The sequence below is a fragment of the Oreochromis niloticus genome, linkage group LG4 (assembly GCF_001858045.2).
Source record: "Oreochromis niloticus isolate F11D_XX linkage group LG4, O_niloticus_UMD_NMBU, whole genome shotgun sequence".
NCBI classification, from domain to species: Eukaryota; Metazoa; Chordata; class Actinopteri; order Cichliformes; family Cichlidae; genus Oreochromis; species Oreochromis niloticus.
In genome coordinates, this window is record NC_031969.2 from 12,112,800 (window position 1) to 12,369,572 (window position 256,773).

The window sequence follows — 256,773 nt, forward strand, 5'->3', positions numbered from 1 at the left end:
CCCAGTTGCTGTTGCCGTCACTGCTGCAGGGAGAGCCAGACGACCAGGGGGGAGGCTCATACTGCGAATCCAAGCCAGGATGATCCAGACCTGGTGAGAGATTGGAGAAACAGAAGATACTGTTTGAACACGGAAAAAATAAAGAAAGTTCCTAATTAGTCAATCCAAAACACAGCATCAGTAACATTTACTAAATTTAAAAAACTGAGGATAATTAAAATCCCTCAAAGTTGCCTACATATATATTTATTTATTTAAATTCCCCTCCAAGCTTCAGCTGCCCTACTGTTCTGGATGTGCTCACTGCCAGGGCTGAGCTTGGACACAGCTGCCACCATTTTGTAACCACAGCAGGACCCAAAAGCGTGCCAAAGCAATAAAACTTGGATTCAGTAAGGTGGAGGATGAGCATCAGCAGGAGAGAAGTGATGGAGGGAATAGGGGAGACGGCAACAGAGTGTGAAAAGAGGAAATATGGAGGGGAAAAAAGGGGAGCAGTTGGTAAAGGAAATGAAGTGGTGGCAACTTAAATTATTCAGACTTTTAAACCTTTTTCCCACCCAAAATATAATAAAAAGACTTTTAAATTAGACCTGGCATGTTTCTAAAATTAGACTGCCTAGAAAAATGCTATACAGATTTCTGTACAAACACCCATTGAGTCTCAGATGTGAGTGGAAAAGCTACAGAAAGTCACTTTACTGTGCAAAGAAATATTAAAAACAAAGATTTTATTTAGCCACAAACAGGCTACCAAAGATTTTGCGATGGCACAAGATGGCACATCGGCTCAAGAAGGCACCTCAGCACTGTTTTCCAATATGAATCAGAGCTTTCAACATTCTTCATTTAAAACAGCGGCTGCCCTTTTCTAGCCATGTTTCTTCACCAGATGCCTGAACCTCAGAAAAAAACAAAACTAACCTGCTAATGTGCGAGTCTCTTTAACCAAACGGCTGCCCACTTGGTCTAACTTAAAAGTCTCTCACACATAAAATGGTTGCCAGCTCTCACTGCTTATCGCGTTTGCTTGCCAAGTCTTCTTTTCCACCCTTTGACACCCACCTTCTCTCTCATTCATCTCCCTCTCTGTCTCTCGTATGTCAGAAATAAAATTATCAGCCAAGGTCAAGTCAGACTGAGTCTAACTCATCTGATGACTGCTCAGAGACTAAAGAAGATACTTGAAGGAGGACTGAATTGCAGAAGACTGAGTATCAAAGAAGACCATGTGTAGTCACCTGTTTGATTAGGGGAGTGGCTGACGGAATCCCGAATGGGAGCCATGCCTGGAAACAGAGAGGAAAGACTGTCAAAAAGGCTGAGGGGCAGAAAACAGAGCAGAGAAAATGTTAGAAACAGTCATGGCAAACAAAAAGTGAAGAGGCAAGCAAAGGGAAAAGAAAACAGAGTGTAAAAGTAAGAGCTTAAAGTAAGACGAGTGCAGAAGGATTAGTGGTCAGATGCTGTTTTCTGAATCTAAGTTAGCAGGTAAAGGTGGTTATCCAGCTCAAAGGAATTAAAACTCCCCATTCAGGGTCTTAGCAAAGATAAGAAAATAAGTTGGTTTTTAAAATAATACTCAGGATGTTTTTCTTTTAGTGCTGGTAACAGAATGACTGACGATCTCTAAATAGCACCAAATAATCTTATAACATACATTTTTGTTGGATTATAACCATTTTTTAGAAATGAATCATCATTGGATGCAGATGAGGACAGCCGCCACTGAATCAATTACAGCCTTTGTTTCACAAATCCTCATTTTGGCAGAACAAGAGCTAAGACATCAGGAGCCATTTAAATATAACAGCATAATCGTTTTCTTGCTTTATTTAAGAGAGACAAGGCACTTATGTCTGTTAAGCAAGTGACATCTGCTCCCTTTTCCTTCTCTTCACAGGTTACCTATAAGTGCCGCTGGTGGCTGTGACACCTGGCTGGGCAGGAGGGCGTCCCCGGGCTGACTGGAGAACAGGTGACCTCTGGATCCCAGGTCGAAACAGGGGAGGTCAAACGTCAGAGCTCAGAGAGCACAGCCTCAAGGGTCTGAGGTGAAGAGGCAGGGCTTGTCAGAGCGGGCAGCAGGCTGATCAGCCCCCCTTGGCATCGCTGAGGACTGTACGTGTGTGCGTGTATGCTATGTGTGGGGAGGGGAAAAGGGGGGAGGTGGAGTAGAATGAGGACTCTGTCTTGACTTGGTATGCTCTGGCACTGCAGGAACAGAAAGAGAGAAGAGGAGAGAGAAAAATGTGTGAATGCTACAGGATATATCCATTTTAAATCATTTCAAAGAGACTCAGTCAGCAACTGGTAGGGATGGGAATTGATTATCAATATATTAATATTGATAAATTAGTCATTCCAATTTCATTATATCTATTTTTGATTGCCACTGGATTGTCATTGGCTCCTTTTTGAGAGTAACCACCATTGCTAAGCAGCAATAAAGAAATTCATGCACGTTAATTGCATGTTGTGGGTCAAATGTTTGTTGAGCTATTTCTCTTCTTTGTTGTGATCAGTGAAGGAGTCATTACTCAAAAAAGTAATTTTTACACATATTACACAGAACACTTTTCTTTAAAGTAAAAAGTTTGTTATTTATTTACTCTCAGGCAAAAGCAATTAGTTATACTACTCGTTACATTACTTTAACGTTACTCTGTAAAATAAAAGAAACACACTGTCTCATATTCACCATTTTACAATATAAACCTGAGGCTCCACCCCCCCCCCACACACACACACCCCACCCCCCACCCACACCCCCCAACAAAAATCCCTAATGAAGACACATCTCTAAGATCTTTCTCTGGGTTTTTGGCTAGCTTAGTGTTAGCACGCTTGGCAGATGCTTACAAAGAACGAAACTTGTGTTAGCAGCATAATGCGGTCGTTTCTGTCCGGGATGCAGTTTTCCACTCCATCATTTATCTTGTCCTTTTGTGCAATAAAAATAAGTACCCATATCTCTAGACTACATCGCTATTTTCTGGGAACCGGTTTTCTACAAGAACCTGTTCTCAATTCCCATATTCCCATGCCTACCAACCACTAAACCACAACGTGCTTAAGGCACATGATAACTACCAGAAATCCACTATTCTCCCTCAGTCACCGCCTCGAGAGGTATCGTTTTGGTCAAGCACAGCTGTAGAGGAAACATGGTGGCTACCACTTTCCCTGAGCCACTGTATTTACTTAAGGGATTGAATGAAGACTACTTTGTTCTGGTTCTGTGTCACTAACATATGAAGATGGCATTATCCTTTTCCTTTCTCCTGTCGAGAGACTATGGAGCAGGTGGAGTCAGCCATGTTAGTCAGAAATCCACTACCAATAAGCAGACACACACACGCAGCTTCTCTTGGTGAAGGGCGGGGTAGGGTGAACATCTACAGGGAAGACTAGATTAGGGTTATACAACCAGCTTAAAGCAGCTCTGCACTAGGACACCAAGGCAAGGAAAACCTCTTACCTTGAGCAAAGCAAAAGGATGAGTAAAGGGACAAATACAACACTAGACATTGAGATATGGGGATAAAAATAAAGCCACAAATCAACAAAGGGGAGTGGGACATAGGCCCAGTGCATTTGACAGGAATAAGTAAAGTGTGTGTGTGTGTCTCCTGACCTTTTTCTTGGTGCAGGATAGAGTGCGTTAGCTTTCTGCCTGCTGCAAGCAGTATACGGGTCTATTTATAAATCTCCAGTTCAAATAGCAACCAGTCTGTTCACAAGCCAACATGATAAAAGAACAAACAAACCCATGTGTGCACATGAGCAAATGCGCTGGAAAAAATGAAGCAATGGAAATACATTTTTACAATTTAAATGTTCAATGGCAGCTGGGGTGCTTTTTGTGGCGAGAATAACCTCAAATAAGATGCATCCTACAGCAATTCACACCAGGAAAAAGACTCAACCAGACCAGCAACCAGTGGTCTGAGACAACATGCTGACCAGAAACACTTAGAGGCTTAATCCCACCTTTATTAACTCTCAGCTCACTAGTTTAAACTGGGCACACAGCCAGCATCTAGACACCCTGCCAGAAGCTGCTTAAGCACCCTCTGGAACCAATCAAAAACACATATAACAATGATATCATGATTACCAAAACTCTTTCCCTTCTCCTTTCCCAGGAAAGTGACACAAAAATATTTTAAAGAGAGAGCGCTATCCAAAAGAGAGAACAAAGTTAAACAAAACAAGACAGAGCAGAAATACAGAGCCTTTACTGTGGAATAGACCTGCTCCCTCCGGCAGCCACGGCACTCAAAGGGCAAGATCCTTCCAGCAAACTGAGCTGTTTACTTCCCTCAGTCTTGGCTCAACCTTCCTACATGGAAAGACCTCTGTCAACTCCGAAGCATCTGCTTCAAAGCAGGTATGCAGGGAAAAACATTTATATCCTTATAAGGCAGTGAAATCCAAATTAATGACAATAGACATTGAACATCACTGATTGAGCTACTAGAACAATATTTTATCTATATATCCATTTATAAATGTATTTATATATAAATTACACAACTTTTCATCAGGTTATCCACGGTGTTGTTCATGCGTGCCAACATGTGCCCGGCTTTTGGTGTCCACACACGCTTGCATATACTCTGACATAGCCTACCTACTCATCTGTGTAAGGTATGAAAGCACTTTGTGTTTTTCTGAAATGCACGTCACCATTTTCTTTGAGACAGCTGACACGGTTATGAAACCAGCTATGTTGCTGAGGCTAAAATATTTGCAATGACTAATGTTGGATAAATTCTCAAGATAACTTAATGTAACCAGAGAATGTATAAAAGATGCCCGAAGCTTCCACATGTAAAAAGTGGCTAAACCCTTTTCTTTTGAATGGTCACCAGGGGGCGATGACAGAGATTGCAAAATGACTCCCAGTGCTATAGAAGTTTATAGAAGAAACAAGGTTTCTAATGGCTGAACTATCCTTCAGCAGGAAATCTACTTTATAATCTGGAACTTAAGTGGAAGCCCATCTTAACCGTACGCTGTAACCTTCCACGTAAAATCACAAGCACCTCCCGAGAAATGCAACTGTACTTCAGGTCAGCGCCGTTCGCAACGACTGATTGGTGTGGAAATTTACAGCTTAAGGTTGAGAGGGGTTTCCAGATACATCATATGTCACAGCGTCCATTTCGTGCTAAAGCATAATTCAGGCATAACTATACCTATATAAAAACTGTTCTATAGCGCGTTTACAGGGAGGAGGATTAACCTAGTGTATGTTTGCTAAATTAGCAGGTCAGTGTGCGGTTTCACAGACCCCCCCCCACCCCACCCCTCCCTCCTCTTCGTCATATCCATTTTCAAAAGACAAGGATAGCAACAGTAGAAACTTATCTCCAGGCTTCAAAACACAACTTCAGAACTTAATGGGTGAGGTCATGGTGGCTACAGCCGACGTTTATACTGTCAAATTTAACAGATGTAACATTAGCAGGCATCTTGGCAACCATTCCAACATTTGAGTCTGTGTTGTCATGTTAATAAAAATAAAAAACCACCACCATGTCAGTGGGTTTAAACTTAGTTGGTTCCAGTTACAAATGAAGACTGGGGGAAACTGTGGTGGGGCCCCTTCACTGTTGTGTAATACTTTCTGACTTTACATCTAAAAGATTTGTAGATAAATATAATATATGCACGGATCTAAATCCAAACCCTTTAATGCTAAGTAATTCTCTAAACTTGCAGTTTTTACTTATTAAAATAGTCTTTTCCCAATGTACCCAAGTTTATTTTTACTGAAAAACAAAAAACAAAACGTCAGCATCACCAAGGTGTATAAGCTTCGTTACTGCTGCTGTTCAGAACATCAAGTACAGTTTGTTCCCATTTGCTTCCATCTGAGTAAGGCTTTTGTAGGGGCCCCTGGAGTTGGCATCAACTTAACTGCTATCACCTTACAGACAGAAAGTTAAGAGGGGAGGAGAGTTTAGGGACAAGATACAGGATTAGAAAGAACTGAATAACACAATGAAAACCAATTTTTTTCAACGGTAAGGAGGAGAAACAAAAGGTAAGAAGTGAAATTTGAGAGGCAGAGGCCTGTCACTGAGGCTAATGGGCCAGGAATGCAGCTGCAGCTTCTAACATGTATAAAAACTTCCTCAATTCAGCGGCACATGAATCGAGCACAGTGAACACGTTTGCTGCTTCACAGACAGAGTCTAATTAAACAATGTGAAAGAGACAATGAGGCCTTGAATGGAGAAGATCAGCAAAATTAACCAATTAATGCAATTACATTTAAAAGTTTAATTTAAAAGCCAAGGGACATCTGAATATCTAAAAGCCTGCTTTTGTTCTTAATTTTTTTTTTAAAAAGCAACACATTGTAATGAGTCTGATGCTATTTCGAAGTCTTCTGTTTAATCCCAAATCGTTAAACTGCAGATGGGATAGTATAAATCTAACATGTAAAACATTTAACTGGTTGTGAAATTCTGGAAGACCTAAATGTCAAGTCATCGGCAAAGTTCTACATTTTCTGACATGTTAGAGACAATCGATTATTAGCCTGAACACGTAGTTTTTTAGATGACTGCTCTGCGTTTAATTTGACTCTTGAGCGACTGTCAGCTCAACATTTCTTTTAACTAAAGGCCCTCTTCATGTGTCCTGCTGTTGCTATGCAACTGCAAATCTATTTGAAGCATGGTGCTTAGCTGCCAAAAGCGGACACATTTTTTAAACATCATCTGCATCCCAGTAAAGCACAACAGGCCCACAGAAATAAAAGTTAAGATATTAATAGTTGCACTAAGAGGATGGCGGGAGAGATACACACAGGTAGATATACAATGCAGGATGGATTCAACTATATAGCTTCGTACAGTGTTTGTAACTTGAGATGCTTGAAAGGCTTTAGCACACTTCAATTCAATACTTAAGCAATTCTGCCAGTGTCTATCATATATCATTAGCTCATTTGACATTTGCTTTTATCAAGCATGACAGACTAGAAGCTATGCGAGCTGTGACATCATCTGCCACCTCACTGATGGGCATGCATCTCTCTCCAACTGATACTTTGCTTTGGAAGCAACAACCCCTTGAGACGCTGCATCCCCATGTGGGGACATGACATTTTTGGATTTTCTGCGTCTTATACATTATTAAGCAATGCTGACCTTATTGTGTTCGTCTCTAAAATAAAGCCATTGTCCCCCATACGAGGACATACTTTTAAGTTTCCAACAACTACGTACCAAAGCAAAGACTACCTACTTAAAGATATATTAGTTTATATATTTGTGTTCCAACCAATCACAAATATGTAGTAGAGATGAAAATGCAAACCAAACAAGTGCTCGGGTCACGAGAGGTTAAGATATGAGCACAAGCCTCTTTCACTCTTAAGAATTCGTATTGCTGAAAAGAGTCGATAGAGATCATTACTCCTGAGCTTTGAGTGGTGTTCAGTGTCCCAGGCATGCTCTGCATTATCAGACATAACCAGCTGAGATTTGATTACAGAACGATAATTTCATTCATCTTCTTGTTTAACAGTAGATGTAACATAAACACTACACTGTGCATTATTACAGACTGGAAAATTATTTTCCATTTGAAATCTGTGTTCAGGGATCATTTTCAGGTGAAACCCTCCCAGATTTCCTGGAGCTCAAAACTCTTCTGTTAGGGAAGACCCTGTTGTCGTGGCAACATTCTTCAAAACACTCCCAATTCCTCTGGGCTTGTCCGAGCAAGATGACGCCAGTGCTGGGAGCACATGCCAGTGTCTCTCAACTCCCAACAGCCCTTGTTAGTAAATAGCCTAGAGACCCAGCGAATGCAAGCGAGTGATCTGCATCTTTCCTGCTTCAATTCCTCCATTCGGCGTAAGGTAAGCATGACAGACGTGAGGTGAGGTGAGCATGAGAAGGACTGAGCAAATAAGTCGTGTTCGTCCATCTCTCTTTCAAAACAACATGTAGTGTGTGAGATTGCCATGTGCAGCAGGAGTGTGTGCAGAAGCAGATAAGGACAGTCGTCACAATCCACCACTAGTACTTCAACTTTGGGAGGAGTTTGGAGGGGCACCCACTCTCACCAAGGTCAGACCAACAGCAAACTAAAAGCAGCAGCTTCAGGTTTTGCATATGACTCAGTCATTTTGTCCATAATTTAGTCATCCAAGTGATTTTACTAACATATCCACCCACACCCAGGGTTTATCTACACTACAAACAGCATAAAATTAGTCAACAGTGTTTGATTTTCCCTTTCAAGCTCATGTTTGAACCTCGGCAGTGAGGAGACTTTCTTCAGTCTTCTGGAAGCTCGGCATGACTTGCTTTGTCATCTTGTGCCAATTCGTGTCTCAAAACTAAACTCCTGCAGTGTTGTGAAACTGTAGGATCTTTGTCCATCTGGTGCAACAGCAGCCATTGTAATATACCAAAGAGCAATCATGGGCTTAATCATACCAATTACAATACTGCACTAGCATCTGGTTACATTTTCATGTCGATTATTACACAGGGTTTTTCCAGAGTTAAAATTGGCCTTTGGGAGCCACCAGACATGCAAACACGACTAGTTCATATGTAGTTAATTTAAAAACTCTGTTAGCCTATAGATATATATATATTTTCCTGTTATTTTTGGCTACATAATAAACCAAAATGTATTTAAGCCTCAGTAAATCTGGTTAAAAACATTTAATCACCGTACTGGTGATTTTTTTTTTGGAAACCAAAACCACTGTTGTGGGTGGCACACTTTTTTTTTTTTTTTTTTTTTTTTAAATATATGCAGTAAAAAGCCTGCCATAAGAACTGGAAAGCGCTTAAGGTACGCAGTCAAACCACTAAACAGGGTTACACACAATTAGCCCAAGCAACATGAGCACATGGCTAATTAGCATATTACATAAAGGCACTACCCAAGCTATTTTTCCCCCAATCATTACAATATAATACAACCTTATTTAGCTTCGCAACACACGTACACAAAACTATAACACAAGACCTTGTCATTTATATTGTCATTTCAGCAACGTTACACCCCTGATATTTGGTGATTAACCTGGTGAGTCAGGGCCATTCCTCCTACAGACTCCAGTTACAGCAAAGCATTGTGCTCAAAGTGAGTCCCCCCCTCTCTTTGTCATCAACGCATGGCCTTTATTTAGGAACAACAAGTGGCGGCACCTTTACAGAGCACGTCACTACAGAGCTTAAATTCTGAACTAAATTCTTTTTGTACTGCATCTACTATACAAAGAAACAGGGGGAACTACATATCCAGGATGGCAGAGAAGTGTGAAAACTAATAGAGAGAGAGAGAGAGACGCACTGATAAAGACATAGTCAAGGTCAGAGACTGACACTATCAAACTTCCTCCCTACAGTAGCCATGACAGTAGTTTTACTTGTAACAGTAGTAGACCCGTACTAACAGGAGTCAGTGGAAACTAAAAGCAATTCAAATGGAAAACACACCGACGTCACAAGTCAAAGTACACCAGCACTGTCACTGGAGTAAAGCACTGCACAGCAAGGACAGAAAAACCTTTAGAACCCCAGAGCAGGCAGGGAAATGTGAGGGAAATAAGGCTGAAACTTTATTAACTTTTAAACAATTTTAGAAATGAACAGCAAGTGGGTTAGATCTTATCTGAGCTGATATTTGCTTATTTCAATTATCTCCTGACAGTTTCATAACAACCACACAGAACTGCAGCACTCAGGGTTGTTAAACTATTAAGCTTACAGTAAACCTTTTCTACTACCTAAAGTAGAATTCTGTTGATATGCAATATCAATCATACTACGCATAATTGCATTGGGTGCTTAGGAAAAATTTGCCTATTGAGCACAGAGAGCTTGCTTCTTTTTAATGGTACATTGCTCACTAAAGATAAATGGCTCTATGTGAGCTCTCAGAAGCGGCACTGATAAATCACACAAGGAGTCCTCACAGAAACGTACTTCTGCAATATCAAATCAATACAAATTGGCCTGGCAGTGGGAAACTGCAATACTTTCAGTGGAAGTGTCTCGTAATTTTACAGATATCCTTTATACAAATGAATGATTCACCAGACTGTAAATAAATTATCAGTAGCTGGTTTTGGTTATTTTTATTTTGAAATCAATAAAAAAAAAAAATATGGAAAGAATCCCTGACACCATGCCTCACCTTTTGTCCAGTCCTGTACCTTATCCTCCTTCCTTTTCACACTCTCCGTCTCTCTCTCTCTTCCATCCACTGTTCTTCCCTCTGTGGGTGTGTTCCCTGTGGACAACAAGAGACATTGTTTCTCTGTCAATGATTTATTTAACACAAAAAAGGGTTATTTTATTACACAAAAATCTATAATCCCGGGTTCCCAAATGTACGAAAAACAAAACTGTCATCCTTAGTTTTATATCACTTCAAGAGGATCATCTAAAAATAGAAACCCTGATGTTGGGACATCTTGTAATTAGTATAGTTTGTGTTGTAGTTTTGTAGTCAGCCTGGTTTCCTGCTCAGCGAGTGTTAAGTTAAGCAGCACTGGTCCTGGTGGGTGTGCCATTTAGGCCGCAGGAGAAAGCTACAGGCTTCAGTCTAATCCAATAATGAGATTAGCACACAGCACTTTACCTTCGCTTTACACAGACGGGCACACACAAAGACCGATGCATTGATATACAATATAGTTTGGCACCTCGTTTCTGATTTAATTGTAAATTTTAAAAAAAGTGAAATATGTAAAATGTGCACATGCCTCTAATTTAAAAAGCATTAAATCACCATGTTTACTTAAAAAAACAAAACAAAAAAAAAAACCCCATTAACTGAGAATCTACCATTTTTAAAGTGTCACATTTACAGTAATGTCAAGGCCACTCAGGTATATTTTGTGATTTCATTTTTTTGTATAATTTTATATGTGTATATATATGATTATGTTTAATCATAATACCAATGGACAAGCCCTTCACTTTTATGATAGTTCAGTGACTGCTAACCAGCCACCACCAAAGCCTTCCAGTCTTGTGTACCATGGTTAGATGTATTCCAATGCCACAGTCTTACACTGCAGTTGCTGACTGTAGCGTCCTACTGCAAGCCTGGGCCGCTCTAACCAGAAGCTGCAGCAGAAACTGGTACTGCTCTGCTGGAGCTTTCTGAGACTGCAAAGCAAACTGTCTACCTTCACCAGATGCAGTCCAACACGTTGGCGCTGGAGCTTTTCCATATGATGACACACTCACTGGAGAGGGGACTGGTTCTTGCTCCTTTATTTACTCTTGCCATGTATAGGCTATATGGTGTTATTTAATGTATAGTGTGGGTGCACATGCACCTAGCCGCGCTACTACTACGACCAATTCTGTGGTAAACACTGCTACTGCTGGGAGCAGAATCTGATCTGTATAACATCTTCATGACATGCACAGTGTTGAGCATTTTAGAGGCTGGTGTGGAATTACACTTGTAGTCTGAACGGCATGTAGTGCTCTTGTACACCAAAGGTTACCCATGACAGAATTTCAAATCCTAAATGTGAGACTTCTCCTGAACTTTTCTTTTTAGCACATTTAAATGAAACCAATTGTCTACTCTAACCTTTTCTAATCAAGTTAACTGACCTAAGGGTTTTGAGGGGTTTTTTTGTGTTTGCTCCAAGCTTCACCCACAACCCCTTCCTCTCTGTTCCCACACTTCCCCCTCTCCTTCCTCCACTTATTTCTAACCATCAAGTGCTTCAGCAGATGGCTCTAGGTTCAACAACAAAAACAGCAGCAGCAGCAGCGGCAGCGCATGGTGGGGGCCCTCCTGGAGAGCACACATAGACCCTACAGACAGCATCTGTTTATGAATGGGCCAACAATTGCCCATCCCCCCCGGCGGCTACAGCTGACAGAGGGAGGAGGCGCGACAAGTCACCGAATCAGAATAAGAGATAAAGAAGAACAGGCAGTCAGAAGAAGAGGGGGGAAAGAAAAAGGCAAAAAAAAAGTTTCAACAAGATGTTTTATTAACATAGCGAAGACAACACAGACTGCATTCAAAGACTGACACATTACCATAGAAACATTTCCTATATGTTGTTCATTTTATTTGACCAATAGAACATGAGGCAAGTGAGGATTTAACAAAAAAAAAAAAAAGAAAAAAGAAAAAACAAATATCTTATTTCTGACTTTAACAAAACTGCACAAACTGTAGCATTTTGAGGTCTTCCACAACAACCACTGAGAAAATACCCTCATGTGTCATAAATTTCACCTCTTCCTTACTTCAGCATGCTGACCACGTGCTTTCAGTTTTCATCCTTTAATGAGTCTGTTAATGTAAAACTGTAATAAATCAGGACAGCTACACAAGAACCATCCTCCCGTGTTAGAAAGTCACAGGTGTTGTTTTTGTCCTCGGTCCATCTTTATAAAGTTAAGCATATGCAAACTACAGCTGGAATATTCAATGATTTTAGGTGTTGCAAGAGTTCTTTTAAACTCTGTTTAACAAAGAAATTACTGGAAGGCTGTGAATAAGCCAGTCTGACACGTTCTGACTTGGAGGACTTCATACGCTATAATAAAACCACAATGTCAGGATTCTTTTGAGTCTGAAAAGATCAACATTTACTTTGTTTTGTCCACAAAATACACTTTAGAGCTATTTTCATTCTGTGCCACAAACAATTTCAGACAGAAAAGGCTCTAATTTTTACTGTAACGTACACGTCAGCCGACTGCTGAAGCAGGACTGCTCTCCCAAAATATCTGACCTCTAAATATGGTCTTTTTTTTTGTTTTTTTTTCCTTCAAGTGGATAAGATAAGCTGGAGAGCTCATGCCATTAATAAGCACACACTTTTCGTTTTTTCCATATTGAGAAAAACAAAGGAAGGAAGCCAAGAGATTAAAAGAGTAGCAGTCAGATGAAAAGATGTGCAAAACTGCAATAGTTGTAATTCGGTAACTAAAACAGATACACGTTTTATTTAACTACGGAAATGTACACAAGACAGTGGAAGTGGGTTTTTACTACATGTCCTTATTCAACCTCCATTACTTTTCGTGAATTTCTCTGTTAACCATAAGAGGAAGTGCTACATTGAGTTGTTTTCAAAGGATGAAAGCCACTTTTACTCCTGTAAGCGTCACAGTAAAGCACAAATTTTGCTGCCACCCACTTGCCCTCACGGTGAACTCCTTCACGCCTGCTATCAAATAAAGCTGTAACACTAAAAATAATCAAACTATATCTGGGTTTCTGAGGAGGAAGAGATCAAAAATTGGATTTTAGCTTTAGACTACTGCATCCTGAGATATGGTAGTCGTCACACAGTGAAGCTGGAGCAGTGAATATTGACTGCATGTGCAGCCTTAAACAGCAGAGATGAATCCGAGCACACACCCACTTCTCTGTCCCTTAAGAACAAAAGCCAGAAGGTGGTCGCGTGGCTAATTTACATGGACATCATTTGCATCAATTTGCATTAGTATGTTCTCACAGAGGCTCGACACTGGAGGCTCCCTGCAGGAAAACCATCACTCAATTAGGGAATGAAAATTAGCAAGTCCCCATCACAAACAGGAGAACAGCAGAGGCTTTGTGAGCGGGACGGTGTGGCACTTCCAGCCGAGCTGATTTAAATCTGTAGTTTCATGCAGTCAAAATGAGGCCGGTTCATTTCAGGTCATGGTAACTTGAGAGGGAGGAATATGATATTAAATCAAGCTGCTGGTAACGGGAGGGCGAGTTTCAGATTTAAGGGTTGTTTTTCATTTTAATCAGGCAAATATATAAGTTTAAAATGAGAAAAAATGAATTCTTGCCTTTTTTGGCAATAGGTGAAGTCAGTAAAACTGATCATTTCTAACTAATATATTAAGTTAAGGCATTTGGTTAGGAGGTTTTAAAAGCTCAAAGTGAGTCTAAAAATACAATGAGACCTGCGGTTTTATAAAAACACTGTCCCGTTTCTAATAACCTACAATGCAAGTTATACTAGTGTGACTCAAACTTCACTGATGCAGCTCAACAGCTTGTTTATGTAAAACTGGCTTTGTGTGGCTGCCACCCTGTCTGAGCCTGCACGCGTCAAATTCATGAAATGCTCCGTTTCGGTCCTTTCGCTTCTCATGACCATCTACAGGTGTGGCTTTATAGCTCAGAGGTCCAATGGTCAACTACCTGAGCTTCCACCACTACAGCAACAATGTAGCAATGTTGCAACCTCATGAGACTTTATAGCTCTGCTGTATTAAATTCCAAACATGGCAGTCTAAACTTAGCCATTTCAGCAGTGAGTCATTTTGAGCGCTCCTGCTTTAACACTTCTTAAACCTCTTGTGAAACTCTTTTAGACAACAGTGAAACATATTTATAGAATAATTTGGATAAGGGACCCAGACAGCCAAAAATAAAGAGAAGCGAGACAGCAGATCCAAAGGAAATAACACTACTCACAACCAATTACACATTGTGTTAAGATTACAAATACAAAAAAAAAGGATAAATGCAGTGAGGTGGACTTATAAATATCCCAGACTTGTATGGGATGTCTGTGTATACAAACTCTCTCAGTCAAGTTATGCTCATACATAACTAAGGGGCTTTAAAGTGAAAGTGCGTCACAGTCTTTGTTCTTTCCTTGAGGGATGTAATCCCCACCGGTGCCTCAAAAGTACCAACTGTTCATACTCTTCCTTTTCTTTCTAGAAGGAAAAAAAAATATCAAACACCATCTGTAAACTTGAGGCTATCATTCAGGACATCGAAGCAAAACTGCCTTGACAAACACTCCACAGGTGTCAAGTTAAAAGTTGACACCGTTTTAAACACGCTTAACAGGATCTTAGGTCCATGTAGATTCATTCAAATGAGTTTATATTTAAGTGGATGAATTATTTCCACTTCCATGCCTTCAGTAGCAGCCACTCCCACATACACAGCTGGAAAATATGCTTCACTGCTGGGAAAATGTGAAACATCATCAATGAGCTTTAGCAACCATCTCCAAACAATCCACCTAACAAAGCTATGAGACCATTGTGGAGGGTGGAGAATTTACAGTGTAAATGTAAAACAAGATGCCCCCAAACAAGACTTAAACCTAAAAAACAGAAAACATGAAGCACGGCCACTGGGATGCATTGATAACTAGTTGTGGTCCACAGCTCTATTGTGTGTCTGCATGTAGACCAGCACAATGAGCTGCACAAACACCTCTCCACACACAAAACTCTGGACTCTGGCTTCTCGTTTAGCGATTTTAAAACAGCAAAGCTTACTCAGCACAATGTGGCCTAGACCAACCCAGACCCTCCAATTCAATTCAAACGGAACTGCATGTGCTTGCATAAGCAGGAGCTGCCCATCCAGTGTCCCCCTGACCCACCCACGCACAACCCGCTAATATCCCACCACACAGAGGTACGACCTGCTGTCATCCAAAGAGAAGTGCCTAGAAAGCCGACAAACCGGCACCCTTGCATTTGTACACTGAAACGCTGCTTTCTAAAAAAAAAAGAAAGAACGAAAGAAAGAAAGAACGAAAGAAAGAAAGAAAAAAGAAAAAGCTAAAACCACTTGTGTGATGGTCAGTGAACAGAGAAGCATTTACACTCACTTGCTGTGAATTCTGTCGGACATTACACAAGACTTCGGGCCAGCAGTCTGAACAGACAATTAATGTCCGTTTAGATATACAGGTCCTTTTTTAGTGTCAAGAAACATGCAGGGATGCACTGCAAGCGTGAAAACAGCCCAATTCGCGCAATAAGTACACTTAAGAGGCCACACCTCCTAATCTTGGAATCCAGATGTTTTCAGTCTCATTTCAACAGGCACATAAAAATCAAGCACCTAGCCATGCAGTCTGGCTTTACAAATATTTGGAAAATAACGGGTCGTTCTAAAGTGTGGTTCTGTAATACGATGTCACCACTGCAACCAGCTAGAAACCACAGCGGCTCAGCCGTTAAGTGGCAGACCACATAAAATTACAGAGCAAAATCGGCGAATGCATAAAAGTCACCAATGCTCTGCCGTCTGAGCAACTTCAGAGCTCCAAACCTCCTCTGGCAATGACATCAGCACAAAAACAGAGTGCTGGGAGCTTCACGGCATAGGTTTTTGTCACCAAGCAGTTCCTGAAGGTGGCCCACTACTTTCGATCATACAGGGTACAACCTTCATGAAAGTAGCATTTAAAGCTGCCACCAAAGTTTTTGAGGGATTTTTTTTTTTGCCATTTTGCATGTACATCTAATGCAAAGGTGGACTAATAGGATACATTAGCTATGGCTGCAGCATTTGTAATCTGGCGCTTGGGCCTAGCATAACTTCAGTTTTGCACCTTTGATCCAGGAAGACGATATTTCGTCCCACTGTTTACTTAAGTGTATATTGTTGGGTTGGCAATAAAACTCCATTTGACTTGCACCAATGTCATGTCTCATGTTCCCTAAAAAGAGGTTTTGGATAGTAAGGCACTGGTTATGCTTCCCATTTTGCAAGTTCACACTGACTGATGTCAATTTTGTCATCAGACAGCTAGTATGAGGGTCTGTGAGTATGCCTGAAGATTTTTTATTTATTTATTTATTTTTTTTTAAAACAGACCATAGAGTTGTCCTTAAAGTATACATGACAATACAGCAACTACACATGCACCCAGACAGTGGACTTTAACTAACATAACAGAGAAGACCACTCAAATGTTGTGTCACATTGTTGTCGGGGAGAAGGCATAAGTTTACACTGTGTCTGTTTTCACTGCTATTTTAATGCTGATTCACAGATTTTGGTAAGATGAGGGTTTCAGGGAAAAAAGAAAAAGAATTTTTTGCTTTCAAATTCCACGACTTCGCCTCCTATACCAGTGCTGGTGTGAAGATTTCGCCTGAGTGGTGACACCTACAGTTCAGCAAAATACTGCTGCAGGTAGTCACGCCATCTAAATTGGTGTAAAAGGTACGAAGCTGTGGCAATGTCGCAGTTTGTGTGCAAATGCGACCAACACAACAACCATAAATGGGCATTTCTACTTCAGCTTCTTTCATGAGTTAACCTTGAGCACTCTATATGTTTAATGGGCAAATAAATGGCAGACCTGAACAGGGGCAAAAATTCTCCTGTTAAGCTTTTGAACTTTCCTAATTTTCAGGCACTGTTTCGAGACACCCGTTAATGTGTTTATATAGGGTATAAACAGTCAGTATTACACACAACATAAAACCATTCAACAGCACCATAAACTGACAAAACACATTCAAAGAACACCCGTTTATTTTCCATGCTTTCAAAATCCAAAGGTCTTTATGATGTAGTATTTATTGCAGGGCTATTACAATATACTTTACTGCAATTGAATATGAATACAGTGTGTCTAAAGGTGCCACACTGACCTGTTAAGATGCTTCAGTTTCTTTGGTGGCAACAGCTTCCAATTCCGAATCTATGAAAGAGAGGAGAGATAAGAAAAGCCTAATCACTTGCACGCCATAGCCATAAAATAAAACCCCCAGCGACCAATAAAATCTAACCTGGATATGTGTTCTGTGTGTTACAATTTGTTTATTATGAGTAAAGCAACAGCTTGTAAATACAAGCTTAGGACACTGCCATTCCAGGTCTACCAGCCCTGAAATTGCAAACATTATTCAATTAAAGCCACAAACTTCAAACAACTATTTGGCACTAATCATATGAAAAGCATTTCAACTAGCTGATGTGGAAATGCAGGTCGAGCTGCATAACAAGGCGATGCATGGCCAGCCCCCCTCCCTTCGCCACTCCACGAAGCTGGGGCCCCACTGGGGAACGTGTGAAAAAAGACAAACACACAGTGTGTGTGTGCGCGCCTGTAGGTCAAAGTTGCACCTCGGGTCCTGATCGGCCATTATCTCAGCTGTTGCCCGACTTGCAGCTTAACCAACATGGCTTCTCTCGAGCCTGGTATTTTTCCAGTGCAACTCAAAACAACGTCCCCGGCAGGGCATCAGATCACAGTCGATTAAGTTAAATCATAAAATGCTACTGTGTCGTTTGCAGTCTCGTCGTCGCAGTTGTGAAGCAAGGGGAATACGACTGCAAAACCAGCAGAGCTCAGGTCTACAGTGGATTAACTAACCAGCTGCTTTTGTCTGTCCACCGACAGAGGGGGTTAAAGGTTCCGATTGTAGCACAACTTTGCAGGTTTACCATTTCCCCCCCCACAGTATCAAATCAAAATTATTTATAACCACCCAATTTCGTTTATTTTAGGTCACGGGGAAACCTGTCCTCAATATGCAAGTTGCAAAAACGTAAAACAACCCGTCCTGGTTACCGGCGAGTAACCTGCGTCGTCAGATTAGCTCAGCTGCTAAAGCTAACGCTACGAAGCGGCTAGTTAACTTACCCGGTCGTATTTCAAATGTAGCAATTATGGAAAAGCTTTTGTAACAAACAGGATTAGCTCAAGAAATTCAATTCACTAACAATTACATCCGGATAGATGTCCAGAAGCAATACCATAGAACTAAATGCTTACGCACAGCTGGCAAACTAGGGTTAATAAGTGCTACTAGTAGTAGCGTTAGCACAAGGTTAAGCCGCCTACAAAGGCAAATTATTTTCATAGGAGACGCCACGAAATGTTTAGCCATCTACAGGCAAACATCAGCATTTATTTTTTTCCGTCGACGTTTTTACAAATTCCGCAAAATCAAGTCCTAAACGCCAGGAGTTAGAAAAGCTACCCCCAGCTTAATCATTGCTAACTAAACAACAGCGTTTGCTCAACTTATCTCCACCAGCCGCCGTCGCTCTCCTCACTACCTACCTACCTACGCTAGCTCGACACAAACAAACGGTCGTCTGAGCACGAAAACAGCACAAAAACATTCGTACCTCATTGAAGTATAAAGTGCAACAGAGTGGAAAGGAAAGCCGACTGTAAGGCTAAAGAAATTCAACGCGTTTGCAGCATCTACGAGGGGAGGCATTCATCCTGCGTGATCGCCATTTTCTTCACTCGCCGCTGGCTGGCTAACCTTCTTTCGCTCGGCTCTCTGGTTTCCCCGTCGCTCTCTCACTCGCTCGCTCGCTCGCTCTCTCTGCACACACACACACATCTCACCGTGTGTGTGTGTGTGTATGTTTCTGGAGGAGGGGCAGGAAACCCATTCACCACTTCCTCTGACTGAGAAGCCCAAACACAGTCAGATTGAGCTGATACAAAAAGAAACTCCGGTTTAAAAAGTATGCAAATTGTATTCAGGCCACGATAAGTCATGAATTCCCTGCAAATAAAACATCCAGCGAGAAATCTAGGCACACGCACCACAGATGCAAAGTGTAAAGTGTAGGATTTGTTTTGATTGATTGATTGATTTTAAATTTAGGATTCATGGAGATATACATGTGATTATAAAGACACCAACTATTAAAGATTATCCAGACAGGGAACAAACAAACAAACAAACAAAAATTCAAGGTTTAGCAGTAAAATTTTTAAACTATATGGAAGGCATAGCAGATTCCTGGCTACTATTACTTGCATTTTGTGACATTTAAACAATTAAAATAGCTACTTTTGAAAGGTTCAAATTATGTTTTAAAGATTTTGAGGAAGATTTCTGACACCTTTGCTTGTTTTTGCCCCAAAGTTATCAAATTATTTCTTTGTTGATTTCTCACCCTGACCCTTAACTTCTTTTAGTAGATAATCAGCTGGAATCAGAGCATCTTTGGCACTCATATAATAAATGGCATAATTATTAATATGCGCATTAGCCTAACGTCATCCTTTTTAAGATATGAGACAAGCTGCGTTTTGTTTTAATGTAACGCCAGACCAAAATCTGTAATTCCACAAAAGCTCACACAAGATAGGCCAGCTTAGAAACCTAATGCTCTACGTGTTTCCTTGTAGCTGTAAGCAGAATAGAAAGTGAAAATATCTATCGACCAGACAAAATAAAGAATGTGGAGAATCTCAGTATCTCTTTCTCTCTCCGTGTATGGCTTTGGTATTCAAGAAAACAACAAAGAAACAGGAAGAAAAAATAAAAAGGGGGGAGAGAGAGAGAGAAAATGGAAGAAAGAATGGAGAGAGATGGCCAATCAGCAGAGAAACAAATACAGTGTGGAATCTGCCAACGCTTCACCATGAAACAAAAGCCGCCGCTGCACAGGAGAGACCAGCAGCGCGTGCGTGCAAAGCAATGACCATTGACCCACCGATGGCAAAAACAAGCCCCAGCCTTGTGCACAGATTACTGCCCTTATCTGTGTGTTTCACTCCGAGGCAGAGTGAGAGGCAGAGTTCGCCTACCGCCAAGTAATGATTTTATCAAAGACAACAAGATTAGATTATACTGCATATAAACACTGGGTAAGCTCTGAACACTGGGGGGTGGGCTGTTGCCAAAGAACTACCCAAGCCTGGGCTATTCGATGAATTCCTGCTACTGATTCTGTAGTACTACTGTAATTCTACTGCTACTGACTGTTTGTAGAACTATTAAATATCTTACAAAATACTACTCACTTTCACAGTTGATTAATCTCTAATTTCTAGCTGAAGATTTCAGAAAACATTTTTTAATCACGAGTTCTTGAATTCCTTTTAACTTCATATGTGTTTTGGGGGTTTTTTGTCCTGCCTTCTTCTCCTCATTCCCAACTGATCACAGAAAATCTGCTAGAGGGTTCTTCCTGTTAAAAGGGAGTTTTTCCTTCCTGCTGTTGCCAAATGCTTGCTCAGAGGGGGTCATTTGATTGCTGCTGCTGCTGTTATTTGACGCTATATAAACACAACTGAATTCAAGTGAATTAACAAGCCTTCACAGAGTGAATGCAAGCTTGATAGCATGTTTCTATTTTAGTAGCTGGAAATTTGGGAGACTACAGGATGTAGTGACATTAAAGCTGGGGCACTTTGACTCATACATGCAAACAATGCTCAGAAATCACAGGCCTATCAGGCCTTGTAATGTCATGCCTTTTTTTCTTTTTTTTAAAGCAAATACAGTCATATTGAAAGTTTTGGCAGTGAACAGCGACGGTGAAACTGCACCTAAAACAGTATGTCAGCGTTTGGTGAGGAAAACTTCTTTCTTGTTTTCCTTCATAAATGTCTCTGTTTCTAACCTTCAAATTAGGCTGCACATGGCAAGCCAGTTAAAGGAAACTAGGTCAAACTAATGTTTGGGACAAACTTTCATGACATTAAGCTGGTAAGCCAGGGAGAGTCATAAGCTGAACAAAGTGAGATTTAACAAAAAAAGCAAATAAAGACTGAATAAAATAACTTAACTTGATGTTGTTCAGATATGTGTCAGTCAAAAGGGTTTTATTTTACGTCCAAATCATAAGCAGTACTGCATTAAAATAGCAAAAAAATAGCTTTCGTGTTAGTAAAATGATGACTCTATAATTTTAACATGCAGCTAAGGGTGTGCTTGTGTGTTTGAACAGTTTCAAAGAGGCATTGAAGTCACCTTGACAGACAGAGCAGTGTATACAGAGAGGCAGAGGTTTAATCATTCACACACACAAGTTCAAATGCAGGAAACAGACCCTATTGGCTCGGGTAAACAACACCAGCTTTGATAAAGTTATGCAATTCTGTACAAGTATATGCAATCCTCAAATTCTGCTCACATACATGGACACATTATAGGTTTTTTGGGGGTCATGGGGGTTATAACAGATTCTAAGTTGCTCAGTTTGCCTGTTTAGTGGATTTAACTCGGCCACATACAGACTGAGCGCACACGCACACCAGTCAGAGTGACCAATTGCAGCTGCAGGAGTGAGGGAGCGTGCACAAACGGGGAGACCATTGTTCTGCAGAGAAAGGATGGGGCAAAGAAAATTGGACTGAAATCTGAATGTGTGGGAGGAAGAGGGAAAGTGAGCAGGGAGAAGCAGGGGGACGTAAAGTTCGTGAGGAGAGGAGGGAGAGATTATGTGGTGGGGGTGAGAGTGCGCGTGAGAGAGCCAGACTGACAGACAGAAGAAGGTCAGAAAAGAGATTTGCATGTCAAGTAGTAATAGGCTTGTCCCGAGTACAGCCGTGTATACTGCTAAGCTGGAGTGCTCATAGTGCTGTAGTGTGTGCATGTAGACATGCAGGAGATTATTACTACAGCCTAAACTAGCTGTCACTATCACAATCACATTTGTATTTCAGTCTGACGATCCTGTTTCTGAAACTTGTGTTTGTTTGATTGTTTTTGATAGATAGATAGATAGATAGATAGATAGATAGATAGATAGATAGATAGATAGATAGATAGATAGATAGATAGATAGATAGATAGATAAAAGAAAAGTGATATCTATCTATTATTATTATTATTTTTAATTAGAATTATCTAAGCTGAAATAAATCCAAAGTAAAATACTGGAGTGACCTGAAGCACTGAATACAATTTTTTTTTTAAAAACAGAAGTAGTCCAGTTTTAAACTTTTAAGTCTGGCTTTGGACCTTTGATACACGTCCTTACAGGTCCTTTCTCCCTTAATCTCTGAACTGTGAGCTGATTGCATAGAGCTGCCAGAATAAAGTGTTCAAAAAATCTGATTTTTGCTTCATCCAATGTAAGGCTTTCTGTCTATTACTCATCGCTCTCTGTCTCGGCTCTCCAGCAGGCTACCAGCTCTGAAATGGATTTGTTGAGGCTAAAATTACACCTGGTCTTCAACCAATTACCTGAACATTCATCCTCCCCTTCAAGCTCTCAGAGCGCTCACGCAGACATGCAAACACACACACACACACACACACACACACACACACACACACACACACACACACACACACACACACAACACAACGATCTGAATACCAACCTAATCCATCAACTGCTTTGCCGCTTCACGCACAGATGACTTTCATTTACCCTTGCAGACTTTTGCATGCACAACACACAAGACACAGGTTATTGTGCAATATATAAAAGCAGGTACTTCTACATTATTTCCAGGCGATCTTTCCATTTTTGTCCCAACAATCCATCACCAGGCCCTAAATATGCAGATAGTCCTGATAAGTGTGCTGGATGACAGTATAAAACATTCAAATGTACCCCATTTATTTAAATTCCCCCTCATTTATATTCATATCACTGATCCAAAGCTGGCCTCTGTCCTTTACTGCCGCAGGAACTCATGCAGATCAGTGGTCACAGGAAATAGTGATTGGCTCGTCTTATTGTCATTCATCTGGTGTACATGCTTTCTGTGCAGAGAGAGGGGACACAGGACCGAGATACAAACACTGTTGTAAACTTTGCCATATACAATTGCACATACATACGAAGTCCAGGGCTCTCGAACTTTGCAGACCTTTTATATGCACAGAAAAAGCTTAAAAAACAGACTGAAAGCAAGGGAAACACAAAAGCATTGTATGGCCTCTGGGTATATCACAGAGGAATATCACAGAACACACAAACACAGTGACTTAGTAGTTCATGTTGACATTAAGTTTACTGTTTACAACCTGCCCTATGTCTATAAATCACTCAATCTCACTGAAGTAGATAAAGACAAAGACACTACTACACTGCATTTACCTGTTAATGAGGTTAAGTGTCATTTTATAAGTCATGTCAGAGCTGAGCTGAATAAAAGGTTAATCACTAACATTACATCCCATATTTAATTTATAATTTCAGCACGCTTTAAAACAGTGTAATGTCTATCTATCAATATTAAGTCAGTAATGCTTTACATAATTTGCACTCTAGTAAAACTGATGCAGAAAGCTGGTGCGTGCTTTACATACCTGGATGTTTTGCAAAATTTGTGAGAGCCTCGTTTCTCCTAAAATGAATTCTATAATCTCCTTACTTTAGCAGTTACTTCTAAAATTAGAGACATTCCCATTGTCCTTAGGCTTCAGTCAACAGGCCCAGGCTCAGTCAACAGGAACTAGTAAAAAACTCCTGGTTAGCGACTGTAGGGCAACCACTGGTTGCTAGAGAAAAATAAGTGTTCCCCAAATGGTTGCCAAGTGGTTGCAGGCTGTGATTTTCTATGCAAACTATAGAGAACTCCGGCATCCCGATAGTGAGCAAAGCAATCATAACAGGGTTTCAGGTGCTCCAGTCACTCTTGTGAGAGAGTTCAAAGAGTGACAGCCTGCAACCTCTTGCAACCACTTGCCAGCTGGTCAGGCAATGCACATGGAAGCTGTCACGGGGTCGCCAACCAGTCCCTAAGCTTTTGCGACTGAGGTCTTAGATGTTTAATGCTAATTATGACATGGTATCATGGAATCAGACCAAACTAGGATAATTATGGTTTATTATCAGTTTTAAGATAGCTTAGTGGGAATGTGATAGCACCAATGTTGTCAACATGCAGTTTAAACCACTGATGTGCTTACGAAGTTCAAAGAGGCTCTATGCTTAGATCAATATCTAAAATTTGAGAGTTCTTGAAAGTACAGAACTTATAGATTTGAACTACAGATACAAACCTATGAGTTCCTACTAACCCCCATCATTCAAAGTATGATCGCAGAGATTCAGTCATTCACAAACACATTCACTTTAACCATCATCTATCACGCACTGGGCTCAGTATCTCGCCCAAGCACATTTTGACATTGATTGGTAGATGACCCGCTCCAACTCCCGAGCCACAGCTGCGTGAAAACAAAGGCGCAGTGAAATGAATGTCAACGGCGGAGATATATTATGTGATAATTGAACAGTCAATTCTCCTAGCGAACACCTTGTATAGTGGAGAAACTGGCTGGTGTCAAGAGCTGAGCAGCTTTGATGAAAGCTCGATGTGAATGATGAGTGTGGTGCTCCTGGTCAGCAATGGTGAACGCTTATCCCGCATTTTAGATGCCTCAGAAGTTGGATGTTGGAACTGGGGAGTAATGTCACAAATTTGATGTGTTGTAATAGTAAGTGAGAAAAGCTAGAAAAATCAAGATTTGTTTTGTTTCCTAGCAAAGAATAGCTTGCTGTATGACTAGAAATACAGCATAACAGGGGGGTGGGTTTGTTTGTGCTGCAGCACATTCATAGATACAGCCTGGTCAGTCTTCTGCATTTGGCTTATTTAGTGAGTTACAAATACCCAAAAGTGGCAGCACAGACTAAAAGGTTTACAGTTTTACTACTGTTTACGTTCAGTGCCACCATCTTAGATTTTTAACTTGATGGAGCTGCTCCCACATACCAAGAAGGAAATCCGAGTTGAGGGAACATTCCAGATTAAAATTCTGATTGAGAAATTCCAACTTCAGTCTTAATCTGGAAACTGCCAGTATTCCTTTTATGCCTAGTACAAAACTCCTCCTTTAACACCCCATTGCTTTTCTGCTGTAGTAGCTGTAGTTGTCGTCTTTAACACTGAAAATTGAACAATTTTTGTTTTTACAGAAAAGGAAACAAAGGCACTTTTAATCAATTGCTAAAAAGAGTTGGATGGGTTAAATGCAAGGAGTTGGCTAGTCATGTAAAGTCATTGTTTAGTTCCTCTACTAGAGGACGATTCAGTGTGTGGCATGCAGGTTAAGCTGAAAACCATTGTCACGGATAGAGTCACTGCTGGTCTTTTGTTAATGCTGACAGAGAGAAAACGAGTCTGTGAAACTGCACTTCAAAGTGTGAATGACAAAGAGGAGAATGATGTGGTGGGAGGGGGAAAAAGTGACAGACGTAGTAGATAAAGGCGAGGGGGGGGGGGCAAGAGAGCTGCAAAGAGCTCATTATTAGAGTAAATGATTTTAACTCTTTGAACACTGTTAGAGAAAGCTAATCCAACTCTGCTCTTTATTATGCACTGTTCTGTTAGAGAATGTAACCTCGTGGACCCCACAAAACCATAAAGCCCTCAACACCGATTTTTTAAGCTCTAAAATTCCCCAGAATAAAGAAATGTCTTCACTGTGATGATTGGCATCTACGCACAGTCCTCCAACCCCCATTCAGGGCCAGTCCAAGCAGTCCAAAGTGTGTGTGTGTGTGTGTGTGTTCAGAATATTCCAGCGCCTGGTGAGGGAGGGGGAGGGGTCTGTGTGCACACTGTCCTGGCACGCTGCCAGTCTCTCGGTCTCTCATTACCACTGTGTGTGTGTGTGTGTGTGTGTGTATAAGTGCGTATGTGTGTGTTTAAGTGTGCAACGGGAGCCTGTCAGCGTGACGGGCATTGCCATGGCAACACCAGAGCAGGTTCCAGATGCAGTGCATCATATTTCTGCAGGACGGTGCACAAGCATACGCACACTCCCATTAAATTGGCAGAAGACCTTTGGTTAGCCATGCAGATTAGTTTTATCGTGATGGACCAACTCATTTAAATATTCATTCCTCCTTTTATTCTTTTCGCTCTGAGACGGATGGTCGGCCGCCAGGATCCGGTGATCAGCACTGACACACACAGACGCACAGTGCAGGTGATCTTTTACTTAGAAACCATTGTCTTGGGGGAAAGTCAGTTTTCATATCCTCCACGACCCAAATTCCACCCAAAAAGTTGGGATGCTGCGTAAAATGTAAATTGAGCTGAGATATTGTGACATTTTAAGAAAAAAAAAATCTGCTCAGTTTGAATTTGATGGCTGGAACATGCATTTCTCAAAAAAGTTGTTTTCCACTGTGTAGCATCCTCTCCTCTTAACAATAGCCTGTAAACATCTGGGAACTGAGGAGACCAGCTGCTGGACTTTTCAGAGGATTGTTGTCCCATTTTTGTCTGCATGTTGCTCCAAATGTTTTCTGTTGGTAAGGTCTGGAGTGCTGGCAGGCCAGTTCAGCACCTGGACACTTCCACTGCAAAGCCATGCTGCTGTTATAGCTGCAGTCTACAGTTTAGCATCATCTTGCTGAAATATTCAAGATGCCATCTTGATGGGAGCATATGTTGCTCTAAAACCCGTTTAAACCTTTCAGTGTCCATCTGCCGGTCGCCTGGTCCAAAGGCACTAATGTACCCCCATACCATCGGAGATGAAAGCTTTTGGACTGAGTGCTGATAACAAGTCAGATTGATGTTTTTTTCTCCAAAAATAATTTCTAATTTCTATTCCTCTGACCACAGAACAGTTTTCCACTTTGGCTCAGTGCATTTTAAATGAGCTTTGGCCCAGAGATGATGGATCATGTTCACATATGGCTTCTTCTTCTTTGCATGATAGAGCTGTAAACTGCATTTGTGGCTGGCACAGTGAACTGTGTTCACAGACAATGATTTCTGGAAGTGATTTCCATGACAGACTCATTGCTGTTTTTTAATGCAGTGCTGTCTGAGGACTCAAAGATCGAGGTTTTTGGCTTTGTCCCTTGCACACAGAGATTTCTCCAGATTCTCTGAATCTTTTATCTTGTAATGTAGATAATGAGATATTCATAGTCTTCACTTTTTTTTTCTTGATGAACATTATTCAGAAATTATTCCACAATTTGTATACACCTTTTTTTCCAGATTGGTGAACCTCCGCCTCTCTAAGATGCTCTTTGGTACACCCAGTCACGTTACTGATCTGTTGCCAATTAACTCCTCCAGCTTTTCCTTTAAGTATCAGCCTTTTGTTACCCCCGATCCAATTTTTTTAGACCATTTAAAAAAGAGATCATAGCTACTTCTCATGAAATAGTAAAATATCTGATCTGTTTACTGTGTTCCATCACAATTGAGTTTGTACTTACATGTCAGCTTAGCAGTTTGGCAGGTGTTTAATATTTGCTTCCTGGCAGAGCGTTAGAGGAGAGGAAAGACAAAGCTCATAGCTGCCTGTTAAACATGAAATTGCCAGCAGTCTAAGCAAAAAGAACTAAACTGGACTCTTTAAAGATTAAACAAAGTATTAGCAGCTGAACTTCAGAGCTTCTGTTAGATATACTTTTTACTCCAGAGAGAGCAGGCTAGTTATTTCCCCTCACCAACTCCTGGCTACAGCTTCTTATTTATTGTACCGACACGGTATTGACCTTTTCCCTCAAACTCTCCAGAAAAAAAATAATGTCCTTCATGAATCACTCTATGGGGGATTGTTATTTCGAAGAGGCTTGTGGGTTTACTGGTTTGAAAGTGAAATGACTCATCCATGAGAAACTGCTTTGATTAAGTGAAAAAAAAAAAATACAGTGTGGTTGTAATGAACAATATCGCCCATTTCATTCCAACCTGTTCTTCTCATTCTTCGTCAGTTCACCCCGTCCTATTTTACCCCATTTCCTCCATCTTGAGTAGCCTTGCAACAAAACCTCATTATTCATATTATTAATCCTCCACACTGTGAAGGCCCGTGTGCGGGGGGGGGGGGACAATAAAAGTGTGTGTGAAGAAGAGGAGTTTGAATCATTGAGAGTGTGTGTGTGTGTGTGTGTGTGTGTGACCTGACAGTAATTCTATGCCACTATGAATAAGTCATGCAGACAGAAACTCTACACAGACACACATACACTCAAAGTGAGAAAGATCTCTGATGAAGATTTACAGGTATTTTTTCTGGGTGTTGTTTATCTACTCAAAATGACTAATTAAGTGACTTATTAGTATCCATATTTAGATCATTGTTGGTCTGACAGTTGAAATGATTAACCCTGTGAGTGTACAGGTAAAACATGATTCTAAGCAAGACATATTAAAAGGAGCAGACTAACGCAGATACAGCAAATATACTTGTGGATATACAGGGTTTTCTGTAATCTAATGTCAGATCTCACATAATTTGTTACAAATCATTTTGAAATAATTTGGCTTAAAAAAGAAAAAGGACAAAAAAGGTTACATTGTAATAATGTAACCATGATTAATGTTCTCAGGTTTTGAAAAGAAGAATGGATTCATTCTGAGCACAAACAAGTGTATCCACGTTCTGAAACAACGCTCCAGAAGCACAACGCTGAACTAGTGCAGTATCTTCTAAACATGTAAGATCACCTAAAAAAGCAAGCAGTTCACTGAAATAGTTTCATCCTCCATAAATTTACTCTTTAGTCTTGCTATAAGAACGAAACATCGCAACAGTTGCAGCACTTGGTGAGCAGTATCTAAAATGCACCCACTTTATTAGGTACATCTTGTTAGTACTGGGTTGAACCTATTTTTTCCTTCAGAACTGTATTAATTCTTTGTCTCATAGCGTTCCCTGAGATTTTGATGATAGCATCGCACAACTGCTAGATTTGTTGGCTGCACATCCATGATTTAAATCTCCTGCTCTTCCACATCCCAAAGGTGCTCTATTGGATTGAGTTTTGGTGACTGTCGAGGCCACTTGAGTACAGATCACGTACCGTCTCTCTGTATGTTTAATGTGTTTGAGTTTTGTGACGTGCTGTGCTATCCTGTTAGAAGCAGCTATTAGAAGATGGGTACACTGTAGTCATAAAGTCATAATCATACATTTGAACTATGCTCACTTGGTACTAAGGGACCCAAAGTGTGCCAAGAAAATATTCCCCACACCACTACACCGATAGAGCCATGCTGACCATATCGTCTCAATGTCACAGCAGAAATTGAGACTCATCAGACCAGGTGAAATTTTTCTAATCTTCTATAGTCCAATTTTGGTGACCCCATGCAAACAGTTTTCGGTTTCTGTGTGGTCTTCTGCTGCTGTAGCCGGTCGGTTGTGCGCTCAGAGATGCTCTTCTGCATACCTTGATTGTAATAAGTTGTTATTTGAGTTGCTTTTGTTTTCCTCTGACCTCTACAAACACTACAAGCACTAATTTTACCATCATGTCGTCTGTTAGCAGGGTCATGCACAGGCTTCTAGCTTGGGCTCAGTTTGAGCACGAAGAATCTAAAGTCACGATCCCCCACTTTATGATTAGCTGTAATGCTGATAAAGAACAGAAACAAGCAGAGAGTGTGCTTTAATGACTTCCATGAATTTTCTGCAAAGGGTCTGACACATTTGTGTGCTTGTTTATTAATATTTTTAAATATAAAAAGCACATGAAGATGAGAATTTCCGCAGTAAGTTAAAATTAGTCACCAGGTTGACGACAGAGAGGTTTCTCTCAGTCAGGCTCAAGATGGAGCGTTCACGAGGAGCTGACTGAGGCCTCCACCTGACTGGTTGGTAAAGAAACTGTGTAGGAGGTGTTGTGACACTGAACCTGAGACCTGTCAGAGATTTGTGTTTATTTATGATTCAGTAAACATTTCTGTGAACATGAACCCTGAGCTGCGAGAATCAGAATTTATAATAGGACGTTATATTAAAGGTATTCATGCTTTACACGAATAATGTTGATATAAAATGAGACCTGACTGGCAGACATATACATAGAGTAGAAAGCTTTCTTATGTGTGTGTGTCTGTGTGTGTGTGTTTCTTTTTCCAGCTCGGCAGCTTTCTGGCTTGATGCCAAACGGCAGTTGGTAATTTCACCAGAAACAAAAGACCAGAAATGACAGTCGAGAGGGAGACAGAGGCAAAAAAGAAAGAAAAACAAAGAAAAACAGTGCATGAGGAAGGGAGAATAACAGGGGGAAGGGACTGTGCGGGTTTCACGTCTCAGTGAGCACAGAGGACAAAACGAGTGCAGATTAGAAATGGAGACTGAAAGCGACAGAAAATAAGACACGGAGGAGAGAGGGTGAGATGAAGGTGAGGGTTTGTTAAGTTTACAATTTAAGCTGCTGAACTGAAAGAGGAGAAGAAGAGGGAGTTATTCATTTTCACTTGCGTTTGGAAATGCTACAAAAAGCACACTGATTCATGTAAGATTAATGAGCTGTTAAATTTCAGCATCGCTTTGAAGATAGCTGTGTTTGCTATAAAGAAAAAAAGAAATGGCCCTGTCCATGCTGCCCACTCAAGTGCTACATGATTCTGAGCAAAATATCCTGAACTGGCATAAAAGAGGTGTGGGTGTGACCGCTGTAGTCGTCTGTCTCTTTGTGAAGGAGTGTCGACCTGTTCAGGGTGACTCTCGCTCATCATCTGCGAGGAAAGGCTGGAACGGTAAACAACATAAAGGCCTCCAATACAGTGACAGCCCAGAGCAGCCCATAATCTGTATATACTAAAAGATCAGACACAGATCAATGCACTAATCGACCAATCACGGCATGTGGCCTGAACACTGGATCCTTGTGAAAACCTCATTCGCAAAGTGGACGCGTCCCTTTGGATGTGTCACTTCTCATGTCTGTATATTTTGTTTCCAAGAAGCAAGACATTCTTGTGATTGTTTTTAAGCTTTTCTGAAGGTCTTTTAAAGGTTTTCTTTGGAAATTGGCTGCTTTTCACTCACTTACAGTCCTGTCCTTGTCCTTGACCATTTTCAGCGGTTTTTGTTTGTTAGGTTGCTCAACACTGACCTATGACTCATTCGGGCATGAAAAAGGCACCTAACTCAGAGGCTGAACCAGTGCTGTGTTTACACATAACAGATAACTTAGCAAAGAAACAATTTTGAATTGTATTGTAAATTGTAAAATTGTAATTTATGCACTTTGCTACTGGCAGCCTGTTGTGAAATCATATAATTGGTTCCAATATTTGTAGATGAATTTATTTTAAAAAACCCCCAAAGATGATAGTTTGACAGGCATAAAAATTGCATTTTTGCACCAACAAAGTGAATCCCACACAGCCGTTAGCCGAAAATTTGGCGTATCTCAGCACGGTGTGGAGTGTGTTAAAAAATGTGAGGGAACTGGACAAGAGGAGGTGTGCACTGTGTAATTGAAATTTATCATAAAATTACATAAGAACTGGACTTGAAAATCAGCAACAACAGGTCGTACGGAATGATGAATCCAAATTTGAGATGATTTCATGTGCAGATGTTTTATATTCAGCCAACTGTAAAACACGGTGGAGGCTCTGTCATGGTTTGGGGCTGAATTGCAATGATAGTAATAGTAATCTCTGCACCTATTTCCCACTTTCTATTAAAATATAAAGAAAGGTGGTTCAAGGCTTTAAAGTTTTGTAAATTAGCAGACTGAAATGCATTTCATAACAACAGAGGCTAAATGTTATTGTCACTCTGGAGGTCAACATCCAGAAAGCAGAAGATCTATGGAGGAGAGGCACACTTGTGCCTTTATTCCACTATTACCTACTCAGCTCGACTCGACTCGGTTTCAGTCATTTTCTATTACAATGAAGTATAACTTACTGTGCAAGGGAGTAGCTACTAGTGAAAAAGGCCAATAGTGTCAGCAAAGACTAACCTCAACCATGAACTGCTCCTTCCATGGTATGATCTTCACTTCAAGGTCATAGCCAACAGAGGCATGATGCTGGGCTTATGGTCTGTGCATTGGTTATGTTGTACACCAACTCTGACTGAGGTGCCCTGACAGCTTAGTTTAAGATAGATTAATGCACATTAGATATGCGCTGCCTCCCAGTGTTATTCTAGCCAAGGACAAAAAAGGTCAGGAAAACAGTATAAACTGCTATATTATATTATAAAAGAAAATATTCCTGTTGAATACAAACACACCAAAAATGTTTAATAAAAACACACTGTCCTCTGTGTGTGTGTGAGTGAGAGAGAGAGAGAGAGAGAGAGAGAGAGAGAGAGAGAGAGAGAGAGAGAGAGAGAAAGCACATGATTCTGTGTGTGTGTGTGTGTGTGTGTGTGTGTGTGTGTGTGTGTGTGTCATAATGTTTTTGGACCATCTTTATTCTGATGACAAGACGGCACGCCAATTTACATAATTCCCACAACCTCCCCTACTTTATCCCCTCCGTAAGATAATGAGGTGTTGCCATGGACATACAAATTAAACAGAGTGCTGCACACTCACCCAATCAGGAGTACAGAGGAATGTACACATCAAACACACACACACACACACACACATACACACACACACATTACACTCAGGGGCAGAGCCTTTCATACTGGGTGATTTCTTTGAAGTGCATGCACACCTACACACACACACACACACACACACACACACACACACTAGCACCTAAAAATGGATGACAAGGGAGAACTCAAAACACAAACTTCGGAGACTAGCCTGGACCTCTTCTATCTCTATAAAAACAGGAAGGAGGACACGTTGTACCTCAAAACTTGTGTATGTGGGAAAGAGCAGCCTGAGCAAAGAGTTGTGCTCTGTAAGAGCGCACACTGCCCCTCTCTCACTCTCTCACACTCACACAAACACACACAACCATAAATAAGGTGTCTAGACAGCACAGTTGTCAGTCTGCCCTCTGGTGTGTTGAACATACAAATCAACAATGTGTGTGTGGGGGGGTAATACATATGCATGATGTGTGCACTCCTTCAGGAAAGACTGATTCATCCGATTACCTCGCTTTGCTGGGCCTTATACACACACACACACACACACACACACACACACACACACACACACACACACACACACACACACACACACACACACACTCACGTAAAAGGGTATTTAAACAGTCACCTACTATTTTCAACTCTCTTCCTCTTCCTTTCACGTGCACTTTTCAAACCATATTCTGCCCTTAAAAGAGTGCAAGCAGCGATCAACATCGGTGGCTATTCAAAACTTTTAGGTCAATATGCTCAAGAACTTGTTCTTGTGTGCTCGGAAAAAGAAATGTACATTTAAGCATTCAATAAAAGCTCCAAAGCAACTGATATCTTAACCATGAGCAGATATCATTTTGAATTAACTTTTGGATTCATCCACTGAGCATCTACTGGTTCTGGTTTGTTATAATAAAACAAATTCAGCAATTCCACTCCTCATCACTGAGCTGATAAATATTCGAAAGCAGCCTGAGAGCAAAACAGAAGCATTTTCATTAATTAAACCACGATATTCACATCATTTTCAAAGCAGCTTCAGTAACTCTGCATATCTAGGCTTAGTTTTCTGCATTTCTGATTTTATCAAAGCCCATGAACACATGACGTTAAGTAGCATTAACACAACAGGGGTGGGGAAACAGCTCCAGTTTGCAAGTGTACGATAAATAAAAAAGCTCTTCCCCGAAGCAAAACCCTTGAAAAACTTCAACAGGTTTATTGCTGATGGGATGAAGCATGCAAAACAACATGTATTCTACATGCACTGCTCACATAGTCACACACTCTTGAATCAAAAGCGAGACCTTTGCACTGAAGGTCTGTGTGCATGCGTGTGAGGAGAAGAAAGGAGAGGTGGGATTTAAATCTCTTATTTAACTCAACAGGGCAACACCAGCTCTCGGCCAAGGCACCCACACACACCCACACACACACACACACACACACACACACACACACACACACACAGAGTCTGGGTAGCCTGAGACTCTCATTGTTATTCTGCACACAGCTCTGGTCACAGACGGGGCCAGGCAGGAACACAGACACACAAACACACACAAACACTTGCGCAAGCACAGCGAGGCACAGGACACATTATAAATGACAAATAGCATACAGGCTTTACTCACAGAAATGTGCATGTACGCATAATTGCACACGGTGCTACGCACAGATGCATTCCCCTACTGATGGCAAAATATCTGCCTTCATTAAACAGAGACAGAGGAAGGAACGGCTAACCGATAAAAATACAAAGTACAGACACATCAATTGAGAACTTTTAATGAACCGCCCTGACAGCCACATGTATGTATTTTTGATTTATACTTAACCTTTAACCATCTACACAACATAAATCCACGTGAAGGACAAGAGGGTCATCCGACTGATAGTTTCTTTCTGTTTTGTTTGGTTTTTTTTAAGCTGCAACTCTCCACTAGAGGCCATCAAACATGATGCCAGCGACTGGAAAAAGCACAATTTCACCGACAGAAAAGTCCTGTAATAGTTGAATGAAACCCTCTGTGCTCCTATCTTCTAGAGGCCAGTTGATCAGCGGCAAACTGTAAGGAGTCAAAGGGCCCACTCACTGTCTGTGTGTATGTGTTTGTGTGATAATGTGCCTGAGTCCTTGTGCAAAGGCACAGAATTGTTGACAGTTTTTTGGAGCAGCTCACCGACCTCTCACCCCCAGATATCATCGGTGTTTCCCCCACAATGCTCCACTTATTCTTTTCTTTCTCGTACAAAGTTCACTTAACAGCAAACCGCTTATGAATGATGTGCTTTTTTCTTGATTACGTGATCACGCACAGTAGCTTAGAGCAGCTTGAGACTTTCTGCTACTTTAAACACAGTACCATAATGCTTGGGTTTTGTTGTTTTCCTTTACTCTGGAAGGGACTAACAGACTATGTGATTGATGAAATAAACAACATACATATTTATCTCTGCCAGACTTTTCAGATTAGATCCTGCACTATATTGTCAAAAATATCCACTCGTCAGCCTTTACAAACATATGACCTTGAGTGACATCACATTCTTAATCTATAGAGTTTATTATGTCGCCCAGCGGATGCAGATATAAGTTCCACAAGGTTTATGAGTGTTTATGGGAATTTTTGACCTTCTTCCAGAAGCACATTTGTGAGGTCAGACACTGATGTTGGATGAGAAACCCCGGGTCACAGTCTCCAGTCTAATTCATCCCAAAGGTGTTCTGTTGGGTTGAGGTCAGGACTCTGTGCAGGCCAGTCAAGTTCTTCCACACCAAACTTGCTCATTCATGTCTTTGTGGACTGGACTTTGTGCACTGGTGTGCAGTCATGTTGGAACAGGAAGGGACCATCCCCAAACTGTTTACACAAAGTTGGGACCATGAAATTGTCTAAAATGTCTTGGTATGCTGAAGCATTGGGAGTTCATTTCACTGAAACTAAGCAGCAAAACCCAACTCCTGAATAATAACCCCACACCGTAATCGTCCCTCCACCAAACCTTACACTTGGTGGAGTACCGTTCTCTGGGCAAACCCTGACTCGTCCATCATATTGCCAGATGGAGAAGTGCGATTCTTCAATTCAGAGAACACGTCTCCACTGCTCTACAGTCCAGTGGCAGCATGCTTTACATCATCCAATGCAAAGTATCCAATGCTTTGCATTGCCCTTGATGATGTAAGGCTTGGGTGCAGCTGCTCAACCATGGAAACCCATTCCATGAAGCTCTCTACACACTTTTCTTGAGCTAATCTGAAAGTCACATGAAGTGTGAGGGCACTATGCCTCAGCCGAGGCACATAGTGCCAAGCATCCGATGACCTCGCTACATGGCCTACCTGTCACAGTCTGCGCTGGCAGACCGTGTGGAAAGAGGAGGAGACACTTGGAGCAAAAATATAATTTAACAAAAGGCGAACCGTTTATTTTTGGCTGGGGAAAATGCACAAAACAAAAGGCACACTAAGGCAAAACTAACTAGAACTAAACTGGGAGAAACTAAATGCTAAACACATGAGACAAATAACATAAAACCTTGAACATGATAAAACCTGAACATGAAAAACCTGGAAACATGGAGGCATGGAAACATAACATGAACTCAACAGACAACCTGACAAAGAATAAATGAAAACTCACAGACTATATACAGACAGGAGGTGATCAGGGGAAGTGTAAACACACAGGGAAATAGCTGATACAAATCAAGATGACGCCACAGGGAAGCAAAACAAAACACAATGAACATGGAGCACAAGATTGTCAAAATAAAACAGGAAGCTCGAGGACTAAGACACACAGACTTGACATGGTGATAGTTAAGGAGAAGATGAGACGGGGAGCGAGGAAACACGAAAGAGAGGGAGCGAGAACAAAAGGGACACGATGGGAGACAAAGGGAGACAAAGACATCACTGAGACACAGAAAGGGCGAGGGAGACTTGACAGACTCGTGCACTGAAGACACGACACCCTAACCCACATAATGGGGAAGACACAGACATGGGAGGAACCTAGACAGACAAGAACTAAATAAGGAAACAGAACTCAATATCAGCAGAACTCACTGAAGCCTAAACTATACAAACAACACAAGAACATCATAATACAAAAAGGCATGAAACTCAAAATGCTGGGTCAAAAGACTCAGTCCAGGACACTACCACTTAAAATCCCTTCCACTTTGTTATAGAGCTCCTGAGAGCGACCCATTCATTCACTGATGTTTGCAGAAGCAGTCTGCATGCCTAGGTGCATGGGTTTATACACCTGTGGCCATGGAAGTGATTTGAACACCTGAATTCAATGATTTGGATGGATGAACAAATACTTTCGGCATTTAAGTTTATAAAACCTATACGTTTATGCATTGGGTGTTTGGGGAGGGGCCACAGGGCGAAAGGCAGGGTACACCCTTGGCAGGCTCCCAGTCTATTGCAGGGCTAATACAGAGAGAAGGCTCGCATTCACACCTACAGACAATTTAGTCATCAATTAACCAATTAACCTAACAAAGTTGAATGACTGTAAATATAAGAAATTACTTGTAGCCACCAGTGGTACGCCTCAGCCTTCTAGTAGACACACCTAAGGTTTCAATTCGAAGCTGCTACAGGGTGACAACAATAGCCCATCACCCATTTACAGCTGAGAGGTAAAAAAACACTTCTTTGTATGAGCAGCTTGCCTGTATCAGGAATATCCCACACTCTTACTCCGTGTTTGCCCCATCCAACCTTGAAAGATAGGAAACTTGCTTCCTCACGCCTTAAAAAACCCCATCTGTAGGTCAACATGATGTCCTTGTTGTTTTACTACTGTGCACAAAATATTTATAATCTGTGTACCATTTCAGATACATGCCATGTATTTATTAAATGAAAGTCACTTTTTTTAAAGTTAAAACTGACCATTTACCTCATTTTCAGTCACATATAGACGAGTTCAGTGACTATGTTCAAATTAAACATGGCACGTGTTTCAAATAATGAGGAATCCCTGTTTCCACAGGTCTTTTCTACTTGGAGGTTATATCTATAATATGATCCACAAAGGCACACAGCATGAAGCAAAGGAGTCAGTTTTGTCTGTATGTTTGACTAATTGTCTGAGTGCTGCAGTAATGATGTTTAATTCAAATATTATGTTAAATAAATGTTATGTTATCGGGCCACAAGTTGTACTGAAAGGAGGTGTTTTATGTTTCTTATGATGTTGTAAGCTGCTTCTGCTCGTGTTTGTGCTGTTGTTGACCCCTTGGTTCAGCCTCTGCTGCAGAGAACACAGAAGTTATACATTCAAAGTTGCAGTGATGCGTAAACAAACAATTTTTTTACATCTTTGATTATTTTTTGGTGCGTCTTCCTCTTTCTGCTGAACTCCGCTGACGTTCCCTTTCCTGCTTAAGCTGACACTTCAACCAATAAGCATTCTTCCTGCACAGTGTCATCGCTGTGGGTCTACACACTGTTAGTTTTTTGGATTCTGCGAAATCACTCTGCAAAGATGAAGACTTATCCAAAGTCTGTTTTAAAGGTAGGGTGGCTATAACAGCTTGGTTTCCCACATGTAAAGGATCTAAGATGGAAGTTATGGAGTTGCAAATGAGCACAATATAGCAGGGATACATTCAGAGCCTTAAAACAATATTAAAACTAAAATAAAACTCAACAAAGACCCTGAACATTTTGCTTGGCAATTCATTTAAAACAGCAAATACCAGGAAAATCCTCACACTGCAGACGTAATGAAGTATTACGAGAATTATAACATCACTGCTTTCCTTTCACGCTGACTGCAAAGAGTGAATGTTTCACTTTTTTGCTTCATCTTTGCTTCGCTTTGTTTCTAAAAACTATTTATTTGCATTTCTCTGCTCTGTTGATTAGTAAAGACTCGGGCTTAATTACGTGAAAGTGTAGGCTGGCAGCGGGTCCTCTGCTCAATAGGCACATGCGTGTAACGCCACAAACAAGTGTTTACAGCTGCCGCTGAACCAAAACAAGCCAATCTGCATACACCAACACACACACACACGGGTAGGCACAGCCTGGTCTTCATCCGGCAGTGCTGGCACGGCGCCCTGAGACGTCGGCACTCCTCACGGGCACAAAGGAGGGCAGGAAGCGCAGACGAAAGACAGAAAGAAACAAAGAAAAACAGCCAAAACAAAAAGAAAAGAAGCGCAGCAGACGGCGGGACGACGGAGAACTCAAGACTGCTGAGAAATAAATTTGAAAAAAAAAAAAGGCGCGTACCTCGGCTCTGATCCACGCCACGCTGGGAGAGGAGGAGCAGGATGTTGCTCTTGATTGCTACAGGGTCCACCTGTCTGTCTGTCTGGCTGTCCTTCTGCCTGCCTGGAGCGTTGTCTGTGTGTCTGCCTGGCATCAGCACCTCTCTGTCTGTCTCATGTCTCATTTTTTATGAGCCTTTATGCGCCGGTCACTTTCCTTTTTTCCTTACATCTTAGTCTGCCACCCACTTTTTTGCTGCATCTGTGTGAATACTTGTGCGTCTGTCTTTTTGTCTCTCTCACCATGCTGCTCTGTTTTTGTCTTTCTCACTGTCTGATGTGTCTCTCTGTGCATATGTCAGTGCGTCTGCTTTCTTCATGCACAGATGCAGTCTTACACCCCCATCTTTGCATCTTTATATTTAGCGGTTAAAAAGATCCACTGAAGTTTGAGGGTTAATAAATGCAAACACAGATGTTGCACACATGACAGCAGCCATCTTGGAGGTCATGCAGCAGCACACAACAAGCCAACAGAAGAGGACGTCTTCTGTTATGAAAGTATTTCAGATTATCGACTGTCCTCGGGTGTCCTTGCATCCCTCCATCAGAGGCTTGGACTCAAGCCAAGTCGGGCACCCCCTACCCACACCCACACCATCTCCACTGTTCAATCCCAGCATGCCTTGGCACAACACTGGGTGATTACTCTCACAGCGGTAAAACAGAAGAGATGGAAAGAAAGACAGAGAGCCTGGATCTCTGCCATGTCTTTCCTTGTAGTGAGCTAATGAAGCAAGAAATGCTTGGATAGACTTCAACCATCAACACACACACACACACACGCACATACGGTGAGCACAACAGCCCACGCCAGCATAGACATCAGGCATATTGAGCATGTCTTTCATATTTGTTCTAACAAGAAAACCCAACATGGCGGACAACCACCAACCTGTCCAAACAGCGACTTCGTTAGCACGTCTTTGTTCTCCGTGAAACTGTGTTTGGCTCCTGCTTTGATTCAAGTGCTTTTTTAAGGGTTGCAGGAAGTAAAGTTGGGGGAAAAAATGTATTTATTGTGTTCAGTGTGAGCATCTCTACCTGGTAATGTAGGCAAAGTAGACAGATGAGTGGAGGAGAAGCGAGTCTCTGGTCAGCTGGCTGAGATGTTGGCTGCTTTGAACTGGAGCGGAGAGACGGCAACATGCAACGGTGCAAAGACAAAGAGCTCAGAGGTGGTGTTACAGTGTCCTATTCCAGAGATAATGTCCACATTTCAGGTTTAATAGCAAATGATCATTCATCGTGACAGCCTTGATAAATGTTTTCAGAACTGAAGTCCTGAGTCACCCTTCAAATGAACAGTAGGTTTAGTGATTTATTGAAACATGCAAAAATCACATTTAAATATAGTATATAAGAAAAAAAAAAGCAGAGTTTGGTACGACCACCTTTATTCTTCAACACAGCCTGAGCTCTCTTAGTCAACCTTCTTCTAATTTTTTTAAGTAATCTTCAGGAATTTATGTTAAATAAATGAGTGAAAAATGAGCCATTGTCCAAAGCAAAACTTTCAGAAAGCTGGAGAACTATTGCTCAAGACTGCACTTAAAAAATAAGAAAGTCTAGCTCCTTAGAAACTAAATATAAGGAAATAAGAGGTGGCTCAAGAATTTTGCACAGTACTGCTCAAGTGCAGAGCAACTATTTGATTTTCAGATAACGTTACAAGCACTAGAACATTCGGACGGAGGTGCCAGGTTGCACACCAAAGAGAAAGACATCTGGAAAACATGTTACTCAAAAGCTTTACTTAACCAGGAGGAGTCGCTCTTGAGAAGACCGTCCTGGACGGAGACCAGCAGGGCAATTATTTTTTCCCTGCGTTTTAATAACTTGCTCATAACTTTTCATTTTCTGCATAAGTGCTGCAGATAATGCTCCACACAACCGTCAGCAATTAGCACAAATCTTTCTGACCTAAATGCACATTGGCCAACCTGCAGCTCAGGGGTGTCAAATATGCAGCCTGGGAGCCATAACATGCCCACCAATTTGTCTAACCCGACCCATGTGACCCATTGTAATGTGTGAAACATTTCTACAGGAGGGGAAATGTCCGAGCATTTCTAACTGAGACTAGTTGTTTGAATCATAAAGACATGAAATACCAGATGTTTAGTTACAAAAGATCTACATGTGAAATGTTTGTACCTTTCAAATGTGGTTTGATGGTCAATTAATTTAGATTTAAAAAAAAAAGTTGATTCAAAATGTACTTGAAAGTGCTCTTGAAATATATCCATCACCTGTTTTCTTACTCGATCACTGAACAAGAAATAATGATTTTATTTGTCTGGCAAATTTTTAAGGTAATAGGAGACAGGATTGGGTTTTTTTATTTTGCAGAAGTTGTTACGAGCCCCTTTAAACATTATTACTTGTACAAAATAGGTTGTATGTGGCCCAAGAACTAAAACAATGTTTTCCACCCCTGAGCTAGAGAAAACAAACAAGTCACCTTAGTACTCCTACAACTTAAGGAGTTGCAGAAATATGAGCCTTTAAATTTAATTTGCATTGAAAAGAGCCACCATGCTCCACTAGTTTCTAGTTTTGCAACAGTCTAAGCCCTGGATCTGACAGTGGTAGTGCTACACTGACTGATATGACAAAACAAGGACAGACCAACTTCCCCTCAAACTCTTAACTAAAAAAGGAAGAAAACAGAGTCTCCTGTACTGGCAGATAATTAAAGAGAAATATGGCTGCCTACATACAGCTGTTCTTAAGACTCCAATGTGACTCACTTTTAAACAGCTAAACAAACTCCAAGCAAAAATAACAGACCACCAAAGCTTTGTACAGATTCTTTACTTTGACAGATTCACTCAGTTAATTCACAGGGACTGTTTAAGCGGAGGATTTAAACCATAAATCAGCCTACCTGCCCCGTGCTCCAGCCTTTAGTCACCTGACCGCCTTTAGCGGCTGAAATAATGGATACTCAACATACTCAGCCCGCCAGAAGTAATAAAAGGAATAATAATAATAATATATTAAATAGACACGTTTGACTGTGATAGAAGAGAAAACTTTATTCAGAATATTTTAAAGTAAGGACGAGTAATATCAGTTTGGCTATTTTAGCATGCTAGCGTGCTCACAGTGATAGTAACAGCTTAGCCTGTTGTGTTAGCAGCCAAGGCCGCAGGGTGGAAACGTTAACTAGTTAGGACAGAGCATATTAGAGAACTGGGGATACAATGCAGATAGTTAAACAAATAAACAAATTAAAATAAGATACGCTATACAAATATTTAAATTAGCCTAAGTCTTGTCTGATAAACACCACTTAAATATAAAGGTTGGTAGATCAATTCAAATATAGATACAGAAGCGCAGTATGTACTGAATTGTGTTGATTGGCATGTCTGTTTTATTTTTTTTTATAGCCTATGCACATTTAAACAACAGAAATTGACCCAAAGTGCACAATTACACTCCAGGTCTCCGACAAATCTATTTTCAAAATACACGAAAAGCTGAAAAGTGTGTTTTGTTGTATTATTAATAGTATTGTCTTATTTATTCTTGTGGAAAGTATAAATCATAATCATTTCATGGTCATTAAAATGTGTTCAGAAGTGATGATTATTCATCATCTCATAAATCATGACACACTGCTCTTCCCTTCATAAGCTGCCTTTATGGGTTAAAAGAAACAATAACAATATTGGCATCAGCAATATCGGCCTTATATTTAATTGGTATACGATCAATGCCAAAACGTTAAATATTGCACAGCACCATCACCGTATAGGTCTGTAAAAACATTAAGCATTATTTTTCAGGATCATGATCTTCTATTTTGTCCTTCTGCTCCACTATGTTTTAGACGCAAATATTGTACTTTGTACTCTGTATTTTTTTCATAGCTTCATTTATTTATTTTGCTCTAGCTTGATAGTGTAGTGTTTTACACCAAGACTATTGTAGTTTAGTGAATATAAACTAAAGTCTGAAACGAAAAAAAAACTCTTTAGATAACTAAAATAAAAATAGAAACTAGACTTTTCAAAAATATTAAAACTAACTGAAATTGTTTTATTAACTTGGAAAACAATCTGAAATAAAAAAAAAATACAGAGGAAATGTTAGTTTTAGTATTTGTTTGGTAAACGTTATTACAACCTGCATGATGAGGCTTTGATGGATGTGCTGAGATTTTGGATTGTTACAAGACTAAACTATTTTCAAAAAGTTTTTATTCTAACGATTGTGCTCATTTTCCCAAATCTTGTCTCTCACATATGCTCTTCATGTAATATTATTCTAAAAAACAAAACAAAAACTAAAGCAAACACTGAAACTAATAAAACTAAAAAAAAATTCAAATGATCAAGAGTAAACTGAATTATGAAAATTCATTCTGAATAAAATTAGACTGAATAAAACACAAAAACTCAAATTGAAATCTCAATCCCTGAAAGAGACAAAATTCCTTTGGGTTGTTTCAGGAAGTGCATTCAGGGTTCAGCCAAATCAGGATGTCAATGCATAACTCTGAAAAGTGACATCCCACATAATGTTTACTGTATCTACTTTAAATATATTTTACATCGAGTATACAACCCTTGTGCTATTCAGCTATTTAAGCAGGATTATAAAATTGAGGAATTGGCCTGCAGGATTTTCAGAACAGTACATAAATAGCTGCTGTTTATTATATATTGGTGGTAGCTGGATCTATTGTAATAGAATTTATCTGCAAAAATAATCAGACTTTAAGGTAAAGATGCAACAGAAAGTCAAATCCAAAGTGCAGTGAAGTAGATGTACTGTATATTAAACCTGCAGTTACCACTTGTCCTCACTTGTAGAATCAGCAGACATCCAGACAGAAACACAAGATTTTAGATTTTTTTAAATTATTATTTATTTCCCTCAAAACAGGAAAAACTAAACTTGCCTCTACTAAATCATTCATCTATCCAGTAGTTTTTAGATTAAACATAAAAAAAATTAATAAATAAACAAAATACAACACAGAGGTTAAATCCTAAATATTCACAGAAGGCTGTGCATTTTAAATGATTACAATCTTTTTCTCAGTAATCCAAACGCACCCCTGTGCGAGGCAAGGCAAATTATCGACTGACTATTCAAAATGTAAGATTTCCATCCATAGCAGATTCATGTGAATCGTAACTGCTGGCAGTCCTGAGCAAGTTGTAAACAAGTGCAAAAATCCTTCAAGTCAAAATAATTCAAGAGCGTTAAGCTTCGCCCTGTGATTTCAGTCACATTCATTTCTTTTTTTTGAATTTTGTATAAAGTGCCGTTTCTTCACAATTTTATACGAGGATTGCGAATGCTATAAATGAATTATGAAGATCTTAACGTGATACAAAACGTATCCTGGAGCAAAAATTAAACAAAAGTAACAACAAAAAACAAAATCCAGGCACCTGTTGGTCAGAGAAAAAACATCATTCAAGTAAATTTAACTTTATTTTTAGAGTCGAGGTGACACATCCGAGTGGGGATCAGTGGTTTTCCTTTCGTTTCCACCTGTCGGCCCCCTCTCCTCCGCTCTCCTCTTCTGCGCCCTCTCTGCTGTTCTTGGACTTCTTGTGTGTGTGTTTCTTCAGCTCTCTGTCCTGCGGCTGCTCCAGGGTCGCCTGCCTTTTCTCTTTTTTCTGCCTTTTTTGTTTCCTCTCCTTCTCTGTCCTCTTGTCGTCTTTGCTGTTCCCCTGGCTCGCTGACGAGCCGACGCTGCTGCTTCGGCTGCTGAGCATCTCCCCTTCCTCCAGATCCCTCCCTCCCCCGAACCAGCCTTCTTCTCCATCCACTTTATAATCAGCCTCATGCTCCCACCAGGCACCTCCACCCTGCACAGCCATCATGCCTCGATTTTCTCTCCCCTCTATGCCTTCTTTGACTAATTTCTCAGCCTTGTTTGGTTTCCACTCTTCTTTTCCAGCTTTGCTCTGCATTAACCCCAAATGAGGGGATTCTCTTTGAGAGTATCCAGGAGATTCAAAGGGGAGCAGGTCTCTGCCTTTACCCCGGCTGTGGGAGTGGTGTGTCCCTGGAGCTCTGTCTTTATTTCGATCACTCCCTGATGAATCTTGGTGGTTACTGTGGTAGTGGCTGTAGTCTTTATCTTTGTATCTGAGATTCAGTGATGGCTCTCTGTGTGTTTTCTGTGCATCTTCATCAGGCAGGACGGGTTCTCTGCTTATCGTGCTGCTTTCCCTGTTTCTGGCACTGGTGAATTTCCCGCTGGGACAGGATGAACTCTTGTTGCTACCCTGGCTGCCCCCGTATTGCAGATCTGTCCTATCTGCATCGTGTGATGTTGAGAAGGAGTAAAACTGAGAGGAGGTGGGGAGATAGGCAGTGCGTTTTCGCTCTTTGTCCCCGTCTCTCCCGCTTCCTTCCTCTCTTGTTTGTTCTTTTGACCTTTTCCTCTCTTGTTGCCTCTCCCTCTCTCTGTTCCTCTGCCTGTCCATCTCTCTCCTCGTCTCCTTGCCTGCATTTGCAGATGTGGTGCTTACAGCTCTGTCTTTGCCACTAGAGGGAGCCACACTTCTGTGTGACCAGGAGCAAGGAGAATCTCTCGCTTTCTCCCTGCGCCTCTCTCCCCGCTGTTCCTCGTCACCCTCTACTTTGTTGGTCACTGGCGGTTGAGGCAGAGTCAAAGAAACACGGTCAGTGTGAACTCTGGCTTTTCCTTCATCCTGCTCATCGTCTCTCTCCCATGTTGATCGGGGTGCCTGGGAAATAAAAGTAAAAATACAATGTGACTCAGACGTCATGACTTTTTTTTTTTTTTTTTAAGGGAGTAAGTCATAGTCATAGTAGCTTAAGCATCATTAGTTATTATTAATCTCTGGCACTCTTCCTCATGTAATCAGTTGTCCTGTCTCCTTTCCTTAACCCACAACTGGTTGTAACAGGTGACTGTTAAAAGGGAGTTTTTCCTTTTTGAGTTTCTTTTTTTTCACTGTCACCGAGTGCTTGTACACAGGGGGTTATCTAATTAGGGCTTTCTTTCTACTATTGTAGGGTCTTTACCTTACAGTATGAAGTGCCTTGAGGCAACTCTTGTTGTCATTCAGCACTTTATAAATAAAACTGAATTGAATTGAGTGACAGAATGGTGGCACAGTGGTTGCCTGATAATAAGATCCTATGTGAATCCACCATCTGGCCGGGGCCTCACTATGATGAGTTTGTATTCCGGTTCTCCGGCTTCCCGACACAGTCCAAAGGCATGCAGTTAGTAGGGTTCTACATTGCCCATACACTTGTCTGTTTCTCTCCGCTAGCCCTGCCCACACTGGGGACCTTTCCGGGTATACCCTGCCTCACAGACCCCCCACAACCCTGAGTAGAATAAGAGGAAGAAAATGGATGGAGGGATGAACTTAGGTGGTGGATGCTTATATAACCTGGGCTGACATACACACCTGAATGTGTACCAGCTCCTTCCATCTTTCTTGGGTGTATTTCTCCAACGTTTTCACCACTGTCCTCCTCTGATGACTCTCTTCTTCACGGCTGCCCAACACACATACACAAGATTAAACATCACAGGTAATCTAATAAAAGAAGATACACAGCTGCAACACTAGATCTCTTTAGTCTTTAATTGCATCCTAGGATGTTCTTTAGTCTTTGCAGATCCCTGCGGAGAAAATTACTTTCTGTGTTTTATGTGTTAGGAGCAGTGGGCGGCCACCCTGCAGAGACTAACTCGAGTAACAAGCCAGTGACTCAATTGAAGACATGAGGAAAATTAAACTAGCATGTTTTAACAGTGAGGAAAATCTGAGATCCAAGAATGCATGTGAATGTTAGACAAGGCGCTTGCTGTGAAGATGTGATAAACAAATAGCAGCCGAGCTGGTGGGACAAATAAAGATAAAATGATAAGACTGCAAATTCTGTGCAGCTCTGATAGGAAAATATTTCCCTGACTGTTAAAGACCAATCCAGGGTATTATGTTCTTATATTAGAGGTAAAACAATGTTGAACTTAATTTACTTGTTAATTATCTAATGTAAAAAAAAAAAACTATAGTAATCTAAATGGCTGTTCAGATAAATTTTGGGTTTTCTACCTGCTTCCACTTTTTCCAGTGAAAGGAATTACTGTTGTTCTTCGTTTAGGAACAGTTTAAATTGAATACACATGTTTAGGATCAGCAGTGGTGTTCAGACAGAAAAAAAGACATATGACGATGTCACCACAACTTGTAACAACTAGTTGTCTTGGTAATGTACTTTGATCTAGACTTTGAGAAACGCAATCATATTTTATTATCAGATAAGATAAGATTAGATAAGATTATTATTTAATCTAAACATCTAAAAAAATGAAAGCAGTAACATTCTGACCTGCCATCACCCAGCTTGGTGTTAGGTCCATCTTGGTGGCCTTCATTTTTGCTCCTTGATGAGCTGAACCTCAGTGTACCTTCCTCCCTCGTCATCATCTCGATGCCTTCCATCAGCTCCTCCTTCCACGCTTCTGTATTTTCTTGCTCCTTCTGCGAGTCTCCCATCTCTTGATCTTTGTCGTCATCTCTCAAACTCTCTTCTTCCCCCTTTTCTGTCTCACTCTCCTCCACTCCCGTGAGCGCACAGTGCCATAAGTCTAATTCCCCCTCGTCTTCATCATCTTTTCTTTCTCTGGGGTTTTCCTCCTCTCCTGCAATTGCTCCCTTATCATCTCTGAAGGTAAATTTGTCCCATGTCAGTCTTGTTTCTCCCTCACCTTGTATCAGTTTGTCTTCAGAACGGTCTTCCTGGTTTCTACTGGATTCCTTTTCATTTAGTTCACCTCTGTTGACCCTCTGAACCTCCTCTCTATTTTCAGGGTAATTGATGTTTTCCTGCGCCTTCCCTGTAACCTCGTGTTTTCCATTGTTCTCCTCTTTCCTTTTGCCATCCAGGTTGATGTTGATGCTTATCTTCATCTGCGGTTTCACCTTCATCCCTTCCTCCCAGATGTCTTTCGCTGTCAGAGGCCATGTTTTCTTCTCTGACTTCTTCTCTGTTTTTTGCTTCTCTTTGTCAAGTGGTTTCAGGAATTCACTAAGACGGTTTTCAGGCTCCTCTGCTGTTTTTGTTTTCAGGTGTTTGCCACTTTGCATCTCACCAGAAAGACTACCATCCCTTTCATTCTTCACCAGATCCTCATTCTTTCTTTTCCTATTCTCCTCTAATCTAGAGTCAGGAGTTTTGCTGCCTCCAGGGTTTTCTTCTCGCTCTTTGCTCGTCCCGTCTAGCTCTTTGTTGGGTTTTGCTTCGTGCTGTCTCTTCCCATCACTAAAGTCTAAATCTCTGCCTCTTTTCCAGCATTCCTCTCCTTCTGAATTGCTTTCCATGAATTTTCTTTCAGGTTGGTCTTGTTTCAGGACAGTTTGGTCTGAATCTTTCTGTACTGGAGTACTATGCTTGCAGGCCTTTGGTTCACTGCTGTGCTTCCTCTTGTCCTTTCTGCTGTCATCTCTAGAGCTTTCAGCATGAGCGGGCGAAGTCTCCTGTCCATTGTCTTCAGGTTGTTTCTTCTTCTTCTTTTGTTCATGTTTCAGTGGGCTTGACTCCTCCAGTTTTTTCAGTGGCTTATTGTCTGTACTCGGTCCTTGCAGTTTCATTCCCATGCTACTCTTTGAAAGCGTGACTTGTTTATGTCTTGACTTCTCATTGCACCTCTCAGTAGATGCTCTCGGCTGAGCTCTGTCTTCAGATGGCGTGAAGCGACTGTCACTGGACGACTGAGATGGAGGTGATCGGCTGTCATTAGCCTTAAAAGACACAGAGGAACTGCTGTCACTACATGACTGAGACGGCGTGGAGCGACTCTCGCTTGAAGAATGAGATGGGGGAGAGCGACTGTCACTGGATGACTCCGACGAGGGGGAGCAGCCATCCATCTCAGCAGGGCATCTATCTTGTGGTTGGTAGCGAGAGTTCAAGCTGGCTTGCGATTGATTTCTGCTTCTGTCTGTGCTCACCCACTGAGGGGGAGGAGGAGGAGGAGGAAGACTGAGTAAGGGAACAGGCAGCTGGTGGAGCTGATGATAGCTGCTGAAATATTTCTCATACCACTCTTTGTACTCATTCTTCCACTGCAGGTAGCACTCCCTGTCCAGCTCCAGGCTGTTTGTTTGACTTGTGCACATGTTTCTGGAAATACTGTCCTCTGAGCGTGCCGCTTCCTTCCCTGAGCGCTCTCCCCGCTTCCTGGAGTGGTTGCTGCTTGAAGATGACTTCTTGCTACGATGGCGACTGTGATGGCGGTCCTTTCTGCCTGATGGAGACTTGGACCTGGAATGACGAGCCCTTCGAGGTGAAGACGACGAGGATGGTGTAGGTGAGCGCGAGCGTTTATAACAGTAGGTATAAGAGCTAGGCTGGCGAGAGCGTGTGTGCAGGTCTCTCTGATGAGAGTAGGGAGAGCGGTGTCTAAAGAAGAAGACGAAAACACAAGACAGTTTTCACTGTATGTAAAATACATGATTATTGGTTGGTGGGTCTTATTAGGTGGTTGTGGAGGCCCTGTGGTGCCCTTTTATTCTTTGGAGATTCTCCTATTAAATTTCAGTAAAACAAAGAAAGATCGTGGTTAACTTCCAGAGGGGGGAAAAAAACAAACTATGACTAAGCCCATTATCATGGATGAGAAGGTGGAAACAATGGACAGCTACAGGTACTCAGGCATTTACGTGAATGACAGACTTGACTGGAGGACCAAGAATAATGCTGTGAACAGGAAGGGAATGAGCAGACTGTACTTTGTGAGAAAGCTCTGATGTTGGAGATCTTCTACCAGCCTGTGGTACTGTTAGAAGAGCTCCATCATCATCATGAGTGGTACTGCTATCGTCTTCTGCTCTCCACCACAAACAACCCATCTCACCTGCTCCAGTCTACACTACTGAGGCAGCATTCCATAAAGAATGCTTCAGGAAGTCATTCCTACTGTTCTCTTAGGTTTATAGTGTACATATAATTTTTTAATGACATTTGCACTACTCTACATTTGTACTAAATGTTTTTATATTATTTATTTACTCCACAAATGTAATGTGAATTTTCAGGTTTTTAAACATAACAGTGCTACTGGGGTTTTTTTTGCTCTGTATTTGTCCTGCATGTTTTTAGTATATAAATCGGTTTCTGTCAGTCCTGAAGTCCTTTCATTTCAGGATGGTGCAAAACAGCACATGCAAAAAACTGTAAATAACATTCCTGTATAAGGGCCACAAAATACCTTGATCTGCTTCTGGAGCGAGAGCGAGACTCAGAGCGACTTGAAGACTGAGAGTAGGAGCAAGAGGCCTTGGTTGTGGAAGACTTTGAATGTGAAGAGGACCGTCTGTAGCCAGATGCTCTTTGAGGTGACCTGAGTGACAAAAAGTGACATGTAAAGATATAAAATATATATTTTATGTTCAGTTTATCATGTACATCTATAGAATAGTATAAACATAATTCTGTAAGAAGGTACAGACCTCTCTTTTTTCTTTCTCTGATACTTGTACCACTCCTGGGGAATGAGATGAGGGATGGAGGAGGTGGTGGTAGTAGAGGAGCAAAGGGAAGGGATAGGGGTACCCTGGGGGGCTGGAAGGGTCCAGATGGGTGTGGCAGGTGGGTATCCAGGAGGGTAAGTGCTGTGCGACTGCTGAGCTGATAAGTACGTGTGAAAAAGTGGGGAGGGAAAAAGAGGTGGTGGAGTATTTGAATATGAAGAGGAGGATGATGTGGAGGGGATGGTAGAAAGCTGCTGGGTATTAGATTCAGTCTTTCCTCCAGCGAGACAAACCAAAGATGAAGAAGAGCTATAAGGAAGGTACAGGAAAGGTAAAAGATGTCAGTGTTTAATGAGTGGAAAAAGGCAAATACAAACCCCTAACTCAGAAACACACACTACCGACCTCTCCAAGCTGACTGAGGATTCAGGGTATACTGGGGTTGGACCTGTTGATTCAAAGAAAAAGTGTTTTTTTTCCTCATTATTTCCTGATTTTAGTGACATTACTGGCATGTGTCTAAACACAAGGTTAACAGTAGGGAATAGATTATCACACACTGATAATGTTTATTAGTCACTCACCTGAGCAGGAGTGTTGATTCTCTTGACTGACGCTACCTGTCAGAGGCTGCTCTGCTACTGGAGCGTCATTATCCTAAACAGACACAAATGCCACAAGATTTCATTAAAAAACACAAACAAAAAAACGTTATTATTGAGTGAGAATGACTGTTCCTGTGTGAATGTCCTCACCGGTGTTATGGGCCGTGACGGTGGATCAGTCGGATCTTTGTTTGAAACCTTTCCAGACAGGGCAGCACCTGCTGAGTCACTGCACATCTTTCCTTCAATCTCACTGAGTAAATACATCACAGTCAGCACAACATGATCGCGATCATTTAAATTCTCCTCATTCTTACCTCTTTAGCAACACTGCAAAGCTGCAGCTACAGTGAAATTACTCCAAAGTGTTCTTTTTTATAAATAGCAGCGCCAGCTATTTTAAAACCCTTTGATTTTAAATTGGAAATACAGTAGTTAAATTCACAGTTTATCGTCAGACAACGAGCGTTACTTCATTGTCAGGCAACACTAGGAGCTCCCAAACAGCTTTAAGTGTGTTTTCACTGCTGTCTGGCTGGAGTGGGACATCTTTAACATCCTCAAATATTATGAAGATCGTCCACAATGTGGATGGAGAAATACCCATGTAAAAATCAGTGTAATATTATACATACTTCTCAGATATTTCTAGCTGGTTTTCTAGAGGCTGGAGGGATGTGCCTGCTGTGTCATTCTCAGAGGCTGGGTCTGTTGTTGCGGGTTGAACCTCAGAGACTTGAGACTGTGGTGGTGTATTTGCAGTCTTTAGATGATCCAGAAGAGAGTCCTGAACAGGGGGTATACCAAGAAAACATTGCAGAGATCAAAATCCAGTGGAACAAACAAGGAAGCATGAATGCTAAGGAAGATCTTTCTAAAACAGAATCCCAAAGCTTAAATGATTATTAGTGATGATGGCTAATTTACTGGGCTGATATACAGAATTAAATTAAATTAGATGGGTTTTTTTACGATTGCTGTGCCACACATAACACGAGCTAACTTATAGAGCAAGTTAACAGCAAATGGTGAACAACAGAGGTATTTTACTCTTGCAACAGCAGTAGAAAACAAAGTTTTCTTAGTTTTTAGTAACTTTGTAAGTTTACCACAAATAGATCTTAATTGAATCGAGTCCTCATCAGCTCTGTCACTCTCTTTATATTTTGTCTCTCAGGTTAAATACCTTTTGGACAGCTTTTTATTGCTTGTTAACATAAGTGCAATAAAACTTAATATGCTGTTGTGAACTTTATTACCATTGTTTTCTCAACAATGTCTTCTTGTGTGCTACACTCCTTATACGATACTGTGCACACACAATAAAACTAGAAACTGGGTAAGAAGAAACTATCACGACTGCAAATTAAAGGAAACTGCAAGAGTTTTAAAAATGATTTTAGTCGTAAATATGAATTTAGCATTTCATATTCTTTTCATTTGTCCCTTTAAAAAAAAAAAAAGTTAAGGCATGATATTAAATCAAGTCTACAGTGAGAAAGGTTATTAATTTAATAATAGTACTGGAACTTCTTTTCAGTAGATACCCAAAGCCAAGGTGTCTGTATCAATATCAGGCCTGAAAAAGTTGGATCACTGCACCTCATTTGGGAAACATTTCATCAGAGCCAATAAGCCAAACCAATAACTTACAATAGAGGAATATAGTACATTAGGACTGTGCGATATGGCAAAATATATCAAGTGATGATATTAAAATGTCTATTGTTCCTTTAGATGATGCTTTGCAATAGTCACCACGGCACCACAGGAAGGACCAGCCAAAAAACATCCGGGTTCTCATTCCTAAACGAGGGGCTAGAGCCATCAGGTGCACAAAATAAACCTCAGAAGAAGAAAATAGTGGCCATTACAACTTATATCTGTAAATATATAGAAAATATATAGAAGCTCTTATGTGACTGCGTGGGGTCATTTAGTGTGTGTTGCTACAGGTTAACGTAAGGCTGATATTGATATGTTAAAAAGTACTTTTGATTTGGTTATTATATAAAATATTCACTGAATTTACAGAAAATGCACTATACTGTGATTTATATCATTATCAGGATAACAAATGACTTATATCAGGATATGAGAGAGTACATGCATATTTCTTCTTTGGGTAAATACAGAATGTTGCCGAGACCTACCAAAGGTCTTATCCTGAAAAGAAAACAGTAATTATATTATTTGCAGGTTCTTTATTTTTCCTGCCTGCCAGGTGAAACATATTATTAAAAGGCTCACCTGCTGGCTGTGGGATGACTGCTGAGGTTTCTGTGGCTGGCTCTGCATGGGCAGAGGGGCGGGGTAGGGACAGGGGGCGGGGTAGGGACAGGCGTTGGTGCTGGAGTTAGGTTTTGAGACTGGGAGGTGGCTGGTTTTCTTTTCAGGCTTTTGTCTTGTCCTTGTTCTTTCTTAAAATTGTTGACAGCCTGTGGTGGGAGAAAAATGGATGGAGAGCAAAGTGAATGCTGCCACTGAATCTTCTGGTGAGACGTTACCGATCAACAGTACAACATCAACTGTACCTTGAAAAAGAAAGCATTATTACAAACATTTTAATCTATAATGTATAATTATTATCACTCTGTCAATTCACCTGTCTGAGAAATTTATTGGCTATCAAGGTGTCAGGAGAGACTTCTGACTGGTCACAGGTGGGACAGATATGGTACTCTGATTCCAACAAGGCAGTGCGAATACCTGAGTGAGAGAAAAGGAGATTAAAGAGCTACCAGAGCACTGTTTATTTGTACAATAATGTGACACAGTCCTACAGTTTGAACCAGTGCCGTGCTTTCACTGTCGAGAGTATGACATCCTGGTTGTGCCCATTTGTGACCGACATGCACTCATCGTTCTGCTGCTTTTGGTAGGCAATATTTGCACATTTTTGCTGATATCTGTAACACACTTTAACATTTCTACAATTTTGTACTTTGTGTAATTAGGTTATTGAGTTAGTAAGAACTGGATATCAGGTTCAGGTGATTAGATGTTTAAACTATTAATTTATCTTATGTGTGTGTAGCAGACACTCACATTCATCACAGTAGCTGTTTCCACAGCAGGGTATGACCACGGCATCAGCCAGCAGTTCATTACAGATCAGACAGAGGAGCTCACTAGGTATGGGATCATCCTGGTCTTCAGACTCGGGCTCCTGTGCAAGGAAGGGAGGTTTCTCCTTCTTGCCAATAGCATATGCCTCTCTATGGACAGAAAAAAAGTACATGCACATTTACTTTTGTGTCCAACCCACCGTCATTATTGCACTTTTCTGTTGCGCTGTCTTGTGTTTGTATCGTTCTGTTCTGTCTGGTGTTGCACTGTCTTTGTTTTGTTTTTTTGCAATTCCTGCAATTTTTTTCACACTTGCACTTTATGTAGTCCTGTGTTGATTGTCTTTTATATGTAGCACCATTATCTTAGAGGAACGTTGTCTCGCTTGAGTGTGTACTGTACCGCTGCACATGGTTGAAATGACAATAAAGCCTCTTTACTTTTATTTATTAACAGGATGCTTTTAACTAGATTTACTTCAATTGGGTACCTTTAAGAGAAGGCTGTTAATTTGACATGTGACTTCAAAAATGGCTACTAATAAGCCAAAAGTACAGAGCATGGACTGAAAAGGAGGATGTCTATCTACCTATCTACCTATCTATATAAAATACAGCTCTCTTTCAAATAACAGCTCGTTACAACAGTGGTATGCAGAAGAGCATCTCTGAATGCACAACATATCCAACCTGCCTGCCACTCCTGTCAGCTGAGAACATGAAACTGAGACCAAAGTTCACACAAGCTAACCCAAATTATAAAATGGAAGGCTGGAAAAATGTTGCCAGTTCTGATGAGTCTTGATTTCTGCAGCAATATTTGAATGACGGGGTCAGACCTTAAAGTTAACAGCTTGAAAGCTGCCTTGTATAAACAGTTCAGGGTGGTGGTGTAATGCTGTGGGGGATTATTTCCTTGGCACACTTTGAGCCCCTTAGTACTAAGTGAGCTTGGTTTAAGTATAGTTGCTCTATTGCATATTATTGCTGACCATGTCTGTCATGACCACAGTGTACCCATTTTTTGATGGCTTCTTCCATTAGGATAATCCGCCTTGTCACAAAGCTCAAATGAACTTAAACAGCTTTCGTAGCCATGACAATGAGCTCACACAATCCAGTAAAACACCTCAGGCATGTGGTCAAACAGCAGATTCACATCATGGATGTGCAGTCGACTAATCTGCAGCACCTGTGTAATGCTGTCATGTCAACGTGGACAAAAATCTGAGGAATGTTTCCAGTACCTGGTTCAATCTATGCCATGAATAATAAATGCATTTCTGAAGGCAAACTCTAAGAAAAAGTGTAAATAAATGTATTTCCCCAACTGTCAAACAAAAGAAACATTAATAAACACACAGTAACACTTTTATTTACACTCACGCATCTATGGCAGGAACTGCATAGCGACCACAGTTGGTCAGCTTGGCGCCTTTTATGTTGGGATCATCCACTTCGACCATGAAGGAACGTGGGATGCCCGTGCTCTTCTTTATCCTCAGGGGTGCCTCAGAGTTTTTATCCTGCTGTCAAAGACAGAAACATCTACATTTAAAGTCACAGATTCCAGCTTTATATTTAAAAAAAATATTTTTTCTTGTCTAGTAGACTAGCTTTGCATGATTGATATGTTAAATAAATCCTCAGCCATGAATCCTCTAGCTGAAACAAGCTACTCTGATTGCCTCATCCTTGCAAACTGAAGGTTTGAAAAGCAGATGGGTGAAGCTTTTGTGCTCACAGCCAGAGGTATCTCTCTGAGATGACCATATTAGGATAACTTGCTGACGTAATATGGAGCCAATAGTAAAAAGAAACTGCACATGTGCTTATCTCATTATCTGGAACCTTGGCCATTTTTAATATGTTGGCTAAAGAATAAATATAACAGAAATTCAGGAAAAGCATTACAGATATCTGAAGTACACATGTGCATACGCAAACACTATCAGCACTCAAAGAAATTATACATTTCTACATTCTACTACTCACCCAGGTTTATTTTTCAATTCACAATTTGTACAAGTAGCTAAGTCACTTAACAGATACATTATGGCCTTACCCCGCTGGAAGGACAGTTCCTGATGTGGTGTCCTGGATTTCCACAGCGATAACAGGTGTAATTCGCAGAAAGGACATTGCTGGGTTTTGTGTTTACACTGGAGAATAATATGAAGAGCCGAGTGAGAATGTGTAATGTAAAAAGGACATCAACCAATAAAGAAGGAAGTAGTAAAGAGAGATATGAGAACATGAGAAGAGTTTGAGAGATGGAAACTCGACAGTGTGAGGATACATGACTCACTTCATGGGGTCATAGATGGACTGATTTATCATAACTTTGATCTTATCCTCCTCTGATGCATCCACATCAACCAGGTTAGCCATCTGCATCTAAATGTATGATGTGCAGCATACACAAAGACGTCAGGTGAGGATCAGTGTTCGGCTTGGACCGAAGCATGTAAACCAAGATAAACGTGCATAAGAGAAATAGAAAATAGCATTACCTTGGAGAAAAAGGACAAGGCTCTTGTAGAACTGTGATCATCCTTCTGTCAGAATTAAACACAAAAAAAGTTTCATAAAAGTAATCATGATGGCCACCCCCGGTTACCCAGCTCGTGGGAAAAGATTAAAATTGTTTATCCAAAAATGTCTGAAAATAAAGTTTGAGGTTTGACATACAAGCATACACACACAAACACACACAAAACAAGACATTTGAGCTACAAACTTTTACCCCCAAACTGGGCTAAACCACAATTCACAAAGTTTTAGTTGTGATTTCGTAAAACAAACTGAAAGTAACAAGTGTCATTTAAATGAACATAAAATTTGCATCAGCATCCATCTGTGATTTTCACAGTGTGACTGATCACTGTCCACACAGCTCACACTGCATTTCTCCAAAATCTTTAATTTAAAATGTAAAGAAAACTTTACAAAGCATCCTGGGAATGTACACTTGTCCAGCCAGCGTTTTTCTGGGGGGGAAAAGCATTTATTATTATTGTCTGAGGATCTATTTATGTTATCCTTCTCTACTGTGCTGGAACAGAGGAGCAAAGAAAGAAATCCAAACTGCATGTGTGACAGAGGCCATGAATTGTTGGACAGGAAAAACCTGTTTAATAGGTTCTGGTGTAGTAGCCTTTAAATGGAAACACTGTAGAAACACACATGCAGAAACGCGCATGGCCCCAAGAGGATTAATCTTGTGAGCTTTACCAGCTTGAAACTGAGACTTTGGCTAAGACCAGAATGTCTCTGTTGGACTGTTGTGAAAGTTTTGTGGAGCTTTCAGAGTGAGCTGTAACTGCTTTAATGAGTCTTTTGCCTCATGTAGATCAGTATATTGAATTGTACAAATATTTGGCTGATAGGCCAGAAAGCATGTCAAATAGGGTAAATTAAACTAAGATAAAGATAAAACATCCCTGAAGTGAGCCTTTAGCTGAAGCTGCTACTATACAGCGAAATTAAATACACCAGCATGGGAGTATCCTCATTACTTCAAAAAGATATGCAACATTCACAAAAAAAAAGGCACATACAGTACACATATGACTCAATGTTCAACGTTATGAAGGTCAAAAGATGGTACTCTGAAACATCTGTTTGTTTCGCTCTGAAATCATCGTTTAAGCACGTCAGCTGTAATAATTTATACTCGTTATGTTATACAGGAGCTGCTGATGTGAAGTGTTGTGGCTACAATTCTTTGTTAATGTAACACATTTTTGTAAACATCTAAAAAGTCCAAATTCACACACTTACTATGTAATTTATAGCTTTATACATTTATACTTAAACCTTAAAGTTAATGTTGCATTTAAAATGCAGCATGCAAATCAAAAAGAAACACCTCTTGACTGAACTATATGATATTGTTAATGTGAATTTCAGGTGATGTCTTTTTGGTCTGCATCTCTCTGTCTCTACAGCTTTGATTCCCAATACCAGTATTTTGCAAGCCCCCCTGCACGAGGAATCCAGTATAAAATGGGTGGAGTGGCCCTATAAGCTTGATAAATGGCCAGTGATTCCATTGTCTTTTCTCTGTGTAGAAGTGTGTATTAGCGTCACTCTCCACAGTGAAGAAACACATACTCAGTACATAACACAGCTTGATATAAATAACTTTATTGGTAGAAAAAAAACAACAACACAAAATTAAAAAGTCTGTCCACGTCGGTCCAACAGACTCAAAACACTAAGAAGAGTGGCAGACACTTCTCCTACTGAGAAACCAAAGAGAGAAATCAGGTCAGTGCACACCAGTTAAGACTGCAGCAAGTGAAAGCTTGACTTTACCATCTTTAACTGAATTACACACAAGACCGCACTATAGTGTTTTAGAATGAAATACTTACAATGCACAGCTGGGTCCCTGAGGAATGAGCTTCTTTTGTTCTTGTTATAGATCAGAGAATAAGCCTTTTTAGCTCTGTTACTTTAGCAGTCGATGGCATTTATTACTTAAAGTCATGTAACATGACATGGCTATACAACTCTAATTTCAGCACAAATCTGCATATTTCTCCACTTGAAGGGTGTCTTCTAATAACGCTGTCCATCACACCAAGGCAGTGATTTCAATTATGGTGGTTCTAAGTTAATCACATTATAAATCATCAGTAAGAATTTGAAACTTTACAGCAGCCTGATAAATTAAAGTTATGCAGTATTTGCCCAGAGTTGATAGAATTTAGACCATAAAAAGTGCTAAAGTAGCTTCTGGATGAGGCGAGACTGGGCAGTGCCAGCATCATTAAACAGTTGGGTTTATCAGCTGTGAATAGCTGGCCTGCATGATAATGTTTGACCCACCCGAGCAGCTCCACCTCCCACAGACAGATACTGAACAATCTTCAACAATAGACGCTGACTGGTGACACAGCAGCTTGATAACATAACAGCTGAGAATATTTATTTAATAAAAGTGAGCACATACGACCGGTTTAATTGTAAACTTTCTTTTTAAATGTTTTTTTTCTTTTCTTTTTTTTTTTTTTTTACTTTTTTTAGTCAGTTATCTTCAAACACTATTAAATTGTTATACTGTGATTGTAAAATACATATACCGAGATTCACATCAGCTTTGATCCATTTTTTCCGCTTAATTAAAGAAAACGATGCATGTCACATGTATTCTATGTATTATTATTCTTTGTTATAAAACGCAGCATGCCATTTTTAAAAGACACAATCTTTTAAAAAAAAAAAAGTGTGTGTTTTGTGGAGCTGAAGGCAAAGTGCTGTGGGATGTGGTTTGGCTACATACTGCTCTGCTGGCTCCAAAGGCGTGGTGAAGCTGGACTTCTGATCGTTCACTGAAAAACAACAAAAAAACATTTTTAAACCAGAGTCCTCTACGACGGTGTGAGGCACAGATTTTTTTTTTTTTCCTGTCAATAGTCAGTTGTCCATATCCGAACAGTCTTATGTAAAATTTAAGAGCACTTTTAAAAGCTGGTTCAGTGAAAGTGATGGATAATGAAATCTACTTTCTTTTGTTCAGAAAAGTGCAGACAAAGCAGGCAAAGCAGGTTTCAGCAGCCTGCATTAAACAAATCAAGAAGATATCTTCCTGCAGTGACCTTAAAATAAGATTTGTGTTTTTCCATACAGAGCATTCCCTGCCGAGGTGCACAGCAGGGACAGTACCACACAGACAGAATTTCATATATCAAGAACAACAACCCTGAAAGCTGCCTACTTGATTTGCCTACTCACACTGCTGAAGCTCCACATTGGCCTTAAAAACAAACAGAGCAGGAATGCAGAGTTTGTCCCCTGTGATTACATTGGAAATACCCCAGGAAGGCAGTTCTTGATGTCCACTCAACGAAAAGAGCAATTTCTGAAACGCCAGCAAACCCAGTTGTTCACATGGGCACCTGTGAACAACTGGCAAAACTGAAAAGGCTGAATATTTTCTGTCTCTGAGAGACACATTGGGAGGACTCTTTAACACACTCAGAAGAGCTAACACAAAGGTACAGACAGGCTAAATTTCAGTTCTTGTGTTGTTTAGATCTGATGGAACAGAAAACAGTGAATCACCTCAGAGTTCAGGGTTCTTCCTGATATGTGGACTAAATGATTGGTCTGGATCTCATGGGCGGAAAGCCAAACTGATATTGTTAAACTTCTATAAACCCTCATTCCTCCAAAATTTGGATGCTGTGTAAAATGTAACAACATGTAGAAAAAGTGTCTAAAGATACAACTTATTTCTCTTTGGTTCAAATGATTATTTTCCCAAGTCGTCTTATGCGTAGACAACACCGAATCATCCCTTTATTTCTGTGCCTTTTTAAGCTTGAATGATTCGTAGGTCAGCGTTAAGGGGCTTACCAAAGCAAAAACACGCCTCTAAGAATGATCAAGGATGAGGACTGGACTGAAAATGAGTAAAAAAACAAAACAAAAAACAGTCAATCTCCAAAGAAAAACACTGAAAGACTTTCAGAAAGCCTTGAGAACTATTGCTGACCACCACTTTAAATTAAATAAATAAATAAAAGTCTGGCTCCTCGGAAGTAAAATATACAGAAAGATAAGATAAGATTTGGGAAAGTGATATATAAAATGAATAAGCGCCTTGAGGCAACTGTTGTGGTGATATGGCGCTATGTAAATAAAATCAAATTGAAATTGAATTGAAAGATGTCAACATTGACAATTATTTTGTTTGAAAATATCCTCATATCGAATTAACAACAAAATGTTCACACAAAGTTAGAACAAGGGCATTTTTTAAGTCTCTGGGAACTATTAACCTGCATTTGTACATGCAGCAATGAACCACATGCCCAACAGTAGTTTTCTTGAGCACATGCAGTCAGTTCCACTCCCTCGTCTAGAGATTTTGCTAGATTACATAAATCTTTAAATTACATTACTTACAGAAGGTGACGAAATCTTAAAATTTGTTTGTACATCTTATGTTGAGAAATACTATTGAGAAAACTATTGGTCCAAGCATAGCATGTCCTTCATTACAGAATATTTTCCAAATTAGATACACTTGATATTTGTTTGGACAATGTTTAATAAAAACAAGGTATGAATGATCACTGCATTGTTTTTATTTACATTTTAAAAAGTGTCCAAGCTCTTTTTAGAAACAGACTTAGAAATGATTGTGATTTATTGTTGTTTTTTTGTTTATTTGTTATTGCTTTTTTGAGGATAAACAAGCCTCCTCATGCAGGTGGAGAGCTCATTTTCTGCTTTTAATCTTGTTGGCAGTGTTACGCCACTCATTAGCCCTCATTCCTCTCACCAGTCTGTAGGGTGCTGACACGGCTAGTCACATGACCGCCAGTCTGTTCCAGCGAGGTCCTGCTTTCCAAGCATAAAACCCACAACACTGCTGGTTCTACTGCGTAAGCCTGACCAGTGATTTGGGTAACCACCGAGTTTGTCACCATGTAGTTTCCTCAGAGTATTTTCTCATGGTCATGTCATGCAAAATCCTCAAAACTGAAATGGCCTCTACCTGCAAACCAGCGCTTTTCATGAACCACAGCAAAAGCTTTACAGTCACTGACAAAATAAAGCAAATTAAGACTCCTTTTCTTATTAAAATTGTTGTTTTTTGGGGTTGATTTCTTTGGGGTCAAGGTAGACTCTTATTAGCTTAACTGAATCTTTAGCTAGTATCCACTGCTACCCCTGGCTCTTGATAAGTCCTCTTGCAGTGAAACCTCAAAACTGAAGGTAAAGCTTTGGATTCCAGGTTGTAGCTTGCTCAGGCAGGGTGGAGCCTTTGCTATGGCAGGGACTAATAACAGTGCAGGAAATCAGATGGCAACTCCAAAAATGTAGACTCACTTGTTGTGGGTCTTGCTGCTCGAGCTGGGGATCCTTCTGACGATGACAGATGAACCTTTGGGGATCAGACTGCCACAGTCAGTGTACTCTGAGAGGGAGAGATGAAGATAGTGAGGCTTTAAGGGTAATTATTAGCTCACCAGAAAGAATTTTAACTGGAATCTTAAAAACAAAAAGAAGATAAATAGCATAAGATTAGGTCTCAGCTTGACTGACAAGCCAAATAGGTAATAATGTAAAGTCTTAAAATATGCTGGGATTGCAACAAAGATAGATTTATCCATTTGTGAAAAATGTCTGTCTCAGGAGTCGGCTTCCCCAGGTGACATTTTGTCTGACCAAAACACCACAATCCAAAGATTTTCGTTTATCATACTACCGCCACACTACCACAAAAGATACCCTTTAAAAAAAACAAAAAAACAAAGACAAACAAAACTAAACAAACTACCCATAATTCCAAACACCTCCACCCACCAGGAGCAGGTGAACTGGAGAATATGGCCCTGGGTCAGTATCCCATACAAACTGGCTTGAGGTGTCGTGACAAAGGCAAAGTCTAGCCAAGAAGTTGATAGAAATTAAAAATAATTTATTAAACACATATTTTTATTTTCTGTCCTTTTCCAGCATTGAGCCCTCATAACTTCATAAAACCATGAAAAGATTCTGATTGCTTGATGACATGCTCTGCTACCTGAGCCACAGCCACCCCACAATAGCCAAGCATCCCAATGAACTTGTACCACCCTCATGTGCAATATTCACAACAAACCTGCTCCATTACACTTATTTGATCCCCCCCCATCCTCTTACAAAGTTCATTACATATTTAATCTATTTCTTGGCCATGTTTACTTTTGTTCATGCCACAGTATATGACAGCAAATACTCTAATAACTCATTCATATGCGTGTGCATCTGGGAGCTCTTAACCGTATGATAATGAATAAAGAGGTGCTCCTGTTCCACCTTTGCTATTTTTAACTCAGGCTTCCCCTGAGACTTGTACATGCACTGACAGGGCTCACCCACCACCATCAGGCCGCACGATTAAAAGCATGAGGCCTAAAAGCGGCAGGAATGTGGTCCATTCATTAGGCCCTTTTGTCCTAGCTTTACTTTTCTGGACCCCCACTCCCTGCCCTGTTTAACCTGAAAGAGGTGACGCAACGCTTACCTCTGTCTCCAAACAGCTGTGATAGCAGGACCACGTGCTTTCCGACAAAGTTGAAGACGTTGACTTCAGTTTAAACAAGCTCGTTATCAGTGCACACTCATGTTTTATTACCTTCTTTGGTCTGCGCGTTTGTGATCTGCAGGTCGCAGTCCCCGGCTCGGAGCTTCTCCCTGCCCATGATCTGCCTCTTCAGCTCATTCAGCGTGATGTGCACGCCATCAAAAACCACCGTGTCGTAGTTGAGTCTGGAGGAGAATTTATAATGAATGTGAGGCATGATGAGAGAAAAAAAAAAACTCCCTCAGTCCAAAGTTGACTAAAAACCGACAGCTGACAGCTTTTCTGCGATGCCAGGAAACCTGCACTGTGCCAGTTGCTATGAGACTACAAAGTTAGCTAGCTGACGTTAGCAGCCGGTGCACCGAGCGACAGCGGTTCAGTGCTAACAGGCTGGAGCGTCAATTAACAAGTGCCTCACAAAAAGTGGCTTTTACGGGATGACATGACCCGACGTCTGCTCCGAGAGCCGCAGAAATTCAAATAAGAGCGCCTTCAGTCGGTTTCGAGTCTATTTTGAACTTTTATTCGCAATAACGTTGCTCTCGATCCCGAAGAGTTCGCTGACAGAAACCACCAGCTGTTTCCACCAGCAACGGCTCGTCAGCACAGGGCACGCGCCAGCTGATGCCGCGTTCACGTGACACCCCGCAACTTCCGAGCCTCCAACTTTACGCCAGCTCACTCAGCCGTGCGTGGTGATTACAGATCTAACAAATCGCACATTTTCCCAACGCTTTCAACGCATTCAAATCAAACGCTTCTAATTGCAGCACATTTAGCAACGAGGGGAGAAATAGTGCAGCGAACTCTTCGTTTCGTCCATTAAATCGTTAAGAAAGGCATTTTTTTTTTTAAAGAAACACATCAAATCACTCTTTGCAGAATGTAATTATTCTAACCAGTGCATATGTAATTTCACCAATGTCATGTTTTGTTGTTAAATGATTAAACATTTCTTTAATTATAATATTATCTGTAAAATCTTTGCCGTGAGATATCCTGGCACAATTCTTAGTGGACAGCGAGAATTTAAGCCCGCTACATCATGTCTAATCATAATTATGTTTTGTACCTGATGAAGATTGGTTATATCATAACGTTGTAATTTAATAAAATAATAGTAGGCTAAGTGAGACAGTGTCTTGAGGTTAGAATTTAAGATTTGTCTTTTTTTAAAACGCTCCTGTGAGCACCTGTCATTTATTTGGCTCTGCCGTGTCTTTCTCAACTAGTTTTGCAATCCAAAATATTTGATTTGATAACTTAAAATCTCGAGTTATTTTCTTAATTTCTAGTTATTTTGTCAGAAATTTGAGGTAATAAACCAAAATTTGAACTTTTTAAAAATGTATTTGTTTGTTGGCTTGTGGCAGGAACAGGCGCACATACATTAAAGGGTGAGTCCGTGTTCTTGTTGTTTCTTAGCGTTGAAGGGCTGTTTTTGCCTTGTCACTTGAAGGCAGCACGTTGCCTCCTTACAGTAGTTCACATGTTTTTGGCCTAAGGGAGTGTCAAAGGCAGACTCAAATTCCTTTGAAAATTGCACCATCACTTGTCCAATTCTTTTTTCCTCCCTTCTTTTTAGTTCTTTTTCCTTTCTTTCTTTCTTCTTCTTCTTTTCTGTAAATTAGGTCCCCTTTCAATGTAACCAATATCTCCATTAAAGAAAAACAAAGAAATAAACAAACAACAAAAAACAACAACAAGGAAGTAACACAGAAGATGGAATAAAATCACATTATTTATATCACGTAAGACTACACATCAGGTACCATTGGGTTAGTGTACAGTTTAAATAATCCACTAGAGGGACACAAAGCACCATTTATGATGCTTTCCTGTTGGCTGAATTTTAGTATGGTGCAGTATGAAGTCAGTCTAAAAGGTTCAGATTTTGACTCATTTGGAGCAACAGTCAAAGTAAAAACATGGTTCTTTTTTGCCCCGTGTTATTTGTATAAGTCTCCTATTTCAGTTAGTCTAATTTCTGTAATTAGTGACTTTTTGGTTTCCGGCTGTTCTTAGTAGATGGTTAGTAGATGTAAATTTTAAGGTGTTTTTGGCCTGACAGCTCCATATTCAATATCCCTTCTTCAGTGCATCCACTATCCTCTTTGCACTCTTTAACTTTGTCTCCAAACCACTCACCCTGCGATGTCCCTCTGTCTCCCATAGTGGAGCTCCTTCTTCTCCATCAACACTGTTACAGAAAGCATCACATCTGTAGTGCTCTTTTTCAGCCTGAAGCCACATTTCTGTTCACTGATCGTGACCCATCGTCTAAATCTAGTTTCAAAAACGCTTTCCCATGAACCTCATTAGCTTTAGCCCTCTGTACAGCTCTGCACATAACCCTTCTTTTTGAAAATGAGTACCAGTACACCTTCATTCCTCAGACATCCTCTAAATGCCCAGGATTGTCTTAAAAATTCCGGTCTGGTGAAAAAGTCCATTGCCCTGTCCTTCCCCTCCTTTCCCTGTGTTTGCATGGTCCTGGGTCCACCAGGCTTCCCTGTGTTAGCTCTGTGATATACCGGTGAACAGGGTGTTTCCTGCCTCTGGGCTTGTGACAGCTGGGGGAGGCTCCAGCACCCTCCCTGAATTGGAAAAGCTGTTAAGAAAATGTGTGGATGTACAGGCTCACTGGCTGGTGACTGCAGTTTCATGTTTAGGGTTCAGCTAATCTTTAAAAAAAATCGAAACTAGTTCTGCAACACTAACAGCAATGATGTAAATAGGAAGGAGGTGAGGAACCAAGAACTGAGGAAACAAGTATGGCTTAGGAAGCAGGGCCTGTGACATCATCGCCACAGGTTGGTGGCAGGGGACAGCCGTGCACCGACACACAGTGCTGGACTGCAAGCTGATTGGTTGGACTCCGATAAATGAAGGCAGAGAAAGGAGCGATGAGAGAGGAGTGCTTCTGCACTCGGTCCTCTTTCTTCCTTCAGCCTCTCGCTCTGTTCCTTTCTCTCCAGCCTGCTCTGCTCAGAGGAGGGATTTGCCCTATCTTCCCTGGCTTAGCATACCATTGTGAAAGCAGTGGGAGGATGGAGAGATGGAGAAGGAAAAAAGAGAGGGAGAGGATGAAAGGGAAACAGCTGCTGCCTTTAAACTGATGTTCTTCTTATCGTGATATAATACAGGATATGTTCAGTGACTCAGCCATCAAAGAGCTGCTTGGAAACAATTATATCCTCTGCTTTATGTGCGTGTGTGATTATGCATATTTAAATTGTAGGCATATGTTTTATTTAAATATGAATTTGTTTATAGTGTCTGTGTACAGAAATCTATTTCAACTACAAGAAAAGGAAGCATTAGATGAAATCATGACAAAAAATTATAGTTAGATACAGTGAATCATCAAAGTATCACAATCAGTACTTTTATTGTTGCTGGAACGCCAGCAGGTTCTAATTTTTCTGTCTGACATACATTATATAGGTTCTTGTCACATGTATAATTATGCATCTGGTCTATAGTAACCATATGGCCTGTCTGTTTATAGGCTGAGATGAAAAGCTGATTGGTGGATAAGTGAGCACTAATGAGACTGAGTGTGCCACCAGCCCTTGTTGACAGTTTAAACACCACTTTGGCGAATTTGAAAAGTACCGTGGGGTTTTCATCTCATTGTATAATTTCAGATTATTCCTTTCTGACCTGGTTGTTTAAGTTAAAGCCTTAGAGCAGTGGTGTCAAACATAAGGCCCCGAGGTCAGAATCGGCCCTGCAAAGACCCACCAGACGGCTTTGGAAAATGTGATGAGGGCATATAAATTTTAACCTTTCATATGTTTTACAGCTTTTCCTATCAATAATGATTTCCCCCAATGTTACACTAAAGTACAGGCAACCAGACAGACAGAGTCCTGGTTTGAGCCAGGAAAGCTGTTTGTTGTTGCTTCCAGCCTTTATGGAAAACTGTGGTAGATTTCCAAAAGAGATATCTGGCTGAAACCCCTAAAACAATACAGGACATACCTCAGGTAGGGGTATCCAATGCCTTGATGAAACTAACCAAAGCCAAGCAAAGACTAGATTTTCTTTGGTTCAAATGTATTAAAATGAATAATACTGTGTTTTTAGTATGTGATGCCCAACTTGCCTCTTTTGTCTACAGTCAAAACAAATGTGATTACATGTAAACTGGCCGTGTCATTTTGCTGCAAAAGTACAATGTAAAATGTTACATTTAATAAAATGTGGTCAAATGAAATTCATATATTTATAGTACACATTCAGTTTATACCAAGCATATTTTCCTCATTGGTTTATTATTAGTATAAATAAACCTTTTATCTTATATATTGCAGTTGCATTGTATTCAAACTAATGCTCCATGTAGAGGGTTTAATGACTTTAATAAAATAAAAGGGTCTGAGTGTGAAAAACCCTTTTTTGATTGTATAAGTTGTCTTGAAACTGGAAACGCCTTAACCTGAATCAACCCAGCGACGACTGCTGCATGGAGTTGGCCACTCACCTGGGCTAATGGACTCAACGCACAAGTCTAAACTAAGCTCAGGTTTCATGACAAAAACATTGCATTGTTAAAAATAATGGATGTTATAAAAAACTGCAAATTACCTGTTTACATAGGAAGGTATGAGTCTTTCTAAGCTATCTGTAATTTTTTATTTTGGGGGATAAGCCCAATGAGAAGTCCCTAAATTGTCGAGCTTTAGCTGGTGAACAGTCCAGAACCTAAAAAATTCTAATTCTCTTTACTAAATCAGGTAAAAAGCAGCAATTATTTGCATTGGTGAATTTCTGATTGTTTCCATGGAGTTAATCCCTTGTTACTCATCTGTTTTCTATATCCTCACTATAACAGAAGGCCTGTGCTTTGTGCCTTATTGCAGATGGAAAGAAAGCAGACTCTTTGGACCAAAGTGCAAAAAAAGCACCAGTTTCTTCTTTTTTTGCCATCCTCTTTCGTTCCTTGGTATCATTGATTCTCCTAATCGTCCCTCCACCGATATCTTCAACCGTTGATGCTTTCCTCCCCTCCTCCTCTCCTCCTCTCGCTGTCTTGTCTTTCTGCTTGAGCAGAACTCACAGCTCTGAGCCTTTTCTCACGCTTCAGATGGCCATAGTGTTACTACACTCAAGCAGCACACACACACACACATGTGAACATATGAGGCTGCACTCTTTGTCAGTGACAATGACTCTGAGTGCTCCTCACTCACAGCTTGACCTTCTCTGAAAGCAGAATTGTCTCTCGTGCACAAGAACTCAGCATTTACCCACTCAGTCTGCAGCTGAGCGCGAGTTAAAGCTGGATGCCAGTCTACGAACACTGGACTGACATTACATGACTGAGAAAAGCATTTTGGTGGATTGATAGCCATTATAGCCACTTGGCTCTTGGGATGCTCGTGTCAGGACTCTGATGCTTTACACCAAACTGAACTATCTCAGCATTTACTGGAGGAGTTACAACAACCTTTGTTGCAGACATGCATCTTTGTGATGATCCCCTGACATTTCCTCGAGCCACTAGGCTGAAACTTGTTTCATTTGGGAAATACTGTAAAACAACCTTTCAAGATAATCTTTTGACTTAATCACTGTCAAAATGTCAATTTAAACAATATTTTGATTTAAAATCAAGTGTTTGCAAAGCTAATCTTTAAATGCAAAGATAATGTCATAGGTAAATGCTCTACAAAGCTGCTTGCAGACTCTTATTATGGGCAAATAATTGATATTTTTGAGTTTCAGAGTAACATTTGGAACATGGAACACATTACTATACCTACACCTGTCCAACTGCTTGTTAACACAAATATCTAATCAGCCAATTACATGGCAGGAACTCAGTGTATCTAGGCATATAGCCACAGCCAGGGCGACCTGCTGACATTCAAAGCAACCATCAGAATGTGGAAGAAAGGTGATTTAAGTGACTTTGAATGTGACATGGTTGTTTCTTTGTTTCTTCTTCACAGTTTGGGCCCTTAGTACCAACTGAGCATTGTTTAAATGCCACTGTCTATGTAAGTATTGTTGCTGATCATGTTCATCCCTTTATGACCACAGTGTACCCAATTTATGATGTTGGTTGTCAACAGGATAACACACCATATCACAAAACTCAAATCATCTCAAATTGGCTTCTTGAACATGACGATGAGTTCACTGTACTCAAGTGGCCCGGTGTGGCTCCCGGTGTGCCGTATAAAACACAGGATGGAAAATATGAGCTCAAATAACAAGTGCAACAGTGCGGGTGAGGTCAGTTCAGTACTCGTCCACGAGTGAATTAACACTCACTCGGTCACTGGATGCATGTATCGAGACAGACAAACAGGCAACCAGACAGACAGAGAGATAAATAATTAGGACATCAAAGCTGGCAGCTATTCTCCCTCAGAGCCTCATTCAGTCACAAACAGCTGTTATAGGGGTGCCCAAGTGGGACACAAACACACAAACATTCACTCACAAACACTCGTACTTGTGTGTGATGTTCGGCACTTGTCTGGAACATTACTAAACAAAAACTTGGTACAGAAACCTTCAGTATTCAGACAAAAAATATATTTGTCACAAATTTCTGTTTTATTTTTAGGTTGTGTGGAGGAAAGACACTACTGACTGCCACTGCGCTATGAAATAATCTGATGTGGGGCTCCTGCTGGCAAATGCTCAGTGTCTTTATGGGCTATTAGCATAACGGGGGCATTTTCTGTTATTGGGCTACTGGAGCTGAAGAAAGCAATTACGATAGTAGCATTGTGCTCAGTGGGAGGGTGGGGTTTTAAAACGGAACAATGTGGCAGTGGGGTAAAATAGCTGAGAGGATCACGAAGGAGGAAAAAAACACTGTGCCAAGATGAAAATAGGAAAAAAGAAAATGCAATAATGAAACATAGGTGACGGTCATAACATCTCTTTGAAACAGAGGAGATGAGCAGCGTGACAGGCTGACAAAAAGGCTCATATGGAGGCAGTTTGGAGGAACAAAAGCAGAGTGGCATTCAATCCTAGTGTGGCACGGAGACTCTCGTAATCCCGTCATCCATTTGAATCGATAAAACCAAGACGTGGAGTGCCATCTCTTGACGTCAGAGTCATGAATATTTATGTGGTGAATCCAAACTCTGTGCTAAAGCCTTCCTCCGCGTATTACATACATACTTACTGCCTTCCTTTCAAGTTATATTTAGATGCTATATAATATGACATCTATAAGAAACTAGGGTAAATACACAGCATGCGCTGTAAGTAAAGCACTATATCATTTCACAGCTGTCAGTCACATTGAAGACACAAGGAAGAAACAAGGATAAGCCACGTAAACTTAAAAGGGAGCTTTTATGTTAATTTTCAGCTCCATAATTTAATTCTGTTACAGTAGAATCCATTTTCCAGAATTCATATATGATCTTTATGTATCCTGTTTTTTAGTGTTGACACAGCTGTTTAAGCTCTTCTTTGTTTAAGCTAGCTGTCTTCTGATTGGCTGCTCTTCACAAACAGAAGGTTTAAACAGAAGATGGGTGGGACTTCTGTGTTCTCAGCAAATGTGCCTGAGGCAACTATTTTGGGTATATTTAGGGTTAAAGTGGGATGGAAATATCTGGAACTGTTAACTCAGTTAATGAATTATTAATCTGATAGGGAGGGTAATGAATGTCATTACTGAATGAGGTTTTTTTTTGTGTGCTGCAAAAAGGAAACACTTGCTCAGTAAAAATAAGAAGATAATGAGAGCCCATCTTCAGCATCCCCTCTTTCCTTCTCTTCCGTGTAATACGTTCATGGTGTAGAGGTAAGTTGTGGTTGTGGTAGTTCGCAATCTAGCTAGTGCCTCAGAGGAGGAGAGGGTATAAACAGAGTACCATTTTTTTTAAGTTGCAGATAATTTCAAATGGAACAAATATCACCAAACACAAGGTGTTCCTGTGCAGTTTCACAAAATGTGTAACAAAATGTAGAGTTGCTGTATTTCCCAGGGAGAGAAACGTTAATGTGCCACACGGAGACAAATGGAGAAAGATCTAAAGGAGACAGGTAATTTTAAAAGGTAAGCACTGCAAATGAAATTTTATATACAGGAATTTTAATATGTAATAAAATAAAATAAGTCATTTTAGTATTTTTACATCAGATATTAGATCTATAGATGATGTTTTTATGAAACATCTTATACTTTTTATACAAATTTTGTTTTATTTGAGAGTTGCATAAACATAAAGTAAGTTTAGTGCAGCTGCACTGGTTAGTTTGCATTGTGATAAATGTTACAGTTATGCTGGACTGGTTGTTTGTAGGGTATTGCTACTAGGTTACATCAAAGATAGCAGATGTCAATTTGATGCTGATTAGATTCACTCACTGAATTCTTTCACACTACCTTTAATAGTGTCTACAGGTTTTTATAGGTTAAAGTATCAGTATTGGTATCAGCAATATTGGCCCAATATTTCAATCAATCAATCAATTTATTTATAAGCACATTTAAAAACAACACAGGTTGACCAAAGTGCTGTACAAAGTGAAAAATAAAACACACACACACAAAGAGAACAAAACAAAAACTCCGTCACGATTAAAAGCTACGGAGTAAAAATGTGTTTTCAGACGATATTTAAAAATGTCGAGTGTTGGAGAGATCCTAATTTGAAGAGGCAGACTGTATTAAAGTTTAGTTTAGTTTAAGATCTGGTCTCCACTGTGTTTTAGTCTGCCTCTAGGAACAATCAGAAGCAACTTATCAGCTGACTGAAGAGTTCTACTTGGAGTATTTTTTGTTAAAAGATCAGAGAAGTACGAAGGAGGTAATCCATTAAGGGACTTAAAAACAAGCTGAAAACTTTTCCAGATTTCAGGTCAACCTTAAGAGAAAAACGAGGGTCAGAAGATCCAAACAGTACAATGTCGTTTTTTTGATCATTTAATTTCAAAAAATGTAATGCCAACCATGCCAACATGTCATCAAAGCGGTCTAGCAAAACGTTTAAAGAGTCTGCAGAATTCTTTTTTAAGAGGAAAGTAGATTTGAGAGTCATTGGGAAAACAGTGAAATAAGATACCATATTTTTTTGAAAATAGAATCTAATGGGAGCATGTAAAGGGAAAAAAGTACTGGGCCAAGGATAGATCCTTGAGGTACCCCACATGTAAGCGGAGTAGATGTGGATGAAGCGCGACCAAACCTGACAGAAAAACTACTGTCAGTTAAATAAGATTGAAACCATTGAAGTGCAGTGCATATTTACTAGGATCGATACCAAAATTTGCAGTATCACACAGGACTAATGGACAAATTTTTCTCTTGAAACTTTAGTCATTTAAAAAATAAGTGAAATTAGAAGACTACAATGAGTTAACTAAAGACATTGATTGTAATTCCAGTGCTCGGTGTGAGGAGATGATCTGGGTTGACCTCAACTTGGAGGTAGAAAATGATTTGCCAAGATGTTCAGGTTCCAGAATCTCGGCCAGTTTCCTCACTGGACTGTCAGCAAGGACCTTCAGGTCTTGTTTGGGTATTATCCTCCCATAGATATACACACACATGTATTCATACAGTCCTAGAGGAATTTCTCTCTTTTTCACCTTCAAACACCCCAAAAAACATCCTCCAGTCACCTAATTAACTTTTTCTCTCTCCCTCCCATTTCCCCTCTCAACTCTCATCTTCCTCCCACCCTTCCTCTTTCTCGCCATCATTCAGGCATCTGTGCAGTGGCTGTGGAGATAAGCAGAGACTTTATCTGTCAGAAAGCCAATTCAGAAAGGTTGACACAGCACATCTGATACACATCTCATGTGTCCTGTGTGTGTATGTGTGCACGTTTAGAGGGGAGTGTGTTACAGAAGTGATCAAACTGGCTTGCATTAACAAGTAAGGCAGTTTGATATATAAAAATAGACAACAATTAAAAAAGATCAGCCCAGTAAACGTTCTCTTATTGAGGCGTTGTAGACATGTGACCACTAACCATGTGGCATTAACTAGTCAATCACTTTGGACATGTGACAAACACGGGGACAGTTTGGAATAAGTGAATAAGGCCCCCAGTCAAATACCTGTTGTTAGGGAAAAAATTGTATTCCCCAACTAGGCAAAAACCTTCTTATGATTACTAGCATATTGCTGCGGTCATAGTTTGAATGGAAGTGACAGACTTGTCTACAACAGCGTCCAGTTACTCTCTGAGCTTTAGTGAAACAGTGTAAAGTGTGAGACTGTTTTCCTTCAAAACCTTTGTAGGTGAATCTCCTCCAGTTTCAGTTTGTGTCACACTTTATCAAGTTGTACTATGGCTAGTAGGGTAGAGGATATTTGCAGACTAACATGAAAAATTACTGGCAACCGTGGCTGTATGCTAGCAACCAAAGCAATTACAGCTCTTTCTGCATCCAGTGAGAGCTAGCAACCTACACAAACCACTGCCAGCCACCTGGGCAGTACTTGTTTCTAAAGCAACCAGTGACTGTAGCACATGGGAAAACTGAATTGCCAGTTTACATCCATTCAGTAAATTACTGCCATCTTGTGACTGAAATTAGCTACTGTCAGTAGAAGCTAGCTTAAATTGGAGCCACTGGACTACATAGCTTCTGCCATTTTAGTGGGTGTGACCCATGGACACAGGTTGGATCTTGCCAAGCTAAGTGGCTCAGTTCAAGCATTGTGGATAAACCTGTGGCCTTGGACAAGAGACTAGTTTGATATCACGTGCCTTGGGCAACACGTGTTAGCCAAGACGAGTCAGAGCTTATTATTCATAAAAACTTTAATAAGTCCTTAGACAAGTGAGTCTAATGAAATTCTGCAGAGAGATTCAGGTGATGGAGTGAGGACATAACTTCTACGATTCTGTGTTTGATAAAATGGGCAGTTTGCAGACTCTACCAGTATCTTCACATTAGTGTGTATCAGAAACTAGCTAACCAAATGGTGTAGCCGTTCTGAGCTCATAAAAGCTATGTTTTTTTGGGGGGGGGGGGGGGGTTAGAAAGTTTATGGCACACGACAGCCAGCCTATAAACACGTGACTTTTAAAATCACTGTGGATTAAACAGAGTATAGCATTAAACATCTGCAAGTTTCTAAAAGATCCCTCCACCACTCATGGTTGCGAGCTAACGGTAGATATTTTGATGATAATTATAGAAGTAATAACGTTTCACAATTCCTTATCCAGGGTGTAGTGGAGAGACGTAAAGACGTCTATGCAGAGTGCAAGATGCAGGAGACTGTCAGCAAATATAACACAATAAAAGACAAGCAGCATGAAACAGTGTTTTTGAATCTGATCCAATTTGCTTTGTTGGTATTTTAAACATTATCAGCTTCCTTTCTGTAAAAACCACATTATTGTCCATGTGGGGGAGAAAGAACAGGATGTAACAGCAAATCACAGTCACATGGTACACACAGTCGAAAACAAAATGAACTCACCACAGGCACTTTGAAAAGGTGACTCTTTATTTTCTAATATTATGATGTATATAATATCCTTCATATAGGTAATCATATTTATACCACGTAAGTAAAAGTGTGCTTTTAATCACAGCATGTGTCCGTGTCAGACTGCTGTTAGTTGGAGGTTTACATTATAAAGTATACAGTGAAAATGGCTGGCATCTGTGTGTATGTGTGTGTGTGTTTGTTGGTATGTGTGTGTGTGTGAGAATGATGCAGTCAGTGTTCCTGTGTATAGAAAGACAAATGTGAGTGCCAGCATGTTTCTGCATGCATGTGTGTGTGTATATTTGTTTGTAGAGGACTAATTATCTCATGATAGGGCTCAGAGGTATGGAGCAAGATAAAAAGCTGCCCGCTGACACTGATTTACACAATCTTTAACACTTAAACCTATTACCATCATGCTTTTAGTGTATTTTTTATACTTTATACTTCTACTTGAAGTTTCAGCTGTACATTTGACTTTATACTTTAATGACTGCTGCAAGAAAACACCCAGAATCTCCAGTGTTAACCCTAAAGACACACAGAGTAACAGCTGATTGTTACTAGTCCTCCTTACAGTCATCAACTGCTTCATCTTGAAGCAAAATGCTACAATGCCTCTAAGATACACTCCCTGAAAACAACTTTATGCTGGCCACCGCCGTACTCACAATATACATATGAACATACAATATTTCTGGATTGTTTGCTCTGTCTTTGTGGCAAATTTTGTCGCTCTGTTCAGAAATTAATAAACTAACTGACAAATTCATAAAAAATTAAATAAAATATCAGACTCTTCTCCTGAGTTTGTGCTCTGGCATTTTTTTCTAACAGTCCTCGGGTCAGTTTGAAATGGATAAAGTCAGGTTACATTTATTTACCACCAAAAACTGTCGGTGTATCTCAGTTCAGATACTTCCATCTGCTTACCAGCGTAATGTGAGGATGCTAGTGTTGCTAGTGGTTTAATCCCTGGTTTGATCCTGGGAGGAGACACATGTCCCTTATGGAGTTGATTAGGAAAGGGAGCTGGCATAAAAATAAAAAACAACCCACTGTGGGAGACCCCTGTGAATAAAAGAGCAACTGAAAGTAACTTCTTCTTCTTTTTAGAGTTATATTAAAAATACTGGATCACTAGCTGCTGCTTTTTTTAGTCTCCGTTTTTCTGCAATAATAAATTCTTCAGATTCTTCTACAGAATTCAAGAAGGTAACAAAACACTAAATCATGCTATAACACATGGAATATCTGTCAATTAATACTGGTGTGTGTGCTAAGTACACATTAGCTTAAAAGAACAGAAATGTGTAATTTGAGGCACAGCACAACAGTTTACGGCCATGCTAGCCACTTTCTGTGGGGTTGAACTAAATAACAGCAGAACTGCATGTTACCTTGCTGATCTGTAGCAACAATGCTAAACATTGCAGTAAATTAAAGAGCACTAAATCACTAAGTGAAGCTATCACAGCAAACATTTTGATGTTAAACAACTACTGCTTAGCGTTTTTTGTTGACATCTTGGAGATGCTAACTATGTCTGCTTGAGTATTTCTTGACATTCTTGTGAGACTTTCACGTCACATTGAAGTGGTCTGATCTCTGGGTAAATATGGCTGTAACAGCCAGATGCATTAAGTCCAGGGTGCAACAAAGGAGGCAGATTTTAGATGTACAAATGGCTTTTTAAAAGGTTACGGTTATACTAGTCTGTGGACAAGGAGAAGATGTGTCCATTGGACCACTACTTTTACTACACCTCTATTTTACGTCCTGTATATGGTTTGCTGGGTATGCTACTTATGTAACAAATAACTTACTTAATCCTGAAGGATGAAGCAAATCTAATTGCAACTGTTGATTTAATGTTTTTTACAGTCTGAAATGAAGTAGTGCACTAACCGGCTTTGCCAATCACAGAGTTATGCAGCTAATGTGGCAAAAAGCCCACAGCCAGGGCACTGTCACACTGGTTTCATACACTGAGTAGCCTGACTCTACCCATTACAACATGGCTCAGTAAAAACTCAAGGGCAATTTAGACTCTTTGGGGCGTGGCTTTCTCATAGAGAAACCTGTGTAGTAATCCAATACAAGTATGTCACATTAAATGTTGTCGATATTTCCCTGCGAGTCTTTTGTAAATCTCAGTAAAAACAGTCACAATCTTTTCGTTTAAGGACACCGTCTGATTTCACTTGTTCAGGAAGAAAAAAAACATGTTTTGTTGCTACTTTCAAAAGAAATTTAAGCAAGGAGCCTGAATATTCCTGCGAAACTCTCCAAGCTTGGTAAAACACGGTACTGTTTTGGGCCTTTCATCCTTGGTCAGTCAACCGTGCCAGCCACAGATATATTCTGTGAACTACGTAAACAGCACTGTCTGAATGCAGGGCTTGAGGCAAAACCGTTAAAAGCACATTTTAATCGCTCTGTATTCCCTGTCAAAATAATTCATGTGAAATATAGGACAGGTACAAAATCTCTCTTGCTAAAAGGCTAAAGGTTGGCACAAACCCCCCAAAATAAAACAGGCCTAATAGTCACCAAGGCTGAAATTATTCTTGTAATAATGGTTGCTATTCTTTATCTATCAATAGATTATGTTTAGAAAACTTAAAACAACAACTTGTCCGCAATCCATAAACTGCCACCGCCGTCAACAATGCTTGAAGTTAAAGTGAAATCATTTCGAGGAGGAAATCTGGTGAGTGAAACTTCCTAAAGGACACATTTTAAAAAGCCTAACAATTTTACAAGTCAGTCTTTCAGAGCGAACACACAGCTTGTTTTCCCAAATTTATGGGACATTTGGGAACACGAGGAACAGCAGGCAAAATCAGCTCGTGCTGATTCAAGACCAGGTGTCACTAGGGACTCAATAGATCATAGTCTATTCCCAAGCCCCCTCTGCTGATCCTAAACCAGCTGCACAGACAGAGACGGCAATGTAAGAAAAACAAGATCCAAATTAAAAAATACAATAAAAATGTTTCCGCCAGAGCCGACTGAATCCAGAACAGTCCTACTAGCTTGTATGGCTGCGTCTGCTGAGGAATGATCGGGGCAGTTAGCTCTAAAACTGATCCCGGTCCAACCATTAAAGGTCGCGAGGATGCAGAGGAGGTTATACTGGACGCCCCATGGCTGATCTTGGAGCTGTCTGAAGGCAGGACAGGCAGGCACTGGGTGCATGGGTGAGGAGAGGCTAACTGCACACACGCACACAAACACGCACAATGTAAATATTTACACACACAAACATGCAGGCACATAACTCCACCTGTAAGCCCTCCTCACACAGTGACCTTAAATGCGTTAGTGTGTGTTGGTGTGTGTGTTGCGAGTGCAAAGTGTAGAGTGCTTATAGCAAGTGTTTGTCTCTGAACTACTCCTTCAAAACAGTTTTTTTTCTGGTCCTCCGTGGTTGATTAGCTGGCTCAGTGTACTGAAGTCCCATCGAGGAGCGACACGACAGCAACGCAGTGGTAACAGTTTGTCGTTTTTCTTCCAAAGAAACACCAAATATGACACAGTGATAGTTGTTTTGTTTTTTTTTACCCCAGAACAGAACATTTCTCTCTGCGCCACACCGGGCAAAGCTGAAGCTGTGAGCATGATGTGTGTGTGTGTGATCATTAACGAGGCTACGTCGTGTTGTGCTGTGTTCTTGTGCTCCTATACTCATGAGGACCAATAATCCCAAAGCTTCGATTTCTATTTCAAGTTAAAGTTTAAGTGTGCAAAAGTTTCATTATACTGTTCGGTCATAACTGATATCAGCTGATTACCTTTAATGATGATGGCATTATTTTGATGAGCTTACATGATGCGAATGTTTATTTCTGTCCAGTTTTGTTTTGATTCTGCAGCACATCCTAAAGATTATCAATCATCTTGGATCATCATGCCTGTGCCGTGAGGAAAGAAAGGAATCATTGTTGGTCATTCATTTTAATCACGTTGTCAGATGACCCCCCATTTTTGGGGGGGCCACATAAGGTTGCTGAACCTAGATCAGACCAACTGAAACAACCCCAGATGTAAAGTAAACGCTGGATCTATCTTATAAATCACTCTGTAACGGGGTAAATCTGGACTCATCAGACCACATGACCTTTTTCCATTCCTCCAGAGTCCGATCTATATGCTTCTGAGCAAACTGAAACCTTTTATTCACCAACTAGCCTCACTAATACATGCTTTTCACAGCTGTTTAGTTCTCTTGTGCGTGTTTAAATACCCTTACTTTTGCTATTAACATAGCCGTGAGTTCTACGATTGGATCACGATCATTCTGGGGGGGTTTTTCCGACCATATTTTTCCTGGAAGTCGATGCTTCATTGTTTCAGGTTTTAAATAATGCATCGGACAGTTCTTAACCCTGTTTTTATTCTTTAATTAACAGTCGTTACGTCTTCCAAACTCGGGAAACTGGAGGGTTTAGTGATGCTTGTAGCCTGCTATCTGAGGCAGTCTTCTCCTGTGCAAGTGCAAACAACAGAAACTAGTGTTGAAGCTTTGGGTAAAAGTCCTCAAAAGTACAGGAATTTGTATGTATAGCTACTTGGAATGCATGTATCCGTGTGTGGTGTGTGTGTGTGTGTGTGTGTGCACTGCAGTGCTGAGTGTCCTGCTGGCAAATTGTAAAGTGACCTCTGGCACCGGCGAGGTGAGGTTTATGTCCATGAGCGATCGTCCGAGTGCTCCACTCCTCCTAATGTCCCTCCTGTCAGAAACTTCAGATGTGATTAAAACAACACAACCTCACAATCACATCAAAGTAGAAAATGAAACTAGAATAATAGAATATTAGAAAGACTACAACCCCTGCTTCCCAACTCCGCCCCTCTGCGATCAACCCTCCCCAGCCCCCGCCCCAATGAATAGATTACTACAATATGTGACAGAGTTTATCATCCTCTGCACAGTGGCACCTTTAGAATAGAATAGAATAATTTCTTTTTTACTAATAATATATCAGAGTATCAAAGCTTTATGAAGAAGAGATAGACAGCGGCCTAGTCTCAAAAAGCACCCTTGCTCTACTGAAGTAAACATCATTACAGCGCGGGCTAACGGGCCCGCGCGCCCTTGTAAGGCGTCTTTTGTGTAGCAGTCGAGTATCCCTACAGAGTATAGAGATTAGGGTGCCATTTGAGACTACAGCAAATGTAAGCACTGGAAGCAAATGGTGATGGCATGCATGGTTTGAATGGTCAACGCTGACATGGCTCATGGATGGCAGTTCTGAACTTCGACCCTAAGCAGACCCCTCGAGGTCTGAGCCGATGAGAGCTACGAAGCTACCGCTACTGCTGAGTCAGTAAATCCTACGTGGAGAAGAGTACTTACAGCTGCAAACCTAAAGCTAACCTGGAGGTCGTGATACATAGAAAACATCTGGAGTAATATTTGGCACCAGGCATATTTCGCTAATTTATGTTTGAACCTTAAGCAACTGAAATAAGTCTTAATTATGCTACCTTTGCTTAAGGCAATAGTCTTTATCTCTAATTACGTCACAAAATTACTCATCTAACCTAAAGTTAAGTCAAAAAAACTAGCAGAGTAGAAGAGTGTAGTCTGATTTTCCTCTACTTCAGCTTCTCTTTTACACAAAGCGCGCTGTATTAGCGGTTAGCTTGTTCAACAACGATTGTTTCTGTGCAAATGTACTTTGCTTTTTCTCCCCCTCCCTCCCAAGTTACACCCTTAAAATGAAATTGCTGCAGTGCTGAGCATAAAAAGCCCTTGTGTGCTCCTGTCCTTTAAAAATTAAAAGCCCTTGCTTGGAGAAAAGTAGGGTTTTTTTTCCCTTTCACAGCCCATGACAAAAGCTGATGCCCCTAGTTGCAGTTGCAAAATTAATATTTACATGTAGAGGACAGTAGCAATGCACGTTTGTCCCTTTAAGCTCCCTTTATGGCGTCGGAGACAGGAGATAAAACAGCAGCATCATAAATTAAACAGTGTGTGCGAGGTTTAAAACATTTTATTATCAGAGTAATGACTGTCAGAGTAGTAGCTTGACAGTGTCGGGTTGGTGTTGTTTCATGTCGACTTTATACAAAACAGTGCAATGGCTGTTTATGGGAAGGTAAAAGAACAACAACTGAAAAAATAAAAAAAGCATTTTTTTTTTCCTCTTTTGAGTTTCACACTTACTTGTTACTCACAGTCCCAGAAACAGGTTGAGAAAAATGGTGTGACTAGATACTCATGCTCAGGTTTCACAACCCTTCCTGTCTCCTCTCTGTAGATTTTATGGCTGTGTTGCCTTTTTTCTCACAGTGTCAAATCCTGTCGCCTCGTGTCGTGAGATAGAAAGTTACTGAGTAAAGTGAATAATTCAGCTTGTTTTCTTAATGTTTTAGAATATGCCTCCTTTTACTAAAAAGCTGGAATACTTCAGAATGACAGTAGTTGCCACTGCTTACAAATGCACAGATGCAGCATTAGATTGTTGGGAAACCAGGTGGACTGACTGTGTAAATATTAGGCATTTAGTAGTAGATCAGGGGCTTTATCACAGTAGTTTTTTGTGCTGCTTTTCCTGCAGAAAAGTAAGGCCATTACACACCGACCATGCTGCAAAAAACCCAAAATGAAATTCTAGATTTTTCAGATGCGAATTTGTTGTGTTACGTATATGCACACCGATTTTGCAAAAAATGTCCTCAAAAAAGACGCATCAAGCCACAATGAACTGGTCCTGATGTTTCTAAACAACGAAAGGAAAGAAGCAGAGATTCTGGGTTCATTCAATTCTCACGAGAAGGCAGCAGCAGGAGTTGAATCTTTATCACGACTGCTGTCGTACATATTTCAGGATGTCAGCAGGGCAGTCTGAGCTCTTCCCACATCTGAGGGAAATTATTTCAGAGTCGACTGACCTGGAGCACCATCTAGCTCTATGTCTGAAAAGAAACACTATTGTTTTGTTATTACTATTTATTTTTATGTGTGTGTTCAGTACTTGTGTTTCAGTATGTTCATGAAGTAAGTGCGTTTGAGCTACAAGCGCACTTGTTGCTACATGCAGTGGTCTGATTGGTCAGATCTGTTAATTCGTATGCAAAACATCTGAAAAAATTGTGCTTGATTCTATAAATTAAATGCAAATTCATCTTGCAAAATTATGTGGTAGCTGTGAACGCCTGCATTGAGAATAGGCGAGTATTTTTAACAAACAAAATATTGGTGCAAATTTTACGTGTCCGGTGTGTAAAGGCCATTAGTCTGAAAGGCGTCCAAACACTGCTGCTCAGTCAGATGCACACAAAGTGTCCTCCGGTGCCTCGATGCGTGGATCGCAGCAGTATTTGACACTGGTCCTGTTTTAAGGCTGGAGAGGTGGCAGTGGAGTAAGTAACTAGTTTGTCAGCCAGAATGTGTGTGAGCAGTGGAGATGAAGAGCAGTGAGGAGGCTGTGAGTGACTTAGTAACATCTTAAATAATACAATTGGATATCCTCCAATTCCATCTCCCGCTCCTTAATTTGTGTGCTACATACGGACAGTTTCCTCCTATTGGAGACGTCTACTTTAGCCTGTGTTTACTCCTGCGGCTGTAAATCTGACAGGTTTTAATATTAAATCAGAAATGTGTTCACCAAGAGGTAGTGGGCAAACAAACGGTGCTGCCTTAAAGCCTATTCACAGCTCAGCGGTCTCCCCTCCACAGTACCCTGAAACAACAACCTCCAGAAAACCTAACTAGTCTCCAAAAACACCACCAATGGAAGACAGGAGCTAAATCTAGTGGAGAGGGTGGGCAAGGTGAGAGGATGTGTGGAGGTGTGGCTACACAGAAAAAGGTGAGAGGTGACACATGGACGCAGACAGACAGCTTGGCAGACAGACCACCTCTTTTTAGGTTTTAGGTGAAAAAATAAATAAATCAAGAAGTGGCAGAAAAAACAGAAGGAAGCACCAATGGATCTTACGTTACCATCTATAAGAGATTCTTTAGGTTGTTGAGTCAGACCTTTTCTACCCAGCCTGCAACAGCTAATCCGCGGTTTCTTCTTTACTCATTGAAACCGCCTGGCAGGTTTAACCACTGACCTGGAATCAGAGCGATGAGGGGAAAATGTGACCAGGGAAGAGCTCAATTCATTTTCAGTTCAGTCGTGAAGCGAGCTTTCTGATCGATCAGTATGAAAGTTTATATACAAAATGTATAGAAAATGATAACTGCTTCCACAAATGCACTGGTTTAAATGGGCAAACCGATCTTCAGTTTATAATTTGAATCTAGCTGAACTGAAAAGGAATCAGAACCCACGACGAGGTGCTGACGTCTTCACGTTTACTGTAATCAGAGGGTCAGCTGGGAGCTCTAAGGCCGTTCCCCTTCCCTGACCCGACTCTGCTGCTATCCAAAAGGTCAGGAGGACAGAGGTTCACACAAAGTCTGTCACCTCTTCTCCTCAAATTCACATTGGAGTTTTTTTGTGGCGCTTTTGTTTTTTTTGTGTTGTTTTTTTTAAAGAGAAGTTGCCCCAAATAGAAAAAACACTTAATATATTTTACATTTCCACTACTTCCCATTTCTCCTGTGAGGAAAAAGCCTGAAAATCAATTTATGAACATAAAACTCATGAACATAAACCGAATGTACCTTGATATATAAGGAGTTACAAGTATTACTACAGTGATATGTGCTGGGGCTGGGAACAACTTCTCTATTAAAACCAACCCTGCTACACGCACTCTCACAGGGCTCAGGATTCACAGTTCGAAGGCTAAAAGTTCACAGTTCACAGTCGAAGTTTAGCAACCCCCCCCTTCCCACCCCATAACCCTGTGTGTCCCCTGCTTTTGCTTGCACTCCCCCCTGTATTTCTCATCCTCCTCCTCTTTGATACTGTGATTGGGGCGATATCTGTAGCCAGCACCTCTCAGACAGGTGTGGTTCTGCGGTTGGGGTCCTTGCTGTAGTCTTTAGTGAGCGTGCTGCTCTGGAGGAAATCCCTCTCCGAGTTAAGCAGCCCGCCTAAACCGCCAACAGGTTTGCTGCCGGCATTGCCGGCCTCTCGTGGGTTTAGCGTGTACATCGGCATCTCGGAGGCGGCTGGCCCTGTGTAGCCACCTTTCCCCAGTGGCGAGGCATCGCGGCTGGGAGCCTCTGAAGAGCGAACGCTGGAGCGGCGCCGGAAACGGTAGCGATAGGAGGGGATGCGGCTAAAGGCGGACTTCTTGATGAGCTCAGTGCGGGACTTGGCCCGGAGCTTGCGGTGCTTCTCAATGAACATGTGCACAGCCAGCACACCCACCATTTCCGCCATAATGAAGGAGAGGGCGCCGAAGTAAAAAGACCAGCCATAGGAGTAGGACTTCTTGCTGTCACTCTGGCCTGGGTCGCCAGAGTTGGCTGAGATATAGACAATAATTCCAATGATGTTACTGAGGCCTGGGACAGACATAAAGAAAGAGAAACTGTGAGAGCCACAAACTAACAAAAATAACACAACTACAGTATACTAAGAGACGGTCATGGTACCTGTGTATTGGACCCAAGGTTTAGAGCGTTCATGATTTATTTCTGGGTTTGTGAACTGATTTATGTTAACTTATTTAGTCTTTTGAATATAGTATTAGTTTTTGTCTTTGTTTCTAGTTCTTGCTTTCTTGGTTGATGAGGTTAGTTCCCTTTTCTGTCCAGCCTGTCCTCGTCTCGGTGTTTCCTGTGTGAAGTCTGTCCTTTCTCCGCGTTTGTTCACTTTTCTCTCGTTGTGTAAACTCTGCATTTCTGTTCCTATGGTCTTTTACTTCCTGTTTTATTTTGACAGACTCTTGTCCTGTGTGTGTTAAATTCATTTTTCCTTCCACTTGTCTAATTGGTTAGATTCAGTTCAGCTGTGTCTTTTCCCCAATCCGCCCTCGTCTCCTCTTAAACCCTCAGTTTGCTTGCTTCTTTATTGTGTCCTCCCTTGTGTTGTGTGTCCTGTGTTTCTTCTATAGTTCTTGGTTGGAAGTTCCTGGCTTTTGCCTTTCCTGAGTTTTGTGTTTTGGTATTTTGATCCTATGAGTTCTAGAAATATTGGGTTCAAAACCTGCCTGCCGCCAGATATATCATCTAATGTATTTTTTTTCTTTCAGGCACACAACATAATCAGATTTCACTATTTGATATGTATAGTTATTTATTTACTTGTTTACCCTCTGCTCAGATAAGCTTTTTTGTGTTGGTGGCGTTCCAACACATGTGGTCAACAGGGAAGTTGCCCTCTGGTGGACAAACTGTGCCACATCAGCCATTGTAAATAACAGATACCGCTAGAAAAAGAAATAGCTGATCAGCCGATAGTTTCAGCCCATCGATAAATTGGTCAGGCTCTAGTGAGCAGTGTGCAGTAATTGAATAGTTTAATTTCGAAACCTCAGTAACTGAGGCTCTTCTAAAACACGGTTTGTTGGCTTAAAAAACCCGAACTCTAAATGTCCCTTCCCTTTATCAACCAAAACAACTATGTTTACAGCACCGCCAATCAGAGGAAACGAATCAGATCATGTGGACACTCAAACAGGTCCAGTTCCATTTATCTGTTAGTGCATGAACTTTGTAAACAACATTTTGTATCTTAACTTACAACACCACACCCTTTTTTATAGTGATTTTTGTCTGTTAATCTTCATTTATTAAAGCACGGTGTGTGGTGAAGCTACTGTGGGATATCTATTATTTATAATGTTTTTGTTGGCTATTGTGTTGTCATTTTGTGCCACTGCATGAGGCTGTACTGTGTTACTGCTGACCAGTTTGTTCAGCGATTTCATTTGTAATGTTTCCAGCTGCATCTTTAGTCCTGTCTGGTGGACATGGTGCGTTTTTCTGCAAAAGACAGTCGCATTTGTTAAAAACTAATGAAAATACAATTTTTCTGTGACTAATAACCTTTTCAATGCAATTAAAGTGAACTTACTAAACCTTAACATGTGAGTCAGATAAAAAAAAATCCTTAGTTAAAACTAATAATGTTGCACAGATTTAACGGTTTTGTTTTTTTTCCGCGCATCTCAGGTCTTTAATTACAATTCTGGCTACCGACGAGACAATCGAGATAAGACGATTATCTGCGTTCTGTTTTGCAACAACGCCCCCGTTTTATATTGTGCTACATAATAAATTCAACCCTTGTTGTTTACAGCAGTGCCTTTACTTTAATTTGGTTTAAATTGATTTTTTTTAAACTCCTATTCAACGTTTAAGGAAATCCATTGTTAAAAAGACAAGGGTTCAATAAGTGCATCAGTAAAAGTTAATGAGCGTTTTTAATAATTCCGATTACAAAACCGACCAATAATAATCACCTTGCAAGACCCCAGGAGAAGCACCAGGATCATTACAGTACGGATATGTGAGCACAAGGGTGTCTGCAAAGATGCTTTGCTGCGTCTCAATGAAAGACTCTATAGGTGTGTGTGTTTGCACTCTCACACCCTCGCAGTGCATCACAGTGGCATCATGGCATTCTTGTTGATTGATTAATCAGCTACTGTGTCCCATATCCACACTTTGGTGCCTCTCACGGGCTCTTCTGTGTGCTTTAGACGCTCAATGGGCTCCTCAACAAATATCTGAATGCTGTGCCTCCTCCGTTTAGAGTCGGCCCACAGTGACACAGCTGCACACACTCAGACACATGTGGCTCACACAGACAGCCGCCTTGTTGTTATCTCAAGCTCCTTTCACCAGGTCAGAGAATGTAAGGCATGTGGCTGGTACTGTATTTAAAAGAAAAAAAATGTGATATGAAGTGCTGAATTTGTGAATTAGTAAGTGTGGTTTCATGTACGCTGTTCTGATGACCGACGATCATTGTAAGTAAATTCCTAAGAGGAAAGACGACACACATGGACACGCAGAGACACTCGCAGTGATGACTAACCTGCTGAGACGAAGAAGATTCCTGCGCTGAGGATGACGTTGTGTCGGCTTCGGTAAAACTCACTGGCAGCCACGCAGAGCCCACCCAGGAACAGCAGACCCACACTCATGATGGGGAAAAGACTGGAGGCACGCACAGCACCTGCACATACACACAAAGAGTGGAAACGCGTTCATAACTGACAGGTGCAAACTTTTTATGTTGCCGTGTAAAGACGTCGCCTTTCAGATCCATCAGAAACTGATGAAGGATCATTTGTGCTGGAAGAACAGTAGCTCCACCGCTACGTCGTCAAAATCATTGGTGTGCATCACTTCTGTGCTGGAGGATGGAGGATGGAGATGCAAGGGGAAGAAAAAAAAGAAAGAAAAAAAAGGTTCCACTTTACACACGCGAGGCAGCGGGCTGCTAAATGCTCGACTGAACCTGAATTCTGAACATGTTAAAGCATTCAGAGGCTTTGCTGGAGAGAGCAAGGGAGAGAGACCGATAGACGGACGGAGAAGGGGAAAAAAAAATGGACAAAACCCAAGACAGATGGAGAGTCACGCTGACATATGCGAGGCAAAATAATGAATGTGAAAGTGAGGCTTCAGTGGGAGTGAAATATTTGTCATATGTGTGCAGGATGCGATAACATATTGAGGAATATTTGCAAACAGCTTGTTGCGCAGAACTGAGATTCGGGCTATTTTGAGATACCGAATAGATGAGGAGAGCCCATGCATCAGAGTTTTATCATATACGGTTGTGTCTTCACAAAAAAACAAAGTAAACGAAGCAGATCATTGTAGTTTTTTTTCTCCATCTGTTTTCTTTATGTTTGTTGTTTCTTGCGTGGCAAAACATTCCCGCCGTGACCGAAAGCTGCAGATATTGCGCGTACAGACTCCGCCCCTGTGGCCCACAACCCTGGGCTGCATGAAATGCTGGTCACTAGGTCTCTGCTCCTTATTGGCTTATCAGCTCTAAGGACTGTGATCTAATTGGCTCCCTCTGGGGATGTTGCTCTGTGTTCAGTGGAGCAATGAAAAAGAGGCAGAGGCTGAATCCATTCCCCTTCTTTCCTGTTGTTGTTTTCCATCTTTACTCTTAGAATAAACCGAGAGCTCACTTCTCTGTGTTTTCTACTAAATACTCACTATTTATTTTCTTATAATCTTTTTTAACCTTATGAATGCCTTTTTTAGGTTCAATTTCTTAACTACTTGCCATTTGTTTGTGTTTCTTCATTATGTAATGTTATGGAAAGCCATTAAGGTCATAATTTGTTTCGTTGTTCCTGCTATTAGACATTTTAATATTGCCAGCTGCTGTTTATAAACACTGTTCTGGGTACATAATTATACCAGCTGGCATAGAAATGCCAGTCACCATAATTATTGTTTTTTTTTTTTAAAGAAACTTTACCCATTTCCCATTATCCTTCAGATGAGAAGAGCAATAAAGAGTACTGAGCGAAAGTCTTTTTCTTTATATTTCTTTATGTTTTGCTTCAGAGGTGCCAGACTTTCTTATAATGAAAGAAGTCTTGGACAACAGTTCTCTGGCCTTTTTCAGATGAATGTTCTTTTTATTTGTTTAGCTACTTAACAGTGACCCATGAAACATGAAACATGAAAAAAGCCAAATTAAATTTTTTTTAAAGGCATACAATACTATTTTTGCACCAACAAGGTGATGCCCAAAGCGTTATTAGCTGACACTTTTCAGCATGGTGTGGAGCTCGTCCCGAAATCTGAGGGAAATGGACAAGTGGATGACAAATGAAGAAGTGGGAGGCCCAAAAAATATCTACACCAGATAAACAGTATCTGAAAGTCATATTCTTAAGAAATGGAAAAATACCCACACTTGACACAGGACCTGAGACAGACTTGTGGCCTTTCAGTGGATCCTGCTATTGTTTGTCAAAGTGAAAGGATTGTCAACTTTTGAACCACCATGCAATACCATCTGTAAATTGCCAGACCGGCAACAGATTCAGTTTTCAGCACGACAGTGATTCCAATCACACTGCCGAGGCAGTACAAGCATACCAGGATAGATAAAAACACAATAAAACACTATCAATCATGGACTGGCCTCCCCAGAACCCAGACCTCAACAATACTGAAACAGTGTGGGATTACCTTGATGCTAGCATGGTGGCTCAGCTGTTAGCTAACTTTTGCCTCACAGCAAGAGAGTACTGGTTTCAAACCTGTAAAGGGACATGCTCCATGGAGTTTGATTGTTTTCTCCATGCTCACACTCAGGTTTCTCCTGCAGTCAAAAAAGCATGCAAGGTGAATGCTGCTCTTGGCCTTGTCTTGCCAAGCAGATTTGTAATCTCAAGAGATCTATTTAATGGTTAAGGGAGGATTAGAGGTTTACTGCCTGGCAATAATGTGATAGCTGGAATATTTCAGTGCAAGTTTGTGTGGCGATGCAAAGTAGCAGGCCATCATCAAAGGAAAAACTTCAGGGGTTCAATCACATGCCTTTTAACTGTAATCAAAACAGTATGCATAAGAACTGTGCACATAAGGTGAGCTGTTAAACACCTAAACAGTGCTTCATACAAGAAATGACAAAATAACTAACTGGTGTTATTCTAACTGTATTTGTAACACCTCCAGTGTTCAGCTGCTTACTGACTACTGCTTTCTCTTCCCAGAGAAAAAAGGTTAGTGGGAATATCCCACTCCTAAAGAAGAAAGATTAACTGTCAGTGTTTTGTGATTTTCAATTGGTCACATTTAATTAAAAAAATCCATTGTTCTGTACTCTTGCCTCTACATTAGTCTTAAGTCGCTACTACAAAATAGTGGATGGAACTAACTTTGTGATCCTTAACCATACTACCCCTGTAGTTTGTCCTGCAGATGGTGCTAGAGAGGGGGACACAGTAATGTTCATGGTTGCCTCACACCCACATCATGCTTGTGTGCTGTTTCTAATGCAGACTTTACAAAATAATTCTCTTTTCAAGCCAATATGACCTTGATAACATTGTTGTTGTTACATATCTAACAATGGAATTGGCTTTACATTGCTTGGGAACATACGATGTGTTGAGATAACAAAAAACAAGTTTAGTGATTTGTCAGACAGTTCTACTCTAAATATGGTATCACTGGCCAGGAAAGCCTAGTTGTGAATGCACAGTGCAGTGTGTGCTCATATCAGACTCACGTAGGAGGTATTCAGCTGCGTCTGCTTCGTAGTCAGCATCTTCTGGGAAGTGATCAATTTTCTTACACACACCTCTGAATGTTCCTGGAGAAGAGACACACAGATCAGTGGAGATAGTACAGTAGTAGTTTATTTTGAACAATACAGACATGAAAAGTTGTTTTGTTTGATAAATACTAATTTTCTGATGTATCTCACTGTATACACGGGCAACTCTGAGGGACTGTCCGATCAGTTCTGCAGCATTTTTCTGAATATAAGCAGAGAGTATAGCCCTGCACACTATACAGTTCATCCTGCTGCGTGTATCATTCACCACAGATGCCCATGCCATAACACTACCTCCACCATGTTTGACAGATGATGCAATATTGTTCAGATCATGCTGTTTCTCCATTTTTCTTCTTCTCCACACTTTTCTAATCTTACTAGTACAAGTTAAAGACGTTTTCTGTGAAAGTCCAAGTGTAACTAGTGGTTTGCACCTTGTTGTAAACCCTCTGTATTTTTGATTCATTAAGACGTTATAGAGTTTTGATTGATTGTACACACCTCCTCAAGTGTTCTTGACTTGGTCAGATGTTGTTTTTTTTTAACCATGAAAATAATTCTGTTAACATGGTTTTTCGTTGTATTTTTTTTAGTCTTTTGGTGTTGCTGAGCTGCTCAGTGCTCCTTTTTAAGAATGTACCAGATTGTTGATTTGACCACTTCTAAAGTTTTTGCTGTTTCCCTGAAATGTTGGTAGGATCTTTTCTTTTAAGATCAGATCTTTTATAAGCCTTGTTTGTCATGGCATAATGAGAGAACGGGCCTCACCTGGACATGGTTCTAGTCACTCAGTTGTTCAATTACTTTTGAGCCTCTTAAAAATGTGGGACTGTGTTTAAAAATGGCTCAGTTAATGTGATGCTCATGTTAAAAACTCCTTGAACTACATCTAAATCGGGTTACCTCTAAAAACCACTGTGGTGGTGCAAAGAGGCAAAACTAAATTGTATGTACGCACACACATGTTGTCAGAGGTATATTTACAAGAGAAAAGAGTGATGTCACTGTTTAGTAGTGTTCCAGCAAATGTATTTCACAAACTACTTAGCAGCTTACCCTGAAGATGCCGCTTAGCTCTGCACCACCATCTGCTCAGCTCAAACACATCCTACTACTGAGAGTCTTACAGGCTTACAAGGAGTCAGACCTAAATTATCCCAAGCATCTTTTGCTGTATATTCTCACACACATTAATAGGACCCTTTATTCTGTCCACACACACACGATTTGATGCACATTCCCATCAGTCACAGCTGTACCTGTGCTGACCAGGTATCCACAGCATAGCAGGAGCATACAGTGAGGTTCAGCACAAGGTTAGGACAACATTTTCAACAGCTGCTTTCTATCATTTTTTAACCACTTCTTCTTGAAAGCGTAAATGTCATTGCCAATGGTCACATTATTTTACTAACTTGACATCCATTATAAATTTTGGGAGATGGAGCATGCGCACTTCCTGTAAGCAGATGTGAAAGTATATCGACAGGCAGAGAGAGAGATGACAGATGATGCAGGGCAGAGCTGTAGCCTTCAGGCTGTGTATGGGAAACACTAATGAAAAGCCTTATCACACCCAGCACACACAAACGCACACAGTTTCAATGTAAAAGACAAAAATGCACAACGGCTAAAGTAAAGACATCAAATGAACACACACGCTCACCAAGCTCATTAAAATGATACATGAGCACTATCAATCATGCATGCAAATAAAAGCCCCGTGTATTTAGATTGCTTATATGAGTGCATGCTGGTTCGTCCATGTGTGACTGAGAGTGTGTGTGCGTTTCATGCAGAGAGTGACTCATCCTCCTCAACACACCGACTCACAGAGACACACAAACACACCCACCAGTAAACTCTGTGTGTGCGTGCTCATGTAGGACTGTGTTTCTATGTGCCGTGCATGTGCACGCCCGCGTGCAACTACACTGCATGCAGCCTCCTTCCCACCCATCATTCAGCCCCATTCACACATGGTCAACACCACGGGGGCTATGAAAGAGAGCGGCACTGAGGAGGGATGAAGGGGAGCAGCAGAGAAAGAGAGATGAAGAAGGATGAAGAGAGAGGAAGTGCGGGCTGAAAGAGGTTTGGTGGTAAAACGGCACGGGAGAATTAGAGAGAAATAGGAGGATAGAGGCTGGCAATGAACAAAATAAACGACTCGAGCTAATTGCTTCTTTGCACATGAAGAGGCTTTTTCCAGCACCCACACTCAGAAAGTCATTCATAAATTGATTCATCCAACTCATGCAGTAGGGGATGGAAACTAACATCTGACTGTGAAACTGATTGACTTTTATAGTCTTTTATATCTCCATTTATTAAGATAATCATCTGCAAAAAACATATGTGAATCAAACTTTGTAATGCATCATTCTTAAGGCAATATACCACCACAAATGTATGCATAATATTACCTCAGCGCACCCTCTTAATCCAAAGTGCAACACGTCCACAAATACATACTTCAACAGAAACTATTTGGAGGTTTGAATTTTCTCTTATACACCGAGCCCTTTTTCTGCTCCCCTCACCAGCCTCCATCCTGTTTGACGGTGTTGAGTATGAGCAAAATAAGCTTTTGTATTTCCAGATCACACAACCCATTGCTGGGAAAATACTACAGCTGGCAATTTGAAGATTATAATTTAGGCTCCACTCACAGAATTCCGGAGACTCTTCAGTGAATCTCTAGCAACCATTGCTCGCTGGACAAAAATGTGTAGTCCATGACTAGTTGGAGAGTTTAGGCAGTTGCTAGTTTTAACTGGTTGCAAACAGGTACCATGCTACACCAAATTGCTTCAGTTGATAGCAGGAAGCATATTTTTCCAGGTGTCACCGCTGCCCAGCATCTAGTTAATGAATCTTTGAAGGCAACAACAGTAATCTGCTAGCAAACAAAGCAGTAACAAGAAGGTTAATGATGGAGCACTTTCTTTGCAACCAGCAATTTCGAGCACCCACTTTCCAACCTGTTGGAGAACACACATTTTTCCCTAGCAACTAGAGGTTGCCAGGGTCACCAGCTGGCCTCTAGGCCTGTGTTACTGAGGCCTTGTTTATCAACCACTATTTTTATAGCCACCTACGCATTAAACAGCTAAGATAGAATGCTAATATTTTGAATCAACAAGCCGCAGTACACCGAGTTGCAGTATACAGTATAGTCTTTGATAACAAAACAAGCATCTCTTACATTTTATAATTCAAATCATGTATTAATTAATCAAGCAAGAAGATATTCAGAATTATGTGCATAACCAACAGGCTTACTGCCACCCAGGTAATCACTGAGATATTCAAATGCTCGAATTGAAACCGAAGGGAGAATTCCAAAACTCCACACATGGCGACTGTCCCAACCATAAAGAGTCAATCAGCTGCTCTGAGCCATCTTCTTTTGGAACCAGGAAACACATGAACCGGCACTGTTTTTTACTGTAGTAAATAATTCACAGAGCTGTCCATGATTTATTGTGACATTTGCAAGGTGCCCTCAATCAACCAAGAAAGTACACACAGTATTCTGTTTAACTTTTTGATTTGTAAGATTATTAAATTGCATTTTTCTGCCTAACCAATGGTCCATTATTAATGTAGTAATGATGCAGGGGAGTATATATGAGTTTTCTTGGTTTACTGTATCCATGAAGTGATGGATGCAATATGTCAATTACTGAGTGGTCTGGTGGGAGTCGCTGATCATGTCAGCATCGTTTTTTTTATCAGGTTGGACCGGTGATTCTTCATGTCCTACTGACCATTGGGATTAAAGCTTTCTCCCCATTCACTTAGATGATGGCTGAACTATCTGCCTGTGTATTGAAAAGATAGCTGCCAAATGGTGAGACTTGCTTCAGGAAGGACTTTGATAATATCACCAAATGCCACTTAAAAAACAAATTTCCTAACAATACAGTTACTCATGTAGAAGTAAATGGCCACCTATCTTTAGTACTTCAGATCAGTGGTGTAAATGGAAAAGACCATGTCAGTTCCTCCAATGGTGTGACTCAGCAATTTGTTCTGCCATATGTTTTTATGGCAGTAATAAAATATTTTCCTTTTTGGGATTTAGGCACACTGGATGAGTTTGTTGACAGTGAGAAATAAAAATGATTAATGCGGATGGTTTACATGGATGTTACAGGTGGAGTGGAAGGTAACCGGAAAATTGGCTGCTGATGCTGTAAAGCGTCATCAGTCAGAGCTGCTTTGTGTCAGGCGGCTGGGAAATTCATTATAGCTCCAGCCTTTTTAAGTGAACAGATTTGCATCAAACCATTATGATGAATAGGGCACTGAACGGCACAATAAAATGGGGATGGACCAATATATTGGCTGATATCGGCTTTATTCACTGCTACCTGATGACACAGGCTGATGACATGTTGTCTGCAATCAATTTTGTGCTGGGTACATTTTCAAATATACCCCTATGAAGAGCTGGAAGACATTTAGGTTAATTCTCTTATAATAAAGATTTCTTTCTTTCTCTGAAGTAAAAGCAGAAATAAATAACAACAAAAACAAAAATAGCTCGGCTCACAGACATGTGGGAGGAGGGAACATAGATAGATGACCGCTTTTATCTCTCTCTGGGACAAAGAATCGAAATCACAACTGAGAAAACACAGTTAAAAGCGGATGTGCGCACACACACACACACACAAACATTTTGTTTTTGTACATGATGTCACACTATCCATTTTAAAAAACAAAGACATCTGCTAAAAATAACTTCAAGACTCGTGTGCTGGACCTTCAGGTTAGTTGAAGTTGCCATCACATCACTAAATATCTAATACATCTTCAAAACGTGACACCATGCACAAAATGTCAACATCCTGCGATTAATAAAGAATGTTTGCTAAGCTGTGATCGATATGAAAATGCATTTCACCATAGAGGACAGGAAGAGGTGTAGTGCTATTTGTATAATGGGACCATTTATAATGTTATGGTGCTGCTGTGGTAGCTACCTTAAATGGATTAGTCAATTATAACTTCAGTTGAAAAAAATCCCTATTCTTGATGTAATGCAAGCCAAATATGTACTAGTGATCTGATCTGTGCTCGGATTTATGGAGAAGTTTGTCAGGAATCCAGCAGCAGCAAAAAAGCACAGCACCTGCCTCATTTATTAAGCATTTTTTTTAATATATAACTGTGACCTGTCATCAATAGTACAAAGCCAGGTGGAGTGGAGAACCCATATGCCATAAGGCGATTCCAGAGGCCTGGCTTTAAATCTTCTTTACACTGTCCAATATAAATAAGGGTTAAAAAACCCAACAAAACTAGATTAAAAAAAAATTATAGAGGAGATCATCCATATATTTTAAAAATCACAGGTTACTGCCTAAATTCATATTACAAATATGACCTTGTGCACAATTTGGATGAAGACCCATTGGATGATCACTGTGAATAAGTTTAAGTGCTGTGCAATACTGTGGAGGGAGGAGCAATTCTTGTGAATTGTAGACTCTATGGAACAAGCTGATCGATCAGTCAGCCGAAGCGGCTAAAATAAATAAATAAATAAACTACAGATCATATTTCTCAAAGCATGCTGTTAAAATTCAGTATTGAAGTGTGAGATCTATTTTTAGAGGTATCATCCAGCAGCTATTACACAAACTGCTTCTTAAGGGATATCGCTTGGTGGTTTCCGCTTGGGTCAAAATGTGCTAACGGTCTGCTGTCTGGTTGCACTGCTGTTTTTAAAGATTTATGCCTTCAGGAGAAACAAATGGACTGTGAGCTTCTGACTGAAAATATGCAAGCAAACGGGATTAACACACACTCAGAATGTTGTGAATTTCCCTGTGAGATTTGTAGCATATATCAAAAATATATAACACTGTCATCCTTGTAGTCAGAGGTGTGCTTCATCTTCACCAAAGATCTGTCTCGTTGAGAATTCTTTAAAAATGTCTTTCAGGGATTTTATTCGACTGAACGAATTCACAGCTGAGGATACAGATTTATTGCTTTTGGAGCTGATCCAGGACTTCTCAGGTTGTAATTTCCAAACATGCTCAAAATAAGGGATGAACACTTTATTCAAAAACTTTATAATAACTGGAAGAATTAAGTACTGCGTGTACTGTGGATGAGTAGTGCTAATGTGTCTCTAAATGTGTACTTCACTACCTGCTTTTTTAATGATGTAGTAATAACGAAGGGGGAGGACGTCGAGCTAGTCTCTAACAGGAAAGTAAATAATCAAAACACATGGTGATTCCAGTGTTTGTTAGCTAACTGTTGCAGATTTTTACACTTCTTAGAAGAATTTTGGCACATGAGGACTTGGACGCTCAAATACTGAAGCTGTCATGTCTAATATTTCACGCTTTCCACGTCACCCTGTCAAGCACTAAGCAAACAAGTATGTGTTGTACACATTTTATTGCAGTGGAGAGTACTAAAACAAGGATCCAAAGTGGGGAGCAGGTAGCTGTCAGACAATCTCGATGTGGATCTCTGTCAGTCAAACGTGCTGTCTGGGCCTGTTACTGTAACTAAAACGTGTGTGTGTGTGTGTGTGTGTGTGTGTGTGTGTGTGTGTGTGTGTGTGTGTGTGTGCGCGCGCATGGGGCTATATGAGTCACATACTTTTAGCCAACAGTGATGTTTCAGTGACGTACCTCCAAATGCTGTATCAGTAAGTGAGTCAGTTGTCACAAACACTTATGTCAAGTGTCAAAACCAGCCTATGATCCCACACTCGCTTCCTCTCTCTCTCACTCACACACACACACACACACACACACACAAATATCCAATCAGCCAAATCACATGGCAGCACTCAGTGCGTTTAGGCATGCAGAAATGGTGAAGACCACCTTTGAACTTTGACATTCAAAGCAAGACTATGAATGGGGAGGAAAGTTGATTTAAGTAACTGTGAATGTGGCAGACACCATCAACAATCCAAATTCAGAGATTTTACTGCACAGCCATCACTACGGTTACGGTCCAAAAAGAGACCATATCCAGTGAGGAGCAGTTCTCTGGGGAAAAAAAAAAAATCACTTCTTCCACAGAGGTAAGGGGAGAATGGCCAGATTGCTTTAACTGATAGAAAGCCAACAATAACTCAAATAACCACTCGTTGCAACCAAGGATGGAAGGAGAGCATCTCTCAATGCACAACACATCAAACTGCAAAGCAGATGAGTGCAGCAGCAGAAGACTCCACTGCTTGCTACTTCTGTCTAAGCTAAGAACAGAAAACTGAGGCTACAGTCCACATGCTCAACAAAATTAGGGCTACATGAGCCATTTATAATTTTACTGTCTGCCTGTGTAGACACTAGGACTGGAAAAATGTTGCTCAGTCTGAAGAGTCCATTTATGCTGAAATATTTAGACGGTGGGGATTAACATCATGCATGTGCAGCAGCAAATCCGCAGCAACTGTGTGACGCCATCATGATATGGACCAAAATCCCCGAGGAATGTTTCCAGCACCTTGTTCATTTGAGTCAGCTAGTATGCATGTCTCTTTCCTTGTCTGCACCGTATTTGAATAAATACAAACGGTAATTTAGACTGATTATTGCCGTAGTCCTAAAGTTTAACCTGCACGGTTGAGGTGGCCTGTTTGAATATCACCAAGCAGAAACAAAACCAGAAAAAAGTTAAGAAGCTAATCTTCGTTGTGGCCATTCCCCACAGAAGCAACTCCTACAAAGGAAAAAACGAAACACTCAAATCTGCACCATGACACATTTGTAAAACATTAAAAAAAATCACAAACAAACACTGGAAATAAACAAAGGTGTGTGGCACTTAAAGAAAAATCCAATGTGAGGCTCTCAGGCGGCTGCTTAAATTAAAGCCCCTCAGTTCAGGCTTAACAAATTGGCTTAGAAGAAAGAAAATCTTTCCGTCTCAGTTACAGAAGATTAATAAGATCATTAAAATAGAGCCACACATTTGTCTCAGTCCGGTAAGGAGACTGTGCTACTATTTTTTGTTTTTTTTAATGTGACATACATCTCATTTCTTTAAGTGTTTTCCTATTCATGAGATTTTACTCAATCCGGCACACATCCAAATCTTTCCACGAAGGCGTTCAGATGACAGCCTTTTAATAAATATCTCTTTTCAGGACGAAACCACAGCTGAGGCCACCTTTCTGGGACTCCAGCAGGCAACCATTTCCCTCATTCCTAAAGAGCACTTTCATTTATCCTTTCCCTGCATACCACAAGTGAAATTATATCCTTTGCCAGCTGGATATTACTTCTCTTTATTAGATGGGGCTCCTAAAATAATGGGACTACTTAGTATGCTTGAAAAGTTCGTACCTGCACTGACGATCGTACACTGGATCAATTATTGCTCGTGCGAGTGTTATATTGTATCTCCAGCAGTTATATTAATGTGGGGGAGCAGAAAAGAGTGCCAGGTCTTCTCAGTGTTATTTGCTACAAGGTGTTATGTTCCTACATTAATTGCCTTCCAAAAGCTCAATTTCATTATAGTAAAGAAGGAGAGTTGGGTTTTGTTTTGAGGTCTGAGGACAGTGGGATAAAATTCAGTAAACTGGCTCGAGTCCAGTTTGCTCTTTTATCAATTTCACACACAGATAATCATTTTATGCATGCATTTTTTTTTAAATCATAAGCAGCTACACACATCAATCTGAACATGGGGACACTGGCACGCGAGCTAATCTGTGAAGTCGTGTACGTATGTGCTTGGGCAGTCAAGTGTAAGTGCATGGAGGAGACTGCATGTTTTCAAAGACTCAACCTCAAATTTGTTGGTTATTGTTTTTTCAGTCTAATAAACAGCACAGTAATGATCACACACACACATACGTAGTGGGAGCATCTATCAGGAGGCATTTCCCTCACAAAGGTCACAGTTGCTCGAGGGCAGCTGCAGGCACAGCCACAGCAAGGCATTATGGGACACAGCAAACGGGAATGAGAGTTCAGAGTATGCATGATTGTCTGCCTGTGTGTGCGTGTTTTATCCGAGTCATGTTTCTCCTACTGGGCCCAGCATGCAACTGTTGTCACTTATGCATAAAACATATGAACATAAGCACAAACCTGCACACCCCCCTCTTGTATACCACACATTCCTTAATACACACTGTAATAATAATTACTACCTTAAAAAATTTCTGGAGAATATCAGCATGTTACAGATGGAGCTGTTACACACACGCACACACACACACACCTGAGAATTATTTATAATAGTTACTGAGTTAAATTGTCAAATTATGTCATTTGCAAATCAAAGCAGCAAACATTTTAATGCTTTAATTAAACTACAACTATTCAATGCCGTATCAGTCTAGTTCTTGTGAACTAAAATATACTGAACATTGAACATAATCCACTTCTAAATAAATAAAAATTTTTTTTGCCTCAAAACAAGGTTGAAAAAGGGGACGAATACAAACAACAACGAGTCTGCGTAACCCCATGACTGTGACAAATTAGCCACAAGGTGGATGTTTGTCCTTGATCCAACTCTCACCCACGCACAAACCCTGTATGCACAGCAGAGTCCAACACTGAAGTCGGCCACCCACTAAAAGACTAAAACTCAATGTACGAGATCCCCACAATAAAGCACAGATGACTTAAATAACACAATCCAATTAACAGGCAGAAAAAAGCCGAAGCTGGTGAAAAACTGTCCTAAAAACTCAGTGAAAAGCCTTTAGTTGATCAAAAATACTGCAGCAATAGTGCTGACATCTTATCTTAAAGACCTAATAGTACCGTAACACCCCAACAAGCTTATTTGTGCTTCCTACAGTATTTTGGTTCCTGCGGCAGATGGCTGTCCTACCCCGAGCCTTGTTTTCCTGGAGGTTTCTTCCTGTTAAAAGCGAGTTCTTCCTTCCCACTGTTGCTGGATTTCTGTTCAAAGGGGGTCATCTGATTGTTGTTTCTTTCCAGTATGATTGTAGGGTCTTTATCTTACAATACAAGGTGCCTTGAGGTGACTGTAGTTGTGATTTGCACTACACAAATAAAACTAATTGAATTTAATGTGAATGATAAATTAAGGGGTACTGCAATGTGTCAGCAGCAAGCTAGGCCTGCCTTAAAATACAATCTAAAATATGTCATTTTTGACTCTAATGGGGACCATTAACATCCTGTTGCATTCACTAAGATGTGATTGACATAATCAGGAAAGTGCTTACAGAGGGCTAAAAGAGTCATTTTCCCAACCTGCATACATTGCAATTCACAGAAAGGTCACTTAAGGCACACCTGCACTGCCTTTACCCTTTTCGAACTGCAAATACATTACTGTTTCATACACGGTCTATTGTAAGAACTGTTAAGAAAAGCAAGACAAGGAAAAATATATCCTGTAGATAAAACTGAAGTCAATGTTTCCTAAACATTGGCACTGCCTGTTCTAGTTTCCTTTTTGTAGTCAGTGTCAGGGGATGTGTCTGCATTTCAGTTCAAACTAAAGCAGAACTTGTGAAATGGGTGATTAAAAGCAAGAAGTGAGCTTTACTTGGAAGCATCCGGTGAATCTAAACCACAGGCAAGGTTATTATTATTTTTTTAAACACAATACAATATATAAAAAAAAAAAAACCCAAACGGGAAGCCAGGATGCTACAAGGCACAGATTAACATACAGGCAAGTGAGACATGGTGAGCTGAGGTAGCATGAATACTGCAGGGCCTCGTTAATGAGGCGAATGCAGGTGAGTGGAAAGGAAGGGCATTTGTGGTGACTCTTCAGACAGCAAATGGCAGGTGGAGAAAGTCATAATGTCTGGAATAATACTGGACTACAGGCTTATTTCAAAAGCAGAAGAAAATTAGAAAAGAATTTGTAAAGGATGTACGCTGGCATTAAAAGTAGCTATTGCATCCATAACGAGCAAATTACATACACTTACAGTCTAGCACATTTTATTTCCTAGAGGTGTCATCCTTGTGTTAATGTATATAGTGAGGTTACACCATATATTACTACCAAAAAAACTATTGCGTAGCACAAACAATTGCGTAGCTCAACGTTTGGAAAGGTGTCTAGATTTAAAAACTGCTGATACTGCACCACGTGTGACACAAGTTGCTGATTTAGATTAGATGTTCACTATTTGAACAAACGTCAGAACCTTTGAAATTCAGCCTCAAGATGATGAATTCTAGATTTTGCCATTTTGACGCTATGACTTAAAACTTTAAGCAATATCAATGGCTTGATTAATGGCTACAGTTATATATATCGTTAGCAACGGTTGCTGTGGGAATGGGGCATCAGTCAAGACCCCTGTCAAGCAGGCTTTGAAACTTGAAAACCACCACTCACTAGGGAAAAATATATATCCCTGGTGTGTCTGACTGGTTGGAAAGTGGTTCTGGTGGCAGTCTCTAGGTGAAACCGGTCACAAAGAGGTATATGGTGCAACCGGGAAAGTGTGAAGGAAACCAGACTGTTTGCCCTCAAATAAAAAGCAGTGCCTGGTTCCAGCAGAAACGCAAGACAGGACACAGCCAGGAACCTTCAGCAACCACCAACCAACCAAGAAAGGAATATATTGTTTTCCCCTAGCGACCAGTGGTTGCCAGGAGGTTGATGACTGGTTTCTAGGCCTGTGTGATTGAAGCATAAGTGATTAATTAAAACAAAAACAGGGAGCCATTCGTTTTTCCAGTATCTAAATGTGAACAAGACAGAAAAAAAGCTTAAGACCCAACACAGTAACATGACTTTGATTATGGTGCAAATGTGGCTAACTGGAACTCCTGAAATCCAACCTAAACTGGACAAATAACTGAAGTAATTTAGCTTTTTTAGATTTCCAGTTTAGTTTAAACTATTTGGGATAAAAAAAAACTGTAATTCATATGATCCTTTTTGGATAGCATCTACAGATTTGTTACTGCTCATCATGCTTAATGTCTGAGTTTAGTGAGCTAGCATGCTACTTTTGGATAAAATCTGTGACCTGATTTTGGCACTACATGGAAAGTCAGGGGATCATCAAAGTGATTACGGTCCATCCCAAGAGTAGCATGGCAATCCGACCGACAAAGTGAGTAAATTCACTCCCAAACACGTCAGCTCCACAGCTCAGCATGAAGGAAAGTCAAAGTCATTTGAACAGAATACATGAATGACTACTGGCTATCTTCTTACCTAGATTTGTATTTCGCAATAAGAAAGCTCTTATACCTTTGCTTCTCTAGAATCATTAAGCATTTTAAAATGCAAACTTAGGTCTTTTTTTTTGTTAGACATCTGACAGATAGCCATTTTTGTAGTTTCTATGGGGAGGACAGCCTTTGTCCCAAGCAAGCTGACCCCAATGAGTTGGCATGTGATCCAAAATCTGCATGTAAGTTGTCTGTGTAAACCTGGCCACACGTGTCCACGAACACACGCACTCACAATTTAAATGGTTTTGTCAACTAGATAACAGAGGAGGAGGGAGTGAGCAACGGACAGGAAAGAAAGTTGAAAAGCAGAGCAAATTGGACTGCTTGTTTCCTCAGAGCGCCTCTGACAGCTCAGTCTGGGTGACTGTGCCGCTTTCTTTCTCTCTCTCTTCCTCCTTCTCTCTGTGCCTCTGCCTCTCTCTCTCTCTCTGATTACCTTTTTGCAGGCGAAGGAAAGAGAAGCTGGGAGGGAAAGAGGAGGAGGAGGAGGCTAGTTTCCACGGTGATGGCTGATGAAAGAGAACGAGGCAGGTTCTGCTCGGTTGCACACCTCTTCTCTATCTCTCTCTTCTTCCCCCCTTTTCTCAGTCTGTCCTTACTCAAACAGCAAAGCCCCCCCCCCCCCGAAAACATCTCTCTGTTCATGTTTCAAATCTTCTCATCGCTCCTCCTTCACTCTGCCTATTTTTCACATTCACAAAACATTAATTCATCCCATTCCAGTTTTCCCTCTTATCTGTTATCGCTTTCATACATGCTTGTTTCAGGATTCCCTCCACGCGGCCAGCAAACATTACACTCACATGTTATTGTTATGTCTCATTTCAAATCCAGGACCATTAATGTGCTGCCACAACAGCCGCTGCTCTTTTGGGAAGACTTTCCTTGAGATTTCGGAGTCTGGCTCGAGTCCTTTCAGATGTTGTTGTTCAGCTGCCCTGAAACAAACTGCTGCCATGAAGCTGGAGACACAGTGTGGTCTAAAACAGTGTCATGCAATTACACACATCAGTTCTGATATGAAAATAAGAAGGCTTGATTAACTATAAACATTAAGAAGAAGATTTTTCTATACGTATGACATGTAATGAAAGAAAAATATACGCATGCTAGACTTAGAGTCATGGTTTAAGAACAAAAAAACCCCCATCCTCTGTCAATTCTAAGGATTTACATATCGTAACTCAATGAAAAACACTGGTGGCAGTCAGGGCTCGCCCTTAGCTTCAAAGTCAATACACCTATAGTATCAATTTCCAAATCCCATGTCGCCTTGTTCTCAAGTTACTGCATTCGCAAGATTTTCAGAAAACTTGAACTTTGACCTTAAGGTTTAGGTCACTGAGATTCGAACTAGTCGATACACCAAATGTATCAATTTGAAGCTCCTACTCCTAAAATTGGAGCAAAATACAAAAGCAGTGTGTAAAAACTAAGACTCTATAATTCAATAGCTTGTAGAACCACTTTTAGCACAAATAAGTTATTTAGAGTAATGATTTTCTTTATGACTTCATCATTCTCTCACATCTCTGTGGAAGACTTTTGCCCCACTCTTACAGCGTAGCTCCAGTTCACTGAGATTTGCAGGCATTTCGTTTATGCACAGTTCTCTTAAAGTCTCACTATTGCATTTCAAATAGTTTGAGGTCCGTACTTTGACTGGCCTCCTGCAACACTTTGATTCTTTTCTTTTTCAGCCATTCTGTTGCAGATTTGCTGCCGTGCTTTGGCTCACTGTCTTGTTGCATGACCCAGTTTTGCCCAAGCTTTAGCTGTCAGACAGGTCGCCTCACATTTGACTCTAAAATACTTTGGTATACAGAAGAGTTCATGGTCAAATCGATGCCTGCGAAGTGCCCTGGTCCTGTGGCTGCAAAAAAAGCTTGAATCACCATGCCTTCACCTAGGGCTGTTCGATATAATGATATATATCGGATGATGATATGAAAACGTCTATCGTTTCATAGTTTGTTTAGGGTGTCGTAAAATAAAATGTTTACGACAATATTTTTTCATCGTTTTGATGGTCACTGTAGTATTTATTTCTTAAAGTTCTCGCTTTCTCTTACATTTAAAATAACCACACTACGGACGGACAAGCGACTGTTTTTATGCGTTGTCGTTAGCAACAACGACGGTAAAATCATCGCGTGGCTCCACCGTCCGCTTGTTTATTTTCCACGTAAACCTTTCACAATAAAGCTGAAGATCCTGTTGAGATTTTTCAAAATAATGAATCACGGGAAAGTGTACGCAGAGGAGCCCTCAGGTGTTAAAAAATAAACCTTAGAATCAAACGTTAGAACAGGCTTTCCCCCGCAGCAAGCCGTGTAATAAATACTCACAAAGAAAAGGTCTAAAAATATATAGTTTCATGCATGGATCAAAACACTTGACTCCAGCTACACGACCAGCTAAAAAACCCCCCAAAAACTTCACGCAAATCGAGTTGCCCGAGATTCACAGAATTTACAGAAAATGTAAAAATTTTGTGATATATATCGTTGTCGGGACGATAAATATCTTATATCGGGATATGAGATTTTGGTCATATCGCACAGCCCTACCTTCACCACCATGCTTACATTTAGTAGTGTGTTCATGCTGATATGCTGTGCTTGCTTTGAAATTTAACATTTAACATACTAACTGAGGTCTGTAGAATCTCAGATTTTGCTCATCGGTGTATTGCAGTTTCTCTAAGCATTGCAAGGTCTGACCTTGGGAATTTGGCAAAAATCTGTTTTGTTTTTTTCCCTTCTAACTGCATCTCTATTACACCTCCTTCCCTGTAGCTACTGTCACAATTGCTATCTTCCTTCAGTCCATCTCTCCATCTCTCTTGACATTCTCTGATTTGACTTTCCAGATGCAGTAAAACTTTTCATCTTCTACTAGATCTCCTCCCTTTGTCCTTTAGCCTACCTTCCCTTATTATCCCCCTCTCTTGATACCTTCTTTAGAAACAGCAAAATGTCCTGCAGGTCTGTCTGAAACCCTCCTTCCTTTTAAGCCCTGGAGCCTTTACTTTACATTCTCTTCCAAGCTTTTCAGCTGTGTAGAAACTCTCCTTTTGTGCTATTAATTTCATCACAGCTGTGATTAAATATCTGTTTCCCGATGATGTCTGTTTCTCCAAGATGTTGCTTTTATCCTGCACATAGCCACATCTGGCTTTCTTCTCTTTCCAGCTCCATCTTCTACCTTCTTTTAAAATTCCCACATGCAGGAGGAAATTTACAGTTTCCTCCTGCATGTGGGTCTCTTTATAGATCAAGGACTGCGATATTAACAGCAACACTGTGAATAAAATGAGACATTTTGACCACACGCTACAGTTTTCCTGTACACAGGGGTGTGTCTAAAAGGGGGAACATGGTGACATCAGCCCGTGAGATATTGAGCAACTTCTCTTCTACATTTAGTTACTAACGGTCAGCATAAGGCAATTATTATTTTGTAGATTTAGATGTATTGGTCAGAATTTTTTCAGATTGCATGGGAGCACATTTGCAGTGGGTGAAAACCCCTCTCCAAACTGAAATGTGCAGGCAGACAGACACATTTGCGAAACCATGAATTAAACTTTAAGAGGAGAGCCAGAGAGTTGGATTTCTAAGACCAATACCATACAGATATTTGGTTATTTAAAAATCTGATATATCGACCGATATTTTTTTCTTTCGAGCAGATAAAAAAAAGAAGAAAAAAGATTTCCCTAATATTTGTCATGCATTTATGAGTCCTTGCTAAGATAACATAACAGTGCAGGTTAAAAATAATCTTCTATTGTGGCAAGTCATGGATTATGTGTATACACCCGACTTTGCTTGATCAGTTAGTTGTTGTGTTTGTGACCTTCCAAACATGCATGTTGCAAACAGGGAAGTTGCACAGTGCCCTCTAGTGGACAAAGTATGCAATGTCAACATTCATAACATTGCTTAAGTGTCGTTCTCCCTTTTCTTCTATACCTTTTAAATTTTCATTTATTGGAGGATAAATGAAAGTTATTTTCTTGAGCGCATTTTTTTGGGCAAAGAGCTATATTTCTCGCAATAATATCGTCCTGTTGATCTATCAGTTGGACTATTCTTTGTATTTTGATGCTAATACAGCTGGGCTTTTACTTCAGTGCAAGTTTAGTATTAATATATATTATTGTTCGTAACGGACAAAAATGTTTTCTCCACAACTATGCAAACCAGTTATTCAATCAAAAATACATTTCAAGTTCTTGTGCAGCACCATTTTGCATGTAAAACCATCTGCATTAAGCTGCAGAGCACTGCACAAGAGCCTGATGATCTTGCATACCCACTGGCCTCCCCCTGTAAATGGAGCTTCCAGGACTTAAGCAAATAATGGGAACATGCAAAAGTGGTTGACTTTTCTTTGAAAGGACACATATGAAGGCTTTTTTGGTTTAAAAATACAAACTGTACAAATGACTGGATAGATATTAAAATATAAATCATAAAATATACACCTCCCCTTTTCTTTTGTCTTTTTTGGTCATGTTACCTCTCCCCACCTTTGTTTTTTTCCTTGAAAATCTCGCTTCTTTCTCTTTTATGTACCTGTCCCCTTCTCTCAGTATTGCCCTCCTTAATGATTCTTCTTACCTCCTCTGTCTTTACTGCTGTCCCTCTCAGTCAGGTGATTGCTTTTATCCTAGACATGGTCAAACACCCCACATATTTAATTAATGCTTATCTCCCTTTGCTGTGACCTCCTTTTCACTCTGTCCTTCAATCCTCAACCCGCACCTGCCTCTTTAAACCTTCTCGCCTCCTTCCTGCAGCCACCTGAGCGATCACTGCTACCTCTGTCTCTGTTTAAAACCCTATTCCTTCACTCTGTTACCGAGTGATCATCTAGATCCACGTTGTGGTCACACACTCCCGAGAGATTCACCTGAAACTGAGGGCACGCGCAGCTCATCCATCACTTTTCACTTGCTGCTCTTCTCCACCCCTCTCCCCCGCTTCATTCATGTGCACTGTGGTTTCTCTTCATTCATGTTTTGTCTGTTCTCTAAAGGAGTTTTCCTTGTGCTCATTTATTCTATCGCAGCACCTCTTTAGAGAAATCCCAACGTCACCACACACTGCTGGTCCCTGTTAACATCTGGTATTAGCAAGTGCATGTAAATATTCATCTGATTACAGTCCTTTGTGTTTATGCCAGAATCTGGAAAACATCCCTGTTATTTAAATTCTATAAGAACTCTACATTCCCGTGTGCTAAATTACAAGCAGCCCATTATAAATTCCTCTAGAACTCACTTTATGAACACTGTTGTTGTTAAATGTTAATGCTTATTATGCTCTTTCCCTGCTCTTTTCTTTTGGGCTTTCCTTTTAGCTGTTTGCTTATCTAAAATTGCAGTTTGCTGATGCCTTGCATTGAGGCCGCATTACCGAAACACTGTCCTGAATCTTAATTTATAATTTAGCAATGAAGAGCTGGCATATTATTTCCTTTTAACAAATACAGTGCATCTGAAATCAAGGCAAACAAAACTATACCGTTTGAGAATTCTTGCTATATGCAGAAAAAAGGCCAAGTCTTTTAACTTTTTTTCAGGCAGCTTAAGATGGGGATTAATTATACACATGCTGACCTCATTATTTGAACCACTGGACAGATTTAAAATGAGCATCCATCACTGTAATAATGTATATGACACAAAATAAAAGCACAACAGGTTCCATTTAGGAGCAGAGAATATGTGCATGTGCAGGTGCATTTACGCCTGGTTAGTTGTATTTAAAAATCAGTGAAAACTTTAGAATAAGACCACCTGCTCGCTACTAGTTATATACTTATTATTGACTTAAAGTAAATATTTATTTCAATTAAGGTCTTCTTTTTGCCTTGGTGCCCTTTTCACTGCTAAATAAAACTGTAAATGCTGCACATCATGCATGTGTAACTGCTCCGTGTGTTCGCCTCCACTGTAAGACCACTGCATATATGAGGCTTCACTACTTTACTGTCTAAGTCACTCACACGCTCCCTGATGTCGGACACAGTACAGGTTGCATGTACACACATCCGCTTCCTGTCAGCTTATGGGGCAGCTATGAATTATAAAAGCATGGCTACCAGTGTGTTACCACTGTGCTAAGTGGATATATGATGGACAGAATGACAAAAGAGATAAGAGAGCTTCTTCACTTAAGTAAAGCAGTTGTTAAAGGCGTGCATGAAGGAGTATATGTGCAAACGATGTTTCATTGTCTGAGCCTGTGTGTGTGTGTGTGTGTGTGTGAATGCACTGACATTGTGCTGACATTGTGTTAACTTGGCATCCTGATCCCACAGCTGTGCCTATGTGGAGGTTTGGGAATATCCTGGAATTTGTCTGTTTATTCATTCAATAACATGTGCGTGTCGCTGTGTGCATAAACGTACAGCAGCATACCTGCACCATCTGGCGCTGTAACCCCCCCCCACACACACACTTTGACATGTTGACAGTGTCAAAGTCCTCTATCTTGTTCAAGTTTCAGATTGTTCCTTTTTAAGTTCACTTCAGTTGTCTATTAATTGGAACACTGGTGGGTCAATCCCAGGCTGCTCCAACCTGCATGTCAGAAGTATCGTTGGGCAAGATACTGAACCCCGAGTTGCCTCTGATGCATCCATCAGAGTGTTGGCATATGTGAACGTTAGGTTAAAACTGCTTAGGCATAGAAAAAGCACTTGCATGAATGGGTGAATGAGGCTTTATTAAAAAAAGGCTTTGAGTGCTCAAATTCAGTAGAAAATAACTACATAAGAACCAATCCATATAGCCAAAAGGCTTTAGAGAGCCAATCAAACCCTATGATCAAGGCACACTCTTCTGTGTGGTGCTAAATACGATGGATGTTCAGCCAAATGCCTTGAGAGTTTCTAGAAAAAGTCCAAATTAACAAGAAAATCACTCAGAGTTTTTAAAGGGAGAAATGCTGCAAATAAGGACTTGAAAAAGTAAGAAGCAGCGGGGGTGATGTATATGAATTTTAATTTGTATCATATTTACTACATCTGGCTTTTTACATTTTTTTGGCAATTAATTTCCTTAAATGTATTGTACAATGTATTATGTTTTTTCAGTGAGAAAAAAAAAGTCACACTGATGTAAAAGTCTCAAAAACCCATACATCAAATATGATAGACTAGATGTTAAAGGCCCAGCTGACTTCATCTGATTTCGGGCAATAACAAGGTCCAAGTCACATTCTTGGAACCAAAACTTTTTCAAGACATTGTCAATTCTTCTAGCTGATAACGAAGTTAGATTAGATGTTAGATTAGATTAGATTAGCCTTTTTTGTCTCTGTGGAAATGTACCTTGGACAAGTGAGGGAAACGTAAGATAACATACACAAACAAACACTCATTTACAGTTTCACCCATTACCATGTTGGCACTCATGTAAACCAGCTACAGTGAACACAACAGCTGTTAGCCTAGCTTACCGTTCCTGTATTCTGTGTACTTTACTCGCACAAGGAAAAAAAACAGCCTATTTAAACCACTGATATCTAAATGTTCAATATGAATTTGTGTGATACTGTTACATCAGTCAAATGTTGGTCAGTGTCACACAAAGAAGAGTCATCTGACTTCTTTTTCAGTGATGTAGTAGCTCAGGGGTGGGCAATTCCAGGCCCCGAGGGCCGGTGTCCTGCAGGTTTTAGATCTCACCTTGGGTCAACACACCTGAATCACATGATTAGTTCATTACCAGGTCTCTGGAAAACTTCAGGACATGTTGAGGAGCTAATTTAGCCATTTAAATCAGCTGTGTTGGTTCAAGGATACATCTAAAACCTGCAGGGTCACCGGCCCTTGGGGCCTGGAATTGCCCACCCCTGTAGTAGCTGATTGTCACTGACATTATTCCTCCTGTGTTTTGTCGAATGGGAAATATATTTATCCGGCTTTTGGAGTATTGTGAGTTCCCCATTATCTAAATGTAGATTGCTTGTGAATTGTAAAGTTACTGCACCGCCATGAAGTTGAAGTCTAACATGTCACTAATGCAAAGGGAAATCCAACAGCTGCCCCATGTCATCAAGGTCAATGCTACAGCCTAATACACTCTAGATCAGACGTGTCCAACTCCAGTCCTCGAGAGCTACTGTCCTGCAGCTTTTTGATGCATCCCTACTCCAACACAGCTGAATCATATGGTTGGATTACCTCTTCAGCATGCCATCAAATTTGGCAAAGGCCTGATAACAAGCCATTCATTTGATTCAGGTGTGTCGGAACAAGGATGTGTCTAAAAGCTGCAGGACGGTAGCTCTCGAGGACTGGAGTTGGACCCCCCTGCTCTAGATATAAGAGTCAAGAAGTCTGGATTCAGTGGAAAGACCAACTTCTCTTCAATGCCTGGTGTGTCCCTCTGTTCAAGGATGGTCGTTCACAGTGGACATAGATGGCCTCTCTCACTCCTCTTTCAAACAGTCTGTCTTCTCTGTCCATAATGTGAACATTGGCATCCTCAAAAGAGTTACCTTTGTCCTCTACATGCAGATGTACAGCTGAGTCTTGTCCTGTCAGGGTGGCTCTTCTATGTTTTGTGGTGAGTTTATGGAGTGGCTCTTTGGTTTCTCCAGTGTAGAGATTTGAGCACTCCTCGCTGCACTGCACAGCATATTCTATGTTACTTAGCTTGTGTTTAAGAGTTTTGTCCTTGGAATGAGCCAGAGCCATTGAATGGAAGAGTGGCGTCATCTCCATTCACAACGTTTTTTTTTCTTTTCTGCAATGACAGATCATGGGGCCTCGCAGTATTTCTGAAAGTTAGCAACATACGCTAGCTTCGTCACAGAGTTACAGAAGCACAGTTTGAGGAGTTAAAAAACAACGCTGTATGTTATTAGCACACAGTCCAACTGCCAGCCAAGCACTTGCAGGAACTATTTGAACGCTACAACACCCGGCTGATAGGACTCTGACTTACTCAAGGGCTCTGGGCTGAACCAGAACTGAAAGGTGAAACATTTTCATGAAATTTAGAAGTCCAATCACTTTCTTCCAAAACTCCCGAATGACCTGGATGACTGAGAGCCTATGCAAAAACTCTATGGCAAGAATTCAGTGAACCACCATTGCCTTTGGTTCCATAATCAACAGGTGCTTGCCAAATTCACACCCAATTCCAGTGCCATTCAGGCCAAAACAAGCTTCTTCTTTTTTTTTTTCCTCTAACCTGCAACAACAGTGCAATCCACCTTCAAAGGAAAAACCTTCCCCTATCATTACTGTGATGGTGCCAGTGTGCACATGCCTGGTTCATGGTAGTGGTGCAGATGCCTGCAGGCTAATAACGCTCTGTTTGCCCCTGTTAGTGCTTTATTTCTACCTAGAGCTATGCAGCGTGATGACAGCCACATCTACTCAGTTGCGATCTATTCTGCGGTGGAGGGTGAAGTCGAGAAGAGCAGCTTAAGAAGTGAGTTACAGGGATTATAGGCTGCTGTCACACTCTCATAGGCAAACACACAAACCTCCTCTGGTATTAAAAGGCAGACAGTAGGGGAGACAGGGCGTGTGCGTGTGGAAACAGCTACACGCACGAGCACTCACACACACAAACACACACGCGCCGGGCAGAAGCAGAGAGAGGAGAGACAGACAGGCAGCCAGTCAGACTGATCACGTACCTTCCAGACAGCAGGTTCGCCAGAGGCCGGAGTGCGTCATCACCTCCTCGTTCTTGCGGCTCGTGTCGTTGTCGCCGCTGCTCTTCACGCGGCAGACCCCGCGCGAGTACAGCCAGTAGTCGGTACCGACGGCGATGGTCATGAGGCTGAAGGCGGCGAACGCGCCCACCGTCGTCACGAGCATCTGGACGCCGCGGTCACACATCAGCATCTTCATATAGGCGGCTCCTGTTCGTCTTAATCTGTTTTCGCTTGTGTGTGTGTTTCCTTTCCTTTTCCCCTCCGCTCTTTTAGATTCACCCCTTTTATTTCCTTTATATCCCGCGAGACTTGGAGAGTCAGGGTGAGGGACACGCGCTCAAATAAATGATAAGAGCAATAACAACAACAACACGGGGAAGGTGGGTAAAGGTGGCGAGTTTGTGAGGAGGTTATGGAGAGAGAAATGAAGCTGGACCCGGCTGCCTGGTTCGCTGAGTTGACTTGAGGCTCGTGGCAAAGGGCGGGAAGGTAGGAGAGCGGCACGTCACTTTCTCGCGCATCAAAAACCGGTTCTCACCATCACCATCCACAAACAGAGGCGCGTGCACGCACCCACACAACGTAGGATTAACGGCCAGCGGTCGTCCCCAACTGCTGGCACTGCCCACACTCACTCAGAGTGGAAGTTAACGGCGGTAACGCATCCTGCCGTGTTATTCGTCCCGGGGTTAGGGGAGAGCTTCTTGTCTTCGCCTCTCCTTCTGCTTTCCTTCTTAACTTATTAATCTGTGAAGCATTAACAGCCAGGGTCTGTGTAGGGGGACTCCATCTTTAAAACAGCAAAACAGGGGATCATTTTGTCTGTACCGATGTCACCCCCGCAGCGTGAATCTGTACTAAAGCATCACTCACCGCTTCTGTGACCGGTTCTCCTCTTCCCACAGTGTCTCTGACAGCAGGCCAGCGTCTGTTCACCTTCCCGTCCAGTGAATGAATGAATGAATACACGAACGGTGAATAAAGACCATGTGTTATCTACGAAGCGGAGACTGACCGACATCCATCGCGTGTTTTCCGCTCCAGCTGTTGACACAGTGACATGTTTTATCCCCCTGGATGACCAATGTCCGGGCTTTAGACACTAGTCCAAACCGTATCCGGTGAAATGCTCTATACAAGTTAAATTGGTCCAAAAAGCACAACAAGAAAGGATTAATCAGATTTATCCTCCACAGAAGTCAGTGTAGAACCGCAACCGGGACAAACCGGCCGATGACAGTTACACCCGCTTGCGTTTGCTCCCAAGAAACGTGCCTGCTGGTAGGCGACAAATAATAAAAAATAAAAAATAAAAACAACAAGAAGAAGAAGACAGCCGTCGCCTCCTCCACTTCGTCCTCCTCTTCTTCTCCTTCCTCCTCCTCCTCCTCTCCGTCCAACCAACACAAACTAAAATTAACCGCGGGTCTCCTCAAACTCCGCCCGAGGCAGAGGCGGTCGGCTGGGATTGGGTTCCCCGGTGAAAGAGCCCTTCAGGAGCTAATAGTGTGCCTTCACTGCTGCAAGTCCCGCCCACCACCTTCTCTATAAAGCCAAGCCAGTTTCACTTGAAACACAAACACACACTGGTTCAAAAGTATTCCCAGGTCTGCGCGACCCGACTGGGTAGCAGGAGAAGACCCCGCAGTAGAGAGTTAACAGGGTGTATGGCAGGTCATTAGTGCCACACATACAGCGGTGATCAGGACAGATCAAAGCATGCTGGGCTTTGATTTGACCACGTTTCACTGTGAGTAGATATTGAGCTGTCTCCACACACACACACACACACACACACACGGCGCGCGCGCGCGAAGAATAAAAGGGAAATAAGTTGTGATAGCACAATAAAACAAACTGCATGTGTTCAAAGGCGGGGTTGCGTGTAGTTTTGTGGCTTGCTGTCCCTGGTGCTGAGTGCGGCGCTGTCCTTGGTGCTCATTTGAAACGCAGCGTCATCCCCCCTCCTCCTCCTTCTCTCTCTGTTTTTCTGTTTTCTCCTCTCTCCTCCGCTTGCCGCGGCGCCAGCAGCTCCTGCGCCGCACTGATTAGTTAGAAAAGAGAGAGAGGGAGAGAGATTGGCAAGCGATGCATGGAGAATCGCGCTCGGGAGAGAAGCACAGACGCCACTTAAAGAGCCACGGACCGTTTTTAATGACTCCACTTCAGCAAGGATTCCACACGAGGCGGTCTGCTCTTCATACTTCACTTAACACACCGGAGTGCGTGTGCGCGCGACCGTGGGTGCAAGTTTCGTAGGTGTATACCTGAGTAACATGTGTACATATGGAAATCAGAGGGGGTTTTAAAGCTCGCTGTAGCCTGCTTAAACCGCAAGGAATGGAAACGTGGCTTCTTTTCTGGAGCCCATCCATCCATCCACTTAAGTGTTTAGGTGCCACAGCTCACTGACTGATTTTCTGACTCTATTAAAGGCTGAGGAATTAAAACAATCAAAAACAGAGAGACAGAAAAGTGAACACAGAGCACAGAGAGCAGGGGGAGAAGGATTACAAATAAATAAATCCATGAACTGATCACCAGAGAGTGCAGTGACAGGTCCTATCATTCTTTTCACTTGCTCTTCCTCTGTGTATCTGTGTGTGTGTGTGTGTGTGTGTGTGTGTGTGTGTGTGTGTGTGTGTGTATGTGTGTGTCCGAGGCCCTTGCTCGGCTGCGTTATCTCACAAGAAGACTCATTAACATAGAAATGACTTTAGGAAGAGAAGTACAGCGTTTCACCTCTGGTGAGAGACGGAAAGCAGGGAAGCCGAAGAGAGGAAGGAGGGCGGGAAAGGAGATGTCGAAGTGAGTTTGGATGGTGGCTGAGAAGAAAAGTGGAGAGATAAGGAAGAAAAAGAATGAAGGGTGGGCAAAAGGCAACGGAGGAGGCAACAAGTGAGGAAAGGACAGGTGGAAGAAGATGAAGAAAGGATATAGAAAAAGAAATGGTTGAATGGTGAAATGTTGATGCAATCAGTTTACAGAATACAAGCGGCATTTTTTCAGTAGATGAAATGTTCTTGTTTTTTTAGTAGAGCATAAAAGTTATAGAGCCAAAGTCTGACCAGTGGCACAGCGAGGGAACGTTTTGTGCAGCCTGCAAGCGTGTCAAGAAAAGATGAAACACCAACAGTTCGTGTCATTCTATAAAGCAGCACAGAGAAAGACTGAGGGAGCATTTCTCTTCGGTTTCAAATCTTCTTTCTATCCATCATACATGGCTAACCCTTCCTAACATTAACACATGGAGCTGGTATCAACAAACACTGCCTCACTAATGGTTAAAAACTATAAACTCAAGGCAGCACAAGGTTCTCTGAGCAGATTACGAACGCTACCTACAATTTTTTGGATGTTTGCATTTTTCTTGTTCACATGAGCCCAAACTTTGAGACCCTCCGTTGGCGAGAGTTGACTTTTAGATACCCATTCATTCATTTTCTTCTGCTTATGGAGTTCAAAAGGGGTTAGCTGTCATAGGGCGAGGGGCAGGGTGCACCCAGGAGAGGTCGCCCACACACAGAGACAGACAATCATGAACATGCCAAGGATCTTCTTGTGACAAGGTTAACCACTGCACCCCTGAGCCACTCTCTTAGATATATATTTTATTTAAAAAGGTTACTGAAAGAATGCAGCATTGGCAACATGTATATAAAATATACTTTCAGGTTTCCTACTCTGTGGCCATGAGGTTTGGGTAGTGACAAGAGTGATGTCATGCTGCAGAAGTGAAGTTCCTCTGAAGGGTGGCAGGACTCTCTGTCAGTGATGGCGTGAGCAGCTTGGTCATTCAGGAGGGACTCAGGGTAGAGATTATGTCTTTTGGCTGGCTTGAGAATATCTCAGTGCCTCACCAGAAGAGCTAGAGAGAGAGAGGGAGGTCTGGGCGTCTCCGCTTAGACTGCTGCCCCCTCAACCCAACCTGGATGGTCCATATAGATCACTATATGGAACTCTGTCGGTCCAACTTTCTGATCACATGACACACACAGGTCATATGACACAGTCACAGGAAAAAGGAGAACTGGACGTGTTGCAAACACATTAGAATTTGATCAGTGAGATCTATTAGGGTAATGGGTATAATTTGATTTTATTCTATGTATGTATGTATGGGGTGTCAGCAAAGACAATCGCGGGCATGCTCTGTGGGATAGAACTGTAAAGGTAAGCAGAACATGATACGCACAGACTGTATATAAGAGGCTGGATGTGGCTTTCAGGTATGAAAAGTGAAACAAAGCTCATTATTCTGTACGGTCAGCAGGGACGTCTGCTCTATCGTCAGGCTGTTTAAAAGTCTATGAGAAAATAACCACATTAAAACATAACTTTTGTGATTTCACGGCCTTAAGCCCTAGTTTTTTTTAAGCACATGGGTGACACCAGGTAGGTTAGGGTCAGGATGAGGTGGAGATTTAAAGTTATCTGTTAACAAAAGCATGCTATTAGTTAGTGGACACTACAAGTGATGTAGGTGACACAGAGTGCTAAAGGTACTACTGCTAAGAATTAAACACTGCAGTTGTGATATATTTATCACAGCAGGCACGTGTTTTAAAACTATCGACAGGAGGAAATCTTAGGTTTCTTTCAGGATGTTGGCACAAACACTAAAAAACTGCAGTCAGATTTCTTACCATGAGTAACGCAGATTGTTGTAAGATCAGCATCAACTTGTGGATTAATTTCCTCTCTTAAAACCCTTTTGCTCTCTTAGATACAAAATAAAGTGTAGACTACTGACAGGAACTTTTCATAAGGACAAACTATTAACTTCTAACCAAAGTGTGATCACAGCGATGGTGTTGGTAGGCAGCAGAGAGAGACAGGACTCGAGGGGCCCTTGTGGAGAAAGGCATTTGGGACATGAAGTTAGCAATCACCAAAATGTCCTATGTTTGCCTTTTCTCTGTCACTGGGAGAGCTGTTTCTGCTCTCCTTTTCTCTCCTCTCCTCAGTTATTGGCAATAGAACAGAAGGATGGGGATAGAGAGATGGGGAGGTTCTTGAAGCGAGGAGGAGGAGGAGGAAGACTGCAGGGCTTCTGCTCGGTGAGCTGGAACCTTCTCACACCTCTGGCCAGTGTTCAGAGATTAGGAGGAGGAGGAGGAAGAAGTTAGAGGAAACTGAAAACCACAGAGAAATTAGAGAGCAAAAGATAAGCTGTTTGGAGGAAGAGAAACGTGCCGTAAGGAGGGTGAGCTGGATAGATTTACAGATGGGGTCTGTGGGGCAGCTAGTGGTGATGTGGCATGTTTGTGTGACTATGCTCGTATATTTAATGATGTATAAAAGTGAGTGCGTCGGAGAGAATCAGAGTTTTTCAGATGTGTGTGTTGCCTCATTTAGCAGTGCAACGGTTCACAGCCAGAGTTCAGTCTTCTGTAGGTGGTAGGTCTTTAAATGTGAAGTAATCATTCATTTCAGGGTGATTGTAATGTGCATGACAAACACTTTTTTTCATTGTCACATGAAAAGTGTTTCAAATGCGTTCTAATGTTTCCTTTATGTAATTTATGGTGCAGGGACATGGATGTTAGCTTGAAGAGTTTAGTTTATGCTACTGTCACACAGGGGAAAATGGCATCACCAAAATTACGGAAATTGTTTGCAGTCTCCACTCGCTGTCACCTGGTGTCTTCAAGATGTGTCAAGATTGTGATACAGCAGCAATAAGATGAAACCAGTCTGCTACCAGTTTGGGTCAAGTTGGCAATTACATGCAATCTGTTCGTGTTAATAATTGTAACTGTGACAGAGCAGCGAAATTTGCAAACCTGTTGCCGTCTACTTGCTTAAATATTTATTGCGGTGGATTCAGGATCTTGATGCTAGTTGCCTTGGAGCACTGGAGGAGTCCCCATCACGTCATTCCTCTCTACATTACCCCATGCAGGGTGCAAATTACTTAAAAAAAATCAGTGGAAGTGATATAAATAATTAAGCAGATGTGTTATCCATTAATTTGGGACCACTCGCAGGCTGATTCCAGTTGATTGCAATGAGTTGGTCTGTCTGCATTTGTAAAGTATTTGCAATTATTTTAAGTTCTTCTGTCTGACTGAAATCAGTCCAAGTCGGATGGCAACTTTTTTCCAAACATGTTGCTTCTCAATTGCCTGTGTAATTGTCTTGTGATTGAAAGTAGTTGCCCAGAGGTTGACGGTCTTGCATGATGAACCTCTGGGCAACCAGGAACTACTTAATGTCAGTAACCCAACACCAAAACAATTAAAGGCAACCACTGGTTTTTCCTAGCTGTCTTATTTTTCCTATGAGTGTGACTGAGGCTTTAAAGGCTTGGTTTAAAGTTATGATCAAACAGGAAATGAATGCAGGTCAGTGAACGTCTCATAAAGATATGGGAACATGACTGTGTGTGTGTGTGTGTTAGGTTAGGTAAAAACACACATAAAAGACTGTGACATTGATTGATTAAGAATGAGGTGTGGTGTGAATGAAATAGAGAAACAGAGAAAGAGAGGGACACACTTTAGCTGTGAAGGCACATGTCTGATGGTGTGAAGGTGTGCCTAATATGGTTGCCTAATGAAAACGTCTGTGTGGCTGTATGAGAGAGAGAGAGAGAGTGAGAGATGGTAGAAGAGAGGGCAAGAAAGGAGATAGGGTGAAATAAATCCAATAAGCTCCTCTGTCATGCTACCCTCTTGAGCGTTTTAAAGAGCCGCTGAATGAAAAAAATAAGAGAATCTTTTGCTTTTGTCAGTTTTCCTTTTTCATCTCTCGTCAGTCTGCTGCAGAGAGCGTCGTTTTTCACTCGAACCTCCACCATCATCTTTTTTTCTTTTTCATTCAGCAATCGCATGTAGCTTCTTTGCTTCAGCATGCTCTGAAAGGCACAGAGCTAAAACGCATATACCAAAATCAGTGTTTCCTCTGTCAGTGCCTTGGGGCAGGCTCCAATCAACACCCCGCTCTCTCACCATTGCAAGCCTAAGGGAAACAAACAAACAAACAAATAAACAGTTATTTAGTCTAATTTTATGTTCCCTTGTTTGAAAGTGTGAAAGCCTCTGCTGTACTTTACACTTATTTATGGTCGCTCTAGTTTCCGTCATAGTTCATGCTGTCACCGTGTTTGCATATGTATGCCTACATGCAATCAGCATATAGTGATTTTAATGGTTTTTCAAAACATGTCTTCAGGGAAGGTTCATGTTTGGCATGACATAATTTACTTTTGCAGTTCTCTCTGTGTGCTCTCATATAGAACAAATGCTTATTTCACTTTCAGTTTATTCACAAAATGCAGTCACAATCATGATTATGCATAAAGTATTCACTTGTTAAATGGGAGCCTCTTATGAATAGAGGCCCAGAGATCAAAGAACAAATGACTGGCAATTAAATACAAATAACATTTCTAACCTGAATCCTTCACCCTATTAACTATCCATCCATCCATCCATTCACCTTCTTCTACTTATCCAGTTCAGCATCATCCGGAGGGTGGAGCCTATCCCAGCTGTCACTAGCCAGCATGGAGCGTACACAGGTGGCCAGTTTGTTGCAGGGTTAATGCATAGAGACAGACAACTATTCACAACCAGGAGTTAACCCAACCCCACGCACATCTTTTGACTGAAGGAGGAAGCTGGAGTACCCCGAGTGGACCCATACAGACATGTGGCCAACATGCAAACTCCCCAGTCCGGATTCAGACATGCAAACTCAGCGCCATTGTGCAAAAGTAGCCTAAAATTACTCTAAAGACCCTCAAAGTATATCATAGTACATCTAGACAGTGGCACATAGAGAATAACTGTCACGGGCTGCAGAGGCAGACCATGTGTGGGTTTGTGTTGAGGACCCAGGAGCAGACAGAGGCGAGGAGACGGAACTTGAGAACCAAAGAAGTTGAATATGAAAACTAAGGAAACCATGAAAAACTGACTACTAAGACCTGAACTGTGACAATAAACTATGACCAAACATGGGGTGGGTAACACAGACAACGCGACACTAAACACAGGGAGGCTGAGGACTTAAATACACACATGAGGTGATCAGGAGAAGTGGAGAAGCTGACTCGAATGAAACATAATGACAACACAGGGGGGGTAACACTGGACACACTAACATGAGACACAGACCTTCAAAGTAAAACAGGAAACATGACAGGCACAGACTAGACACTGAACTTAACCAGAATAACACTGAAACTTAAGATTATAATATTCAAAACAGGACAACTAAAGAATCAGAAAGTAAACCATAATAAAGAAAAAACACCAAAATACATAAACTGAAAATGCTGGGTCAAAATGACCCAGAACCGTAACAATACCAGTATATATTAATAATGGATTGGATTTATATAGCGCTTTTCAAGGCACCCAAAGCACTTTACAATGCCATTATTCATTCACGCTCACATTCATACACTGGTGGAGGCAAGCTACGGTTGTAGCCACAGCTGCCCTGGGGCAGACTGACAGAGGCGAGGTTGCCATATCGCGCCATCGGCCCCTCTGGCCAACACCAGTAGGCAGTAGGGTAAAGTGTCTTGCCCAAGGACACAACGACCAGGACAGAAAGGCCGGGGATCGAACCGGCGACCTTCCGGTTACAGGTGCGCTTCCCAACAGCCACAGTCGCCCCAGAGCATGGATGGAAGAGCATGGATTTCAAATAGAAATCTACATTATTTTTAAACATTTGTTTGGACTGTTTGGAAATGTGCTATATAAATAAACTTGACCTTGACCTAGTATTTAACATACTGTAGTTGCAACTTGTGTCCTGTGGCTAATCCTAAATCTGTGGAGCTGCACAGGTCAAACTAAAACTTGGATATTTAAGTTCCTGTTTTTTGCCTTTTGTTGTGTACTTGAGAGAGAAACTACACTGAGATAAGGTCACAAAGTCTATCACTGATTCTATATATACAACAGTATATGTTGCACAGACATTTAGAAAGGTCCAGTATTCAGTTTATCCTCATTTGTAATTTTAAATCAACGTCTTATTTGTTCTTCTTCTGGGCTTTTTTTTTTACCTTTATCTTCAGAATTTTTCATCAGTTTTCCTTCAAATAAAACATTAATCACTGTTATATTAATATTGACATTATGAGAAAGGGCCATATGTGGTGCCTACAGAGGTGTTTGTGTATACATGTTTGCTGAAAGCCATTAAAAAGTATGCGTAGACACAAAAACAAGGAAACAAGCCAACATGTGATTTTGCAACATAATTTATTACTTTACAACCGCAAACATCACAACACATTATTATCATTATTATTATTAAATCAGTGAACTATCTTATCTCATAAAACACATCCTTACTCTTTTCTTGCAGTTTTCTGCATTTAAACACTGAAAATTATCTTCAGGTTATTGTTAAATTACTTGTTGTTTAGAAGGTAAGCCCAGCCTAAATCAAAGCAGAAGTGAGGTCAAAATGCAGCCATCAAATGTTAATTAAACCTTAGCAGCAGCTCCTCGGTTGTTACGTTTAGTGTCACGTAGCCTTTGAAAGGCTACAAACCATAAGAGAGAAGGGTAAAGGGGAAGAGAACGGGACCAATCAGGGATAATGAGAGGCAAATGAAACTGAAATGCCTCGAGAAGACGAGGGGAGAAGCAAGGGAAAAAGCTGCAGGAAGGGATAAAGGTCAAGAGGAAAGGAACGAAGAAAGAGAAAGAAAACGAGGAAGCTGAGTGGGAGAGGAAGAGAGGAAGAAGGGGAGAGAAAGGTCAGAGCAGAAAATAAAATGACAGATGGAAAGGCGTGATCAAAGGAAAGGTCGGGAGGAGAGAAAGGAGGGAAGGACACTTTCAGGCCAATACAGTCCACGTACGAGTGGCAGAGCACTAAACATCTAGATCTCGCTGGATTTCAGTCAGCACAGATGTATATTTATATATAGTTTTCGCTCCATGTTTTCTATTGCAACTTACATACATCATTTTTACCCCTAAACACATTGATTTCTGAGTATAAATACAACTATGGAAATGGAAGACTCTTACCCCTATGTACTTCAAAAATATTTATATCTGTACAAATAGAAGCAAAACACAGTCCTTCAATAATATTCAGTAAGTGTGCAGCAATGACATGAGACATATCATAAATTAAGCGACGTAAAAACCCTTTTACTGTCTAATAAAGAAACTATCACACACATACCCACACACACCAGTCCAACACTTAATATAGAATAAGTCCATATCATATGGAACAAGATATGAAAAAGAGAGATCGTCACATGCATGCATAGTATATTTCCTCATAGTCCTGTAATTTTTTTTTTTAATGTGAAACATATCTGCTAGCTTCTTAAACCAGCTTGTGCGTGTGTTACGGTCATTTTTTCATGTTGGCGCTGTTTAGTCAAACGATGCTGAAGCTGAAGAGAACATTTCTTATCAGATTTAAAGAGAGACCTATATTAAAACTGAGCAGTGCTTAACATATCTGAGTCACACGCATGTAGTGTGCCGCGCTCACTCATTAACTCGGCCATAGAAATTCATAAGACAGCTGGCTGAGTGCTATCGAGCGCTTCGGGGTGTGGGGTTGTCAACAGCAGATGCTGAGACTGGCGTGATTAATATTAGGAGATATTTACACCCTTGACCAGAGAAATATATGGCTGACACACAAAAGGCAGTTGTTGTTGTTTTTTTAAGATTTATATTATACAGCAAAGAAGCAAAACATAAGGACAGCAGAGTAAAGTTTCACCAAAGCTCAAAGATGCTGTGTGCACGTTAATGAAGATGTACACTACAGGCATGTGTCCTTTCATGAAGATGCTGTTTGTGCTGATTAAAGCAGCAGCAGGAGGAGGAGGGGAATCTAGGCCTGTGCAACGGACCTACAGTATATGTCTTGTGTGCCTCCAGGAGCAAACATTTCTTAGTCATTGTCCGCCTTGTTACGCTTCACCTAGTAATTCCAACCCTCAGTCGAGGATCTGACTGTATGGCTGAGTGGGTGTATACAGGTATGGGTGCTTGTGTGTGTGTGTGACGCAACATACATACATGTAATTCTGTCTGTCACACACACACACACTCACGTACATATATTTTAATATATGGATGACTGTCAACAAATGTACACATACACAAATGAATTAAAGGCAGGTGGTTTAAATTAAAATAAAAAAAACATGAAAAATCAGCATTGCTTTTTTATTATTGCTGTTTGTGAAATGACTCCCTTGGAGGCTGTCAAAGCAGCTCATCGTTCACCGTCTGCGCACGTGTGGATGCCCCACTGGTGACTGCTGCATTGCCAACTCCTGCGACGACTCATCGCACCAGGCTCCCACTGAAGCCCTGTCAGACGTACGGGCTAGAGCCAAACAAATTCTGAAAATAATAAGAGAGGCATCAGAGGGGCGGATGGAGGGTGAAAGGGAGGAAAAAGAGGAAAAAGAAAAAGAGGGGGTAAAAAAAAAAGAAGAAAAAATGTAAAAAGGCTGTGAAGCTCGCTCAGTGTGAGACGCTAAGCCTCATGAGAGTGGGATGGGAACAATGGCCCAGTGGAAGAGGTTGGCGGTACTGCTCGCGGTGTGTGTCAGGATGAATGCAGAGGATACGGCTGATATTATTAAATGCAGATGTGCATACAGTTCAAGAAGTTAGAAAGTTTTACTCCTATACAATTTTTACAAAGACACAAGAGTAACAACATTAGAATATATATAAAACTTTACATTGCTAACACCGTGACACGCCAGTTATGTTGTAAAAACATTAACATAAACAACAAATCTACATTCCAGTGTGCTTCGTAGGTCTTGGTCCCATTTTACTGTGCATGACAGGGATCCAGAGTGAAACCTGGAACTATCAACGCTCATCTATGGCGGCCAATTTAGCGATGCCAGGAAAATATGAGCCTGGATTTGCACGATGGTGCTTTGTAGATGTCATAATGATGTTGTGAAACTTGTGGGATAACACAAGGGAACATAACACAATACTTCACTTTAAGAATACTAAGAGCGGTGAAAGGCTTGTTGCAGATACAATGCCATAAACACATCAGGAATCCTATCGTTGAATAAAGAAAGAGTGAGCTGACACGAGTGAAGCGGTAAGCTTGTGCTTCTCTACTGAATAAAGTGGTCGGATTAGAGCGGTTGATATTTTCTCTTGTTCCTGCCCTGCACAAAAAGCAGATGTTGACACCTCGGACATTTTTGATTCAATACTTCAACGTCTTTGGTATCCAGTGTTTGGTGCTGTGATTCCTGTTTGGGCTGCAATCTTGGAGATACCCCAGTATGGCCTAAAAGAACTACAGACATTTACTGAACACACACATTTACTGCTTTGAAACCTCCTCTATCGGTCCATCAGTGTTAATTAGCGGGGGCCACGTATTCCGGGTTGATGTAGGAAAAGCCGAGGAACTCGTCCTGGTCCAGGTTCATGATGACGAGCTTGTCTGTTGGCGTCAAGTCCACAGCCATCTTGGTGAACTCCTTGTCAAAGTTGCAGGTGTCCCGACGGTTCCTCTGCAGGTGGGGTTCAGAGATTATGAAGGGGAGAGGATGTGATGAGAGGGAGGAACGACAGAAAAAATATTGTTTGAGGAGAGTGGGATGGATTGGGATGGAAAAGAGAATCCACTGCTGTTAAACAACCTATAGTGGACAATCAACTTAAAGCACAAGGTCTTTTGAACTAAAGAAACTGCAGTATTGTTCAGTTTCTGTACCGTGATGGTGCAATGAACAAATGATTAGGAAGCGTTTCCCTTTCGTACCTCAGGTCACATTAATCCTGTTCAGTCTCACATCTGTCTGTCTTCCTCTGTTTCAAGTCTTTGTGCTTATTGCTCAGCCACAATACAGTAAAAATAGGATATCAGCCTCCCTGCAACTAGGAAAAAATCAGTGTTTCCCTGGTGAAAGCTTTGGTGTTGGAGACTGATTATAAGATGTTACGTAGTGTACAACACTGCCAACCTCTGCATAGCTACTTTCAATTGCAAGGTGATTGGACAGCTCGCACTCGTGGGCTAACTCAAACTGATTGCAGTCACTCTCATACAGCTATGCAAATTGTTATGAGCACCAATCAATGGCCAAGAGTAAGCATATGTATGCAAATGTGCTGTTTATAGGGTTGGGAAACCTGCAGTCAGCTGAGAATGAAGACTTTATCACAGCTGATTGCGATATCATGACAAACGTTTGCAGGTAATTGTCAGCTTGACCCAATTCAATCCCCAACAGAAAGCCGAGGATCCATCTTATTGCACTTTTATTATCAAGGTGCTTTGAAGATGGCAACTAACTTTGAATGGACACAAACCTGGTCCTCAAAGTCTTCGAAGCAATTATTTCAAAGGCAAGTTCAGCGCACACAGAAGCAGTAATTTTGGTTATGCCACTAGCTTGGACACTTTTTCTAAGTAAGACTGTAGCATGAGTTAGATTACTTGGCTGTTTGCAGAAAGTTTATCTTTAGTGCACACAGGTGAATTGTATCAATTCTCATTTAACGCTTAAAAAAGGATATTTCCAAAAACTGTACTTGCTTTTTTTTCTTTTTGGCTTACAAATGAGAAACAAAACCGAACACAACAAACAGCATCAAATGTGCTTGAACATATCCAGAGACTGTTCATTCAAAACCCACAAAAATCTGGTATTTTCTTTACATTTGTAAAAAGCAGATGAAAGTGGATACCCTAAAAAATTTGCTGTCTGCCTCTCAAAACAGTGGTATTGTTGATGGTAGTGTTCCCTGAAATGAAACCACCTGCTGGGGCACAAAATCCTGTGTGCAGTCACATGGTATGTTAGGAAAACTTCACTTCATGCCTCACCTGAACATCCAATCTTTCCGATTAAGTTTCACTATCTAAAGTATTTAAACTTTATTATTAAACATTAAGAAGAACGTGAATGTTGCCCCACAAGGATACAGAAGACCTTTTTGACCTTCATCTAAGAAAAGGCGTTGTAGCTTCTTGGACTTGCTAAGCCTTGAATTAAGAAACATCTCTCTTTTTTGGAGTTTCAGCACTGAACAAAGCAGAACAGTGGTGTATTCAGTCCATCAGCATTGTACAGAAAGTTCTTGGACGAAACACAGCACCCCCACGTCCCTTCCTTTGGCGCTTTTCCAGTCTTCATGTAATAATATTTTGCTAGTAAAAACACGATGCAAGTAGAAAGAAAAGTTGAGTCTGGACGTAAATATGTGGAAAATAAACAGTTAGAACAACGTGAGTCAGGCTGTTCATAAGGAAATAGGATATTAGGAGATAAAGCCATTTTCAGTGTATTTATGGATATGCTGGGAAACCGCATACAGTAAAGGAGAGCTGCAGACAGGAGTGAGTGCTGAGAGGTGCTAAGAAAAGAGAGGAAAGAGACAAACTTGAGGGAGTCGAGTGCACCAACTGTGACTTTGTGCAGGAGGTGAGGGATTCCTGGGTGGATGCACTCATAGTAGAAGCAGGAGAGGCTTTCTCTGGGGCAGAGGCTCATTAACACACAACCTGGCTCATTTTTTATGTATAGATTTATGAAAGGCAACACCAAGCTTCACTGCTGGCAAATATGTTCCCCAAAGAAATAGAAGTAAAGACGGAACCAGAACAGCACAAACTTTAAAATTATCTCCAGTGTGGCCATTTCCATCTTTAATCAAAAGCAAAGACACCTTAGGCTGGTTTCTATAACGCAGATATCACATTGTGTTTCACCTGCTCTTTATCAGCTTTTAATTTTTTCTAATTATGAGTCCTGCTTACTGTCACTCCCCGGGTCTCACATCACCAGATCATTTATATAAGCGTGAAAACTTTGCATGCCTTCTTCAGCATGTTTCACCATTCTTCGAAGTTATCACTTACTTAAAACGCAAACTTTGATTACCTAATTCACAAATAATAAGCTATATAATAATATGGAAAATATATATTCACTGGCCATTTCATTAAGTATGTTTGTTCATCTGCTCTTTAACACAAATATGTAATCAAACCCGACCTCTTTGAGCTGAAAGGAGGATAACGCTACTTCAAATAGCCACTTGTTACAACCAAAGTATGCAGAACAGCATCTCTGAACACACAGCACATCCAGCCTTGAAGTAGATGTGGCACAGCAGCAGAGACCACACCCAGTGCCACTTTCATCAGCTAAGAACAGGGCATTGAGGCTATAATTGGCACAAGCTCACCAAAATTGGACAATACAAGACTGAAAATCATTGCCGGGTCCGATAACTCTTGATTTCTGACGCCTACATTAGGGTCAGAATTTAGTGTGAGCAACATGACAGCATGGATCCATCCTTCCAGTCTACCTGAGTATTGTTGCTGACATGTCCATCCCTTTATGACCATAAACTGAGGCTCGTTTGTCTATTTCATTTAAGTTCACTGAACTCAAATGCCCTCTACAGTCATCAGATCTCAATCCAGTAGACTGAAATCTGATGACTCCTTTGTGATGTGGTCGCTGAATGTACTTTTAAATGCATATGGAGTTGGCAAAAAATGACCAGAATATAGTCAGTGTTTAAGACGTAATATTAAAAAGCCATAGAGTCACAGTGGGATGAAGTGAATAGCAAAGAAGGAGAGAAGAAAAAATAGAATCAAGCAGTTACATAAATATTCACATCACCAGGAAAGCAGCAGTAGCGGGGAAGAGCTTATAAGAGGCAATCCACAGAAAAATCCACAATCATAAATATTTTGATTAAAAAGACAGCAAGAGATTTATCAAATACATCCATAAAGTCAACAGTGTGAGGATCTATCAGCATGTAAGTCTGAAAAACACAAATAAATGAAGACACAGTGGCAACGTGAAAAGGAAGAGAAAAAGAGACAGGGTTAGGCGGAGAGGACTGCTGACTTTCTGGGGTATTTAAAAATCAGTCTTCAGTTTTCAGACCCTTCTTCTGTGGAACCAGCTCCCAGTTTGGATTTGGGAGACAGACATCCTCTCTACTTTTAAGACTAGACTTAAAACTTTTCTTTTTGATAAAGCTTATAGTTAGGGCTGGATCAAGTGACCCTGAATCCTCCCTTAGGCCTAGGCTGCTGGACGCTTCCCATGATGCACTGAGTGTTTCTTCTGCACTCATCTGTCTTCACTCTATATGTGTTTATACAAGACTCTGCATTTAATCATTAATTATTATTAATCTCTGACTCTTCTATAGCATGTCTTTAGCCTTGTGTCCTCCCCTGTCAACCAAATAGTCACAGCAGATGGCTGGCCCTTCCTGAGCTTGTTCTGCCAGAGGTTCCTTCCTGTTAAAGAGGAGTTTTTCTTTCCCGCTGTCACCAAGTTCTTGCTCATAAGGCGGTCATCTGATTATTGTAGGGTCTGGAGAGACTGTTGTTGTGATTTGGTGATATATAAATAGAATAAAATAAAATAAGAGTGGAACCAATATTTATAAAGGGTGAAAGTTGCAGAGGTGTGGACTCGAGTCACATGACTTGGACTCGAGTCATTAATTTTATGACTTTAGACTTGACTTGAAAAAAGGTTGTAAGCCTTGTGACTTGACTTGGACTTTTACACCAGTGACTTGGGACTTGAATTGGACTTGAACCTGTTTACTTGAAAAGACTTGATATTTTACCCAAATCTAAAATTTAACATACATATTATATAAAAAGTGCGGACCATTAATTCACTTTATTCATTCATTCATTCTTACCACACTCCGTATGTATGTGAGCGTGGGCTGTAGCACAGCCAATCAAATTAACCAGATTTGAAAAAAACAAGAACAAAAACGCTCGAGCCAAAAATGCTTCCAAGAGTAATTTCTTTCGGGTACATAAACTACGAAGTAGTCAACAAAAAACGAAATGCAATATGCAAAACATGCAAGAAGAGAATCACAGACGGAGATGGAACAACTTCCAACTTTGTCCGACATTTGAAGTTGCATAAAGAACGGTAGGTGGTGCTTTTTTTTTTTTTGCTACGATGAGACAGCTGACTTAGCTAACCTCATCTTATTAGCAAATGTTCTTCGGGCTACGTTGATGATACTGTTTGGCTTTAACGGGTATGATATGTTTGTCATGCTATTTTAAATCCGGTCCTGCAAGCGCATCCAAGAATAACATGCAACTTGTTAGCTCAGAATTGTCGGTGAATGGTGAGCAGGGTCCGTTTCAGAAAGTGGGTTCTGTAGCTGTACTCAGTCTCTCTCCGTCTCCTCCCCATCATTAACCCCGTAGATTTAACCCAGTTTAGACTGACAAATACTTATTTTACCATCACATCACAATTCAAAATCACTGTGTTTAATTTGCAATTAGTGTATGGTCGTGTTTAACTTTTGCATGTCTGAGCCAGGGAAAAAAAAATTTTTTGGTTAGAAAATCTGGCCCACCTTAGTGTGTAATTGAGTAGTCCTGCTATACATGGCCTTTTTCTTCTGTCATTTATGTCAATACATCAAATAAAATACTTTGATCTTATATTATTAGCTGTTGTTTATTTGCAAAGGTTATTCTCAACAGGGATGCTAGACAAAAACGGCGTTTTCTACAGACAGCCTAGCATACGCTCTCCACTTGCGAGTGAAAAAAGAAAAAGAAAAACACCCCTTCCCTATTGGTGTTAGAGTTTACCATGTCAGCCAATCAAAAAAATGATAAGGCAACATGTGACATTTGGTTGTTTAGGGAGAAGGGGAAGTTTTTAGGAGTGACACCCGTGACGGAAAGCGGGCGAGCGAAAGAAAGAGAGAGAGCGAGTTTTCATATGTGAGACATTAGTGACGTTTAGCGTGTTTGGAGGCTACAGTTAGTTTGTTGTGTAGTTATTGTTTTGTATTGTGTGTCGGTTAGACTGCTGAATTTCATATTTGATCTAAAAAAGCTGTCAAAGGCAGATTCCAATGTAAACGCTGTCTCCACATAGAAAACTGGACTGTTGCACCTCCAGTTGTCAGACCTGCAGGGTTTAGGCCTGTGCTGTTCTCCTCTGTCTTATACTGAACACAAACTACATTTTTTGGACTGGCACAAATAATTTGTGTGTCTTCTTATTTGATGCAGCACACCTGATTGTTCTGTAAATAGATTTAAATGGTTATATAAAAAACGCCTGAGGCCTTGGCTGCATTTTTAGGTAAATAGTACCATATAACTTTGTTGTTTGCAAAACTTGTGCATAATTTTTAGAAATGTACAATTTCTATTTGCATTTCAAGTTATGAAAATGATTCGTTAAACATGTAAAAAAATATAACTTTTTTCTACTCGGATTCTGAATTTTTTGTCTGAATTTAGATCAACTGTGCTAATATAGTATACCAAAATGAAAAAAACAACTCAAATTTCAGATATTTGAGGTTGTGCTGTAAATAATGATACCAAACAAGGCAAGAAAAACATATTTTAAAAGTGAAATATAGAAGTAAAATCAAAAGTAGTCAAGAACGGCCAATTATACCCGGGACCCCAGAGGGTTAAAAAAAAGACTTGAAAGGACTTGAAATTCAAAGTTTCGGACTTGGGACTTGACTTGAAAGTTGTCTGTCTTGACTTGCGACTTGACTCTGACTTGCTTGACTTTACTTGAGACTTGACTTGTGACTTGAGGATAAAGACTTGGGACTTACTTGAGACTTGCAAAACAATGACTTGGTCCCACCTCTGGAAAGTTGATACAAGATGGTGGAGGAAGAATGAAGAAGGAGTACAGAGAGGGACAGGAGGGCCTTTAACACAGGGGAAACTACAAATGAGTGTTACATACCTTTATCGTCCAGCTTTCTCATGGCCTAAGATAAGCTCCCTCTAGCTACAGGGACACACCCGCCACAGCTGGCTGAGGTCCACCTCACGTTCCTGGCTTTTATACCCACTGGAGTGTCTCCTCTCAGGAGAGGCCTGCACTCCTGGTGGGTACAAAACCCATACAGATGATGTGTGTTTTGCTCTCCATGTAGAATATCCGATGGTGAGATTAAGTTTGATCTAACCCTCATTCCACACTCAATACATACTGCTGTGAGGTCAAGCACTGTTACAGTCCTAAAAGGTGTATTAAGAGTTATAGCAAACAGCTTAAAACAATGAATTTAAAGTTTTACAAAGGACATCTAGAACAGTGTACCTAGAACACTTTATGTGCACTCATGTTGATGGGAAAGCTGCTAATCTTGAATTAAATGAGGTCATATCTCTAAAACATACGAGCTAATTTCAACAAATATTTAATCTATAGTAGTACCAAAACTTCCAATGTATGTGATCATCCTGATCATATTTGATCTATAGGTACCACTTGTTTTGAAGTTTTATTATATTAAAGTACAAATAAAAATGTATTTTAGTCCACTGGATAAAATGGTCCAGAGACCTACATATCCAGCTATCTCTTTGTTATTAAACCCCTCCTCCTGTTGCATTTTACATCAGTGATCATAGACTGGAGCACATCACTGTGATGAAGCTAACATGATATGCTAGTTTGAGACATATATCTGCAAGAGATTTCAGTTTGCTCATGTGAAAGACGAGTCTTTCACAGAAAAGTTAGACATGGAGTTCCACAGGGCTCTGCACTCGGCCCAATATATATTAACTTGTTAATGTATGTCTTTTATTATTTTCAGGAAACACTGCATAAATTTCAATTTCTATGTACACGACACAAAGCTATTTTTACATTTATAGAAAACTGAAGTTACTACATTTAGAGTATAAGTTTATATATGTATATATATATACATATATATATAATCCTTTGTTGTTGTTGTTTTAAAAATCTACAACACACAGAATCATATGATCAAAACTGGGAATGGGAGGCAGAGCCTTCAGCTATCAGGTAACTGTTCTTTTTAAAAAAGCTTTTTGTTAGGACTAGCTCAGGTGAATTTACTGGGGTAAATAGTATATAAACAATACAGCATGTTATTAACTTTGTGTATTATTTCCTCTGTAGTTTACTCTTTTCCCTTGCTGTCCTCTTATCCTTTGCCTTTCTTGCAGGCATCTTTTGTTTTAGTGATATCTGTTTCTTATGTTTGATTGCTAAACCAACAAGTTTTATAGTTTATCGATTCTCCCTAAGTGGTCTAGGAAAATAGCCACCCTGTGTCTGGGTTTGCTATGTAAGGCCCTCTGATTCAAATTCATTCTTAGATTTAATTTACAAACACGTTTAACTTTCTTTAATAAAAGGCCAAACGTCCTGTCTCTGAACCTCCATAAGTGAGATGCTTCAACTCCTATTGTAAGTTACCTATCTGGAGTCATGTGTATGTAGGTAGTTGACACCACTGACCATCCTTCAATAGAATTATGCAGACGGGAAGCACAAACACATATGAAAAGATGCATGTGTGTGTGTGTGTATACACACACGTATGTTCCCAAAACCTTGAAAATGGTCTGCTGTGTGCATTCCAGCTATTTACCAAACATGAACACACACACATACACACACAGAGCTGCCAGCCATGTAGGCCAGCTCATAATGTGTTCCATCTCAACACGCTTCATTTGCAGTTAATGCTGCAAGGCAGAGAGACAGAGATATGAAGAGAAAAAAAGAGAGAGAGGGAGAGAAAGAGATGCAGCAAAGGACAGAGAGGGAGATAAATATCAGTGGCTCTTGGTATAGATGCATAGCTAGAAAGCTCAGAATCTGCAGTGACATTAAGCAAAACACACAATTATATTACACACGACTGTGTTCTGGTAGCATTGATTTTAATGGAGGAACATGGCTGAATCTCGAATTTTGTATTTGCCTCCTTACACCTTTCCTCCCCTTCCTCTCCTCCTCCTCTTCTCTTTTGCCCGACTCCCCTGCACCTCTCTCTCATCCCATCTCTTTTCAGTAACAAGAGGATTAGTGGGAGACGAGCCGATGTCAGCTGAGGCTGTGGGGCGAGTGGGAAGCACGGGAAAGGGGAGGTGAAGAGGAGAGGAGGGTGAATGAAAGGCGGTATCGAACGCTGACCTGTTTTGGGCTGATAAGCGCCGACTGCTTTGTGCTAAAGCCACTGGCTTTAATTTGGGGGCCGCAACATTTGGAATTAATTATCATACATACTCCAGCACTGCTGTGGCTTACTGTGTACACTGGCTATTACATCCACTCCAATACAAACTTTATACAGCTTATGTGCTGGAACTTGCTGTTACACAGGAATCTGACTTGCTTTATAAAAAACATTTGCATAAAATACAGCTGCACTACAGCGTTAGTGTAAAGTTAACAGAGGGACGTGAGGTAAAGTATGTTTTCTGTTCTGGCTGTGGGCTAAGGCAACAGGAAAACATTATTCTTGACCATTAAAATGTATGTAGCCTATTATACTGCCTAATCAGGGAAATGTTCTTTACACAGTATAATTTGTTTTCAATGTCAGAGCTTGAAGTTTTTCGCCTAGCTCCATATCAAAACTTGAAATTAGCGGACATAATTCTTGTCCTCCAATAAGTGATTACAACACTGACAGCCACTTTATTAGGTACAGGTTGCTAGTCCTGAATTGGAGCCCCTTTTTGTTTCAGAACAGCCTTAATTTTCTGTGGCACAGATTCAACAAGGTGCTGGAAACATTCCTCAGAGATGTTGCTCCATATTGGCACGACAGCATCACACAGTTGCTGCAGATTTGTCTGCTGTACATCCGTGATGTGAATCTCAAATGTGCTCTACTGGATTGGGATCTGGTGACTGTGGAGGTTGTTTGAGTACAGCAAACTCATCGTCATGTTCAAGAAACCAGTTTGAGATTATTTGGGCTTTGTGAGTTTGGTGCATTATCCTGCTGGAAGCAGCCATCAGATGTTGGTTATAAAGGTTTGGACATGATCATCAATACTTAGATAGATTGTGGTGTTTCAACAATTTTCAGAAAATATTCCCCACATCGTTACACCAGCAGCAGACTGAACCGTTGATACAAAAGATGCATGACATTTTGTAAAGTAAACCTTTGATTCAAGAATATGGATAGAAAGTGTTTAAACTTAGTTTATCATGCAGCATTTTTCAGTTTTAGTTTATTCGGTTTTGAGTCTAATTCTGCTGCTTGAATCAGCTCATAACACATCAAGCAAAATGATGGTGCAACAAGTTCCTAGCAAAGGTATGTCTTTCTGGAACTTTAACATTTGTTGTAACAATACAATCAAACTTATAATCAGTCTTTGCATATATGTTAATTATAGTCTTTTTTTTAAAATGTGCACTTGTCTAATGTCCTTGTTAAATATTTTACAAGTCTTATATAAAAAAAAACAACAACTCACAATTAATAAAATATCTTTTGCTTTCATTCTTTAAAAAAAAAAAAAAAAAATGTTCACTGAGTCACGATTCAGTGAGAGGTTACTGTTGTCCTGTATAGTAAGTTCAAAATTAATTTTATTAGATTCATTCATGCACATAGCCCTGCATGGCCTCTATCTTTATACCAAAAATGTATTGCACCTCACAGAGAACATGGCCTCAAAAGACCTCGTGTACGTGTAACCTGTTAATTAAGAAGCATCAGTGGTGCTAGTAGAAGAATTAGACTCAGAGAAAACGTTCTTTTGATTATTTCAGCTACGCTCCAGCTTCATAAGGATAGACGCTAGAGTGGAATCGCTCTTCTTATCTAACTCAGCAGGAAAACAAGTCTGAGTATTTCCATAAATGTCAAACTATTTACCATTTTGGGGAAAACAACATTACAAATGTGTTTATGTAGAGGAAACACTGATTTAAAAAAATTAAGGACATTCTGTGATAAAATGTCAACAAGAGTCACAGAGCCGATGGCTGCTGACTGAGCCAAAGTACTTTAACATCAGCGCATAAATGTGGTACTGTATGTGTGCAAAATAAATCAGGTTAACTGCTGAAGCTGTAGACGTTTATACCTGTATGTTGTAAATTGCTAGATACAGACGTGACGCTGTGTTCCCGAGTAATTTGGAAGGCATTTGGCTTTTTTGGAGAGTGCTTCAGAAGTGGATGTATTACTGACAATGAAAAATACCTTTCTTTTGCTACTCTCATATACAGTATTTTATGCATATCTGAGGTCTGGTGAAAGCCTCATCAGGTTTGTTTAACACTAAAAAGCAGCTGTTGTTACCATGGAGCACCGGCCGCATGTTCTGTGCTCCATCCAGCAAAAACTAGAACTGATGTAGATGACTCATTGATGTTTCTCACAGGACATCGGGCATCTTTTTTACCATTTTTATTAACCATTAAGCCTAACTAGCCTGATTTTACTCTTCATTCATGGATTTTGAAGCTTCACTGGGTTTATGAGCACCCAGAAGCATTCCTGCTGCTGTATTTGTTTTCCCATCACACTCTAGCATGGGTCAGACATGGTTCACAAACTCTGCATCTAGCCGGTGTCCACACTTGTTAACACTGAAATGGACTAAGAGAAATAAATGGTGCACGATACAGTTATTAAAAGTAAATGTGCAGGAGCAGCAGCTGCTTGACTACAGTGGATTGCGAGCAGCTTTAGAGGCGGTGAGAAGCGGCTGAGTGGCTCAGCAGGGCTGTGTATATGTAGGCTGTGTTCTGCATGTTATTTCCTTGAAGTCATCAGACCTACGCTCCCCCATCAGGAAAAGGCTCTTATGATAAGTGGCAGGCATGAAATATGCACAGCCTGTCGTAGCCGCCTGCATCGCTTTGCTTCCTTGTCCCCTCCCTCCGTCTTATTCTCCCAGCCACTGTCCCTTCTTAATGCTTTTTTCTCCTTGCCTCCCTTCATTGTTGTTCAATGCCGCCCTCTCCTTTTCATCTTATATTGTTTCTCTTTTCCAGTTGCTCAGCAAAACCCCCGTCTGTCAGCCCTCATCACTCTAATCTCTCTGTCTTCTTACCTCCTTTGCTCTCTCTCACTGTCCTCCATCCCGTCATTCTCTTTTAAAATCAAATCAGTTCGGTCTCCACGGACAGAAACGGAGCGTGCGTTTGTGTGAGAATGACACGAATAAAGAGCAAGTAAATGAGGGGCTGAAATAAAAAATATGAAAGCATGGAGCCACGGAGCCACAGACAGTTCCTGCAGCAGATTAAAACGTACACAGTGCACTTGAAAACACACTAAACATCTTGTAATGCGTCATTGAAATTCTTTATTTTGGGTATGTCGGCTTTTCTTGAAAAACAAGCAAAAAAAAGAAAGAAAAAGAATGGCACATGGAAAGCATTTTTAAAGCATTTTTTTTCCTTTTTTCAGTATATACGTATGCTCATACATAACGTTAATAACGGTAGCTAGAATCACACAGTCTTTGAAGCACTGCTGACACAGAAAACATGGATCATCCTAATATGTTAAATATATATCATATCTAACTAATAAAAAAGGTCAAAGAAAAAGTTGTTTTTTTCATGCACAGTCCTTTTTTGCTTCTCCTTCAGCAGGAAGGAATCATCGAAACAGACACAAATCTTGGAGCAAGACTTCTCTTTTCCTCCACATGTATAATTATATATATATATCAGTTTTTAACAGTAGTATATATGTTTCAGTATATATAATTATATATTTGCTGTTGCTGTTAGATTTCAGTGGCTGAAATAAATACTGACAATGGAGGTTCGACACAGGAAGTAGACACAGGCGACATTGAGTCGTAAAAACACATTTTCATTCACACTCGAGAAAAACGACAGAAAACTGTGAAATGTTCTTCCCTGCTGAACTCAGCATTTAAAATCAAAAAACATCCAAACAAGGCCGCTTTAATCAAAAGCCAAATTACGGTATATTATAGGCTTCTGTCTCTGCTCGCATCTGATTGGATTAAAGGGACCGTGTGTGAAAGTATTCTGTGACAAAATGATGATGATAAAAAATCTTCGTGATGTCAGTTTCCTGCTAACCCTTCCTCACCTTAGACACACACTCTATCTGTAGTCGACAGGGCTCTTTTGTTTTTACCATTTTTTTTAAAGTAATCAATTAAGAAAATTACAATCATTGTAGAAGCCCAGAGTATGTGCAACTATAGGTAAATCAGACATTACTGTGAGTATCGTTGTCACATATGATTAATTTACTGTTATCTTTTAAAGCTTCTTAGCATCAAAGATAGCTGCCACTCATTCAAGTGAATTTACTGTATGATAGCATTTCTAAGCAGAGCACAAACCTCTACAATTTGCTAGCATCGCTTGTTTGGACTGAAGCCGACAGGATAATTGCAATCTATCAGTAATCCCAGTATAAATGATGAACCCCTAAACCTAAGCAAACATCCAGGTGTGCCAAATAATTTTCACAAAAGGGAATGATATTTGAATAGGATAATTACACTGGATCTAAACATTCCTGCAGTTGCTTTTTTTGTGTGGCTATCAAATAATAAGTGGATCTGCAAGTAAATGATACCTCCTGCACCAAGGCTTTCAATATTTTGCTGGGGACATAGAGGATATTTTCTACCCAATCTCAAGTAAGGTCAATTAAAAAAAAAAGCTTGATATTTTCTCCTCAACTCATTTTAAAGAGTTACGTTTGATGGCAACAACAATAATTAACATTTAAACTAAGTGAACGCCTGAAGACCTCCAGCTGCCACCAGAACAAAAATCATCAGCTGCAGATATACAAGAAGAAAGTTACTGAACCAGAGTGTTAACGCACCAACTTTGCAGACAAACAAAACCCTCCAACGACTTCCTCCACTGTCCCTCTTTAATAAGTGGCTAGAGTCAAAGAGACACAAAGCCTGAGCTGAACAGACATAACCTCACCGCCTCGATATGTAGATCACTAACAGGATTATTGCTCGCTAGGGAGAACAAAAGAGAAAACACCGAGTTTTCTACTTCAGGAGGCCTACTGTAACTTTACCTTCTGTCCCAATGATTCTTAAAGCAAACACAGACGGCTGCTTGAAAAACACAAATCACAGTGGGTTAAACCTCAACTCCTACTTCTAGAAAAGTAGACCAAAAACCCAGGAAAGCCTGATTGTTCTGATTTTCTGTTTCTCTGTTCTTAAAGAAACTTTTCATAGGCTAAGTAACTTTTAAAGATGCTCGAGGACTTAAACATGCATTTTGACAGCAGAGACCTGGGCCCACTTTTGACTTTCAGACAAGAAATCCTAACCTGCAAATGAGCCGTGTGTTTGAGGTGGTGCTTTCCAAGGTCTACAGAGGTGGAATTTGGCATCACTGTTCAACCAAACTAAAGATTTTGGACTTTCTAAAGCCCCAGCCGCACAGACCTAGAGACCGACCTGTGACCCCTAGCATCAACCAGTTGATGAGCGGATACTAGTAGATACTAGTAGATATTAGTGGATATGCGTGGATTCTCGTCAACTGGTTGATGCTAGAGATTGATTGATGCACTGCTAGGTGAAATTGATCTGAAAGAGGTATACGACAATGCTGCACCAAAAACCTCCTTGGGATTGCGTTGGTCACCCTTAAAACTTTTCTTCAAAATCTCACCAGCTGAAGCAGTGAAACCATGAGAAGTGCAATGCAAAACTAGAGAGGCCAAACTATCTCCAGTTTGTGTCAAATTCACTGCCAGTCAGCAAGTGGTTGGAGACTGATTGCAGAGAAGCCAGTGTCTTACTTGCAAACTGTGGGTGACTGTGGCAATCAAGGACCAAGTTTTTGGTGTAGCACCCTCTTTGTGACCAGTTTCACCTACCAACTGTTAGCAACCACTTGCCAACCAGTCCTAGTGACCAGAGGTTGTGAGAGGTCGCCAACTGGTCTCTAGAGGCTTTGGATCACTCTTGTGACTAGAAAGAGATGTACATTTCTGACTGCTAGTAAAACATTTTATTCTAATTTCTTTTATTTCTTTCCTGAAATGCAAATAGATTTTTCTTCTCTTCTTTTATCTCTTGCTTTCTACCTCTACCACACTAATACTGTTCGATTTAAAGAGGGCTGCTGACATTCACCACGCTAACAAATGTAAACACAGTGCCAGGCAAGGAGCTGGGAAGGCAGTATGGACTCACAAAAATGCAAACACATAAGTGTGTTTCCATAGACAGTACTTGTTCCCTAACACAAAACATGCTTGTACCGACACACACACACACACACACACTCTGTAAACAAATGGTCAGGTATTGGAATCATGCTTTTATAAAACACAAAGAAATAACTGCTAGTCTTTTTCATCGCTTAAATACTACTTAACAGACATCAGATCAGAGTACAAGAAATGGCATTATCTATTTGTCTGACTCAAACCCTCGGTAAAGACTACATTTCCCAACAGCATTTTTTATGGACAGAAATTACATAAAATTTGATATTTGTGGTACAAACCTGAAAACTCGCAGTATTAATTATTAAAATAATACTCCATGAACAAAGATGCTAAAATGCAGTTGGGAGACAAGGTCCAGGGCTACTCTTGATATAGAAACTCATGCATGCATGTCAAGCATTCCAGTTATAGGTATAAACACACAGACACTATTATTAATATAAGCCCACTAAGAAGCACACTAAAATTATAGTCTTATCAAAATGCACTGGAAAAGCTGAGGAATGGGTAAAAGAAAAGCTAAATCACATTTCCCACCTGAATAAAAGTTAGAAAATGGAGTGCCAAAGCTATGTTACACAGGAAGTCTTGCGGTTGTTTAGTTGTGAAATCCTATAGTTAGATTGTAAAAGTTTTAGTAAATGCATTTATTAAAATATAATCACCCTTTTAGTCACACCCTAACTGTGCTATATGAAATCCAATTATTTTGGTCCCTCGGTTTCGAAATCCATGATTTATGAACTTTAAAAGATCCTAATTAATTTCTAATCCTTTATCTGATTGCGCATGCTAAATTAAACACAAACTCTTTGTTCACACTGCAAGCAACACAATTTGAAAATCACCCAAGATGCAAAAACAGACAGATTTAGAAAGCACGTCAGATGCTTCTTGGTATGTACTGTGTCATGCACGCTGTTGTTCTAAACTGGTTTAGAACGATCATCCGCAACACTTAAACCACCGACAGCAGAAATGAATAACACACCATGTTCATGGCAGTGGCTGACGACAGCAGCTTTTGACTTTGCAGGACAATGTTGCAAAACTTCTTCAGGAATGCTTTTAAAGAGCTCAAGGTCTTAACTTCCAAATTCCCCAGATCTAACTTGCACGATCTGCTGCTGACATCTTGGTGCTCGATATCACAGGACATCTCAGGGACTCTTGTGTGTCTGCAATGAGTCAGAGCTGTTCTGGTGATATGAGAGGGATCTAGGCAATATAAGCCAGGTGGTTTTAATGTTGCGGGTGATCGATGTATAGTAATAACCCTCTCAGTGCTAAGAAAAGGCTAACTGCATACTGTATGCTGCACTGTACTAAGTTAAAGCTGTGATTTGATTGCATTTAATCATGATACATTTGTATAAATGCATTTATCCAAAGCTCTCAATGAAATCTCGAATTAAATCGTGCTACAGCACACGAAATCAAGCCTTTAAATCTCAAGAAGGGGCCAACGAATTATCCAAGCTGCAACAGTGTGAACAACAAATGTGTGTTCTTCTTATAAAACCTCACTTTGTCTGTCAGTTTAACGACACTAGCATCAGAAATCATCATAAATTTAAGATGGCACATTTGCGTATGCGTGTGTGTATCTCAGGGTTAGGTAGGGACTGATCCTGGAGAAACAGTTGTGTATGTTTGCGTGTGTGTCCATGTGTCCATGCATGAGCTGTAATCAAGCCTGCTCGGTGGCAGTGGTGGCAGCAGCATTTCCTGTGAACTCTGAGTTGATAAAGGAGAATCCCTGGAACTCGTCTTGGTCCAGATTCTGAATCACTTCATCATCGGGAGGGGTCAGCACCGGCGGGTGGCGTGTGAAAAAACGGTCAAAGTTTTCGGCATCTCGTCCACACTGTTAAGGGAGGGAGGGCGGGGAGGGATGGAGTACAAGGTAGGGGGTGGATTGGGAAGGGGAAGAGTGGGAATGGATAGGAGTGGATGGATCAAAGTTGGGTGGGGGGTAGAAGGAGAGGAAAACAAAAGAAGGGGGGGGATGGCAGGTTGAACCAGGGTGTGAGATGACATCACTTTGAACAAGGTTTCAAATATCAGAACAAGTGGCAGTACTTGGGGTGCGCTTGATTTAACTCTCCATTAGTCATGCATAAAATGCCATTTTTCATTAGAAGTGAAAAAAAGAAAAGAGTAAATCACTTCCTGGAGAAGATAAATGAAGCACGCCTCAAGTATGCTTTCCCTTTTTCAAATATTTGAAGCATTTTCAACTCAAACTTCCAAACAAGGTTACTGAAGTCTCAAACAGCCTGTGGAAGTGCACTACACCGAACTGGTGACCATGCAAGCATTAATGCATGGTGTGTGGACTTTTTCCCTTTTTTTGGCAAAAACAAACAAACAAACAGATTTTTCTGCTTTCTTTTCTGTGTTTAATTTAAGGACAGTGGTTGAAAAACTTGGATTTAAAAGGATTTCTAAACAGGCGCACTAGAAAAGGCTTAAAGCCACAAGATAATTATTGGTGTAATTGTGGGTTAATTATATGCTGCAGCTGTGGAGACCTGCTGAGATTTGATAGACCAAATCAGACAATCAGGACTGGGGAAAAAAGGCTCTGGATTTCTGCTTAGGAAATGTGCAGTTTGCCAAAATAATTTACTAACCTTCACAATATCCTACATGTGACACTTAACTGAAACCCTTGACGTGTGGCTATCACGATCCAATCTGAGTCTCGGCAACAGTGAGCACTTACAAAGACGTGACTGGTGCCGGAATGAAATAATCTCCATTACGTAGTGTCCAATTTACATCAGGTGGAATCTGTTTTCTCGTCCTTTTCCTTTCTCTGACCATTGGGAAGCCAAATCGAGCTTATATACCCTTGAGATGCGTTCCCATCTAAGTACATAAAACAAGTTATTAACTTGAAAACTATATTTTTCCCGGCAGTATCCCTCACAGGGACGGTGGGCTGAGCTACTTCCTGCCCCCTCCCCCATCTCCATCACTGCACTGAGCTTTAATTAACACAACAAGGATTCAGTGTCCTCTGACAACATCACCCAGAGGAAAACTACAAACTCATTAAATCTCTGCAACTCCGAAAAAACCAAATGAAATTAAGCCAGAGTGTTTATAGTTTGGGGAAATAATGTGAAATGAGAAATACGCCAGGGTCAATAGTATTTGCAGCTAATTACTCACATTTGTTTAACCTGTTTGGGGAGCCAGATGGGAAAAATCAGCCGAGAAGGGAAATAAAATGCGTGCCAAAAAGCTTAGAAGTTTCTGGAAAATCAAAGGACCACAACTTGAGGGACACTATGGATGTAACAGGGTTAATTTTGGGTGAATTGTCACTTTAGAAGAAAAAAAAACTGGAGAAAAGTATTTGTTACTATATTATTTACATATAATTTTAAGTTGTAATAGTTTAAACTGTGTTATACTGTGAGATTTTTGTAGTGCACTCCAGGTTTCATTTGAGACTTCCCACAGAGCATGCAAATAAATATATACAAAAAAACCGTGAACACAGAGGACAAATAAAATGTGTAGATGAAAGGACAGATGGCTTGATGGATGGAGTAGTGGAAAGATGGATGGATGGATAATATCTTTATGAGGATGATGGAGAAAAAGACAGACACTGGATTGCTGAAAAGACAGATGAGTGGAAACACGGCACAGTGATACAGCAACGACCAAAAAATGGTATTTGGAACATTTTTTTAGATGTCGGGTGGATGAAGGAGGCAGCCAGTCAGTCCGTCTGTTGGATGATCAGTCAGTCATTCATTAATTCAACAGCTCCTGTTTGTCAGCTAATCCATCAAAGCATCAGTAGCACATAAAGCCACAAACTGACAAAAATCAACAAAATATTAACAATTTAACTCCTGATCAAACCAATAAGGCCTACTGGAATCAAATATCCTCCAGAAACAACAACCCACACCAAAACAGCATCATGCCTCACATGGGAAAGAAAGAAACAAACTTACTATGTCGCAAACTAACATATATGAGGGGTAGCTCAAGACTTTTGCACAGTACTGTACAAAAGATTCAACTCTTATGAGTTAAAGATAAAACAATTCAAGTTTGAGGGAATTTGTTTTGTTTTTCTTTTTGCTGCACGTCTTCGTGGTGATAAGGCTTTTAGTGAGAAATAAAAGGAGAGCCTCCTTAAAATAACACAGAGACAAAAACCAACACAGGTTACTGAAAGAAATCTGGCAACATAGCACCATAAAAGATCAAAGAACTGCCTTCAGAAGCTAAAGCGAACTAAACTTTGATGTGGCGTAAACGCAGTAGTTCCAAACCTATTTATTATCGCCACTCAAGCGCAGTAAGAGAGAAAATAGCAAGTGACGGGGCAGTGGTGAGAAAGATACAAGATGTTGGAGAGACGAGATCAAACAGAACAAAGAGAGAGATGAAGAGAAGGGGAGAAAAAGTAGCGAGGAGAAGAGATCAGACAACAGACGGTATGACTCTGCAGAAACACATCTAAGTCTTAAAAAGAAAAAGCCAGATCCTAATGGAGACCTCTACCACACGTACACATGTCCTGAATAAAGAGACACACTGCAGCATTACTGGTCCAACACACACGCATGCACACACACCGCAGGCTGCAGGAAAAGCTCAACTCTGAAAAACTCTTTAGCAGCACCGTGGCCTCAGGCTGCGTGGCCGGGTTTGTGTGCGTGTGAGTATTAGATGACATCATTCTGACTCGGCTCATGATCAAACTTGTTTTGTCGTAAATTTAAAAAAAAAGAAGTCTAACAACGAACAAAACAAACACATTTCGTCTGTACGGACTTATTATCCCCTGGAGGTTTAGTCTAAACTCAGGCTAACCTCAGAGAAACCCAAAGCTCTTTTATTTCAATGGCACCAAACTTCAGCTGCCAATTTTGTGCATGTGCATCCAAAAGTGCAGTCAATGTCCAGTATCTTTTCATCACTGAGTCTCTTTTAGCGTTTTCTCCATCAACATCCCTGGCATTGTTATCATCACCGACGCTGCCCTCATCGCCACACATCCTTCAGCATCACTGTCAACATCATGAGCATCATTTCGAGACTTACCTGTGTGCATTGTCCCAAATTAAAGGAAAGGAAAGAGACAGAAACATCACATTGATAGTGAAAAGATGAGTAAGCCAAGAGAAAGGTAGTTGTTGAAAGAAAACAGGAAGGAAATTAGAATAAAAGAAGAGAAGAGAGAGTTTTTATTATGAGTTTAACCTCTAATGAATTAAACTCCACGTCTCTACTCCGGTCGAAGAGTATTTTGTGCACTTATTATTGTGTGACTTGTGACTTGCACATGCTTATCTGTGGTCATGTCGGGTTCGGCGGGGACGGACTTACAGCTCTCGGTTTGAAGGGTGGTTGCACCTCCTTGTTCTCCAGTTTCTCCCAGTCCATGTAGCGGAAGAAGCTGTGCTCTCTGATGTCTCTCTCCCCCTCTGGACCACAGCCCAGGCGTTTTGCTGGATGCTTTGTCATCAGCTGTGCAGACAAGGAGAAGAGAAAGGATTACTGTGTGTCCACCTTGTGAATTTTTTTTTAAATTTCTTTTAAAGTGAATGTTTATTCATCTTTCTACCTTTCTGGTAGTCTTGACAATACAATAAAGCTAGTAGCCACATTAGCAGCTCTGTGAGGCTGCATTTTCATACATCTGTGCTGTGAAGTAAACCTTACATTTACAATACTAACATATTGATGTTTAGCAAATATGATGCTTACCACGCTCACCGTCATAGTTTCAGAGAACAGTGCGTTGTAAGTGCTAACTGGCAGTAGATTCAAGCTATAACTGAGAAAATAAAGGCATCAGTCAAGGCCAAGAGACAAGTTGCCGTCCCCCTGGCAACTTTTGATAACTAATGAAAAATGTATGGTCCCTGATTGGTTGGTTTAAGTTGCCGGCTGCAGCGTAGGTGAAATCAGTCTAAAAGAGGGTTCTTCACCAAAAACCTCTTTCCCACATAGCAAAATTGGTATGCCCCACACAATGTGCTTACACATGGTCCACATACCGCAAAGAATGACGGCCCTTTGGTGGCCCAGATCTGGTTTGCCAGAGGTGGCCCACACATGGGCCAGCACAAGGCCAGTTGCAGACACACCAGTGGTCCTGTGCTGGCCCAGAACAGTTTCATGTCTGGCTCCAGATGTCAGCCTAATGTGTACCTTCCCATATGGAAAAGAAATAGTAAAAACTTATAAAAGACTTACATAAGATGTGGCCTACTTCATATAGTGAATCATATAAAGCTTATATGATTTACTCATGAAAGTGGCCACTTTCTCATTACTTTCATATATTGTTTTAGGAAGTATCCAAAACATACAAGTTTCATTTATATGATTTTTCAAGGGATCTTATATCTGTTTTCACTCTTGTATGCTTTTCATATAAGTTTCACACAAGACAGATACAAACTTTATAAGATTTATATATATCTTTTCCATATGGGTTAATGAAGCCATGTAATAACAATGTGCCGGAACATAATAGTGCAAAAGTAACATGACAAAACTCTTCAGACTGTGAAGGCCTGACTGATTCTTATCACTAGGTTTTGGATAAAGTGTACACTCACAAACCTGTCAAACCTGCATTTGAAACGTTGGCTACCATAGCTGTATAGTATTGCAACATGGCATTTGGGTCTTCTAACTAAAATAGGAAAATAAGAACATAAATAGTGGCATCATTGCCAGACCTGGCCCACATCTGGTTGACATACACCCTGCCATGACACCAGTCAGTCAGAAGTACCAACTTGATGCTGGATTCGGGGAAGACCTGTTTTCTATGAGCCTGGGCCACATAAACCAAACTACAGTCGGGCCAGATGTGGCATGCCATCACATAAACAGTGCCATCATTGCCAGGCCTGGCCCATATCTGGATGACATACCACTTACCATGCCAGAAGTCAGCCAGCAGAGCCGGCTTGACACCAGATCCGGGCCAGACCTGTCTGCTATGTGGGTTGTGATTGCTTTGGTCCATGGCAGATCACTGACGTCAAACTACTCGCCATCTGCTAATGAAACTGTGCCTTACTGCTGGAACCACCGTGTTTTGAAAGGGTTTACTTTGTTCACGGTGTGTGTCACACTTTTCACTTTTTCACTACTGCTTGGTGAGTAGGTGGTAAGTGTTTGCAGAAAAGTTACCGTCTTTCATACAAAGTACTGGTGACCAAAGTAATCACAAAGATGATGACCAGTCCAGTCATGGGCCTGCTAATATGGCATCAGTGCATGTAGGAAGGATTCTGACTTAGAGGTGTTCAGTCATAATCCTGCAGCTAGGACTCCAGGCTTCAAAAACCAATGGGTGATGCTTTTAGACTATGCTAATCTTTTATATTGGTGTTGTGGATCATTAGTCTAAATGCAATTTAGAATACAAGAACTCATAATGTCTGCAAAAAACTTCACTGCAATCCACTGAAGAGCTGTTGAGATATTTTAGTGTGGATCAAAATTATATAGTGATCCGACAGCTAACATTACAAGCCCTGGAGCAATGCTTCTGGTGTTGCCAAAAAGTTAAACGAGCTGTTTAGTCATTTCGTCTTTGCCAAAGGAAAAATGTTGTTTTAAGTGTTAACCGTTTCCAAGTTACAAATGATCTGCACCACTACAGTAAACTACACTTCAGGAAACTCATGATTTTACAACTTTTTATTTTCATGTGTACACAGAGTTACATAAAGTAAGCAGGAGCCATATTACTAACCTGCAAGAGGAGTCTAAATCTGATCTGTGCTCAACAGTGTGCTGCTCCAGTGCCCCAAATTTCCCCTTTGGAATCATTAAAGTTTCATCTCATTTATTCCTGATTCCTGCCCTGGGTTTAAACCACAATTCTTCCACTTTCATTGCTGTTTATGAACAAGCTCATTATAGTTATTAGAGTTTCTTAATCCTTAATTTTAACCATCCTTCTATTTTACTGTCATCTTGCATGCCTCTCCCTGGGGAGCAAATACAAGCCACCAAGTAACAGCCTGCAGACAAATGAATAACTGTTGTCTTTCTTTCCTCTTTTGCCACAGTAGCCATCCGCAGGCGTAATTAAAGACCGTTTATAATGTCTGTCCACACAAAACCTCCATGGGGGAGTGATGCTACAGTGAGTGTGTGTGTAGGTGGGGTGTGCCTCCCTCAGGAGCAGCAGTCATAACTCATTACATTACAGCTAGAATAACATTTTCCAGGGGTCAGTCAATCTTGCACTGCTTGCACATGCGCATGAATCTGCATGAAACACATTGGCAGCTCATAATGCATGGGCGCACACAAGTCCACTTTCTCTACCACATACACACACGTCTAAAGTAACAGGCACAGCGATATATATATATACAGGTGTGCTTGACCACTAATGCTGGGAGCAGTCTGATTTGTATGAAAGTGAGTTGATTCAGATGCTATGGCCATTGGTTTGGGGTCACCGGGCGCTGGAGCCTAACCCTGCTGTCATAGGCTGAATGAACAGACACAGACTGGACAGCTGGACAGTGTCAAAGACCTGAAGAATCCCATTTGTCAGCTATTTGTACATCAGTGTGTTATAATCTGACTCTTGTCATGTAGCAACAGTTTTAAGGCACATTTAAAAACACAGCTGCCCTACAGTAGATTAAAATCCCTTTAATGACTTTATTTTATAAGTAAAACCCCAAACTTGTCACCTTTGAACAGAAGGTGCAGGCACAGCAGCTAGTTTTCTGTAAAGAAATACTGCAGTGAATATGAATGAACCCTTTTTCACTGATCAGGAGAAAGACAGAGCATCGTATTCAGTCGACCACATAGCAGCCAAACTAAAATTGGGCCACTGACTGCGAATAATAATGGCATATGTGAAAATGACAGGATTTCCCTCATCTCTATACTAATGGGCTGCAATTACCATCTGGCAAACACTAGTCTGACATACTGTCAATGTATAATGTAATTTCCCTTGGATTTGATTAAATACCTGAAACTCTCATAGATCAACAGGAATATAGTTATCTGCAGTTTTTATTTTAAAGGGTATGCTTCCAGTTTTAACCCAATAAGTCACCAATGTTTTAAGTTTCCACAAATATCTCAGAGTACAGCTGGCTTCATTTGTATGAATACATTTGTATGCATCCAATTAGTAAAACTTACACAGAGCGGGCTCTATGTATGTGTGTTGGCAGGCTAACTTCTTTAGCCCGCCAACAGTTAATGAATACACACAAGCCACTTTGCAACCCACCTCCACCCCAGCTCCTTTTCATGCTGTATTTGACTTGGTATCATTTCTGTTCTCACTGATGCCTCCATTTTTTCTGCATGGAGGGCCTTGCTGATGCTCTCCCTGCCTCTGGCTTTCCATGTAAGCACAGAAGGGACCCATCCCATGCAGATGGAAATCATTTACATGATTGCAATGTTGGAGATGGGCCATCTGAGACTGAGATCAACTGAAGATCCACAGCGCTGCAATATCAATGCATCTAGGCAGGATTCTGACTTAGAGGCGTTCGGTAATAACCCTTCAGAGGGTAGCTTCACACCAAACACATACACCAACCCGCGGTTCCTCTCATACGGAGCAGGATTGCTATTGCAGCAACACATCATCAGTAGTGTCACAGTCTGGCTCGAGGGCCATGACAAACAATTTATTAACTGAATGGGGTTAAAAACCATAATATTTCATGAGGTGTGCTAATGAGTATTATCAATGTGTCAGTATTTAGATGGGGGATTGAATGTTAAGGATGCATAATGTTGTATGGTGTAAAACCTAAAATAACCAGGCCAAACAAACAAATAACACCGTGCTGGATGGATGGAGAGAAGAGAGAGCTGAGACAGCTCCAGGGAGACTGGCCAGGTGCTCCCAGGTTGGAGGTTCTTGGTGCCACCAAGGCTGACATAACTATGAACTCTTGGCTGCCACAGGCCAGTTATCACTGTGGTACCATTTCTGACGCCTCCTACTTAAAACCCCAAAACTCAGACGGATCATGAGGCCCTGCTTTTCATTTGCCCGTCTGCTCCACGGGAAGTTTCTGTCCTCTCTGATCTCAGGACCGCTGTTTGACAGGTGTACCGCCCCAGTCAAACTCCCCCTGCCACTGTCCCAACACTGTGTGGGTTTTCTCCGGATACTCCTGCTTCCTCCCACAATCCAAAGACATGCAGCTAGTGGGGTTACATTAAACGGTGATTCTAAATTGCCCACAGGTGTGAATCTGAGTGTGAATGGTTGTCTGTCTCTTTGTGTTATGGCAGCTAGGATAGGCTCCAGTGCCCCCCTGCAGCCCTGAATTGGATAAGTGGAAGAAAATGGATAAATGAATAAACTTAAACTTCATACTTGCGACTGTCCTCATGAGGCCCAGAGATTTCATTCACAAAGCTTCCTGTGGTTAGTGCAGAAAGAGAACAGTGGCAGAAAACACTTTTGTGCTTTTGTGTGCACCTGCGTTCGCTTTTGTGAGGACACATCTGAGCAATTACTCTTTGCTGTAGAATCAAATGAAGTTGAACAAATCATGTACCTAACACTGCAGCGCTACAAAACACACTGTAACAGCAGCCTGTGTGAGTATGTGTGTGTGTTTGTGTGCAGGTTGCCCATTGCTGGCTATAAAATATGGATGCTTGATAGGGTGGAAGCAGGGGAGTGGAAATGATCACTCCCTCTCCACACATGTCCTAACCCTCTCCACCTCCCCTCACACACACAATTTTTAAGCATTCGATCTGAATACACAAGCCTATTAAAACACTGCATGCTGGCAAGAATTAAACTATTTACTTCTTGTTTGAAGTAAATAGAGATTACTGAGATGCTGTGAAATCGTGCAGCAACTTCAGCAGAGTTGGACTTTTAATACCTGAAAGTGCGCTAATCATCTGATAATGGATTGGAGGCGTGCCGTGTGGCTTTTGTTTGGCTGGCTTGGACTTAGTTATTTTCAATTATTTGAAGTCTAAGACATTCAGCCCTCTGTTTTGAAGGCGGTGAGGCAGAGAGACCTGCATCTCTGTTCACACAAACTAAAAAACAGATGAGAGTCAGATACACTGCAATGCTTGCTTTTAATCCGACTACTTCTCAATCTGCAGAGCAGATTGCTCATTTTTTGTCAAGAAATGATCACCTTCTGTTAAAAATGATTACTTGAACTGTGGTAATTTTCCCATTACAACAACAGGCTATTTAAGGTAGCGTCCAGCATTAGACAGAATGCATCAACATCATAGCGAAGCACTGAAAAAATCCACTTTATGAACAGAATAATGGAATTATCTTGTAGCATTTAAAATGAAGCCTTCATGTTGTCTTCACATACACACCGAGTCTCTCTCTCTCACACACACACACACACACACACACACACACACACACACACACTGAGTTAACTCAGGCAGTCCTAGCAGGGTGCAGAGGGAGCTCTGGGGGTGGACGGAGGCGAGCTTTCATGCTCCACTGAAGATGCACTGTTGCAGCACTACAACCCGGTAATCATCACTAATACATAACACAGCCCGTGTGGGCGTTTGAATTGCACTGAACGTACTTGTCAGTAATTTACCTATGAATGCCTTTGCCTTTAAATTTAGTAGGAGGATGTATGACTCAGGTCATACTGAAACAAATGTGTGTGTGTCCTCATCCACGCTCGCGCTACACGCTGATGTTAATGTGTAGGTGCTTTCTGTGGGTACTGCAGAACTTGAAAAGCCAAAGACTTTTAAAATGAAATGATAAAATATATTTTATGCATATTTTTTTCTCTCTCCAGTTTTTTGGTATGTGACAAAGGGCGTGTGAGACAAACTGTATGTCCCCAAAACACAAATAATCCGAGTGCAGCAATCAGTCCTGGCCAGTGTATTCTGAAAAGGAGTGTCTACAGCCAACTGCACAGGCTTAAGCTATTACAGCCATCTAATGTGTGTGTATGTGTGTGTGATAAAGAGATAGAGGGGATGCACAATGAAAAAAAAAAAAGGCACAACAATAGCTTGACAATGGACACTGCAGAACGCGAGGGGAAGGATGGACGAGGACAGCGCTACGACAGAGACGGTGGGCGAGATGGAAGCGGGGAAGATAGCGAGAGGGGAACAATGTTGTTTCGCTCCAAATAAATGTTCCACCACAATGGCTTTAATTATGCAGATAATTTTGATGTCTCCTTCTTTTCCTCCTTTCACCCTCCTCCCTCTTCCCGCATCCTTTCCTCGAGCGGATTTAATCCCTTCCTCGTTCTCTCTTCGGCATGTTTGTGTTCAAGAGGGAAGAGTGTCAGGAGGAGAGGGGAAGCGAGACAGAAAGCGGGAGAGTGAGTTTGCGAGGAGGGAGCGAGGTTGAGCTTGAGAGACGGGCAAGGACTCGCGGTTTAAAGCGTGCTGTGTGCGTGTGTGTTTTTGTACACTCACCCCTTTACAGATAGCGACAGCCTCCTTGGACATTGACTTGGGATAGGAGACGTGGTGCTCCATGATTGACTGAAATAACTCATCTTCATCCTCTCCGTCAAATGGAGGCTTGAGAGGACAGGAGAGAGATGAGCGAGGAGAAGCAGAAGGCAGCACAGGACAAATAGAGGATACTTGAATTCATTCATTAAAAGCTTTTTTTTCTCCCAAGAATCTAAAAGCTGCAGGCCTCTAAATGAAATATTCAGAATTTCAAAATGTCACATCTTAACAACTATTAATGCCACGAGAGAAAATCTCATTATAGCATATAATTTAATAGCTAACCTTTCATTACACAGTGTCACATTTTAAAGGCTGAGATCAGGAGTGTTTGTTTTTATTCACACTCAGCCGTGAATACAAAACGCTGCTCTGAAAGGAGCGTGAATCACACATTCATGCGGATCCAAAGATGGTGTTATTTCTTTTTTTCCTTAACCAAGATTAATAAATCCTTTGTGCAATTACCCACTCACACGCACACACAGACACAGGAACACACACAAATACACACACACACAGACCAACCTGTCCAGCCAGCATCTCGTAGAGCAAGACGCCAAAGGCCCACCAGTCCACAGATTTCCCGTAAGGCTGGTAGGCTATAATCTGAGCATAGGAGACACATTGTTCAGAAATGCTGCAGTCATCGCTTCAGTCTATGATACAAAGTTAGTCAGCATTAAGAAAATGATCCTATCTGTTAAACAATAGCTCCAGTCAAAAAAAAAAAAAAAAACATCCCAAAAGTCAGTTTCAGCTGGAAACGTCAAGAAACAAAAATCTTCCATTATTCTTTTTTATAATTACTGGAACTACTGCAGGAGCCAAATATAGTTTTTGAAGATATATCTTTATTATTATTATCAGTAGAAATAGCACCTTTACTGGTCACTTTTCTACTCAAAGTGTTTTTCTACTACAAGTCTCATTCACATTATAACACTGGTGCTGCATTAGAGGCGGCTCGGACTCAGTATCTTGCCCAAGGATACTTCAGCGTACAGGTTTGAGGTGCCAGCGGTTGAACCACCGACCTTCCAATTAGCACACAACCCCCTCGACCTCCAGAGCCACAGTGATAAGTCGTTATTTCCATCGAGCGTTATTGGCTATTAACTGGGAGACCACATATCACCCATACTGGCTCCCCCTAAACCGGCTGCCAGTGAGTCAGGTTTAGAAATCACTGTAAGATTTTATTGTTTGTTTTGAAAGCATCGCACTGGGTTGGGTTGACCTCTCTGATTGTTTGACTTTGCACACTCCCACTAGGTTACTGAGGTCTGCTGGGGAAATACTCAAAATTAAACGACTAAAACCCAGAGCAGATCAGGTTTGGCCCTTCACATCAGCTTTTAGATGCTTTGAAATCTACTTTTAAGTTCTGATCCCTTTGTGTTTGTGCTGCTTTATTTATTTATGCTCTTTCTTCATTCTTTTTATGTATTTTACCCATTTTGTACAACAGCTGCTGTATTTTTAAAAGTGCTTAAAATTAAACTTTTTCTTATTATTTGTAATACAAGTACAGTACGCGTCCCTACAGGGCTACTGCCGATACTTAACAAAGCTTAACGAGCACTTAAGGGGCAGAGCGGCATATTTTTTTCAAACCAGTACAGGCATTTTGTGGACTGTAGAGAACACTGCAGATAATATTTTGTGAAAGACTTTTGTGCACCACATTTATTTTGTATAAGAAAAAAATCAATTAGAAAAACACCTGCTTCACGTGCAAGATGAGCTTTATGAGTTTTATGGATCAAAAGTAAGACGTGTGCACCACACCTGCAACTGACTTACCAAGTTCACAGAGGTAGAACTATTTGCTTCATGGTTTGGTGCTTGTTTGAGCTTTTGGCCTTTAGCAGAGTGCTGTTAGAGGATTTTGAAACGATAAAATACAAAACTGAAAAATAAAAAAGCTTAGTGTGCATTTTTGGTGTAAATTTACTGAAAGGCCTTTTTATTGTGTGAATCCAGGAGGTAATAATGTTCCCAAATATAATCTTGAGGGAAGTTTAGTTTAAATGGGCTGACTGACTGACATGAGAGCAAACTGATAGTGAGGCTGAAATGCAATTAAAGTCTCTTTATGTATTCCAGCTAATAGAACCACCAAACTACCACCGACACTTTAAGGGAGAGTTTATTTTCATGGAGAGATGCTCGTTGGCGTTCCTGCTGAGTGTTACATAAAAAGACGGCAAGACTTGAGGAAATCCCTGCCTCTGGCCAAGAAATAGTCTGGCACAAAAACCAGTGCAAAGCTGAAATTTGTCATTTTCAGCTTTGGGTATTTTAACAAATTAGACAAATTTAATGTAGTATTTTAGTGAGCTTTAGAGAGTGCTCCTGTTACCTTTGGACAGAAACAAAGTACTATTAATAAGTAAAGCATGGCTCCAGCTACATACATACAAACACAAGAGTATTCTCTTCTAGTTGTCTGCAAGAAAGCAAAGTTTTTTCCAAAATAAAAGTTTTATTTAGCCTCTTTTGGAGCTGTGTAGCTACTGCAGGAGAACAGTGAGAGATCAATGAAACCGAGGCAACCACCATCACGCTCACACACACTTTACCTCAGGAGCAATGTAATCCGGTGTGCCACAGAAGGTCTTGGTTGTGACTCCATCATTCATATTCTCTTTACACATGCCAAAGTCTGCGATTTTAATGTGGCCCTCACAGTCCAGCATTACATTGTCCAGCTTCAGATCTCTGTGAGAGGGTGAAGCAAAGTCAAAAAGGAACAACAGACTAATCAACTTGGCATCGATACTCGAAACAGCAAAACATCTGTATTAAAATTCAATTTAGAGGCTCAAAAGCTTTGGGAAATGTGATCCTCAGCTATTGAGACTGCATCAGTTTGACTGTACAACCCTTTCTGAGCATTACAGATGGATCTGCATTATGTTCAACTTACAGCTCATGTTAAAGTGAATGCCTGCATTAGTCCAAACAATGTGTTAGATGTGAAGAAAGGTTAAATTTACATTGTATCTCATTTCTTTTTGATTTGTGAAGTACCTTATACAAAAACATATATAGTACTGAATAGCTCACATTCACCTTTGGCTTGTAGCAACACACCAGTAGTGATCAAATTGACATCATTGTAACAAATTAAGATTATTTTGAACCGCCAGTCATACAAAACTGCTCTAGTAGTCCAAGAAGAACACAACAGTGCTGGAAATGAGCGCAACAGGTTCATTTAAATTATTCTAGCTGCTAATACTGTGCTGAAAGAAGCTTTACTTTACTGACAAGTCACAAATTCACTCTGAAACTTTCATATTGTATAAGAGTATATTTGGCAAATGGCAGTAATTCATTCAGTTCAATTCAGTTTTATTTATGTACCGCCAAATCACATTTCATTTGCACTATTTCATGTACGTACTACTGTTTGAGCTCAGCTATATTTGGTTAATGTTCTGCATTTAGTAGGTTGTGTTACGGATGTTACCTGTAGATGATGCCCTTTTGATGTAGGAAAAACAGACCAATCGCTATCTCTGCAGCGTAGAATCTGCACACACACACACACACACAAAACACAAACGGCAACAACAACGGCAATTAGACAGAGGCAGAGAAAAAGGACAGCAGGAAAACAGATCATTTGTGTGCGTGTATGCGCGTGTCAGAGTAAAGGTCACTCCTGTCTCTTCAAGGCCAGCGAGCAGCTGATAAGATCAGCGGCAGAGGTCTGTACGGACTGACCGCACAGTCGGCCACGCTTGCGCGGGCGTGCGTGCGCTCTCTGCGTTTAAAAAGCGCATTTTAAAGACATCAAGAGTCATTTGGTTGTGAAAACTGTGCAGAGCCCGTTTGGAGCTAATTAGATGTTCTTTCTGTGCTCAGAATGATGAGCAGCAGCATTAAAGAGTAAATACAGAGGCTCACAATATACAAAAAGACACTGCAACACTGAAGTTCAAAGCAACTTAATCATCCATGGAGAAGGATTTCCTGTTTAATAAAAAAAGAGAGCGAACAAGCTGATGGCCTTAGTTAAAAGAGTTCCTCGTGTACTTCGACTTGCCCCCTCTGCAGTCTAAACCTTCAGCCACAGGGAAGAAACTTTAATTCTCTATCAATTACATGAAGGGCTAACTCCTCCACGGCTCTCGCTCTACACCGACAGCCCCGCTTGTCAAATGTGTCAGCCTGCTGGTTGGGCTTGACACCAGCGATCTCGCCAGCCACCATAATTATATTCTGCAGTTCTGGAGGTACTGCGCCATGCACTGAAAACTCTCAGGAGCTGCTGGATTACTTTCATTTCTTTGAAGCTCTTCAGAGCAGCAAGCTGCATTGGGGGCAAACAACATATTTCACCTCCAGGCTCTGCTGGGATTGCTCATCCATCACCAGTCAAACTGATGATGGCTTATTCACCACGATTTAAACAGGTATTACTAAAGTGTGAAACACCTGCTTTCACGGGGCTCTGATTTTCTCTGCGTGTGTTTGTGTGTGTGTCTGTGTACTCACACAGCGTGAGGTTCTTTGAACTTGCCGACCTGCTGTATCTGATACATGAGATCTCCGCCGTTTATGTACTCCATGACAAAATACAAACGGTCCTGTGGAGGGGGCGTAGAAGGGCAAGCAGAGAAAGACGGGTCACAAAGTGCACGTTAATAAAAGTGGATGAGAGGTCAAAGGAGCGTAAAATACTGTGGAGGTGGAAGGGACTGCTGTGAGTTTGGTGCGTGAATTGAGAGAAGATCAGAGGAGAGATGCAGAAAATATGACAGAGGAAGTGAGGAGGACGGGGAGAAAAGTGGTGATTGGGTTGTCGGTGGATCCAATAAGTCTTCAACTGAGGGAACACAGTGACATCAATTTAGGGACCTGTAGTCCTCCATTATCTACAGAAATTGCCAATAAGTTTCAGTAAGTGAGAAAATGTGGAGGGATTTAGTGTGTGTGTTCTGGAGTTTTTAGTGTTAGAGCCTGTACTCCCTGATAAGTCTTATGAGCAGTTGTTTGCTCTGTGTGCGAGCCTGTAGTATCTGCGTGTGTGTGTGAGTGTGTGTGGTTAAACTGTATTTGCGTATGCACTGCATAGGCGCCATATTACTGTACGGATGTGTGCATGCATGACTGTAATAACTACCTGCATGTAATAACTGAATTTGAGGTACAAAAGCCCTCCTCCAGTCAGAGAATTAGTGCTGAGCAGGATTAACATGCACATGTTAAGTTTGTATAAATGTGTGTGTGTAGGTGTGTGTGTGAGTATCAGGTCTGTTTTATTTACTTTTGTCATTCAAATTCATTTACAACACATCACTAATCAGTGAGAATGCAGAGATGAGTGTTAATGAAGCAGGAGAGCTCTATTTACTCCCCTGCTGACTCATCATTAAGACTAATGCACATTATATGTATGTCAGAAGAATACGTAACATACAGTATATGGACACAAGTCTGTGCATTCCAGCTGTAAGTTTGGGACGACGGGTAAACAGTCACTCCAGATGTTTTTTAGGTTGTAGTTCTTGTGTTTGATAGCATGTGTAACCAGGAATATTAAAAAAAAAAAAAACCTCCACATTTTTCCACTAAAAGGTTAATATAATCCATGTAGACTGAATAACAAAACTAATAAATAAAAAATACACAATATAAAGTTAAAGTATAAATTATATTTTGACAAACTGGGTCTAAAATTCCTTCCAAATACACAGACCACCACCTTAGAAGGTACACCTGTTCAACTACTTGTTAATGCAAATATCCAGTTAGCCAATCACATGGCAGCAGCTCTATGCACTCAGACATGTAGACACAGTGAAGGTGACCTGCTGAAGTCCAAACTGAGCATCATAATGGGGGCGAAATGGGATTTAGGTGACTTTGTGGCGTGTTTGTTGTTTCCTGTTAAGAACAGGAAACTGAGAATACAAATCACACAATCTCACCAAAACTGGATAAAAATATTTGAAAAGCATTGGTCTGATTAGTGTTGAAGGACAGAATTTAGCATAAACAACATGAAACCATAGATTCCTCCTGCCTTGTATGGGGGTGTAATAGTATTTCTTGGCACACTGTGGGCCCCTTAGTACCAACTTAGCACCCTTTTTGCCTACAGTGCACCATCCTCAGGATAACACACTGTGTCACAAAGCTCAAATCAGGGTTTCTTGAATGCAACAGTGAGTTGTGGTGAGATGGGAGATTAACATGTGTGATGCAGCCATGTCAACATGGACCAGAATAAATGAGGAATGTTTCCATGACCCGGTTGAATCTATGCCATGAAGAATGAAGGCAGTTCTCAAGGTGAAAGCAAGGTGTACCTAAAAAAAGTGTCAGCTTCAGCAATGGTATTAATGTCCATTACTCGTGTGAGATCCATAATGGTGAACATGACAGTTACTCTTCTTATTGATGACTGAAAGTGCCAATTAAATTTAAGGAGTGACAAGTTAAAACAGGGTAGCTTTTCAGTTTCTATAAAATAAAATGAATATATCTCAGTGAGATATATTCTGTGGGAACATGTCGGCCCACCCACCATAGTCTGGAAGGTAGAGTGCAGCTGCGTTAAGAAAGGGGGCTTTCCAGATAAAGCTAGCACTCTCTTCTCCACCATGGTGCACTCTACGTCGTCATCTTGGATCACGACGTCCTTCTTCAGGATCTTTATAGCGTACAGGTCCTCGGTTCCTTTACGCTCTGCCAGCATCACCTTAGAGAGAGGGAGAACAAAGAACATGTGGGAAATGCAAGAAGATGAATTCATCAATATTCAAAATCTTTAAGGCTCACAGCTGCTGTCATGGCTCTGTACCAACAAAGAAGGGAAAGAAACAGAGAGAGAAAAGGAGAAACAGGAGAAACAGGGGAGGTATTGTGAAGGACGAGGATAAAGGATCAGAGCGATAAAGGAAAGCTTCTCTGACTGTTTTGGGTTAGACAGTCAAAGTAAGAAATAAAGAGAAAAAAGACAAAAAGAAACCGATTCATCACTTTTCAAGACGCCAATGGAGGCAAAATAACCAGGGGAAATAAAAACCAATAGGAAAGGAGAGAAAGAGGAAAATGGGATGGTGTGAAGCCGCTTACAGAGTCACTCAACGCCATTTTTATACATCACATACATTACATTACAATTTGTGCCAGATAGAAATTAATCGTAAAGTCACCTTTGTACCATCCTGTACTCACGGGCTACCTGAATTTTGCGTTTAAGCAGTTTTAGTTGCTTTGCAAAGCAAAACCAGAGTCAAAGTGCGAGGAACCGATTAAAAAACGCAATTATCTGCTCTAACAAAAGCATGTCCGGCTAAACAGATTCCTACCTACAGAAGAGACGAGCAGCGCCGCATTTATTAGCTCACACATGTGTCTTTACTGCATTTGCTCCACAGTTTGTTACATTACCCAGAAACACACAACGTCTCACTCAAGGATTGTAGGACGATCTTTAGGACTTCAGAATGAATGTGTTCAATAACCCCTGCTGGATGGCTGGCAAGGCTTTAACAAACATTCATTACATAAAGAATTTTAAACTCGCCACTCTTACAAGTATTAAACATAAAGGTGCCGTTAGAGGACGCAAACCCTAAAAGCTGCTGCAGCAATCTCCCTGCAAGGGGAGAAAGCGCTTAGCCAGTGGTTCTTCTTGTGATAACTTTAATATTATTCAGAGTTTCTCAAAGATTTTTATACTGTTCGACTTCCTTTTGCCCTTCATGAACAGTAAGGATGAAGCAAAGGAGAAAAAAAAGACAAAGAAGACAAAAATCAAAGTAAAAAGGGCTTATTTCACATTTTCTGGATCATATGGTTCACAGTGTGGGGAAACTGTAGATAAAGGAAGGTTGATAGGTGAAGAGACTGGGATTAAAAAAGCAGAAAAAAAAGGTTAAATGAATTCTAAGAAGGGCAGGGCGTTGTGAGGGACACATGGGCGAACTCAGAAACTGCAAGTGTGACTTTTTATTGGGAATTCAGGGGTGACAGCTTCTTGTAATCCACTTATGAGATGCACATAAATGAAAATAAACACACCCTGAATTGTGATTACTTTTATTTGGTTGCCAAATGTGGACCAGGTGTCATGAAAGGTTCACACAGACTCGTGACCAGAGCAAATGTTCAATTAAATTCAACCTTCATAGAAAGAAAGGATTTACAGGAGCCTGTTGAGGGTGTGTGTGCTGTGTGTGCAGCATTCATGTTTAAGATAACATTGAGATAGTTTGAGAAATGATGTTTTCATGCAGCGAGTTGGATCAGACCGTACCAATAAAGCACGATGTGTTTCAGCCTATCTAACCACACAGCTACAAAATCAACTGTTCCTTATATGTTGAATTTTAACCTAGAGGCATATTAATGTACTACTATAAGGAGGTTACACACGGCCTCACATGTGACTCTGGTCGACTCAATGACTGTAAGATGCCCAGGTCCTGTGGCTGCAAAAACAACCCCAAATCATCACCCCTCCACCACCGTGCTTGACAGCTGGTATGAGGCATCTGTGCTGATATACTGTGTTTGTTTGTTGTCAAACATCTTCATTCTCCTCTTTTCAAAGAACATTGTGGAAGAACTCTTGAGGTTCCTTCAGTTTTCTTTCTGTACTGTCATGAGCTTTTACATTTAACATGCTAACTGAGGTCTGTACAATCTGTCGGTAGTTTCTCTGACCCTGACCGTGACCTGAATTTGCTGGGACGTCCACTCCTGGGAAGATTGTGGCATTGTGTTAACAGACACCTGAATGCTATAGAGCAGCAAACTGCTAAAGTCTCTGCTTCTATCCAAGTTTCCACATGCTAATAATCAGCTAATAATCTGGCTGATAGTTACCCCCTCATTCCTATGGAAGCACATTTGTCTTTTTTTTTCAGAAAGTCACTGTGACTTAGTAGCAGTGCTGGTCAAGTTACTTGAAAACAGTAATTCATTACTAATTACTGATTACTTCTCCAAGAAAGTAATCCCAATACTTTACTGATTAGTTATTTTCCAAAAGTAATTAGTTACTTGCTCTTAAATCTGTTTTCACCTGTTTAGCAAGAGTGGAGCAGGCGGAGGTTTGCCTGGTGCCGCGGCGGTCATGTCAGTTGGGGGATCCGGTGGTTGCTCTGTGAATTTCACATTCCCGTGGCAGCGTGCTCGGTGCTTGCTCAGATGTGAAGTTTAATTTTTCGCTGTAAAAAGAAGTTTTCTTCCCACGCAGAGTGTACAGCGGACGCTAATGTTTTTGTCGCTTTTTAGGGACTCAAACTCAAAGCAATGTCAGTACTTCCACGCTTTAAACGCTGCACGGTCATACTCTCTCCTGCACTCCATATTATCCATTGTTGATCTGCGCACGTCTGTTGCTGCCACGGGCGTCACACGCTCGTACGTCATTGTCATGAGACACTCTCGCAAACAAAATCACGATTAAGTAACGCAGTAACACAACGTGGTTGCGGGAAAGTAACAGTAATCTAATTACTTTTTTTGCAATAATTACTTTATTCATTACCTTATAAATTAATCAGATTACAGTAATGTGTTACTTGTAACGCATTGCTGCCCATCTCTGCTTAGTAGTCAAGATATTTCAGTGATTTCTTGCTTGGAATAAGGGCACAGACACCAACTTAAATTTCACAATGCTGTGGAAAGACTGGTGTTTGCCACAGTATGATGTGTAGTTCCCATGTGGCTAAATGACTTCTGTGACCTCAAGAAGTTGTTTTTCATTGAGTTGTATTGTGCATTTTATATCTATTATTAAACATTAGATTTTAATTTGCATAAAAAACAGGGCGAACCTAGTCACCAAAATTCCACTTGACCATTCCTCTGTGGCTAAAAGATACAGCCGCGAGAAAGAACACAAGCTTGATCTCTACAGGCTGTATGTCTGCAAATAGAAACATATACCACAAAGATGTAAGAAATAAACAAAACTACTTCTTCTTACTCATTATTTAGAGGCAGGAAATGAGCATCAGCGTCGCGGTGCAAACACATTGATGTCACACTCGTTATTCTCTCTAAATTCTTTAAGAATGGAGCAATAAGAGTGACCTCTTATCCCCGCTTTTCCCCTCTGAGATGAGAAACTTAGCAACTTTGCTGTTTATGTCTTATAAATATTCAGGTATGATAATGCAGAGAGGTTACTGGGTTCGGTATTCTATGGGGAGTGCAGCACAGATGGACAAAGAGACGCAGTTATATATGTAGACGGGTGTGTGCGTGAGCACGTATCAGGGTATTAATATGCGTTTTTGGTTATACAGCTGCCAGTTTTAAAAACTTCAGCTGGTAGTATACTTTGTTGAACACAACTGAGTGTGTGTGTGTGTGTGTGCATATGGTGGCAGTGTGACTTTATGTAAATACAAACTTTATAGAGTTGAAACGGAGAGGAAGGACACCATCTGGCCCAAAGTTCATTTTATACAACCACAAGGACAAGACCAGCACAGGAGAAAGACATAAAATGCACAGGTCAGACAGTAACAACGGGATCTTTTTGGCATCATTACACCACCATCGATTACTTCTGCATTTATTATTCTTGTTTTTTTCACCTTCCCAGTTACTGTGCTTGACCACAAGGATGTTCGGTGTCTGACCCACTCATAGACCGGTTGCAGCATGTGTGTCAGTGTTTGCACCCCAGGAAGTTTTTCAGGGTCGTTTGCCAGAAAGCCATCCCGAGGATATTAGCTGTCATGTGTCGTAAATGATGCCGCTGTGTTTTCTCTGCTGACCTTGCACAGTGAATTTATCCAGGCAAAATGAATGCTGCCCTGCAAGAATCTGCACTGTGCTGTATCACAGTGGGCTGTGTGTACCATAAAAACTGTCATTTATTATATATAGTATACGCAGCTGTTGTTTCCACTGAGGCATTGAGTGTTCCAAGAAAACCTACATGAAAACAGACTTTTAAGACTTCCTTTTGCATTTGGATCATGTCGGCAGCAGCTTTAGTTACAGTGTTTGTGTGGTGGGCTTGAACAACATTTCTTTTTAAATACCATCAGTTTGTTCATTACTCAAATAATTATTCTACTGTGTACAGCAAATCTCAAAGGCTGCAGTGTCTTCTGTGAGGGGAAAGGGGGGAAACTGTAACAAAGAACTAATTTGTTTTGTAAATGTCTTAGCTGGTCTAGAGGATTGTCCAGAATGAGGTTTGGGGCCTATTAGAGGTTCCAAACCAGGCCCACTGGATGGCTGCGCAAAGTATGGAAAGTGCAGAGGAAAATTCAACACTGTAGCCATTGTCACAAATCCAGGCAAGGATGTTGGCAACACAAAAATGATTTTACAGCGATTAAAAATTCATGCATCTCTCAGCTGAAGTGTTATTGCTGGTATTATGTTGCTGTGTCCCACCAAAAAACTAAAGGGAACATTCATGTATCCTAACACAATTCCTCACCCGTATGCTCAAAGGCTACTGCAGGGAGCCCACCCGGGGAACTGTGTCAGTCCCCCCTGTGGTCTCTTCATGCCTTACTGTCTATTCTAATGAAACTATATGATAAATGTGCAAAAAACGTTTTGGTAATTCATTGCTCAGACTGTCCTGTAGTCTTAAAATATAAACTTTCTTAGTGTAAACTCACTATAAAAATAAAGGACATTTCTATAGCAGAACATGATTTTTTCTATAATTTAATTGTTGATCTATTAGTTAATTACTTTGGTGTTATTTTTGTGTGTCTGTGCAACTGCAGCTCTTACTGCGCCGCGATGCAAAGAAATGATGAGGCAGGCCAAAATGAAGCGTGCCCTCTTGACTGCACGTGTCTTGTAATCACAGAGAAGTGTTTGCAGCAGTATTGTGTTACTCCGGTTGTGTGGCAGCAGGTCCTACCAGCCTCCCACGCACACTCAGGAACCTTTAAAGTGACACACACGTCATGTGAGCGACTGGTTTCACAAAATGTCCTGGTGCGTGTGTGCGTCTGCATAGCACAGACTAAAATGACTGTTGGATTTACATTTGCAGGAATGTGCTTTCCAACATGTGTGTGTGTGTGTGTGTGTGTGTGTGTGTGTCTGTACACTGTCTTCTGCTGAAGCTGTGTATCTCTGCATGCTTCAGCAGTCTGTGTTTGTGTGTGCGCGTGTGTGAGTTGGGTATTCCAGTAATGATCGCGCCTCAACTCAGGCTCCATTACAATGACGCATCAGTGTAGCTTTAAATGCTTGTTACCATGGAAACAGGCAGCCGGCATACAAGTCTGATACTCAGACAATGGTCTCTCTCTCTCTCTCGTGCTCTTTATGTCACTTTCGGTCTCCCTCCACCCTGGTGCTCTACCCATCTTTTTCCCCCCTCTGTCTGGCTCTCACAGCATCTTCCCATTCTTTTTGTTTCTTGCCTTGATTTTCATTCATTCACATCACTCTAACCCCCCCCCCCCCTCCCACTCTCCCGCTTTTCATTCAGTCCGACGTTTTTACCTCTCGCTCATTTTATTCACGTCAACCTTGTCGCGATGCCTCACATCTCTCGCCTCTCTTCTTCCATCGCCTGCCTGTTTGTCACATCATCTTCCTCACCTCTTTCTCTTCATCCACCTCGGCCTACTGGTGCTTCATCACCTTTGATTCCCTCTGTCTGCATCTCCTCTTTTTGGCCATGTTTTCTTTCCTTTGCTCTAAGCTCTGTTTGCAGTCACACAGCAAAGCTCTGATGCTCAAACAAACACAAACACACAGACAAACAAGAGCCTCCCAGATATATTCGCTATAGCGCATAAGTTATAAAAAAACAAGGTTTTCTGTATCCATGATAACTGGCTCATATATCAACTTAAATTACATGTAAATGAAGAGGCCAAAGTCACAGGGAGCATAATATAGCAAGAGTTTGGCTCCCTGGCCAGTTGTTAAGCTATGATTGTGTTGATTTTTGGATTTTAAGGGTGAGGCCACTGCTCTTTTTGACTGTACCTTGTATCCCATAGAAAATGTTTTTTTGTTTACTTTATTTAAAAAGTGAAAATATTAATTGGCAGAAGCGCATAATACAAATGGGCCAGATTTAGCCATGCAGGCTAATTTCCATCTGGCATCCCCAGCAAGTCGATGGTGTTAAATATCAAAAACAGTAACACACACACACACTTAAACGTCACGTCTTACCTTGCCAAAGCTGCCCTTGCCCAGCACCATGAGGAAGTTAAAGTCAGACAACTTCATGCGGTCTTGGTTGCCATTGGAGTCAAACCGGGATGCGGCGTTGGCTGACTTCCCATCTGTGTTCTTCCCAGGACCAATTTTAGCCCTCTAGATGGGGGTGAGAGAAAATAAAGAAGAAATTAGGCAAAACAAATTTGGCACCCGACTCCAGGATTTCATAGTGAGCTAATATTTTTAAAAATGTCAGGATGAGGATGTTGGTGTTATTGAGCCATCTGGACTTAATTAAGAAGTGCTTTTTGTAGCATTTTAATGTTAATGAATACTATTAGTAATTTTGAAAACACTTGCGTAATTGCCATAAACAAAGATCAAATCAGAGACAGATTGGTAAGCATGACTATAAGACCTAACAACTGAGAATTAAAGATGTGCTCTTAATGGTTTATATGGTTTATAACCATAATTACATGATATGGGCCAGTCACAGCAGCTCTAGTTTTCTGGAAACTTCCAGGAGATGGCTGCTGTGGCTTCCCGGTGACTGCATAGAATGTTTTTTGCATTCACTTTACTGATAACAAGTTACCGGTCGCTCAGAATGTGCAACACCCTCAACCCGTCTCCAAACAATTACGGTCCGACTCTGAAGGTGTTTTTACACCTGCAGTGTTTACTCTGTTTGAATTGATATCTGGTTTGTTTTCCCCCTTGGTGTGTTTCACTTGTGCAGGTGTGAACACGGTAACGACCACACTGAGACCCTTTAGATGGTTTGGTTCCAAATGAACATTAAGGTAGTTTATCTATGGTGTGAATGTGATCTGACCTCAATCTGAACCAACTAACAGGTGTGCATTTCAAGTCTGAGCTAAAAAACTTCCAGGAGCCATGCATGCTTTGTACTCTGGGATGTAGGCGGTAGTATAGATGTCCAAACGTCTGTATGAGGTAGCAACTAGCCGTGGAACATACAGAAACTTCTTCCTGTATTTACTTTTGTTGCTCCCGGCCCAGACACAGCTGGCCAATAAGCAGACTGAATATTCTCATCTAGTAAGTGGTGATGCATTTTGGTTTGCTTGGAGTTCACTTGGATTTTTTGCAAAAAGAAAACAAACCACAGGGAAAAGCTACAAGTTCACAAACTCATCAACTGATTCAATCCAGAGTAAACGAACTATAGGTGTGAAAACGCCCTGAGACTGACCATTGTGAGAGACTGGACAGGTTGGGGATGGTTTGCCTCACATAGTTGTGTCTGATCTCCCTTATCAGGGCGGCAACGGAGCGGCAGTTCTTTGCCAGATCATTATAGCAGCCTTTGTGGTAACCTTTAGGATCTCTAGTGTTTCTCCTATTCCTTTGCTTCAAGTTATAAACCTGTTTTTCCTGTGCTACTTTAGTTTAGTCTTACTGTCTCCAGACCCATGCAACCATATTCCCCACTCACCTGCCTGCCCGCCATCTCGTCGCCCCATCTTGGCCTCTCTTGGTAACCTCTCTGTTCCCTCTTGCACAACAGTGTGACGAGTAAGCACCATTTGCTTTGTTTAATTTAGTTACAGCAGCTCCTTTATTTCTAACTCTGTTTTTTCCCTCTTTTAGATCATCCCACTAAATCTGCACCAGTCGCGCCTCACTAACTTTAATTTGTTGTTTCACTGTAAATAAAATCCCTTTCAATGTCCTCCATTTCTGTGAGTCTGCTCCTTGGGGCCACCTTTTTACTCTTTCTGATAACTATGATGAAATTTCCTCTGAATGAAGGAGTTAATGTGAATATATTTGAGATTTTCCCTGATTTATCACATTTAATCTCTGTATTATCATGAACAGACATGAACACAACTTATTGTCATTTTATTGCTGTCTTGGTGCAACAAAGATTGCGAGTTCACTGCACGCACTCACAGTGACATGTACCACGTTTTCCTTTGTCTGACTGCAAAATTAATTAAAAAACTAGTGCACGCAGTAAAACACAGTGTGGCAAAAAGACTTCTACATAGTGCTCATGTGTAAAGTATGATATTTGCTTGTGTTTGCATTTGTAACCTTTACTGGCAAAAACCAGAAAGATCTTTTTATCATTTTTTTTCAGTTTATATAAAAACCACTAAGCGCACACAAATAATCACTGACTTTAAGATACTGAAGCCACAGACGTAAACATAACTCCATGTCTTTAAATTTTACCGTGAAACAATCAAAATGTGTTGAAAGACAGAAATCTTTCTCGTTGTGTTTCATTTATCATTTATTCTGTTTCATTTTCACCTTCATCTTTATAGATTTGGCCTTTGTCTCTAACTTTCCATTCATTCGTGTCTATCAGCAGCTGTCAGTCCTCTGCTCGCTCTTCATTTCTAACGATCTCTCTGTCTCGACCTTGTCATTCCCTCTCGTCTTATCTCCCTTGTAAGAATTTTAATCGTATTCTTTACTTTGTTAAGCCGTGCTTCAGTTTTAAAATGCTCTTAGTATATTAATCTTAATTAATACATGCCTCCTCGCTCAGAAACAGAGGTACAGGCAGAGCACATCTAATCTTTTTCCAATCTTATCTTAAACTGATGATCCACACTGACGGTCTCTGCACTTTTTGTCCTGTGCCGCTGCAGTAATTTCCTCACTGCCACTGCTCTGCGGCTCCCTGCACTGCGTGTGGTGCACGCCGTACAGTTCTCGGCTCATCAATGGATAAAAGCCTCTATCTGTCTCCATCTGTTGTCACGCAAACACACACAGACACACAAACAAGCGGGAACAGTCAAGGTGTTTGCGAGCAGCAGAGCATGCTGAAGGCAAAGCCTGCAGAGTAACGCCGCTCTCTCGCACTAACTCTGTCTAAAGCAGGAATGTCAAACTCATTTTATGCAGCGGGCTACATACAGCCCACTTTGATCTGATGTGGGCCGGACTGGTGAAACTCCAATTTCTGTCAGTGTAAAAGATTTAACTACGCATTCAATCAATGTAAGACAAAGAAGAGGAATTTTAACATCATGTCTCAGGTTTTCTACATAGTAAAGAAATGCTGCCATAGTAAATGAAAGAAATCTGTCAGCATGACTCTTTGAGCTTAGATTGGAAGAATGTGTATAAATCTATAACTGAATTACTTTGCTGTACTGTGAATGTCCATGAGGTTTAAAACTACAGTTAAAAGACCAAAATCTATGCCCTCCTTTACATTTTCCAAAGCCTGTCAACGGGCTGGATTGGGGTCTTTGTCGGGCTGATTCTGGGACACGGGCCTTATGTGTGACACAAAAGCCATGCATATGATAAAACACCACCAGAGAAATGATGAATGCAAACAGAAGGATGTCATTAAATGTCCTCAGAACTGAACCCCCCCCCCAAAAAAAACTCTGTGGACTCTTAAGTACAAGTAGATTTGGGTACTGGCAGTGTACAATAAGGCTGGGACAAAATACTGATGTACCAATATAGTTTACTGGCTTCTCTGGTGACACAATTGTGAATATAGTGGTGCCAAATTTGAAGTATCGGACACGGTAAAATAAAGTGTTATTACTTCTTGATTTCCATCCCTCGAATACATTTAAAGCACTTGTTAGTAATGCGGTGTTTCTACCCTAAAAATTACAGTTACCACATGGTACCAATGTGTGTTGCGGAAAATCAATAGATATCAATCTGTGACACCAGGAAAACACTGCTCCCCCAAATATCAGTGGTGACGCTGACGGTCCAGCTGTCTTCCAACAAGCTGTTCTAGATGCTTTTCCCACACAGTCACAGTGAACTGTAAACCAATCATCATACAGGAAAATCTCTCGTTTGCAAATTTATCGTAAAAGTCAAATCGCCTTCTCTTTCATATCTTATTCTGTGTTTCATCATGTGTATGAGATGAAGGCATCTGTGTCTTTCTTTCTCATTGCAACCTCTCTGAAGGCTTCACCCCAGAGGTTGAATTCAAGCTTGTGTGGACGCGCATGTTTCTGTGTGTGCATGTGTGACATCTGGCCACCCCCCGAGAATTTGTCTCAGTAAACGCCTGAGGAGCGTGACCTTGAGGAGACATGGGAAAGAAATACAGATTAAAAGAAAGAAAATCACAAGGCGGGCTGCAAAGGTGACAGCGGACAAAACAGATAAGTCAAGGAGGGAGAGGGAATGAGGACAGGGAGGAGGAACGCTGAGAGAAAGGGCGCATAGAAGGCAGGAATAGCTTCCCTATAAAGCCAACATTCAAACAATTAGCCATAAAAAATACTGCAGCGCACTTACATAAAACTTGTAAATGTTAAAATAAAGGTGCAATCAAGAAGAGTTATAGCAAAACTATCTAATGAAGGGAAAATCTCTTTTTTGTAATCGTTCCCTATGGAAGGTCCGAGTTTTCCTCATACCCTTTTCTCTTCCCTCTAGATGAATCCATTAACTGTTTTCTAGCTCTTGTGAACTCATCTCTCCTTGTGCGTGTCAGCCAGCTGCCCTCTAAACCCGCTCACCTGCAATTCACCTCTCAGGTTTGCAAACCCTGCCTCTCTCCTCCCCGCCAGCTCAGCCACAGACCTCCGGGGCACACCACTTGCCTGGAACTTTCCACTCTACACTTCCCTCTGTGTTACAATAAACCTTTTAAACTCTGATTCTGTGGTCTGCCGACAGCGCCCTGCATTTTTAGTTCACCGTTTCTTGGTCAAAACCTTAAAAGTTTTATCTCCCTAAATCATGTCGGCCTTCAACAGAGGAAACTGTTTTATCCCCCAGTGTCTGTGTGCAGACACGAGAGTGGTGCCAATCTTCTTATCCATCGGGAAAAAAGTAATGCCACATATACTAACGTGCAAAAGTCTTCATTTCTACAAATTCTGTTTCCAAAGAGCCAGACTTTCTTGTAATTTTTTTAACGTAGTCTTGAGCAATAGTTCTCCAGGGTTTCTGAAGCTCTTTCAAAGTTTTTTTTCTATTAAACCTCTTAACTATGAGTCATGAATCATTCAAGCATAAAAAAGGCCCCTAACTCAAGGGATGACCCAGCGTTGTGCCTACAGATAAAAAAGAACCAATTGTAAATAGTGTCTTTAGGCACTTTGTTACTAGCAGCCACAACAATACATCATTTGTTCACATTTCTTCACTTGAACCTGCAAAACATGCCAATGGTAATGCAGTTTGGCAGACATAAAAAGTAACATTTTTGCACCATCAAAATGAGCTAAATTCCAAAAATGTAGCAGATCTCAGTGTGGTGTGGTCTCTAAAAAATTTGAGGAAACTGGACAAGTTGAGAACAATGGAAGTGTCAGACCTGAAAAAAATATATAATGCATAAAAATTGGGGTTGGGGTTAAAGACCTCTGGATAATACTGTAAAATGTGGGTATTTTTAATCTTTTTTTTTAACATGTCCAGCAAGAACATTTTTCTTAAACTGTGACAGAAGCAAATTTGTCACTAACATCACTATTTTAACACATTCACAAAAAGTCTTTCAAGTTTGTGGCTGAGTGTCACAAAGACAGAAGGAGGCGAGCAAAAGAGAGAGAGAAAAAAACCAAAGTGGTTATCCTCAACACTGCCAAATGAACGGGCCTACTGGTCAGCTGTTACTCTCTCACACACACACACACACACTGGGCCTGCAGTGTGCCAGACCGCATGGTGCTATAAGTGTGCCTGCCAACTGCTAACAGCTCTCCCAGAGTGGCCCTCACTCAGACACACACAGATGCATAGTCCTCACACACACACGCACGCACGCACACACACACACACACACACACACACACACACACGCGCGCGCACAGGTAACCCTTTAATCACCTGTACTGTACGTCAACTTTTAAGATTTTAATGCACACACACCTCAAATTTCTGCCGTAGCTCCTCGTTGCCCTCCTCCCCCTCCGGAGGGACAGGTACATTGAAGTACTCGCCTTCTTCTTGGGAGAGCAGCTTAAACCTAAAGTGAGAGAATATTTCCAGTCAAATCAATTCCCAATTAGTTTATACAATTGGGGTGTTTAACTGCTGCCATTAGCTGAAGCTGCTGACAGTTACTGCACCAATTTAAGGGTCTAAAGAATAATCAGGCCATTATTTACCAATTCATTCCCCTTCATGGTAATCTAACAAAGCCTGAGATGGGCTCAAAACACAGTGGAGACGCTTATCGTCCCACAAAATCAATACTATATAGTTTTCGCATTTTTAAATAGCAAATCATTTGTGCTTGGCCTTTATAGATGCAGGGAAACAGATCCCTGCTCTTTACTTTCTTTGCTGTTAGGAAATATGCCTTCTCAGCCAGTTAGACTGTCAGATCAGAGCTGTGTTTCAAGCAGTTACGCCTTATGCCACAGTTATTTTTGTTAAAATCGTTCTTCATTTTCCTGTTTTGGCAGTGATGGAGCATAAGTAGATAATATAACTGGCTCGTTCCCTGTTCTCTGAACCACTTGTGCAAGATTTTAATCGATGTTAAAAAATGACACGGGAAACAGATATGAAGTGGCACTGTTGTTTATCAGGAGCTACCTTTCTGGTTTCTGTACTCCACTTACTAGCAAAAATCTGCCCTTTAAGCTGCAAGGTGGAGCTGTTACTGAAATTAACACATGATAACAAGCTGGTCATGGTTGCTTATCTCATAATAAACACTTATTAATGACAGCCACTATGTTTGCATACTAATGGAGTTACTCAGTTTGTGCTAGCTCCTTCAGACTGTCAACAATATATAAAAGGTATCACCAAAACTTTGAATCCTATAATGAACTCATATTCTTACATGTGTACATTTACAGTGCTGTGCTAAAGTCTCAGGCCACCCCTCATTTCTTTATATTTTTTTTTTTAGGAAAATGGGAAATTTATTGAAACATGTGCAATTACAATTAGTGTATATATAAGACAAAAACAGAGTTAGTACATTTCTGATTAGGCTTCAGATTAGGCTGCATCTCTGTGTCAGATCTCTGCTGGATTTTTTCCCCATTTCTTAAGGACATAACTTTCATCTGCTGAAAGTCATTTGTTGTAGATAGTTTTTAGGACTGCTACTTCTTCCTTTGTCCTCTACCTGCCCACTTTCCTAAGATTTTTTAGGGACATACTGCACACTGAGCTGAGTGCCAAGTTTGCAGCTAATAGCACTCTGGGAATCACCATGTTGGTGCAAAAATATTGTTTTATGTGTCAAACTTTGACATCTTTTATAGGTTCAAGTAAAGAAATTGGAATACAATTGTTCTATGAGACAGGCTGCTAGTAACAAAGTACCTAAAGATGCTATTATATGGCTCTTTGCTAATTATGAATGCCTTTTTTATGCCCTTTTTATGCTTTAATGACTCTTAGGTCAGCATTAAGTGGTTCAATAAAGAAAAAGCAGCCAATGTCCAATGAAAAACCTTAGAAGAGCTTCAGAAAACCAGAAGAAAGTGTGTCTCCTTGGATACAGAATAATAAAAAAAATCAGGGGTGACTCAAGACTTCTGCACAGTAATGTACATACTGTACATATCTGCAAACTATTATTATGACACAAGTATGTTTTAGCATTATTTCAAATACCACAGTATCATACAGAGCTTTAGCTTTACTCTCGCTCTGTATCTCCTCTCGCCAGCGAGTGTGAGCCTTCTGGGCTGCTCGAAGACGGAATAGAGGAAAACTTGCACAGGTTCACTCTGAACATCAGGTTTTTAATGGCATCTTTCCACCTCCACCATTCCACCTCAAAACCTGGCATCTCATTAAAAACCCTGACAGGGCAGCGTCAGCAAAAAACAAAAGAGAGGAAGATGGATATAGAGACTGGGCTACAGATAGAAAGTGCAGGAGGGAGTGCAGGAGGGAGGGAGTGCAGGAGGGAGGGAGGGAGGGAGGGAGGGTGGTGGAGATAAAGAAGCAGAGATAAAGAGATGGGGGTAGAGTTGCTCTGGCGCTGAGTATAATCAGACTAAAAAGAGGAGCTCTAACTAAAGTATTTCTCCTACAGCGCATTAATGAACAAGGTCACCTTTCCCTTTCCCTCCTCCTCCTCTACCACCACAGTTTCTCTGCCTCATGTCTCTCCACACCCTCTTCTATTCCTCCTATTTTTCATCTCACCATCCATCCACCCCTAGTTTCTGGAGCTCCGAGATGCCAAAGGACAGTGATCCCATGAAGTCATTGCGGCTGGTCAGGTCCCAGTCCCACACCTCCACGGACAGACGGCGGTCCTTATCGTATTCTTTCAGGTGGCTGCGAGACAGGGAAGGACAAACAACAGTTGGATGATGGCTGAGAGTGATAACTGTAGGTGCGGTTATTGTCAAAGGTTTAAATTTAAAAGACACATGGGAGCAGTGTTGAATTGATTCTTTTTCATCTTCCACATTTATTCCTAGGATCATTCCTCTGATAAGGTATCAGGAAAGCTTTCCATCTTTCTTCTGCACATACTTTTTTCTTCCCTTTAGACACACTGATAGAAATGATAGCATTTCAGAGTGAACATCTGCACTTCCACGGTAAATGCAATGTGCCTTATTAAGTAAGTCACTGGAGCCAACTGTGGCAAACGACCCCAAAAGCAAGGTTTTACAAAAATGAGGCGCCAGATGTTTTTAACTGAGCGCCAGCGGTTACACATGCTTGGAAAGACGAGCATAATGCGACGCGGTCTCAGATCATTGCGCTGAGCGAGTGAGGAGAAGACGAAAAAGAGATAAAGGGACACAGGAAAGACAGGCTGATAAATAAATAAGATAGCCTCGCACTTGGCGTGATAAAGCCTTACAATTTAAAGGTCTCGTTCCAGGTGGGGTTGAGGCAGCACTTTATGGTCTTGGTCTTCTGTTTACTCTCGCTGCGGGGATCCGGGATCAGTTTAAGCTTCACATAAGGGTCTGACAGACCGTTGGGGTCCATGGGAACCAGATTCCTGGCCTCTTTGACTGAAGGGAGAAATAAAAAGAAACAAGACGTGTGAGGGGAGAGAAAGAAAAAGAGAATAACAGAATTAACACTAATTTAAAAGCAGCATTGAAAGTTTTAATTTATAAACCTTTGTTTAGGATAAGTACTCAGCACAACACTGAGACAAAAAAATACACAAGAGTTTAAGAAACCACAGCTTTAATATGAAGGGGAACTATTTCTGCATATAAATGTAACTAAATGTAGCTAAAAGCAACTTTAATGATCACTCTCATAAAACAAGCTGAAATTAGGAATGGTGGGAATTTATGGTGGGAAAATATGAATATAAATTAATGCGGACATAATTTTAATTATTACTATTCTTAAGACTTAAAATAAAGAATAAACATGTTTATTCAACAACCACCTGGTTTTAGCCAAATATTTATAATCCCATATATCTGCACTCACTTTTCTGCTGCCTGTGTATGAATTTTCCTGCTTGGTGAAGCTGAAGCAAATATGCATTTGTTTTTATTTTTAAAGTGATAAATGAGCTGACATTGCTTTAAATAGAATTACCGCCTAGCAGTGAAAACCCATGCCAACCAATCTATTGGTTGTTTTAGTTGTATTGCATCCACGCTCGTTCATAAGTGAAACTTTATTATTCATGCTTGGTCAATAAAGCAGATTTTGACAGAACAATGCTTCAAATATGGATGTTGCTGCAAACGAGCTACAAATCTAAAATCTGGATGCTTTACACACGTCTTCAAGCCTGCAGCAGGAAAGCTCTACAACCATTTCAGGGTGGGTACTATGTGAAATATGGTCAGAAACTTCCCTGCTGTTCTGCAGTTATGTGTTTAAACTGTGGCCGGTGTTCCTGCAGAACAATCACAACGTCAGAGCAACTTTTTGGATATAAATGGTCATCATTTCATTTCATCCCATCAGACATTTTTATAAAATTCATGTCATAATTACCAAACAGATTCAAACGGAGCAAACGAAGTCGAGGCCAAAAGCAGCAGCTTTTATTACTGACCCTGAAAATAATCAGTAATGAATGATTTTGCAAAATTTGAGGAATTTTGCTTAACACGTTCCTCATATATTGCATTCCCAAGTTGGGTTTAGCCACCTTAAAAAACTTGCAGTCACTCCATCTTTTAGATTAAGTTAACAGTTCAACTTCAACCTTTATTTATTACCAGACATTGTGTTTCAGAGAATGCATAGTTGTTTTAGCAGTTCTGTCCTACTTGTTACTGCAATTCAGTCAAATAAGAGCCTTAGATTGGAAACCAAAACTCTCCCCTGAAACCAACAAATTAAATTTCGGCATGCTTAACCTAACTATACAGGAGGTTACAGCCTTGAGGTTAACCGAGTCTGTCTGTAATCACCGTGTAGACCGATGAAGGTTGCCAGTTCCAACACTAATCCTTCTTATGTGGCTGTTTGTTATTGGGCTGTAATTGTATTCCAGTGGTGTAAAATCCCCCGCGGTCAGAGTGTGGGTTAAATTGCGTGTGCACACAGTTACAGTTCCCGGTCAAGTTGTGAGGTCACATCCAATTACCAAAAGCAGGGCTGCTGTGTCTTAGGCAGCCCATTAGGAAAGCAGTTGACACACAAAAGCACACAAGACCTTTGTCACTGCACATGCAACACACACAGAACACAAATGTGTTTGGTTAGAGCTCGGTAATTTTGGCCGTGGACTGCCTGGCAAAACAATGACTTTGGAAGTCTAAACTAAAGGTGTTATGTGCAATATTTCATCTACACTGCTTTCAGGGCAAACTATCACATCCTGTTAAAATTAAATATAAAGAAAACAGATAAGCGCTTTCGTTCCATCCATCGATCTCACAGGACTATGCTTTACTAGCCGTTCCCAGTGATTCCCTTATCGTAAAGTCCTGCTGTGTCTAACCTTTCCATTAGTTACTTCCTGCTTAATTTTGGTACTCCCGTTTCTCTTGTGCTTTGTATTCATTTTTACTTCCTCCCCTGTGATTGTGTGGATTGTGTGCACCTGTTTCTCGGTTGTGTGAGAGTATAAATCGTGCTGTCTTTTCCTTGCTCTTTGTCAGACTGTCTGTATGGATTTGTTTTGGACTTTTGACCTATAAAGGTGCATTTAAAGGACTACATATACATCTTATATTGCCATTTTCTGACAATGGGTCTTTACCCAGATAGGAGACATACTATTTTTGCCTATTTTATTCACTTACAGCACAGTTGTTGCACCAGCAGATGTAGGATGAGCCAGATGTGGCTCAAATGTCACAACACATCTCATAACTGGCCTTTTATAAGTTGGACCTCTGGCTGAGCTGAGGCAGCTAGATTCACCCTGGGCAAAGACAAATGTGGCCCATAAAAGAAGTGCATAACTTTGCCACTTTTAAGCCAAACATTTATTGCAATCTGGGTTGAGCGTGTGAATTTTAGCAGACTCAGTAGCGGCTTTGATCTCCCAGTGCAGCACAGAAGAATTTGTGCTATTTAACGAGTGGAGGGCGAGACAAAAAGTAGCATGCACTGCGACTTATTTTAGCTAAATTTGGCGAAAGGTCTGTTTGCATACTGACAAAAAGTGTTGCACACTGTTGCGATAAAACTCAATAATCCTTTGGGGGATGTGCAGCATAGCCAGAGGAGAAACTAGAACAGCTTGCCAGTGAACTCACAGTGTGAGAAAAACCTCAAAGATGTCAGAGAGATGAAGTCTTCATGCTCTTTAACCATTACTCTACACTAAACTCCAGGAGGTTAACCACAGCACGCAGCCATTGGCCAGCATTAAACCCTCAGTGAAGCAGCTCAATAAATATTAGATGATGCCCGTTAAAGTGACCATCAAATGCAGGTCGAGGAGGAGAGCTGTAAAGAGGGTAGCATGCCAAAGAGTCTCAAAGGACACTTACAGTAAAGACGTGCTGTTTTTATAGAAGTGAATGGACCTGTTTGTGTATGCACAGGTGAGAAATTCTTGCTTGCATCCAGTGTGTGCTAACTGAAAGGCACATGTACGGGCCTGTGTTTGTGTGTGAGGGGCAGGCAGAGGTGATAAGAGTGCAGTTACAGCAGGATACTACATGTGAAGTGCTGCGTGGGTGTTGGCTGTGCCCCTTTTCCCCTGTGAAGCAGCTTCATAGGATGCTAAGTAGGATTACTGGGTTATATCCACCTTCTTCTTGCTTGCAAAAGCTTTCCTGAGAATGTCATCCTGTGGATGGTGACAGCCTTCAGTCTGGGATGCCTGAACAGATGACAACAATAATAATCCAAAGTCTGAAGAGTCTAGATATTTAACATCTGATCTGAGCCTCACAAAGCAGGAAATAATGTGCAGTGGCTCTGTCGTTTTCCCAGACAGGCATTGCTACTCCCACCTGTACTTCCAAATGCCTGCAGTGTCACCTGACCCACGTTTTCTCTCTGTTCTTGATTGGCTGCTGCTTCTCAGCTAATGAATTATGCAATATACCGTACATGCTTGCAGCTATCCATCTGTCACTGGTTCAGTTTCAGAATAATGACTATTTTTGAAAACAAAAATCAAAAACATGGTCATGTTTTGGGACAAGCCTACTTCCTTTGCACCCCCCTCCCGCTCCTGTGATCTACACCTATATGTCTATTCATTCATCTGTTTTCTTAATTGCTTATCCAGTTCTTGGTTGTGGACAGGGTTAGGGTTAGCAAAAGGTGGGTTACATCCTATGTCAGGTCTAATGCAGAGAGACAGACAACTATTTAAGCCCACATTCACACACCTACAGCCAATTTAGTCTCACCAATTAACATAAAATGTCTTCGGACTGTAGGAGGAAGCTGGAATATCTGGACAGAACCCACACACACCCCTTTTCATTCTCTGATTTAAATTAGACTTTAGTAAAAGCGTCTAATGAAGGCCATTTCACTAAACAACTGGCCAGCTAAGCACTGGTTGGAGAGGAGCTGGAAAGGGTTTGAACGTTATTGAAGGTCTCCCCAGTCTTTGTAGCTATATACCAATACACCCCACCATTCAGAACAGCTAGAGACACACAACAGGCTGTATAAAACACATAAATGATCCCCTACTCCACTATTAGGCAGCTTGGGTGGAGTACCAAAGACGGAGGGCACCTTTTAGTGTCCCACTGAATTCTCCCTGCTGGAGTGTCCTTGAGCTAGAGGCTGACTCCCCCTCCATCTCCATGTGCACTGTTCTGCCAGTGACCTGAGCTCTAATCTGACTATGAAAGAGGCCGGAGGTGAATTAAAATTGATTATTAAAGTGTCACTTTACGCCAATGTCAACTGCTTTGATTAAATCCACAACCCAATTGCACTTCTCAGCGTAGCAGCTGTTTTCACCAGATCCTGCTACATTAAGCTGTAAAATAATTCCTAGTGGTTCTGCAATTCATTCTCAGTGGTGGCATTTTTCCCCACCTCTACCTCCCTGCATAGAGGGTATACGCTAATCATAGCTCCACACTGACCCCTGTGGACAAAAGCAAGCACTACTCCTCCAACACCTCCTTTTACTATGATCTGCAAAACACAACCACAAGTTATATGCACATTAACATAAAAATCAGTGTATGTGAAAGACTGAAATACAGATGAGACTAAACGTCACGGTAAATAGCTTTAGTTAATGTACTTTGACATTTTCTACCATTTAGCTCAACTGTCATCTGCTCTGGTTTGCAGCACCAGTGAATTTTTAGCCTTTTCTGCTGTCTTAGCAGTCTGCGTGTGATAAGTCTGCTCTCTTATCATTTCCCAGAGTAACCACCACTTAATGATCAGTCTACGAGCGTGGGAATCTGAAAGAGAGAACAGAGAAGGGAATCTGCAGAGGAATTAAACCCAGCAAGAGCCCATAAAGGGAAAATATCCTACATGCAAAAATAACAGGCCTATAAATGTGCTGTTACAAGTTCTCGCTAACATTTATGGAATATTTAGTGAGGACACTGTTTGTTTTCATGGATCCAATCAATAACTGCGGAAAAATGCCTGGAACCATTTGTAGATCAGGAAGAAGTCAGCTTCCATTTATTTATGCTTTGTAAGAAGATGCACTGCCAAAAACTACTTGACAAAATCTTTGCTTTTACAGAGCTGGAGGAACAACAAAAAATAAGAGATGAAGCCAACTGAAGACTCTGCATGGCTTAGGAAACAACAGGAGTTTTATGGCTTAAGATTTGAGATAGGATATCTTATGAGATGCCGAAGTTCATATGAAAACACAAGGACAAAAAAAAGGGGAAGAAAAATGCACATTAATTATCACTGCGTCACCTGCTGCTTGAGTATGACTTGTGACACATCTGAATCTGGAGCAGGTTTATGTAGGTTGTGTTTAGGAACTCACATCACACAGCTGGAGTATGGATCCTCAATAAAGTTATTTTTTCGTTTGAGGCAAAGCTGTGATTATCAGGATAATGAGAAATGTTAATGTAAATCTCTGCAGCCACCTGCAGGTCATATAAGGCACTGCGGATCAATGTAACAATGTTTCTCTCCACTTCTCCATTTTTTTTCAGTTAAATAGACGACGAGACAGAAACATTGTTCCAAGAATAATGTGAGCATACAGTGTAGTGAATAGTATATCTCATTGAAACAACACTTGCTTAAATGAAACAAAATGAATGTCTACATATTGTACTGGCATACATACTAACATCTGCCACAATAATCATTTTTATATGTGCACAGAATGAGAGTCATCACCTAATTTACAGTAAAGATTTTTGTAGTTTTTAATAACTTATTTTTCACCAATCAAACATTCCTCTGAGTTGTTGAGAAAAAAAAAGTTCAATCAGATGAATTTATTAATAATTAATATTTCATATTTTTGAAAGCTTGGCAGATAAGTGATTTCTCTGAGCAGCACCCTGCCTATTTATTCATTCTTTGGCTGCCAGATACGACCGCTGTAATCCTAAAGGCCTACAGCGAGGGAAGCAGGTGAAATTTCTGACTGCCAAATACAAAAACATGGTTTCACAAACATTTTTCACTACTGTGCAAATGTCAGTGGTACACGTAACGTCTGGCAGGCAAATAAAAAAAAAAATCAGACATACCACAGAACAAATGGAGACACAGTCCACAACACACTGGAATTGACTCAACTCGCTTCCCCGGTGTATCCCATCATCTTTTTAATATATTTAACCCGGAGAGAGAGCTAGCTTTGCCTGAATGCACTGGTTAAAACACAGTGTGAAGGGCTGCTCAGTGGATGAAGCGACTTCATAGAGGACACATAAATTAAGTCAGCTGATGGAGGAACGCTAAACAACCATGATATCAATCAAAAGTGAGACTATTAACATAACGACATGTGACACACTACAATCTGAATCTGAAAATGTAACAAATGTAACGTAAAAAACTGAGACTAAAAATGAGATCAAATGTATTTAACTCTTAATTAATCTGTTTTTCCTTTATTCTAACACCAACTTGATGACTTAATGCCAAATAATTATGAGAGCAGGGAGATTGCTGTTGTTATCATCGTCCCTAATATTGCATCACTCTAATAGTTTTCTAGGTTGTGGTGTGGTTGAGCACTAGAGTCCAGCATCTGATAGATTTGCCAAATGACCTTTTAAATCACTGACAGCATCGCGTGAGTTTTGGACCTGGAGATGACACTTCACAGAAATGAGGCCGTGACATAGTTCTCACTAGCTGAGTCGAGAATGATAAATGATTTCATGTTCAGTCACACCTCAGTCTGCCCAGAAATAATACCAGTAACTGCAGTGGGGTTACTTGTACTTACCACTGCACATGCACTGTAATAATGGAAATGACACGAATGGAAATTAATAAATAACCAAACAGAACTTGTAAAGATCATCTTGGAAAAGCAAAACGTGTTCAGATCACAATTCTGATTACAAAAGCTGCCTGACAGGACAGGCTTTGGAAAAAAGTCCAGCTTTAGAGCCGAAATAAATAAATGTTTGCATCCGGGTCCAAATAACACTTTTGGTCTGTATATTTCAACAACTGAACTAAAGATGATTTCTTAAAATATTTAATTAGAATTGAATAGAACAGCCTTTTAGTTTCACTGCACATGTACAATGAAATTGTGGGTGCTCCACACCAACTGTGCGTGAAATAAAAGACGTCATCAAACATGCAGATCCATCAGCTGTGGCAACTCCTCGGAAATAAGAGAGCAAATATCATAAGTCTGTAACCCAGTTATGGTGATTCAAATTCTAGTATTTTATTAGTGTGTCACTGAGCACTAATTTACAAGAATGTGTGTCTGTGTGAGGCATTCACACAGTCCACGTCTGCAATTTGCTAACCAAGCCTGTGGGCATTAGCCGATAACTCGTCCAAATGTGGTCACGTGTGGATCCAAAAATCCAAGATGGCCGAAGTCCTAAAATCGAGGCTTCCAGAATTTTATTCCACAAACCATTTTTATATACAGTCTGATTGAAGCAAAGCCTGCTTCTATTAAGTATATTGTGTTAATTTTTAAAGATACACACTGACTGTACTCCAGGTTCACTTTCCTTGCACACAGGAAACATCAGTGTATCTGAATAAAACCCTGGTCATTATTACAGACCAAAGTGTGTGGCACTTTCCTCTAATGAAAGTGGAAATGAACGCAGACCAAACGAGAATGATTTCTAAGTGTGAGCTCATATTTCAGTTCCATCCTTCACCTTTGCCAACAGCAGAGGGAGACAGAAGACCGGTATTCTCAAACTTTAGATTGACAGGCACGCCGGGAGGACTGCACAGGTGTGTGTAGGCTGTATACGTGTGCATGCCTCTGGGATATACTTACTGGTAACAGTGAGAACATTGGTCTTAACCTCGGCGGTGATCTGGATGCGACCTCTCCTCTCAGTGTGGTCTGTGCCACACAGACTCGGCACGTTGGCCACACATCGCTTATGGATGTTCATCATACAGTCTGAAAAATACATTCACACACACCCACAGATGTATTTGTAATGTTATGCAAGAGTATTATTCATGGTGATATGTGTGCCACAAAAATATTACATACTACTGCATGTCCTCCCTCACTAGATCCATGAAGTTTCTTTGTGGTCTTCCTCTTTTCTTCCTGCCTACATATCCAACACCATCCCTCCCCTTTAATGACATTAAGGTATGAATAATGTTCTACCTAATTATACCTTTTGTACATCCCTCTGTGTGAGCATGCCACCTAAATACTGTACAATCTAAATATGGATGGTACAATCGTAAGGCTGCAGCATGTGATACATGCATAAATGGGCGGCGGGTGTACTACATACGGTCACATCTCATGCCCTGGTGTATGAGGCCATAGAGTAGGGAGCCACAGTGGTCACAGAAGGTGGGGCTGGAGTAGGTGTGGATCTTAAACTTATGCTTTGACCTCGGGTCCTGAAGAGCAAGAGAGGACAAAAACAGAGAATTAAACACTTTTTCACTACAAATTAAACATTTCTTTAATGATTTTGTTGTTCAACTGTTTAAGTGTGCACCGTTCAACCGCTTAAAAAAAAGCAAACAAAAAAACTGAATGAATGAAGCTTTGCCTGTTCCTCTCCTCCTCCATCTGTTTGATATTCTCCTTTTATCACCAGCATTCATCTTAGTCTCTCTCTCTCTGACTTTCCACTTTCCACTTCTCTGAATGGTAATGGTGCATTCAGGGGAAAGTTTTGACAGGCGGGGTTTATATACGGGCAACTGCACTGTAATCTGATCAAGATACATTTCCTCTGAATTTCTTTGTTGGCATCAATTTAGAAAGCCTACAAAGGATGCTACAATGCACATCCGCATGTGCCTGTAGGCAACAACAGTGACGCAACAACTTTGCATGAAGTCAGCCTCCCGTGACATCTGTTAAAGTCGAACGAATAGCAGAGACAGCGTACGGCTACGAGTTCAGGTCTGCCGTGCACAGACAGGGACACACAGTTATGTTGGGTTAGCGTTACTTCAAAGAACATTACACAGACACGTGTCTGAGTGTGTAAACAGATTTATGACCCAACCACACAGGTAAGTCAAACACACAGATCTGGGTGTGGCTTTGATGATGTAAGAGCAGCAATAACAGAATCAGAATAATTTATCAGTCCTTGAGGAAGTCACATGGTCACAGTTGCTACAAGACCGTAAGAGCAGTAGCTGAATAAACCAAACTAAATGTTACAATATATTACAAAGTTACAAAATAAAACAAAATAAAATATACAGATAGCTCAACTATAAATATCCCAGGATATAACACAAATGTAAATGGTTGAAATGAAAGCGCCCCTCTTCTCAAACTGTACGTGATATTAAGTGTGTGCACCGAACGTTCTCCTGTGACTGGACAGCACGTCATGGAGCATTATCTTGGACAACATCCGCCTCTCCGTCTCCACCTTAAGAGAGTCCAGTTCCATCCCCACAACATTACTGGCCTTCCGGATCAGTTTATTGAGTTTGCTGGCATCTGCACCCAGGCTAAAAAAAGGGAAAAACTGTCACTTATCTGCAATTTGGTCATTTTGTCCTTTTGACAGTAATTATGTGCTTTGAACTGACAAAAAAAATGGATGCCATTAGTTTTTATGGACGTTCAGAACTGAAGCATAACTGGGGCGGAAACACAGGCTATTTCTGTCTAATGTGTGTGACACCTGCAACCACACCTGGATCTAAGCACTGTGATGGGAATGATGGCTACTGAGAGGCTGTTTATTCTCACACACACACACACACACACACACATTAACTCCTAGGCCGTGCACATCCGATATACCGCTTGTGGAGGATCCAAATTGTGCAGCGAAGCGGGCGTACTTCAATGTGGGAGTTAAAATATTTCTGCCAAGGGGATCCATCGCAGCTAGCAAACATGCAGATACAGAATTTAATATGATTTGTGAGGGATCTCCTCCAGCGCAAAGTGCTTTGATGACATCAAATAGACCAGTGCTTACTGTTAATTTTCCTTTTAAGCCAATTTAGAAAGGGACCACGAGTGCCAGTTTTCTTTCACACGTGCCTTCGTGCCTTTTATTCTCATGAGCCAGGAAAAAATTAGACTGATTGATGTCTTCCTTTCCTCCACACCTGTCCTGGAAATAACATTAAATTTAGATGACCACTGCCTCAATTATACCCAGTGTCCCCACAGTGTCTTCAGCAGTGTTGCCCTAAGCCTGAGTGTGTGGATGCCTGTGATTTCCGTGTACATTTCCACGCGCTACTTTGTGTATTTGTTTCAAATGCTGTTTTTCGCCTTTCTCGAGGACAATACCACCTACTGTTTCTTTTTTGTGCCGCGTAAAAACAAGGGAACATTGTGCTGCTGAAGCTCCAGCGATGAGCAGCAGCAGACAGAGAGCAGTGTGAGGGCTGATTACAAAGAGTGCCAGCTTCTTTATAAATATGAATGATTAAATGCATCCGCAGCGAAAACTCAAACATCAATGAGACAGAAAAATCATTAAGAAGAACGCATGAAAGCAGCGACTAGGAGAAAAAAGACCACTTTTATTGTCTTCCCCTTCTTCGATTAAATTTATTTTGATGTAAAATCAGTTTAATCAGATTTTAAAAAATACCTTTTCTGTCGTTTTTCTCACAGAAGTCAAGATATGAGCAAAAATGAGTTAGATTTTTTTACCCTTCCATCCACCCTGACCTCCTCCCTACAGGATGTGGACATTGTGATCTATAAGGTTGCTTCAATATGACGGTGTTTTCAAGGATGATGTTAATTTCATGAGTCAAAACAAGCTGTGAAAAACACTGGTAGGTCTGCTTAATTTAATGTTTCCACTTAGTGAACAATTATCTAAAGTAAAGTAAAACAAAGAAATGTAAGTTTGAGTCACAGCTTAACAACAATCAGCTTAATATATCATCCTAAAATGGAAGGTTTACGTGACTGTGTTAGGATGTTCTGCCAACTTTTGTGTTTAACACTTTTAGATTTGAGTGTGAAAGGATCAGAATTGGAATATTTCAGTGTTTGGACTAATATTTGTATATATATGCATATATATTTAATAGCATCCAGTCACAGCTTCACTGGCTCCAGTTTCTCATTCTAGACACAGGGACCAAGCAGCATGTGAGGCTTCCTCTGTGAAAATAACATTAGAGCTGTGTATTCATGTCATAATTTCAATATAAAATAACCAATTTGATTAGTAAGCCTTAGCATTACAGTAAAGGGATTCTGTTACCTTCAAACAGAGACAGGACATTCTTTTTATACCTTCAAATAGCCAAACCTGTTTTATTGTTATGAGATGGAAAATATTTTACCACATTCTTTTTGCCGTCCTTCTAACACCATTTTATTGAAATTGTAAAGGTCTTCCAAAGGTCTTCTACTTTAATAACTGATAGCTAATAAATAACTCGACCTTGTTACTGAAATTAACCCGTTCGACCAGGTCCAGTCTCTGAGAGGGCATGCTGGGAAACAAAGTATCTACGCTAAACTAAAGCTTCTTTTGGCCGCAATCTTATTTACAACGAGTCGCCACAGTGGATGGCTCTGCATATTTGAGTTGGCAGATCTTTACCTCAGAAGCCCTTTCTGACACAACCCCTCCCAGGGGATTTTTGCCTCCTCCCAGACTTAAAGAGGGGATCTTTTTCATGAAAACCTCCACACTGTGCTACGATAGAGTACTAAGGCCACATTAAAAATATATATTATTGTTCATTTTGAGAATAAAGTTGAAACATGGATATTAAAGTTCCTGAAAAAACAAAAAACTGCCACGGCTGCTATACCCTCTACAAACAACTTCATCAGCTATCTTATTGTGGTATAGCATACGTCCTCTTTACTGCACGAGGGTGTAAACATCACTATCCTTGCATCTGTCCACTGCCGACTTTTCCAAGTTTCTGTGGTTTTTTTCCTTCTGACCAGATGCAGCTTTCTACACCTCTTTCTTCAGCGTGTTAATATTTATCACCACGATGTGTATGTGCTAAAGGAGAAATCATTTCCTTGTTACTAAAACCAATTCTCAAGCATGAGTTCACTACACCTCATCTAAACAAGGCGTTTTGTGGAGAGGATAGCAGCCGTGACAAGAAATGACAACTTTGATCTCCACATTATGACGTTATTCTCAAAAATGAACAATATTTTCTTTTCTTAATCTGGCCCTGATATTCCTTCATACCGTGGGGGAAAAAGTCTTATCACCAGTATTATGCTGATATATTTGTTTTTGTGTGTTACCATACATTAAGGCAGGGCAATATGGCCAAGAATATTTATCATGTTATATCTGAAAATTTGCGATAACGATATAACTGACGATATAATAGATGCGAGACAAAATACTTCACAACTCCACAACTTTATTAGTGCAAAAAAACCCCATCAATTCATTTTCACTTAAACAAGCAGCTGTTTTTTTATGTGCATTAACACCATATGAAAATTTTACAGTGCAAATGCAAATTCCTTGCTGACAATTTAACCAAAAAAGCATTTTCAGTAGAAATGGGCTGACATATCCTGATCATAACCACGTGTAATATCCACAAAAGTTAAAAAGAGGTGCTTTGCAACATGAAACTGCAGTGTACCAAATAAATAAGTCAAGTCGGTAATATTATGTTGAAGCACAGTACATATTACTCCATAAGGCTAAGACTACGGTGCTCCGACAAGCAGTGCAGCTTCGTAGCTTACTAAAGTCGCACTAAAACACTTTTTAACAGATTTTTGAGCGCCGTGTACCAAATAAAATCAGTTCGATGTCAGTAAGCACAACCAGAATTCATGAGGCGCACTGGATTATAAGGTGCACTGTCGAATTTTGAGAAAATTAAAGGCTTTTAAGAGTACCTTAAGGTCAGAAAACAAACACTAATAACGACGGCCCGCTTGCATGTTCTACAAAAAAAAAAAAAAAAAAAGTGCTTTGGTGTGTATCTGACGGACAAAAACCAAACCAGTTCCACACCACTGAAGTTGCACCATTTTTAAAAACCAATTCTGGTTCATCTGTTTCATTCAACGATCTGCTTTTGCCCTTCTCATTCTCCGTCACCGCCATGCTTTTTCCGCCATGTGCGTATGAAAACAAAGGCACTGTGCATGCGCGTTTTACCCATATTCTATCGCGATACTTCATTTTCTTATCATTGCCTAATATTATACCGGAATTACCGTGAACGGTATAATATGGCCCAGCCCTACCATACATATGCTTTGACACCTGTTGTCTTGTCTACAGTGTTGCCAAATTTCACCCAATAAGAAGTTATTCAAAGCAGATTTAACAAATTTGATTTTTTAGCATCTAAACTGAAAGCCTGATCATAAAATCAGCCAGTGACTAGCCATTAGTCCATGCTCAGTGCGCTGTTTCGACCACCTTCCTGTCACTGTGTTGTCTCTCACTCGCTGCTCTACTTTTGTTTTTTAAAACTCTACTGTCTGTTAAATTCACTGGCATTAGCATCAGTCAGCTCACAACAATTACATACACATCTTGTCATGTTTTCATGATGCTGTGTGACAGGCAGATCTGTGCTCACAGTCACTCACATGAAAACTTTTTTTTTTTTTCAGCGCTGATTTTGCCTTCAGTCCACTTACTCCTCTCAAGCTAGTACTTTCTGACACATCTCCGGGGGCAAAATCGCTGCACAGACTAAACCTGTCATGAAGCTGTTGCGTGTCATGTCGACGGGCACCATGAAGGCTATTTGTGGGCTTTACTTCTCACAGAGCTCAATTAAAACCAATACAAACATGCTCATGTTAGGCAACATTTATTAGAAATTTTTGCTACAAGCAAGTCTGAAAAACAAAAATTGTTTTTTACTAAAAAATGTTGAAAAACTTAATTTTCTTCTCAGAAAGAAATGCAATTCTTTGCTTCGCTTATGCATTAAAACACAGACGTGTGTGAACTTATCATGCTGTAGTTTTGATCTTCATTATATCACTGTGTATAGTCAGATGGCAAAAACAGCTGTTCATAAACATCAAACGCCTGAATAACAAACACATATATCTTTGCGAGCTACATATTCATGTTGTAAGAGAAAGTTATGAATTACAGGCACTGTTAGTGTGTTAGTGTTGATGAACGGCTGTTTACACATATGCATGACATCACATTTTAGTGAAAAATACCACTGCACTAAAAATTGGTTAGCAGATTGTATTTACAAAAATCAACATATGTAAAGTAGACATAATGTTACTGTTTGTTTTGGGGTCTAAATATATGATATGATTTATAAGGATCTGAGTGTTAGATCAATAATTACCAAAAGCTATATAGACATTTATAATCCTGGTACAATAGGCAGTTAATATAGTAAGTTTCATCCAGTTGAACGCATCAAGGAGGAGCAACGGAGCAAACATACATAAATATGGTACAGCAGTAAGATGACGTATATTCTGTTATCATACCTACTGTATGCTAATGAGTAAGCTGTTTTATTAACAAGAAAAATGAAACACACTCAAAGCTCACATAAAAAAAACACGTTATTTATCCTACAATAATATCAAGATAAAGAAAAAAGTAAAACAAAATGAAAACAAAACAAACAGTAATTCAGAGCTTGTGTTTGATCTGCCCTTATTTTAAGAGGTGCACTTATTTTAGCTTGCATCCTCACGTAATACAAAGTAATAAATACACAGATTAACTTTTTAAATCTAGAAAAACCTAAGTTAGTATGACTCACATTGCTGTTATTGAAAAACTATGTGTACTTCCCCAAAGGCTGTGAAAGTTAACCAGCAAACATTCTTTTGTAGCCACCCACTCCGATTCAATAAGAGGCTGTAAACTTTCCTCCGAAAAAGTAAAATGTAATATAACGCAGGCTGCAACAGCTGCTTTTGCTGCCCTGATCAATAAAAGAAACGCTGTGCCAAGTGTTTACCTGACTCGGGCTTATAATTCTTCCTCTGGGAAACATGTAAGGGAAAGCGTGTGAAATATTATTTAAAGGATTTGAGCGAAATAGATCTCTCAAGCGAGCTTGGGAGAAGGGCCTTGAAAGAAAGACAGAGCAATAACGAGACAGGGGACTGAGTCGGCCGTGCTACATATTTAATAACAATCCCTCCATCAACCTTTCTCGTCGCCTCTCAAAGGCTACCTCATAGCTTTGACGTCTTTTTAACAACCCGTGCAGACATACTGCTAAATATATCATCATGTTGATTTCAGGTTGAAATCACATTTGTCTGCAAAGTGTCTGCAAAAAAATAAATCATAAAAAGGTAGAAAAGGTAATAATTTAATAGGGAAGAAAGGATCAATCCCTTTCACAAAGTGAGAATCTAAAGCTGAAGCCAGCAGCAGGTTAGACTGGAAACAAATGAACAAGATTATTTAAAAAAGCCTTGAAGTTTAACAAAAATGCTTATTTTATTGTTTCTAAAAATAAAAACTAATAAAAACTAATAATTCACATATTCAGAGTGTATGTCAGTCAGCTGAAGCTAAAGCTTTACCTCTTGAGTTTATGCTACGTTCTGACTCCAGCCAAACAGCTTTTGAAGAAAAAAGCAAATGAGCAAATTATGCAAAATAAACTTAATTTAACTCTGGATGAAAAAAAAAGGACTTCATCTACTTATCTTCTCTGACAAAATTAGATGACTAACCTGAACTAGCTTCTATTATTTTTTTTAAATCTGTTGATATATGATAACGCCATGCAAACAAATTGATAAGATTTACTGAGCTACTTCCACGTCCTCCTACGCTGCCTAGTTTCACATAATGTAATTGGACCTTTTTTACATTTTTTTCACATAACATCTGTTGTATTTTCTCATATAAGAATCTACTGTTTGGTAACAGAGGCAGTTAATATTTTTGAATGGAAAACATACATCACATCAAATAAATCGCAGGAAGTACGGAAATTCCACAAAACAAACGCGCGCAGAGTTAACCGTCTACTTGTCTTGCAAATTTGTAAAGCTATTTTGAAGCGGCGCTATTCTTATGCAACCGGCTTCTCAAACACACACGCACGCACACACACAACACCTTCGTAAGGGTGCGTGCCTGAAATGTAGGTTTCATTAGAGAAGCTCATCCCTCGACCTCTCCCACGGGGAGCCCATTCTATTAACCCAGATCTATAATTGAATTTGTCTTTTAATAAACATGCGCAGCTGACAGAGAGGATGAGAGAGAGAGAGATAGAGAGAGGCAGAAGGTAAAAAGGGAGCGATGGGCTGATCGCCACAGAGAATGATGCAATATTTCTGATCGTACAGTCTTTCTAAAAAATCTGTGTTCTTGCATCTTTTTATGACAAAAAGATGAATCTGAGATTTTCTAGTCAAAAGACACAGCCAGAGCACGTCTTTCATATCTGATGTATATTTATCTATATGTAATATTTAGATAAACTATTTGCTAATATAGCGCAAAAATATTGGAACATTTCGACTGAGTGATCTGAAAATAACTGGAATAGTAAGCTCTCCTCTCTGTGTCAGCTCACAAAGGCAGTATGTGTGTGTGTACAGGTGAAGACACTGTGTCACGTCTGACATGGTTATTAAGACGTTAATTTAGGGATTTCATAATGCTAATGTAAAAAAAATCTGGGCACTTCTGTTGTCCTCAAATAAGTATGTTACAAAATGCCAATTTCAAGAAAAACAGGTCTGTGAGTGAGTGCCGTAAGAGGCCTCATCACCCTCCTTTCTTGTAATCGTCAGGCTTCTTGCCTTCCTGTCTTCTATATTTAAATGAGCAGCTAGTTAGGAGAAGATCTACCCTGCATTCCCACTGTGCTGCAACCAAGGTCGTAAGGCCATGAACTCATTAAAGAGATGACATAGTGGGGAAGGCGAGGCCCCGTAATTAAGAGCAGTGGCCCCCTGGGTGGAGTGGCATTTAAATAGAGGACAGAGTTTGGTATGGTGGAGTGGGAAACAATGGGGGACAGATAAAGACATGGGAGAGTAGCATGTGCGCCAAATATAGAAACATATAGATAAGTGCCAGTAAAGCTAAGGGGACATGTACAGAAAATAGAGAGGAGATTATAGAGATATGGAATGACATTTGAAGTTGCGAACGAAGAAAATGGCTTTTGAAACCTCAATAAGAAAGAGAAGACCGAGAGGAGGGGAAGCAGTTTGAAAAACATGTACACAAAATCAAGTTATTATCATAAAAAGAGACATTAGTTTATCAGCAGGATAACAGTAAAATAAAAAGGCTATGATGTCCACAATGCAACAGCTGCATAAATATAGACAAATTAAAGATTTTCTAAAGAATAAAAAGTTCAATCGTCTGCCTAAACTGGCAGTTTACAGGAAATCTGAATGGATTTTTAAGGTCAAAAGAAAGAATTGTATCAGTGTCGGTCGACACAAAACACGGGCAAAGTTTTACAAATGTATTTTTGCGTCCAGCTTGGCATTTAAGGTGCAGCCTGTTAAGGAAGCTATAAAAACATCAACTATTTGTGGCACTGCTGTGAGAAGGAGAGGCAGGATGGGTAAATGATAAAAAGATGAACCACTTGTTCATTGCGGAGAATTATCAGTTATACAGAACACGCTACAGGAAGCCAAACAGCGTTTCCTCTGAAGGCGGCGCGCTAAGTGCGCTCGTCAGGCTGAAAGGGCACTCCAGAGGCAGGTAAAGACGGGGCTGAGGAACTTAAGGAGGGGCTTCGGTGAGGATAAAAACGGCATCCTAAGAGCGCTTTTATGAGAGAGAGAGAGAAAAAAGGCAAACGTCTTGTTCCTTCGGGAGCATCGGTTGGAGACTAGATTTGCATTTTAAGAATATGAATCAGAGAAAAGACAACTCGTCAGCTCCTTGACAGAGAAGCATACCACTTAACGGCACTTCATGTTGTTAGAGCGGATAAGAAGGTGAAGAGAACGTTTAAAGAGAATTAATAATAATACGAGAGTGGCGCAGCTTTTAACCTCCGACAATACTCTTTGAATTCATGTCAAAGAATGCGAACTGCAACCTGTGGCTCATACAGATAACACCACAGAAACACTCAACCAGCAACGAGGGGTTTTTTTCAAACTTCAAAGATACTAAAAGGAGATGAAGGGAACCTCTGAGCTTCAGTTTTTTATAATATAAAACCTCTAAGAGGAAGAAAAGAAGCATAGGCAGCAGTTAGAGAACGACAGGAGCTACTTTGGGTCCATGTGGTTAAATATAAGGCCATCATTTTCTTCGTGTAGCGTGATAAAGAGCAATTACTGTAATACAGCGGTTATATTTGGCAGCTCCAGGTGTTACATGTCTTTTCTGGCTTTTACGGTATCACTTTTTCTGTACTCAGTCTCTAAATGTAATTACTAGAGAAACTCCTAGAAGTTACGGTTGAACTGTCAAGACAGGAAAAGGAGAGTGAGAAGCGAGAAAAAGATGGAGGCTGCTCAAGCGTAACACCGGCGCCGACAGGTGACGGGGGCTCGTGAATGGAAATGTCCACGTGCTCTCTGTGTCTCTCGCTTTCCACTTGTCTTTCACTTACTTGTGCATACTCTTGCTCTCACACAGTTTAAAATGATTCGTTTATTTGTACTCACGTCTGACGCGGGCCCTTTATCAGCACCTGGACAGGAGAAAGTGACGAACTCATGGCAACGTTTGTGAACCACGAAACAACACACTGTGAAGAAAGAAAAAGAGGAAGAGAAAGCATCAGTATTCTGTGCACAGCAAAGAGATCCTGCGATCTAAAAATGTCTAAAAATCTTACATTTTTTCTTTAGCATTGAGCAGTAAACACATGCTGACTTTTATTTGTTGTTTTTAAAATACACAGTCTGATGTTAACATTAGTTTCAAACTAACTTGAAGGCTGTTCAGCCAAAATCTTAGTCTGGCACTTGTGAACGGGCCTAAATCAGCTCACATTTGGAAAAACCTCCAACATTTAGATCTTCTTTAAGTCTTCTTTAGATGTCTCTGCCTTTATCAAGATGAACCCACACTGCTTCAACAATGTTGAGGTCCGCGGACAGGGGAGGCCAATCCACGACTGATCCAGGTTTGCTTTTACTGCATTAAAAGTGTGTTTGGGATCATTGCCACGCTGAAAAATGAAGCAATCCGATGTTTTACAGCTGTTACTGCATGGTGGGTTAAGTTCTAAAGAAGAAATGCAGCCACAAACCGTGACAGAGCCTCCACTGTGTTTTACAGAGGCCTGCACACACTCACTGTTGTACCTCTCTCCTGAACTCTTCTGTACGATTTTAACCACATATTTCAAATTTGGATTCATCTCTCCATAAGACCTGTTACCACTGAATTTCAGTCCATTACTTGTGTCATTTGTCGTACGTCAGTACGACAAATGACACAAGTAATGGACTGAAATTCAGTCGCCTTTCCCCCTGTTTCCCTTTCTTTATAATTAGGCTTTGCTGAACAGTAGATGGACCAACTGATAGGCCAGATTCATCTTTCAGGTCTTGTATCAGGTTTTTCCTATTTGTTAAGCACATGACTTTCAGATTCTGTTCATCTGCTGAGAGCTTTTTTAGCCCTACCACCTCTAACCCTAACACTCATAAATTTGAGTAAGGAAATGGGAACAGTTTATGTGTTTTTGCAACAGGCTGCTAGCACCAAAGTACCAGGGACACAATTTAAAATTGTTTCTTTGCTAAGTTGTCTGGTATGCGTAGACTGACAACCCTGGTTAGGTGACATCTGTATACTTGAATGATTCACAACTAAGCATTAAGTGGCTTAACACAAAAACATTCCTCTGAAAATAACCTGTACAAGGACTGGACTGAAAATGAGTGAAAAAGCAGCCAATGACCAAAGAAAAACCTTGAAAGGATCTTCAGAAAGCCTGGAGAACTTTTGCTCAAGACCGCTTTTTAAAGAAATGATTAGAAAATCTGGGTCCTTGGAGGCAAAATTCAAAGAAATGACGGGTGGCTCGAGACTTTTGCACGGTACTGTAGGATTCACACAATAAATATACTCATAGCTGACGATGGGTAACACAGATTATATAACTGCACCGGGTGAACAAGTACACTAACCATCTTTATCAAGATCAAAACATGATCCCAGGCATAGGAGTATTCTCTGCATTTACTGACTCACTGACTTAATTTTTATTCAACCAAAAGCACCGATATTTTTAGCAGTAGGTTTGATAGAAGCTGAGTTGTTTAGCTGTCCCTGGGCTGTTAGAAGCAGCACTTATTTAACATAAGAAAAGCTTTAGCAGTGGTAAACGTACAGTGGGATTCACACCCACACTCTCTTTATTGTCACTCCGGCACCGTTGAATCACTGTCAGCCACTCTGGATAAGAGCACCTTCTAAATGTCTTGGATGCACTGTTAAATGTAACCTCCGCTTTATCGTACAGTATGTACAAAAATGACTTTGTATCAACATAATTTGCTATGTTTCTAAAGTTTACTGTGTCAACAAATTAAAATATCTAAAATCTAAATGTGCCGTTTTTTCAGGGTTGAAGAGTTGCTGTTTTTTTTTTTAAATAACAGGCATTCACATCAACACACATTAAAAAAGACCAAAGGAAAGCCTATACAATAAGAATCCAAATGTGATGAAACGCGTAACACGGCTCCACTTTCTGTGTTGGTAACAATCAGCGGTGCAGAAACATGTGAAAGCTTTGACGCACAGTGAGTCTGTCATCTCCCCCCTGATCAATGTCAGCTCCACTGACAGGCAAGACTAACAGAGGAAGCTAAATATATCTCACATACACAGTCCTTATGACTGTGCCCCAGAGTATATTTACATGGCGTGTATGTCAGATGGAAGATCCAGAGGCGACCAAATACAGGTTATGATAAAACAACTACTGAAACTCTATTACGGCACACTAAAATAACATATTGATTAATGAGTTAATTAAAAAAAAAAAGATAAAATTATGTATTTCATATCTATAGTTTGTGGGTGTTTTGTTTGCCTCATTTAGCATGCATAATATGAATATGCAAATTTGCCCTTGCCTTCCGCTCAGCCACTTGCATGCAGGCTCCATTCTTCCTGTTCTTCCTAAGTTCTCTTGCAAATTGGAAAAAGATCTGTGCTTAATTTTTAACTCAGGAGGACCTGGAACACAAATCCAGTGCTGTGCTGTGTTGGTTAAAGGAAAGAAGAAAAAAAAAAATCCCAGAACACATGAACAAACACTTGCCTTGAGCACACTGGAAAACAGCTAGTTGCTAGCTGTGTAAATTAAAACCGTCATCAGAAGCGAAGCATTTAAACGAACACTTGCCGGGACACTCGGCACACTCGCAGTAACATACGTTGCTGTCAGATTGTGTAACATCATCTTTATTTTAATTGTCTCCTCCACTGTGCAGCGTTTGTCTGGTTTACAGTGACACACACACTTGCAGACACACAAATCTTGAAGCAGAGATAAGAGGACATTTTCCTGCTGAGCTGATATGAAAAGAGTCCACGTCGACAACTTTGACTTGATACCTTAATAACATGTTGCTGGTGTTTGATGAATGTTAGCCCCGTTCCCTGGCTGATGGGGTCGAGCCCTCAGGTTTGTAACGTATGTTAAGCGAGATAGAAATGCTCAGCCGTGGTGCTTATTTCATGTCCTACATATTTACTGGAACACGAAAAATACCACATTAGTGAAAGAGTTTTAAACTGTTGATTGATTAGTTGGTTTTTAAATTCATCTGTAACACTTTTGAGAATACTTTCAAATCATTAAAGCCACAATGACTGCTTCCTGTTTAGAAACAGAACTAAATTGTGCTTACCACTTCATGTTATATAAGCAAAGTCACACAAGCATGAAAAAGAAAGCACGTCTTTGAATACAAACGCACAGTTTTCCCTGCACTATTGTGTAATGCACTGTCTGAGTGATTGATAGATCACAACGTTTAACAAAATGATCTTTCACGGTTTCCAAAAATGTTTCTGATATTTTCAGTGTGCATTTATCACCATGATCTCACTTACATATTTGGGGATCAGTTATCTTTGTGTCATATTCTATTTAATCCGTACCTACTGGCAAACCGGTGGTGATCAGAGGGGTTATAATTAACACAAAGGAACTTTCTCCAACACACACATAAATCATGCCCACCTCAATGGTACTTCACTCCCACGCAACATCCTCTCTTTGGTTACACCACCTACTCACTGCAATGATACTGTACCACACACACTCACACACAAAGACCACCCACTCATTCCAGTGATATCGCAGATTGAATACGCAGGGTGTGAGGGTGGAGGGATGGGAGTACAGAGAGAAATGGTGTGAGCTGTGTGCACATATTGCTTCAAGGCAACTGCTCTTTTCGAGTATCGCTACTGCCAAATCCCTAATGAAAACACACTAATGCATGCACACACATACACACATGCACGCAGATCTGCCAATAAAATAGTGCTGTATGCCATTCAAGCATATGACCTTTGGGCCAAAACCAAACACCAAAAAAATAGTGTCAGAGCTAAAATGTGCCCCTCCTTTTCTCGATAAATCTGTTAATTAGTCATTAGTTGCTCAATTATTTACACATCCACTTAGCTGACCCGAGACACTGACAGGCAACACATGCAAGACAAAGGGCATCATCTAATCTCACAAACCCAGATCCCAGTTGCTGGATTAAGAGAAGGAGGCCATCTTGAAAGGAGTCCTCCAATCAGCCAACTGTGGGTTACCCAACTGCTGTACCACAATGTCAAGTGCTGATTGGTTGAAAAGTTGACTTAAAAAGAAAAGGGAACCATAGACAGTAACAAAGATGGATTTAGCTTTCAGGGTAAAAACTGAAGCCAAACAAAAGTTCCTTAAACTTGTATTCACCTTCATAGCCACCAGGGGGCGATAGCTGTGACAGCAATAAGACTGCTGCTCCTTGAACTCATTAAATATTTTTCTGATGAGTCTATGGATTCAGTTACTCACTTTAGATCACACTAAATAAAACTTTATAATTTTATATATTTTGGCTTTTAAATCATCCATGCATTTTTGTCTTTTTGTCTATCTAGGGCTGGGTTGTGGGGACAGCAGCCTAAGCAGAAAAGCCTAGACCTCCCGCTCCCCAGCCACCTCCTCCAGCGTAACTAGGGGAACACCGAGGCATTCCCAGCCAGCCGAGAGATGTAATCTCGCCAGAGTGTCCTGGGTCAGCACCGGTGTCTCCTTCCAGTGGGACATGCCCAGAATATCTGACTCGGTAAGCGCCCAGAGGAAACCTGTCAGGTGCCTGAACCACTTCAACTGGCTTCTTTTGATGTGGAGGAGCTACATTGAGCCCCTTTGACATGACTGAACTCCTCACCTTGTCTCTAAGGGAGAGTGAGAGGCCAGCCACCCTTTAGTGAAAGCTACAAGCCATTTGGTCCCTGTAAAACCACTGTAGGAGCTTGATCCACACTGCAAGCACTAAGTCGAACTGATTTCCAGTGGGTGTTGGACTCCGCCAGAGTTGCCCTTTGTCACCAGTTCTGCTCAGAATTTTCATGGACAGAATTTCTAGGTGTACCCAGGTGGCGGAAAGCTTTCACTCTGGGTGCCTCAGAATGTATCTCTGCTTTTTGCAGATGATGTTGGCTTCATCAGGGGGGTGGCCTCCAGCTCCTCACAATCAGCACATCCAGATCTAAGCCCATGATCCTTAGCCTGAAAAGGGTGGAGCGAGCACTCTGTGTCAGGGACGAGCTGCTGCCCCAAGTGGAGCAATTTAGGCATCTCGGGATCTTGTTCACAAGTGAGGGGAGAGGAGAACAAGAGATTGACAGACGAATTGGGGCAGTGGCTGCAGTGAGGAGGCTGTATCGGTCCATCGCAGTAAAGAGAGAGCTAAGCAAAGCAAAGCTCTCAATTTACTAGTCGATCTATATCCCAATCCTCACCTGTAATCATGAGCTGTGGGTAATAACTGAAAGAATGAAATCACAGATACAACCAGCTGAAAATTTGGGCATTTTAGGACTGCGACGGCCAGTTGGTAACAAACCAAATCCAGCCAACTTGTAGGCTGGGGCCAACTTTTCGGAAGCAGACAGCTGGAACCGCGGTTCAGCTGCTCATATAACTGTAAAAGTATTCCTGCCCTGTTGACCTGTTTGTTCCTATTTCCCCTCCCCCCACAATCCCCACCTTTTCTCTCTTTCTCTCATTTCTCAGGGGATGCCAAGCCCAGAAGTGATGGTACATATTTCCGGAGGTTTTCCAACCAGCAGAACCACCATCCTGCTCCTTTCCTCCATTTTGCAAGTCCCTAACACACTAAATATTTCATAAACAATCTCAGTAGATGTTGTGGTTTTTGCTAATGAAACCAAAATAAAACATTTATTATTTTCTCAGCATTCAACAGCTGTTGCTACTGTGTAATCCTGCATGGATTAAACTGAGGGTTGTTCCCTGTCTACCTCCCTCACAAACCGGTGCTTTTATCCGTCCTCCTGCTCCGCACATCTCTGCCCCCTCGGTGCCCTCTGTGCACCCACACGCGTGTAGTTGGCACCGTGCCGTGCCTTCATTATTTATCATACACATTAAATATTCATGATATTCATCGAGAACACAGAAACATACTACAAACAGGCACAGTTACAGGTTTCTCCCATCTATCGCTCTCTTTTTTTCTCCATCTCAGTAAATCTCATTAATTTGTTACACTTCAGTTTATATTAAAAGCACCGGAAAGCACCTGCAGAGCTTGGCAGGGCATTAAGTTGCTGGTTGCAGTTAGCACCTCTTTTTTTCTTGTTAAGAGTGAGAAACTGGTGGATAAAATCAGCTAAAATGGTAAATGATTTAAAGCATCCACTGCTATGCAAGTGCAAACATGTTGTCCAAAATGCAAAGGTTTTCATGGGCCTTTTTCCCCCAGGAGAGGCCAAGTCATTACATGCACAGTCAGCTGTCCGCAGCATGGGTCCTTTTCCCCATCAGTAACTAATTTAACAAGAAAAAAAGCTTCCCACTTCATAACAGAAATACATTTATAATAGCATAAGTTCGTAGGACATAAATGTTTCACTTAGACCAAAAAGCATAAAGGTAAGATTTGGGGCTCTGGATCATTTTTAATGTTGCTTGCAAACAACTGGTTAATTTAAGAAAAAATAACCACCAGATTAATCTATGATTAATTCAGTCATTAGCGTTGATTCGATTCCCTAATTGCTTTGAATGGATGTTCCATTCTTTATATAACCACTGGAAGTAAAATGCTAAAAGTTTCATGAATCGCAAAAGAAATGAAAGCGTTCATCCCAGCAACCACTCGGTTAGGCCGCTCACACACACACACACAGAAACATACAAAACACACCTCTTGAAATATGTTTGTGTAACTACAGCTCTTTGAAGTGTGCCACGCTGCCCTAATCCCTCCCCAACAGTCACATGACATGATTATATAAAAGCTTATTGTCAGTCAATATCATCTTCCCATCAGGCTCTCTGTGCATCAATACGGTGCAAAAGAGGAATCAAACAGAGAGACACTGCATTACAGTAAGACTGCATCATCTTACATGAAGAACATTTTGTGAAAGATAACTCAGTGCGCACAGAAATCTAAAAACTTTCTGAGCGCAGATAATAAATCATTTGCTCTCATACTGAAGCGAAACAAGTCGCAATTAATGTTTTCATTAGGAGCACTTATTAGAGACAGCATTTATTGAGCTCTAATGCAGTGAAGCACTTTACTATTTTTTTCAATTTTCTCATTTATACCTCTTTTTTTTTCCACTTTGATTTTTTCTTCCCCTCTCCTCTCTTCATCTCTCCGGCTTGCTCCGGTATATTCTGTTTATGAAATGCTGGCAGAACACCGATGTCGTACACAGCCTTTCCCTCTAATGAGCTGCCAACGTGCGTGCGCCTGTGCGTTTGTTTTGGTGTGCATGCGAGACGCAGTGACATGCAGCGATGTCCCAGATTTAGATGCTTTCAGATTCAGTATCCAGGTTCAATGCTACACCACACAGAAATCTGGAGCTACTTGTTTTTATTAATCTATAGCCATAGTAGGATGTCACCTACAGCGTTTCCTGCATTGCAGACGCTTACTATAAGTAATACTACCTTTATCATTGGATTAACATGCTGAATATAAAGGATCAAGATTAACTTACTCTTTTTTGACAATGAAGGTCTTGAATCTTGAATAATTATTTGTATATATTCGTCTGGTTTGGCAATGAGCATGTTTATCTTAGTTTTCTTTGATGTAGTGAGCAGCCATAATTGTTCTCATTGATGCTGGATCTTACAGCTGTTTTTGTCATTTCTAAAATAATTATAGCAAAAGACGACACAAGCTTTGGATATAAAACCGTTTCAGCGTACACATTTTATGCTAAAGTGACATAAGGAACCTATAATGACGGTACATGGTCTTCTGCTGCTACAGAGATGTTATTCTGCACACCTTAGTTGTAATGAGCAGTTATACAAGCTCAAAGCATTCTGGCTATTCTCTTTTGACCTCTGCCATCAATGAGGCGTTCTCGACGCTCACTGGATATTTTCTCTTTTTCAGACTAATCTCTCTAAAATGGCTGAACTGGAAAATCCCAGTAGATTGGCAGTTCATGAAATACTCAGACCAGCTGATCTGGCACCAACTGCCATGCCAGCCACTAAAAATCGCTGTTCTTCTGCATGCCTAAATGTACTGAGTTGCTGCAATGTGATTGTCTAATTAGATAGTTGTGTAAAGGAGCGGTTGATCAGGTGTACCAGTGAATGTATACTGACTGACTTGGTTCACTCATTTGGCTACAAAACACCTGCATCACACCTTCTCCCTGACTGCAGCCTAGCAGACCTGGCACAGTGTTTAAACAGCGTAGGGAAAGGTCTAGGCGAGCACTACTGTTGCCGTTTCTGTTTCTTGCTCTTCCTACTGTCTCAGTGAAGAGGAAACTTCCTGATGAGTGGGGGTGAAAGACTCAAAGAGGAGGCTGGTGCAACAGGAGGAAGGCACAAAGAAGAAGAGCGAGGTGATAAAGAATCGAAAGCAAGAAGAAGAAAGTCAATGATGTGAACAAAACGGAGCACCATTCACCTCGGGCACCTCCCCTCGTGTCTGTGCGTGTATGTGAGTGTAACTCCTTATATAAGGGGGAGGTGAACAGCCTACGCCAATGTATAAATACCCACGATGCCGCTGGTGGAGCAGGGAGAAGGGTCAGAGTGAGTCAGCACACCCATATCACTCCTCCTCTTTCTCTCTCTCCCTTCCATCAATCCATCCGCTCTTCTTCTCCTCTATACTCCTCCTCCTCCATCTCTCCAGCGATCATTTTTCATCTTGTTACACAAAAACAGAGGATTTCACTTGGCAGGCAAAACTGTGACCTTGGGTTGTCATGCTCATAGACAAGTAGGGGTGTAAACAAAGTAAAACAATCAATTAGACTTTCACAAAAGGACCCTATCACTGGTGCTTTTACGCAAAGCTTTCCAGGAAATCTGTCAAATCCTAAAAGATCATCAAAGGTTATATTTGTTAGATTTCAGGCGTATTTAACATCTATTCTTTTTATTTTTGCAACTTCAACTGAGTCCATATGCTCAAGTGGTCCTTGAACACTTGCTCCTTTAATTTCACTCCTCTTAGGATGCTCCATATGTGTTTGTGGCATGTGGCTGTTTGCTGTGACTATGGCTGCATTTAGAGAGATTCTTCTCCAGCAGGAATAATCTGCTATAAAAACAAGTCACGTGTTAGCTATAAATGATTTGACAGCTTACTATAGGGGGAGTCCACTGCAAGGCAATCACTAACTATCAGTCCTACAGCCACAAACGGGCCACAGCTTTTGAAAAAGGGGAAGAAAGAGGCAGCGTTAACACAGTGTGACTTCAGTAGATGATAACATGCAGTCATCATAAGCAGGAACATGCAGCTTTCTTACGTTTCATTTACTATTCCTTGAATAGCAGATAATAAATTATGCAAAATATCAGCAGAACTATAATAGGAAGACGCTTTTTTAAAAATAATGTATTGTTTCTCGTTCAATAGCTATTCTAATATTAAATAGGAAGATAACAGAGTGACAAAACAATAAAACTGCCTTTTCAGGAGACACTACAGTCTGTCTGGCTTCTTGCGCCGCTCGATTTCAGTTTCAGCTCTGTGCCAACGCTGTAAAAGTTTTGGCACAGAGTGATTTCACGTGGTCCAGCTAACACCTCCACCCTTATCCTCTCTCTCTTTGTGTCTCTCATCCGCTCCGTCTCCAGCTCATTCACTGCATTCCCTTTCTTTCATTCACTCCATCTCCTCCTCTTGATTTCTGGCCTTTCGCTCTCCTTCTTTTCCTCCTTTTATCCCAGGCTCTGCTTCACTCATCCTTCTTTTTATCCTGTCACCCAATTCCATCCCCTACTCACTCGATCACTTTTTTCGGCAAGTAGACTCGCCGTCCACCTCGCGGTTAATACATTTGCTTTTTAATCACATACATGCAACTGCAAACTTTCAGATCTGGGAGCTTCCTAGTGTTTGTGCAGTCTGCAGCTGAGCCCCTGCTGTGTGGGCGTTACGTAGGTGTCTTGCTTTTTGTGCACCTTGATAGAGCTTGTTAAGATGGGGGAAGCATACGTTTCCATGTGTATCAGTTTCTTCTAATGGGTGTAACACTGATGGTGTAAGTAGGCCTGCGTGCAATGCATATATTAGTACCAATAACCTAAAAGAAATCGGGTATGTGAAAACAATTTACTTAATACGACGAAACAAAAGTTTAGATTAAAAATATATTGTTAAGAAGATGTGCTGACTAGCTGCACGGCACAGTAAAAAACACTGACATTTGCACTGTTAATCTCTGCACCAAAGCTTGTTGTCTCTTCTTGCTCCCTGTTTGTGTGCGCATGGAGGGCTCTTCGTGTCCTCTCACTGCAGAAGTACATCTACCTCCGCATCTGCTGAACATGTCCAGTCGACACACACACACACACACACACACACCGGTAACCCTGTAATCTCCTGTACTGTACATCAACTTTTCTTCACTATGCTTCACTCTCCTGCCCTCATCTCTCACTCACTCCACCCTTCACTGCCACTCTCTCTCTCCCTCTCTCTTAACTCCCCCGCAAACAGTACCTGCTGTTTTCGGCCAGACAGCAAGAAAATAACTGCGGGTAGGAAAGAAAAAGCAGAGAAACTGAACGCTCGAGTGTATACAGTGTGGGTTCTTTACATTAGACATCCCTGTATTTAGAGCAGGCATGCAGTTTTACCTGATCTGAGGTTACTCATTAACAGAGAGAGAGATAATATGAAGAGGATGAGGGAGAAAGAGTGGGTGAGAGAGGACATCGAGGTGAGAGTGGAGAGCCGATGAACAGCTTTGAATACCAAATAATACATGAAATACAAGTACATGTGCCAGCACTGATTACAGAATGAAACACAAAATTCAGACCGATACAGACAGCAATTTGATTTGTTAATGTGACTTCAACAAATGAGCTAATGATAGCCAATCATGTTGTTGATATATGGAGCTAAACTCAGTCCAGAGGGCTGTGCTACGGCGTGAGAGTTTTCTGTGTCCTGGCTAAATCACCGTGGTAACTTTATGGGAACATATTTACTATAGGTTTCTATTTTCTAAGAAGTTTGTGTTTTTATTTCATTTTGACTTTTTGTTTCTAATTCAGCTTAGTTAGTTTTTTCTTTAGTTTCAGTTTATTTTAAATATTAACATATGGAGGGGCAGGATTAAAGAAAATAAGCACAAAGTTACAATAAAAACACAAATGGATGTGTTAGATGTGTTGTAGACATCCAGAGTCTCATTAAACACATCCGTCACTGACTCATCAGCAGTGCAGTAAGATTTTTTTTAACAAACTAACAGATAATAAAACGAAGGATATTTCCTCCACATTTTTATTTTAGTTAGTTTTCGAAGTTCACATAATTGCTTCAGTTTGTTTTAATGTTTTTCAAAAGCTTTTAACTTTTAGTTAAATAAAACGTTCACATCTACTTTTAGTTTAGTTTTAGTTAATTATAATAACCTTGGTCAGGAGCGGGTTATGTTCCGAGTTTTAAAATTGGCAACTGATTTTTTTTTCAGCATGTTACGAGTGCAATATAGATTATATACTGATTATATACTATGTTATATACTATGCTCTTTGTTAAGGCACTAAAACCACTGAATGAAGTGGAAACTATGCGTCACATTTTCACAGGACTGTATTAAGTTTGTTATCCTGGATGGTAATCTGCTGCTTAGTCTCTTTTACACTGCAACAACTAGAACACAAAAAAACTCTCAAAGAAACCTGATCAATCAGTCAAATTTATTTCATTTTCACCTGCCGACAATCTAAAGTGCTCTTCACATCCCTTTCGTCGGGCTGTGGGACAGTAACCTTTTATTTTTACAGTAAATGCATCCAGTTTCAAGTTTCAGATCTCTAATGTGCACGATAAAAATAAACAGCAGCACAGAGAGTGCACTCAGCAATAAAATAATTAACTTGAAATAAAATGTTTATTTTACCGCTCTGTGTGCTGATCTCTTCCTATTTGCAATGGTGTTGCATTTTATTGTTAAGTGTTTTTATCTTCTTTATAGATTTTTATCATCATCATCTGTTGACAGTACCATCATCTGATAACATCTCTGTTTGGAGTCGGCTGCACTCACAGGGATCATTTTGTGTGCAAGAAGAGTCACTTGACCTGTAAAAAGCCCGCCTTATCAGAGAAAGTTGCTAAACATGATTGTAATATCTGTCGTCTCCAACTGAGGCTTTAGTTTTTGTCGACCCAGCTAATGCAAAGGAACCCTGGCTGTGCCGAACTCCCTTCATAGTCTACAAGTGGAGGAAATATGGCAGAAATATTGTGGACCTGTTGTGAACTCTACCACTACATCTCCCGCTTAGAGCTACAATATGATTGATCTGACTGACATTATAATGCTACAGTGCTACAAAGCTATAATTCACTCAGTAAAAGCTTTTCACTGTATATTTATGGCACGCTGTACGTGATCACGTGATCACACACAGCGTCACTTTTAACTCAGAGTGGATTACATCCACTAGTAATTTGCAACGTAACTCTCCTTAACTTATTAATACACACAAGGTGATAGATAAGGGCGCAAAGAACAACATGACCCCTGACACAACCACTGATGTTTCGTATTTTCAATGAAAAAGGCAAGCTCTTCAATTAAAACCATATAGGTGTAAAGTACCTATCATTATGGTTATAATAATAAAGATACATATATGTTATGTAAGAAAACATGATGACAGAAATAGAAAGTAATGGTAGCACCTGTATTAAAGTCTAATATTTCCAGCCTCATCCTCCTGACCTCCAATTTTTGCTTCTGACCTAGATATTATAGCCATTACTGGCATTTGTTACATGACCATGAAACTGTTGTCATTTTGGCGAATTTGTTGAAATAACTGATGCTGTCTTACATAATTGAGTCCACAAAATATATCTAATGCTTGCTCAAACAACCTCCGAGGTTATTATTTATTGGAGGATGTTCTGGCGATGCTCAGCACTACCTAAGAACGAGTAGCTGCTTGCTCAGTATTTTCACATACGACTGCTCTCTGCCAAAAAGACAGACGAGATAAGAGAGTTAGCAATCAGGAAATTTTCTTAATTTTGATAACTTGTATCTTCACGACATAAATCATAGTTGCTGATACAGGCGGATATGTCACGTCCACCTGCTTATTTACACAGCATTATGCAGCAATCTGTACAGCAGAGTAGCAGTGCAACACTAGCAGGCTGAGGGGGATAAAACTCTGAGTGCAGTAAAGAAAGGCTCAGCTTTTGGCCGGATTAACTGAAGCCAAAACTTTGCTGTTAAGAAAAAAAACTCCTCGCACATCTCTAATGGGAGACACCAATCAAGCTAGATTTTAGCTTCAAAGATCAGGCGGGCAATCACGGAAAAATAAGGACAGATTTGGTCTGTGATGATTAAGACCAGCCACATACGTCCGCATGGTGTGAAAGCAAATTTTAATTCTGCACTTTCAGATATTAAAGAAAATGTTATGTTATACTTGTGTTTTATCAACTAAAAAAGGATCGCCTATACCAAAGAAGTGAAAACGTGAAAGAAAGATACATGGCTGGCATCCAGATAAAATGTCATCCTATTCCTCTTCACCTCAGGCCTCACCTCCTGAACTGAAGTCAGGGTTCTAACACACAAAAACATGCATATTTAGTCCCAGCTAAAAAAAATAACAACAGCTGGTTATAGGCTAATTTAATGCTATGTAACATTAGGCTTAAATGCCCTAACAATACCATTTTCTCACTAGTAAACTGTTTGGTTACATTCTCACATCGTATGAGAGTTTATTCACCAAGTGTCAGAGTCCAACAGTGTTATCCACTTCAAAGCTGGTTTCACTAACAGCAGCTAACAGAGGCTAACAGCAGCTAACAGAGGCGAACAGCAGCTAACAGCAGCTGCTGTTACAGCCTCTACCAGAGAAAATAGACGTGGACACCAGCTGAAGTTTTCTTGTTCTGTTTTGTTTTCAGCTGAAGTTAACAGCAGACAGACAGCCTCTAACTCTGGATTATTAAATTGGGAAGGTTACGAAAACAAAATTAAGTTGACTGCAGTCGGTGGTGGTAATAGTGAGATTTTACACACTATACTTTTAAGGTAGGTTAGAGAGCAACAGTAAGATGTTGTTTTGATGTAGTTGTCAGTGCTACTATTCAGAAAGCCCAAGAACAACAGTTAGAAAAGTAGGATTCAGCAAAAGTAGGATTCGTGCTTTGTGAGCGTTTAGCTAACAGGTAGAATACGTAGCACAAAGAAAACAAGAGATTGTGTGTGTGTGTGTATGTATGCTTGCTTGTGTAACTGCGCAATTTGGAGGGCAACAGAGCAGGAGCTACACAAAACATACACATATTTTGACAACAAAGAAATTTAGCAATAATTATAGCCAAGACCACAAACAAAAAACTCAATGACACATACTTGAGTATTACTTGTTTTGTCTTTCTTTCTCTTTCTCCCTCTCACTGTCAAACTCAAATTTGAATGTCCCTTGATGGCGTGACAAGAAAATTGCCATTATGGTTATACAGAGGTTGTTTACATTCATCTGCAAAGAGTACATGAAATAAAATGATAATGCTAAATTGACACTAGCGTAGGTGGACGATATTTAAAAGAAAGAGGCTCTGTCATTAAGTGACAGCCCATAAAGTCACAAACTTAGATGGTCGGCGAACAATGAGGAAGCTAATAGGAAGAGAGTGAAAGAAGAAGACTGCTGAAGTGAAATCGGAGAGAGGGGGAGAGGAGAAAGGGACAGATGAGGGAGACAAAGTGACACATGTGAGGGGAGAGTGGCACAAAAGGACAAAGTCAAATAAGGAAACAGAAAGAAAGATGGAGGAAGAGGCAGAAAAAGAGGTCTGGGATAACTGCTCTCCTGTCGGCTTGTGCCCCTGTTGCTAGGTTACCATCCGTAGACGAATGGGTTAAAGCATCTCAGGAGCGACAGTGACATAGTTAGCTGATCTCCATCAGCACATACACACAAAAAAAAAATGGAGCAACTCTGAAAACTGTGTGTAACCCTAGATTTAGATTTAGATTTTGCGACTGAAGATCTGCATGCAAACAAACTCACATCAAGAAGATAAACACACCACAGACAAAAAGTCCAAACTTGGACTGAGCGAAACCTGTGCCAAGTCTGGGAACGCATGTGTTCAGATTTTTTTCACTGCCAGAGATGCTTATAGGATAAACCCACGATGGAGTCACTAAAAACGATAACGCACCACAATCTTCACAACGTTCCCGTGAAACAAACCTTCCGGTAACATCGTGAAACTTAAACTATCTGAATATTTTGTCGAGGTTTTTCCTGCGAAACGGTCTCCGCACATGCACTTTGTGGTAAAAAAGCCACGACTAAAAGCTGATCCATACAGAAGCCCATGCAAACAGACGGAGAGCCACATTTGCACAAATGTTTAAGAAGACCTTGATATACAATATTAAACTGTAATATCTCCATTAGGGAAAATAGATATGTGTAAAGACAATAAACAGAAACTGAAGCAGAAAAAATACATAAATAAAATAAGTGTAGTATTAATAATAAGAATAAGAACACACATGTTAATGAAACAGTGCAAAGAATAAATATATTTTCTACTATTTGCCTTTTAGGTTTATCTTTTCTTCTTTAGTTATATGTGATATAGTGTGGATGATTGTCCTGTTTTTCCCACGCTGCATGCAGTATTGCGACATACTATGAGAGCGCTGCCATTCCCACTCCTAATGATATCACAAATAACAAGAAGCACTCCGAGAGCACCAACTCCACCGAGGCAGCTCACTCTCTCTCAGTATTTACTTTTACGGGAATAGGATTATATTTTGAATATTTAATTTGTTTTCTTTGTTCTTTTTAAATGTACTTTAAGTAGTGCAGTACAAATCAGATAAGCCAGACAAATGTTTACTTTGACTGCATAAACATTATGTAGGAGCAGGTAATGGATATTCTGTACTGGTTTATAAATAACTAGACATGAATAACTTCAGCTTATTATCTAATATTATACTATAGTATATTTCTAACTAACTAGGCAGCTCATTCTTTTTCTCTGACACTTGAAAAACACATGGTGAACTTGAAAAAATGTCACTGTGGGATTCGAGGTCAAATGTGACATGATCTTTTATCAAGGTTTGACCCTATTTGACCTTGAAGAGGAGTGCAGAGGTCCCGGGTAAGATGGTATTGAGAATCGCCACATATCTTTCCCTATATGCCTATATGTTGTCAGTATAGGATTATTATCACCTTGACCTTCAGATCAGTCTGTTGACCTTGAAAGGAGGGGTCAGAGGTCAAATACACAATATGCACCAAACTTGTAAGAATCACAGTTTCTAAATTTTGAGGCTTTTTGTCAACTTTTGACCAATAAATCATGAACTTGACCTTGAAGACCTCGGTGGATGTGAGCCACCTACACCGCTGGTCGAGTTAATAATAAGAAGAATACACAGTTCCTACTATTTGCCTTTTTAGGAACATCTCTTCTTGTGTTCTACATGATATGTTGGATGATTTTCTTGTCTTTCAAGTACTGCATCATCTTACAGCTGTATTGAGACACCACAGTATCATGTGTCACACACTGCGATAGCACTGTATCATAAAACTGCCCTTCCTTCCCTCCATTCATTCATATCCTAATGATATAAATAATTAATGTGATTGCTCCTTTTTTCTCTTTCTGCAGTTGTTTTCACACTCGCCAATCTTTAAACTGATCTTTAAACTATAACTTTTACAGTAATACTGTTAATACTATGAAGTGTAACTGACTAACAGTATTGACTCTGAACATTACTCATCCTTTATTTTTTGTTTTAATTTTCTAATTCCAGTTCGTCTCGCACCCCTGTCAGTTTCACTTCCTCATTTTGTTTGTTTTCCTGACAGTTTTTTGTAACACCTGCTTTCAATTAGCCTGCCAGTCTCTCCTCTACCTGATGTGTAGCTCTTCCTGTTTGCCAGGCTGGCTTGGTCCTTCCCAGTCAAGCGTTCCAGCATTTTGTTTATATCTTTCTTCTTTTCCCCCATTTGACCATTGCCTACTATTTTTTTACTCAAATTATATCATACTTTCCTCAGTTTTGCAACAAAACCATCATGCACTTGCATCCCTTTTCAAAGAAAGTCTTTCAAACCCACAATAGCAGCACAGCAGCTTCTCTTCCCCAGCAGTTAGTAATCCAGGTGGGCTATCACACCTACACACCATGACTCATGTTTTAGACATTTAGCTCATCTCATCATCATCACCAATTTGCCCTGAATGCAATAGATCGAGTTCAATTCGTAGATCACCTACGCTCCAGTCAGGCAACAATGAGCGATGCAAAGGTGCTGTGACAGTGATCATGTAGGAGACAAGTGTTGGGAGAGTCAGTCGTTTAAAAAGACGAGCCAAAGACTTTGAGTTTTGTGGTGGCAGTAAATTAGGTGGAAAGAGTTAGCAAACACATTTGTGGTACAGCAACAAGAGCATGCTTAACTTTTATTTGATCAGTCGCCTGTAAAATTCAGGTAGCACACATAACAGAAGGATTCACTCCAAGGTGATGCTGAAGCATAACTCCAATACAACCATTCATCCTTATGCGTTTTCGTAAATCTCCACACAGGAAGAAGCTGACCTGATTGAGCATGTTTAGAAAATTAATAAAGGACCCAAAAGGTTCCCCTTTTCAATGTCCAAGTGCCAGTCACCACAGGACAACCTAAAGAGAGCCAATGTCCCAGTGGGTCAGAGCTACTCTGATGGCACAAGAAACCTCTATCCACTTTTAGGCATATGGTTATAATGGTCTATGCTTGCTAACGTGCTAACACACGTTTCAGATGCTGCTGATGAGCTCATTAGATTTTTGTCTGATATTTACTTATAAACCAACAACAACAAAAAGAAAACTGCACCAGTTGACACTAAAGGAAGAACTGTGGTGCCAAAGGTCAAAGGTCACGTAGGAGGCAGGGACACCAAATTTCAGTACTTTGTTAAATAAATTAAATAATTTGGAAATACTACAAATAAGAGAGCTCATGTCATACACAGCCATTCTGAGATGACGTCATATTAGCAAAAGGCTCAACTGAAAAACCATCCAACATACTAATCTTCACAAAGCTACCTCCTAATTCAAAGCAAGCTTGAAAAAACCTGATATCTACCTGGTGATTGAATTGAATTTTTTCACATTCGGCAACCAATTGCAACTTGTGTTGACTACATGGTTGCCCCGAGCCTGAATGTATTGCACATTTGCAACCATTTTTGATTGCAATGTGATTGCAACCTTTCTGCAGTCACTCTCAGAGAGATTGTTAGAGGTTTGCACATAATTACTGACTAATTTCTAAATGCACATCAGTCTGAATAAGTATTTGTCAACGAGCAAAACTCCAGGAGACTTGACTCAACAGGCTGCCAGCTGGTTGTACTGTTCTTACAGAGCAGGAAAGTTGTGCAGCATATTGCAAAACTTGTAGTTAAAAATTAACAGTAATATTGTTAAAAAATTGCAGTAATATTGTATTATGAGTGAAGTTTCACGATAACATTATTTCGTGGGGTGTTTGGTGATTCCCACCTCTAGTAACCACCACAAAAGTGCTGCAATGTCTCCGTGAAGTGCGCTGCTTCGTTTATTTTGCAAATCCAAAGAGGAAGGATCTAAATTTGGGTACTGTGTACACGCTGTCCAGTCTCTTTTTTTGTTTAAGATGTCAAACAAGACTGACCCACATGGACTGTCTGGTCTGCCCTGATATGGCTCCAAGGTGTCACCGTGGCAACGGGTGTAGAATTGCCGCAAATGTCAGCAGCAAGGACAACCAAGCCCTGAAGGAGATCGTCTGTCAATGTGTAACTGAAAGTGAGTACGAGCACACACAGACACACACACTAATACAAACAAACACACTCTCAGTGATCAGAGACTTGATGTGTGAAAGTAGATCAGAGCAAAAGGAGCTAGTCCTCAGTGGCAAGTAAAATTAGACTTTGTTTCACACACACACAGACACGCACACCTGTGGAATAACGTGCACTCACAGAGATACACCAGATAACCACCTCTGACGGGCTGATGAAAAACAGCAATTTTAAGCTCAGCTTCTCGACTTTCTCTCTTATTCTGTACAAGAAAACTGAACATGCAGTGGTACACACACATGCTGACATGAAACACGCTCTCAAATATGTTCACACATTGCTAGATGCGCGCACACACACACACACACACACGTCGGTTTTTGAATGTGCTCAACTTTAAAACTGAGAAGAGGAAGTCATGGGAGGAAACACACTGGGTGTTACAGTGAAATGACTATGTGAGAACACTTACTACAAACATAGCCTTAGGGTGCAAGTTACCAAACTGCAAGTGAAAAACTGAAACTAAAAATTTCAAACAGCAACTTAAAAAGACTTTAGCCTCTGTGCATTTATTGTGTTCAAATGTAAACATCTGAGCAGCACTATTCCTCTTAAAGTCAATAAATGTTGATATGATTATGACAACTATCACCACTTGGTGAATTCACTTTTTCAACATGTTTTCTGTTCCTGTATTTACATTTACACCTATGTAGCGCACAAACGCTTTATTCTTAGGAGTCAAATAAAAGCAGTAGTAGAACAAAATTCGATAAAATAAAATAAAAATAAAAAACAGCAGCATCTTCTCCACTAGTAATAAGCCGAGTGAGACTTCCCACCTAAAACATATGATTCATACTATGTTGCAGTGTGCCATGGGCTTAAGCTGTTTAGGAAGCAAGCTTGTTGTGTCTGAATAACAGAGGGGAATGATGGAGAAATCAATGCACTATAATGCTGCAATATTTTTGGCCCTATCAATAAGTCGACTGTGGCTCGCTTTCAGAGCTATACCCACTACAGAGGCATGGCACAAGAGCCTGCACAATAGTGTTATATAACAGCAAACTCTTGAAAATGGTACGCGTCTTTTACGCTCGATCACTTCACTCCGCTATCTCGACAAAAACACCTCGGTCTCTGTCGCTTTTTAAACCTTACCTTTATTCTGCTGATTTCCACCGTTCTCCCTTCACACTCCCACGCGTTCAGCCCTCCCTCCTCTTCCAACCCCTTTTCACCACTTCCCCCATCCATCCATCCACCTATCCATCCATTCATCCATCCTATTTGTTGGTACTCTCAGTGGAACACTTTTGCTATTTATAAAAGCATCAAAGCCCACAGCTTCCAGCACACAGCCACTTGAGAGAAAGAGGGGGAGATAGAGAAAGAGGTGGGGGGTAGAGAGGGAGGACTAGTAGACACAAGGAGCAATACTGGCACAGAAGGACCACGGAAAGGTAGAGATATGTGTAAGTAGAGGAGGAATAAAAATGAATGCACAGGATGTGAGTTAGAGAGGAAAGACCTGTAGGTGAAAAGAAATGTTGGCGTCTACTGGGCTTAAAGGAGGAAAAAAACAGCACACTGGATTACAGATGTTCTTAACCACGTTCCTCCATCTCAGTGATCTCACCATCAACGCGACGCATGCTCAGCCATGTCCCTGCATGAAAACCCAGTGTTTTTATATGTGCGCGTGTGTGCATATGTGTGTGTGTCTGTGTGTAGGAGGCAGGTTGCAGATCCCGAGACCTCCCACCCACACAGGTTGGAGTTGCAGAAGCACCTGAGCTGCATTCGCCATAGCCGACAGACACTGGTGTTTGCAAATATTCACTAAGTCATTTGAACCTGAACAGACTCATGAAAAGCCAGAAGACGTATTATGTGATTCCAGAAGAACTGCGGGCACCGTGCCCAACAACAGCTTTATGGTAGATGGTGAAAGCCAGAGACCACTCGGTTAAACTCGCGCACAAAAGACGGCATGAGTCAAAGGGAAGCTTGAATAGAGCTCTTGAATGGTGCTTTTTATATACATTTTTTTCCCCGTTTGAAGAGCGCTAATAGCTGCAGCAAACAACACCTTTATGGGCTTGTTTTAAGTGCAATCTACACTCTGTGCCTACACCATTTCATCTTCCCTCTCTCTCTCTCTCTCTCACCTCTTTTCTACCTCTTCTTCCCTGTCCATTATCTTCTCCGCCTGGCAAAAAATATCTCCCACCTATCTGCTGGAGTGTCATTCCAGCATACCTTTTTCTCTCATTTTCAACCATTTGCACTGGTTTAATTTATTCCACTTTTTTTTAGAGTAGATTTAGTGTGCAGAACCAGACCATTTTACTTCTGTGCAGTTCTCTTGATTCAGAGCAGATTCTTTCAAATCAAACGCACACAAAAAACCTCAGTTGTGACTTAATGATATCATCAGCAACACCAATAGCACAGCAGTGTGTTTATCCAGGCGTCACACTACAAAATGATTACATATGGGGATGCTAAATATAAACATTAAATAAATTATGCAGAACTTGGCGTGCGTCTCCTCTATATCTGTGCTAATTTATCCTTCCTCTATCTTTATAAATTCCTCTTTCTTTTGGCCTCATGTGTTCAAGTAGGTACATTCTTGATAGGTTTCATTATTACAAAAACTGAAGGATAACTAAATATTTCATACTTTTTTCCCCCTGCACTTGATATGAGCCACTCAGAAGCAAACACACAGTCCTCCTCTCCTTCCTACGCCCTTCCCACTCACTGTTTCCCCCTTTCCTGACTCCTTCTCTTCCCTCTATGAATTCCACCCCCACTTCTTCATTATGCCTTTCTTTGCTTCTGCCTCCACCCTTCTCATCTCATCATGCTTCTCTTCCATCCTTTCAGCCGTTTCCTCTGTTCTCCATCTAATTCTCCGTCTTTCCCTCCTTATCCCCCTAGTTGCAATGTTTACCACACTTCCTGCCACTCACTGTCCCTTCCACCCCTCTCGAGCTCTCTAAAGGGATAATTTGTCCATTAAGTCTGTGAGGAAACAGTGGAGGACACTCAACAGCCTGTTACAAACTGAAACCCTACTCATTATTAACATGCTCATTTAGGAACACGTGTAGACACACACACACAAGCAGAAACCAATCACGTGGAAGCATTAGCACAGGCACAGTTTTACACAAGCAGCCATTAAGGAAATAAGTGCTCACCAGCTTATTAAATGGAACACGAGGCACGTGCATGCACACTCACTCCCAACTCAAAGAAGTAGGGAATACGCTCAAAAATCGCACAAATGTGGAAGCGCGCTTCTTAGAAATACCACATTGCATAACACAAGCTGCTGCTGCCCTTTGAATCCCACAGTCTCTCTAGTGTATGGAAAACAAAACGGCAGAATCCCACTGAGGCATTACAGTTTATTGTTTACAGCAGCAACACTACCGAGGCAGTCAGCTGCTCCAACCCGCAACACTTGATACTGAGACGCACGAAATGCAAAACAGAACCAGCCTCTTTATTCATGTGTGCAGTAATATTAGCTGCAATTCCAACAGATGGGCGTGCCTTGGTGTTTAATTCTTTATTAATAGTCATAGGAAAAAAGCAAAAGACAAACAAACAAAAATAAAAAAATACTGTACGCTCTAGTTGTCTCATCAGCCTGTGTCTGTTACTACAAGTCTGTTTATAATCGATTAACCCTGACTCTACCTTCATGATGACGAACTCAAAATCTCTGGGGCTTGGACTGCTGTTGGACAAAACGTGGAATTGGGCTTAATTGGATTTCATTTAAATTTAGGCTCTGGGAAATTTGGATATTCGTCTACATTTGCTGAGAGCTGATAGACAACAATGAGGGGCCATGCAGTTCTAAAAGGGCACAGTCACCAGCTTGATCTGACTGAACATAACCACAGTAATGTGGTTTTTGAACTTCCACCGTGAACCCTCCAGTCTGGCAGTAAGGCTATTGCCGTCTTGTTTTGTTGCCCTGACAAGCAAGAGGTGGATGTCACTGAGAAACTGAGGGTAACAAGCCAGCGGCTTGTCAATCACAAGGTAATCCTGCCCTAAAGCAAAGCCTGCTGTATTGAGCTCTTTGATTTACAAGATGAACACTATGCTGTGTTAAATAAGATTTAAAACAGGCAATTTATATCATAAGCGCATAAGGAAAGTGTGTACAAAGGCAATAAATTAGGTGAGAATTTAATGTTATTTTCCTATAATCGTACATAGCGTACATCTTTTTGCAGCAATAGCAGTCGCCCTCTGCTGACCATTAATTAATATAAATAGGTTTTATTTCATTTATTAAAATAAATTAATTAATAAGAACACAGATTTAAGGCATGTTTGCATTGGATTCACTTATCAGACAAGAGTCCTGGACTATGAAGCAGGATGTCGGCTAAATGAGGTACCTGGATGTCCCAGCAGACACTAACGATCACCATCTGATGATGAATTTTAAATCACTCAGACCTGAGCGAACTTTACCAGACAGGTTTAGGCAAAAGTAGGGGTGGCTGTAGCTCAGGAGGGAGAGCAAGTCATCTGCTAAACGCAAGGTTGGTGGTTCGATCCCAAATAAATGGCCTGTATTTGTATAGCGCTTTATTTAGTCCCTAAGGACCCCAAAGCGCTTTACACTACATTCAGTCATTCACCCATTCATACACTGGTGATGGCAAGCTACATTGTAGCCACAGCTGCCCTGGGGCACACTTACAGAAGCGAGGCTGCCATATCGCGCCATCGGCCCCTCTGACCATCACCAGTAGGCAACGGGTGAAGTGTCTTGCCCAAGGACACAACGACCGAGACTGTCGGAGCCAGGGCTCGAACCGGCAACCTTCAGATTACAAGACGAACTGCCAACTCTTGCCAACAATCGCCACATCCTTGGGCAACCCAAGTTGCTCTCTAATGCATCTGATGCCTCATAGGAAAGCACTTAAAAGCTTGAACAAGAAGAAAGCACTTGTGTGAATAGGTGATTGTGGCATGTTGTCTAAAGCTTCGGTAGAGGTATCAGTCCTGTCTTCCAGGTAAGAGATCAGCATACACAAAACTACCACCTACTGACTAATCTGCTCTATGGAAAATAACTTCAGCATTCCCAGAAGAGGACAGTAGCTTACAGAGAGTATTTGAACTCTTTTGGGTTTTCCTGATAAGCCATTACCATAACTGAGAGATTAAATAACTTCCAAACCATTTCATGCTTATATAGTTATAAAGTGACATAAAACAGAGAAAAGCAAACCTTTGTACTTGCTGACCATGTATAAAATATGTAGCTGATTTTGTCTACTTCTCATTTTAATTTTTTAAATATGTTCTTTACTTCCCCTTAGGCTGTCTGCACAGCTCTTTTTCGGTTCTTTGTCTGCAGCTGCATTTAGAGCAGGGGTGTCAAACTGGACGGCTTTGAATAATGAGAAGGAGGGGCAACAATTTGGAACTTTTAACTGTATTTTTAAGAACTTTACAATTTTTTCCTACTGATAAAGACTTCACCCAGTGTCATTCATACTATAATAAAGTAATTAAGTAATAGTTAAACAATTAAATGACAGAAAAGTTCCTTTTTTTCCACTATTTACTATACAAATGTCTTTTGTTTATTTCACAAAGGATATGCTGTTTCATAGTAGAGGCCCCTGGAGGGTGTGAATATCTTATACGCAGTCTATGGTTTCAGAGCCTCCCAGTGGTATTTAACTATGTTCAGCGCATTTACTCAGTGTTACTGGGGATTCATCTGTGGTAAATCCACACTGTAGGTAGGTTATAACCTGCAAGCCCTCTGAAATCCTACCTGGGGATTTATGCTTCAGCGGGAAAGCTACATCGTAACCTCAAACCCCTCTGTAACCTACTATGCAACCTGACATCCTCCTGTGCATTTCTGGCTACTTTTACACCACAGTTTTTGAATTTATGAGTTATAATAATCATGGGATTAATATAAGGGCTCAAAAATATCAAGAAATTCCTGGAAGGATATTGCTAAAACTATCAGAATGGATGTGAGGTACGAGGACAAACGTTTCTAGCCCCGAAAAAAAAAGTCCCAGCATTTTATTTGTTTCTACCATAGCTGGCACCACCAGGACACAACCACATGCTTAGTAACACATAATGCACCAGCACAAGCACAAGTAGGTCATGCTGTAGGCCCAAGAAAATTCACAGCAGAAGTCTAAATCAGCTGTCGCACTCACCGAAAACAAACATGTCACAACTATCATCATAACAAAGGACAGCTGAGATTGGCACCGGCACTGCACTCACAACCAGCGCTACCAGCCCAGTAAATACGTGGTGCTGTATTACGATGCAGACTGAGATTAAATATAAACATTATTTGGGAAATAATGCAAATCTTATTGAATTGTCATTTGAATGCAGTTCTCAAAAAAAAAGAGAGTCGAGAAATTTTTAGTGAGCTTTGTGCTAACACTGGTGGTAGTTTCAGTTCCAATTTATGTTGTTAACTATATCTTTCCCTAACCAGTAGTTTCTGATAATGTGTTAACAACAAACAACAGCTAAATCACGAAAAGCACTTAAAGTTATCTTTGCTAATGGGGGGGAAGAGAAATGATATGCATCACATCAACTAACATCCAAACATCTGATCATTTGTGACGCAGACTCTACACCACATCCTTCATTATCATATATACCACCGCAAGCTGCTGCTGCTGATCAGCTTTGCTGCTCTTTAAAACCAGCTTCACTCTCTATTCTCATTCTTTGATTGTCATCTGACCGTCTGCTTTGCAGCAGTAAACAAGCATATACAACATCTCCCAACCCTCCATATCATATGGACATAAATGTTCAAAGGTCAGACAGCCTGTGAGACGAGAAGCACGAGGTGAGGAACAAGTGAACAAAGGAGTCGAGAGGAGAAAAAGAAAATCACAGCGATCAATGATGAAAATGGAGGCAGGATACGTTTGAGGCTTTCGTGTAGGAGATCGATTCATACACACCGCGTAGACCGGGAATGTCAAACTCATTTTATAAAGCCCACTTTGATCTTATGTGGGCCGCACCGGTGAAACTCCAGTGTCAGTGTAAAACGTTTAACTACGCCTTTAATCAATGACATACTTAATATCTCATACCGAGTCAAAGAAGAGCAATTTCAACAGATAAAGTAAAGAAATGCTGGTGTAGTAAATGAAAGAAATCTGTCATCATGACTCTTTGAGCTTAATTTGTAAGACGTAATGTGTAAAATGACAGAAATCCATAATTTAATTACTTTTCATGGGTCTGTGTAGATTCTCAGTCATCCAGTGGGCTTTAATGGGGTCTTTAATGGGCCAATTCTGGGACACGGGCCTTATGTTTGACACCCCTGGTGTGGTCCTTATAACTAACTTGTTCACCCGGGTCTCACGAGCTATAGAAGAGCTTCACACACACAAATATTGAGTGATCAGTGATTGATCTTTGAGAGCCATAAACACCATTTCTCTAAGAAAATGTGCAAGTCACTGTGAATGGTATACTTGTCTGCATTCACATGAGCTCTCTCCTTCTGATTCTCCAAAAACTGCGTGTTTGTGCGCGTCTGTCGAAGAAACACGACCACGCAAGGCCAAGAGGCAACCTAAACACTGATCCTGTGCTTCACTGCCAGTGAGAGGATGTGTTTCCGTGCGCGTATGAGTGCGTGTGACCTTGCGGAGGAATTCCCCTTCTCCCTGAGCTCTAAGGAAGTGATACCCTGTTCCAGACGGACAAAAGGGTCAGAGAGCAACTCAGGACACACAGAAACACCCACACACTTCCAAGGAGGAAAGTGCAAACTATTGATGAGTTCTCACTCACAACCACACGCATCCATGATATTTTCCATTAGATAAATCTTTTCCTTTTATAATCATCCATTTAGCCACTAATCTCCTCCCGGCTCTGGTATCAGGACACACAGGTGCTTGCAGCACACACACTCCTTCCTCTCCAGAGACGATCATGGGCCCCTGCAGTGCAACATTTCTTCCAACAAGCAGCACGGATGATATTGACCCGTTACATACAAACATGGGACAATTACCAGATAACCTGCTGCTATGTTAAAGCACACCTCTTCCATCCCACAGCATATAGAGGGCTGCGTCTGAATGTTTCACTGTTGCTAGGAGACGTGAAAATCCTTGAGCATCCAGTTGGCAGTTAATACAGTGGAAAAAAAAACAAAACACAGACTTCAAACAAATTGAAAAATATAAATGCCAAAAAAGCACCTCCACATTTTTGCCACGTTCCTGTGGTAGTTTATATCGTTTCCCATGGCAAAGGCTGCAAACTTGGACACAGAGTCTGTCCACAGTACACTAGGAGACGACAAAGTGAGGAAGAGGGACAAAACTGGCAGGGAGGGAGGAGAGAGGAAAGAAAAGTTCCCTTTCTTTGCATATAATTCAAATGTCAACCTCAACATAGAAGGTCATAAATAAGGCCAATTCATTGCTCTCTTGTTTTGAGGAGGGGTTTTTTTCCAGCGTGACAAGTCAAATGGCACAAAATTCCATACTTTTTCTGATGCAGGCATAAAACAAAACGTGACAAAAGGTTGTTTTTTTGTGGTGAGAGTCTGCAGGGATATATTTCATGAGTCTAGATCACCTTCCTGCTGTCTACATATCTTTTCCCCGCTGAAATGAAGAAGCAGAAACACAGTTCTAGGTTATTCTATTTAAAAGAGAAGCCAAGTCTACAGCTTTGTTTACACAGAAAATTGGACATTTTCAACAAAGATGACATACTTTAATATGTCAAAAGTATCTTTGCCCACTTATTCTGTTCATCGGATTTTATTTTTATTCCCAGAGGGCTGAGGTGTTATTCTTTGCTCTCATGAAATCCCAACATACTAGGACTTTAGACTGCTGTGCCTTTGATTAACTGCACACCAGGGAGGCTGACCGGCCTGTTGAGCTAGTTTTTACCTGACAAATGAGCTTTGGAAATGGTGCAAAAAATATAATGCACTGCACTATTTACAGCTTTACCAAATCCACCATGCAAGTTCCTATTTTTTTGTTGTTGTTTCAATGAAAAACTGTTGTTACTTGGACATTTCCTTCACAAACAAGAGCTTGGGATTTTCTCTTACTCTAGAAAGGAAAAATGAAAACCCAGGAGAGAAAAGGATGGATAGGAAAGAGAGCTGGTAAGATGACAGAGGCAGAAATAAGAAAAAAGGTAAAGTTGAACAGAAGAGAGGAAGAGGCGACAAAGTTTTCAATTCAGATTCAGTAGATTGGTGACAAATAATGTGTGTGTGCGTATTTAATTGTCCTACCTTGACACTGAAATCCCTGCTTGCCAAAACCCCTGTGAAGAGAACCAGCACACAGAAGAAGTTAAAATGTGCGCGTGCACACACACACACACACACACACACACACACACATTGAGAAAATGAAAAAAAAATGGATTGTATTCTAAAACCCAATCGCTTAACCTTAAGATATCTCCATGGAGGCAAACGTTTAAAATGATGTTTCTGCCCAAAATAGCACACCCACCCACCCACACACACAACCACACCCACCCACACACAGACACACAGCAGTGAGGTTTGCAAGCACAGAGGTCCTTTGATTATCATGTAAACAGTTTGCCGGGCAGGTACTGAGGTTACATGCTGACACTGACAAACACACACACTGCTCTGCTGGGAGGGACTGCCCCAACCACACTAGTCAGTGGTATGTGAAACGCTGAGATTCCCACAGGTGGACACACACATGCATAAACACACATACACACACCCAGGCCAGCTGATTTTCATACAGTGACTAGAAATAGATAATCTCTCAGGGCGTGAAATCACTTGGTGCTCCCATTGTTCTTTTTTCATTGTGCTTATTGACCTAGATAGATAGATAGATAGATAGATAGATAGATAGATAGATCATCTGGCCATTGACAAATTTAAAACGGTTTAGGGAACAGATAATAAACGGGATAAATCGGGCCAAACTAGAGCTCAAAATTAATTTTAATAGCCCTGGAGTATGGGGCTCACAGTCTAGTAAACCCCGGGGGGCTGCAGGGTGACCTGTCTGCACAGGTGACTGACAGAAGAAACTGCAGGCGGAAGAGAAGGAGCGGGAGGAGGCGGAAGGCTGGACTTGTGTCAGGGCAACACTTTCTTGTTACCACTCAGGTTATCCGTGCTGGCAGCGCTTCATTCCTTCATTCCTTCCTTTTTTTTTTCCCTTTCCCTGCTTTATTTTCTCTCAGTTCCTCTGCCTACTTAATAGCATCAAACAGTGGTCTGCAGCTATTCTTTTTATAAAAAACTTTAGAGCTACCCACATATATTTCTCTAGCTTCCTTTCTGTCCTACCTAACGCATATAGTATCAACAAGTACAAAAATAAGACGGAAATCGGTCTTTATTTTTGGGAAAACTAAATCAAGAGGAGTCCACCTCCCACTTCTTCCTTAAAAAAAACTTAGCATACATCATAATGCCAATTCTTCTGTACCCTACTTTATTTAGCCCTACCTTTTATCCCTTCTTTTGCACCACTCACTTAGCCTATATCGGAATTAAAAAGTGCGTTATCTTTAAACAGTATACGGATTTAGCGTCTTCTTTAACAGCACCAACACAAGCAGTGACTTAAGTTAAATGCTTTTTCTTTTTTAAATAAATATGAACTCTAGGTCCATCCCTGTTCCCGCTCCTCACCAGATGAAGTCGGTGCAGTGGCTGCAGAAGGTGGGCTGCTTGAAGAAGCGCGCGATGAATTTGTGGTCCTTCACCTCGTGCACGTTCTTCTGCCGGAGAGCTCCCTGGCGCGCGAACCCCCTCATAGGCTGGCGGGGTCCGTCCTCCCCATCACTGTTGGCCGCCGCCGAGTCTGCCATTCTCCCGGTGTTTTCAAGCAGCTGCCTTAATGGTTGTTGGAAATGAACTACCTCAAGTTGCAGGTGCCCGAAACAGACGCTCTCTGGAGAGGCGGAAAGTCTTTCTTTCGTGGGTTGTTCCGAGAGGAGGTGTTGTCGGCGATGCTGGGACCAGCTAATGGATAGTTTTCGGTAGTTTGGGGTTTTTTTCTTCTCTGATTAAGTTGTCTTGTCCTCCGGTTGAGCAGACGGCTGCCGCTGCACTGCCTCCCCTCTGCTTCCTCCTTTTTTCTTCAGAGCGCTCTGACAGCAGAGAGAGCGAGCGAGCGAGCGAGAGAGAGAGGGAGAGGGACGTCAACTATTAACATTATCTCATTTGCTGTGGCACCTCCTATAGAAGCAACGCGCTTTAACTAGTCTGAAATAGAAATAGTGTTCAATTCAGTTCAGTTCACCTCTATTTATATAGCGCATTTATATAGGCACTTGGTACTGTAAGATAAAGACCCGACAATAATGAAAACACATTTGGCGACAGTGGGAAGGAAAAACTCCCTTTTGAAGGGAAGACGATTCTGTTATAAGGGCGGGCATTCATGTGCAAAAGACCAAAGGCAGGCTGTGGATAAAAATAACAAGATTTTAATTGCAGATAGTGAGTGGAAAAAAAAATAAATGAAGAAAAAACACTAAGAGTGTTTTCACACCCGCACTGTTCAGTTTGTTTAAATAAAACTCTGGTTTGTACAGGTGTGAACACAGTAATTGATGTGGACCAAAACAATCCCAGGCTAGCAACTAGCCATGAAATGAATGTAAATGATCTGTGGCCTCTTATAGTCCTGAACATAGTACCTTCTTCCTTTACTTTTGCTGCTCCCGCCCCAGACACATCTGGCCAGTGAGTGGATTTTGCTTTACTTGGATCTTACTTGGGTTTCTCTGTGTGAAAAAAAAAAAAAACAAACACGTGAAAAAGCTACAAGTTTACAAACCGATCAACTGATTTGGATCAGAGTGAATGAACTATAGGTGTAAAAACACAGTGCATCATGAGACTCCCACACCTACCTAAGCCTGTTGCAGCATAGCATAAGTAAGTAAAATAAAGTTTATTTACATGTATATAGCACTTTTCTAGACCAGAAGCTGTCCCAAAGTGCTTTACAAAGGAAAACATGGTGAAATAAACACATCTGAATTAAAACAACACAAAACCCTGAAACATTACCCAAATGCCTGTCTGGACAGATGTGTTTGTAGCTGTTTTTTAAAAGGAGAGAGAGAGGTAAGCTGTTCCAAAGAAAGTAAGAATCAAGGTTTTAAACTGATATCTAAATCTTTAACAATGGGCTGATGTGAGAGCATTTATGAGTGTGAGTTAAAAGCAGCAGCATTCTGGACTGACTGGAGGCGATTCATAGATGCTTTACAGACAAGAAAATAGAGCATTACAATAATCTAAAGGGTTCAAGATTTTTGAGACAACAGTCCTGATTTTAGCAGTATAACTATGGGAGCATTCAGAGTCAGCTAATCCAGCCATCACTACAAACCTTATTAAAAAGTAAAGTTTTAAGTCTAATCTTAAAAGTAGAGGCTGTGTCTGTCTCCAAAATCCAAACTGGAAGATGAACCACAGAAGAGGAGCCTGAAAGCTGGAGGCTCTGCCCCCCCAAAAGAAAATTATAGCCCTTCCTCACTGGTACCTACTCAACTCGGCTTGACCAGTTTCAAAAATGGCAGTTTGGCTTTCGTGAAGGAGCCGCTCTCATGACTCATCGGGTGATGCCACTGACTATCCAGTTGGTGGCATGCAGTCTGTTGATGTCACATTTTCAGATTGACTCAGATCATTTGAAACCCTGGCTGAGTAGGTACTAAAAAAGTACCTGCTACCAGGGTCTACCACCTAATGGAAAACCCTAAAAACAGATCATCGAGTCAAGCTGACCCAATAGGTACTAGTGGAAAAGGGCTATTAGTGAGTGAGGGATATGGATATGGATTAGTCCTCTGACCTAGCTGTAATGTCATACTGTGACACTGACAGTTATTTCCTGGGGAAAAAAACCAACTAAAAACACTGTTAATAGTTTAGCATCAATAACTACACAAACAAAAGGAGAAAACGCCTGACTTGTCAATTAGTTCACTGTGAGTTCACTGTGTCATCAGAAATGGGACTTTTCAAAATGTATCCAGCCATGAATACATAAAGTCTACTGGTTCTGTTTTCCCCCCAGCGTTTGTTATAGTGTACAGTATGTGGGATTCTCTGAAAATGCCAGATAATGTCAGCAAAACAGAATAGACAAATTAAGTGGTCACCTTAAATTTAGAGTGTGCAGTGGGAAAGTCTGTCAATTTTTTTTCCCAAAGTAGAGAGATAATAGGCTAGTAAATGATTCATCTGAGAACCTATTTAAGCACAAAGTCACAAAATAAGCGTTGTGGGTTTTGTCCTCCCATCACTTCAGATGAAGCTCTCTGCAGCTGGCACAGACAACAGCAACAAAAACAGTAATCAGCAACCCTCCTAATGTTCCTACAAGCATGTCAACAGGTTTTAAAATGCTTAAAATATTGTTAAAAGTAATTTATAGGAGACTGCTTTCAATCTTACATCCAGTAAATGAAGCAGTCCTGATAATTGTGATGTGTTACACAGGCTTAAACAATGTGACGAATTATGTATTTACACTAACCATATGTGGTACAGATTAAACAAGATGCTGAAACACCCCTCAGAGATTTTGGTTCATATTGACGTGATAGTGTCACAGAGTTGCTGCAGTTTTGTCGACTGCACATCCATGAAAGGAATCTTCTTTTCCACCACATCCCAGGAATGATCTACTGGAAATCCGGTGACCATGGAGGCCATTTGACTACAGTGAACTCATTGTCATGTTTAAGAAATCAGTTTCAGATGATTGGAGCTTTGTGACATATCCTGCTGGAAGAAGGTCATAAAGAGATGGATATGATCAGCAACAATGCTTAATGTTGCTGCCATATTAATAGCTGGTTAGATATTTGCATTAAAAACAGCTGAACAGGTGTACCCTAATAAAGGGGAATGTGAGTGCATAATATGCACTCACATATTAGTGAGTGCATATTAGTGAGTATATTATGGCATATAATGCCATAATATATCTTATGGCATACATATCTTATGTATGCCATAAGATATATTATATCTTATGGCATACATACAAAAAACACCCCCAAAATTTAAGTAAAGAAAATAGGGATGCACCGATCCCGATACTGGTATCGGGTATCGGTGCCGATACTGTAAAATGTGTGCGTACTCGTACTCGTAAAAGTCAACCGATACCATGAACCGATACTAATGTAGCCCGGATGGGAATTTGGTAGTCCATGTCCATGGTAATTCCCATGGACTTGAACGCCACATAAGGTGTTCACAGTTCACAGAAGAGAACGGCATGGAGAGATGCACGAGGTTAGCTGAACCAAAGTGAGAGACTCGGCTAGTTTTACTGAGGTTAACTTGCACAAAAGAGTGTGTGACTAGAAAGCTAACTGTGTGAGAGCTTCGCAACAGAGTGTGGGTGAAGTGACTTTTTGTTTCAACGGTCGCACCACCGTCCGTGGAAAACTGTGTTTCCAGCCATGACCGCCGAGGCTAAAGGCTAGCCCGGACTGCTTGGCTGCGCCACGGAGGCAGCTGCTATGGACTGTCGGAGAGCTGGACAGTGACTGGCTAACGCGCTGTAGCAGAGACAGCATCGGGTCCGCAGGGAGTGGATTTAGTGTGGGACTGGTGAATGGCGACCTACCGAGCAACGGAACTGTAAGTCAGACTTTTGTGCTCTTACTGGGGAGAAGAGGATTTTTCTCCATCGTCCAGCGTGAGCAGCAAACAGGCCTGCAACAAGTGTGAATGTGAGTGTGTGTGGGGCCCATGTGTGAATATTGTATGTTTAGTGGATTTATATAACGTGTTTTGGAGTGTATATTAGTGAGTCACTTACCAAAAGGTGATAACATAAGTTGGGTTGTTTAATATAATTTGAAAGGGAATTATTTAATTTATACAGTGTATTTCATTTGGTTAAGGAATTGGAATATCATTTGAGTTTAAAAAAGGGATGTGTTGTACAGTATTTGTCTCTGCCCTTACGTTCAGTAAACGTTTCGTTTGTGTTAAAGAGCTGTGTGGGGTCGTTTCTTTACTACCGGTTAAGTTTAACTTGTGTGTGGTAGAAGTATCGGTTTTTGTACTCGGTATCGGCAAGTACTCAGATCCAAGTATCGGTATCGGATCGGTTTGAAAAAATTGGTATCGTTGCATCCCTAAAAGAAAAGTTTATTCAAGCGGTGGAAAATGGGAAAGTTTCAAAGAAAGATTTTAACAGCTTAAACATTCCCTTGTCAAGACTCATCAAACAAACAACATAGTCAAGGACATAAAGTTTGAAAACACAATTTCAAATGTGCAGTGGCCTATTGATTGTACACATGCAGAAATTACACCTTTCCCTTATCTCAGTTCAATTTTAACCTTGAGTTATATTTGGTTCAGGTTATGTAAGGCTAGCATGTGATAAAACGGGAAAAAATGTCATCTCCATCACCAATATCACACACAGCCATCTGTAAACACAAGGAACGATACTCAATATTTGAAACTGGAGTGTTCATTTCCAAAAGGAGATCTCAACATTTGGGGATGAAAAAAAACCCACAGACTCTCTCCTCTTAGAGTTTGAGTTCTGGCATTGAAACCAAGCACAGTTGTTGAGTAGTGACTCATCTTAAGACTTTTGCTTTCAAAGGGATTTTGAAGGATCATCATCTGCGACTGTTGGATGAATTTCATGCTACAAAGTTTTCCAAGATACGGTCAAGGTATTTTTGGAATGAAACCCATCAATTACATGACTTTCTGAGTCATTTCACCAGCCAGTGTGATGCTTCACAGAAAGAGGCAAGAAACTGCAAACCACCTGCATCGCTCAACTGTCGAAGGATGAATTTACAAATTTACATTTCCAAAAAGCAAGCACGTTAAACTTTCTACATATTCTGCATTTACACACAGCCAAGAAACCGAAGAATTCATAAAGAACTGATATAGTAGTAGCATTAAGGGCATGGAGTCTCATTCCAGGACAGGGATCTACCCCAAATAGTCCATGCTGTCCACATGCATGTTGCGCTCACCTCTTATTCTAACAAGCACACCTAAGTGCCTCATCCCAGCCCATATTTTCCAAAACATCTTTGCTCCAATGGTCTAAAACTCAAATTAATTCTCCCACACACACATGCACACGCATGCAGTCAGCTGGCTAAAATGACCTAGATGTGATTGATTCAGCTGCAGGACAGATAACAGTGTGTGCAATCCATTCAGGTCTCATCATTTGGAAGATTGCTGTAGATTTAGCTGGCAGCTGAAATGAAGCTTTTCTTTTTTAACCTTTTTGCCCCCCGCCACCAGACTTTCTGAGTCATACAACTTCTGACATTAGAAGCACACCTACCTGCATTTTTGCATAATTGTTCTCCTCAGCAGCTGGCAGAGTAAAAAATAATGACAGCTTAATTTGCTATGATGCCAGGCATCAAGTGACACGAGCATAACCTGTGAGTAGGTCTAACTGAATTGGTCTATTGTGTCGCATGTGTACACTGGAAGTGACTCACTTTACATGAAAGCCACCAGCCTCTTTCACTTTCATCAATGCAGGATCTTTTCATGGGGGCTAAAGAGAGCGAACAGGCAAGCCTCAAATCAGCTCCATTTTTGTCTTTCAAGGCAACCAGTTGGCAAAAATCTCCTTGTGATTAAATTAAAGGTTGTGACTCAGAACCCCACCCAACACTGCCCAACTTTTACGTTGAAAGTGAACAATTTTCCATATCTAGTTCACATCACACTTTTGCAGGTTTTACTTTTGCTCGTCTACCAGTCAGCAAGTGTTTGCAGACAAGTTGGCGTCTCCCGTGCAAACTTTGGTGGCAATCTGCTGGTGAATAAAGCAATCATAAAGAGGTTTTTGGTCCAGCAAACTCTTTGCAACCAATTCCACCCAATGGCAGCCAGAAACCACTCAGGAAATACATACATTTCTCGAATCGCCAGTTGCTGTATCACATCCAGTATGGCAGACAACTCTTGAGAAATGTCTGCACGAGGCCCCCCTGAGAAATCTCTACAGCCTGTGTGATAGCATGCTAACACGTATCTCCAAAAGTTGATTCTGTTCATCTGGATGTAGCTGAAAACGTTACGTCCAGATGAACAGAATCAACTTTTGGAGATTTACTTACCTGGAAGATTGAGAATGCATCAAGATGCTAACATGTACTTTAATAACCAGTAAGAGCAAAATACAACCGAGGATCATGGGAACAAATGGAGCCCCTAAAGGACTGAGAATTTATTTTACTTGTGAGAAAAAGTCTATATATTTAGGCCATGCTGCCTCTAGTCTTCCATGCAGTCTTTTGGTGCATCAGAGGTTTGAAACTAAAATCATTTGTTACACAACGGCCGTCCTCTGATCACAGCTGGGGCATTTTTTTCACCCAGCATCAGAAACAGAACATCAGCCTTACCTCAATCTAAGGACAGACTGTGCAAGAGGTAGCACACATGACACCCACTCTCTAGTGGTGAGTACACAGGGATATTAGCTGGTCTCCTCTCATATCAGAACAATCTGAAATCACACAGACTTTATACTAAGGAGAAGGCAGGTTAAGGATTGGCTAAGATTCGAGCTAGCGTCTATGTTCGCACATGCACCTCTGCTAAGGTAAGTCCAAGAGAACTCCAGGTTTGCAGTGCCTTTGTGAACATGGTTATGCAGCACTTGAAAGATGGCCAATCTGCTGATAGTGACTCCACTGGACTCCACTGGGTTACATGGTGACTGTGTGCATCTGAAGTTGTTGTTGTGGCTTATAATTTTATAGCAAATCATTTTTTGCACGCATAAAAAATAACTTGTGCATACAACATAATTATCTTAATTATGTTGCTTGCACAAGATAGCAACCACCTGTCAGCCCACCTGCACCTCATCATCCAGTCGGGCCATAGCTATATATCTCTTTGGTGTTCTATTTCTGTGGTAGCAGATGCTTTTCAGCCACTTGGCTCTGGTTTATTGCTGTTTATTTTTGGTGTATATACCGGCTGCTAACTATATATTTCTCTGCGTCTAATGGCTACCCTGCTTGCCTGCCTGGTGGCGTGATCTCCACTGTTTCTCAGTTTTCTTTCTCTGTTCCCTGCTTCTGTAGTTATAAAAACCGTAACAGTGTACACAAGATAAACAGTTTGTTCAAACAGGATTAATAAGATAAGCAAATAAACATGTGTGACTACAGTACTTCCATAGGAACATTGATTTTTACAGGTATTTGGTAATAAATTAAGTGGTGTGCCTCTTAACCACAGGCTGATATTGCTGTCCACAACATCAATTCTGCAAAAACATCCTGGAAGATTTTCTTTCTGTCTTTTTGCTTCTTAATATTTTTAGACAATTTTATTCAACTAACACAGATTTTTTTTTACAGTATATGTAAACTGTTAAATCTCAGCACTCACCACTTTTACACAGTCCTCCAGGAATATTATGATTAGACTGCATAAGGTAAAGGTGTTAATAATTACACTATATTGCCAAATATATCTGCTCGTCTGCCATCACATGGATAATACTTTGAGTGACATCTCATTCTTAACTCACAGGATTTAATATGATATCAGCCCACCCTTTGCAGCTATAAGAGCTTCAACTTTCTGGAGAGGCTTTCCACAAGTTTAGGAGTGTTTATGGGAATTTTTGACCATTCTTCCAGATATGCATTTGTGAGGACGAGAAGCCCTGGCCCGCAGTCTCCAATCTAATTCCTCCCAAAGTTGTTCCGTCAAATCGTTCCACATCAAACTCGTTCATCCATGTCTTTATGGACCTTGATTTGTGCACTGGTTACAGTCATGTTGGAACAAGAAGGGGCCAACCACAAACTGTTCCCACAAAGTTGGCACCATGAAATTGTCCAAAATGTCTCAGTATGTTGAAGCATTAAGAGTTTCTTTAACTGGAACTAAGGAGCTGAGCTGAAGTCACTTTGTTTTAATACCACTTAACTGTGGAATATTGGAATATTTAGTAGCAAGGAAATAACCACAACTGTACTTGTTGCACAGGTGGAATCCTATCACGGTACCATATTGGAATCTGTGTAGAAGCAGTCTGCATGCCTAGGTGCTTGATTGTATACACCTGTGGTCATGGAAGTGATTGGAACACCTGAATTAAATGATCTGAATGTGGGAGTTGATACTTTTCGGTGTACCTAATATAGTCTACCTTAGTAATTTGTTTCTTTCTTTTCAGGCTTTTTAAAAAACAAAAACTTTATTAAGAAGCAGCTGATTGGAACCCAAGTAAATTTTTGTTGAAGGAACAAAGATGCCGATCAGAAGTAAATTTACACTGAGATCAACCAGTTCCTCTGTTTCGTTCACCCTTTTTTTTATTCCTTTGTCCTTCCTTGATATTAATATTCAATATCTCAAATCATATCTCCCATCTTTTACTTCTCTGCTGATTTCCATCTCTATATTTAATATACTACTTTTCAGTCTCAGCTCTTCGTCTTCGGCCCTTTGTCTCCGAGCAGCTCTCCACTCCAATTCCATGGCCCGTTTTTTTCCATCTTTTTCCTCCACAAAGGGAGGGAGTTGTTATATAAACCTGTTGTTTTTCCTCATCATCTCCTGACTACAGTGCAGAACGCTCTCTGATGCAGTTCCCACAAATGCAGAAGCTCACGCATTAACTATGCTGCTGCAGACGCACCGCTGCACTGAGTTTTGATCACTTGTATCCAGTGGGTTCTTTTTGATTTCCCCCCGCACCTTCATGTATTGCAAACAACCTTATACTTTCATCTCTGCATTATCTGCTCTGGTTGTCATTATCACATACGCACACGCTTACGCAAATGGTCAGCCATTAGCACAAGTACAACACTTTGAAGCTATAACCCTTACACGCATATAAACACATTTTGTCTATCTACTCCCACACACTCTTTGTGGCCTATACCAGCCGGTCTGCGGAGCGAATAAGTCCTGCTGTATTAGGCATCCCACACACACACACTCATAAACGCAGGTATGTTTAGATTAAGGTAAGTATATGATGAACCCACTCTTACAGGCACAATTACTTCCCTTATGCAACTTGGATGTCTCTGATGACTTACCAAGTTCTTCTTTTCCTTTATGTCTCACTCTCTCACTCTCATCTCTAATCTAGTCTCTGTCACTCTCTCTTTTTCTGCACCCCTCAACCTCCCCCTCTCATTTTAAGGGTGGTTAATACAGCTCAAACATCATTGATCCGAAACCACAGCGAGCACATTCTTCTGCTTTCACACTAGATTTGCATATCTGCACTTCTCTCTCTCTCTCTTTCTCTGTCTCTCCTTGGCTGTGTGCACGCCTGTGTGTCTGCTTGTGGTTAAATGAATGTGTCTATTGCGTACAACCGTACTCTGCTTAAAACCCGTTGTTGAATCTGCATGGGTGTACAGCTGTTGTGTTCCCGTTTGACACCTCCAGCAGTACTGGCAGCTTCGGGGTGATCTATGTAAATGACGTCTGCAGTGTTATTGACTTTTTCCTGCATGTGTGTGTATTTACTGTAAGATAATGGTTATATAAGAAACAAGCTTTTTGTTTTGGGTCTCTAAAACAGTCGTATTTATGCAAATGTACATTTTCAGGAACAGTTACTGAACTTGAGGTCAATCATATGTCATATTATGAATATTTTCTCTCTGCTGATTTTATTTATTTTTTAAATACTGGCTTTCATTGTGGTCAGGAAACAGCAAGGCCCAAATTCAAATCACTCAACTGGGCTCTTCAACTTTGATGGAAAATTGATCTCATTAATGGTTTTAGATTCAGTGTAATGATTCGATAAATTATGCTTCGCAGTAAGCTGTGCTTCTTTACAAACATACCAGTTCTGATTGATTGGCGTGGGTGATGGCCACATTACTAATGGGGCCAAGGAAACTGCCAGAAATCTTGTTTACTCCCTCTGAGCAGCGCAAACAGGTCAGCTCGGGATCTGTGCACAAGACTAAAATCTCTCTGTTTTAAGCCTTACAAAATAGAACACACATGCAGCTCTTCCTTTTTCTGTGGCTCAGGAGAGAGAGTGGGTTGCCCACCAATCAGAGGGTCAGTGATTTGATCTCCTCCAATCCGCATGTTGGAGTGCCGTTGGGCAAGATACTGAAGCCCAGATCACCCTGATGTATTCATCAGAGGGTGAGAGGGTGGGTGTTAGTTAGAAAGTGCTTAGAAAGGCATAAAATAAAGTCCTGTACAAATGTACTCTAACTCAGTTAAAGTAGAAAAACCTTATATAAGTACCAGTATAGTTACCTTTTTTGTACAGTAAATGCCACCATATATTGGTTGAGGGGTTTTTGTGGCCTAGTGATCCTAGGGCCAATTTGCCCTGGGTAAGGTCTCCCAATGCAAACTGGTCCTAGGTGAAGGGCCAGATTAAGTGTGAATCACAAGATCTTTATGAAAGTTAAACTAATGGCTCATGATACCTGATCTGAATTAGGGTTACTCGGGCCATGTCTTGGAGCTAGGCCAAGGAAGGGCTTGTATGTGTGTTTGAAGGTGGAGTTCTTGGCGGTCCGAAGCCCTGTTGCTGAAACTGGGTTTAGATACATGGAACATCACCTCTCTGATGGGAAAGGAGCTTGAGCTAGCACTCAAAGCTGGCAGATGCCAGCTAGACATAGACAAGCTGGACTATAGAGCTGCCCTGAAACAAGGCTTGTATCCTCTATTTCGGCACCTGTATGTTGGGGTTTTCCCCAGAGGATAAGAGCCTTGTTTCCATTGCAGAACAAGTCCTGACTTGTTATTGGACTTCTGTGCTTGAAGACTGATGATGAGTTTTGTAACTACATCAGCTCTTCGGCTGTATGTTCTGGACATTCGGGGAAAGAGAGGAGCAGAGCTGTCAACTGATCATCACCTACTGTTGAGTTGGAAAAGGTGGTGGGGGAGAATGCTGGACAGGACTGGTACAACCCAACGGATAGTGAGGGAAATGTCACATATTCTTCATAATTCATAGTTCATAGTACTATTAATAGATGATAATTTCTACGTGCAGGGGCGTTCATTCTGTAGTCGCAGGATCTCGTCACTGCTTTTTGTATATGTGGTTTTATTGGCTTCATTGAACAAACTCACTGTGACAGTTGCTGGCCAAGTGTGACATAGTTGGGATGAGGGGTCCAAGGCCATGGTCCTTAGTTGGAAAAGGATGGAGTGTCCACTCTGAATCTGGAATGAGTTACTGTAGAGTAGAGCTGTTGCTCCTCCACATTTAAAGGAGTTGGTTAAGCTGGTTCAGGCATGTGACTGGATGCCTCCATGGTGAGGTGTTCTAGGCACATACCACTAAGAGGAGGCCCTCTGTAGACCCAGGACATGCTGGTGATATTTAATCTGCCAGGTGGCTTGGGAGCACCCTGTCATCCCCAAGAAGAGCTGGAGGAGGTTGGTGGTGAGAGGTCTGGGTATCTCTGCTTAGACTGCTGCTTCTGCAACTCGCCAATGTATGTATGTGGATAGATGGCAAACCCAAACATGCAGAGGAATGAACCCATATTACTTTAAGAGGTAAACATCAGTTCTACATTAAGGAGAAATGTTTGGATTTTGAAAATTTTATCATCTCTGCATTCAGCAATTATTTTCATGTAGCATGTAAAGCTGATTTACAAGGAAACTTTCCAAGATTTTTCTGGAGTTTGTCACGAAGGACAGCTGGAAATCGGAATTGAGCACATTTGTTTAAGCCATTAGTCATCACAGTGTAAAAGGAACTATATTGGCTTTCCTTTGAAAAAATCATATTGAAATGAAGAGTTTAAGAGTCCCCTTTATTGTGAGGGTAAGTAAAGGATAAGTCACGTGAACATTAAAGGCTGCTGAAATAGGTTAGCTCTACGTATTTCTTAGTGAAATGCATTGAATATATCTTACTTTAGAGGACTGAAAAATAAACTCAGAAAATGTGAATTCAAAAAACAACACCACACATCCAAAACAATCAAAGCCTTAACATGAAATAAGATAAACAACAATCACCGCCCTTATTCAGAGAAGGCAACGGCGCTTAAGAAAGAAAACACGCATGCAGCTAGGAAGAACAGATTAGTCAGTGTAAGCAAATAAACTTAAAGGGGTAGTACAATTGAATGCACTGCTTATTTGCATTCACAGTACACTGAGGCCTTTGCTTAAACATATACATACGCGGCGTAGATGAGACAGATACACATGCGGGCAATGAAATCAGATCATTTCTGTAAAGGAAAAGACCAGTATGTGCTCATACAGCTTTGGATTAGGCACTAGATGTAAAATAACAATGATTTTTCATGTGTGTGTGAGTGTGTGTGTGCACCTTATTGTTCTAGCACACCTGTGTTGGCAAGCCAGCCAAAGCTAGAAGCGCAGAAAGCAGTGTTTTGCTGGAGAACATTTCATATTTATTGTTATATTTTTCTGCACATTTTCCCTTTTTCTCCCACACTGGATCAGCCAATTCCCCTCACACTGTGTGCTTCTTCTCGCTGCTGCTTACTCCCACCACTGGCCTGGGGAGGATGTAAACAACATTTCTCTTCTCGTGCACATGCTTCCATGAGCTTAGCTTCACGTTTTGGAGAGAAGCTTCACCAGGAGATAATAGCATGCATAGAGGGGTCATTATCCAGGCGCACTCCACACAAGGCGCTCAACCAACCCCGTTGGAGGCATCACACACTTTTCATGGGATGCAAGCTCACCTTTTTTCACAGCTGTGCAAACCCTTACACACATTTGATGTGAAAAGTTTCAGATCCTTTACATGATCTAATTTGAAGGCAGATATTATACAGAGATAGTAACACACTGGCATTTTCTTTAGTTAGAAAGCACATTCTGTGATATGTTCTCTGCCCACTCAAGAATATAGTTGTACATACGGTAATCTAATGCTAATTGCTCCTCTGAAGAAATCCCTGATCCCTGAACATCAAATGTAATGTGGAACGAGAAAAAAAGGCTGATTATACTGCGTACAGTACTGCTATTTATATAGAAAGACTGCATCTCATGGGAAAGACAGATGAGAGAGCTGGAGCAGGAGGAAAATTGAGAGAAAGAGGGAGAAAATAGTGAGAGACTTTCTACCTCCAGCCTGGTGGTGATCTCCAGCTTTCACCTCGCAAACACACCCACACGGCACCTTATTATGACCTGTCTCTCTCTCTCTGTCTTTGGCTGTCTCTTATCCACAGTAGCTCTTTCAGCTTTCCCTTTCATATCTCTGTACCTCAAGAGTTTGATCCAAAATGACAAAACAGCGCACTCTAGTGGCTTTGAGCTGTAATTTGAGCTCTTCCAACAGATCAAGGGATTATGCTGTGGGCCACATGCAGCCATCTTTGATCTTGAGCCAGACTAGTGACGTGCTTTCTATCAGTGTGAAGAAGTTTAACTGCACACTTAATCTATTAGATACACTACCAGTCAAAAGTTTGGACACAGCTTCTCATTTAATGTTTTTCCTTTATTTTTACTACTTTCTACATTATAGACAAAAACTGAAGACATCAAATATATGAAGCAAGATTTATGGAATTATATAGCAAAGAAAAAATTGATAAATGACTCTAAATATGTTTTATATTTTAGATTCCTTTGCTTTGTTGACAGTGCTGCAAACCCTTGGCCTTCTCCCATTGAACTTCATGATGATTTTCACTTCACAGGTGGGCCTTGTTCATTTGTGGAATTTCTTCCCTTCTTAATGGGGTTGGGACCATCCAACACGTTCTCCAGAAGTCAGGTCGATACACAGCTGACAGCCCTGTTTGACAACTGTTAGCTGATTGGTTCTTGCCCTAATATGAATTCTAAGCAAAGAGAAACAGCAGTACATCATTACTTTAAGAATTGAAGGTCAGTCAGTCCATAAAATTGCTAAATCTTCGAAATCGCAAGTTATCAGCACCTCAGATTAGGGCCCAGATAAATGCCACACAGAGTTCCTGTAGCAGTCACGTCTCTATATCAACTGGTCAGAGGAGACTGTGCGAATCAGGCCTTTATGGTCAAATAGCTGTTAAGAAACCACTACTAAGGAAAATCAACAAGCAGAAGAGATTGTTTGGGGCAAGAAACACAAGGAGTGGACACTAGATCAGTGGAAATCTGTGCTTTGGTCAGATGAGTCCAAATTTGAGGTCTTTGGTTCCACCCGCCGTGTCTTTGTGCAATGCAGAAAAGGTGAACGGATATATATATATACATGCATGGTTCCCACCGTGAAGCATGGAGGAGGAGGTGTGATGGTGTGGGGGGGCTTGCTGGTGACACTGTTGGGGATTTACTCAGAATTGAAGGCTCACTGAACCAACATGGCTACCACAGCATCATACAGCGACATGCCATCCCATCTGGTTTGCGTTTACTTGGACCATCATTTATTCTTCAACAGGACAATGACCCCAAACACACCTCCAGGCTGTGTTAGGGCTATTTGAACAAGAAGGAGAGCGAGGGAGTGCTGCACCAGACGGCCTGGCCTCCACCTTCACATGAACTAAACCCAATGGAGATGGTTTGGGATGAGATGGACCGCAGAGTGAAGGCGAAAGAGCCAACAAGTGCTCAGCATCTCCTTCAAGCCTTCTCCCTGTACACCAACTGCTGCACCTCCAACCACCAGGCTGTCAAGCTAATTAAGTTTGCACATGACACCACTGTTATTGGACTCATCTCGGACGGGGATGAGTCTGCCTACAGGACGGAGGTCGAACATCTGGTGTGCTAGTGCAGCCGCAACAACCTGGAGCTGAATGCCCAGAAGACAGTGGACTCATTCCACTTCCTGGGTACCACCATCACCCAGGAACTCAAGTGGGAGCCCACCATCACCTCCGTCATAAAGAAGGTGCAGCAGAGGACGGACTTCCTGAGGCAGCTGAAGAAATTCAACCTGTCAACATGGACAATGATGCAATTCTACACTGCAATCATCGGGTCCACCCTCACCTCCTCCATCACCGTGTGGTACACTGGAGCCACCATCAGGGACAAACAGAGACTGCAGCGTGTTGTGCGCTCTGCTGAGAAGGTGATTGGCTGCAGACTCCCATCTCTGGACCTGTACACCTCCAGGACACTGGGGCGTGCAGCTCGGATCTCAGCTGACCCTTTTCACCCTGGACACAGTCTGTTTGACCTGCTCCCCTCCCTTATTCTTAATTTTATTTAAGTGTTTGTCTTATAGTATGTTTCGCACAAAGTACCGCAGCAATTTCCTAATGTTGTAAATCTGCTCAACATTTGGCAGTAAAACCCTTTCTGCTTCTGAAGACTGTTGGAGAACCATTTCAGGTGACTCCCTCATGAGGCTCATCGAGAGAATGCCAAGAGTGCTTTGAGTTGTTTCACACTTTTTTGTTTACTACATAATTCCTTGTGTTCATTCATAGTTTTAATGCCTTGAGTGAGAATCCACAATGTAAATAGTCATGAAAATGAAGAAACACCATTAAATGAGAACGTTTGTCCAAACTTTTGACTGCTAGTGTATGTTAGTATTAGAAAAGAAAGTTCAATTTCAAAGGTATATGTTATTTTTTCCTGCATAACAAAGAGACTCTGCTCTAGTAAATGTAAGAAATCATTTTCAGCAACTTTTGTGCCATAAATCATAAAAAAGGTCAAAGTTCTGATATCTCATTGCTCAGACTGTCCTATAATTAAAAAGATAAAGCTTATTAATCACTGTAAAAGCAGAAAATTCTGTAGTCCCAAAAAAACAGGAAGGTTTGATGGTTTAATTGTTTATTTATTACTTTGGTGTGATATAAATAGCTGTGAGGACTCCAAATTGGAGTTCTTGCTTGGCCCACAGGCCTTATGCTTGACACCCTCTGCCATAGACTATATGCTTTTTGTACTTTCCAGCCTTTTGCCACGAGCCGGCTTCCCTTTTTCAACCATTTCTTGCTGTTTACAAATCCACTGATCTTATTTCAGCCAAAGCCTTGCTGTGTTTTTACACTGCTTTTCACCATTTCTTTCATTCTCATAATAAAAACGTAAACGGTGAAGCTGCAAAGTAATTCCATGAAGACTTGGAATAAAAAACAAAACAGGTTATGGCACATCCTATTTTATGACATTTGTTTCCTGCCACTAGAGGGAGACAACGCTTTGTATTTGTAAGCTTTCTTGATCGCTGTATTGTAGAGTTTCCATCGTGTGTTAGTCCGACAGCCACAATATTCCAACATCACAAGAATATATTCATACAAACAAGGTGACAGACTCTGAGAAAAGTCATCTTGTAAATTAATACATTTTACAAATAATACACAGTAAATAAAATTGTCTATTTTTTAAATTTGCTTAAGAATAAATAATGGGGAAATACTTGTGAGTCAAAAAATGGCTTAAAATGCAGTTACTGCAATAAGAAATTCCAACAGGAGGATTGTCTCTCTGATTATAATCGACTAGGGTGTGATTTCAGTCTTTAAAAAGGACCTTTTGTCTGACTTTTCACAATATCTCCACCCAACCAACGAGATTTGGCCACACACTAAAAGCAGACATCCACAGTAAACACTGCATATATACATTATACTGATTTATTAATCACCAAAGCTCCACCGTGATTGATTGGGCGAAGGCACCAGTCCTACTGGTCACATGCACCCGGCTCCTTTCCTGAGGCTGTCTGAGTTTAGGATTCGTCATGAGCTCCTGTTGTCTTTTGTGACAGCTGCATATACATAACATGGAGGCTCCGGGTGAATTGCAAACATTTGTTAAGTGATTCATATGGGTGGGACTTCTTTTGAGTTTTTCAACAGTAAGCAGCTTTTGTACTAAAACTAAACACCGCCATGGGACCGCACACGGATCACAGGTGATTGATATGAGACTACAAAGCCTTTGTGCTGTGAAGGTGCAAAGTCAGCTGGCCAGGGACTGCCAACAATGCTAAAAACCAACGTGACCCTCATTATATCAAGAAGAGTGGCATGAAAAGGAAGACAGTGAAAAAACAGTTGATTCAAAAGTGGACGAGGTGATTTCTTGATTAAAAAGCCTCACAATGAAGAAGGTGAAGATAGATGAGTTTTGCTTTATTAATTAATTATGGCATTGTTGATTTGCTTTGGTTAATGAAGCACAAACTTTGACTTTTAAGTCAAATCCACCAAGGGGCTTATATTTTGGTAGTGTTTGCATGCGTGCATGTCATTCTGTCTGTCTGTAAACATAATAGCTCGTAAAGTTTTGAATGAATTCTGATAAACCTTTGTTGGAGGGTAAAATGGGTTCATGTTGACAATCTATTAAAATCTGGTTTACAAGACATTACATCTGGCCTTCAAGGTCAACTTCATGATCTAGTTCATGATCTTAAAACTATGAGTCTTACAAGTGTGGTGTGTAACATATAGAAAAATAAAGCTTTAAAACATCACATCACATTTGAGCTCTGACCTCAAATTTAAGGTCAATAGGCTGATCTGAAGGTCTAAATGATACTAATACCATATTGAGGTACTTAAAACTGTTTACAGGGAATTATATATGAGGATTCTAAATATCTCATTACAGTTTGGATCCAAATATTAGGTCTCATTTGACTTCTGACCTCACTTTTACATTTCACATCTGCCTTTCTTTCAAGTTGATCCCAAAATGCAGTATATGTTTTATTCTTCACCCCTTGAAAGTCTACTAGGAATAACCCTTAAAGCTCTTTTCTAGACAGAGCAGTTTCTGTCACACTTCCGGCCTGCTTATAGAATAAATACCTGGGTATGTGTCAGATATTAGTGAGTGTGGTCTCTGCCTATGGAGCCATTATCGGAAAAACTGTTCTAATGGTCGTCAAACCACGTCTTTATTGATACCGATATCTTAAACCTCATCACTTAGGGTACGGGGAGGTCGTGGAGCTTATCTTTTAGTCTGTGTCTCTTTTTGTCACGCTACCAGTTGTGCGAGGAAGACCACTTCATTCCTATTGGTCAGTGTTACAAAACATGTCATCAATAGAGGAGATAGCACAGACTGTATGTAAAAGATGGAAGCAGCTGCCGCGAGGTCAGATTGCGAATCCTTGAGCTTGGTGTTTTCGGGATCGCCGTGTTAGCTTTTTGACACTAGCCTTGGTTTGCATGGTGTGGATTTCACTGTGAAACCAAGGGACTCTGGAAGCTCATTGGCAAACCACTTGTGAATCACAAGTGGTTTAGCTTTACGTCTTTCACTGTCACCCTGGTTTGTGCTCACGGTCCTGGTAAACGTCAAAACTGACATCACAACAGCTGGCATGCACCGCCCTTTTTATGTCACTTCGGGTATATTTTTGTAGCCTGGGGCCGAACCAAAGACAGCTGCGTATGATCACGAGACACGGTTTGTCTTAACCGTGATTTCGATGACATAGATGTACAGGAGCTCAGGGATTCCCAGATAATAGAAAGTGAGATGCAGCAGCTGCCTGAAAAAAATGATACCGTCTGGAGAAGACTTCGTGTATTTCTATACCAGCTTTGATGTGAAGTGGGGAGTTTTTTTTGAGTGGAGACACCTGTTGTTCTGGAGAAGACTGCTGTGGGCCCACCGCCACTATAAACACAGCTGGCGCACGGCACAACCACTGCTGTTGCTGTGCCAAAAATGGTTTCCCATATTTACCCTAAAAATGATTGTGGGAATTTAAAACTATTGTAAATGACTTGTTGGCCTATAATCTGTAAAAAAAAAATAGGTTCCAGTTCCAGGATAGCTGCTTTCATCTGATTCCATTATTTATGCAAAGCTAAACAAATGAATCTCATGCAACTTTCGGCAAGGGTGCAAGTATGCACTTTGCAAATATCTCACCTCAAGGTTGCATTCACTTTGTGTCTCCTTTATTGATGAATGGCTACACGTCTACAGCGCAAAGCCTCTCTCAACATGCATTCTGACACGTAACACAGGCGTTGCTAATAAGCTTGTTTCGTGTGAAAAAAGCCCACTGAAACTGTGACACCAACCCAGCATACAGCCACTATTCTATCACCTATTATCAATCAAATCAATCAAATTTTATTTATATAGCACATTTTAAAGACCGAAGTACACCAAAGTGCTTTCCAGTAAAATCATGATACAGATAAAAATCACAATATAAAATATAAATTACAGATATAAATAAAATAAATAGAATATAAAATAATTACATAATCTAAATGCAAAGCCAGATGTAAATTACCCTAATTAGCCTTGAATGCCACGTTAAACAAATACGTTTTTAGACGTGATTTAAAAGACTGAATGGAATCTGATGCGCGAATATGAAGAGGAAGAGTATTCCATAACCTGGGTGCGGCAGCGGCAAAGGCACGGTCTCCTCTGGTCTTCAGCCGAGACCTAGGTTGCACTAAGAGCAGTTGGCCCGATGATCTTAGTGCTCTCTTAGGGCTATACAGACAGAGGAGATCAGCTAGGTAGTCAGGTGCCATATTGTTTAGGATTTTATAGGTAAACAATAAAATTTTAAAATCAATTAGATATTTAATAGTTATTCACTATTATTCACTATTTACAGCTGGGTTGGGTTTTTTCACAGTGACTTATGCCCACTTAAAATTTTTCATCCCCATCATGCTGACAGCTCGTGACGTGACAATGCCCAGCCATTTTTTTGGAGGAAAAATGCCACATAAATCAAATTTATTCCAATTGGATTTTCATTGCTGCTGTAGCATCAGCATATGTTTGCACTGAGAATTAAAGTAGCATTAGCGAATCACGACTCAGTCTTGCGCAAACACATCATTAGTATTTAATGAGCTGTGACTTTTCTGGCATCACAAGTGCTGAAAACACAAGTGAAACGGCAACAAATCATAACAAATCCAAAGCTTGTGTGTGTTTATGTGTGAATAAGTGTATTTACTGTAAACGGCTCACTAACATCCTCTTCTTCTGAAATACCAGATTATTATAGAGAAGTGCTGTTTCCCTGTTTTTTCTTATGGTTTTGGATACCAGAATGAGACACACATACTGACACTACAGTATGGAGAAACATGGGCAGTGCATTTGACCATAATAACCAAACGGTAACATTCCTTTTCTCGTTAAATGGCCGGCAACGTCACGCAGGTGTCACTTTCATTTCATCGTTACATTTCGCTGAAAGTGAAAGGTGTAATTCCAGGAGGAAGCTGTTTTTAACACATGAGATCATGGAGGCCACATCAGGGTTAAATGTCAAATAGGTGTAAACGTCTGGCCGCTTTATTAAAATAGATCTGTCCTATAATTAGCCACGACGCCTGAAATCATCAGTGGAAATAAGAGAAGTGGAATTTAAAAAAAGAAAAAAGAAAATCTCCCTTGATTCATGGTGCAGAAAAGAGATGCTATCACTCATATATTATGTCATAGGCTTATGTGTTTCTGTGTTATTAGATGATTAATATCAGGTAAGAATTATTACCAAGCTAACAGTTGGGGTTAGGGGGTGGGGGGTTGCACAGTTTTAACTGAGTCAGCATGGAAGGGAGGGTGACCACAGATCTCAGCCAGACTAGGTGCATTTATCAAAGGTTAGCTTATGACTGTGAAGCGGAAAGATTAAAGTTTGCGATTAGGGCTGTGTTAAGCATGTAACTGTTTGTTCATCTGTGTAGGTGTGTGTGTGTGTGTGTGTGTGTCTGTGTGTGTGTGTGTGTGTGTGTGTGTAGGAGTGTGGGGGGTATTTATGGCCATATAGGTATTCTTGTAAGTACTTTGTGTTCACAGTAATATATCTAGGAAAGGTCAAGATATTATACCATGAGGTAGAGTATTCATGACGTAGCAGTTTCCAGGAACTATGCACTCAGCTTTTGACTCTGTCACTGGTTTTGTTCGTATCAGACAACTACATAGAACATCAGAAATGTGGCTGTTCGTATTCCTGTTCACGCCATCAATGTCTAAAATTTAATATTAGACAAAGATAACCAGACTAAAATGCAAAATGCAGTTTTTAAATGATGATTTCATTCATTAAGGAAGAAAAAGTTATCCAAACCTACATGGCCAACGAGTGCAAATGGTCGTCTATGTGTTAGCCCTGCGACAGACTGGCGGCCTGTCCAGGGTCTACCCTGCCTCTCGCCCTAAGATAGCTGACTCCAGCGCCCCCCGTAACCCTGAAAAGGATAAGAGGAAGCGAATGGATGTTTAATTCTTCGTCCTGTGTGCAGCTGTGTACTCACCTATCTCTTGTCATCATCAGTAGCCTATGTATTCATCCTGTCCTTCCTTTCCTCCCATTCATTGTCTTGTCATTGTCTGGCGTGGGTGTTTTCAGTTCAGTTCAGCCAGCCAGTCGGTCGTCTCATATTCTGTTCATCCTGCCATCACAATAAACACCGTCAACATCCTCAACCGGCCTGTGAGTCCTGCATTTGGGTCCACTCTTCTCCACATCCACACAGCGACCTTGACACTCTCGAAGCAGCAAAGCAGTACCACCACCATTTTTGACTGTTGCCATGATGTTCTTTTCACAAAATGCTGATGCAACAAAGTCCAACTTTTGTCTCATGAGTCCACAGACTATTTTCCCAAAACTCTTAGGGATCATCAAGATGTTTTTGGGGGGGAAACATGAGATGAAGCTTTGTGTTCTTTTTGATCAGGAGTGGTTTTCTTCTTGGAACTCTAGTTTCTATTTACTCGGGTTATCCATTCCTTTATTTGATGTTCTGAAACATTCCAAGTCCAAAAACAAACAAACGAACAAAAGATAAGAAAGCACGGAGGGAGACAGTACTTGTGAACGCTGTAGCTGCTTCATTTTTCTATTTCTACAGTCCAGACAGGTCTTGGTTTTTCCAAACCAGGATTGGGGCTTATCAACTTTTACATAATAGCTCTGTAATTTGATCCTGACGTGCCACAGTTGTTGCACTTGTGACTAGTTTTAACTAGTTTTCACTTGTTTTATCAAGCTGCACCCTTACCTTCAAAAGTAATGACTTTTGTAACACACATGTTTTTAGCAAGGAGCATTCAGGCTTTGAAATTTTATATCTTGAGCTGAACAGACTGTCATTGTTTCAGAGGTTGTATACTTAACAACTGCACCCAGCGGTTGGCAGATATATTCTTTCATTTTCATTTTGTCACACTGACTCCACGTAGTTATTAGTCTATATACGCTTTCTGTAATCACACATGCCCTGAAAATAAGACTCCAAAGTTGCCTAATCATTGCACGAGCTTGAGTTGTTAGATGATTGATTTTATCATAGGCAAAAATATGTGAGTAATTTTCAAGTTCAAGGAGTTTAAGTTGTCTGTCGGCCAATAAAGAAACATTCTGAAAATATGCAGCAAAAAGTTCCTTATTTTTCTTAAAATTAATCTAACATTTTTTTTAATATTTTGTTCTTTGTGGCCTTAATCAGACAGGACTTCCTATGAACTCTGTGCTTGCGATAAAAAAGGTCATATATCAGAAAAAGCTTCTTCGCAGTAAGTAAGTTTAGCTATTGTTAAATTTATGAAGTCACAAGGACGGCCTGAACATGCTGCCCTGCCATCACCTTTCCATACAACTGTAATCATTTATATGTTTTACTAGTAGCTGGCGGCAACAGTATAGTGTGCAGATCTGCAAGCATTAATAGCATGTCTGCAACTGAAAATTTACGGCTGCACAGTTGTGAGATAAAACTGTCATCTCTGTATGTGTACGCACACACACTATGAATTAAGTCGTAGGCAATCACCAATAAAACCATAAAATGTGTACTGACAACACAGCAGCTCTGAATAAAAACCGAAAAGTAGCGCTGACACGGCAGACACCACAGAGTTCTTACAGTAACAGAGGGATGAGTGTCAGTGAAATGATCCTGAAATGTGAAATCTGATAAATATGAAAATTTTGTTCTGTGACGATGTTCTAATTGGCGTGAATAAAACAAATGTAACCCAAGTGTCAGATCAGTGTACGCATCATGCATACAGACATGATGAATCATATGTTTTAAGATGCAGCACACTTCAAAGAAAGCACTACAGGCAAAGGTTTAGAAGCATTACGCTAAACCCAATATAAATATGATGACTCTTTTTCTTTTAAAATAGGAAACAGTCAAAGATAAATTAGACAAAGAATGACGGCACAGGAAATGCTGCTCTGTTGACCCCCGAATGGCCAAACTGTGATAAGTTTCCTTTACCAGAAGGCAGATCTAATGATAAATACTGAAAGTGAATCATTTATTGCATAATAAAGCTACGAGCAGGACTTATAAGGGCTGATAATGAGGCCATGACCCCCCACCAAAAAAAGAACTCCAAGAACAACAGGAATTAGTTCACATCAGTTCCATTTAATTCAATTTAAGTCGTGTTTATTTCTAAAGCACCAAGTCAAAGCAAAAACTGTCCCAATATGCTGTATGCTATAAGGTAAAACACCAAATATTTAGAAGAAAACCCCAAAAGTCAAAGGCCCTCCTACGAGTTAACACCTTGCAATAGTGGGGAGGAAAAACTGTCTTTTGACGGGAAGAAAGCAGTAGAACCAGAGTCAGAGAGAGAGGCAGCCAACTGCCACAACCTGTTGGGAGAGAGAGGAAAGAGAAGAGAAGCACAAGAGCATACGGGAGACATACAAGCCACAAACAATGGCAGACAGGAGACAAAACCACCGAACTGCGTGTGGCGTGTTAATCAGATGGACAAACTTTCCCAGTTTAAAGATCAGAATACTTTTGAGATGGCATTCTTAAAACTGAAAGCTTATCTTATCCTCTGCTTTGTTTAGTCACTTTGTATTAACACAATAAGTACCTCTCATTGTCAACTGCCATTGCAAATACTGACAGCGTATTTCCATTCAAACCTGCTCAACGGCATTACTTTTCAATGTCCGTTCTCATCTTTTCACGTGAGAATCAACAGCTGCGTGAAGGGGACACTGAGGAAATCAGGAAGAATCGACAAAGCTTCAGAATCAAATGAGTCCCATCATTTAAATGTACTTTAACTACTTTAACTATGTTATTAGATGGTAGCCCTGTGCCCTTAGATTTTTGCATTCCAAATAACTGCTCAAATACAGCCCCCTTAACAAACAAACAAACAAACAAACAAAACAAAAATCAAAAAGCTTAAAAATTAAAAGTCATATAGAAATTCTTTTAAAAGACCTCAAAAACTACATGGGTTAATTTTCCAGTTTTCCAGCGGCGCCTAAAGCCAGAATGGACAGAAGAGCCAATCATAAATCTCAAATGATATCTAAATCATCTGTTACTATGTGGAGTGGGCAGATCTGAGTGCTTACTTTCGCTTTCGTGTTCCTTGAAAAAGGCCATTTCTGCTGAGGGAAACCGCAATCTGACCACACACGCAACCTCTTAGGCAAACAGTTCGTAATTGTTTCTGCGCGCACGCAAGCCGTGCACAGACGTTTTAAAAGAGGCACGTGCAGTGGAATTCCAAAACCCAACAAGCAATGTATGCGCGTGCTTGCAAATGTAAACAACGGTGAGTTCGCTGTTAGCAGTGATATTTTTCCTATGCATGCCTATGTGCCTGTGCTCGCAGCTAGGTGTGCCTCTGTCTAGCGTCTGAGTGTATGCTCGCATGTTTGCACTGATTACAAATCAGTGTGTGAAAAGATGAAGAAGATGGATCTTCTTCCCCTAAACCCTGCACTCTTTGCAGCTTTGTGTCTTAAACCGCTTTGCCATTTCCCAGAATTTGGAGGTGAAACAGGAAAGTAAAAATGAACAGGACTCCCTACCTCAACATAAAGAACAGGTTCAGGAATTGGTAAAGTGGTTCGATTTGACTTTCATTTTGAAACCTTACAGCTCTTTTTACACCCTCGCCATACATCAACTGCATTCAAATGCTCTTATTTTTCTTTTACTCTAAAGACGCTTAAATTCTCTAGTGACTATGCATTTATAGTTTGAGATTTCAGTGGCTTTTGTTAACAAAGAGGGTTTGTGAAAAGGTCAGGCTGTAACCCTAGTTCTAACCTTTAACCCTGTGTATCACAATATGCGATTTTTGGCTGCTGTCCTACAGTGTCTTGGCAATAACTTTAATATTTAATATTTTTCCTGAAAAAACTCCCCTTAAAAAAAATCATCCAAAACAGAGGGTTAAGGGTTGGTTTCATTATTATTCTCAGCAACGAACGGGGTCATCTCAGCCATTGAGTGTTTTTAAAAACTAAACAAAAGAGTGCATAAACATTACAACCCACAAGCAATAATTTTACAACAAAAGATTTATTCTGGGAAGGAACACTTTGGACCTGCATTACCCATGTGCCAGGATTGTCCTTCCTCTGCCATTTGTATCCACTTTATGTAGGCAGGGCAGAAGGCCAAAGTTTAAACAGACAGTTCCCAGCATGTCGAGCCTGCAGGAACTGATAGCGAGTTGAAATCCCTGTTTACCAAATCTCCAGCATGTTTTAGAAATTGTAGTGGGATGAGAAGTATGCAACGTGTCCATGATATTACAGATTAATTAATTAGATTAGATGACTCACAGCTGCACTGAAAGCCAACAACTGAGAGCGGACTGACTTGGTGACAGTAAACAGAGGTAAAATGTTTGCTTATCACACACGCCAATGTAAAATAAGCAAATGCATATGCATCATTCACAGCAGTATAACCAGAAAAATGGCGTGGTGTTTTTGGTGCAGATGTTCATAATGCTGCAGGAGCAGTATGTTACTTCAGGGTTTTAAATTCTTCTCCATTTTCTGTTTTTAGAAACAGGTGTGTGGCCGAGTGTGGTCTTGGCACACAGGGTTTCCATGGTAGGCACACCTGAGGACGGTTTGGCTCAGTCAAGCTAGTGTATTTAAGGAGTGGCCTGGCAGTTATTCTTCGCCTTATCGTTGTATCTCCTCGAGTGGTAACCAAATGGCAAACTTACAGCAGAATAAAACTAAAGCAACTTGCCAGACAGATGAGAGAACACACAACACGAGAGAAATTACAAGAGGAACTGAAGCCAGCTGAGGGCTTAAATACCCACATTTGGTGATTAGGGAGATAGAACACACTGGGGAACACAGGTGAACTAAATCTGACTACCAAGACAAAGTAAATGGTAAATGGCCTGTATTTGTATAGCGCTTTACTTAGTCCCTATGGACCCCAAAGCACTTTACACTACATTCAGTCATCCAACCATTCACACACTGGTGATGGCAAGCTACATTGTAGCCACAGCTGCCCTGGGGCGCACTGACAGAGGCGAGGCTGCCGGACACTGGCGCCACCGGGCCCTCTGACCACCACCAGTAGGCAACGGGTGAAGTATCTTGCCCAAGGACACAACGACCGAGACTGTCGGAGCCGGGGCTCAAACCGGCAACTTTCCGATTACAAGACGAACTGCCAACTCTTGAGCCACGATGGCCCGATCGCGTTAGTCCCCTGCACAGGACAGGGGACTAACAAAATAAGACAGGAAGTAAACACACATTGAGACTCAGACTAAGATGCACAAACTTTGACAGTGAGACTGGGAAAAACCAAACACAGAGACACGACAGACTGATGAGTGCAGGAAGAACATGGGAACAGGAAACGTAAAAAACACACGGACCAGGACGACGGACGTATTAACTGCACAAGAGAGGGAGCAGGGAGAGCCACAGAGACATGACTGAGGAGACGAAGATCACAAACGGATCTAACATTAACCAATGAACAGAACTAGAAGTTGTTTTATGTATGAAAAAGATTTTTGTTAAAAAGACCCCAGGAAGAGTAGCTACTGCTATTGCATGAGCTAATGGGGATCTTAAACTAAACTAGAAGTATGGATAACAAAACTCGGAAGTGCTGGGAATTCGTACCATACTCAAAGTATGAAATAAAACAGAGCTAGAACCTCACCCACTTTATAAACCCAAAATAAATCATGAACCCACAAACAAAGAACAAAAAACACTGGGTCAGTGCCAGGAAACATGACATAGGCCTTTTCTTTGCCTCCACTTCATAATTGCTTCATCATTTTTTTTTTAAATTTGATTATTTTAAAAGCTCTTCATTCCTCACTTCTAATCTAGCCGTGCGTCTAGAATTCCCATAGCTAAAGTTTCACTTTTATTTCTTCTTAAGTGTTTCATTGCACATAATAAAGTTTCGTAACATCTTGTAATTGAGTGGCTATATAGCACACACTCATCTGGACTGTGCTGTTTTGAAAAAAAAATAAATGAGGGACTGCTTGGGGAGGAAGTGTTCATCCTTTTTTACAGAGCCTGTCAGCCGGGGTCAGCGTAGATATTTTATCTCTGACATGATCACAAACAGCACAAACTCTCTCCATAAACAGATGCTTGCATGAAAACATGCAGAATCATTGCACCCCTGAACCTTATTAGGCGATGGGCTCGCCCTTGCAGATAGAAGCACTTCAGGTAAACATAAACACACAAGGTTTATGAGAATAAATCACGTGCTAATCATACGCACGCGCACACACTCATACCCACGTGGCGTATTCATCAAAACGTTGATGGACAGGGTCATCATTATATATAGAGTATCACTTCATGTTTCCCTGATGTTTCAGCATATTTTAGGAAGTGGCAGAAAGTACATTCACTGAAGTTTTGGATTATATGTAGTGCATTTGTATTGATTTTCCTATGCAGTGGGCATATATTACAGTATTTGCTTTAGCTATCCGACTGCTAAATTTCTAACTAAATAAACAAAGCGGGGGGGAAATATAGCATCAGTAAATATTTGTAAGCAGTTCCACCACATTCCTATCCTCATAGTCATTTAGAAACTTATCTAAAGCGTAGAATAATATTGCCATAAAACAAAACAAATATCTGCTGAGGATCATTACTTTAGTTTTCTTGTCCTTTCTTCCATAAATCATCTCACGGCCTTCCAAAATGCAACCTGTTGCACAGGGCCTACCCGTGCAACTAGAAAACATTGTCTGTATATAGTGTGTTTGTCCGGATACCGGTTCTTTCCATTTAGTAAACAGAAGTGGTCCATTCAAGAACTCTGGGTGAATTTCAAGACATTGTAGCTCACGTGATTAATGTATACCAACTATCGATCAGTTCAGTTTGGAAACTCCCCAAAAAGCCCACTGAAAGAAATCAAAATTTTCCACTGCATGATGTCTTTTGTGGTGCTGATGCCAGTGATACATCGGCAAACAAAGACAGTCACAGACAAGATACACAATGTTGACTTTAGCCCATTTGTCAAGCACATGACCTAGAGCCGACCCGTCGCGTTGTTTGTGTCTCCATGTGTTAAAAAAACGGTTTCATGCGTGTCTGACTAGTAAACACCAAAATAAAAACACGGCTCAGATAATAGATCAGAAATTAGAGTTGGCAGCAGACCAAAGCGGATTTCTGAGACAGTTTGCGTGCTGTGTTAATAGGAAATGAAGCTCTTCCTAGTAGGCTGGCCATTTCTCCGGAAAACATTTAATGTTAATATCACAATGGGGAAGCTCCTTTCATGTTTAGTCAGCCCGCTGTCTGACTGGTTCTTCAGAGTGTCCCAGAGTTTTACAGTAAACCTTTGCATCTTATACGAGAGAATCCAAAGAGTAGGTTTAAGAGGCATTTCTATACAGGGCCATTCTGCTGATGGCTCTTTGGAAGCAGCAGTTTAAAAACACATAGGACAGAGAGCCTTAGTAGCAGGAAACAACAAGCAATTAGCAGGACTAACAAGTGCCTCAAAGTCCACACTCTTGTCATGGAAGAGGAGAAATATTTCCTTTAAAAAGTGTCTGTTCGTGCAAGATCAAACTCTAGGAAGCCAAGAATAAGTCTGTGGAGCAGAAAAAAACATGTTAAGGCTCTGGAACAGATCTCAGAGCAAGCAGATTGAAAATAAATCTTAAAGGAAAAATAACAATCTAATCTTTTTGTTTTTTGTAACCTGATAGAACAAAACTGTTTAACATCAGGCAGGAAAGGAGGTGACTGAAGGATGAGGGAATTTTATACGGCTTGCAGTAATGTTCGAAATTCTGTAATTGCTCCCAAATGTTGCAGGAATTCGTGGAAAACGGTTTTACTGTGATCTCATGCACAGTTGCTTTTTTTTGTGTGTGTCTTGTGTTTTCTGTCCCGGTGCCTCCTTGGAACCTCCTTCCTATAACTGCCGAAGATTAGCCGAAATGCAGCTTCTCATTTCACTCTAACTCCACTTCCACTTTCATTCCAGCTCACTCATGTTTTAACAGAATACAGGAAGGACTGGATCAAATTTACCCTGCTGGAACTTCAGACAGGCGTGACCGAGGCCTGCCCATTCTTGTCCTGCCTGTATCCAGCCCTTGTACATAATAACATTCAGAAAGACAAAATAACAAAACTAAAAAAATAAACAACAACTACAAAAACAGTCGTGGGTGATACTTTCCTGAGAATGCTTGAGGTGGGAAGCTCTGCTTGTTAAGAAAGCAACAACCCAACAACCCCCAAATGATTAATTATTAACTCATCTTTGTTGGTTGCCAGCAGAATAAAAGGTGGATACCACTTCTGACTAACAAGAAAATCTGCTTCCACACAATTCCTTGCAAGAACATCAAAACACAACTCTTTCCCTGAATTTTAGAGAACTTCCCCGCTGACTAACCAAACTGCTACGGTCTTCCACGGGTTCAAAATCTGGTTTCATTAAAAGTATCCGTCAGTGGATCTCGCGCTCCTTTTTATGGTCTTGATTATTACTATTTAATCTTTCACCTCTTCAGTTATGGTCTTATGATTGGGATTTCACGTCTTAAGTGAAAATGAAACTGATGAACATAAAGTTAAAGGCTATCATAAAGTTTATACACCACTAAAAAGGATTCGCTTTATGATTTACTGCACACTGGCAATTACAGATGTTGCATAGCAGTTTTACAGCATCCACTGGAAGCGTTGCCTAAAAGATAAATGTGGCGGATATTCGTGTATTATCACAGTCAAAATGCGAATAACATCATCCAGTGCAAGTGAAAGTAGAACGAACAGTGTTTTCCAGAAGACTGTGAATTATTGTAAATGATTTCAGGTCCACTTTTGCATCTCCTTTAAAATGAAAGTACAGACACAAAAGAACATGAGCTCACACAGGCTGGTTTGTGATAGGCAAACTGATTAAAACACTGTTTGATCATTTGTTTCAGGACTACAGGACAAGTTGAAACACTGTAAATTACTGCTGCCAGCATCTCTGCAGACCAAAAAAAGGAAAGGTGATAAAGGACATTAAAACAACAGCTTGTTGCTGCAGAAATTTGTGCGGTGCTGGGACATGTTCATGCTGTTTTTCATCTGCTGATTTTTGGCAACTAATGCTTGTTATTGTGCAGGACATGCCGTACTGTGCAAAAGTCTTTTGATAACCTTAATTTCTCTTTATTTTGCTGAGGAAATTGGGAAATAGGTGGTGTGATTATTTGAGACATGCACAAGGATGAATGAAGATACAATAAAGAAGGCAAAAACAGAGTTTATACAATTCTAAAAAGCTTGAAAGTCAATATTTGGTTTGATCACCTTTATTCTTTAACACAGCCTAATATTTCTTAAAAAGCTTAGCAGTCTTCAGGAATAGTTCTCCAGGATTCTTGAAGAACATTCAAAGCTCTTCTTTGGATGTTGGCTCCCTTTTGTTTTGCTCTCTGTCCCATACTGCTTCAGTAATGTTGATGTACGGGCATTGGGGAGGCCAATCCATGGTCTCGCTGTGTGTTTTGGGAATCACTGCATGCTTAAAAATGAAGCCGCAACCAGTCAGACACTTCACTGATTTTGGGTCCAGTTCATGTGTAAGCCTGAGCCTTTGCTCCTTCTTTCTCTTCCTTAAGAACGACTTCTTGACAGCTACCCTCAGTTCCTGAGTCAGGTCTTTGTTGGATTTTTTCCCCTATTTGTCAAGGACATGACTATCAGACACTGTCCAGTTAGGGACACACGGCACAACATGACAGGATAAACCGTGTTTTAAGCTTTTTCATAATCACTTTGTTGTTGTTAAGTGACTTAACAAAAAAACAAGAAAAGGAAAAAAAGCCCTCTGAAAATGGACTGGTTTATAGGTTCCACAAATTAGTGAACCAGTAGAGTTCCAGTTTACATGAATGTCTTTCAAAAGGTGTGAAGGGTTATTTGCTTGGCCAAAAAAGCTGACTATTATTGGCACGATAAACAGACAGGGCTTACAATATGGGCATGGCTGCAATGAATCTATAAACTTTGTATCTTTCACTCGCTGGGCCCACGTCCACATTTGAGGTTTGACAGCGTTTTGGTAGATCATGGTGAATGGCTTGGACATGAATAAGGCTGCGGTTTGGGGAAGGCCTCGAAGGGGACTGGCGGCGGCTACCGAGCCTGGCACAGATCCCCATGTACTAAATAGAAGTTAAAGAATTAAAAGGGGAGGGAGGGTGGGGCACGTAAACGAGAACAAGGATGTTTGGAGGCGTGGTCCTGCTCCTGAAATTCAGATACTTTATCTCCAATTATAAAACAGAAATGATATGATGAAAAATGAAAAATGATAAAACAGTGTGTTTCTGTCCCTGAGCTAAGGCCAGAAAGAGTCTTTTGCACAAACGTCATGATATCACAATGATGTTAACTTTTTACTTTTGGGATGCATCATCACTTCATTGTGTCCTGTGCAGTAAATTCATGTGTGGTGATCTGGTACATGTGGATGCTTGTGCAGAATTTGGGAATTTTATCTCTTGAATAATCCCTCTCATATAAATCATAGCATAGTAACTCTGTCGTCTTTGTCTGCCTCACAGCGGCACGGAAACACTAAAACAAGCTGTAGTTACCAAATGTACATGCAAAAAACAAAACAAAAAATCTCTGAGGAAACGAGGAACTCACGTTATTATTTCATAACACTGTGAATGGCATTGGATTGCATGCACGCTGTTTCAGCAGCTGTCATTTGTATTTTTCTGAGTCATACTACAGTTATACAAGCAAAATGTTATTTGTCAATGTCTTTGCTGAAATAAAAAAGGACTTCCTCGAGTAAGATGTCATCTGCATTTTGCTCTAAAACCCATATATCACCACCAGGATTTCTAGAACTCTCATTGCTGTGCAAGCCACCCATGCTATGTACCGTGACACCACCGATGGCTTTTAAATGATTAAAGGTGCTTGAAAAATGCAGCTATTATTGAATTTAATGGTTGCCCTGGTGATATCTTGTATGTATTCACTCATCCATGCACGTTCTGTGCAGCATGCAGCGTGAAGGTGTGCATCTGTCTCTTGATTCTCTCCCTGTTTCACAGAAATGAAACTCATGGAGCATGTGCAAACACTGAAGTAAACACCAAGCGCATTATCATGTAAATGCAAGACACGTGTGCATACACTGTTACAAAACTGCATTGCTCAATGTATCATGATGCAAATTTAGAGTATATCTGCAATGCATGCAAGGAAATCCAACACTGGCATGCAGCACAAGCAGAAGAGGCTGTGGCATGCATCCAGTGTAACAAAATAAATGTGTTTCTCCTCAGGGCTAGATCCTTTAACCCATTACTGGCCTATCAACACAGAGCAGAGTCAAGAGACAAGTAGACCCAGCAGCATTACAACATGCAGATAAGCGTAAGAAAAGTTTGATTAAGCTTGTGAGATATTCTCTGAGCGCAACCACAAAATACACAATTTGCGAGCCAAGCAGGTATTTATCGAGTGCAGCAGTCGAACAAAGACTCAGTAGCCTGTTGGAAGGTCAGCTGTGCTGCTGCCTCAGAAGACAAAAAGCCTGATAGAAGACCGTGAAGTTTCACAATGAGCCGTGAGATCAGTTCTTAAAAATGTAAAGTGATGATTGGCCGTTCTTAAACATCCTCTTCAGTTCTGTGAATTGTTTAAATTTGTATGTGTTACTACAGCAACTTGCACATGGATACTAAAGTTTTCCACAGTAATGCTGCGTGAGGGGGTGTTTCTGCAGTGTCTCTGGGAAAATGAGATGTTTCATAGCGGTGAAGAAGTTGAGCACAGTATCCTGTATCGGTTCAATTAAATTCTGTTTTACTTATAAAGCGCCAAATCCCAACAACAGTGGCTTAAAGCCGATCTTTAATGTAAGATAAAGACCCTACAATAATACAGAGAAAACCCCAGCAATCAAACAACCCACGGCCCGTGAGCAAGAAATTGGCCACAGTGGAAAGGAAACACTCCCCTTTAACTTGAAGAAACCCCCGGCATGTCAAGGTTGGAGGTGAGGGGACGGAGACGGGACAAAAGATGCAAAGCTTATCATGGCTGTGAAGCTCACAGACGGAGCTGGGACATATTTAGAACTATTACTTCTGCTAGTGCAAGCACCAGACTAATCTGATGTTATAAAAAGAAACATGCTCATGCACCTCACACAGTCTGCCTCTGCTATCATATGCCTAACCGTCTGCCTGTCTCTGCCCCTTTAAGTAATTCACATCAGCTGATCTCCAGTCTTTTCCTTAACTTTCAGTTTACTCGTTTTCAGCCTGACAAAAATGACCAGCTGAGGACCGGTTCCTCTCTCTGTAATGTGACACTGAGTATCAACAGCTGCCGCCAGAACAGTTTCATTTCTCTATGCCTGGCAAAAGTGTACTGAGAGACTTGAATGCTCGCAGCTGCAGTAGCAGAAAAGTAAATTTGCCCTCTTTGTCGTTCTTCACACTGCAACGACACTTCTTTAGAAACTAAGCAGAAGTGACCTCATTGACCACTATATCATTTGTGATACAAGCCAAGCCAAGAAGCCGTCATTCCAGATAAAGCATGGATGAAGTACTTTATCCGCAATAACAAGAAATCTGTGAATTCTCGAGTTCAATCGGGGATTGAATGAAATTCAACTTTATTGCCAGATTTCTCTGAAAACATGCTTCACGCCACAGGAAACGCAGGAAGAAATGCACCTCGAGAAAAACACTAAAGCGAGGTTTTCTTTAGGATTTAGACACAAATGAAGCGCCACAGCTGGCTGCTGCTGCCTCCACGCCATGTTACACTAGAAGACTCACACAGGCACACACTCAATTGCTGTTTCACACACTTATTGTGAAACAAATGGCAGGCATAGTACCCTTTTCTGAGAAGTACCACACCTCACATAATCTCATTGGACAATCAGATTTGAATATTCAAGATAAGACATAAAAAAGCCACCATGTGACTCCAGTTAAAGATAATTATTAACTTTACCACAGCCACTAGTTAACTGAAAATCTGATGACTACATATGACTACTCACCTTAGCTGATTGGAGTAAAGTTCTGCAAGCAAAACAGTGAAATTACTGTAAGGATGTCATGCTGTGCACATTTCCACAATGAATTACCCCCAAATGTAAAGGCCCTGCAAAAAAGAGCTGCATCAGGAGCACAAGCATGACTAATTTACAAGCCCAGAACTGTTTGGCTATATGTGTTGGCTATATATGTATTCTTTTTAACATTATTTCTGCAAATAGATGTGCATATTTGCACTTCTTTGACATGTTAAGACACAGGAACGCTACATGTCATCTTTCACCATTAGTATTTGATGGAAAGGGAGATAATTATCAACCTGCAGGGACGAAGTTACAAAGAAAAAAAAACAAAAGGACTGAGCCTGATTTTTTATGCCATCTCTGAACATGAACCGGCATGCATGTTTAGGCAAACAAATCTGAATTTACACCATTTGAATTGATTTTTTTTTTCCAAAAAAAAATATAATTAAGAAAAACTACAAAAAACTACAATCCCTAATGACGAAGTCAATCTAAAC

The 256,773-nt window shown here is 40.8% G+C and overlaps 4 protein-coding genes and 2 long non-coding RNA genes across 14 annotated transcripts in view; 2 read left to right on the plus strand and 4 right to left on the minus strand.

Moving 5' to 3' along the window:
• Nucleotides 1–40,173, minus strand: part of LOC102082268 (trinucleotide repeat containing adaptor 6A) — a 57,974-nt gene extending 17,801 nt beyond the window's left edge. The window contains exons 1-6 of one of the 5 annotated variants that reach the window (XM_025906851.1): nt 40,092–40,173; nt 17,397–17,446; nt 10,186–10,281; nt 1,909–2,214; nt 1,242–1,289; nt 1–90 (exon numbers count right to left, since the gene is read on the minus strand). The exon at nt 1–90 is cut by the window's left edge and continues 1,857 nt beyond it. In XM_025906851.1, the coding sequence (XP_025762636.1) occupies nt 1–90; nt 1,242–1,287 (136 nt within the window). In that variant the 5' untranslated portion in view covers nt 1,288–1,289; nt 1,909–2,214; nt 10,186–10,281; nt 17,397–17,446; nt 40,092–40,173. Of the gene's footprint in view, nt 91–1,241; nt 1,290–1,908; nt 2,215–10,185; nt 10,282–17,396; nt 17,447–18,882; nt 19,111–40,091 lie in introns of those variants that run through there. The other 4 variants (XM_025906850.1, XM_019358415.2, XM_025906852.1 and 1 more) reach the window with 4 other exon arrangements.
• LOC112846777 (uncharacterized) lies at nt 2,772–15,516 on the plus strand. Its single transcript, XR_003219930.1, has 2 exons — nt 2,772–8,096; nt 11,737–15,516. It is a non-coding gene; the product is annotated as an uncharacterized LOC112846777 (long non-coding RNA).
• Nucleotides 40,174–44,198: 4,025 nt separating the features above from the next.
• On the minus strand, nt 44,199–63,919 carry LOC100710348 (E3 ubiquitin-protein ligase RBBP6). 3 transcript variants are annotated; one of them, XR_003219929.1, is made up of 12 exons: nt 63,355–63,919; nt 62,064–62,151; nt 59,506–59,554; nt 56,729–56,773; nt 56,524–56,612; nt 56,281–56,377; nt 55,602–55,741; nt 54,196–54,365; nt 53,753–53,856; nt 53,398–53,585; nt 51,783–51,934; nt 51,298–51,400 (listed from the first exon to the last, which is right to left on the minus strand). XR_003219929.1 is itself a non-coding variant. In XM_025906854.1 (10 exons), the coding sequence occupies exons 1-10, from the start codon at nt 53,443–53,445 to the stop codon at nt 44,540–44,542; spliced, it is 4,278 nt and encodes a 1,425-aa protein (XP_025762639.1). In that variant the 5' UTR covers nt 53,446–53,579; the 3' UTR covers nt 44,199–44,539. The 3 variants fall into 3 exon arrangements, 1 of the variants encoding a protein (XP_025762639.1); XR_003219928.1 differs by having other exon boundaries at nt 55,602–55,744; nt 63,355–63,917; XM_025906854.1 differs by lacking the exons at nt 53,753–53,856; nt 54,196–54,365; nt 55,602–55,741; ... (4 more) ...; nt 62,064–62,151; nt 63,355–63,919 and adding exons at nt 44,199–45,772; nt 46,469–46,559; nt 47,400–49,472; ... (2 more) ...; nt 50,948–50,990; nt 51,127–51,199 and having other exon boundaries at nt 53,398–53,579.
• Nucleotides 63,920–74,737: 10,818 nt separating this feature from the next.
• Nucleotides 74,738–113,738, minus strand: cacng3b (calcium channel, voltage-dependent, gamma subunit 3b). Of its 2 annotated transcripts, XM_003454944.5 has the most exons (5): nt 112,628–113,738; nt 111,734–112,544; nt 89,824–89,907; nt 86,647–86,787; nt 74,738–84,167 (listed from the first exon to the last, which is right to left on the minus strand). In XM_003454944.5, the coding sequence occupies exons 2-5, from the start codon at nt 111,948–111,950 to the stop codon at nt 83,656–83,658; spliced, it is 954 nt and encodes a 317-aa protein (XP_003454992.2). In that variant the 5' UTR covers nt 111,951–112,544; nt 112,628–113,738; the 3' UTR covers nt 74,738–83,655. The 2 variants fall into 2 exon arrangements, with proteins under 2 accessions (XP_003454992.2, XP_025762640.1); XM_025906855.1 differs by having other exon boundaries at nt 111,734–113,738.
• Nucleotides 113,739–120,964: 7,226 nt separating this feature from the next.
• Nucleotides 120,965–222,099, minus strand: prkcbb (protein kinase C, beta b). Of its 2 annotated transcripts, none has more exons than XM_003454945.5 (17): nt 221,625–222,099; nt 220,224–220,255; nt 191,942–192,024; nt 181,659–181,770; nt 181,178–181,306; nt 173,192–173,348; nt 172,519–172,653; nt 170,269–170,365; nt 164,425–164,568; nt 157,814–157,987; nt 155,779–155,870; nt 154,748–154,810; nt 153,855–153,993; nt 151,798–151,878; nt 151,228–151,335; nt 144,136–144,276; nt 120,965–124,265 (listed from the first exon to the last, which is right to left on the minus strand). In XM_003454945.5, the coding sequence occupies exons 1-17, from the start codon at nt 221,801–221,803 to the stop codon at nt 124,110–124,112; spliced, it is 2,022 nt and encodes a 673-aa protein (XP_003454993.2). In that variant the 5' UTR covers nt 221,804–222,099; the 3' UTR covers nt 120,965–124,109. The 2 variants fall into 2 exon arrangements, with proteins under 2 accessions (XP_003454993.2, XP_005459488.1); XM_005459431.4 differs by lacking the exon at nt 120,965–124,265 and adding an exon at nt 135,855–140,638 and having other exon boundaries at nt 221,625–222,097.
• Nucleotides 222,100–245,300: 23,201 nt separating this feature from the next.
• Nucleotides 245,301–247,884, plus strand: LOC112846778 (uncharacterized). Its single transcript, XR_003219931.1, has 2 exons — nt 245,301–246,473; nt 247,724–247,884. It is a non-coding gene; the product is annotated as an uncharacterized LOC112846778 (long non-coding RNA).
• The last annotated feature ends 8,889 nt before the right edge of the window (nt 247,885–256,773 follow it).

Bases quoted from the DNA above. Each gene is read 5' to 3' on its own strand.
- LOC100710348 (XM_025906854.1), bottom strand. From the start codon at position 53,445: ATGCAGAGCCAGCCACAGAAACCTCAGCAGTCATCCCACAGCCAGCAG. The intron at 51,401-51,782 runs GTATGTATAATA...GTATTTACTCAG, and splicing joins CAGCTAGAAATATCTGAGAA to TGAGATTGAAGGAAAGATGT. The intron at 49,473-50,280 runs GTATTTTGTGGC...CTTCTTCTTTAG, and splicing joins CGCTCCAGAAGCAGATCAAG to ACACCGCTCTCCCTACTCTC.
- cacng3b (XM_003454944.5), bottom strand. From the start codon at position 111,950: ATGAAGATGCTGATGTGTGACCGCGGCGTCCAGATGCTCGTGACGACG. The intron at 89,908-111,733 runs GTACGTGATCAG...TCTCTTCTCCAG, and splicing joins GCGAACCTGCTGTCTGGAAG to GAACATTCAGAGGTGTGTGT. The intron at 86,788-89,823 runs GTGAGTCTGATA...GTGTATGTGCAG, and splicing joins CGCAGCTGAATACCTCCTAC to GTGCTGTGCGTGCCTCCAGT.
- prkcbb (XM_005459431.4), bottom strand. From the start codon at position 221,803: ATGGCAGACTCGGCGGCGGCCAACAGTGATGGGGAGGACGGACCCCGC. The intron at 181,771-191,941 runs GTGAGTACAAAT...CTTGCTCTTCAG, and splicing joins ATAAAGGGCCCGCGTCAGAC to GACCCGAGGTCAAAGCATAA. The intron at 151,879-153,854 runs GTAAAGTGTGTG...TCCTATGCTCAG, and splicing joins CGGATTACATTGCTCCTGAG to ATTATAGCCTACCAGCCTTA.